The following is a 261,816-nucleotide window of genomic DNA, read 5'->3' as shown; positions in this document are numbered from 1 at the left end:
TTCAAATTTTATTTGTCACATACATAGTCATACACGGTATGATATGCAGTGAAATGCTTTTTGAGACTACTACAGACCACAGTATTGCAAATGTTGCAAGTATACAATGAACCAATATGCAAATATTGCAAACATAACCATATATTACACTTTTACGTCTTTAACATAAAATATGTATAACAGGGTGAAGGTGTGCAAATGAGTGAAAGACAATGTATAAGATAAAAAAAAAGAGCTGAGATTGTGCAGAGTCCAGAGTGATTGAAAGTGAAAGTGCTGGAGTGTATTAGAGTTCTATGTAGTGTTGTTAATATTGTTGAGAGCTTGTATAGCCTGTGGGAGGAAGCTCCTCCTCATTCTCTCTGTGTTGGACTTCAGGGAGCGAAAGCGCTTCCCTGATCGCAGCAGAGAGAAGAGTCCATTGTTGGGGTGGTTGAGGTCCTTCACTATCTTCCTGGCCCCGGTACAGCACAGTTTTCTGTAGATGGATTGAAGGTCAGGGAGTTTGGTACGGATGATGCGTTCGGCTAATCGAACCACCCTCTGTAGGGCTCGCCTGTCCTGCATGGTGCTGTTCCCGAACCAGGTTGAGGTGGTAGAGATGCTGCCGGGCCTTTTTCACCACGGTGTTAATGTGACAGGACCATGACAGGTCCTGCGTGATGTAGATACCAAGGTAACAGAAGCTGTCCACTCTCTCCACTGGGCTCCTGTTGATGACAGGGGTCTGGTAGGTCCTCTCCTGCTTTGTACTGAAGTCCACTATTAACTCCTTTATCTTGCTGATGTTCAGGTGGAGATTGTTCCTCTGGCACCAGTTCACCAGATTTCCAACCTCCTCCAGGTAGGTCGTCTCGTCGTTGTCAGAGATCAGGCTTGATGATGGTGGTGGAGTTAGTAGTGGCTGTACAGTCGCATGTGTACGGGGAGTACAGCAGTGCTGAAAGTGATGGAGGCTGAGACATGTCCGCCCATCCTTACTGCCTGTGGTCTCCCGGTTAGGAAGTTGGAGATCCACTGACAGAGAGATGAGCTGAGTCCCAGGTGCTCCAGCTTGGTGGTGAGTGTGGAAGGGTTTAACGTGTTAAATGCTGAACTGTAGTCAATGAAAAACATTTTAACATAATTTCCCTTGCGAGTGTCCAGGTGGGTGAGTGCTGTGTGGAGGAGATGGGAGATGACATTATCTGAACCGGAACATCCTGTTTAAGCCTGTTTGTATTTAGGCATGAGGAAGATGGCGGCGTGGTCGGATTTTCCAAACGGTGGACGAGATTGTGCCCTGTATCCATGCTTTATTGTCGTGTAACAATGGTCCAGTGTCCTTTTGCCCCTGGTGGGGCAGGTAACGTGCTGATGAAAGTTAGGTGCTGCGTGTTTGAGGCTGGCATTTTTAAACTCTCCTGCCACAATAAGCACAGCGTCCCGGTGCTGTGTTTGGTGCTGTGTGAGCGCCTCCTGCAGTTCGCATAAGGCAGTGGACGTGTCCCCTTTCGGTGGGATGTAAGCGGCGCTGATGATGACTGATGTGAACTCCCGAGGAAGGTAAAAGGGACGATATTTGATGGACAATAGTTCCAGATTCACTGAGCACGAGTGTGTGAGAGGGACAACGCTGTTGCACCAGCTGTTATTTACCATCAAACACACGCCGCCTCCCTGTGTCATCCCCGCCTCCCGCGTGTTATTTCCATGTGGTGGACCGAGAAGAACTCGGCCAGCTGCATGGCGTGGCCCGGCACCCCTGGGTTCAGCCATGTCTCGGTGAAGCAGAGGAGGTTGCAGTCCCAGATGTCTCTCTGGAACTTTAGCCTGGCCCTGAGGTCATCAAGCTTGTTCTCCAGTGACTGGACGTTGGCGAGCAGGATGCTAGGCAAATCTCTTCACAAATCTCTTTGTGAAGTACTTTACAATGAATAAAGAGACATGAATAAAGTGAAATATGCAGTAAATGGAACAATGTACATTGATGATAGTGAATTTGTTTAAAAACTGACTACTATATACCAACAATAAATCATATTCTAATACAAAATGTGTTTTAGAGACCAAGGCAAAGAAATAAACATGTCTGTGTGTTTGCCTGCCATGGAGCACGATAAAAAGTTTTTAAAAAGACCTTCGTTTTAAATATTTCCATGTTGTAATGTATACAAAGTGCCGACATGATCAGTTTATTAAATTACTAACAGCGCATTTGTATATGAACGACTCTGTACCAACCTTGCCGCCTACTGTGCAGGTGACGTGTTTCCGCCTACTGTGGTGGTCACATGTTTCCGCTTACTGTGGAGCTCCACAGTGGCTGCAGCCAGACCCTTCTTGGAAAAAGCCTTACAGGTTCCCAAAGGATCATGGGATTAAAAATCGATGAGGAATTAATAGAATAAAAGATCCTAAATTATAAAAATTTAAGTATGAGATAGATTTATGAGAGAGAATGAATTAATCAGTTACAGGGGAGCATGATCACATGACATGACAGAGCCAGAGAAAGTTTCAATGATGGAATAAAGATATAATTATAGTGTAAATTTTATATGATTCATATAAAAAAGTGAAATCTAGGCCGGTGGGGTGAAACTCCCTCCAAACATCAGATAATCCAATGTCAGAGCATAATACAGATCATGGCAGAGAAACTACTCATCAGAACTGCTATCCATATTATAGAGGGCAAGGGAAGGGGAAAAAGGATGATCAATTGACAAAAGGATGATCATTTGAGAGAATTATGATCCTCTTAATTGAAAGTCTAGTGCAAACGTTACAGAATGAGAATTTACAGAAAGGACAGATTACAATCCTACTGTGCAGCACCATGTTCTCGCCTACTGTTGGTTTTATGATATTTCCACATAAACTGCTGTTTTGTGTCTGCTGCACCAGAAACGGCGATCTAAGTATGAGGCCGGTTATCCAGACTACGCCGCTGGAGAAAGGCAGGTCTGTAATGTCTGAACTGAGAAAGGCAGAACAGCAACAATTCAGCAAAGTGAAATGAGAACCCACCTGAATAACGTTGAAATATTTTTCATCAAGAAGGTTTGCCGATTTACTTTTTTACCTAAAGGTAAAGTACAGGAGGCATCTCTTTTCTGCTTAGACGGGTATTTTATCCAAGATAACAGTTTGTACGCTTTGTGTATGTGTGAGTTCAGGATAAGACCGAGGTGGATGAGCGAGGGGGAAAAGAGGCGCTAACTAACACTAGATGACCAAGATGGCAGGGAGTTGTGTCTGGACTACAGAGAACTGCAGAGGGAGTAAAGACTGAGACACGCATGGACCAGAACCATTCATACAAATCTGCCGATTAAATTAACACAATTAAAAAAAAACGTGTGACTTCACAAAATCAACATGCAACACAGACACAGATGATCTAATGTTCTTCTAACTTAAAAAACTTCTTAATTCTGTTATAATAATCTAGGGGTGGCATTCATCGCAAATTAAGATCAGATGAAGTATGAAAAATCAAACTTGATATTTTAAAATGCCCAGTTCCCCCAAAAGCCAAAGAGGTGAATTTCAGAACTTTATCTGACATCTACCCTTCTGATGTCAATCGCTGGTTTTGAGACATCGTTTCAAATACAAGAACAGAAAATGGTCAGTTTTTTTTTTTAAATTTTTTAAAACCATACTGTTTATTTATTTCTTTGCTATATATTTTATTGTGCTGGCTGTCATATAATAATATTGCCTTTATACCTACTATGTTTGTTTTTGTATTCAATAAAGTTTATTTAAGTCCAACAGCTGTCTAAACCGGATGAAGTGTCCTTATAAAAGTCCTGAGCGGAAACGTCCCAACAGTCATAACTAAAATCCCAAACAGGGAGAATTCACAACACTGTGCTTTAATCGCTGTGCTGTAATAAATGAAAATATAGAAGGCAAACCCTTTCTGTGGCTCGCATTGTTTTCAGCTGGAACACAACTCTTACCTCGGCCATGCAGAGGTTGCATTGGTCCACAATATTCTAACAGAAGGAGGCAGCTGACCTTGTCCAGAGTGCTGCTGCAACAACGCAAGGTGAACCTTCTCTATGCAATCCTGACTTCTGGCTCTTTTTAAGGTATTTCTTTAAAAAAAAGTGTAAACACCCAATTTATATCATCTTCCCCTCCTACAGTAAAAAAGCACACTGCAAAAGACCCAGTATGCAAAATAACTCATAAAAGACACAAAGCCAATGAAATAGAAAGTAAATAAACTGGAAGTTTTACTGATGAAACTCCAGACTCGCTGCAGTGAGAGCATCTTCATGGGGACGATTCTGTCTCCTTAAGCAGGGCAAGGTATGGGCTTTTTAAACTGTGATTGTTAAGTGTTTAAATGTTCAACAGTTTTTTTCTGTGAATGATTTTTTTCACCTTAAGGTGCCTAATAGTTCTGACCTTTACCACCTTCTAGTGGACAGAAGAAATCATTGCAATTCAGAATTCCTAAATTTGTACTTTTCCTCTATTAAACATTAAAACATTTTAAAGATAATTCAAGACTGAAAATATGCAACCTCTAAATGTAATAAAATAATTAAAAAAAATACAATTGAGGCTTTTTTGTTTAAAAAAATATTCATTTAAATATGTGGCTCCTGATTGGCTGCTCAGTGCTGTTACATATGAAGGTATGTTTATAACAGACTGTTGCTAAGTGACAGAAAGTGACAGTGGCTTTTTCTGTACTCTTGATTTCTTCAGAAAAAAAGGAACTTTTCACCCCAAAAGCCTTTTTAAAGGCTAACTACTTTTACAATTTTAGTGCTGTTATTAAGTATTTTTAGTTTTTAGACTTGATAACTAAATTAGTTTGTAGTTTCTGGTTGAGCAATTAGCTTAGCATCATTTAGCTTAGCAACATTTATTACCTGTACAGCTTTCTTTTCAGGAGACGGAGAGAGAGAATTTTTTAAGAGAAGGATGGGCCGGCCTCGGAAGAAGCCCAAGGAGCCAACAGTCACCAGGAGGCCACCGCGTAAGATCCTCCCAAGAGTAGCAGTTCACACTGGTAAGACATTAAGAAATAACACTGTGTTTTTAGTATTCTACTAATTTCTCCGAGGTTTGTTGTGAGTTTTTGATCACTCAAGATCAATTTAAAGATTAAAAAAAGAAAAACCCCAGAGGTGTAGCCCACTGTAAATCCAGTATAAACATATATTAAAATTTAAGGTATCAAAGTCAGTAAAATAAAAAAAAAATGTCAATGTTAAAAAAAAAGTTAAAAATCTCAGTATATTTATGACACTGTACTACTCAGGTATACCGTGGGCATGTGTGAGGGTCACCAACTCCCCTCCAGCTCTGCCGTGGAGCAGGCCCTGTATGCAGCAGGTGCAGGTTGCTCCACAGGCACCCAATCAGGAAGTCAATCAGGAGATCAGACTTCCTGAGGACGCTGTAATGGAGCTGAGCTCCATTCCTGGCATCCAGGACCTGGCTGTGGAGATGGGCTTCCTGCCTCCATGCAGCAGGCAACAGGATGGTCTTGCCACACCTCTGCCCAGTGTGGTTCCAGTCACCTCCGTCACCAGCGCTCATCAGCCCTCCACCAGCACATCTGAGAGCGAAGAGGAGCGCTGGATTCTTCAGGTGCGTCACCATCTTCAGGAGCCCTACTACAGAGAGGTGGCGCGAAGAACTGCACTTCAGGACCAGATGGAGGAAGAAATGATGAACAGCGACCCAGCAGCAGACAGTCCACAGGAATCCCAGGAGATTGGTCTTCCCGAAGACGTTGTCGAGGAGCTGAACTCCATTCCTGGCATCTGGGACCTGGCTACGGAGATGTGCTTCCTCCTTCCACCTTACTAGTTCCACTATTAGTAACACTAGCAACACCAATAGTGATCACTAGTACAGGTAAGTATTAAGGTAAGTATTTAGTAACGGGCGACACGGTGACATTGTGGTTAGCACCTTGTTTCGCAGCAAGGAATTTTCCTTCTGTGTGGAGAATTGCCTGTATCTCCCCGTGCCAGCGTGGGTTTTCTCCGGGTTCTCCGGTTTCCCCCACAAAACAACTAGGCCAATTGGAGATGAATTGGACATGAATTGGAATTAATTTAACCTGTAAATTGCTTGTATATGAGGCGCCCCCTCGGTCATTTATCAATAAAACCTCGCACATACACTACCTTTTCTCACACATCTACATGGAAACCTCGCACATACACCATATATTCCTGACGAATCTACATACAAACCTCGCACATACACCATATATTCCTCACACATCTACATAAAAACCTCACACATACGGCATATATTCCTGACGCATCAACATGCAAACCTCGCATATATGCCATATATTCCTCATGCATCTTCATGCACACTTCGCACATACAAACCTCACTTTTCTTCAAATATGGTCTAGGCGGTGCCTCATACTTGTACATAGTTTCTTTAACAATTAACAGTATAAGAAGAAAAAAAGCCCAAAAAAAAAAAGGCTCCGGTGGTGGCACACCTGACCTTCATGATCAGGGCGGGGTTCAACTCCCTGTGGAGTCTGTTTTCAGAGTGGCTGTTTGCTAGTGTTTAATACGCAATTTAAAAAACACTTCCTGTTTACATGCATTACATGAGGCTACTCCCTAATCCAGCATGATTTACCTTCGAAGATGATTCATACTGTTTCTTGTATCTGTGTAATTCTTTTAAAGTGACCCATTTCAGTAGTTCTGGAGCCGGTCCTGGAACGCTGTGGGGAGAGGACTCATCCCTGAGGACAGTCCATGTGCAAAACCTGGATTCAGCTGGTCAGCAAAGGTTTTGAAGGAGGAAGAGGAGACGCAGTCTGGAGCTGGTGCTTTCCTTGTCTCTTGTTTGTGGAAGACATAACATCTAAATAAGGAAAAAATTTAAATCTTTAAATGTGTGTTGTCTTTCACACATGTGACACATGTGGACAAACCACTGTTAGATGATGAGCAAAAATGAAGATAATTGCATTTAAATTAAACTAGTTAAAAATAAAGAAATAAAGACCCTCTTTAAAGAGACCTATGGGCTCTAGCTCAGCATTCAACACCATCATCCCCCCAAAACTGTTCACCTCCCTCTTTAACTGGATACTAGACTTCATGTCAGAGAGGTCTCAGGAAGACTCACCCCACCAACCCACACACCACTCAGCGTCCACTGTTCCATGGTAGAAACTGTAATCAGCACCAAGTATCACATCTTAGACGACCTCACCTGGACCACCAACACCACCTCCATCAGCAAAAAAGTCTGCATTTTTTTAAGCCAACCTGCCTCCACACATCTTCACCGTGTTCTACAGGGGCACCATAGAGAGCCTTCTGGCCAACTGTATCTCCGCGTGGCTGCCAAAGAACCTCTCTCCCTGTGCTACAGGACTTCTTCTACAAGAGCTGCATCAGTAAAACATCTAGTTTATTTATTTTCTTATTCCATTATATCTATTTGTTTTCTGCATTAATGTAACCGAAGCCTCATCATGTCATATCTCTATATGCTGTACAGTATATAGCGGACATGACAGTAAGGTTTACTTTGACTTCGACTTGAGAACAAGACGTGGAACTGGCATCGCTGAATGACGCTTGATCAGCCCGTCGACTGGCACATCCAGCTGGATGTTTCCAAAGTGCTGCATGAAACTCAGATAAAAAGGCTGATGGCCAGAACCAGTGGGAAGTGCAATTTAGCGCAGGAGGGACAGGTCAGCAGCTCAAGTGAAGCTTGTGAGTAGTAGTAATTATATACTTTATGTCAAAAATGATTGATGGCATATCTGTATGAGGAAAAAGCGCGTGATTTATGACCATCTACCCTTCTACATTCTCCCCTTCTCCACTGGACAGTGGACACTGTGCGCGTAATTTATGGCCTTCTCCCTTTTCTGCCTTCTCCATCGGACCCAGCGCGTAATTTATGACCTCCTTCCCTTCTCCCTGACCCTTCTCTAACCCAACCCATACATATGGCTAATGTGTTGTGTGTGTGTGTGTTTACCATGGTTGCATAGGGTAATAAAAGAGGCGTAGGATGTCTCTGAACAGAGTACAACAGATTCTGTTACAATGGGGAGCCCACTTGGTGCAGCTATGAAGAGACGTATTACGCCTACGCCTGTTACAAACAGGATAGTTTGTGATACACCATTTGCGCCAAAAAGGAGAAGGCCACGATCCTTGGTGAGTTTTCTTCAGAACCCTGGTGGCTGTGAAGAATACGAATGGATGTTATCCGATGGACGTGTCGGCGGTTATATTTTTGACAAGAAGGAGCGTCATGTGAGACTGTACTCGGTGGACACGGACCAGGAGTATACACCGGACGACCAATTGTGTGTGTCGTTTTATGCTGAAGACTGGTGTTTGTTCAAGAATAACGGGTGGAAAAAGATTGAAGATGTAAATACGGGGCCTTTCTACATATCGTGGACCGGTGCTACGGATCAAAACCACTACTACATGTGTGGTGGATGTCAAGAGCAGAAATCAGAGTCTTACATTTACGTGTGTAGTGGTAAGAATGTCAGTCGTGTGGTGCCTGACTGTGAACGCCGTGTGTATGGATCGTCAAAGGATGTGAAAGTGATGTACCCGTGGTGTGATGTGGCCATACTCCACAACGTCTTCAAGAAGATTGACAGATTGTTTAAATGGAGCGAGATTTTGGCCGGATACAACGAAATCAGGGTGTGTCTTTTTCATGGGTAGGCGGAGTGTGACAATGCCACGTCACACCCTGAACCACCCCCCACACCGGCTAACCATTAAAAAGCAGAACAGGACCTCAGACCCCTAACACAATCTGGGTGATCACAGGTTCTGTCAAGTCATGGCTGTTAGACTGAATGGTGCATCTGATGCTGTTGAAGACTGTTGTTGGATCGACAAACTGGGTGACAGTCTGGGGTTGCAGAATTTGACATACATGCCTGGACCATTGGTAGACAACCCGTCGTTGCAAACCTCTGATGAGAAGCCACCACCTGCTGCGACACATGTGGGCGATGTCTCAAACCCATGGGATGGCGACGAATTGACTAGTTCCACACTAAAAGCTTTTAAAACCATAAAGTTTTGCGTGTGCAGAATCCTTCAAAACATTATCGTACGACTGCTGCGGGAAACCTGTTATGGATGCATGGTGGACCATCCGAGTCAGACCCAACACCCGTGTCTCTATGAGCCGGAGGGATATTTCTACATTACCAACATGGACAAGATAAAGCAGAGACTTTTCCAGCCTGAGACACACCACCTCATCACAAACGTTCTAACAGCGAGCGGCCTCTATGTACATCCTCAGAAAATCAACGGTGCTGTGGGGGCGCTGGCCTACGAATTAGAAGATGAACCTTTCTTTTTCCAGAGGCTGGATCAGATGACTGAGAGACTTGCTGACTCACAAAGTGCTGATGTAATTTATGAAGCGCTAAAGAGCTGGGGTGAGAAGACTGTTCTGTAAACATGGGTTTCAGTCTGTCAAAAGATTTGTTAAATCTGAAAATGTCATGATGAATGTTTATACCTTATTGAGAGAGATTTAGACGTATGTGTGAAATTTTTACATTACCTCGACAACGCATAATTTGAAAATAAATAATGTGTGACCAAAATAGAATGTGTCATTATTTCACGAAGCAACCATCATGACTGACCTTTTAAAAAAATACTACTATACGCCAGACAGCGAGGGCTCCTTCGGTGGTAAAACAAGGTTAAAAGATGCCGTGTTTAAAAATACAGGGGTCAGGTTGTCTAATAAGACGGTTTCTGACTGGTTATCAGGGGAGGATGCATACACGTTACACAAACCAGCGCGTTTAAAATACAAGCGGAATAGAGTCGTGGTGTATGGTATAGACAAACAATTCCAAGCAGATCTTGTTGACATGTCTATGTATTCAAAGGAAAACGATGGTTATAAATTCATGTTAACGTGTATAGATGTTTTTAGTAAACATGCGTGGGCTCGTATTTTAAAAAACAAGACCGGAGCTGAGGTGACTAGAGCATTTGAAACTATTCTAAAGGAAGGACGAGTACCTCAAAAATTACAGACCGATCGAGGAAAGGAGTTTTTCAACAAAGGATTTCAAAATCTAATGAGAAAACACAGCATCACCCATTTTGCCACAGGTAGCGAATTAAAGGCAAGCGTTATCGAACGTTTTAACAGGACTATTAAGGGTAGAATGTGGCGATATCTGACATCGGTCAATTCTAAAAGGTATATAGACGTACTTCCTGATTTAATAAAATCATACAATGCAAGCTACCATCGTAGCATTAAAATGAAACCTGCACAGGTCTGCTCTACAAATGAAGCACGAGTGTTTCAGTCATTGTACGGTGTGAACGATGCGAAGCAGAAAAATGTTACGTTCAATTACAAAACAGGCGACGTTGTAAGAATTTCTAAAGCAAGAGGTGCATTCACAAAAGGATATGAACAAAACTTCACAGATGAATTCTTTACTATATCAGCATGTATCCCGCGTAATCCACCGGTCTACAAATTGGTAGATTATGACGGCGATATAATAGACGGTACCTTTTATGAAGAAGAATTGCAAAAGATCAAACTAATCAGTAATAAACCGTTTAAAGTTGAGAAAATTTTGGAAAGGAAGAACATGGGGAAAAGACGCATGGTCTTTGTGAAGTGGTTGGGGTGGCCTGAAAAATTTAACTCTTGGGTTGATGAAAAAGACGTAGTAGATGTTTAAATAGTTTGTTCCAGAATCAGTCTTTCATTCACGATAAAACAACGCCATGGGGGACGAAGGCTTTTATGTAACCCTGCCGTGTAATGCCTCACAGAGCGTATATCCTGATAATACCATATCAAAGTATAGGACCAAACTCGCGAAACCTATTATTTTAAAGGGCGATTGGGAAGTAGCGCTGATTGAATTCCAGTACCCGCGATCATGGCCGACTTTTGGAGAGGATGACAAAATCATCTTTTTGACTAATAATATAACAGGGGAGAGATTGGATGTTACAATACGCGTAGGTTATTACACAAGCATTACAGACATAGTCAAAGAGATAAGCGGCTATACCAGGGTACACGGCGTTACATTTGGTTATGATGACCTTATTAATAAGGTTTATGTCTATTCGAACAAACCTGTCACCATAGCGATATCAGGCAAGCTTAGGATTATTTTAGGGTTTAAGAATAACGAATTTTTTGACGCAAGCATTACTGTGGATCCGTTGAGTCGAGCATATGCATCATATCCGGCCGACCTGTATGGTGGCGAATATAGCCTTTTTGTCTATACAGACTTTATAGAATATCAGGCGGTGGGTGACTATTTTGTACCCCTTCTACGATGTGTACATATAACCGGGAAAAACAAAGAGTTTGTCACAGTCAAGTATGACAGAGCGCACTACGTACGTGTTTCGAAATCACACATCAGCGATATAGCTGTAGAAGTGAAATCAGATCAGAATTGTGTCATACCATTTAAGTACGGCAAGGTGGTTACAAAACTACACTTCAGACCCACGAAGCAATCTCAAAGAATTTGAGAAACTATGAAGGCTTTTAATCCGTACACGATAGACCCTCATCGTTATGTGACGTATTATCAAAACCAAGCTGGGGGTGGGATTCCAGGTTTTTATGGCGCCCCTTCCATGTACGGCGCAGGGCTTGGCGGTATTTTCCGAGGTCTTTTCCGAATGGCACTACCGCTATTGAAAAAAGGTTTCGCTATAGCAAAACCCCATCTAAAATCGGCGGCAAAGAACATTGTTACCGATGTAGTAACGAATGTCATGAGACCTAGACAAAATGATGTTGGACAAGATGGTTCAGGTATGATGGTAATGAACAGGCGATATGAACACAAACCACCGGGTGTAAAACGAATCACACATGGCAAGAAAAGCAAAGTAAAGAAGAAACAAAACTCAGTGTCTAAAAGAAACTCGAGGGGTAAACAACGCATGCATGAGTATCGGACTAAAAGAAATTTAAAAAACATCTTTTAGTCATGGCGTTAATACACGGGATGTCCGATGAATGCGTAAAGTCAGAGTTGGATTTGTTTACAGTCCCCATGACGCAGTTGTCTATAGAAAAAAGTACATACATCGAAGTGCCGCCTATCTCGGCACTGACTGACTCGGCACCCCTGGAGTTTTTCATAGCTGGAAACGGTGAAGACTATATTGATTTAAACAATACACTTTTATACACAAGACTCAAGATCACTAAACCGGACGGCACCGATGTAGATGAGGGGGCACCAGTCGGCTTGGTTAATTACCCCGGAGCTACAATATTTTCACAGGTCGACGTATCCCTGGGGGATCGGCTGATCTCACAGAGTTCAAATACTTACCCGTACAGAAGTATTGTTGAATGTTTGATAAATTATGACCGTCATGCGTTAGAAACGCTTTTCTCAGCGGGCCTATTTTACAAGGATACTGCGGGTCATATGGATACTGCGGATCCGGCTGGAGCAAACCGGGGGTTGAACAAGAGGGCCGCATTCACTAATGCTAGTAGCGTTGTTGAATTATTATCTCCCATACACAGCGATATCTTTTTTCAAGAAAAACTCATGTTGAACGGCGTTGATATAAAAATTCGATTAACACGTGCTAAAGATGAATTTTGCTTAATGCGCAGTGACAATTTGGGTTATAAAATTAACATACTGGCAGCGTCCATGTTTGTTAAAAAGGTTTCAGTGTCACCAGCTGTCAGGTTGGGACACGCGCAGGCATTACTCACAGCAACAGCTAAATACCCTATCGACAGGGTATACTTAAAAAATTTCTCAGTGCCCGCCGGAACACGCGTCGCTAATCAGGAAAACCTGTTTTTGGGGACACTACCAAAAGCCATTGTGATTGGGATGGTTGATAATGACGCATTTTCAGGATCTTATGCTAAAAACCCTTTTGCATTCAAACATTATGATTTAGAATTCCTAGCAGTGTATGTGGACGGACAGCAATTCCCTGCCAAGCCGTTTCAACCACAGTACATAGAAGGTTCTGCTATAAGAGAGTTTTATCAGTTGGCGTTATCAACCGGCAGACATCTAAAAAATCGGGCGTTGTCTATCGACAGAGAGGATTTCTTGAACGGTTACACACTCTACGCTTTTAACCTCACGCCGGACGAAGAATGCAGCCAACACATGTCGTTAATTAGATCAGGGAACATCAGATTGGAAATGCGTTTTAGACAACCGCTTCGAAACACTATCAATTTAATAGTTTACGCTATATTTGATAGCATGATTGAAGTGTCCAATCGCAGGCAGATTCTTGTGGACCACTACTGAATTAATGAACACCGTACAACTATTAAATATTATGGACAAAATCTCCACAAACACGTGTTTTTTAGGCGTACTGCCGTCCGACCAATTACCCAAAAGACCTGTGGCAACATTACCAGCATCTGTGATAATTAACACACACAGTTCGGACCAACCGGGTGAACACTGGTTAGCTGTGTACATAACTGAAGACCGCGTCGGTTGTTTTTTTGACAGTTTTGGAAACAGGCCAGACAGCAAGATGTTTCCGTCAACCGTTTATAAATTTCTAAAAACTACATGTTACAATGTACAATTTTCAAATAAACAGGTTCAGGATTTATCATCGGTTACGTGCGGCGAACACTGTGTATTCTTTCTCTACCACATGTCAAAGGGTTTGAGCTATGAAGATGTTTTATCTAAATATTCCAACGACTTGACTAAAAATGATAAAAAGGTCTCGCTATTTGTGAAAAAACTACACCCGCATGTCTATAATTGTGATATGTTTAAAAACTCTCAATGTATACAATCTGGTGAGGTGTTTATGAAAAAATCTTATTCTAAATAAATGAGTCGAAAAACAAATATATGTATCATCAAGTTTGTTTATTGTCATCGCATGTTCAAACACGTTTTAAACAAGACTGTATACACTTTTTAAAAATGTAACCATGCGCTTGTATCTAAACGTGGCGATGAAAACACGGGTGGTTCTGAATCACCATCATCATCACGGGTGGTAAAAGTCTTGTTAATGTTTTTAAATGAATTGACCTCATCTTTAACACGTCTGTTTGGAACCGTAGAAAGAGGTATGTTCAACATTGCTATAGCACTCAGGAATTCACGCCACCCCTCGGGTCTCCTATGAGGATTCATAGATTGGGACGTGGTAACGTTCTTAACCAAATCGAAAATGTGAGATCCTGGAATGATCGTACCGTTGAAAACAAATTCGCCATCTTTACCCCATGCAGCAACCCCCTGTGATTTCATCATTTTTTCTAATATATACCGGACATTCCTTTTACTTCTCTGCGGTACATTTTGTAAAACCTCTTTAACCGTAGCGTCGTCATCAACGGTCGCTGCTTCTGTGGGTGATGTCTGTACATTTTCAGATGCCTGTGGTAGGTTAAGCGTTATCGATTTAGTCTCATGATCACCCTGCTTAACCACCGATATATACCTCTGCAAGAGTGTCGAGTATAATTTGGCTTTTTCATAATCCCCCAAATCAGTTCTGTCCAAAACACTTTTTATCGATGCATCCAAATCATTTTCCGCGCGTTGTCTCAGAGGTATAGGTGCACCATCGTATTTTAACCTGTCCAGCTGTCGCTGGGGTACCAAATACATCCTTTCAGCGTGTTCCATTAGCCCCCCTGTCTTGACGCTATTAGACTGCTTATAAAGGGAACTGCGACGCTTAACAGAGGTAAAAGGAACCCGCCCTCTTGATTGATCACATATTTCTTTCTTAACACACCAATTTTTTTATCGGCTATGAATTTTATAGCTTTTTTCTTTTTTTCCAACTTTTTATATTGTGACTTGTCAATGGTATTGTACCGCTGAGCACATTCAAAGCCACTTCGCATAAGGTTAGAATCAACTCATTCGAAGATTCTTGTAAAATGAGACGTCTCTGTATCGGCTTAGCCTTAAGTAAGAGTTTTAGAAGCGGCAGATTTCTATAAAGACGATTAGACATGTCAGCGTCTAAACTCTTTTTTTCTGAACATAGACCACCGGATACTCTGAAAGCAGATCCGTTCTGAGACGAAGTGTGTCAGGTGTTCTAGATTTATAATCAATCATGAGGTAGCCAAAGGGTTTTTCAGTAGCGTTTTTAAAACATTCAAGGAAGAATTTGGTATTACCCGGATACATCTGTCTCGCTAATACAGCAATCTGTGTATTGTCTCTTGGGTTTTTGAAAAGTATTAGGTAATTTGTGTTTAAACTGATTGTTCTGCTGGATTTCCCCTGAAAAAACAAATTCTGAACCATGTAGATAGCGCTGAGATTTCTATGATGCACGTATTGTGTAAACACTTTTTCAACCTGCTTATTGCCACTCGCAACATCCATTAAGTCATCGATAATTAATAGCGATGGTTTGGTCGGCGGCAAGAGTTGGTCGTCCGATAGTGTGTCGGGAATACCTTGTATAAAATTAATATTCCTAATTTTTAACAACTCGTCATAAAGAGGTTGCCAGCAGTCGTAAATGTAGACAATGTTTTCAATCGTTGTAGATATTAAGCGGTCGGCATCGGCTATTAACGCTTTCACAAAAAACGTCTTTCCAGAGTTTGATGGTCCGCTTACTATACACGAGAACGGATGTTGCAATCTGAGATCGAATCCTGAGATGACACACATAAATTTTTATTGTAGAAAATAACACACATGCATATAATAGCATAAAAATACAAATATAAATATACAAATGTCACAGACATATTGAAAAAATCACACATATGCAAATAATGCAAACATCCATATATACAATATGTTACAAACATGTTGAAAATCACACAGATACAAATAATAGAAAACTGTACATATATACAGATGTTACAGACATAAAAAAAAAAAAAAAAAAAAAAATGTTTTATTTACATATTTACCTGTGACATCTCTCAAAGTCATCTTGTGTCAATACCCATAGGGGAGCGTCGTAAAGTCTGGGAGCAGGACTCGTTTGTTGTACACAACTTTGAACCTTTTGACATCTGATTTGTTATGTAATGTGAGGTGTCTTTTATTCCTGGTAATTGTGTTTGTGCGTGTTAAAACATGTTGCGACCGGTCTCCATCTATTACATAGCTGTTAACCAAATCAACCAGAGAGCGTAGATTTACAGCTTTTGAATTTTCAGCATTGAGAGTGATACCCTTGGCCTTCATGGATGTCTTACCGTTAGCGGTGATGTAACCATATGTTTTCGGACCGCCTGAACAAAATTCTGTAATGTAATCCCCGGGGCCTACCTCGTCAGTAAGATCGCCCAGATATGGACCTAGGGGTGGCTCCCAGTCACCATCTTTTGAGACAAAGATTAGACTGTCTGTGTCGCTGTACAGCAGCCGATCACCCAATTTCTCCATCACAGAATATAATTCTAGGCGTGCATGAGCCGTTGTAAACGCTCCAAGAAACACATTAATGTCACGCATTTGAGCGCCATAACCGTCTGCATAACGCCACTGAACCAATGCCACTTCGTCCGAGACAAATGCAAAATGTGTGATTTCACGACCGCCCCCAAAAATGTATCGCGAAAAGTCGTCAGGATCTTTCAACAACTCTGTGTATGGAAGGTTTTCCCGCATTGAAAATCGGCCCCAAAGTGAGTTCAATAGGAGTTTGTTAATATTTCTCCTTGCAGGGTTTGAACAGATTTTTTCAGGATTCAGACGGATACCCTGTTTTTGAAAATAATCTTCAATGTATGCATGCTTTTCAACATCCGTCACAACCCCCGGCGGGTACCCACTGGCTTCCTGCTTGTATTGTAGAAACGTTTTCACATAATCTGCAAACAACGTTTCTGATCTTTGTTCAAAATGCCACACTTCATGAATCTCTGCCAAAACATAGCCCATCTGTACAGCTTTCATCAATTCAATGCTGACCCAACAACCCGAAAGAGATCTCTCGCCGTCAGTATGAGTACATGGTGACGCTTGATTCTCAAGATGACAACATGTTCTACAAAGCGGGAACATTAGTTTGCCGCCGCATCGGTATGGCAACACAGGGTGTAAGAGACCACGTGGCGGGCACACCGTTGCTTTAACCAACCCATAGTAATTTTCGAGACTATCAAAGTCTTTCAAAATGATCTGTGGGTGGCCGATCGGATATTCCTTTGATGATTGACAAAACGGGTAGAGACTGGTGAAATCAAAGTAACGAATTTTTTCACCGTCCGATGTTTTGTGATAGAGTTTGTACGCATTCGTTCGACCGCCAAAGAGGCTGTCTCTCGGCTTTAGACGACTGGGGTGTGCATATGTCGACATGAACTCTATGACTGATGGTTCGACCTGTTTTAAACGACGCCACTGGCACTCCCACATAACTTCGACTTTTAAGCCGTACACCTTGGTGAGGGTTTCAATCTTATCATCAAATTGCCTTCTTAAAACACTGTACGGGAGCCTTGACAAAGGATGAGTCTGGGTGGGTGTGTATTTACAATCATGTCCGTGATGCATACACCCATTAAATTCTAAACCGTATTTACGACCATTTTTTTCATAATAGCCGTCAAGACAGTATTTCCCAACCACAACCTCACCCTCTGTCAGAGCGTGTTGGATGTACACATGCCTGGTTGTTTTGACATATTCCAGCCATTCGATGCTAATGTCTGAAAATGCCTTGTTTTGGCTTGTGTACGCGTTGTTATGTGTAAGTGCGAGTGTATCACGCGGTAGGTAGTGTGTTTTGTATACAGCCATGCAGCACGATGCCAACGTGGTTTGACCAAAAGGGTCTAGACCCGTGCATTCTATGAACTCGTCACGGTATTTCAGACACGCCTCTCTTAACAGCACGACGTCGTTTCGACCGTAGAAACGGAGTTCCTTCTGAAAATCAAAAACACCGCACGCTGATTCGTTGTACCAGTCATCAAATTCACGTCTGCCAGCATTGGACATGTTGTCATATCCATAAAAGGTCTTATCCGGGTATGGGCCTATGTAACGGCTGTTTGAGCGTGTGTTAAACTTGTGTGGGAAATAACCCTTTTCTGTGGTGGTGAGATTTAACGCAGCTGTTGTTTTTGCCAGACTCATCGGTAGAAAAGAATAGCTGTCGATAAAACGCTGTTTAAAACATGCATCATACATGAATATCAGACGGCATCCAGTCATTGTCACATCTAGTTTGATCCCGTTTTTGGAGTAATATTCCAAAAGTATGAAATTATCAAACCCTGCAGCGTTGTGTGCTAAAAATGTGAAACCGTTGAACCTCGGTCGACGGAGCCAATTCACAAATTCACGCACACACCCGTCACCCTCAGCCGTGAACTCCACACCTGTAAATGTAATTGCGCAAACAAAATTTGCATGATGTTTGCCGTTCTCGAAACGTGTTTCAAAATCAAAAAAAATGTAGCGGTTGTTTGTCTCCTTCAATCTAATGGGTTGTATGAAGCATTCATGCTTAGCGTCTGGAATCAGTTCTTCACGACAATGAACACAGTGTGGTGTCGGACACGTGTGTGGTTTGGGTTTTTTAACACTAACGTGGTAACGCCTGTTACAATTCTTACAAAATTTTGTAAGATCACAATTTGACGCCACCACGCCAGGATCGCTCTTCATAGGACGCGGCTGTTTATGTTTGTCAAAACAAAAATCAGACTTGCAAAACCTCCCACAAGACGAGCAATATCTCGAACCTGTGACCCTTGAAGGGCATCCGGGGTCGTTACAAACATCACACCTGTATTTGCAACCATGCTCTCGGAACGAAGTGTAACCGGCATAGCAGAATTCACAGACATACGGCACCCCCATGAACGCCTTGAGGTTTAATATTCCGTAGTAATGGCTGTCGTGTATGTATAAAAAGGCTGTTTTTGTATGCGGTACAGTGCTAGTTTGAAATTTCTGCAACACCCCTACGTCTGATCTGTAAAAGATCACAATCTTGATGTCCAATAAGCTCTCAAATTTTGGAACATCATTAAAGCCGACTTTATGGTGAATAGGTAGACCACACCGTGTCTGAAATGTGGCAGCCAATTTTTCTAAATAAGCTGTTGGTTTCTCAGGGTTTACAAAATTTGCCAGGCATATCGCGAAGCACAATTGGTTTGTAACGTTAACGGGGCAGAATAGATTCATCCTGTTCTTGCTTATTATCTGATCATGAGCCAAATCACGCAATTTACGCCGTGCGCCCCCATCACGACCTCTAGCGATTGAAACAGTCAGGTGTAGTGTCTCATCGCACATGATTTTTTTATTGCTTTGGATTATTTTTTCGATGGCGTCCATCAGAATTTCATACGAATGGTTATTCGCGGGTGAAAGGATCGCATTAACATCTGAAACCAGGGTATCGCCACTCAGTGTGACGTCGAAAACACCGCTCTGTCCGGCCAGTGTGTGTGAGAATTTTACGATGTCTTTGAATACATCGTGGATGTGTGAAATATATGATGTTATGTCGCTGCTCGAAACGGATCTGAAATTAATATCACGACGCAGTACCACCCCATTGAACCGTGGTTTATGTGTAACATGATACCCGTCTATCACAGCATGCATTATCGACCCTTCTTCTAAGGATACTGGATCAGATTCAGCACCACAACCATTTTGAATTTGATGTAAAACATTATTAAACATCTCAATTTCCCCCCATGTCTCGACGTTTAACATGTCGTGTAGTGTTTTATTAAAATTGTCCACTGCATCACCACCAATACATTGACGTTTAGACGACTCCATTATGGTTGACAACAAGGTTTAAAACACCCCTTACACACGTGAAATGCCACTTAAACGCAACAAAACCGTTGATAACGATGACCAATCAACACGCTTCAGATCTGATGTATGTTCTACAGCTTTGGCTATAATCCCCACAGTACTAATCAACTTTTCTTGCAAGTCATACACCTTAACAATGTTATCTAATACCTGTTTAAGGCATACACAGCATTCAGAATGATTAGAAAACCGCCGGTACCTCTGTGGGTCGATGTGGTTTGGTTCTGTTTGCGTAGCGATGTCTGATCTGGCAAAATCTACAGCATCCCACGCTTTGTAATCCGCGTTGGTCCAGTCGGTGACAAAGTCGAGATCAACGTTTACGGGGGTTCTACCTGTAACAAAATCACACGATGTTAAAATTAATATTTCATTAAAATAACGATTGCGTTAAAACCATGTAAATACACACCTTCTGGCTTTTCCGGGAGCTTGAAAGCTGTTTTCGTCTTCTTTCCTGATAGTTTTATCAAACCTGATTGTCAATATTTTATTAAAATAATAATAAATTGTGTTAAAACATATGTAATACACACCTTGCGGCTTTTTCACCATATGTTTTTGTGCCTTTTCCACGCACAGATCCACCACGGGAGCTAGGTGCTTGCGTTTGCGTGTAGCCTTCCGACCTGACGGCTTGTCGACCCCTGTATCATCAACGCGTGGCTTAGGAATGGTGCCCACTAGTTGTCTGATGGTTGCTGTACAGAACGAGAGATATTACAATCACAACCATATGATGAAAATTTCATAAAAACCGTATTAGATAGTCATAAATATATTACCTAAACTGTCGGCTGAGCATCCAACATCCTCGGTTACAACGTTGTAATTTGGATAATGTTCTGCTATTAGAATGCATACACGGTCAAAAACACACACTCACAACTATGTAGTGGTATTATTATTAGTAGGATCTGGGGTTTTTACAATTACCTTGGTATGAAATTTGTGGTTCAGAATCACCCGCACCAAAACCCTCGGTCCATAGACTTTCGAACCCCAGTGTTTCAAAACACGCCAGGTTTGATGGTCCTTCGAGTGGTTCTACAGAAAAGTTACACCTATTAACAAATAAATAAATAAAACACACACATACGTTGTAACAAGACTTATAGTTTATGTGTTATGAAAAACTTACTGAGAGTCCATAGCCGGTGATGATCCTTGCGATGTCGAAACCGTTGAATGAAGACCTCGTGGGCCTCTCTTGTTAAATAGGCCTCTGTGTGTGTGTGCGCACGTGAGATTTGTAAGTCCCACGTGATTCGGTGTTTGCGAGAATGGTGAAACCAGATGACTCACATTGTAAAAACATATGGTGCGTTAGGTGTTAAAATATTTGTTGGAGGATGTGCTAGGGGTCTGTGTGTGTGTGTGTGTGTGTGTGTGTGTGTGTGTGTGTGTGTGTGTGGGTGAGGGAAATCATAAAACGGTTTCATTTATTTTAACAGTAGGGGTATGAAATTAACATTGTTTGAAGCCAAAATAGTTTTTCTTTAACTAGAAACAGTTTTTTAAAACATATATCATTTAAATAAGGTTTCTGTTTTGGTCTGTGTGTGTGTGTGTGTGTGTGTGTGTGTGTGTGTCAATATGAGACTCTGCTAGGTGTCGGGGAAGAATGTGTGATGAACCCGGGGAGGGATGTGCGTGGGGAAAGGGATGTCATTGGGAGAAATGGGGCATAAGCCATCAGCAATGGCCGTAGTTGTAAATAAGTGATAAGAAATCTGTTTTAAAAGTTAGTCTAAGTGTATATGACATCTGTAATGCATCACATGGGAGAGAGCGATAGAGTATGTCCTGAAGGTGCTGTGATACTTCCTACATACAAAATGGGGTTCTACCATATTTCAGTCAGTATATGAATAGAGTATGCGTTTGTATTTTTAAAATAAGTCTGTGTAAGTATTGTGTTTAAACGTGTTAAACACTGAAACAGTAGTTGAGTAAAACCATACACTTAAAAATAAGGTTTCTGTTTTAAAAGAAAGTTCTAAAGGGGTGTGTGATATTTGTAAAAGGTCACACGTTGATTCGGCGTTTGCGAGAATGGTGAAACCAGATGACTCACGTTGTAAAAACATATGGTGCGTTAGGTGTTAAAAGCTTTGTTGGAGGATGTGCTAGGGGTCTGTGTGTGTGTGTGTGTGTGTGTGTGTGTGTGTGTGTGTGTGTGTGTGTGTGTGTGTGTGTGTGTGGGTGAGGGAAATCATAAAACGGTTTCATTTATTTTAACAGTAGGGGTATGAAATTAACATTGTTTGAAGCCAAAATAGTTTTTCTTTAACTAGAAACAGTTTTTAAAACATATATCATTTAAATAAGGTTTCTGTTCTGGTCTGTGTGTGTGTGTGTGTGTGTGTGTGTGTGTGTGTGTGTCAATATGAGACTCTGCTAGGTGTCGGGGAAGAATGTGTGATGAACCCGGGGAGGGATGTGCGTGGGGAAAGGGATGTCATTGGGAGTAATGGGGCATAAGCCATCAGCAATGGCCTTAGTTGTAAATAAGTGATAAGAAATCTGTTTTAAAAGTTAGTCTAAGTGTATATGACATCTGTAATACGTGACATGGGAGAGAGCGATAGAGTATGTCCTGAAAGATGCTATGATACTTCCTACATACAAAATGGGGGTTCTACCATATTTCAGTCAGTATATGAATAGAGTATGCGTTTGTATTTTTAAAATAAGTCTGTGTAAGTATTGTGTTTAAACGTGTTAAACACTGAAACAGTAGTTGAGTAAAACCATACACTTAAAATAAGGTTTCTGTTTTAAAAGAACGTTCTAAGGTGTGTGTGAGATTTGTATGTCACACGTTGATTCAGTGTTTGCGAGAAAGAGGTAATGGTATGCTGGCTTATAACACCTCCTCAACAGCCATAGTTTGTAAACAAAGTGGTAAGACATCTGTTTTTAAAACCTGTCTAAGTGTTTATGTAAGAATGGTCATCGCGGGAACATACTTGTCTTACATAACAGATGTCCGAAGGGGGAAGGATGGAAGGAGGTCATAAATTACGCGCTGGGTCCGATGGAGAAGGCAGAAAAGGGAGAAGGCCATAAATTACGCGCACAGTGTCCACTGTCCAGTGGAGAAGGGGAGAATGTAGAAGGGTAGATGGTCATAAATCACGCGCTTTTTCCTCATACAGATATGCCATCAATCATTTTTGACATAAAGTATATAATTATTACTACTCTTGTGGGGTCAGCATGGTAAGCCCAGCAGAAACAAGAATGTCAAAGCAAGGCCTGGAGGGGAAATGTATTCAGACTAAAGGCCCTCAAATCGGGAAGAACCCAAAGGTCACAATGAAGAGCCTGATTCCTCCTTCACAATATAAGAGTTCAGCCAGAGCAATGAGGTGTCCAATCCAGATGATCAGCCTGAAGAAGTGGAGCTGGACCTGGACCAGGTACGCGCTACAGAGATGATCGGTCACTGTGATCAACAGGAAAGGCTTGCCACAGGTGGCTGTGGCAAGACAACAGTGGTGAGTGAGGTGTTCCGTGTTCCAAATACAGGAGCGTAAGGAAGTACTTGATGTATGCCGTGATATCCAAAACTTGCAGCCCAATTCCTTGAGCAAGTCTCAGGTCGATCAGGTCGATGTAATTCACAAATAAACCATAGTGAACTTACGAATATCTGTTGAATATCCAACCTAAAAACCAACTAAATACAAACCCCTTCAGTGGCTCGAATACTTTTAAACTTGAACACACCTCTTAACTCGGCAATGCAGAGACAATAGGCTGCGTTCCACCATCTTCTAAAATTGGCTGACTTTGTCCAGGATGCTCCTGCATCACAAGATGAACCTTCTTGAACCTTCTGCCTGATTTTTAATGCACTTTCCTCCAATCTTCCCCATGCGCCCTTACCAGAGGGCAGGACCTGGGGCGCAATCGCACGGGCAGAACTGTCCGCTGAGAACCTATGGTCCATTGGAGCCACACGTCACCGCGGAGCAGGCTGGCTGGAGAGGAGTCAGGCCAAAAGGGGTCATACTGGGAGAGCGAGGATTGTCTGTGGAGCAGGAAAAGGCAACGAGTGTTGGGAGCGCAGGGGTCAAAGAGCATAGGTGTCAAACATGAACAGGTACGAAATAGTGAACAAACGGCAGAATTCTTGGTGTAGGTCAGAGCCAGTTTTTGTCCTTCGGCTGAGGAAAGTTGTCGGCTTTCCCCATTAACTCCAAAAAATGCGCTGCACACTCGTTGGAACACTTTGCTTAAACTTAACCAGCGGACTCGAGAGTCGTAAAGCAAGTTCTGGTGATCCGCATCGGTTTCATCCAGAAACTTAATAAACGGTTGATTCTGAAGTCCCCTTGAAGTCAACAAAACTGGATTAACAACATGATTAAGATGCAATGCGGATTTACACAGAGACTCCTGATAAATGATGCAGTGAAGGAAAATCACATCCTGTTCAGTGTTTTCCTCGTTAACTTTTTCCTGGATACTTTTAAGCAGCCCAACGTGTTTTCCAGTTGAATTCGGCGATCCATCTGTGGTGATGTTGGCAATGTAGCTTCATTCTTTTAATGACAGCAGACAACCTGTCATACAAGTATGTCCTTTCAGGGACTCCATGGCCATAAAGTCCTCTGTTATCTCAAAATTGTCGTTACTGCCTCTGATTAAAACAAGGAGCTGAGCAGTGTCTTTTATATGCCTCTATCATGCATTCTTTCAAATGGTAGTTTGAATGGCAGCAAAAAATCTGCCTTGGTACATGACTTTTGAATCGCAATTTGTTGTTTAATAAAATTTAAACAGGTTCGGCAGGCCATATATGGCCCGCGAGTCGTAGTTTGCCCACGCCTGGGATAGGTGATGTGAGGCAGCTGCCCAGAATAGAAACAGGCAACATGCTGGATGAGCTGTTCCAGAGTTGCACCTAATACACTGGGCTATAGAGATGAGAACCAACCACCCTGCAAGTATGAACTTACTGTAAAAAAAAAAGGACTGTAAGTATCTCACTTATTTTTGTCAGTAAATATTTAATGTGTATCCATGTCACACTATAGAACAGGGGGGTCCAAACTTTTGCAATGAGGGCCACATATAGATAAATATAAGGATGGATGGGGCGACCCACTAGAGGTGATTGATAATGGCTCACAGTCAGAGACTGAAATTGAAGGATTGTATTTTTAAGGGAGAAAAGAAATCCAAAGCAACATGACCCTGTGTGACAAAGTGATTGCCCCCTAAATCTGTTCAAACTCATTCAAAATAGTTGTATGGCTATTTACTTGCATAAATGTTTCCAAAATGTATATCTTGATCTCTCTCCATCATTTACAGCGTACTATTCTCAGTCACGAAGTGCAAATAAAGAGGAGCAAATGAACGCCAGTGACACTTTTAATTATTTATGGTCAATTTATGGCGCTAAAATATGGAAAGTATTTTTCTGTTTCAGTAAACTGTTTTTGTTGTACAGTGCCATGTTTGTTACAGTTTTGAAAGGCCTGTGTAGAAAGTATTTTTATTTTAGTGCAATAATTATTTATGCTGAGAAAGGATGATCATTTGAGAGGATTATGATCTTGATTGACATTCTTTTGCAAACCTTACAGAATGAGAATTTACAGAAAGGACAGATTATAATTCCCGCTGGTGCTACTGTGCAGCCCCGTTTTCTCGACTCGTGTTGGATTTCTGATTTTTCCACAGAAGCTGCTGTTTTGTGTCTGCTGCTCCAGGAACGGCGATCTAGTTAAGGGGCCGGATATCCAGACTACGCCGCTGGAGAAAGGCAGGTCTGTAATGTCTGAACTGAAGGAGCAGAACAGGGATAATGCAGCAAAGTGAGATGACAACCCACCAAAGAACCCTGAAGAACGCCTATGCAACGGGGAAGATTTTTCATCAAGGATTTATTTTTTTTAACAAAAGTAAAGCACAGCAGAAGGGACGTCCACCCAGACTGGAGAGATGGCCTGTGAAGTCCTCGATTTGAGGTTTGCAGTGCCACGTGGTTTGTTGTCTTCTTCATGTGTGTTCCCCAGAAGAACATAGAGTGCTAACGTTCCTGTTTTCTAAAATGTTTGTGTTTCAAAGACGAAGGGTTCTCTGTCAGCTCCGTCTTGGCTTCTGATGATTCATGCCACTCGCAAAGACATCCCGTGCATATTCCTGGTAAAGTACCTGGCAGAAGACCTTGTAGGAGTTTCTGGTTAGAATGCAATCAAATTCCTAAAAGGAAGCAGAGCAAAATATCCAGATGTCTGTTCTGACTCCGTTTCTTTGTAAGTCACTAAGAAAGACCCTAGTCTGTCCAGTGAGAAATGTTTTCAGGGCTTCAAGGTCCTTGTTCTCACCAGAGTTAAAGACATAGAAAGCAGCAAGGAACTCTTGGATGTTTCTTCCTCGAAGATCTCGGTGCATTTGTTACAGGTCCCAGAGGCCAGGACTGTTCCACGTTTAAAAGTGTGTGGGTGGAATGACCTGCTGGTGCTTCTGTTTTCACAGAAAAAAAACCAAGAGACAAAAGACATCAGTGCTGCTCACTCGCTCAGGCATTCCTCTATTTAAGAAAACTTTGTGAGAGTCGCCACTTACGCTTCCTACTGGTTGTTTCCCCTGGTGGCAAAACATGGCTCTACACCCGCTTTGCTAATACAGACACAATTCATTTAAACCATAATTAAAACGCACACCCAAACATTACACCTCACTAACCGACCACAGTATGTCAGAACTGTGTGTCAGACACGGTTGTCTGCAGTACGGGGGCCCCGCAGGGAACGGTTCTGGCGCCGTTCCTCTTCACAATCTATACTTCAGACTTCTCACAGAACTCCACCAACTGCTTCCTGCAGAAGTTCTCTGATGACTCTGCAATAGTCGGCCTCATCACTGATGGGGACGACAGGGAGTACATAGAACTGACAAGGGACTTTGTGGACTGGTGTCAGCAGAACTACCTCAACACTGGAAAAACCAAAGAGCTGGTGGTAGACTTCCGCAGGCACAAACATCCTCCACTGCAACCACTGGACATCCAGGGTATGGCCATTGAGGCTGTGAAGAGCTACAAGTACCTTGGTGTTCACCTGAACAATAAACTGGACTGGACTCATAACACTAATGCACTTTAGGGCAGAGCAGGCTGTACCTGCTGCGGAGGCTCAGGTCTTTTGGAGTACAGGGGCCACTCCTAAAGACCTTTTATGACTCTTTTACGGTGTGGTCTGCTGGGGCAACAGCATCTCTTCTGGGGACAGGAAGAGGCTGAACAGGCTGATCCGGAAGGTCAGCTCTGTTCTAGGATGCCCTCTGGACCCAGTGGAGGTGGTGAGTGACAGGAGAATGGTGGCTAAGCTGTCATCCCTGTCGGACAACATCTCCCACCCCATGCAGGAAACTCTGACAGCACTGAGCAGCTCTTTCAGTGGCAGGCTACTGCACCCACGATGTGGGAAGGAGAGGTTCAGAAGGTCTTTTCTTCCAACCGCAGTCAGACTCTATAACAAAGACCTCACAGCTGACCACACAAACACAGACAAACACACACCCGTTTGGCACATTCTGTTCAATTGTAAATTTGTACATATATACAGATATATATTTATATTATTTTTTATGCTGCTATTACCTTCTGCTTTTATCCACTTTCTGCCATGACAAGTGCAATTTCCCACTTGTGGGACTAATAAAGGTTTATCTTATCTTATCTTAATTTGTATGTGCGACACACATATTTAATGCGGGAGATCCTCTTCACGATCTTTTTTGAGGAAGTTCAGCAGAAGTTGATGAAGACTGTACCTTTTATCTTGTACCTATTGGTCTTCACAGTTCTCATGAGTTTATCTTGTCCCGGTACGGGTTTAAAGATGTCCTTACTCTTGATGGCGATGTGTTGTTTTCGTCTGTGTGCTTTTTCAGCCTTCCATACCTCATGCTCTTCATTCTCCCCTTCGCTCTCTCCCTCTGTGATGTGGAGCTCAGTGTTCAACCTTTCTCTTCATACTGGATTTATGAGAATCTAGGATTTTCTCAGGGACACTGTAATCTGCTATAAAAAAAAAAAACCACATACATATTAGGGGTGGGGGAAAAAATCGATACAGCATAGTATCGCGATATTTTGCATGGTGATATTGTATCGATACAGGGACACCAAATATCGATATTTTGTACACAAATTTAAATAAACAAATCAAACTGTTAGTACAATGATTGAAGCAATACATTTTTTACTCCACCGGGTGGTGCTGTTGGGCATTTTCTTTAGTGAGGTCAGCAAAGGTGAGAGTCAGCGTGTGGGATGAATTAGGTAAAACAAAAATAGAGGCAGAGAAAGAGATTAGGAAAGCGCCGTCCGTGTTTAAGTCAAACGTCTGGATGTATTTTGGATTTTTTGACAAGGATGGGACAAAAAAGATGGATATGACACACACAATTTGCAAGGAGTGTCATATGAAAGTAAAGTATTCTGGAAATACTACGAACATGAGGGCTCATCTCACCCGCCACCATCCTGAGATATTGTTAGCTGAGGACGGCAAAGCTAAACCAGCTCCACTGAAAAATCAACCAACGCTGGACACACTTAGCTTAACAAAACTACCTCCCAATTCAGAGCGAGCTAAGAGAATAACACAATCCATAACGTACTTCATTTGCAAAGACCTGCGTCCATACAACGTTGTGGAAAACGAAGGCTTCTCTTACATGCTTAAAACGCTGGAACCCAGGTATGTGATACCATCACGACGTTTTTTCACGGACACAGCCGTACCCAGTCTCTACAGAGTCTCTACAGAGAAGTGAAGCAACAACTGTTCTTTTAATGCATCAACAAACAGGTCATTTTGCTTATCTTAATTTAAGAGAACAGGTTTAATTTTATTGTCGTTTAACATTTTTATTTAGTTAATGCAAATCTACATTTTTAGTTTATTTTCATTTAACAGAGATTTACTTTAAAATTATTAAGCTGCTGAAGTTGCTGCATAACTTTTTGCAATTTATACTGTTCAAAGTACCTGTAATTCTATGTCAGTAACAGTTTGTCAGCAATAAAAATGATGAAAGTGAATGACTAAAGACTATTTTGTAAGATTAAATGTATTTTGACAAAGTTTACCTTTATGGACATAATTTGCAGTTGGAAAAAAACGTGATTATCACAATATATCGTATCGCAATACTTAGCATATCGCAGAATGTTTAAAATCGCAATAATATTGTATCGTGAGTTAAATATCGTGATAATATCGTATCGTGGGGTCTCTGGTGATTCCCACCTCTACCATCCACAGTCTGGGGGTGCGTTGGCCCCCTGAAAAGCAAACTAATGAAATGCTGTGAATCGAGAGGACTACCCTGGACCGAGGCTCTTCCCCTGGTCCTGACAGCTATGCGCATGCAGAAGCACGACCGCACTAACCTCAGCCCTTTTGAAATTTAGTTTGGCAGGCCTCCTACCACTGGCATTGAATCAAGTCCTCTGTCCAGTGTGCAAAAAGCTTGCCATAGCTTGCTAGAAAATGTTGATATTGTTAATGTGTCTAAACCTGGAGTACAGAAGTATTACAGAAGCCAAAATATAAATACCTCCTGAGATCAAAGTTCTCCATCAACAGCAAGCACCCCCATTTCCGCAAGTATGGCATGTCTGACGGTAAAATATCAATATGAACCATATTTAACAACGTTCAAAAGATTTAAGACTCCGTTGCTCTCAAATTAAATAGGATACTTACTATGGTATAATCAAATGATGCATCCAGTGCCACGTAGAGAGCAGACTGTTTTGGAGCTTAATTTAACTTCTGTATGAATCTCAAGGTAAACTGAATAACAGAAAAATCACCATTAGCATGAAGATCCTACAGTCAATTCCAAAGTCTTGACTCGGAAAACCCTTTATTACAGTGAAAATAAAGCTTAATTAATAAAATTAATTCATGTAATTCACCATACACTCACACCATTACGTACGCAGGACAGATGCCCTGTTACATTTAGTCTACCCGGTGCTTTTCGTGGCCTGACTGTGTGTCAAGGCGTGACTTGTATTGTAAGGCGGTTTCCTTGTAAGGCGGTTTCCTTTATGTTTGATAAATCGCAGTATATCCCGCGGACGTGACATGGCCAGATCCCAGGAAAAGGCCTTACAGGTCTCCCAAAGGATCATGGGATTATCAGTCGATGAGGAATTAATAGAATAAAACATCCTTAATTCAAAAAATTAAAGTATGAGATAAATTTATCAACTTCTCCTCAGAGAATGAATTAATCAATTACAGGGGAGCATGATCACATGACATGACATTGCCAATAATACAGGAAAGAGCCAGAGAAAGTTTCAATGATGGAATAAAGATATAATTATAGTGTAATTATGCATATAAAAAAGTGAAGTCTAGGTTGGTGGGGTGAAACTCCCTCCAAACATCAGAAAATCCAATGTCAGAGCATAAAGAATGAGCATTCTAGCCCCACCTGGAGGAGGAGGAGGAGAACCCGGTGGGAGTTTTTCAAGACCACAAAGCTTAATGATTACAAAATGGCATTGATTGTTTTTAACACAGGTAAGGGATTGAAATGAAAGTTTTTTACTGATCAAAATAGTCACACCCTTCCTGAAGGAGGAGTAAGAGGTTGCAAAAACCTGACCCACCAATTCCCTCTGCAGTTTCATATTATATTTATGCTCTAGGTGAGTCTCCTGGAGAAAATCAATTGAGACGTCCTCCTTTTCCAGGAGAGACAAGACTGCTAGTCTCTTCGCTGCTTTTTGGAGACGCCTGGTGTTCCATGAACAGAACTTAATACAGATCATGGCAGAGAAACTACTCATCAGAACTGCTATCCATATTAGAGAGGGCAATGGAAGCGGAAAAGGATGCTCAATTGATAAAAGGATGATCATTTGAGAGGATTATGATCCTCTTAATTGACACTCTAGTGCAAACCTTACAGAATGAGAATTTACAGAAAGGACAGATTACAATCCTACTTTGCAGCACCGTTTTCTCGCCTACTGTTGGTTTTATGATATTTCCACAGAAACTGCTGTTTTGTGTCTGCTGCACCAGAAACGGCGATCTAAGTATGAGGCCGGTTATCCAGACTACGCCGCTGGAGAAAGGCAGGTCTGTAATGTCTGAACTGAGAAAGGCAGAACAGCAACAATTCAGCAAAGTGAAATGAGAACCCACCTGAATAACGTTGAAATATTTTTCATCAAGAAGGTTTGCTGATTTACTTTTTTACCTAAAGGTAAAGTACAGGAGGCATCTCTTTTCTGCTTAGATGGGTATTTTAACCAAGATAATGGTTCGTACGCTTTGTGTATGTGTGAGTTCAGGATAAGACCGAGGTGGATGAGCGAGGGGGAAAAGAGGCGCTAACTAACACTAGATGACCAAGATGGCAGGGAGTTGTGTCTGGACTACAGAGAACTGCAGAGGGAGTAAAGACTGACAAAAGCATGGACCAGAACCATTTATACAAATCTGCCGATTAAATTAACACACATTCAAATAAACGTGTCAGTTCACAAAATCAACATGCAACAGATGATCTAATGTTCTTCTAACTTAAAAAACTTCTTAATTCTGTTATAATAATCTAGGGGTGGCATTCATCGCAAATTAAGATCAGATGAAGTATGAAAAATCAAACTTAATATTTTAATATGCCCAGTTCCCCCAAAAGCCAAAGAGGTGAATTTCAGAACTTTATCTGACATCTACCCTTCATCAATCGCTGGTTTTGAAACATCGTTTGAAATACAAGAACAGAAAATGTTTTTTTTTAAACCATACTGTTTATTTATTTCTTTGCTATATATTTTATTGTGCTGCCTGTCATATACAGGGAGTGCAGAATTATTAGGCAAGTTGTATTTGAGGAATAATTTTATTATTGAACAACCATGTTCTCAATGAACCCAAAAAAATCATTAATATCAAAGCTGAATGTTTTTGGAAGTAGTTTTTAGTTTGCTTTTATTTTTAGCTATTTTAGGGGGATATCTGTGTGTGCAGGTGACTATTACTGTGCATAATTATTAGGCAACTTAACAAAAAACAAATATATACCAATTTCAATTATTTATTTTTACCAGTGAAACCAATATAACATCTCCACATACATTTCTGACATTCAAAAACAAAACAAAAACAAATCAGCGACCAATATAGCCACCTTTCTTTGCAAGGACACTCAAAAGCCTGCCATCCATGGATTCTGTCAGTGTTTTGATCTGTTCACCATCAACATTGCGTGCAGCAGCGACCACAGCCTCCCAGACACTGTTCAGGGAGGTGTACCGTTTTCCCTCCTTGTAAATCTCACATTTGATGATGTGAACCACAGGTTCTCAATGGAGTTCAGATCAGGTGAACAAGGAGGCCATGTCATTAGTTTTTTTTCTTTTATACCCTTTCTTGCCAGCCACGCTGTGGAGTACTTGGACGCGTGTGATGGAGCATTGTCCTGCATGAAAATCATGTTTTTCTTGAAGGATGCAGACTTCTTCCTGTACCACTGCTTGAAGAAGGTGTCTTCCAGAAACTGGCAGTAGGACTGGGAGTTGAGGTTGACTCCATCCTCAACCCGAAAAGGCCCCACAAGCTCATCTTTGATGATACCAGCCCAAACCAGTACTCCACCTCCACCTTGCTGGCGTCTGAGTCGGACTTGAGCTCTCTGCCCTTTACCAATCCAGCCACGGGCCCATCCATCTGGCCCATCAAGACTCACTCTCATTTCATCAGTCCATAAAACCTTAGAAAAATCAGTCTTGAGATATTTCTTGGCCCAGTCTTGACATTTCAGCTTGTGTGTCTTGTTCAGTGGTGGTCGTCTTTCAGCCTTTCTTACCTTGGCCATGTCTCTGAGTATTGCACACCTTGTGCTTTTGTGCACTCCAGTGATGTTGCAGCTCTGAAATATGGCCAAACTGGTGGCAAGTGGCATCTTGGCAGCTGCACGCTTGACTTTTCTTAGTTCATGGGCAGTTATTTTGCGCCTTGGTTTTTCCACACGCTTCTTGCGACCCTGTTGACTATTTTGAATGAAACGCTTGATTGTTCGATGATCATGCTTCAGAAGCTTTGCAATTTTAAGAGTGCTGCATCCCTCTGCAAGATATCTCACTATTTTTTACTTTTCTGAGCCTGTCAAGTCCTTCTTTTGACCCATTTTGCCAAAGGAAAGGAAGTTGCCTAATAATTATGCACACCTGATATAGGGTGTTGATGTCATTAGACCACACCCCTTCTCATTACAGAGATGCACATCACCTAATATGCATAATTGGTAGTAGGCTTTCGAGCCTATACAGCTTGGAGTAAGACAACATGCATGAAGAGGATGATGTGGACAAAATACTCATTTGCCTAATAATTCTGTACTCCCTGTAATGTGTCATATAAAAATATTGGCCTTATGCCTACTAAGTTTGTTTTTGTATTCAATAAAGTTTATTGAAGTCCAACAGCTGTCTAAACTGGATGAAGTGTCAGAATAAAAGTCCTGAGCGGAAACGTCACAACAGTCATAACTAAAATTCCAAACAGGGAGAGAACACTGTGCTTTAATCGCTGTGCTGTAATAAATGAAAGTATAGAAGACAAACCCTTTCTGTGGCTCACATTGTTTTCAGCTGGAACACAACTCTTACCTCGGTAAAAGTAAATTTACATTTACTTTACATTTACAGCATTTATCCAGAGCGACTTAGAATCAGCAGTTACAGGGACAGTCTCCCCTGGAGCAACTTAGGGTTAAGTGTCTTGCTCAGAGACACAATGGACCCACTCAGACACAGAGACCCCCACCCCCCAGGTTGCATTCGTCCACCATCTTCTAATAGAAGGAGGCGGCTGACCGGAGTGCTGCTGCAACAACGCAAGGTGAACCTTCTCTATGCATTCCTGACTTCTGGCCCTTTTTTAAGGTATATATAAAAAAGTGTAAACATAACACCCAATATATGTCATCTTCCCCCTATTACAGTAAAATAAAGTAAGCTGCAAAAGACCCAGTACGCAAAAGATCTGCGCCACACTCTAAAAACAAACTTCTTTTCATGGGATGGGCAGCTAGGTAAGACTAAAATACCAGCAAAATAACTCATAAAGGGCACAAAAGAAAGCAAAAGGAGACAAAAGAAACAATATATCATTCCCTTGTATGTATTTACAACCAAGTCCATTTTTCTGATCTGGCAGCATAATTTAAGAGGATGTGTGTCTGTGTCTTGAACAAAACATATACCATAGCAGCAGGTCTCTAAGGGGAACAGCTTCTGACTCTGACATGAACTAAATGTGCAAACACAAAATGGTGAAATATGAACCTGGACACCACATCAGGGTCATGTGTATATCATGAGGCTTCAATACAGACAAAGAAAACAAAATGAGGGTCCTGCGGTGCCGCTGCTGCTCCAGACTCGCTGCAAGTGGGAGCATCTTCATGGGGACGATTCTGTCTCCTTCAGCAGGGCAGGGTATGGGCTTTTTAAGCTGTGATTGTTCAATTGTTTAAATGTTCAACAATTCAAAAGTCTGTGAATGACTTTTTTCACCTTAAGGTGCCTAATAGTTCTGACTTTGGGCAACAATAAGGCCCCTAACTACGCGGAACTTGTCACGAATATGTTGACTGCTTTCAGGAACCTCGGATGCATTACTTATACTCACATATGGATCCGTTTCCGGAAAATCTTGGATCTATGAGTGATGAACAGGGCGAGCGTTTCCATCAGGAGATGAAGGAGATGGAGAACAGGTACCAAGGTCGGTGGGATGCAGTAATGATGGCGGACTACTGTTGGAATCTGAGTAGAGACATCCCTGCCGCTGGACATCCCAGAACTTCAAGGAAAAGGGAAATTTAAGCCCCAAGTTTTGAACAGTGATGATTGAACATACAATTTGCATATATAAAGTAAATTTTGTGGTAAATTAAAATTTTTCGAGACAGAAAATCGCACTATTATAAAATCAACTTAGCTGAAAAACCTGACCTGATCTACAAAAACTGATGCCATATTCGTGTTCTGTGGGTCAGAAATATGTTAAATCAGCAGAAATATATTAGACAACTCACAAAAAATTTTTTTTGTAACCCAGTGTAATGGCTCACAGTCAGAGACAACACAAGAAAACACCAAATGCGTTTTTAATTTAAGGATTTTATTTTTAAGGGGGAAAAGAAATCCAAAGCAACATGGCCCTGTGTGACAAAGTGATTGCCCCCTAAACCTGTTCAAACTCATTCAAAATAGTTTTTTGTATGGCTATTCACTTGCACGAAGTGCAAATAAAGAGGAACAAATGAACACCAATGACACTTTAAATTGTTTATGGTCAACAGATTTTTTAGGGTTCAGTGGAGAGTGAATTCAACAATCATGTCTTTCATTTTGTCCACATTCAGAACAAAATTGTTAACCTAAGTCCGTCAGGCTCCGTCAGTTAACCTCCTCTCTGTACGCTGACTCATTGTTCTTGCTGATGAGACCCACCACAGTTGTGTCATCGGTAACTCTGTGAAGAGGTTTCCTCAAGTCCACCGTGGTTAGACTCAGCTCCTGATCACTGGAAGGAGGGTTGGATTTCGCAGTCACATTGTTCTGTGTGTCGAATCGAGTGTAGAAGTAATTCAGAGCATGTGGTAGGGAGGGGTCACTGTCACAGGTAGAGGTTTTAGTCCTGTAGTTTGTGACGGCCTGAATGCCCTGCCACATGCGTCGTGTGTCACCGCTATCCTGGAAGTGACTGGATTTTCTGCCTGTTTGCACGCTTTGCTGCTATAATGGCTCGAGGCAGTTTAGGTGATCTTAGGTCCACCATGTCACCCATCCTGAAGGCGGAGTCTCAAGCATTGAGCAGTTCACGTACCTCTGCAGTCATCCACAGCTTTTTGTTTGGTCTTGTGGTGATGGACTTGAAGACAATAACGTCATCAGTGCATTTACTGACGTAGCTGTTCACTGATGTCATGTACTCCTCCAAGTTGTTGTTGCCGTTGGTTTCAGCCTCCCTCCTTCATCTGCCAGTCAGTACACTCAAAACAGTCTTGAAGAGCAGAAATGGCTTCTGCTAGACAGGTTATCACCTGCTTTAGAACCGGTTTTGTGCGTCTGACAAGTGGTCATTATGCTGGAATAAGCATAACAGTGATGTGGTGGTTGGGGGCGGGGCTATGCCCGGTATGCGTCAGCAATATTTTTGTAGACGATATCCAGTGCATTTCCCCCTCTCGTCGCAAAGTTCCTGACTGTCTAGTACGACCATTAAGAGAGCTCATTTGAAGAAAAGTGCTGAGAATACAAGGGGTGAATGGAGAGCAATTGCCTTATGATGGATGGATTGAAATATCAGTGAGCCTACCAGTTAACAGAAATCCAGGACTGGACATCCATGTGCCATTCCTGCTGAGTAGAATCCCCCTTGATCCCCCCGTCCTAGGATTCAATGTTATCGAACAACTCATTGTGACCTCTCTGGAGGGCATGGGACACGAAGGCGCAGGGAAGCTACCCTCTCGTCCCCCAGGGTAAACCCCAACAATCAGGCTTGGGGCTCATGTTCCTCCTGCGGGTGGTGGGTCCACAGTTGGATGAGCCAATGTATGCAGTTCGGGTCGCATGGGCGATAGCCCGGCCACCAGGCGCTCGCCCACGGGCCTCACTCCCAGGCCTGGCTCCAGGATGGGACCCCGTTAACCCTCCAGGCCGGGTACACTTACTCTTTGTTGATTTTTTCCATGAAAGATCTTCTGAACCGTTCTTTGTCTCACCCTTTACCTAAGACCATTTTGTCATGGGAGACCCTATGTAAAACTGTGGAGAATTGACACTGTGTCTTTACCGCGCTCTATTAAAACAAGAGATTCTAAAAGAAACATTAATAATAAAACTCATAAATATGCTGACACTGTGTCTGATCCCCGGGCTGGACGGGGTGTCTGTTTCAGCAACTTACTATCCTTTACTATTGTTCCATCTGAACGTACCACCAGCACCCACGATATAAGAATAGGACTATTAAATGTCAGATCTCTTACACCTAAAACGCTCAATGTCAATTAAATTATTACAGATCAGGGGTTTGATGTACTGTGCCTGACCTAAAGTTGGTTAAAACAATACGAATTTGTAGCATTAAACGAGTCTAGTCCTCCTGGATACAGCTATGTACACCAACCTCGCTTAACTGGAAGAGGAGGTGGCGTCGCAGTAATTTATAATGATAACCTTGGTATTACTCATAAACCCGGACATGGATTCAACTAATTTGAGATTCTACATACCAACAAAACTCATGTAGTCTCACAAAATAAAAATCAGTAAATTCCATTGATTATCATTTACAGACCCCCTTGACCATACTCCGAGTTTCTTAGTGAATTTACAGATTTTGTTTCCAACTTAGTTGTATCTGTGGATAAAGTCCTAATTTAACATCCACTGTGATAAATGAGAAGACTCACTAAGAACAGCATTCCTGTCTTTACTAGACTCAGTTGGAGTTAACCAACTGTCACAGGTGGGCATTCGCACGATCACAGGACAGGAGTTCAATACAAACTTCACAAGACAGGGGAACATCTACACGCACAATGACCCGACGGCGAACAGACACGAACAGGATAGTTTTATACAATTATATAAATATACACCAGGTGAACACGATCAGGGAACATTACACAGGACGAACATGAAACTCCGGTCCGCACTCCGGATCCGGAGTAACCCCTGCCGGTCCGGATCATGACACCAACATATAACAGGACCTGCTCATGGAGGTGGTCACATGCTCGATCTCGTACTGACCTTCGGTTTAAATATAGAAGATATAGTTATTCTTCTGAAATCTGAAATTATCTCAGATCATTTCCTCATCGCTTTTAAAATATGTCTCAGACACAATAAACTCAACCCCCCTCATTATAGAGACAAACAGACAATTACATCAAGTACGGCACAGAGGTTTATTAATACCCTACCAGATTTATCAACGCTGATAAACTCACCGTCAGACCCTGCTGAACTCGACCAAGCGACCAAATGTCTAGAATTAACACTGCGTAGTACGTTAGATATAGTCGCTCCCCTCAAAAGGAAGATAGTAAGAGATAAAAACTTAATTCCTTGGTGTAATGATCACACACACTCGCTTAAATTAGAACGTAAATGGCATCGAAGTAAATTAAACGTATTTCGAATAGCATGGAAGGAGAGCCTACTTAACTATAAGAAGGCTCTTAGCGCGGCTCCATCAACGTATCTGTCCTCGTTAATAGACAAAAACAGAAATAATCCTGGATTCCTATAGCCAAACTAACCAGGAATAACACAGAAATGGATACTACCACTCAATATCATCATAGTAGCGATGATTTTACGAATTTCTTTAATACTTAAATAGTCACGAATAGAGATAAGATTAAAAGCACAACAAATAGCTCTGCCGATATTTCTATGGAAAATAATCATCAAATAACTGACCACGCTTCAACCTTATTAAAGAGCATGAACTAATTAAACTAATCTCATCGTCAAATCAATGTACTTGCGCTTTGGATCCACTTCCAACAAGGTTCCTTAAGCAAATAGCACCCGATATTATAAATTCTATCCTCAAAATTGTTAACTCGTCGCTTAGCACCGGCCACATACCAAGTTCGTTCAAGGTAGCAGTCATTAGACACCTGATTAAAAAACCGGATCTTGATCGCAGTCAGCTTTCTAATTATAGACCGATATCCAACCTTCCGTTTATATAAAAAATGAGCGCATACCTAGACAGTAGCAATATCCACAAAGTATATTAATTGGGATTTAGACCTCATCATAGCACTGAGACAGCGCTGGTTAAAGTGGTTATTGACTTGCTGTTGGCCTCTGATCAGGGACGCAGGACCACACCATAACTCTGGATAGCCTTTCTAGTTCACCAAGTATTGAAGTAAAGGATCTAGGTGTCATCATTGATGCAGGTGATGCATCAATTTACATGTAGATTATGTCACTAGAATAGCATTCTTTCACCTTAGAAATATTGCAAAAATAAGAAATATCATTTCAATGCATGATGCAGAAAAGTTGGTCCATGCATTTATTACATCAAGGTTAGATTACTGCAATGCATTACTGTCTGGATGCTCTAGTAGATGCATGAGTAAAATCCAGCTAGTACAGAATGCTGCAGCCAGTGTTCTAAGTTAGAACTAGGAAATTTGACGACATCACCCCAGTTTTACTGCACTGGTTACCTATCAAATTTAGGATTGACTACAAAATACTACTTTTGACCTATAAAGCTCTAAATGGTCTCGCCCTGCAATACCTGAGTGAACTTTTAGTTCTTTACGACACGACACGCCCCCTTCGATCAATGGATGCGGGGTCACTACTGGTACCAAAAGTACAGAAGGTCACAGCTGGGAGCAGATCCTTCTCATATAGAGCTCTGCAGTTGTGGAACGGCTTGCCTGTCAGTGTCCGGGACTCAGACACAGTCTCGGTGTTTAAATCCAATTTCAATTCCAATTTAAATCTGTTTTCTCTGGCTTTTTGTTAAAAAAAAAAAACTCTCTACACACAAAAGCACTGCATTAAAACCACTCCAACCTGATGTTACCTGGCAGAAAGAGGCATGGCACAATAGCGGTTAAAAGAATTAACAGTTTCTAATTTATACCAGTAGATTATGATTGCAGTTGCATATAAATATTGGATGTAAAAAAGTTACCAATGCTACAGAAAAAAACAAAAATAAAAGACAGGAGAATAGATAAAGAGAGAGAAAAACCAGGAGAAAAATAGGTAAATGAGATTATAGGTCACGTAGTTGCATATTACAGACATGCCCATGGCAACCATAATTTTTTTTACATATCTTATGTTATTATACAGGGTGGGCCATTTATATGCACATTTTATAAGTGGTCAGAAACTTGTAAATAACTCATGAAAGAATAAAGTTATGTTAAAACCATTGTTTTAACATTGTTTTTCTTGTGAAATTACCAATAAATTTGATGTGTCACATGACCCTCTTCCTATTGAAAAAAGAAAAGTTGGATCCAATGGCTGACTTCAAAATGGCCACTATGGTCACCACCCATCTTACATTTACATTTATGGCATTTCACTCTGTTGTAGATTCTGTACACAAAGTTCGACAACAAGAAAATTACAATTTAATCTAAATATTCTTTAAAGAGGAAGGTCTTGAGCTGTCTTGAAAAGTTTGCCCCCCTCACATATACTAATGTGCCACAAACAGGATGTTATTATCACCAACCACTCCCATTTTATTCAGGTGTATCCATATAAATGGCCCACCCTGTATTTCACTCACAAGTACTATCTTGTGTGTTATTGTGTGCAGCCTTTAAATGTAAATACATGAATGGTCTCAGGATGCTTTACTGTTGGCACGAGGCTAGGATGGCAGTGTCACTAAACACATGCAGAATTTAAAAAAACTGCATCCTGACTACACTACTTCACCCACAAATTCTTCCAAAAACAGCCAAAGCACCATCCTTTGTTCTAATTTAATGAGCAAGAAACAAGGGTTCAATAAAGAATAATAAATTTACTTAATAATATACAAAAAAACAACACATTATAAAGCAGCCATCATGTACATCATAAATCAAAACAATGTAGAACGTCATCAAGTGACAAGCACAGAACACTGTGAACACAATGTAATTTGTTCTCTGTGAGCAGTGGGCAGCCGTGAAGGGAATGACAATTGTCCTTTCTGATGGAGATCTTTTCCTCTCCCCTCTCAGGACCTCCTAGGGGGAGATCCTTCCAACATTTTGTGGAATAATCAAATCAAAACAAGAACCACTATTAACACCACAAACATTCCTAAAACAGATATTATGGTTAAATTATTCAATAATGCTATCTTTTTTAATCTTTTTATCTGGTTTTGTTATTTCTCAGACAGGGAATTCATTAATGACATTTATCTATCCTTTCTCGGATTCCTAAAGATCTTTGCTAAATTAAAGTTAGGCATTTTTTAAACTTCATTTGTACTGTAAAATCTTGCTTAAATATTTTTTATTCATGTGTTAAAGAACTTTAGAAAATATTCTTCAACAATGATATAAATGTTACTCTAATTGATGTGTTTATGATCAAAATATCATAAATCCCCTAAATACCTGTCTGGTTGTTCTTGTGTAATGTTGGTGTAATGCCACGCTGGAAGGTGAGGGAGGCACAGATGTTCAAAATTGTGAAGCAATGAGCTGAAGGATGAGACAAAGCTGGCCATCACATCAGATTTGTGGACACAACGAAATTTGTCCTCTGCATCAGCATGTGAGCACCAGGCAGCTATGAAAAGGAATGGGGCATTTGGTCCGTCCTGATCTCATCCTCTCTCCTCTGAGGATCTCCTGGGGGAGATTTGATTATTCCAAGTGTGAATAAATCAAATCATTACTAAAACAGGCACTACTACAGACCACGCACCCGGACGGATTTCTCATCATTGCCGGCGATTTTAACCACGCGAACTTGAAGTCAGTTCTCCCCAAATTCCATCAACATGTGGACTTTGCTGCCAGTGGGGAGAACTGCCTGGATAAAGTCTACACCAACGTGCGTGGTGCCTACAAAGCAGCAGTGCGCCCACACATCTGCTCCTCAGACCACGCTACAGTGATGCTGCTGTCCGCATACTCAACACTGCTGAAACGCACAAGACCTGCCAGGAAGACCATCAGAGTCTGGCCCAGTGGAGCCGTCTCAGCACTCCAGGACTGTTTTGAGTGCACGGACTGGAATATATTTAGAGAGGCGGCGACGTACAACGGCTGCGTTAACCTGGACGAGTTTGCAGAATCTGTGACTTGTTACATCTCCAAGTGCATAGAGTCCTGAAGAACATCACCACCAGAGCCAACGAGAAGCCCTGGTTCACAGCACAGTGCTCTGTGTGCTCTGCTGAGAGAGAGAGATGCTGCTTTCCGGTCCGGAGGTAAAGCTGCCCTCAGAACAGCGAGGGCTAACCTCTCTCGCTCTATACGTCAAGCAAAGCGAGTGCACGCAAAAAAGATTCAGAATCACTTCAACGACACAAAAGACACTCGCAGTTTGTGAGTCAGATGATCGTCCCAGCGTGCTTCAAGTCCACCACCATCTTCAGTTTCCTGCCTGAATGACTACCGGCCCATCGCTCTGACCCCCATCACCATGAAGTGCTTTGAAAGACTTGTCGTGGCACAGGTGAAAAGCAACCTCCCTCACTCACTGGACCCTCTGCAGTTTGCTTATCGCACAAACAGGTCAACTGAGGACGCGATGTCCACTGCACTTCACCTTTCCCTCTCACACTTGGACAATAAAGACTCTTATGTTAGATTGCTGTTCATAGACTTTAGTTCAGCATTCAACACCATCATCCCCCGGAGACTGTGTGTGGAACTGAACGAGCTGGGACTGAGTACCTCGCTCTGTAATTGGATACTGGACTTCCTGTCAGAGAGACCTCAGTCCGTCCGAATCGGCGAGAACGTTTCCAGCACCATCAAGCTGAGTACTGGAGCCCCTCAGGGCTGCGTTCTCAGTCCACTTCTGTTCACACTCCTGACTCACGACTGCACCGCCCTGCACAGCTCAAACCACTGCATCAAATTCGCCGATGACACAACCGTGGTGGGGTTCATCAGTAACAACGATGAGTCAGCTTACAGAGATGAGGTACAGCAGCTGGCTGCCTGGTGCAGTGAGAACAACCTGTCGCTGAATGTGTACAAAACAAAGGAAATGATCGTCGACTTCAGGAGAACTCGCCCAACCCACACCCCACTCAGCATCCACGGCTCCACGGTTGAGACTGTAAAAGACACCAAGTTCCTGGGAGTTCACATCTCAGACGATCTCACTTGGACCACCAACATCACCTCCATTACCAAAAAGGCCCAGCAGCGTCTCCACTTTCTGAGACGGCTGAAGCGAGCCAACCTGCCCCCTCCCACCCTCACAGTGTTCTACAGGGGCACCATAGAGAGTGTCCTGACCAGCTGCATCTCCGCCTGGTTCGGTAACAGTACTGTTGCGATATCAGGCAGCTTCAAAGGATCATCAAAGCAAGCTGGTAACATCATCGGAGCGTCTCTTCCGCTGCTGCAGGACATCTTCTATAAGCGCTGCATCAGAAGAGCCTCCTGCATCGTGCTTGACCCCTCACATCCATCACATGTACTTTTTACACTCCTCCCATCCGGCAGACGCTACCGCAGCATCAGGTCTCGATCCTCCAGGATGCGTCGTAGCTTCTTCCCACAAGCCATCAGGCTCCTGAACACACTACCTGCACTCGTACTTCCCCCCACACACACTCGCACTGTGGACTAACTCTGTTGCACCTCTGCACTTTACACCTCATTGCTGCAAATATGCACACGCTGCTATACGGACTACCTCTTCTTGTTGCACTGAAACCAATAACTGTACCATCATTACTGTTGTCTATTTGCACAGTCGGTAAACATGTATATATCACTGGTCACTTTTTAACACTTCATTTTTAGCTAAAATGTATATTTTGTATCTTATTTATTTATATATTGTATTCCATGTGCCGCATCTGTTTTTTGTTCTTTGTTGTCTACTTTTATGTTGCACTGTGTAAACTGGAGCCACGTCTTCTCGTCTCTCTGTATATCTGTACAATATATAGAAGAGATGACAATAAAGTTTACTTGACTTGACTTGACTTGACTACTAGCGCAAATATTATTAAAATGAAAGGCGATATAGCAAGTACTCTGATTACAATATTTGTTTTCTTAATTTCATCACAGAAACTTTTTTTTCTATTTGGTTAGTCCTCAAACGGGGAATTATTTAATGGCATGTAGCCATCCTTTACTATATTCCTAAAGAACTTTGCTAAATGAAAATTTGGCATTTTTAAAATGTGATTTCTGCTGTAAGAAAGAATAATATTTTAAATATTTTCCTATTAATATGTGCTGTGCCATAAGGCCAAAGTGAGAACACTTTGGCCTTATGGCACGGTACTCCATCACGCTGTAAAAGGCATGATTCTTCACCAGTTTGGTGAATGGTTGGTTGGTTGGATGGTGGGGAGAAGTTGTGGTCGGAGGTTGTTTTGTTACCATTCTTTATGTTCTTAGGCAAAAATGTGAGTGTCCCAGGATGATCTCAGGATGCTTTACTGTCGGCACAAGGCAGGACCAATGGTGGCGCTCACCTTTTCTTCTCCGGACAATCGTTTTTCCAGACGCCCCACACAATTGGAAAGGGAAAATGACGTTACCCCAGTCCTCAGCAGTCCAATCCCGAGGCGAGGAGGTGTGGTGATGGCAGTGTCACTAAACACATGCAGAATCTAAAAAAACTGCATCCTGACTACACCACTGAGGGACCTTCACCCACAGATTCTCCAGAAAACAGCCAAAGAACAAAGGTTTGTTCTAATTTAATGAGCAAGAGACAAGGGTTCAATAAAGAATAATAACTTTACTTAATTAATAATATACCAAAAAATAACACATTATAAAGCCGCCAAAAAAAGTTTGTACATCATAAATCAAAACAATGTAGAACGTCATCAAAGTGACAAGCACAGAACACTGTGAAGACAACAAAATTTGTTCTCTGTGAGCAGTGGGCAGCCATGAAGAGAATGACAATTGTCCTTTCTGATGGAGATCTTTTCCTCTCAGGATCTCCTAGGGGGAGATCCTTCCAACATTGTGTGGAATAATCAAATTATTAATGAAACAGGAACCACTATTAACATCACAATCAGTCCTAAAATATAGATTATGTATGAATGATTGAATGATGTTATCTTTTCGTAGAATGTTTTGTTCTGGTTTTGTTTTTTCTCAGACAGAGAATTCTTTAATGACATGTATCCATCCTTGCTCGGATTCCTAAAGATCTTTGCTAAATTAAAATGAGCCATTTTTTAAAACTTCATTTGTACAGTAAAAACTTGCTTAAATATTTTTTATTCATGTGTTAAAGAAGTAAAAAAATGTTCTTCAACAATGATTTAAATGTTACTCTAATTGATGTGTTTATGATCAAAATATCATAAATCCCCTAAATACCTGTCTGGTTGTTCTTGTGTAATGTTGGTGTAATGCCACGCTGGAAGGTGAGGGAGGCACAGATGTTCAAAATTGTGAAGCAATGAGCTGAAGGATGAGACAAAGCTGGCCATCACATCAGATTTCTGTACACAACTAAATTTGTCCTCTGCATCAGCATGTGAGCACCAGGCAGCTATGAAAAGAAATGGGGCATTTGGTCCGTCCTGATGGAGATCTCATCCTCTCTCCTCTGAGGATCTCCTGGGGGAGATTTGATTATTCCAAGTGTGAAAAAATAAAATCATTACTAAAACAGGCACTACCAGCGCAAATATTATTAAAATGAAAGGCGATATAGCAAGTACTCTGATTACAATAATTATTTTCTTAATTTCCTCACAGAAACTTTTTTTTCTATTTGGTTATGTCACGACCGCAAGCTGAGGGGGGAGAGAATCGCAGAGGCGGGACATGCTGGGAAGGGAGTTTTATTAATAAATAATATATAAATACAAATAAACAATGGCACGGTGGCTGAAAAGGGAATAAAGGGGATCAATTTAAACTAGCCCGCAGGCGTGTGGGCGATTGCCAGAACTCAAAACATAACACATTCACCAAAGTGCACTAAGCCGAGTCCACTAAAATGCCGTTGCTCCCGAAGGGGCGGAAATCTCCGGCTTCTATGCGCTGTCCGGATTGGGCACAGGTGATATGACCAGCTGCAGTCAATCCTGACAGAGCCCCCCCTCATAGGCTACGTCCTCATAGCCCCAGAAGTACCATCAGTGGAGGCGGCGGGGCGGATGGCGGCAACCACAGGGCTCCTGCCCTGCTGAATCCTACCCTTAGAGGACCCGGACCCTCAGGGGTGCTCCCCGGCGTGGTCCGGCGTTCTCTGCACTCCAGGCTAATGCCTTCTGGGACCATGCAGCCCTTCTCACTGCACGTCCCTGGTGCCAAGGTGGGGGCATTGCCAGAATATCCGACTAGCCCCTTCTGCGTCTGTTGGGACAAGCAGGCCCTCTTTCTGTCTGCACCAGCTGGGTCCTCATGCCTACCAGGGGACTCTATGGCACACCGCCCCTCTGGAGACAGACCCAGGCCCATGCCTGGCCCACCCTCCTCACCGTCTACCGGAGAACCCAGCTCTGTCGCTTCTGTTCCCTATGTTCTTAGGCAAAAATGTGAATGTGCCACTCCCTTGGATGAGAAGCAGCCTCACACATGAATATTCTTAAAATGTTTTTAGTAACAGGGTGAAGACAACGAAATTTGTTCTCTGTGAGCAGTGGGCATCCATGAAGGGAATGACAATTGTCCTTTCTGATAGAGATCTTTTCCTCTCCCCTCTCAGGATCTCCTGGGGGTATCCCTCCAACATTGTGTGGAATAATCAAATTAATAAAATAAGAGGAACCCATGCTAACACCACAATAATGAACTAAATCACAATTACTGCCGATAAGATTGAAAGATGTTTCATCCTATTTTTCTTATTTCGTTCTTTCTCAGACAGAGACTTCCTTAATGGCATGTATCCATCCTTTCTCGGATTTCTAAAGGTCTTTGCTAAATTAAAGTTAGGCATTTTTTAAACTTCATTTATACTGTAAAATCTTGCTTAAATATTTTTTGTTCATGTATTAAAGAACTTTCGAAAATATTCTTCAACAATGATTTAAATGTTACTCTAATTGATAGGTTTATGATCAAAATATCATAAATCCCCTAAATACCTGTCTGGTTGTTCTTGTGTAATGTTGGTGTAATGCCACGCTGGAAGGTGAGGGAGGCACAGATGTTCAAAATTGTGAAGCAATGAGCTGAAGGATGAGACAAAGCTGGCCATCACATCAGATTTGTGGACACAACTAAATTTGTCCTCTGCATCAGCATGTGAGCACCAGGCAGCTATGAAAAGAAATGGGGCATTTGGTCCGTCCTGATGGAGATCTCATCCTCTCTCCTCTGAGGATCTCCTGGGGGAGATTTGATTATTGATTAAGTGTGAAAAAATCAAATCATTACTAAAACAGGCACTACCAGCGCAGATATTATTAAAATGAAAGGCGATATAGCAAGTACTCTGATTACAATATTTGTTTTCTTAATTTCCTCACAGAAACTTTTTTTTCTATTTGGTTACTCCTCAAACGGGGAATTATTTAATGGCATGTAGCCATCCTTTACTACAATCCTAAAGAACTTTGCTAAATGAAAATTTGGCATTTTTAAAATGTGATTTCTACTGTAAGAAGATTTCTACTGTATTTTCTTATTTCGTTCTTTATCAGACAGAGAATTCCTTAATGACATGTATCCATCTTTTCTCGGATTCAGGTGGATCTTAAAATAATATCGTTGAAAAACAGCCCTGTTACTGGCATGGGCTACAGCCAGTCGCGCCAGTGAGACTCACACACTGTTAACAGGTAATAAAGTGAAAAGAAAAGGAAGTGACTGTCATTGTGAAACACTGCAGCACACGTGCACAACGAAATGTGTACTCTGCTTTGAACCCTCACCCTTGGTGAGCAGTGTGTGCGGTCGATACTTTGCTCAGTGGCACCTTAGTGGGAACCTTATGATTACAGGGCCGCTTCCTTAACTGCTAGGCCACCACTGCCCCTTCCAATTGCCAGCCAGTCAGGACAGGCATGTTGGGAGAGTGCTTCTGAGGCGTGTTCCCATAGTGAGATATCTCACTCATTCTATCAGTTTTTACTATGGTATAACACCACTACATCAATGTGTAGGTGTGGTTTATTATTAAGTGCTAACTTCAGAAGGACTCTCATCAGCTTCCCTTTCTGTGGGAAACTATGTTTTTTTTTTTTTTTTTTTACACCAGCAAATGAAAAATCGGAAAATGAATATTTACAATTTTGTGACGCCCCTGGGGGTCATTGGGTCGTCACAGCTGGTGCTGAGCCACCAAATTGCGGAGTCCTGAGTAACCTCAGCTAAAGCCAATGAAGCATGATCGCTCAGGACTCCTGAAAAGCAGGTGGAAGCAGGTTGCAATGGAAGATTTTAACATCTAACAAAAATCCTGAAAGATGGGGGAACAGAGCGAAAAACTTGAAAGGTTGTGAAAGTTTAGACTGGGAGACTTCAATGTCGACTCAAGTCAACAGTCAGTAAAAGACAATCTGAGGACATCTTCTCCAGACAACCACTCAGCTGTGGTAAATTGATGGGCGTATGATATGATCGTACACCCATTTTTAAGCTGTACGCACGTTTGATAAATGAGAGAAATATATATATATGTTTCCAGCCATCAACCCGTGCTTTTGTGTTTCTCTTTATTAATATATTTGCAAAAAAACCTGTTTGCTTCACAATTTCCCTCAACTTCCTGCGTGGCATTACACCAACATTACACAAGAACAACCAGACAGGTATTTAGGTGATTTATGATATTTTGATCATAAACACATCAATTAGAGTAACATTTATATCATTGTTGAAGATTTATGATCTTTTTTTGGCTGCTTTATGATGTGTTGTTTTATATTATTGATGTGTTGTGGTATATTATTAAGTAAAGTAATTATTCTTTATTGAACCCTTGTCTCTTGCTCATTAAATTAGAACAAACCTTTGTGAGTTGGCTGTTTTCGAAAGAATCTGTGGGTGAAGGTCCCTCAGTGGAGTAGTCAGGATGCAGTTTTTTAGATTCTGCATGTGTTTAGTGACACTGTCATCCTAGGCATCACCACACCTCCTAACCCCCAGCGCGATACATATTATGAAAAGTAATCCTGGTTATTGGAAGATTGTCTGCACAGCTGAGTGTTACACAGAATAGGGGAACTGGTGAGTGTGTATGGAACACAATTCAGGCTCTGGTGGGCAGTTTGAGTGTCCATCTTTCCTCTGGTTGATGTTTTCGGAATGGACAGGTTCAACCAGCGTGCTCGCTCCTGCGTGGTGCATCTGTGGAGGCGCAGAAAGAGGTCTTGTCCCTGTAGAAGAAAGAATCTGTAGGCCCAGACACGCCACGTGTTTCACCTTTGGTCATGGAACAGCCAGAAAACAACTGTATCTCACTTTAAACCTTGGTGATGTACAAGGCTAAGATGTTTTCTGAACAAGCGTCCTTGTCCAGGCGCCCTTTCCTACCCTTCATTACCCACAGTGGTATAAATATGCTTGTGAACATACTAACGGTGGGAGTTCTCTTGCGAGTTCCCCCCATGGCCTTGGTAAATAAACTTAGATAATCAATTCAATTGACTTTCTTCATTTTGCAGATCCCCAGACGGGAAATTTCCACCATATCCCACACTCCCAGGTTGGGCGAGGCTGACAATTCTTCCTCCAGTTCTGCCTGGTAGGCCATCAGGGGTGACCATGCGTTCACTGCCCTAACAGACGTCGCCACAGCATTACAGCATTCTTCTGTCATTGAGGACTGAAGGCACTCCGCCCGCCACGTTCATTGAAGCCATTTGCGTAGGGTGGAGATGAGATGCCACGAAGGGCTTGACGGAAGGCAGGCACGAAAACCCCCTGTTCTCCATGTTGGCCCATTCAATGACCTTCGCTGGACGAGGTTCTTGGTGGAAAATTAATTCCTGTGTGGCCTCCTCCACACTTTCCGGGAAAGCCGACAGCAGAATCGGACTCTGAGTAGCCGCAGTGGAAAAACCCCAGCTGATGACAGGAATAGCGTCCTTACCGCACTCCATCAAGTCTTTGTGCGGGAGGGTTGTTACTCCGAGCACGTGGTCTCTTCCAGACAGACTGGCTTGGCGCGCCAGCCTGTGGCAGAGACTTTTCAGCAAGAAGTGGGCGCAGTGAACAGACAAGCTTGAGGATGCCAGAGTGGCCTGGGGTGCCCATGCTGGAATTTCGATTCCTGCAACTGCAAGTCCTTGGTGTAGGGCCCTGGTCCATGGTGAGGGAGGGCTCACGGATACCAAAATATTCCGTCACTTAGTTAAAATAAAAAGTAGGGAAAAAAAGGTTAATTTTTTTTTTTTTTTAAGTACTTCCAGATGTTTCTTTAGGTTGGATGTGGAGTCTTTTGACGCTGAGAGAAGCTTGGTTGCATTGCATGGTCAGATTTCGCCCATCACTTTCTTCTTTAAATGTGAAGTGGTGTCCGAATTTCCAAGTAAGAAATGCATTCCTACCCGGCCACTACTGGCTGTGTTGTGCTGGCTCTGGGTCCACCAACGTTCACAGGACGCTTACATTAGAGCCTCTTATTGCGTGTTTTGTTTGGGTTTCCAGTGTTCTGACGATTTATGCTGCTTGTCGAAAAGTGCTACCGTATAGGGTTCCATTTCAATTTGTACATTTCCAATAACTCCGATAAATCACTATAAATGGCACCAATACTCAGTCCATGTGTACTGTAAGAGTATAAAGATCATGGTGTAATAGTGAATTATATCATATTTATTTACAATTTCAGGGGTAAAATTTCAGCATGCGCAGATCTGTTAGGTAGACCAATTCGAAATTTCGACAGAACCTGTGTTATGCGCGGTCCACGCAGCATGGAATTAGCAAAATTAGAGAGGAGATAGAGAGGGGATAGCCTAACATATGAAACAGGAAAAGACCGCAGTGTAATCCATTTATTTCAACAAAGTAACTGTATTCTGATTATCACTCATTTATACGGTAACTGTAACGAAATACAGTTACTCATATTTTGCATTCTAAATAGGTAACACCGGTACATGTATTCCGTTACCCCCCAACACTGTCACACCTTACCCCTAGGTCATTTAAAAGTAAAAAGTAAAATGTCTCTTAGGACATATGTCATGAGCCATACCAATAAATCAACAATATCAAATAATATACTGGATATACACTGATTTAATATACATTGATCATTTATAGAAATTAACAAGTACAATTTATTCTTTATTTTATATGTATTTTCTTTGTATTAATACATGAAAAGCATCTTAGATAAGACATATGCAATTTTCGTTATCAAGAGTCATCAATTTGGAGGGTTTTAAAATTTTCAGTAGCTTAAGTTGTCTGCAGTACTTCAAATTCATCCGATAATAAAACTATCACAATGCAACATGATCCCTGAGGTGTACTGTACTGCATCAGTACATGGTCTTGGGCTACCAGTGACTAACCCATTAATTCAGCTTTGTTGTCTGTGTAGTTTGCTTGTGTATATGAGTTGGATTGGTCATCAGGTTTGGCTGTCGGGTCGCTCCTCCGCCGCTGCTCACTGATCCACTCGCCGGGATTAACGTCCATTTGCAGCATTTTCATGACCCACTTGTCTCGTCGAGCTCCATCGATAAACTCATCCAGAGAAAGCTCACCTGTAGACCGTAAATATTGGTCATCTGGGTAATTTAATAGCTTTTCCATTTGAATGAATAAACCCCTAAAGCTGCTTTACAATACTTTTATTAATCCAATACTGGAAATGATTAGCAACATTTAATTGCAATTATGCAGAAACAAAATGGTTTCTGATCCACTGGGCTTTTGTGAACTCTTAGCTGAACCAATACTTTGAAAAATGATGAACGTGAATTGTGTTCCCTCTTGCAAGGGTGAGTGGCTCTCCTGTATTTCAGTTACTCAACTGGTACGTATGGTACATGGTCTGTTTTGTTGCATGAACAAACATGTGTAAACAGAAAAAAAGAATAGCCGCCCCTTTCTAAGATAGTGGCATTCTGTAATTCTCACCATCCCCATTCTCATCCACCAGCTCAAATATTCGGTCTACCACTTGATCTGGGGTGAGCAAATTGCACTCTTCATCCAGCTCTCCATGGCATGCTTTCTTTAAGCGGTAGATCGACTGTGAAAAAAACAAAATACATTATGAATCTAAACCTACATAAAAGTTAAGAAAAACTAAAACCACCCTCAGCCTGCACATTACGTGCGAGCTTTTATTAATAATGTGTTAAAGCGCCAGTGTATTCCTGCTGCATCACCTGTATAATAGAGGTGATGCTGAATGCAGGGCAGATTATGAGGTTAAGGAGTGTGTGAGGTGTGTGTTAACATCTATCTGCCCTTGTAGGTGAAATATCTTATGCCAGGCAGAGAGGATTACAGGGAATGTCCTAGTGACATGATTAAGGAGCTACCTCCACAATCTCCTTCAGCTCTGTTTTGTCGATGCAGCCACTCCCATCCTTGTCGTACATTTTAAAAGTCCATTTTAACTTGTGTTCCAGTTTCCCTCTCAGGACAAGATTCAGTGCTGCCACATATTCTAGAAAATCGATGGTGTTGTCCTATGAAAAAAACAAAAACACTGTAAAAAGTCCAAAATAACGTTTTTGTCGTTTTTTTGGTTTTTATCAAACTGGGGTGCTTTGGTGGACTGAGATCATTTCTAGAAGTTCATTTTAAAAAAGCAATTTAAAACTGCTAAAATAATTATGCTTTTAAGTTAATGAAATCAAAATGTAAATGCAGGAAGATAGAATTAGAATTAAATACAGAATATATTTCAAAGAGTTTGAAGCAATTTAACAGAGAAAAATACATAAAACACACTATTGTTTGATTTTTTTTAGGCTGGTATGTCATTTAATTAATGTTAAGAAACATTTGAGAACCCACTTGTTTAAAAAGTATTTCAAATGAGTCTAACACTAACACACATACACAAAAAAAAATCTTAACAATTCCCTAGCATGTTCTATTCTTGACAAGTTAGGCCTTATCGGGGCTCTTAGTTTTGTGACTCAAAATCTATGGAAACCAAATGAGAATTGCTGGTGTCTTCCTCTTGTAAGTCACTTTGGATAAAAGTGTCTGCCAAGTAAATTAAAGTAAAGTAGTTTACACTATATCCAATAAACACATTTAGTAGCTTATAACCTACCCCATTCTTATCAAAAGCACGGAACATATTTTCTATGTAGTCCGCAGCCTCTGGGTTCTCAGTCACCCCAAAGAAGCTCTTGAACTCATGCATGAAGAGGGTCCCGCTGGGGCACTCCACTACAAACTTCTTGTACCATTCCTGTAGCTCAGCCACGTCAATCTCTTTGTCATCGTTCTCTTCACTGAGGCGTTGTCCCATTGCTCGAGGTTTTGGTTTTCCTAACAAAATATCTTCATATTGTAGAAGGTTCCACTGCTTGGGCCTCCTCTTTCTGAAAATCCCATTTACTCAGCAATCTTGAAATAATGTAATGTCATTCCACACGGCCAATTAAAAAAAAATTAAAAGGAGTTAAATAATAAAAAAAATATATAAAGTTTTAAGATTCTTTATGAAGGACAATGATGAGCAGGGTTATCGATATTCAGGTCTGATAATGGCCCCTTAGCTCAAGTGACAAAACAAGGGCTGAACTCCATCACATGATGACCTGGATTATTCACATCAACTCGTGTCCATATCAGTTAATCTGGGTGACTCAGACAGAGGCTTTGTCACCACTGGTCATGTAGAACGGTTCAGCCAAGGGTCTACACGTCTGACAAAGACCTCTGCTTACTTTGGATATCAAAGCATTAAGACATCAATCAATTCTATTGATTTCATATCATTTCAGATATTTGATTTGATTAATCATTTATTTAAAAAATGAATAGGAGAGGTCGCAGCAGGCAAACCATAGCAGCAAAATTTTTATAGGCACTGACAGAAAACAAACATTCCTGCATTCTTTGAGCAACAAAGTGAAGGAAGGCCACCTACCAGCAGATTTTGTGTGGACACTTTTGTCTGGCAAATCCGATGAGTCAGGGAGACATGACATTTTGTAATCCTTCTAGCTTCACAAGATACAAATGTCTATTTATAACTTCTTGTTTTTATTTAAACAGGATAAATGGAAGTGCCTTTTTTTTTTTAATTGAACCCGGATTCTGGGGTCCCAAGTCCGGATAAATGGAAAAAGTGTTGTGTCGGGAAGGGCAACCGGCTTAAAACTTTTGCCAAATCAATTGTGCGGACGACCAGACCGTTTGGTCCACTGTCGCGACCCCTGACAGGAACAACCAACGGTGGAGGAAGATTGAAGTGTCTCATTGCACTCATTGCGCATAATGACGTCAAAGCTTCCATTTATAAACCAAGAAGTATTCTAAACTCTTCGGAGTAGCCACCATTGGAAGATATAACAGCTGAACACACCTGTGGAATCCTTTGTAGAATAGAAATACTCTTCCCAACCGTATTACTGAAATTTCCATAAACTTGTTGCACTTGTAGGTTGCTTTGCTTTCATGGTTCTGTCCAGTTCATCCCAAACAAGTGCGTGTTGGCCACTCCATGTTTTCAAGTTTTTTTATAAGGTTCTTCTGCCATTATAATTGAATAATTTTAAGCCATTCATTGGACTTAAACTGTGTAACTTTCAATACAAAATATTCAAAAATGTTTGACCACTAGTGTATGTAATGTATGTATTAATTTTAGCTGGGACGTCTCTCTTTCCTCGCTGTTGACCTTTGAGGGTGCATTCCATTATGCTGACAGTTTGTTTCTTAGGGATGAGCTTTAGTAGCTTATAGCTGCCAAGGCCACCTGAAGAGCAGTTAAGTAAACTTCTCAGTGGGGCATTAGAGCCATCATGTCATAATTATGCATGGTGTCCTCTGCATATATTTACAGCTCATATCACTGAATACATTTCATTAAAACAGCGAGGTTTATATGTTTATTTTTCAAGGTCAAAGTGTATTTTAGGTTTTTTGGTTTGTTTAATCAATTTAATTGTGCATTTTAAAAGGGAACCATCGCTATTTCTTCTGTTAAACCTCTGCTGTGGCGTCTCAGGCGCTGCGATTTAATGCCGCTGCCTCTAGGTGTCGCTGTTGAATAAGTTGAGCAGGAGTTGCTCTCCACAATTCAGCAAATAGGAAGAAGACGGCAATAAAAAGCCTGGCAAAGAGGTGATGTCTTTTTTTTTTCATCCAGTATGTCAGCTGTGCAATTGCTAAAAACAATTCAGCAATTCTTTCCTAATCTCAGTAAAGTAGTATCCACACATCACCATAACTAACCTACATAGGAAGTAAATGCACTCCTGGCGTTCCCGTTTTGGACGTGATTTCCCCTGATGTCAGATCTATCGATGTTGTCGATTTTTCTGCCCTATCCAGAGATGCTCTAATGATGCCTGATAGGGCCCTTCTCTGGAAAATCTAATCTGGGCCAACACGGAGCCATCATTCTGTTTTTGTATCCTGGCCAAAGGGGGAATGGTACAACTGGACCAGGAAAATGTTGTTTATTAGGGAGACATTTTCTATATGTGTAGGTATGCAACACAGTACAAAAAAATGTCATATTTCATCTTCCTGAAAATGTCAGAAGCTGTGCTGGATTCAGAAACCCTCTGGATCCTGGTCTTCGTGGGCGAGAATTTAACAATGAGCCCAGATTTTTTTTTACATGTTGGTGATTGGGCTCAGGACGTATCATGACCTGTCATGAACACGCAAGATCCTGGATGGGAGTTCTGTGTATGGAGAACCCTGCTGGTTCCGTGGCTCTGAGTGACATTAGCTCAGCGCCGCTGCTCTGTTACCATAGCAGTGCAACGATCCAGTAAGAAACACTCAGATCTGTTTCTTTTTCAGAGACCGGACCTGACATTACACCTTTTTTCTAAAGATATCATCTGATTACATTACAAAACTGCACTTTACAAGCAGGCAGCTTATTAAAGAGCTTATAACTGGCTTAATAATATTTTTTTAAAAAGCCACATACGAGGTACAGATGCTATGCTGTGACATTTGGGTACTTTGTGGGAATCTCTATCCCTCATCCATTATAAATGGAGATGGCATTTTTCTCTGACTCATCTGGCAGGCGGCCTGAAAAACAACCAAAAAATCATCACACTTGAGGGGACGGCGCCAGTGGCCATCACTTCATTAAACAAACATGAAAGGGATGTTTGTGTGTCTGTGTGTGTTGAAATATTGCACACAAAGACAGCGGGATCAGACAGCAAGTTCAAATCTTTTTATTGGAGAAGTTGGAGAAGAGGCACTACCTCACATATAGGCACTGAACTACTGCACCGGAGTACCTGCCAACACTTTCTCAACCCCATCCCGGATTCAGCACACATCCGCCGTCCTCGGTTGGACACTCTGCTCCCGCACATTTGAACCCAGAGAGGAGACGCTTGGCAGTTTGTCTGCCCTTGGCTAGTCTTTGCTGCTGTTTTAGCTTTTCATTAATATCATGGTTGTTAAATGGAAATGTTGTGTCTGAGAATGTGGTAGATAAATAGATATCTGGTGGGATTTCACGTGGCAGCCTTAAAAATGCCAGCAGTCCAGGGTGGTGTAAATTGAGGGATTTTTGGTTTCCGAAATGAACCTTTTGGTCGACTCCTCAGTCACTGGATTCAAATGATTTCAGTGAAGTGCAGCCAGAAACCCCCTTTAAAAAGTGCCACGAGGTGTAGACACTGCACGCAGCGCAACACCATTCCTCTCAAATCCAGCTGGGTCCAGTTTCCCGAAAAGCATTTGTTTTCTGCTAAAAACGCACCGCTGGATGGATAGTGATTTAGAGCATGGTGAAAATGTCATTTGTTTTCAGAAATGCATAATTCCAACTTTTCGTACAGGGCATACATTTAATATATTTGTCTGTCTGTTGTGTCTTTGTGTGTTTTTGTGTCATCTTATTATTTTTCCTGTCATCTCTAAATGAAATTTCAAATATGAAAATTTATGTAAAAGTGAAAATTTATAAGACAGACTTGGATCTTACCAGGCTGCATCATTGCAGTTTACCCGTGCCAGCGTAATGGTCACAGTTCAGCTGTGCTAAAATCATTTTAATGTGATTTAAATGCAACCAAACATCTCAAGAAAAAAAAAAACTCCAAGATATTCAGAAAACAAAAATAACATTTCAATAATCTTGAGAAAGCTTGATGTTTCATCAAGTTTGATCAAGACAGAAAAAAACTATGCATGTCCTTCATGGAGGTTTCTGTGTCTGTGTCATCGTAAAATTCAGCTACAATCACCAACATTTTTGTCACTTTACTTTAACTTCTTGAATTAGATTATGAGAACAAATGACCTTTTTCATTTTTCATTTTGTTGAGGTGCACTAGAGTGAAACTCTTTCTTCTTTGATTTGGCATGAAGGATGTCAAAACCGTAAATTCCACCATCACTGAACACACACAGTTCATTTATAGGAAAAGAAAAAGAAAACACAAGACCAACACACGTAGGCACTATCAGAGACCTCCGAGACCCACCAAATACAACAGCACAGCACACAGTGGCCTCTGCAACGATGACGGGGGGGGCGACAGCACAGCCCCCTCGCACCTTTTCACAGATGAAGAAATAAAAAAGCAGAACACAAAGTAGAGAACATCTACCTGGTCAAATTCAGCACTGGGAGCACGTCGGTGGGGAAAAAGAGGCTTACACAAGCGTCTTCGCACGGCACAGGTTGGACACAGACGCGGGGCGAGAGCGTATGCCCACGTTGGCTTTTGTAGGGTTAAAGGTCAGGAGAACGTGCCTGGTGGAGAGTCCAGGAGAGCTGCGCCGCGCCGGTGACTCATACACCACGTTGCCATGTTAACGATGAGCCGGAAAAGGAGGTGTGTGTGTGTGTGTGTATGTATATATATATATATATATATTTATGACAGCGCGTTTTTCTCTTTTCTCCCAGACTTGAGGAGGTTCCAGACAGCCTCACAGCCCGAGAAGAGAGGAATAAGATGACACGGTTTGTGTGTGTGTGATCAGCGTCACCATGGAAAGGTGAAAATGTAAACAGCGTGGGCGCGTACATCTGTCTTTTATCGTTGTGTCTGCGTGAGGACGGCCAGGGGGATGAGCAACATGGCGTGAGCACAACCGCGCAGCCACACCCACACGACACGACTAAACCCCTGAATATATACGAGGAGATGAATATTTATGGGCATCTTGATAAGCACGGGGCACCATATGAGGTTGAGATTTAATCAATTCGACTGTCGTGTGTGCCATTTTCAGATGACATCGAAAACACAACCCCACACTGACACACACACACGCAATCCCTCTTTCATTATCTTTCACAACTATTCGTACGCAGCACTCCTCCGTGACAGGCACAAAAAAACGAAAAGATGTTTCATGTCTGAAAATAGGACATGCGTGCCAAAAGAGTGTGTGTGTGTGTGTTTCTCTCTGTGTTAGTGTGAGTGCAAAATCTGTTTTCAATTCTGATCAGCACATGACCTGTCATGTCACTTTTAACAAAATGGAGCGCTGCAGCAAGCAAAAAAGCATCATCCGTGTTCTGACAACAATTGATTTTCTTATAGAGCTTTCTTCTTGGGAGTAAACACACACACACACACACACACACACACTCCAATCCCTTATGATTGGGTAGTGATTCTACGTAACGCATAAAATACATTTTATTTTATCAACTGGCTGCTCACATAAAAAATAAAAATCCCTTCTGCGCCAGAGCCTGACCCCCATGCTACAGTGCAAGCCTCAGTTAGCCAGTGCAAGAGATCTCTCCTGCCCTCTGATGTGCTGAAATCACACATGCATTGCATACAAAACACACACACACACACACACACACACACACTCCTCCTGCTGTTTAGTATCCTTCTTTCCTTTAAGGTAGTAGAAAAAGTGCTAAATGCAGTGCTGCAGGCTGACACCGCAGCGGCTTGCGAATATGGCCCTAAGTTCCTTGTGAGTTTTCCAGAAAATTACCCTGCTGAGATCCTGAAAAAAAAAGTTGTCTTTAGTGGCGCCGACGCTGGCCACGCGCTCCTGAAGATGGTCTCCAGTGTTCGACGGGAATAGCTGAGGGCCCCTACAGTCGGGTAGGCGTGTCCATGAAATGTGCACTCGAGAGCGCCACACGGTACGTCCGTTGCTCGCATGTGTGCAGCACAGGTCACGGTGTTCTGCGTGTGTGTGCACGTGCGGTGGGGTCAGACGCTCTCTCTTAAACAGAGGGCCTCCACAGCGTCGCTGGGCCCTTGGGAGACCCCGCCGATGAGGAACAGCATGTTGAGGGTCTGCACAGAGGCGCAGGAGCAGCGTGGGGTGGGCAGGGGGGGCATGTACTCCCACCTCCTCTTCAGCGGGTTGTAGCACTCCACCGAGGCCAGGGGAGACGGCTCATTACCTGCCGACACAACACACACACACACACAAATAAACCAGTCTGTTTTCATGAATGCCAACTAACGCGCTCCCGTGGGAATCGTCACCTGTATAAAAAAATAGATTCTTTTGTATGCAAATATGAATAAACACTGACAAGACGACACGGGGACAGGATGGGCAGGACCGCTGATTTCTGTATGGGAATTTTCCACACAAGACAGGAGTGGCGTCTCAGAGGAAGTCACATGCAGAGCAGCGTGCTACGTTTGGGAAATGTGAAAGTCTGCGCTCATGTCAGACAGAAAGCTGACGGTCCATTTCGGCCGGCTGCTCCCAGCAAATTAGAGCAGTTAACCAGGTTCATCTGACCCGTGGCTACCACGCGGCTACAGAAATAAAACGCATCTTTTCCAGAATGCGACGCATTTTCACGTTTCATGCAGTTCATCCCATCACTCAGGAAGAAGGGGAGAAGGTTTTGGTTAAAAGAGCAGAAATGCTAAAAGGGGTTAGATGGGTGCCGATGCTGCCTTCGGTCATCTCCACCGCCACGCCGCTCCTCTGTAGTTCTCGCGATGACACGCGGCGATCAGAGTTACAAAATGACAGAACAAGAAACAGTCCACACACATCTTCTCTTTTGCAGAAGGTCAGCAGGATGAGGCCAAACGCGCAAGAGATGTTTTGCCTCCCGCCCCTCCGATGCGTCACACAGCACTAAGTTGTTCTGGTTTCCATGGAGACAGAAATTTCAAGCGCTGGTGATGTGGATGGAGGGGGGGCGCTGCTATTGTTACTGTAATTTCAGTGGAGAACAAAGTGGCCACGCTGGCCGTCATCAGGCGGCGGTTCCGGACATTAAAGTTGGAGAAGCGCTGCTGACGCCGGCGAGGAAGACCAGCGCCCTGCCACTTTGATTTCCCGCGCCGAGGCACAATGCCAGCTCACCCGTTTATGATTCACCACATCTTCCTCCCCCCACATCACGGTCGTCTCGCTGTTCTCCTGCGTCCACTCTGATCATTTCCGTCTTTCGTTAAACAGAAAAACAGGAACAAAATGAGCCTGGAAGGGAAGTTTGTACAGCTGCTGCTGCTGCTGCTGCTGCTTCCTCAGTCATCGCAATTCAATTCTCCAGAACAACATTGGTTTGCACAGATGATTTCAAGGGGTGAGCCTCATTAACACACACAGATCCATTTTTTCCAGCGTATGGGGCACTAACGTCACAAGTCTGAAATAAACGGATGGAAACGAGAAGTGACCGCTTGCAACTAACTACATACGAAGCACTTAAATTACGTGTAATTATTTCTTACACCCATTTCTTATAGCCCATAATAATGACTGACAGCTCTCACAGCTTTGAAGGAGTTGTGCAGCATCTACCTCCTCCCTCCGTTCTTTACACTCCGAACAAGCCACCACCAAGATAAACAGCGTAAGAGCACCTTCGCTCAAGCAGACGGGGGAACTGATGAATGGGCCACACGGCCCATACACACTACACCTGACACAGCAGCGGGAAAATGTGGCCCACACACACACACACACACACACTCCGTGCTGTTTAAGGTGGCGCTACTGCTCTCACGTGTTATCGGTAGAAGCTAAATTGCCGTAATTCATCCAGGGGAGTGGAAAATGTGGAAAAATAAGGTCTTACAAGTGTCTGAATATTTGTCAGTCAAAAGACTAGACCTAAGAATTCAGCAACTATAAACTGCACGGGAGGAAAAATACGAATATAAGAAAAGAAAAATAGCCACCTAGCTATCTTATTTATTTACAAATTACCGATCCTACCCACCAGAACAAAATGTAAGTATGATATAACAATAAAAATGAAGCAGTGATTAAAAAGATTAGCCAGAGAGCATTTGAGGAAGCCATTCTGGAAGTAATTAATAGTAATGAAACACGACGCGAAATTCCGTTGTCATTTTTCAGACACCTGAGTTCCACATGACATGCCCTCCAGAGGGTTGTTGGAGGGGAAATGATTTTACCTCCTAATGCAGAAGGTGCCGCAGCCATTGAAACCAACCAGTTAAAAGTGGCGAAGAAAAGCGGAGGGAGGGACCGACAGCGGAAGAAGACAAGACAATCAAAGCAGAAGGAGGTGAGAAGTGAGGAAATGCTGTGACAGTCCTGTGAGTCCCACCTCGGTTAATGAAATGCAGAAGCAGAGGTTGCTCCTGTGCCGTCTGCCACAAGTCCCTCGCATTTTTTCTCAGAAGACGGCAAATTCACTCCGTATCATTGTGTCCTCGGTTTTCATTTTTAAGCAGGAAAAGAAATCTCTGTCACCTACGCATACCATTCGGATTTATGAAAGGGAGGGAAATACTACTATTGTTTTCCTTCTCCGTGATGTAGTAAATCAGCATTTGTGACAGATTCCCAGCGCCGGGTATTGTCTCTTTCAGAGGCAATAAAAACCCTAATGAACAAATCAGTTGTTCAAATTGGCACGAGGAGCATGTGACCGCATGAGGAGCTCATTACTTACCCCACAACAGGTTAATGTTTCAGACACCAGAACGTCCTACAGCTTAAATGCAGCTGCTGTCAAGTTGCCAACCTGTGTACTAATGTGAAATTGGGGTTCGGGGGTATGCTTTAAATGAGATGACAAATAATCCAGTAATATTATATACACATCCATGACATAATAAAACATGCCAGCTGAATTTTTCTGCATTTGATGAGCAAAATTATTCATGAAGCAAGGATCAAGTAAGGCAAATAACTCACTTCATCAACGAATGTTCATTTAAAAAGTGCAGAATTACTGTTAATTATGTTCCAAATGACTGGAGAGCCAGGCCACATCCTGTGTCATGATTGTGTTCACTTGTTCTCATTAATTGCCCAAATCATTAATTAACATGTAGATAAGTCTGCCTCATGTGTCCAATCTTTGCTGTGCCTTTTCATACCTTGGTTTACCAGTTTTTTTTTTGGCCCATGTGTCATTTTATTTGTCTTGTTTGTAAAAATATATTTTTCTTCATGCAATTGCGCCTACTGCTTCTCCTCAAACATCACCCATAATGCATTTGACAGCACTGACATATTGCATTCCTCTAATCTCACTGCAGGTCAAAAATGGAAACAAAGGGTAAGACATGAATATTCACATATTCAGTTCATTGATCTTAGGATGGTTTCAGATTAAAGTCAGTGACAAGACTATTCTAATTTCAATCTTTCTTCTTATAAACAAATTTCTTGCAACAAACAATTTGATGCAATGTGTCCCCCTGTTCCTGAGGTATTCATGAATATATGAATTCAATAGCAACCAATTTGTACATAGACCTCCCTCTGTAACACGTTTTAAAAAATTGACAAATGTTTATAATTACCAATGGTTACAAGTAAAAATAAATTGTTCACCTATTTGATATTTTTTATGTTAATATGGTTATCAGTTATAAAAAAGCTGAAGAATAAGTAGAACTGAATTTGTATTTGAAACCTTGACCTCGGTTTGGGTTCAGACCTGTGAGTTGCTTACCTAACCCACCAGCAGCGATGACTCTGCCACCCAGACATCCAGCCACAAAATCTGCTCTTTTCTCCCTCATGCGAGAGCTCCGTGTGGGCTTCAACCAGACCCCTGCAGATGGGAAACATCAACATTTCAACATCAGCACCAGGGTGAACTGCACTGCAGACTGCTCTACATACATCAGGACTGTGTGTCTGGCCTTCATGCAAACCTGTCCAGGTCTGCAACTGCATAACAATGTGAGCTGTTGTGTGTGGGGCAGAATGATCCTAATAACATCAAACAAAGACAAGTGACAGAGTAGCAAAGCTCTGGCAAAAGGCGCTAACATGGAACTCATCTGAAATGGCATGTTGCTCTCAGACAGGGACTGAAACAGCACTTCACAGCTCAGTTAACCGAACATAAAATGCACAGAAACCGAAGATTGCCTGTAAACATGTTACAAATAGTCACACACAATAAAAATGTTATGTTTGTTCCACCTTTGTGTCAAGTTCCCTTAAGCCAGTGTATGGGGCACGTCATTGTGGGGGGCTATGCTAAATGGAACAGTGCAATAGTTGATAACATTACTCAATATTACAGAGGTAGTATGTGTGTGTCAGTCCAAAGGGGAACGTTCCTGAGTGTTCAGGTGTCTGATACACTGTGGAAACAAGCTATTGCATGGTCTGGCAGTGAGGGCCCGAATGCTTTGGTGCCTTTTTTTCTGGATGGCAGGAGGATGAAGAGTGCATGTGAGGGGTGTGTAGAGTCCTTCACAATGCTGGTGGCGTTCCTGATGCGGCGTGTGTTGTAAATGTCCATTATGGAGGGAAGAGAGATTCAATAGGGTCTTGCGGGTCCAATATGGTGCATTTCCCAAACCAGACAGTAATGCAGCTGGTCAGAATGTTCTCAATAGTCCTTTTAAAGAAAGTGGTGAGAATGGGTGGTGTGTGATGGGCTTTCCTCAGCCTCCACAGGAAGTAGAGATGCTGCTGGACTTTCTTGGCTGTTGAACTGGTGTTGAGAGTCCAGGAGAGGTTCTCCTCTAGATGAACACCGAGAAAATTTGTATTTCCACACAAGATCCATGTTCAGTAAGGTCCCTCTGTTCTTTTCTGAAGTCAACAATCATCTCTTTAGTCCACATTCAGAAATAAATTGTTGACCTTACACCAGTCCGTCAGTCGTTGGACCTCCACTCTGTACGCTGATTCATTGTTCTTGCTGATGAGACCCTCCACAGTTGTGTCATCAGCGAGCTTGATGATGTGGTTGGAATTGTGCATGGGTCGTGGGTCAGCAGGGTGAAAAGCATTGGACTGAGCACACAGCCTTGTGGAGCTCCAGTGCTCAGTATGGTGGTGCTGGAGATACTGTTCCCGATCTGCACAGACTGAGGTCTGTCTCTCAGTCAAGAAGTCCCAGATCCAGTTGCAGAGGGAAGTGTTCAGGCCCAGCAGGCTCAGCTTCAGTGCGTATCAGTGGGTGAGGGTCTGTTCCAGGGTGGTGGCGATGGCATCGTCCGTGGAGCAGTTCGGATGATAGGCAAATTGCAGTGGGTCTAGGGTGGAGGGTCTTCATATGTTTCATGACACTGAAGACTTCTTCGGCACGGGCATGATGGTGGTGGCCTTGAGACACGTTGGAACAATGGCGGTGCTCAGTGAAATGTTGAGAACTGTCGGTGAGAACATCTGCCAGCTGGTCTGTACATTCTCTGAGCATCTTCCAGGGATGTTCCTGGTCCAGCATCCTTTCATCAGTTAACTCCGTAAAGAGTTTTCCACAAGTCCACCGTGGTTAGACACAGCACCTGATCACTAGAAGGAGGGTTGGATTTCCTCGCAGTCACATCGTTCTGTTTGTCGAATCGAACATAGAAGTCATTCAGTGCATGTGGTAGGGAGGGGTCACTGTCACAGGTGGAGGTTTTAGTCCTGTAGTTTGTGTCACCGCTGTCCTGGAAGTTGCTGTAGATTTTCTGCCTGTGTGCATGCTTTGCTGCTCTAATGGCTCGAGACAGTTTGGCCCTCGCTGATCTTAGGGCCACCTTGTCACCTTCCTGAAGGCGGCATCTTGAGCTTTGAGCAGTTCACATACAAAGGTTAAACTGGTGGTGGGTAGGGTGGTAGTAGCCTAGTGGGTAACACACTCGCCTATGAACCAGAAGACCCAGGTTCAAATGCCACTTACTACCATTGTGTCCCTGAGCAAGACACTTAAAGTGGTTCCAGGGTTGCTCTGGATAAGGGCGTCTGATAAATGCTGTAAATCTAAATATAAACTTTTTTTAGCGCACAGGAAAAGGCTTTGCTTCTAATTTTAAAGTGTTCATGCTGTTAATAGTTATTTGATAACTTTGCAGCATGTGAGTGTGAACCGTGAACAATGCTAGCGTACGCTAAGGCTACATCAGAGACGTGTGTGTTTGTTTACTACTTATGCATGGTATGAAAATAAAAATATGTAACGCATATTTTGATGTATATTTCTGTTGTATATTTTTAGAGGAATGGAGATGGAAATAAAAGAGTGAAGTGAACAGTAAAATCTACTACTGTCTCCGACACTCATTCGACCAGCCTCACGTTAACTGTCCTGTCTAGTCACGCGTGATGAGGTCACTTGCATTTCCATCCAATGTCCTTTGGACCTAATCAGCTTCCATCTAACCCTCTCCCTGCAATCAGGAAATACCGAAATGAACAAAAATGCAGTATTTTTTATGAATGACGACAAAAGTTTCCAGACTCATATTATCCATCATCTATTTTAATTTCAGAATGATTTCACCTTATCCAATTAGTTTGTTTAAAAAAAATATATATATGTAGATTTTGAAAAGAGTATTTGAAAAAAAACATGTTCAGAGGAAAATGAATGCCCTTTGCCTCTCAGGGGCAAAAGCCACTTACCCACGCTCACTCCACACTCACTCAGTCCATCTATCACCACAAAAGAAATCTATCAAACTAATTCCTTCCTTGTCCAGGGATGGACTGTGTGTGTGTGTGTGTGTGTGTTGGGGGGGTTTATGCTCCATGAATCACCTTAAGCTGTCCTAGCGTCTCAGGCGGGAGAGATAACAGTCCGCCCTTAGTCCTTTACCTTCTGAAAAAATCCAGCACTGTGCCCTTTCATCCTGTTCCATCCTGTTCTTGGGCTGTCTGCAATTCTTTTCCTCTGTGCTGTACATCAGCCATAGATTTAAAGCCCGTCTGTGATGCTTTCTGTCTCTGTCTCTACATTTCCTCCTTGCTGTCTTCATCTTGTGTCTGTGCTAAAAGCCGGCTGCTGAAAATGACATATCATGGAAATGCGAAATAAGATAGCAGGTTCAGGGGCGCTGGGTGGATTTCACAGGCAAACCCATTGGCCCATCCTCATTCCTCTCACAGGAAACAGAACCCTCCTCAGCATCAGACATACAAATCCACACTGTTCTGGCAGGTCGGACTGCAAGCGGCCTTGGATTTTTTGCTGATCCTGCCGTTTCTAAATCTGGCTCTAGAACTGGAACCAGTTGTCAGAACATGCATCATACATCAATTACCTTCAGACAAGAACAGGTAAAATGGAATTCTTTTCCAGTAAAATACCCATATTTGACAGAGCATGAATTAGCCAGCAGATCAGATTTTGTGCATTGCACATATAAGGCCCTGTGCTATTTATACATTGTCATGTAACATGTGGATAACATGGATCATCATATTCGAACTGTTGATGCAACCCAGCTGACGTGAGTAAAATTTTGCATATTGAGTACTTTGAAACTCAATTTTCAATGCAATAAAACAGTAAATTATTACAAATTATTACAACAAAATGTAATTTCAAATCTGCTGTATAGATTCTACAGTATGCAGAAAGCTTCTTTAAAAGAAGAGTACAGCAAATCTAAAGGAACACATTGTTTGTTTTCTGATATCCCTACAAAGCCATGACCTCTCTAATAGAAGACCAAAAGATCTTACTTCCATGTAGTTACTGCACTAATAACATTTAGTCACTAAGGATGAGATGTACAGTCATGGCCAAAAGTTGAGAATGACAAAGTTTTTTTACAAAGTTTGCTGCTTCAGTGATTTTAGATCTTTTAACAGTTGTTTCTGTAGCGTATTGAAGTATTAATCAATGCTTGGGTTTGTCAGAATTAGTGGGTTTTTGTTTGTCTACCTGCCTCTTGAGGATTGACCACAAGTTCTCAGTTGGATTAAGATCCAGGGAGTTTCCTGGCCATGGACCCAACATTTAAATGTTTTGTTCCCTAAGCCACTCAGTTCTCACTTATGGCATGGTCCAAAAAAAGGCATTGTTCTTCACCAAACTGGACTTGCATGGTTGGGAGAAGTTACTGTTGAAGGATGTTTTGGTACCATTCTTTATTCATGGCTGTGTTCTTGGTTAAAATTGTGAGTAAGACCACTCCCTTGGATGAGAAGCAGCCCCACACATGATTATTGGCATGAGAGAAGACTGATGGTAGTGCTCACCTTTTCTTCTCCGGACAATCTTTTTTCCATACGCCCCAGACAATTGGAAAGGGAAAATGACGTTACCTCAGTCCTCAGCAGTCCAATCCCTGTACTTTATGCAGAATATCAGTCTGTCCATGATGTTTTTCTTGGAGAGAAGCGTCTTCTTTCAGATTCAGATGGATTCTTGTTCAGATGGATATTCTTGAAGTGTTTGTAGTAATAGGGTAAATGCTCACTCAGCCGCGCAAAATCTTCCAATAACCAGGATTACTTTTCATAATATGTGTCACGCCGGAGGGGTGGTGATGCGTAGGATGGCAGTGTCACTAAACACATGCAGAAACACATGCAGACACCAGGCCGTCCTCCAAAAGTCTTCACCACACTGTGCGTGCAGATGCCCTCACACCTGCCTGCTGACATTCCTGAGCAAGCTCTGCACTAGAAGCATCCCAATCCTGCAGCTGAAGCATCTTTAGTAGGCTGTCCTGGTGCTTGCTGGACTTGGGCATCCTAAAGCTTTCTTCATGACACTTGAACGTCTCTCCTTGAAGTTTTTGATGATCCGATAAATGGTTGATTTAGGTGTGATCTTAGTAGCAGAAATATCCTTGCCTGTGAAGCCTTTTTTATGCAGTGCAATGATTTCTGCATGTGTAACTATGGTTAAAAGAGGGAGAACAATTTCAAGCATCACCCTCCTTTTAAAGCATCCAGTCTGCTGTTCTAACTCAGTCAGCATGACAGAATGATCTCCAGCCTTGTGCTCCTCAACACTCTCACTTGTATTAATGAGAGGATCACTGAAATGTCCTTTTGTGGCAGGACTGAAATTCAGTAGAAATGTTTTCATCTGATCACTCTTCATACCATAAAATAAAAACGGAAGCAGCAAACTTCGTGAAAACAAGTATTTGTGTCATTCTCAAAACATTTGGCCACGACTGTATATGGTGTTGGGCTTTTAAAGGGCAAATCGAGGTTAAACCAAATGTTGCTCTTTAACAAATGTATTTTATCCCCAACAGAATGAGCTTTATAGGGCTAAACGAGGCTGGGGTGAAATCTGTCTTGAGAGGGGGTAAAGCTTTGAGAGATTGCCTCATGGGAGGCTGGGGAGAAGGGGTCTCCCAGGCACCAGTGCTGAGAGGCCACACACGGTGAGGCCTATGGATTCTGCGACACTGTGGGGGAAAAAGATAAGCTCATTGAAAAATGATAGGGCTTTCAGCTAGGGGAACTGTGGGAAGGAGATAGAGTGAGGGAGGGAGCAAGAAGGGAAGAGAGAGGGTGCAGGGGGTAGCAGCGGTTAAGTAGGCATGCACAATTTTTCTATTCCACTTTGCCTGCTGCAATGTAGAGATAAATTGTCTGAAATTGACTGTGTGGGTATGTGTGTCTCCAGCTTGGTCAACCTCTGGACCACCTCTCACCCGTATCTCTGTGCAGTCTGGCTGCAGATGCCGGAACTGATATAGTAGTGAAAAGGCACCAGATATCCGAGCCTCAGCAATCAACCACAACTCAGCTGAGACCCACTTTGTGCTCCTTCAGTCAAATCAGACTGGGTATAAAAAAGAAATATTTTTTACCCTGTACTGCTTTCATCAGCAGCCTGTCTGAGGCCACAGGACTGTCTGGACTGATGTCTGCAGAGTGGTAGAGATGGTGCTACACCTGCTGTCATCCCTATTTCAATGACCATTCTCACTGATGGGAATATTCCTCTAGGATGAATAAAAACTCCTTTAAACTGTCTCTCTGGACAGATGCAGCTCTCAGCTAAGGTCAAAAACACCTGAGCCAGGTACAGACGTCTGTAGCACATAAGCAGTCAGATAAAAGGACTTGGGAGCCTGGAGTTCTGCATTATTGGTTATGTTGTCTCCTTTCATCTCCTACCGTTATGGGTCGCCACAGTGGACCAACGGATGTTCTTCCTGACTCAACCCTCCCCATTTACCCATGCTTAACCGGCACCAAGACCAACACGGTCACGTTCGTCCCCAGTGGCTGTTATAGAAACACTTAATAACACACACACACACACACACACACACACACACTCAACCTCCTTAGCCATTTCTCTGTGGAGGACGCTATCAAGGGAGGCACAGACAGACGTGTCCATCTCTGGGGTTCGGAAGCTGAGCTGCAGATTGATTGAAGTTTGAGCAGGCAGAGAACAATGACCCAGCTGGTGCGCATTTATTCAAAGCCCAGAAATCACTCCTGCACTCTGTCACACACATAAACACACACTGCACAAAACCAGAAATGCAATGCTGCCCCTTACTACTCCGCCTATGGGGTAAGACACTTGCCTATGAACCAGAAGACCACAGGTGTCTTCTCACAGGTGAGAAAGACACTTTTCCCTGCAACTACTGATTATAAGTCGCTCTGGATAAGGGCGTCTGATAAATGCTGTAAAATGTAAATTGTATTCATTATTTTAGCTTTTCACTCACCCTTTGCCACAGGTGAATGTTTGCCTTTGTTTTATCATATCGGCCATTGAACATCCTTTATCTCCTGAAGAACATATCCACATATACAGTGGAGGAGCTTCAGCTCCCTCCATAGGTTTTATATTGGATTAAGGTCAGGAGACTGACTAGGCCACTCCATGACCTTAATGTGCTTCTTCTTGAGCCACTCCTTTGTTGCCTTTGCTGTATGTTTTGGGTCATTGTCGTGCTGAAACACCCATCCACGACCCATTTTCAATTTCCTGCCAGAGGGAAGGAGGTTGTCGCTCAGGATTTTACGATACATGGCTCCGTCCATTTTCCCGTTGATGCGGTGAAGTTGTCCTGTGCCCGTAGCAGAAAAACACCCCCAAATCAAAATGTTTCCACCTCCATGCTTGACAGTAGGGACGGTGTTTTGGGGGTCATAGGCAGCATTTTTCTTTCTCCAAACACGGCGAGTTGAGTTAATGCCAAAGAGCTCAATTTTGATCTCATCTGACCACTGCACCTTCTCCCAGTCACTCTCTGAATCATTCAGGAGTTCATTGGCAAACTTCAGACGGGCCTGCACATGTGCCTTCTTGAGCAGGGGGACCTTGTGAGCACTACAGGATTTTAATCCATTGCGGTGTAATGTGTTTAAAATGGTTTTCTTGGTGACTGGTCCCAGCTACTTTGAGGTTATTAACTAACCTGTCACCTTCTCTCCCAGCTTCTTGCTAATGGTTTTGTAATCCATTCCAGCCTTGTGCAGGTCTACAATTTTGTCTCTGAAATCCTTGGACAGCTCTTTGGTCTTTCCCATGTTGGAGAGTGTGGAGTTTGCCTGATTGATTGATTCTGTGGACAGGTGTCTTTTATACAGGTGACTAGTTAAGACAGGTGTCATTAATGAGGGGGACTAATTGAGTAGGCGTGTCTAACCACTCTGTGGGAGCCAGAACTCAATGAAATGCAAATCAGTTTCTATCTTTTATTTAAAGTTATTCTCCTTTTGATGTGCTATCTGTCACTGTTAAATAAACCTACCATTAAAATGATACTGTTCTGAGACTTTCATTTCTTTGTCATTGGACAAACTTACAAAATCAGCGAGGGGTCAAATAATTATTTCCTCCACTGTATGTCATATACTTTAGGCCTGTCTATTTCAAAGGACGAGAACTGGGACGTAAGTGACCTTTCAGCAACTTTACAGGATTATGAAACATTAAAACATTATCAAAATTAGCGAATTGACTTAAATGAATGTGTGAATTTATTTGTGTCTGGAGATACAATGATGCTATGGCTTTTTGGACAGTCACCCAATATCTCCTTGTCATATGGACGCAAGTGCTTGACTTCACAAGACAGGGTTTACTAACAATACAAGGACAATACATGGTACATAGACGTGGACAAGGGAATGACCGGCCAGCGCTTGAGTGGAAACAAGGTGCATTTATCCTAGAAACAGCAGGTCAGAACGACTAGGAAATCCGGAACACACAGATGTACAATACAAAGCCCCTCCCAACATCCGAGTCCTGACCAGCCACATTGGTCGGAAAGGAAACAAAAGGAAATTGAAACAAACCGCAGGCATGTGTCAAATCAACAGGAACTGAAACAACTCAAGAATAATGTCAGTGTCAGGTACCACGTTAATGCAGCAGCCCTTTTCTGCCCTTTTGTTATAACAGCTCGGCAGCTGTCCATGACCAAGAACCCTGTTGTCAGGCTGATTGGTGCTGGCAGGGAGCCCACCATCACCCAGTCATGAAAATGGGGTGTTGTGTGTAAAAGTCTGAGGAAAAAAAAAAATTATTTAATCAATTTAGGAATAAGGCTGTAACATAACAAAATGGGGAAAAAGTGATGCTCTCTGAATACTTTCTGTATGCACTGTAGAATTTTGCTGCCAGGTAAGGAGTCAGCTCCAGTCCAGGTTCAGCATGCCTGATCCTGCTCATCAAGGGCTGATCCCTTGAGATGAATCAAGTGTGTCTGGACAGTAAAAACCTTGTTTGTACACTGAGATTATTATCATTATTCCCCACTTAAAATGCACCTCTATGTAGTTAAAGTTAATACTCTAACTAGGTGTGTGTGTGTGTTTGTTGACTGCAGCGTTAATAGCAAAATATTTTCTTTATTTTATTTTATGTAAAAATTAATCTATTTTGTGAGAACCACTGGCTAAGAACAATATTACCATACTGGTCCACATATAATACAATATGCAGACATATTACAAAAAATATTTGTTGCTATTTGCTATTTATTGCCTAAACCATATATGTAAGATGACACCAACATGACACTGATTTAAATTCAGGCTGATATGGGCATTTCTGGGTCATTTCTTTTATGACAGTATGGCAGCAGTTCATGCAGGGAACAGTGCCCGTTGTATTTGGGTTTTCTAATATCAGCCTCTAGAATGGAGATATTTTAGAGGTGCTGACCATAGCCTCTGATTATAATGATTTATACTTTAGCTCATATGAACTGTCGCTCTTGCAAACACTCATAGTAACAAGCAAATCAACCCCACGATGCCGTATCCCGGAGCCTAATGTCACTTCGGTAGGCTGCTGGCTGAGGAGACAAATTTAGCATCGTAATTCAGTTTACTCTGCTCGCCAGGCCTTTCATTTTTAGCCCCTATGGTTTGCAGCACGCTGTTTATTCTAATGCATTTCCTTCCATCCGGCTCTTCCCACAGTTTATTGCTCGTAACATATACATATTCAATTTCCTGACATGCTCTTTGGCTCCAAAAGCAATATGTCAAAGTGTTTGATTGGTGGTAAAGCCGTGAATACGAAAGAGCAAAGGCTCAACATTCCCCAGTCCAGTAGCATTCTAAAGACTGAAATATAGTTTAATCACACGCTTTCATTTGTCACATTAACAGAATCCCCATGTAGGATTAATTACAACTTGGAACAGTGAGTCAGTGTCAGCTGCATTAATGCAAAAATGTACAAAAGAGCTTTCCTTATGTTCAGTGAGCACCACGTACTGACTGCAGACCGTGATGTGACCCTGTAATCATAGGCTGCTTCATAAGGGCACAGCTGTTATTTATGCCAGTGAACAAGTCTGAACAGAAAACTCATTTCCCCCTCCATTTTCTTACCAAACAGCTATTAATACCATTGCACTGAAAAAATCACTGTCTGAAACAAAATGTTGTGCACTGCTGATAATTGTGCTTGAGCCCTCACATTGGTACATTTACAGCATTTATCAGATGCCCTTATCCAGAGCAACTTACAATAGTTAGTGGACAGGAACAGTCCCCCCCTGGAGCAACGTATGGTTATGTGTCTTGCTCAGGGACACAAAGGTAGTAAGTGGGATTTGAACCTGGGTCTTCTGGTTCATAGGCGAGTGTGTTACCCGCTAGGCTACTACTTCCCAGTGTTACATATAGAATATAAAGAAGAATATAAAGAGATGTCCTCTGCGTTTAACCCATCACCCTGAGTGAGCAGTGGGCAGCCACGGCAGGCGCCCGGGGAGCAGTGTGTGGGGACGGTGCTTTGCTCAGTGGCACCTCAGTGGCACCTTGGCGGATCGGGATTCGAACCGGCAACCTTCTGATTACGGGGCCGCTTCCTTAACCGCTAGGCCACCACCACCTTCCAGAGGTTCTCTTGTAGTCTAATTTAAGGCAATTTTTAACTAAGTACTGTTTGCTCATTTCATCTGATGGAATGCCACTGTAGCTGATACGATAATATTAAACAGGGAATCATGGACATTGCTAGCTAGGGCAGACTATGAAAAAACAACAACTCGCAAAAAAAGGTAGCATTTACACTCATAAAGACTAAATTGAGCCTGTGGCAAGAGTCTGGGACCCAGTCTGGTTTTCTGCTGCTTCACGGTTCGACGTGTTTTACATTCAGAGATGGTATCCTGCCTGCCTTGGCATTAAGGTGTTGCCATTTGAAATACTCTGCTGCCTTCATTTGTTGGATATGTTCCATTTTTCTGACCATTCTCAGTAAACCCTACAGATGGTTATGCATAAACATCCCAGTAGATCAGCAGTTTCTGAAATACTCAGACAAGCTTGTCTAGCACCAACAATCATGTAATGTTCACTTAAATCCCATCCCCCATTGTGATGCTCAGTTTGAACTTCACTGTGTTGTCTTCACCATGTAATGTTGTCACTGCCATGTAATAAGCAATTTGTGTTAATCTTGTGTTAATCATACTGTAAATTAAACAGAGAATATCTCCACAACTGCATGGTCTACTATTATAATTTTTTTAATTCTAAATCAAAACGCTCCTGAAAGTACTCCAGGATGTAGGAATCAGCATATATGTCAACTGGGTCAGAGAAAATGACGATGGAGCACTGAAGAAAATGAAAAAGAAAGTTATTCATGGAAATAACTTCAACAACACCGGTGCGGCAGGGGTGTGTCTGCCGATCCATTTAGAATTTACTTACTATCGGACGTTGTCCTGCAGAATTTTTCTCGTGATGTTCATTTATGTTCAAGGCTTTGTGTTTTGTTTAGGCAGTTTTGTTTTTTGCGTGACTTTAGTCGAGATTCTCCACGTTAAGACGATATGTGATATGTATGAATTGGTCCATGTTTATGTACATTATGTGTGAATGTATTATACATACAGTAGATATGCACATAGCAGCAAGAAATAAAGAAATGCAACAAGATGAGTGACAGACATACAGGCTGACTGGGTGAAGAGAGTGTGAAGCAGGATTTTATGATTCAGCACAGGACTGAAAGATCAAAGGTTCCTCCCAAAAGCTGAGAAATGGGCATAAATTGGTTGCAACCTTGCTTATGACGGTTAGGTTTATTATTTGGCACAGGGAGCTGGTCCTAGATCAGCATAAAAAGTTCTGTTCATTCCCGGAGCTATAAATTGCTCCGGCTTTGAGGCGCTTCCAGTCGCATGTTCTTCAAAAGCTCATCAAGAGTTCTGGAAAACAGATTTTCCTCGGGTGACTGTCACAGACCCTGACGTGGTCGACTGAGCTACTACCTCATGGATTGCAAACATCAATTTTCAAAAAGATATTGGAAATGAGAAAATGTTCGGTCACGTGGCCATATTCAATATTTCTAGTATATGGAGCGTAAAGTTGTTGGGAGAATGGTGATGGGTCCTTACACACGTCATTAAATTGCAGTCATTTTCTGGGGTTGCTGCAACTGCTTTATTTCCTCTGCAGAAGCGAGTGTCTGCTCCTCAGTATCGCTGCCATCCCTGGAGCCCCAACTGCACGCTGCATCGCTCCACCACCAAGAAATTCATGAGTGGTGTAAACGCTGAAGGCCGAAATGAAGGCAAGACTCCCATTTTATTACGCACCGATTCTCTGACTGAGCTGCTTTATATCAAACTGGCATTTGGAGAAATATTACTATACTGCTGCAGGCTGATCATGCTGCACAGAATGTTGAAGCCATTAAGAACTAAAATAAGAACCTGGAATCCAATCTTCTATCAGGAACAAGGAGTTCATTCCTCATGTCTCACTGCTGATTTAGCTGAAGAGTTGAGTTAGCTTCTGATTTTCAGGAATCAGAAATCACTGTCTGTTCCCCAGACTTTCATTTGGGATTTGCTGCCTGCTTCTCCAAATCCAATCTGCAGTTTCTTACCAAGGGCAGTCAAACAACTGAGGCACCCTCTATAATGCACTGTATGTTGCTGCAATCTGCATTATGAAATTATGGGACGTGTGCTAGGTTTATTCCTCACTGTACATCAATCCATTATGAACATCTGGAAAATATTAGGTCGTCAAAAGCAGATCTGTAAGTCCTTAAAGGTCCCATATTATTATTTTTTTTAATGCTTTGGTTGGTCTTATTGGTCCTCTAATACTGTATCTGAAATCTCTTTCCAAAATTCAGCCGTGGTGCAGAATTATAGCCACTGAGATTTCCTCAGGACCCGCCGAGGAGAGGCGAGGAGGAGAGTGGCCTATAGAAGTGCAATGGCATTCGCACCATTCAGCAAACACAATGTTTGATGCAACCAGGAAGTCCTGTTATAGGACTTAATACAGAAAAGAATAAAATTAGCCCACTGTTTGAGAAATGGGAGGTAACCTTTCCCCTTATGACGATATAAGGGGACAAATTCCAGATTCAACCGTCTGAGCTGCTGCTCTCTGAATGGTGAATCAGAATAACCAAAGCACTCTTTACACATATTGCCATTTCCAGTCACTGCAGGACCATAGACAGGCTAGGAGAACTCGTATTAATGTTAAATAATCTCACAAAGTGAAATTTTCATAACAGGGGGGCTGTGAGGTAGCACCTCTATGAAACAGACTTTTCCAGCACATACCACATGGAAGCTAATAATGTATGAGAAGAAACACTAAAATTTAGAAAATAACAGAGATAACAAATATTGACCATGTCAGTTGCGGGTGTTTCCACCATTTGCCACAATGACAGCTTGGCGGCGACGTCTCATGCTGCTCACTAGCCTCATGATGTTGTTCCGAGGCAATGCGTTCCACTCTTCCACTAGTGCTACACGCAGTTCTGCCAGGTCATGTGGGGGTGGGGTGCGATCATTTAGTCTCTGCTTCAACTGGTCCCCTAAGTGATCTATGGGATTCAGGTCAGGGGACATTGATGGCTTCATACCATATGAGGCACTCCTCATGTGGTATGACAATTTTGCCACGATGTGGTGGAGCATTTGGGGTTCTATGATGTCTCTGAGGTAATGAACATAGGTCATGTACAATAACCAAATCTGTTTTGCCGTGACTGGTGATGCCTGTCCAGACTGTTGTACCTCCTCCACAAAAGTAAACCTTGGGGACCATGTTGACCTCAGTGTATCGCTCACCTCACCTTCTCCGGCAAAGCTAGACCACTGCTGCATTGTCCAGGTCACATGGTCTTGTGCCCACTGCAAACATTCACGGTGGTGTCTTGGTGTCAGTGGACTCGCCTGCAATGGTCTTCTGGCATTCAAGCCAAAGCGGTGGAGTCAGTTGCGAATGTTTTGTCTGCAAACCCTAGTACCCTCGCATCTCGTAAACGGGCCTGCAGCTGTGATGTCTGAGTGCATAGGTCCTTACGTACTGGTCATTATTGCGATCTGTCACTCGTGGGGCTCCACTCCTGGGTCTGTCATGAACTCCGCCAGTTGTTCTGTGTCTTGATGCAAGTCTTCTGATGACTCTTTGAGACACACCAAGTTCACAAGCACCGTATGTATGACATCCACTAAGTCTCTCACAATATCCCTAACTTATTGTGAGTAGCATATGTGTTCTGCCATGTTTCTGTCATGAAAGCAGCAGTAAGGGTTCCTTAGAAAACAAACAGTTGATCTAAACTGCTCTATGGTCCAGTTCCAATACTCACATGCCCATTGCTTTCTATCATTTCCTAGCGGTTTTTGGCAGTTTATGCTTCACTTGATCCTCTGTGGGATAAGATTAGAAGGACTAGTTCCCAGTGCTTTCCTTGAAATAAAGCAGATTTTGCTTCACAAGGAGAAGTGTGCAGTAGTGAGCTGCAGTGTGAGGCTCTTCCTTGGCCTGTGAAGAGGTTATTTATTGGATAGAGAGGGGTTAAACAGAGGAGTAGACAAAGATCACTGTGCCTACAACAGACCACAGGCTCTACGGCCAACACTAATGAGCTTAGGGCAAGAAGAGTCATCTGCAGTCACATACTTTTCTCTCGACATCATGGTCTCTCTCAATGTTCTGGGAGAACAGCTCTCCCGATGTAATAAATAAATGAATATAAAGCCCTTGCTTTGGGTTTGTGGTCTCTTACTGTAAAAAAAATGAAGGGCAGCAGCACAGATATAGGTGACAGATGTGTAGATCATCTCTGGTGAACTACATCCCCCCCATCGGAGCATGCTTACAGGAGACTTTTCAAAGCAGCTGCAGGCCTGAATATTAATGGAGAGTCTCTTTGCCATGGGTTCCAGAGGACCACTCCAGAAGGCTACTTAATGCAAATTATGATACTTCCCATCTCCAGTGGAACAAGAAATAATAGAAAAATCGGAGGGAAGGCAATTTCATTCTGTACAATTCTAGACCACTACATGTAAGGGCCTAATTTTTGAGATGCTATAATATATATAATACCACCCTCGGGATTTACAATAATGAACACACAGGGCACTATTTTCAAGCAATTATAACAGAAGAACAAAAATATATTTCCTTTATACATATTTATATTTATGTCATATTTATATTGATTTTAATAAAAAGTCTGTCAGAGTGTGTCCAGAATCAACTATTTATTATAGGTTGTTTAATGCAAATTTCTTCGTATACATTTCTGGGCAGCACAGTGCATTAAAACCACCTGAAGCACAGCACTGCAGAAGAGGATAAAATGCTTGCAGGGAAGCTCAGCGTGAATGGAGCAGTGTATGAGCTAGGATGCTGAGCCCACAACTGCAACCTGCAACTGCAAATAAAACTTTTTCAATCACTTTATTATTTTAATGCAGGTATGCAGGATGGAATTAAGGTTTGGGGGTCCTGGCTTGTCCCGGCAAGAGGGGCTTCAGCACAAAAAAATCTACAGAGATTGGAGTTCAGTTGTATGCGGACTTGCAGGTGAAGTTGTCAGACAAACTGCTCACTCTGTGTTGTTTGCTGGTGATATAAGCCTTTTTTTGTAAAAAAAAAAACTATAATATAGTGTGAATTTGCTCCATGTAAAGTTAGTTCATTTGTATAATTAATGTAGCCTGTGGAAGTGAAAACCTGCTTAGTAGGCGTTCAGTACATGGACAGACTCAGAATTAACCAGCAGGGCAGACCAATGTCCAAGAGTGATTTGGTGTTAAAATCTGGGAAAAAATAACAGATCTTTTCATCTGGCAAACTGACTAGAAGTGCTGTGACAAAGAAAACGTGTTATTGGCCTAATGTAATGTTGGCCAGCTCCATCAGGAGTTGGCACTCAGGGGGCATGATGAGGTAGTGAATCAGTAAATAGGAGGAATTACTGGGAATTTACAGAAACATGAGTTAAATATGACAATTCTCCAAAAAGACCTGATCTTTTGCAGCTACTGTTTCTGATAATAACCAAGGTGAAATTCAGACTACTCAGTCTGCGTTTGAGGTTTTAAACGAGAACATGAAGGGCTACAGTTTTAGAGAACTAAAAGCCAAAGTTGGAGTAATAGCCCCTAGTGCAATGTTTGTGCATTGCTATGAACACAGACTGAGCCTGGTGTTAAATACTTGCCTGAATCAAGAATATTTTTTGGATCTCTCTCTTGTTTTGTTTTTGTTTTATATTAAATCAATGGAATTTGACATCATTCATTGTAAGCAGTGTGGAAAACTATGATGGCCTCCTGTAGACTTATGAGAGCATGGATAATGACACATTAAATGCTGCCAAAGGCTTTATATTAACACTGGAGGATTTTCAGTTTGTGTTCATGTTGTACACATTTGAACAAGTCTTCTCTGAGACAAATGTTTTCTTTTATATTGTCTAGCAAAGGGCTATGGATGTTCTTTACTGTAAAAATTTGCTCAATTTGCTTATTTCAGGGAGAAGAGGTCAGAAAAGAGTTAAAAAGAAGTTTATGCAAAAGCAGACCCTCTAGGTGAACCTATGAGAAAAATGCCGCATGTCACAATTGAAGGACCCTATAGGACAGGACCATGGCCATCCCTGACAATCTAAAATTTGTAAAGCTAGAGCTGGTCAATTAGTCCTAGAACTAGTTAATCCAGGGGAATTTGATTAAACAAGACAAGTGCATTTGAAAGTGTCCTGAAAAGTTATGGCCATTCCATTGACTCAGGGAGCTGGAGATCTGCCTTCAAGTATCATATTCCGATCTTGACTTTCAGACCCTGACTATCTGTCAAGGATGCAGTCCTGTAATTGGAAGGTTCCTGTTTCGAATCCTGAATCCCATGGCTGCCCACTGCTCACCAAGGGTGATGGTTAAAACATTTTGTTGTGTCACCATGTTCTGTGCTGCATTGACTCACAATGACAATCACTTCACTTCCCCCTTTCAGGGGAGCAGGGGTGAGCTGTGTGATTTGGATGGTGGAATGTAAGTGGCAAACAAAGAATGTGGGTGTGAATGTGACATTAGCGAACACACCCAATGTTCTAGGACTTACAAAGCACCACAAAAAATAGTTCAAACAAAAATATATTGCAAAGGTGTCACACATACAGATACAGACACACACACGCATACACACAGCAGGAAATACAACATTCATTCTTCAGGCTAGCGCAATAAAAATAATTGAGGACATAACAGGGCTGAAATTATCCTTGGGTTCAGCACTTACAGGTGTGGTGTTAATGGAACTGCTACAGATAAACACACACAGCAAATTTTCAATATATATGGGTCAGGCACACACTACCCACACCCACGGGGGCATTAAAATACCTTCCATTATGATGCCATTTAAAAGCAAATACTGCTGATTAAAAGATAAAAACAAAGAGGTGGCACCTTTTATATTACAACCGCTCTCCATTACAGCAGGAGCATTTAATGGTGATTCTCGGCCTACGCTACCGCGCTCAAAAACACTGAACACATACAGCATGAAGCTGTCACGTTTGGTCATTATTATTACTCTCTTCATGCTTTAATATACACACTTTTATTCCTGCAGAGATGGCGGTCTCTCCGGGGTTTCATTTAAATGCTCTGTAACTCAATGGATATGAATATACTTTTGTGCCTGGCTATCTCTGGAGGGAATTCCAGCTGTACAGCTGGAAATTCAAGCAGGCCCATGAGTCCCTACAGGGAGTCAATAAAGCATTAAGAACTACGGCGGAAAGATAAGAAATATTTTAAAGCAGGGTTAAAAAAATGAATCTTTTTGTGATAAGCAGTGTCTACTAAGGGGAGGCCTTTTTATGTGAAGTTAAGAGAGCTGTGGTCCCAGGACTAAAATCTGAGCCCCGCGGGAAAGGGAATTAAAAGCAGCCTGTAAAATCTTAAACAGGATTTAGAGAAGATGTAGTACAGTAAAAGAACAGAGATAAAAATATCTTTCTGTTCTGCTCTCTCTTCCTGACTCTTTCTTGCGGCATGAGAACTGTTCTCAGAACTGAAGATTACTTGGTGAATCACAAGCTGCGAGAAATTTTAAATCAATATCCAGAACATATCAGATAAACAACAACTCAAGCTGTGTAAACAGGACAACAGGGTATATTGGAACTCATGTTGCCTACACTGTACATACATTAAAATATTTTAAATTCAATATATCCGTTGGGACAGATGAAATGGCCAAGTACCTTAGAAATCTGTGCTCTCTATTTTATATGTTTTTTTGCAGTTGATAAATTCAGCGATGTGAATCCTACTGATCCATAAGAAATATGCTATACCATCACCCTTGGTGAGCAGTGGGCAGCCATGACAGGCACCCGGGGAACAGTGTGTGGGGACGACAAACTGGAATTAAGGATAAAAGGATGATGCTCCTGCTCTTTCTTTGACTGTTTAAACAGAGACTTGACATAGTGCGCTCTCAGAGGTTCACGTTCATCTCGTGGTCAGAGTGGATCACGTTCATCTCGTAGTCATTGCATTCTTAGGCTAGGGAGAAATTCCAACACACACCTGACCAGTGATGCATTTACTCTTCACCCTCCAACAAGGCCAAAGAACCATGACCAACTATCACGTTTAGTTCCGCACGATTGCTGGAGCAGCAGTGCCTTGACCACTGCATTCTACTAAGCAGTAAAAGAATCAATTAAGGACAAAATGGTGAACAGTGAACGGGGTCAGAGACTACAGGACATCGTTACCGTGGCCATTGAAATTAATCCTTTGTGAACAAGAACAATGTTGTGCACAACACGGGCATTGACCAGCCTCGAGTGAGTAACCCATGCAGCTGGGACAGTCCTTCCCAGGTCTAAAGAACGCCACCGATGGCTGACTGGGGGCTTTTGTCTCTAGTGGGCCATGGACATTTCTATGTCTTGTAAATATAAAAAATGACATATGTCACAGCACGAAATTGGTACAAAACTGCATTAGTTACAAGGTTGGTTGCTTTGGTTTTTACACAAATAGCAGGTCAGTATGCGATGTGATGAGTTCCCACCGAGAGCTTGCAGTCACCCGCAACACAAATTCAGCTCACATACACAGTTATCACATTTAGTACGTTTTACACAATACACACAGAGGCAGAGGTGGCCTAGGGCTTAAGGAAGCGGCCCCATAATCACAAGGTTGCCAGTTCAAATCCCGATCCGCAAAGGTGCCACCTAGCAAAGCACAGTCTCCACACACTGCTCCTGTCATGGCTGCCCACTGTTCACAAAGGGTGATGGTTAAAAGCAGAGGACACATTTAGTTGTGTCACCGTGTGCTGCGCTGCAGTGTTTCACAATGACAATCACTTCACTTTCACACTGTAGGAGCCTAAATGCAGCTTTTTTAAACCTCTCCTGACAAGATAGCTCTGGAATGTTTATTTTTTATTTTCTTTTTATATATGGAGTTCTAGTGTTAACCTTTTATGTTATGTAAAGGCACGTCAAGATTCTGAGCAAACCGTTAAAATTTACAAAGCTGTTTCTGAGAGAGTTCCGGGAGCAATGATTTCTAAACTGTGGCCCACCGCCTGGTACACAACGCATTTGGTGAAAAATACCAGCGCTAAATTTAAAGAAGGACAAGTTTAAAGTGTAATGCCTGCCAGTACGGAAGTCAGTGAAGGAGAAGATTGGAGCTACAGATGGAAGTCACTCTGGATAACGGCGTCTAATAAATGCTGTAATTGTAAAGAAGAGGTAATTGTAAAGAAGTTGTTTTTTATATCAATAGCCTTGAATCTTTTGGTTCAGTCAAAAACTCACTTATAGTGACACTTTCCTCCATTGTATTGTCCATTTTTACTTCCTGTCCTCCATTAGAAATCGTCCGTCATCATAACCATGTGACTGAAATCAAGTAATTAACTTTTTGACAAGGTCACTGTTCTCAGGGTTTTGCATTGACTACCAGAAATTCAGTACCACTACAACTCATACAAAATGCAGCATCACGACTGATCTTCAACCTTCCCAAATTCTCCCACACCACCCCTCTGTTACGTTCCCTCCACTGACTTCCAGTAGCTGACCCCCCCACATCAGGTTCAAAATACTGATGCTGGCCTACAAAGCCAAACATGGAGTAGCACCATCCTACCTCACAGCCCTTATTACACCTCGCACTGCACCTCGTATACTCCGAGCCTCCAGTATTGCTCGCCTGGTCCCTCCATCTCTGAAGGTAAAAGGAAGACATTCATCTAGACTCTTCTCTGTCTTGGCCCCTCGGTGGTGGAATGAACTTCCCCTCGAGGTCAGAACAGCTCAGTCACTGAGCACCTTCAAACGACAGCTCAAGACCTTCCTCTTTAAAGAATATTTAGATTAACTTGTAACTTTCTTATTGTCTAACTTATGTATAGAATCTACAACAGAGTGAATAAAAAGATTATATTCATAGTTTAGGGTCCTAATGAACCGGAACTCATCACTTCATCGATGGTAACTTGAAAGCACGTTGTAAGTCGCTCTGGATAAGGGTGTCTGCCAAATGCCTTAAATGTAAATGTAAGTACCTTGTAACTTTTGAAAATCTAGCTACAGCGACTACCTTCATCAAGTGACAATCATCTGGTTCATATCCAGGAGGGCGATGAGTGGAAAATAGGGTTCATCACCCCTGCTGGCCATTAGGAGTCCATTAAATGTCTTTCAGCTGTGCTGACACCCCACTGGACCCCACCAGTTCATAGCAGGATTCTGGGGGCAATTAAGGCAACAACTACGGTCACCTCCAGAAATCATCCCCAGTCGACTCGGCCATCATACAGGACGTCCATGACTCCTGACCTGGCTCGGCCGTCCGGTTCCAGCACTAAGGGCGGAGGTTCTGTCAGAACTGTACCCACCAACCAGCACAGGTATTGGATCATGCAACCACCTGACCAGCAGTAGTTACCTGGCAACCATGAAAACACACTCTGTGCTTCTGGTGTTTAGCACCTTGCAAGATCTTCTGGTTATTACCTCTTCTGACTTTCGGCTATGACTTTGGATTACCCCAGACCCCTGGCTTCTCGTCTCGCTCTCCTAGACTACTGTGTTTGTTTTGTGTGCTGCTCTTCCCGATTCATTCCCTTTGAACCATATATCTGAAATTCTATGATCTGTGAGATGCAACATTTGTTGTTTTATTGATCAGTGGTGAATGCAATTACAGTAAACATACATTTCTTGACTACCCACCTTGGTCCAGGTCATATTTCTCCATGGTGCTGACAAAGTGGGGCCGGGCATAGAAGTTGTGTGGCCCAGGCTGCTGCAGGCCTCCCAGGCTAAAGAAGCTTCGCTCCGTGGCAGCGCAGCTGGAGAAGGCCCGGCGGCTGGGGATGCACGGGAAACGCACCCAGCTTTTCGTTTCTAGGTCGAAGGCTTCAAATGCCGTCACAGGCAGCTTACCCTGGCGGCCTCCTGTATGAGATAGAAGACAAGTGTGAAAGGTAAAGGTGAGAACAGTGGGAGAAGGAGATAAACATGCAGCCAGTCGACTCTCATTCATGCAAATCGACAGAGCTGATCATCGGTCTCAGTCACAATTCAGAGTTTAAATAGATGTACATAATAACACCATTCAGTTGTCACACCATTCAGATTAAGCCACATGCCAGAGTAAGTGCAGTCATTTTAGATATAAATGTCCTGAACTTCTAATCTTCTCTTTGGTAGCATAATGAAACAGATAAGGCGTGGGAGCACATCAAATCCCTGGAAGCTCTTGGACATGTGATAAAATTGTTGTGCATGGCTGCATTTAATACATATTTTATTTTATTATCATGGACTGTATGGGAATGTTCACTTGATTTCATATTAAATGTGTTGTCTGGACCACTATGTCCGTGAGCAAGACTAAGTTGCTCCATGGGGACTGTCCCTGTAACTACTGATTTTATGTCGCTTTGGATTAGGACACTTTGTACTAACCTGTCTTCTTCCTTGCCCTGATCAAACTGAGTGAGTAAGTGACTTCAAATGTGAACCAGCATGCCACAAACACAATATCTTGTATCAGCCTAAAGACTCCCGTGCCAGCGGGGCTGACCGTGGCCACCACCAATGCCCACTCTCCCCAACCCACCAGGAGCAAAGACCCCATTTTGCTATACGGCCTTGTGAGCATGCCTGGCAACCGCTGGCCTCCCATCCCAGCGCCTAGGCACCACCCTCTGGTTTCAGCAGAAAGGAAGGAAGCTTCGCCAGCCAGCTGCCAAAGGGTCTCTTTCCCTTTCCTGGCCCCGCCTCTGGAAGTGCCAACGGAGAGTCCAGGACCTGTGTTTCTGTCTGTCTTTGTATGTGTGTCATCTGGGTGTCTCCCCATCACTTCTTGTGTTCCAGCAGGTGGTGCACCTGTTAACCTTTGACCTGTTCTGTTTTGCCTTTATTGACTGTGCCTTCTGGATTAACCTGATTGTTCTTGTTTGTCCCTGTTGATATAAAAAAGAACACTTGCCAATCTCCGCCCACAAGTCCCCTATTCTGTCAGACCAACTCCACAGCTCCTGCTGACCCGTGTTAATGTCTCTGAGCCCATACCCTGCTCTGTCCTGAGCACCACTCCAGCACATTCCGCATCTATTGCATCTGTCTCTTCCCCCCAACAGCCAGACCTCTCCAGGGTACCCAGGGTACCACAACCTGGCAGATGTATTTGATAAAGACAAGGCATCCGCTCTGCTCCAGCTTTACCCCTATGACCTTGCCACATACCTCCTGCCAGGAGCCCTGCCCCACAGGGGCTGCTTCTACTCCCTGTCCTGCCCAGAACATGAAGGTGTACATACAAGCATCCCTGGCCAGCGCAATTATCCGGCCCTCCACAGCCCCTGCAGTGGTCCCATTCTTCTCTGTACAGAAGAAGAACAGGTGCCTCGGCCACTGTATTGACTACTGGAAACCAAACACAGTCATATGTAAGAACTGCTACCCTGTGCCACTAATGAACTCTACCTTGAAGCTGCTAACCGGGGCCACACTCTTCACCAAACTCAACCTCAGAAATGCCAACCACCTGGTCCGAGTCTGCAAGGGGGACACTGGCAGGAACACCGGTTTTATCACCCCCAACAGGCACTGTGAATACCTTGTCATGCCATTCGGCCTCTCAAATTGCCCTGCAGCATTCCAGGCACTGGTCCAAGACTCCTGGCTCAGGGACTACCCCATGGACCCCATGAAGGTGAACGCAATGATGGATCGGTCCGACCACACATGCATCAAGCAACTACAGAGACACTCCTGGTTCAGGATTGGCTCTGCACTGCTGAGGGGGAAGCTGACATTACTCCAGTGGAACCCCAGTGGCCTCTTCTACTCTGGACTGATTGATATCCCCGGTACCGACCCAAACTCTGCCGACCGCACACTACGGCCCTTGACCATGGCACAGTGTCTCACTGACCTTTCGCGGTAGGCTGCAACCGATGTCATAACAGAGACAGCCATCTTCCCCCTGCCCATGCCAAGTCAAGCGTCCTCGCTCAGCTTGCCTGAGCACTCCCTCAAATCCTCAACCATGTCTGCATGTGTGTAGCCACAGCCAGTTCTGGTTTCCTCCTGCTATCCAAATGCATTCAGTGAATTTGTCATGGACTGACATTGCGGGGTGCTCCGGATCCGCGTCTGGACATTACTGTGAACTGTGCTTCCCAAATTCCTGAGGTTTTCACCCACTGTTATCTGTGTAAATCTGATTTGTTTGTATCGTGTCTTCATTGGTCATTGAGTGAGTGTCCTGTCCCATGTACCCATGCATGCTTTGTTTCCATGTTTGTAATAAATCCCCCTTTAAGTGTAAAGTCAAGCGATTGTGTCCTCCATGTCCACGCCGGCACCTGCAACCATGACAGAATGACCCGATCACTTCAGGACGCAGCTGACTTCCTCCACCTCCACCTTCTCATCCAGATCCCAGCTAAACACCCCAGCTCACACCTCAGGTCCACGGCATGTTTTTTTGTTTCCCAAGGCGTGACAGACCGTGGGGTCGAGGAGCCCTGTCATGCCGTCCATGCTTCCCCTGTCCTGTGGCGGGGAGCCTATGAAGATAACCGGTCAGGCGCTCCCGGCAATAAGGCCGACGAGAGTGATGACAATGGTCCAGTAAGGGTTCAGAACCATGACAGGAGCGCTGATCATCTGCAGACCAGAGAAGTGGTGCCCAGTCCCCCACTAACAAGTCATTCTTGGGCCTGGGACCACATCAGCTGAGCTCGAGATACCCTAGAGGCAAATCATTCATACGGGGAGTTGTGCCTTGACAAGGAGGTACTGTCATGGACTGACATTGTGGGGTGCTCTGGATCTGCATCCAGACCGGAGACTGTGGACTGTGTGTTTTCACCTGTTGCGAGGTGTTTTCTGCATGCATGTACATGATCTGAATTGTTTATTTGCACAAATCAGCAATAAGATTATAGTTCCAGATTGTTCGGTCGGTGTGGGCGGATGTTTGTGTGGGTAGGAAGGCATTCGATAAATCATTACTTATGCCAACTTCTGTTAGCCTTGGCCATGCTCCTGTGTGTGTGTGTGTGTGTGTGTGTGTGTGAGTACGTTTGTGCTGGAGATATGACAGATACACCGCTCGACAGATGGAAAGTGTGTTTTTTCGTCTGCTGTGTCCTCTAGCCACCATATTGATAACTATTTGTAGAAACTGCTTGACTAGCAATCACCTTAAAATTGTTGCATTACCATCTATTCTTGAACTATTATTATGGCACATTATCCAGCTGAAAGGCTCTGCAATTAGGGAATACAATTTCAGTGTCGATGCAGTACCCAACCTTTCCCAGAAGAACTTCACAGACAGATAAGTGTTTTATTTTTTTTAATATAATGTTTCATATAAACGACGTTTATGATACAAAGATGTTTTCCAAGGTTGGCAGATCTGGGAAGGTTGGAGGATTATTACTCTTGCTTCATAACTGAAACAATCTTGCTAAGCATTATTTTGATTAATCACATTTAGGAAAAGTTAAAACAATGTTCTTCAGATTAATTATTCAATATGGTAGATGGTGTATTAAAGATATATTTGAAAATAACTGAAAACATTAAGATTTCTGTATCATAACAACCACCCCTACTTACATGTGTATAATATAATGGTCCCTTAAAGCAGGATTTAGCACCACGGGCAGCTATAAAATTAAAATGAATTACATGGACTCTAGATTCTCTTCTGGGGGATCAAGTTTCATTATAAGGCCCCATGCAGGACCTGCAAGGGTTACTTGAATATAATTGTGATATTCCCCAGGGCACACATGCAAATAGCAGTTCCCAATGTTTTCATGTCTCTATTTATAAAGCCTTTAATGCAACAGGAACCTGCATCCATGACACCTGGCTTTGCCCAGCCATGATGCTGATAAGACTGAGTGTTACATAGTTCCATGCTGAGCTGCCCAAGACAACGGTGACAGGGACACTGTGTGTGTGTGTGTGTGTGTGTGTGTGTGTGTGTGTGTGTGTGTGTGTGTGTGTGTGTGGTGGCAGTGTGTGTATGTGTGTGAAATCATTTTTTTTGTGTCTGTGAACATGGTGACATATTCACTGGCACCTTTTCATTTAAGATGACATGCAGCCAGTTATTTTCATGCCGATTTTTCAGTCCACCCATACACACAAACATTTGTTTTTATACCTTTACACCGCAACATGTATATAATAAATGTTTAGCCATATGCAACAAGACATTTGTAATCTATGTCATCTAAATCAATATAATACATTTGTATTTGTATACTATTAATAAAACATCATTTTGTCTATCTCTTTATTAAGCAGTTTTCCAAGAAAGGAGAACCCAAATATTTTCAAGGAAATTTAAATATTGTTTTTAAATAGCATTAGGGGCATAAGGTTGTCGGTTTGAATCCCGAGCTGCCAAGGTGCCACTGAGTAAAGCACCGTCCCCACACACTGCTCCCCGGGCACCTGCCATGGCTGCCCACTGCTCACCAAGGGTGATGGTTAAAAGCACATATGCTGAAAGGTTTAATTATCCAGTGCATTTAACAAACAAATTATGAAATGTTTGTTGGCAATATCTGCATTTCTTCTCCATCAAGGCTAGCCCAATTTCAGACACCACAGGTTTCAGCTGTTATGTATGCGAAATCAGGGTAACGGTTTTCATGAAATATTTCTCATAATTAAGGCATAAGGCAATCTGAAAAAATCCTTTATGTGTAAAATTTATGATATATTTTTTTAGAAGACAATATCTTGACCTAAATGAAACAAAACTCAAATGTAATTTGGGTTTGACTGACTTAATCACTATAACTAAAAAAATATTAGAACAAATTAATTGGCATTATTGGAACAGACATTAGGATTTGGAAACGCATTTGCCATTATGGACCATTTTGTGTAGCGAAGGGGTGTGAATACTTATGTCCAAGGAGACGTTTCAAGTGGCATTTAGTGTCTTCGGCTAACTGTGCTTACACCAGTCCTTCAGCCAGTAAAGTATAGTGGGGGGGGGAATTAGAGGCGATGCGATTGCAGCAGCTTTTTCACCGGAGAAGCAGATGCTCTAAATCTTCAATCGCCTCCTGAAAGTCACTCGGTGTGGGAGGATGTTTGTGTGGGTAGGAAGGCATTCGATAAATCTGTATCTGTGAACATCTGTGGCCTCAAAATCATTACTTATGCCAACTTCTGTTAGCCTTGGCCATGCTGCTGTGTGTGTGTGTGTGTGTGTGTGTGTGCTGGAGATATGACAGATACACCGCTCGACAGATGGAAAGTGTGTTTCTTCGTCTGCTGTGTCCTCTAGTCACCACATTGATAACTGTATTTGTAGAAACTGCTCAGTATGTATGTGTGGGTTTGTTGTGTGTGAACTGAGCACATTACGGCTGTGTTTGGGTGAATGCCTAATGAACCTCGAGGCTGACAGCTGACGTGCCACCAGAGAGACAGCATTGAGAGGAGGAGAAATGTCCTCTATAAACACACACACACACATGCACACATGCACATTCACACTCCTGAATGTCTTTTCCCCGTTTCTGTACATTCTCTGCACCCGAGCAGCAGCCAGCTCTGGCACCATTTAGCATCCATCATGGAGAGACAAAAGCAAGAAAAAGAGAGAGAGAGCGAGAGAGAGACAAAACAAGAAAAAAATCTGCATGAGGAGACATGAGCTGATTTGGTGTTACTGGAAACATACTGCTAGACGTGTTGTTGGAAATGCGGGGAAAGACGGGGAGATTTTAACACATACTTCACACAGCTCACATTCTGAGGCTGAGAACGAGCGGGGCTGGCATTGCTTGTGTGCACTTTAATGACATTTGAAATGCATTGTGTGTCGCTGGAATCCATGCCCTTTTTTTTTGTGACATGTCATTTTCTGTGACATGTAATCATGTGCGGTGTCAACATTCTTGTGTGTCCAGTGGCCAGGTAATGTAGCATTCAGCAAGTGACGGAACACACGCTCCGAAAATACCAGCAATTATTCAGTGTTTGAATACGTGGTTATTTTACAGCACACCAGTACATCTCCAGTGATCTAGTGGAATTTTATGGTTAATAAAACAATGTAGATTAGTAATTGGCTGGACATGGCGAGGAAGGAGGACGCATACGACCGACGTCACGAGACAGGGGTTTCGAGACATAATAAACAGGACAGGGGAAACATCACCAGACAATGACCCGACAGCGAACAGACACGAACAGGATAGTTTTATACATGTAGATACAGGTGATAACAATCAGGAAACATAATCACGAAAACTCCGGTCCGAACTCCGTAACCCCTGCCGGAAGTGAAGTGATTGTCACTTGTGATACACAGCAGCACAGCACACGGTACACACAGTGAAATTAGTCCTCTGCATTTAACCCATCACCCTGAGTGAGCAGTGGGCAGCCATGACAGGCGCCCGGGGAGCAGTGTGTGGGGACGGTGCTTTGCTCACCTTGGCGGATCGGGATTCGAACCAGCAACCTTCTGATTACGGGGCCGCTTCCTTAAAAAAAATTTACTTTTCCTTTTACAAAATGATATAGTGGTAGGCGGTTGTCAACCAGGGTCAAAAGAACAAGCAAGGCAAGGCACACTGGACAAAAAGGCTAGCAGTACTGTGGAAAAACCAAATGTAACAGGTGTTTATTTGCATATATGTTTATTGTGTATAATTACACAATAATACTGTCTATGCTTTGTTTTATTTAATTATTATTTTCCCCATAATTGCATGCTGCCTACATAAGCATGTGCTTCACTTCCTTCTCTGCCTTTAATTTTACATGTGGGAGCAGGTGAGAAGCATCTTTTATCATCTTGTCTTTTATTTTAATCTTTAATCTGTATATATTTCCTTTGTTACTGTGTTATATGTTTGTTTAATGTTGTTTGGAACATATTATTTTTTAGTGTATTGTATATAGTTTCTATATTTGATTGTGACAGTGTGTGTCCTTCCATTTTCCATGCGGGAGCAGGAGCAGAGGCCGGAAGCACATAAATCTGAGCGGAGAGTTTGCCCTGTGAACCCGACTGCACGTCATTATTCACCTGAACCCGGAACAAAAACAACGCAGCATAAAGTTCCGACCCAGTTACACAAACAATGAGCAGGTAATATGAGCATGGAGCCATGGTTATTTATATTGGTGGTTGACCCAGGCCTCTTCCACTTCCGAGTCACTTCCAGGACGACCGCGCGCCCTCTGGTGGTTGGGCAGAGCTGCTTATTTTATTTGTGTATGATTTGTTTGCCATGCAAGTTTGAGAAACTGGGCTCTTGTGCATCTATTCTAAAGATCTGTTTTTTTATATCGTATTCTAGATCACATAGAAAACAGCAGGTGAGTCTGAAGGAAGTCGCTTCTGATTCATGGACTGTAAGCACTGGTGCCCCACAGGGACGTGTCCTCTCCTCACTCTTCTTCTCCCTCTGCACTACTGTCTGCACCTCCATGGACCAAACTGTCAAACTCCTGAAGTTTGGTGCTTGGTTCAGTCAGAACAACCTGGAGGTGAATGACAGTGACGGTGGATTTTTTAGAATCTTCGCCATAACTGATAGCCTTGTGTCAGCTGTGGAGACCTTCAAGTTCTTGGGTACCGACATAACCATAAGACTTCAAGTGTGATGCAGCATCTCCTCCATCCTCAAAGAGGCCAAGCAGATAAAGCAACAAAAGAAGTGTGGCCTTCCACAGGAACTGCTGATTCAGTACTACATCACAGCTATCGATTGGGTCCTTTGCTCTTCTGTCACAGTCTGGAGCACAGTTTGGAGCAGCCACAACCAGAACAGGAACGGACTGCATAGGAGTGTGCGGCCCCACCGGGTGCTACAGACGTAGACGAACTAGAAAAAGCTCAGTAGTGTTTATCCCCATGCCATCAGCCTCGTTGCCAGCTGTCAGGACACAGAAGGAGGAGGATTTTTACCACTTTTATTTCAAAATCATCTCAAAACATCAGCACACAGGACAGGACACTCAGGAGGATTTTTTATGCTCAGGCCATAAGGATGCTGAACGAGGACATGCCACCACACCTCACACCTCCCAATCCGACCATCTGAATTGCCATCACTCACTCGGGGAACACTCCACACACCATCGGAAACATAAAGACAACTCCAGAGTGATTCCACCAACATTATACTAAATACAAAACATCACATATGTTCTGTCAACTCTGGCAAGGAATGTGGCAAATGGCTGAGTACCGGAACCCAGAGCACTGATGCAGGCAAACGGCAATACTGAGGCATGACAGAAATTAAGGGGGGCGTGGCCTGATACCTTGTCATGTGTGCCCGGTCCTCCAGTTAACAATACTACCCCTCACTATCAAGGTGTCCAATAAACAAGATAAAGGTGATTCAGATGTTGATTCAGCCGATGAAGAGTTAATGGCCTTGGCCATGGGCCACCATGCTTGGAAATGAAACTCAAACATTTGACTAGTCCAGCTAGTCCAATGTGGCGAGAGCCACAGCCAGTTTCAACTGTACACTGTGACAGGAAGGTTATATGAATTAAAGTCAGATCATCAATCAGTAGATAAATGATTCACTGTCTGCATTCTGTTAAATTATGGACTATCTTTAAGCAGATCATATACAGTACAGGCCAAAAGTTTGGACACACCTTCTCTTTAATGTGTTTTCTTTATTTTCATGACCATTTACCATTTACATGACCAAAACTATGAATGAACACATGTGGAGTTATGTACTTAACAAAAAAAGGTGAAATAGCTGAAAACATGTTTTATATTCTAGTTTCTTTGCTCTGATTACTGCTTTGAACACTCTTGGCATTCTCTCGATGAGCTTGAAGAGGTCGTCACCTGAAATGGTTTTCCAACAGTCTTGAAGGAGTTCCCAGAGGTGTTTAGCACTTGCTGGCCCCTTTGCCTTCATTCTGCGGTCCAGCTCACCCCAAACCATCTGGATTGGGGAGGCCAGGTCTCCACTTTTTGTTAAGTACATAGTTTTGATGCCTTCAGTGAGAATCTACCAATGTAAATGGTCATGAAAATAAAGAAAACACATTGAATGAGAAGGTGTCCAAACTTTTGGCCCTTACTGTGTATATATTTAGCATATGTGTTTGTTAGCACAGAGGTTGACATTTGGAGCATTTTTCACAGCTCCATAATCCTTTAGTAAACACACCTTTTGTTAGGAAAGAACCTTCACACTTCAAGTGAGAGCTGAGCAGATGAAAAGAGGAGAATCCAGGCAAGGGCTTGCTCATCCTGGCCCCGGTCCTCATCAAACAGCTTCAGGGTGTCACGCGGGATACAGAGCAGAGAGAGAGAGAGAGCGAATGTTGCGAGACACCGTAAATCCAAGTGTGGTAAGGTGCACACGAGTAGTAGGTTGAGAGCGACACAAAAAGGCAGGCAGCAAAGGTTTCTGCAGCAGCTCATCCAGCAATAAAATGGTACGGTGAGAGGTCAAGCAGCGTCAGGAATCCTGCTTCAGAGTAAGAGTCCATATTAGGTGCTGAGGGTGATTTGTGTTTATGCAGACAGTTGCACCCCATATCTTTTTAACAAGTAATGCAAGGTGCAATCTGAAGGATTTTAAACTAATGGAGATGAATGTTTTGTCTGTTTTGGTATGTATATAACAATAAAGCACAATTCAATTGCCTTAAATGTTGCACATTATTATTTACATTATGCAGCACTTTATATAGGCTGTCTTTTGAATAATGATTGCAATAATATTAGTCTGAAAATGATAAAGGAACCAAATTTCATGGATATGTTAACATGCCAATAAATGTACATCTATATATCTGCTATAAGAAGACACTGAGGGCTGCAGAGAAAGTGGGAGAAAGCGTTCCGAATTCCTGATATGGGTTGAATACAACTGGATCATTTCTCATGTACTGGATGAAATACAGACTGACTTAGAAAGCAGCAAGTCTTTGTTTACAAATAAAGTACGCTTCAAGCTGGTTCTTCTGTGCGGTGACCCCGTCACTGTGTGCCACTTCTTGGCCCGACGGACTGGTCCCCCCGTCTTGTTTGACAGAGGATGGAGAAGACTAGGTGTCTGGTGTTCCATGATGGGAGAGATGGATTCTATTTTTTTTGGTATGGGAGAGAGGAACTGAAAGCTTTCATTTCCCTGTTTTAGTCAACACTCCTCCCCAGACATGCTGACAGACGCCCAGTGGAGTCTTAAACCAAATCTCCATAAATAAGAGCTTTATTTGTGCCTCTCATCGCTCACGCACAGCTTAATGTAATTCTGGCCCGGTGCGAGGCAACATTTTTAAATCTGGAGTCCAACAGGCACCAAGATGAATCACAGAATGAAGTTATGTCCCTGCTGCTGTCACGACTGTGGAAAAGTTCCTCGACGCAGGACACACACTGAAGAGCTGAGTGGCCCGGAGGCAGGAGAAGTGGTCTTTCATGCTAAAAAAGTCTAGCTATGAATAATTCCCTGTGATCACATGTTCATTTCTGTTGATCAAACTGGAGGAACAAAAGCCTATTCAGGAAGATGAGAATGAAACTCTATAGAGAGAAGGGAAGGAGAACCCGGATCTGTCAACTCATTATTGTCAGCGAGGATGGGACTGGTGGGTAATTAAAGTTTGGCTGATAAAATGTATTTTTTAATAGATATTATTTCCTCACAAAAGGATCTAATCTAATTAATGTAATTACTGAATCTTATTTAGTAAGCCATATCTTTTTGCAGAATGCATGATCGTACCAGAGACCACACCAGATTTACCCAAAGTCATACTCTGTAACAGTAAGTTGGGTAAAGGCACAAGCACAAGAACATGCATTCACTGTGGCATTGTTTCTGTACAGAGTTGCTTTAACATTTTTTTCTATTTTGTATAAACGCAGTGCATCAAAATTGCCAGGGACAGGATATGGACAAAATGTTCAGTAAAAATACAAAAAAAATCATAAATTGAATTTAAAAAAAAAAAAAAAAGCGATTTAATTTATCCAACAGTTTAAATTAAACAAGGGGACGCAAAAAAAAGAAAACATTTAAAACAACATACTAAAAGAGTTATGAAAGGACTGCATAACCACCTCGCACTGGGTTAAAGCCAGGGTGTAAACGTGAGTCTTTAAACGCAGCGATAGACGGGGCCTGTCTCACGATGATTGCTAGGTCATTCCATAAACGTGGAGCGTCCACTGCAGACGCCCGATCGCCTCTGAGCTTAAAACGTGACAATAGTCTCTGAGAAAACGGGGCGGAGTGTAGGAATGGAGTAAGTCTGCCTGTCACGGGTGGGCTGGACATGGCGATGAAAGAGGACACATTCGCACGATCACAGGACAGGGGTTTAATACGAACTACACGAGACAAGGGAACATTAACACGCACAATGACCCGACCACGTGGACGCAGCTGATCTACGCCCCGCTGAGATCCAGGGAACCGTGGATGGTCGGGAGGACGTCTGCTCCACAGATCCATGTTCAAGGTTCCATGTATGGACGTCCCCCGACGCCGCCGTCTCGTCCGGATTCCAGCGACGCACCTCCGGTAATCGCCAGTTCCCCGCCATGATCCATGTCATGTTTTTAATCAGTTCCCCAAGCGTGGCAGACTCTCGGCGGCCTACGAAAGCTACCGTGGGGTCAAGAGGATCTGTCACGCGGTCCATGTTCCCCCTGGCGATTCCGGAGGCGGGGGAGTACCGACGAATCCGTGCGACCGGACCTCGATGGCCTACGAAAGCTACCGTGGGGTCGAGAGGATCTGTCACGCGGTCCATGTTCCCCCTGGCGATTCCGGAGGCGGGGGAGTACCGACGAATCCGTGCGACCGCACCTCGATGGCCTACGAAAGCTACCGTGGGGTCGAGGAGACCGGTCGCGCAGTTCAGGTGCTCCCAGCGTTAACCGAGACGAGGGAGGCGGCGAACTTTCCAGCGGGGCGTACCGGAGACTGACCGGAGTGACGGTGCCTGCGGACTGCAGACAGGATGCCGGTCCCCCACGGACGAGCCGTGCTTTGGCCCGGGCCTGACGCCGCCGGTGCAGGACAACCGCCACTCGTCCTTATGGACTTCTCCCCCCTTTCATGCACCGTTTTGTGGGCACTCCCAGGTGGTGGTGCTTTTAAGGGGGGAGTACTGTCATGATCCGGACCGGCAGGGGTTACTCCGATGTTCGTCTCGTGTAATGTTCCCTGATCGTGTTCACCTGCTGTCTATATATATATAATTGTATAAAGCTATCCTGTTCGTGTCTGTTCGCCGTCGGGTCATTGTGCGTGTTAATGTTCCCTTGTCTCGTGTGTAGTTTGTATTAAACCCCTGTCCTGTGATCGTGCGAATGCGTCCTCCTTCACCGCCATGTCCAGCCCACCTGTGACACTGCCACATAGGATCGAACCGAGTAATTCAGTGATTTAAAGACAAATAAAAGAATTTTAAACCAAACACCAAAACAGACAGTGAGTCAGTGTAGTGAGGCTAAGATCAGGGTTGTGTGATCCCCACTTTTCATTTGGAAAGAACTGCTTGAATTTGGCAAGGCACCTCAAATGAAAAAAGCATGTGTTTTCTCCCATGAGTGTTTAGGAAATCATTTAACCCTAACCCTGACATGATTATTTTTTTTTTTGCTTTTCTATCGTATTAGTGTCCTCTAATACTGTATCTGAAGCATCTTTCCGAAATTCATTTACAGCCACTTTGATCCAGTCCCACAATGACATTTCCCCTGAATGTGCCGTTTCGGCGTCTGTAGCTATAGAGCGGCATATGGAACTGAGTGACCATTCACGGAAATGACATCAACACTGTTGTGTTTATCGCACCACATTGTTTAGTGCAAACAGGAAGTTGTGTAACCATTCCCCTTCTGCTGCTATCTGAACGGCAAAGGAGAATGACCAAAGCACTCTTTATACGTATCGCCATTTCTAGCCACTGCAGGACAATAGACAGGCTAGGGGAACTAATATTAATCTTAAATAACTTCACAAAATGTCATTTTCATGTTAGGGGACCTCTGAGATAAAATAACATTTTGACTGCCTATTTGCTGATATAAATCTAGGTGGCCGCGGGCTAGAAAGCCTGTTCACATTTTGCAGGTTCACATGGCCTGTGGCCTGGTCAGTTACACTGTAAAAATCTTTTCATATAACAAGTACTAGGCAGGCTGACTGATGATAGTGGGTCTGAGTTAGTGGGTATCTAGGTCAATAGAGTTTAAATGCACACATGCACACTTGATCTGATATGAAGGAAACAGATTATATCATGAGTTAACATGATACCTCTATCGAGGAGGCTGCCAGAAAACACACACACACACATACACACACGAATGCCAAACAGCGATGGTGCCAAGAGGGTGATGGAACCAATTATCAAAAGCCAGGCAGCATAAGGACTGTAAAGGACAACTCTTCATTGCCAGGTCATGCCTGCTGAGAGCTCTGACTGTGACCTGCCATTTTGTGTCAAATGTCCTTTTATCCTGCTTCCCATGAACCGGCCTCCAGGAAACTCCCAGAAGCAGCAGTACAGCTTCCACTGACATCCCTACAAACAGTCTGCAAATAAAATAATTTGCAGGTCTCAGTGTTATAGGGCTGCCCAACTCACAAGAGCCCAGGAGCAGCAGCAGGCCCTCCCTGAAAAGTGAGGGAGGGAGGAGTGCCCAGGGACTGGGCTTATCATCATCATCATCATCATCATACTGCACCCAGCCCCCTCCCGAATTCACATTTACATTTATTTTTGAATCCGGTGCTTTTAGCAAAGAGACTAACAAATGAGGCGGAGAACCTTGCATAGACGCTGTTTATCACAGGCTTTTATCCAAAGTGACATATATTAAAATGAGCGCCGGGGCCACTGGAGGAAATTCATCTCTACATTGTTACAATCATGCTCTTAATGCAGTTGGCACCATATTCTTAACATTGTTAGACATAAACACACTGCTAATAAAGTCCAAATCTGCGTGTCTGGTTCCTGCTGGGAGCAAATGTATGGCAAGAGTAACTCGTTTTTAATCAAAAGTAAATGTAGGGTTGAAGAGAGGAGAGACAGGAATGGGAAGCTCACCCAGGACATATATCTTGTTCCCGCGCAGAAAAGATCCTGCACCATAACGGGGTGTTGGCATGGAGGTGAGGGGAAGCCATTGGTCCTTCGTCGGTTCGTAAATTCGCACCAGGGCCTGAGGAGTGGTGTCTGCACCCATACCTCCCAGCGCATACACCGTCCCATCTGATAGATAGATAGATAGATAGATAGATAGATAGATAGATAGATAGATAGATAGATAGATAGATAGATAGATAGATAGATAGATAGATAGATAGATAGATAGATAGATAGATAGATAGATAGATAGCATTATTATTTGCATTACAGTTGTATATGGACAATTTCTAATATCAAACAAGGTCACTTAACTAAAGAAAAGTAATTTCTTCTCTTTATTCTTCATGTCTCAAGGCTGCATTCATGTGTGCATTTTCAGTAGTCAGGATCATTATCACATGTACAAATACAATTTACCAGCTAAGAAAGACAATAGAATGATGAGAACAGATGACAATAGTCAACGTCTCACAGGAAGTAATACAGCTCTCTCTAAAACACACAGAGACACACAAACATTTTTACTTTGCTCAGTTTGATATTTGAAAGTTAAAAAAGTGAAAGTGAAATGATCAGCATTGTGACACATTGCAGCACAGCACACGGTGACACAACAAAATGTGTCCTCTGCATTTAACCATCATCCTAAGTGAGCAGTGGGCAGCCATGACAGGAGCCCGGGGAGCAGTGTGTGGTGTCGTGTGTGCTTTACTCAGTGGCACCTTGGTCCACTTGGTCAACCACAGACCCAATTTGATTTATTGCCATGACAGTTTCATACAGCAATCAATAAAAAGAGAATTTATTCAATTCAACTCAATCCAGACTTATAACACACACACACACACACACACACACACACACACACACACACACACACACACACACACAGTTCAAATCGCTCGTCTCCCCCTTATCTATCCTCTCCATTCCCTCTGTAAGGGTGAAGTACTGACTCAGGTCCTGTATGGATTATTTGGATGTGCAGCAGGGTAATGAAGACTGATGCCAGTTGCACATAGAAGGCAAAAGGCACTGAGTGTCTGAAGGTGCCACTGAGCTCCCTGCAAAACTTGGACCTGAATACTGTAGCAGCAGGGACCATGTCGTTTTTTGGTAGATAGATAGTCTATCATGTTCAACTAAAATACTTTCTACTACCAGTGTGGGGTCTAATATTAATTTTTAAGGCAAGTTCAACCAAAAACAATATATACTGTGCATTAGTTCAACCTGGTCTTGACCTTCAGTTTCATGACTGAATAAATCTTTGTGACAACCTTTTTAATAAGCTAGTCGTTTCTAGTCTGCTGTAAAAAGAACAAAAAAGAGCCTCAGCAGAGACGTTATATTGGCCAAGTTAAGAGTAAGTGCAAATTATATGTGACCACTGCTGACATATTTAATGTGCAAAATTTGAGACAAATTAATCATACTGTTTTTGATCACTGGTCTGATGCATAACTGTATCTGTGCTAATGCATATAAAAACTGAAAAGTATAAAAGCAATACTGAATCTACTTCACAGCAGATTTGCTCTAGGGCTGGGTGATATGGCCTAAGAATAATGGCATAATGTTTTTAAGATGGGACAGTGGCGGCCCATCAAGGGGACCTCAGTGGCACCTTGGCGTTTGGAATTTGATCCTGCAACCCTTTGTTTACGAGTCCGATTCCTTTCCTGCTAGGCCACCACTGCGCCTAGCAGTATGATTCCGTATGCTCCATCTCTTTTACAGTCTCAGTTTTTTCTGGCCATCGTGTCATTGTTTAGTTTTGTTATGAGTTATGACACTAAATGATGGGCTGCTTCAGACAATCAGATATTGAAAAGCACTCAGTTGCATCAGTACTTAAAACGTTTTCTTCTAATAAACGTTTGAAAAAAGAAGAGATAAAAAAGCATGCTCTCCACGGCGGGCTCAAACGCCTGATGGATTGAAACACCTTCAAAACAATTTTGCCCGCTCTACTGCACATCAGCTTCCCATTACTCAGCTGAAAAATCTGCCATTTTTCAATGAAGACCAGCAGAAATCCAACGATTCAGCTAAAACAGCACAATAAACAGACACACGGCCGCTCTTCTGTATCACTCAATGGCAATTTTCATCTCTTCAGAGCCGAACAAAACCTCAGCACAAATGAATGAAAAGCGTTGACGCGCTGAGCACATTTAGAATAGGGCTCAATTCATGTCTTTACATTCATTGTTTACCAAAAAGTAAATGATGCTGATGTGAACTTCTGTGCAGTTTCCTCCAGCTTTTCTCAGGAGGAGCTTGGACATGCTTAGGACACCGGAACCGGCGTTGGGCTCTGTTTGTACTCATCGTGTGTTTTAACACTAGATTTACTAAGGCTGTAAATTCCCTGGACCTCACAACTCCAGGCATCCTGCTCAGCTCCATTGTTCTCTTGCTTTTGTTCTGAAAACACACCCATTACCTGTGAGGCCTGGCACATTTGCATTTGTTAGCGTAAAACTAAGGCCGGCCGTAGTAAAGGAGACACTGCCACTTCTAAGATGAAGTGGAGATTACCTCTCGCTGTTCAGTGTCTTTTGCAAGTTGAAGTTCACGCCGGACTTTATTCCCCGTGCCCAATAGCGTTGCTTTGCGCTGCAGCAGTCTGTTCAACAGTGACAGTGAAGTAAAGAAATTGTCCGTCGTGACATTTCTCACATCATCCAAAAATGGCTCCATCAGATTCATGACCACGTTCTCTGCCAGTCTCTCTCTCTTCTGAAGACTGGGGTCCTCTTCCAAGTAAGGAGATGCATTGCAGACATACTTGGTCTCCAAATCCGTAGCCATCCAGAACTTAATCCCAAATTTGGCACCAACAGGACACGTGATTGCTCTTAGAAACAGAATTGAAATGAATGCCATGAATTGTCGAATTCCAGTCCGGCTCTGTTCTGAGATTTACATGAACCTCACTCTAAATTGGTTAAAATAAATATCATATGTACTATGACAATGACAAACTTTAGCAGATTTTGTGGGTTCAGCTTGCGCAGTGAAGCACGAGTGATTTGCTACTGCACTCGGAACTCCAAATGCAAATGTGCCAGGCCTCACAAGTAATGGATGGTTTGCACATCAAAAGATTGAGGAGAATCAAGCTGAAGACCTCAGCAGAGGTGAATAACACCTCGGGCCTCGCACCAGAAAATAAAAAATTCAGTAATTCTAGTGTTAAAAGTCACACCCTACTGACAGCATTAGGCACAGGATTACTAATTAGGTTATGATAGGTAATTTGCATCTAATTTGTATATGCATGTACAAAACATAATGTAAGCACCATCTGTGATCAGTAAGCATGGCTGAGGAGTGGAAACGGTGGGCTGGGGAACGAAACAAAATCTATATTGATTTAGAGAAGTGCTTACTAGTCTAACCTCTTTTGTGTTGATTATTTTAAAAAGTTCCACTGTGTCAGTTCATTAGCGCCCCCTAAACCCAATACTCTGATGATGATATAATTCCAATTTAGATTTACAGTTTAGTCTGTTCTCCCTCGTGTGGAGTTTTTTCTTGTGTGCAGAAGGGTCAAGTGTGGGGGGTGTCAACTGTAGGGCCTGTCAAAGCCCATTGAGACATACTGTATGTGATTATGGGCTATATAAGAAATAAATGTCGTTGTTGTTCATTTACATTTACATTTACAGCATTTATCAGACGCCCTTATCCAGAGCGACTTACAATCAGTATTACAGGGACAGTCTCCCTGGAGCAATTTAGGGTTAAGTGTCTTGCTCAGGGACACAATGGTAGTAAGTGGGATTCGAACCCGGGTCTTCTGGTTCATAGGCGAGTGTGTTACCCACTAGGCTACTACCACCCAGTCACATCAAGTACAGACTTGATCAATCTGTCCTGTCATTCCTGAGAGTTAAAATGGGTACTTTACTGAGGTTCCTGAATGTTCTGGAATGCTTCCGTGTTTAAATATGAAAACACATGTGGTCACTGTGGCGTTCTGTTAATGCAGCTAATGCTGCTGAAGTTAAAATGGGTGGTGGTGGTGGTGAGGAGGGATGCCATCCACCCAAAATAAAAACAGTAAAAAGTATCCCCCCGTTCCATACTTGTGCTATTTTATCAGCGAGCGCATTGGTCTACTGAGTAAAATGCCATGAGCGAGAGGCCATGCACGATTAACGCGTGTGGATCTTTTGGTTTTTAAATGAACCTCAGTGAGCGGATTAGCTGGTGCCAGTGTGCCAGTAGTGAAGAGACAAGCAGATAAATCCTGGTTCCTGACAACTGCTAAACGAGGACATGAAACGAACCAGAGGGTCACCACAGCCACGCCCACCGTTACAACTACAGCTTCAGGGATCTTCAAGTGGACCAGTAGCATCATTATGGACATGTAATCTAGACCATGACACTGGACTACATTCTGAACTTCTCCAACCCTACAACTGTAGGACTTATTATTATATATTGTACAAATCATCACCAGCCCTGCACTGACACCATTTGCAGGCTCAATCTACCCTGGAAGGGGGTCCCTCACTGTATCACTCCTTCCCAACGTTTCTTCCTTTCTTTTTTTTCTCTCCTAGAGTTTTTTTTTGTGTGGAGTTTTCCTTGTGTGCAGAAGGGTCAAGTGTGGGGGTGTCAACTGTAGGGCCTGTCAAAGCCCATTGAGACATACAGTATTTTTGGGCTATATAAGAAATAAATGTTGTTGTTGTTGTGTCGGCCCGTGGAATAGGCAATACAGGCACCATCCATCCAGGCGGCGCCAAAAAAGAAGGGAAAAAAATGTTTGTATTAACGTGCCTTAATATGAAAGGAACAAGACACAAATTTACCTGCGTAGCAAAGCCTATTAAGTAGAAGTAATAGTAAGAATCATAATGATATGTTAATTATTATTTATTAATAATAATAATGTTATATAAATTTCACTTCGGCAAGCTAACATGGCCAATAATCAGCAGTTTACAGCCAGTTTTTTAAGGGTGCAGCGCAGACATGGGTATCTGAGTGAAAATTCAAAATCTGACTGATTTGGGGGTAAATCTGTCCCATCTCGGAGTGCGGGAGTGTTGAAGGTGCAGAAGCAAAAGATTTATTAATAACACAACAAAAACAGCATGAGGGCCAAAAACATGCTGCGAACGATTCTCTTTCCTTATAACAGGGTCCTAATCATTGATGCTTAATCAGTGACACCATGATTAGAGCCCTGGCTGACTGGTGCTGGCTGGGAGACCAGCAGCACCCAGACGTAACAAGATCTGAGTATCTGACACGTAAAATTCACACCAAGCATGTTGTTTTAGGATCGTAGAATATATTAATTATGTAACTGCTTAAACAACAATAAAAAGAGTACACAGTTGGTCTCAGAGAATAGAGGCATGACAGACCACACATCTTTACCTGCTGTAGATGAGGGTAGACAAATGACAGACCTAGGACAATTCAAGTGATCAAGGAGGTTGAAGCGGTCATGGGTGAGAGCATCTATGCATCTGGACCTGTGTAGAATAATGGCAGTATTCCTGAACTGGCACTAAGCGCAGAACTATGCAGTAGGCATGGCGCCTGCTTGCAAGTGTACAGTAAGATGACCTCAGTATTCAGGGAGATGTTTCAATGATGTTTACGCATGTGAAGAACGTGAGTTGCGACTTTAAATCATGCAGAATAAGGGAGTAGCTGTCATAAGAGCTGTCACTCACTGTGCTCCTCCCATTTACAAACATCCTAAAAAAAAAAACGTGTTCTGGGTGACAAAAAAACGGTCGTTATTTTCTCTTCTTCAAGATATTCCATTTGATCTTTTTATTTAAAGCAACGGGATTATGTAAAGCAACCTTACACTAGTAAACAAACCACTCTGCATGGCTCTGCACTTACTGACAGATCAAAAATTGTGCCATAAGGCCTTTTTTTACTTTTGGAGCTTTGTTCTGTCTATAATGATAAAAAACATTCTCTTCAGTGTTAATTTTTTTGTCAGATTGACGAGACCTGGAAGCGTTAAAAAAAAGGTCTATTACCCACACGTCCACTTACGTCTGTGACATCTCGCCAAGAAGCGCCATGGCAACTGCGAATGGGCTCAGTGTTAATCAAGGCGGGGTTCTATGGCAGGTGACAGAGGGGAACCCAGGCAAGGAAAACAGCATGTACTATGAAGCATAGGCAGCATACATGCACACAGACACTGTAAACACCCACTGCAGCCTTCACACGAACAACACACACACACACACACACACACACACAGTGGAGTCAGACCCTTCCGAATTATACAGATGTGCTCATTAATCCGGCCACCTGCCGCTCGCTCCCCCTCTCCAGCATCATCGCAATCGGGAATATTGTCTTCATCTCCACACTCCGGTGAAACTACAGCGGCGCGGGTGGTTCCTCTGAACTTTGTGGAGTTTATCAGAGACTCTGCTACCAGCGTCATTACAGCCATCGTCTCCGGTGCCATTTAATTGGGGTTACAGGGTCATTTCCGCAGTTCAGTTAAACACAGGAGCTCTACTGCAAACGAGGATGAAAATATTAAAAAAACGTCACAGAAAGCACGACAGTAAATGACAAGCTTTTTAAAACCATTTTTTTCAAGTTTATTACATTTATTTTAGATGATAGGTGACATCCAATTTCTGCACTTTTGATTTTAAAAGTCATTAACATCAATGACTTATAATGATTTAATTATGGTCTGTTTAACTTAGTAATTCAAGCTCTATTGGAGAAAAGGCGTGCTTGTTGTACTTATGGTTTATATATTTTAAATCATTACCCGTGGCTTGACACTGTTTTAGTTTACATAGGCTTGGAGGAAAGTGAAGGAGACATGAAATTTATCATGTTTATCAGTGATGTCTGCTGAGAAAACAGAAGTGAAACAGACAATGTCACCTTCTAGTCACCGTCATGTCTAAACCTCGCTCCAAATAAGAATAAATTATTTGAGATGCTTGACCTTGTTTCCATAACTCATCCATAACTCAGACCATTTCTGGCCAGGCTTCCCTGGACAGCTGATGGGTGTACCTGGGTCACGCTGGATTCTGCCAGAGCTGCTGGCACTGTGGTCACCTTCCAATTTCAAGGGTAAATAAGTTTCCTTGGTCAACCACTGTGGTTCCAATCCTCAACACTGGCTGTTTCTTTGCGCTTCTTTACAGGTGCTTGAGCAGAACGTCTTGAAAGCCCAGCTTGTTTGGAAATTTTTGTCTGGGAAAGACCCCATGGATGCAGTATAAATGTGTTCAGTCTTCCACAACCTCACCTTGGTTGCAGAGTTTTAAGCCACCTACACAGCTGTTTCTGAAACGGGTTCCAGAGTAAATTTCTCTTTTCCGTGTATCCGTGTGGACGTCAAAGCATCTTTTTTCGTGAAAACACTGACGTGTTATCCCAACCTCCAACCTGACCTATAACCCAAAAACGACTCATGCATAAAACAATGGTGGATAATACATCCGTGGATAATACATCCATGGCAACTACGGTGCACAATTCTAATGAAAAGACTCCAGCCAGTACCATCGTTGCATAAGTGAAGGAGTTCCAGCAAATGAACCTCAGCAGGAGATGCTGGTTTTCAACTGGCAAAGCAGAACCAAATTCTCCTCAACACTAGACTCTAAATGAAACTGATGTTCCATCTTGCATCTTAAAAACATCACAAAAACATTCCATTCCCTTTAATCTGATGAGAAGGTTAATGAAGATCTGCTTATGGAAAACAGGGATTTGAGTGAGGTGCTGAGTCAGGGCAGAGATTGAATGATCACAATGCAGGAAAATCTTCATGCTATGACAGTCTACCATTGTATCAAATATCATTCCAGCAGAAAGTTAATAAGTGAGGCTAAAATACATTTTTCTATATTTATTTGCTAATTTAATGTAAGAAACTAGATGTTTATTAAGCTGTAAGTCAATGAAGAAATTGACAGTATTTAAGAGATGCCCGCTGTTACAGAGGTGAACTGGGTGAAAATCTGGGTAACCTTGGTGGTGATGTTTATGGAAATGATATTTAAAAAAAGGCTATAATATGACCTCACTTAATGTTATGTCCCTGGACGTATGCTCCCACATGTTCTGTGTGTCTGGCTGTGTTTTTGTGTCCTGTCTCTTTTAGGTTGACTTTGTGGGAGGAGTTGAAGCCTACCAGCTCCACCTACCTTCTGCCTATTGGTCACCTCCACCTATATAAAGAGACTTCAGATGGTGTTCAGCAGGTCCCCAGGGTCTGCTAGGCCCTTACTCTTTTGGAAGGTTCCAAGGTTCCAAGGGTGCAAGGAGCTCCGTTGGGGGGATCTCATTTGTGTGACTTGTTGCTTTGTGTGATGAACCCTTTGTTGTTAGCCTGTGTTAGCCTGTTAGATTTGTGTGCCCTTTTCGTTAACTTTTGTGTGTGTTTGAGTTATCCCCGCTGGACTGTCCCTTCCTTTAGGCTGTACTGATGTTGGTTAGATGTGCTGAGTCCGCTGTTTTATTGTACCTGTTAGCTCGCTGTAAATAAAAGCACTGTTTGTATGCTTTGTTTGGTCCTGTATGTTACAGCGGATGTCCTCCTCTCCACACCCTTGTTGCGTTTCTGAGACCCCTAGACCTAGGAATGTGACACTTAACAATACAGGTAATAATGGTATTTGTGCTTTGTGTGATAATAGAGACAAATGTAGGTGGTAGTGATGTAGAGCGGTTGTAGTAATGGTAATGATGGTAAGGATGTTGGTAATATGCAGGATCATGGGGGTCACGTGATGGTTAAGGCTTCACGATGACAGTGGGAAGTACAGTAATGAAAGCTGCTCTTCAAGGGACCTCTGCTGTGAGAGATAAAGACATCCTCCCACCCTGCCATTTAAAGGGCACTCTGTTCTGTCCGTCAGGAGAGAGATCAATAGCCCCAGTCTTTATTACCCCCCTGGGTGCAAATCTAATTGCTGCAAGAAATGTATTCTGTGTTCAATATATAAAGGAAGAAGGCCAGTCAAGCATCATGAAGGTCAGTCTGGTAACACCCAGTAATTAATTCATCCAACAGTTTACATCCAAATAACATCTATAATGGAATTTACCCTGAACAAAGGGAATGTTCCTTTTTAAAGTTAACTTAAAAATCAACTTAATAATATAAGAATAGCATGTTTAATTAGAATTCAATGCCAAATCACATTTAACATAATTTGTTACTTGAACTATCTTTATATGTATGGTTTAAAATAATGCAAATTAATTAGATAATCTGAAATCAAATGAATCATGCGGAACCAACGTCCATTATTTAAATAGGCAAATCCAATGAATAAAATGTTTTCAGTGATGCCATTCATTAATACATAATCCTCAATTTATTATATATAAGAATATCATTAGCTTCAAATGAGTGCTCCAATAATTAATAATTAAAATTTTCAGCTACCTAAACAATGACAGCTGGTAAAAATGTCATGTATTATGTATCATCTGTGCTGCGGCTGGTAAACGAGGACACAGCATGTAATTTAAGTCTGGCGGAGGGTGTCGTGCTGCACTTCCGCTGGAATCGAGCTCAAAAACATCCGTACCCAGTCATTTCACCGGAGCCCGGTGACCTATCCTGCAGATAATGCAAAGAGAGAAAGAAGAATGGACTTTATGCAAATCTGATCTCTCCAATTTTATCCATTGACTGTGGCATTGTTAAATGGAAGCAGGACACTTAACCCTGAGTGTCTCCAGGGGGACAGTCCCTGTCACTACTGATTGTAAGTCACTCTGGATAAAGGCGTCTGATAAATGTTAATATTAATGTTAGTAAATTCAGTAAATTCAGCCTATTACTGAATTGTGATTACATCATACACAGGCAAAAGAATTGCTGTGTTTGGTTGTCAGCAGCCCGACGGACAAAAAGATGGACAGTCAAACTCGTCTCATGGTTCTCACTTCACTGGAGAGGGAATGCACCTGAAGACTGCAAATCCCAGTGCATTCTGGGACATTTCCATCTTTTGATTTAAAACAATGCCAACTGTGTGCAGAGGGCAGACGTGGTGAAGACAATCTGTACCTACCACAGGACGTCTTTTAAATCCTGACCCAACCACTGACTGGTGAGGTTTAAAAATCGCAACATGTGCTCTGTGGTCGCCACCCAGATTTCCTCTCTCTCACTACCTCTCCCCGTTCCTCATTAATTCCCGGAGGACCTGTCTTTATTATTCACAGCACCAATGGACACCAATGGAATGCTGAAACAAACTGAGAACAGCAGAGGTTTGTTGTTCTAGTTAATGAACGCCCTCTTTTCAGAGGCACTAGATTAAAATTATAGGCTGAAGCAGCGCAGTGCATTTCAAGGCCGACCTCACCGACCTCTGCCTGTCAGAGCCGAGTTCGACGGGCTCAAATCTCCGCCCTCATTTACATATGGCTTCTGGGGGTGGAAGAGAAAGAATGCGAATAGGCTTCATGTCCATGGCGAGGAGGAAACTGACTCTGGTATGGAAGTGGGACGCTTGTGAGTTACACATCAGCACAGCGGCAGATGTTCACCCTGGGTTCAGACATCTTAGAAGGTCTTTGACTCTGTTGCCTTCCACGCTATTCAAATCTCCTCTCCACTCAACCCTAATCCCCATCACTGCAAAACCGATTACAATGCTGAAGCGGCGTGAGATGCCGGAGAACAAAGCAGTCAGAAGAACATGGCGCAACGATGCAGAAGGGGGAAGAGGTGAAACAAATAAAAAAGAGATTTTATCTCCACTGCTGGGTTTATACAGAAAATGTGTGTCTGTGTGTGTGTGTGTGTGTGTGTGTCTGTGTGTGAGAGAGATAGAGTGACTGGAGCTGGATATTCCTGTCCTGAGTATTGAAAGATGAATGTTCAAAAGTGTTTGACCACTTCATCTTGTCCAAAATCCATCAAACCACTGTCCATCTCCGCAGTTTTCTAATCAGATATCACACATTATTACAGAGAGGGCAAAAGGTCCAATAAATCTTCGTGGCGGAGTGATTTTTTTAAACGCCTCTAACCTCAAGCATGCAAGGTCACTGCTAGGTTGTAGCACAAATTCAATCTTGGGGTCGTGACCCGTGTCAAACAGTCCTTCATGTCACTGTGACGTGTCACAGTCCTGCCCGTTTTTCCCCGTAACATGATTAACCGTCGTGTTTCCGCCTACTGTGGAGCTTCACACCTCACAGTGGCTGCAGAGAAGAGGACAGGACTGCCTGCTGATTGTCATTAGGATGCAATGCCCAACAGGACACAGATTTTGCACTGTACTGTCGAAAGTCCACAGAGCGGATGGAAGTGGAGGATTGCCCGTGTCTTCCTCTCTTTTGGAAAAGAGACAACTCATATTACATGGTCACATTATTGTACCTGGATGCATTGAATTTTGGTACATTGTTCTGTCTATAAAGGGTACACAAACAAGACATGTAAATATGTATCGCTTAAAAGCAATTCAGTGACGGCCAGAGTTTACTTTACTCTAACTGTGCATCAAAATTCCATATTCATAAATCCATATTCCATACGTACTCCTACTCAGTCCAGATTTGAATAGCAACCACGGCTGTGGACGGAGTGTGATGAAATTGTTACCCGCGGTAACCAAGAGGGAACGTGGTACCAATGAAGTGAAACTACGCAGATGGCTGGAAATCCCCGAGCATGACAGTGGATTTGATTTCATCTCAATTCTTTCAAAAGCACACGTGTGAACACATGTTTCTGATAAAAATAATAAATACAACAGCATAAAAACTAAATGGAAATGACAAACATACACAAACACAGTGTACAGAGTTGTCCTTTATACTACTACTGTACTCTCCATGCTATTCTTTCCCAGTGTCACAATGTCAAAGCACATTATTTTGGTTAAGCTAAATGAAATATCGGGGGGAGGTGATGGATAAAAACGAGACCTTCTGTCAGGACTGGCGTCCGCTGGAAGACTTCACCTGTGGCCAATCCAGACAGGAGGATGATCGCGACTCCAACATTTTCGTGAACTTTGTTTGTGAGCTTGACCTTCTTTTTGGACCTGGCAAACGTTTGATGTGTTTTTGAGTTCTGCCGATCGGCACACGCCCGCAGGCTAGTTTGTATTTTCCCCTCGTGCTTCCACCGTTTTCTGCCCTCGCACCATTTTTGATTTCTGTGTAGAAATAAATCCTTGTTTCCCATAATGTCCCGTCTCTGCGCTTCCTCCCCCCGTCAGCTCGCCATCGTGACCGCTACGTCCCTTCCATGGTACAATGCAGCACAAATGGAAAGCAATGAACTCCAGCTGAGATGGCCTGTCATTCTTCCATTCCAGCGACTGGGTTTAAAATAGAGCTCTTGACCAAAAGAGCTACTGCCCAGAGCAGGAGCATTCAGCCTTCTGAATTATTCAATTACGGCCTGAATACTGCCAACTAAAGGGTGTCGTTCTGAGAGCTTCTCCTTCAGACCCAAGAGCAGGAGGAGAAAGAGAACAGAGATTTTTATATAAAGGTAGTGAAGGACCTCGTTGATTCACCTGAAGAATAATGGATGAAATGAGAAGGGGGGAAGAGGCTCTCTGACTGGTAAAGGTTAGAGCAATTACGGCGCTGTCTGGGTAAGCCTTTATTAGGACCTGAAATGCATTTTTGGCTGATTGGCCAGGCCGGGCAGCACCAGCAGAGGGAGAATGAAAGATGACTGTAAAGAAAGAAAGGAGGAGTCAATGAGAGTGAACGTGGGAGAAAAAGAGAGCGATAAATTGGACTCCCAGCTCAGAGCTTTCATGTGAAGCCCACGCGGGAGCCGGCAGGGAGTTTAATGGCTTTAGTTCCCTTCGGTGGTTTTATTGTGTACCTATCCCACAAGACGCGCAGTCAGGATTCTCTTTCGGACAGTGCCGGCAGGGCCCGGACGTCGATGGGGCAGCCAAAAAAAAAATTCTAACTTGTCCAGTTTTCCCACAGTTCAATAATCCAACCTGCAGAAACACACTCACAGACACAGATATACAACATACAAAATGACTTATTCATATGAAATACCAATATATCCATCCAATCATCCATCCATCCCTCCTCTAATCTAGTCACCGGTGCGTTTATCTGAAATAACCGGCAGCGAGAGGGGTGGTGCGGTTCGAGGTCTGCCCCAGTTCAGCATGTGGAGTATGCACACAAAAAAAGCATTGCTTTTATTTCAGTTTTGGAACACTGTTTAAGTACCTAATTAAGAATAATGCAGGGTTAAAACACACACACACATACACACACACACAAACAAACACTCTGGAACACCAATTTCGTGTAATCAGTTTAGTTAACGTGCATGTTTCCGCCTTTATGTGTTACCTCTTCTGGAGTGATATTCCGCAGCGACTCCCCTTCACGGCATCACCATGCCGCCTCTGGGCTGCTCATTAACACATTCCATTAATTAGAGATAACTCTGTGATCCCAACGCAATTACACTTGCATCGCACCACTTCAAATCGCAGCAGCGGCATCCAGGAGCGCAGTGCCACCGACGTTCAAACCCTCCACTTTAAACCAGGAGTGGCTGGCATCGTGCTCCAGAGAGTATCTTTAACGTGGTATACAATAGACTAGTTTAAAGCACTCCGCATGAGGGAACGAACAGGACAGGGATTATATGTTCACTACTGTGACCAGAAAGGGTGGAAAGAAGGACCCATCACACCTCAGCATGAAGCTGGAAATCGATTCAAAATTATTTGGCTCCTGCTCTAAAAATAACAGTCCATCATCCATCAAGGACTTGCAAGCAGGGAAGCCAAAGGTTGCCAATATTTGATGAATGTAATCTGACAGCAGCACTACAAGACACATTAGCCATGAAGGTGCGGTCAATACGCTGCTGGTGAATATTTTGTTACACTGCACAGTGCACACTTTAAATCTCGTTGTACATGTGTATAGTAAAAATAAAAGGGATTCTATCCGTCCATCGGTGTTCCCCCACTAAAAGAGAATCACACAGTATCTTAGTGAATGTTACAGTGATGAAATGTGGCAACAATTACCCAAATAGAGTTTTCTAATTCAGTCTATCTGGATAAGAGAAGGAAAAAAAATGTAATTTCATTTTAAATGTTCCAGCTGACATTCAGCGAAAGTCAGAACAGAGCTGCGTTCTGTCACGTAAAATCACAGTCATCCAGGGGATCATGGGATAAGAAACAGTGGAACTGAAAAATAATGACAGAGTTCTAATAACGTAGTTGAGTAAAAAGTTAAGATAATTGATACATGAAAAAACAACTTTAGTACAGTAGTGAATTTGCTTTGTAGCACCTCTAATTAATGCAGATGTACATGCAGTGTTATACAATACCAGTCATGACATAACACACATGAGGTTATTTAATGGACAAAAAACAGTTTTGTCTCTCCAAATTACACACAGAGAAATAAAGGTACACACAGGGTACAATATTAAACCTCCAGGTACAAAACTGTTCCTTTCAGTTGATTGTACCTCAAAAAGTGCAGGACAGATCCTTTGTGATACCATGCTGTACCTTTAAAGGAACATGATTTGGGAAAGTGCATATTTGTACCCATTAACATGCACCACATAGAAATGATCCATATTAACCCAACGTACCAACAAAAATGCTTGTAAATTGTGAGATTTCAGATGCACAATAGTGATGGAATGGCTAGTGGAGTTGACCAATTTTCCAAAAGTGGCTGATGTTCATGCCTGTAAAAGTTTTTTTTTTTTCACAGCAGCATAACACAGCAAAGGACAAAAGGATTGTACGTGACAACACATCGACAGAAAAAAAAAAATCACAGACAGACAGACAGACATAGCTCCATATAGCTCAGTTGACTAAGACTCTGTGCCTGTGAGTTGAAGGTTGCCAGTTCAAGCCCAGCGTTCCCACATCTGTGGCTCATTACGAGAGGCCTTAAACCCCCAGCTCCCTGGGCAACACACTACATCATACTTATATGCAAATATCATTTTAAATTACAGTCATGACAGGTACACAACTGTGCCTTAAATGGTACAGATGACTAAGGTACAAAAAGTACCTGCGAGGACGGGTACATTACTGTTGTTCAGAAGGGTACTGTCCCAGTGACAAGCATTTGTACCCATATAGGTACACAGTGGTACTTCCATTTCACTGTGTGTAGGGAGCTTTTTCACACTCATGTCTTGTCTCTTCACCACCTAAAGTTTGAACACAGGGATGGTGTCCATCAGTCCTGAAGGTTTATGCTGAACAATCTCTTATCACTCACTCATGTTAATGACCTTCTCATGAAGCCACGCTTGATAATGACAACAGTGAATAAAGCAGCCATGAAGGTAAAAAGATTCGATTCATCAAACATACTTCACTTTCTCCTGCTACAACAAATACTAAATATGTTTCTTCAAAATGGCTCCATCTTAGTCTCCATAACCACAGAGTAGGGATGTCCACCTTTAATAATTCCTAAATCAAACTCAGTTTTCCTGAAAAATCTAAATTATACTGTACAGTACTGCAGACCTGGTTTAGTCAGGCAATTGACTGTCTTTCCTGTCAAAGATACAGCAGATTGGGAAACCAATAGACACGTTGCCTCAGAGTCCATGGATGGACAAGTTACAGGAGTCTTTTTGCTCTTGCTTTACCTTTAATTGACAGCGCTTTGTTGCTCTTGTCCAGCACTGTCAGAGTTCAAGCCGGCCTGAGCATGACCACTCAAAATCCCGCCGTGCAGGGGAAAGTTGCTGACATGAACAGAGACGAGGTAAGTCGGTGTCACATCCCGGTACCGCTCGACTGCCTAACCAGCACATTCCACCACATTCAGGCGCCTATAGTGTGCTTACTATTCTCTATTTCTTGTGACAGGCCACAGCGTTGTGCCGACTAAAATAAATACGATGGGATGTAACATACAAAATATATAATACATTCAAATTTGGGCCGCAGTGTGGTGCAGTGGCTATGGCTTTGTGTGTGTTTGCACTAGGTGTACACTAGGTGAATTGTCCGTACGTGTCAGTGTGTAAGTGAGTGTGGGGTGTGTGCATCCTGTGGTGGTCTGTCCCAGAACAGGCTTCAGCAACCGTGACCCTGCTTAGCTTTTCAGTATGAGTAATGTCATGTCCTGTCTACCATCTCACCCACCTTGTTACCTTTAACAATCCCAAACCCTGCTCTCCTGCCTTCTCTTCCTTTTTTCATATCATACATCCTATAATCATATCAGCAGAAAATCAACACACAGCTTCAGCCACCCAGCCGGTGATATCGCTTCTTAAAGGTCCCATGACATGAAAATGTCACTTTGTGATTTACATTTACAGCATTTATCAGACGCCCTTATCCAGAGCGACTTACAGTCAGTATTTTACAGGGACAGTCTCCCTGGAGCAACTTAAGGTTAAGTGTCTTGCTCAGGGACACAATGGTAGTAAGTGGGATTTGAACCCGGGTCTTCTGGTTCACAGGTGAGTGTCTTACCCACTAGGCTACTACCACATTAATATGACTTCCCATAACTTGTCTATGGTCCTGCAGTTGCTACAAATGGCGATATGTATAAGATGATCCTTAAAATGAGAAGTGGGAAATTTACAGAGTGTATAAAGAGTGTTTTGGTCATTCTGCTTTGCCAATCAGAGAGTGGCAGCTCAGACAACATGAACTGGAATTTGTCCCCATATGTCTTCATAAGGGGAAAGGCTACCTCGCTGTCAGAGCATGAAACAGATGGCGCAGGAGCAGGGCCACGTGGGCTGCGGGGGCAGGAAGTCGGGGAGTCAGGAAGCGTCGGTCGGCAACAGAGTGGGTGGATGGAACAAAGGAGAGAGCAGGCTGAGAATCCAGGGACAGGCAGGTGGTTGGCCACGTCGAGGGGGGAACAGGGACAGGCAAGGATAATCCAAAAGAGAAGTCGAGAACATGGAGGTCGATGTGAGGCTTGGTCCAAAAACGCTTGCAGTACTGGGAATAAACATGCAATGAGCTTGCGGCGGGCAAGATGGCCCCCGATGTTTATAGACCACGTTGAGCCTTCCTCTTCCGGGTCGGCGACCCCTTTGGTATTTGCACTCCCTCTGTGGGCCTGGTGGAAGAACAGCGGCCATAACTCTCCCCCTTTGTCATGCTTTGATTGCCCAGAAAATTTCGCACCCCTCCCCTAAAAAGTAGAAGACGTCCTCGTCCCGCCTCTCCTCATTAGCATTTAAAGCTACAGACACCAAAACGGGCGCGTCCTGGGAAATCTGGATCAAAGTGGCTGTAATTCTGGAAAGAGACTTCAGATACAGTATTAGGGGACCACTAAGACAAATATAAAAGCAAAGAAATATACATTTCCATGTTATGGGACCTTTAAATTGGACCATACTGGTCACACTCATTATTTGTCCAGTTGGGAAAATCAGAGTCCACACTGCAAATGACTTATTACTGCATCCTCACAGCACACACGGCTGCCATATTGACAAGACGTGTAGCTCGCTCTCTCTGCTCCACCGATATGATGGCCCTGGGAGCGTTTTCAGGCTGGATCAGTGCGGCTTGTTTGGATAATGTCCGTTACGAGGAGATTGTAAAGCAGGGTTCGCAGGGTTCTATTACTTTTCTCATTACTGCCACTCATCTGCCCTGCAGTTGCTTGTGGGAAAGTGTTCTGCCCCTGCCATCCGCACTGTGTGCTTCCAATTAAGAGTCACGCTAAAAATAGAGCCTATGGCTGCAGCTGCGTTTGTGTCGGTGTACAGTAAATGTGTGCGGGGGCAGAACTGAGCGTGTGCAGGTGAGTGAGTGAGAGATTCAAGTCCCCAGAGGGAAGATTTTCCTCCCACGGGCCGAGCCATGACACTCAATGCAGCAGAAAAGTACATGAAATATACATCAGTAAGTGACAGCTCAGACTTACTATAGTGCCCGACATAAATAGAAGCCAGCCAGACGAAAGGAACGCGGGGAGGATAGACGAGGATGAGCAAGAGTAAGAGAAACACTCACAAGATTGACAAGGACGGAAACAAATGTTCAAACGGCCTGGAGATATAGCTGATAATTTGCAATAATACTACGCAGAAATCCTTCATGAAAATGATGTTTAAAGGATAATCAATGATTTACAGAGGCATTCATGCCATCCGGAAAATACTTGTGAAATTTAAAGAACCAAAAAAAGTTATTGAAAGATTTTGCATCTCTTCACATACACATGTGCTTTTCTGTCCTTGACAAGACCATGCATAATTAATACTAAATAAATCTGTTGTAAATGTGTAATTACCTAAATAGTACCTTAAACCAAAACTTTTTGTTAGATAGGACATATAAATATCACACGCAAATTTGTATTTAATAGTACTAGAAAAAAGGATGAGACTTCATTAAAGCAGACTGTTATGTAAGAGATGGGTCATCAATTACATAATGAGCCCGTGCTGGGAGATATATGCTGCACTCGTTCAGAGTCATGGAGGGCTTAGGAAGAGGAGTGGTGCAGCATGATAAGGTGATACATAAAAACCAGCAGGTGCTTCATTACAAAACACAACAGAAGCATAAGTTACTTGATGGAAACACAAACTGATGTTTTACAGTGCAGCATCACTTTATCTTACTGCTTAGACTTCCATTTACTAATAATAGGCTTAGTCAGTCGTTTTTTATTCGGTGTTAGAACAATTGGAGGTTCTAGGGACAGCGCTGGCACACAATGGGCACAGTTTTGAACACTTTCTGACTGGTTTGTTGACCACCAGGCCATCATTACAAAGCAATATATTATATTATATTACATTATATTATATATTACAGTTCTCAACTCATCGCTAAGGTTTTAAAAAAATGTAGACACATTGTCCTCCTCCTAGATACTGATATAGGAAAATTCCCTCATTTTGAAAAATCCCCATGGCAGTTCTGCCTTGGCCATTAACGACTTCAGATTTTTTATATCAACTTATCTGTCCATAAAGTCCCAGCCATCAACATTGCACTTTACATCCCCATCTTTACAGGGAGTAGGTTGACTTTGAGTCAGTTTTATTAGCATGTTCACACACACACAGGAGAATCTAAAACAGTTCCGGTTCACCCCCCTTCTCCCCAGTAGACAGTCATGCTTCCTGAAACATGTTATAATACTACACAAACACCAGAAGGTCCCTGCAGTAGATGGAGTAAATGACATGTGTTAATCTCACCATACCGCATCAGTTTACCCTCCGCCCTCCCTGCAACATCCGCCACCACTTTCTCCTCCCGGCGCACATCACTGCAGTGAATAATAATCCTCCTGCCGGTCTGAATAAACAGAGGTGGCACGCAACAGGTTCAGTTCCGTGCACGGCAGGTTTTCTGGATAATTCCATGATCTGATCAACAGTCCTAATTATTAAGTTTCCCTGCAGCTTCAGTCAGCTACTTGTGACAAATCACGGCTACAGGACCCCGTTTTGAGGGTGCCACCAGGTGACCTAGGTGGAGTACATGCACACTTCATACTCAAGACATTACGGAGGAGATTCATTTAGGCCACATAAAAATATTACTACTCCAGTCAGAGATGTGAAGTTCCATGTGTGTCAAATTTAATCCAGTGGAGGAATATGGCATTTCCCCCCGAAAAATCAGTAGCTCCAAGCCCCACACTTCCATCCAAAACAAACATGGTAATGATCCCCTATTTGCAAACTAATTGTGTTCAGCAGGCAGATATAATTACAATGCCCGTCGCCGTGATCGCAGCAACACACAGAAAATGGAAAAGGGAAGGGGAGTGGGTGGATGGGAGTGAGCGATGGTGAAAGAAAGGATCTGAGAGCACCACAGATCTCACCGAGGGGGGTTCGTGTCTTACTGCGTTTGTTTGTGAGACCTGTGTGTGTATATGAAGTCTGGGTGGGGGTGGGGGCAGATTCGCAGCCAATCTCCTCGGAGCAATGCTTCTATTTTTACTTGCTCTCTCCTCCACACCTGCTGCATCTGTGGTACCAGGTGTACTGCGTTCCGTTCTCTCACAAAATCAGGTATGAAGGAGGACACGGGTCTGTCCTAGACAGGCCCTGCGGGGACTGGCGAAGACCCTGGGGCATCGTGGGAAAAAAGCTCTGCGCACACTCTGTTCTAGGACTGGCGTGCAAATTGGCTCCATGGGAAAAGTAGTGCGCGGCATGCTCGCTAATGACATGTCATGGTGTGAGAGGCCAGGAGACAGTGAAAATGAGGGGACGTGAGGGAGAAAAGCAGGACGTGTGAAAATAAAACGGATAAAGACAGGGCGAGGATAGGGAAAGCAAAGCTGAGCCATGAGCAGATCACACACACACACACACACACACACATACACACTCAAAAATACACATGTTCTTATCTTAAATGTGTAACTACCTAAACGTAAATATACATTTTTAAACATGGACCATATTTTGGCTTTATTAAGTCATAATAAAGCTTTTTTCCAATGGGAGGTTTTCCTATTTTTGCGAAAACACCTACTGAAACATATCATGACCCAGCAATATAAAGCTGTGCATAAAGTGCTCCAGACAAAGACACTGACATGTGCTGACAGTAGTGGGGGTTTAGGCTGTGGGATACGGATGGCTTGTGGCAGAAGCGAAGAGAAAGGAATCCATCATCCCTGCCTGTATACTGCTGCATCACCCTGAGCTGCTTTCCGGCTGCATCTTGTTTGTTCGACCTCCTCACCACCCATGAAGAAGCTCCAGGGCTTCTCAAGGTTACTCATTGATGGGTCAGAGGCCGCCACAGGGGCGTTGGCGAGTATGCATGAAAGCACTTTCTGTACGGCCACTGACAAGGAGATGAAGGAGGCTGCTAACAGTAATATCTAAAGCTCAATTCGGATGACATAAAAAATTGGAATCTGTGCTTTCAGTTATTTGCATTTTACATTTACATCCCTTATGTAAATGTATCACTCAGGGTTAATTGTCCTGCTCAGGGACACAATGGTAGTAAGTGGGGTTTGAACCTGTGACTGTAGTAGCCTGGTTCATAGGAAAGTGTCTTACCCGCTGGGCTTACCCGCTAGCTACTTAAGTGTTCTCTGCGGGAAGAGATTTAGAGAGAGCAGATAGAAGAGTTGATTTTCTTATTGCTGCATTATGTTCGAGGTTTCTCTGTATGGTGTTGCCAGAGGACAGGTTGGAGGAGGCAGGCACGGACATGGTGGAAGCCATGGTTGGGTGAGCCTCATGGAACTCCTGGAGGAGAGCTGGGTCCAGGATGTCCCAATGAGGGACCTAGGAGCATTCCTCGGGCACATAGTCCTCCCATGCCCTCCCATAGTCCTCCCATGATGGTTGGCACACCATCAGCTTGCGCACCGTGTAGGTTGGGGTGCCCCCAATCCTCCGAAGGTGGTGGTTGGCCGACGTGACGACCTCCCACAGGAGGGACACGTGGAAGACTGTGCTAACTCTGAGGAGTCAAGAGATCTACCTCTGGTAGGTCATGGAGATGATCCGTCTCATGACCCATAATGGCCCTACGTACCATGGTCTGATTGCTGCTTCATGGAGAAGCCAGCAACATTCAATGCCCTGTGGACCAGCTTCCGGGTATGGTGGAGTTGTCATAGGCGTACGTTCAACGATGACACCAGGCCCTCGCCAGGGTCCTCACCAATGACACCAGGCCCTTGCCAGGGTCCTCACCAATGACACCAGGCCCTTGCCAGGGTCCTCCGGGAACAAGGTGGGGTGGTGCCCAGTCATGGCCACGAACAAGGAGAGTCCGGTGGCAGAGGACACGTGTAGAAGGTGGCGAGCCCACCTGGCCGGTCGGATGGAGAAGTAACATCGGAGGTACTTCTCTAGGTCTTGGTTGATCTGCTCAGTCCGTCCATTATCCTCTACTAGCGCGGCTCTTTGAGGGGGGTTCAGTTAGGCTCTTGTACTTCTTTTGGACTAAAACACACAAAAAAGCAGGTCCACGCAGAGCCTGCGCAATGCCTCTGATATGCTGCAGCAGATTATTAAAAAAGACAAATTCTCCTGGCAAAGCATGCTGGGTAAAGAAATCCCTGCAGATGGTATCTTGCAGAACGCATCTGATTAACTTCTCTCAGCCATTTATTATCTCCTTACGTACAGCACTGAATGCCTTCTAATGAAGGTACTGACACTAGTGAAGCCACTCCGAGGTTTGGGTTTATTTTTATATTGGGAGAAAAGCATAGTGTTAGATCCTTATAAATTATATCCATGAATAATTTGTATAAAACATATAAAAAATATCCAAAGTATATTTTTGTTGGGATGGATTTGTTTTTGCAATATCTTTGCTTGTCGTAAAACGTAGCAGCACAGCTTGACATTTTTGCGTGTGGGGACAATGTGTTTCAAGGCCGGGCTGCTTTTTATGCATCCATATGCGAGAAATTTAGCAAATAATAACAGGAGACTCACCCACCGTTCAAAGTCAAAGTGGGATATTTCAGGGGTTAATTACCTTCCATCAGCAATCATTTTCCATAGAAACAGGCATTGCCATAGAAACTAAAGTTGGCAAAGGAAAAGAGAAGGTGCAGCTGTTTCGAGTGCGAGACACCCCTGTAAGAGGTGTAAATGGGGTGTGTTTGTGTGTGTGTTTGGCTTCACTGGGGGATGAATCATAGATTTTAGAGGACCTCTGGCCTTTAGAATAAACTCCACTGCTGAAGATATCGAATCGCTGCATGGGCGCGGCGGTGATGCATGGGTGAAGTTGCGATGTCAGATGCGAAGGACGAGAGAAGTGGGGGAAATGAATGAGACATAAACAGGGTGAAATCAGATTGCAGATAGGCAGAGGCAGAGGGAAGAAAATTGAGACACTACTTGGTTAAACATCAGAGAAGTGGAGTGTGCAGAAAGATGAATGACATAGTCGAAACATACTTTCTGTTGGTGGAGGAAGGAGAAACGGAGGAGGATTTATGTTCATTGGTCCTGCCTGCCCTCTGTTGCTTAGCTGGCATTGTGAGAGGAAACTGCATGCCAGGAAGAGCATTAGCCGAATTACGAAGAGTGCTCCCCTAAGATCTCTCTTCTTTCCACTCAAATAACCTTCAGGTTGGAACAGGGAAAGACCGCAGAGACTGATGAGGAAAGATGAAGAGAGATGACAAAAACAAGCATGCAATGGACAAAAAGGCAATACTAAAATCAAAGAAAGTCAATTCTGAATACTAAGGGTTATTATGTAGATGTCTGTCTGTCCGTTTTCATGCCTTTGTGGCTTGAACCAGGTTAAATCAGACTAAATCTGGTTTGTTTTTCCCCTTTTTGGCAAGCCATTGGTTGCCTTGGTCTGGTCCCAAGCTAATTCTGGAGTGAAGACACCCTCAGTATATGCTGTACATGTTTTGGTATCCTGCTTTTAAATGAAGCCACCAAAGTACGTATTAACTATAAATCAATACTGCACTTTAGAAAGCTTTGCATATTAAAATGTTGTCATTATAAAGTGTGTTGATTCATGATAAACAGTAATGCCTGTGGGCCACCACTGGCATGGATAGTAAGAAGCTTGTTTCAATCTCAATCTTAAATCTTCAGCTGCCAAGGTGCCACTGAGCAAAGCGCCGTCCCCACACACTGCTCCCCAGGCGCCTGTCACGGCTGCCCACTGCTCACTAAGGGTGATGGTTAAATGTAGAGGACACATTTCATTGTGTCACCGTGTGCTGTTTCACAGTGACAATCACTACACTTTGGCATGTTCCCTCTTGTGTCCCTTACATATGAGTTTTTTGCCCTGTACTGGGTTTCGCCTACATCAATTGTACTCGTAGTATTTATCTGTAGTATGTATCTAGTATGTATTTTGACATTCTGCCTAGGATTGTCGTAGCGAAACACTGCAGCGAAGGACAAACACTGCACCATATAGAGGAGAGCAGAGAACACATTTCATCGTTTGTTTCTGGTTTAACCAATCACCCTTAGTGAGCAGTGGGAAGCAGTATGTCTAGGGACTGAGGATTTGAACCCGCAACCTTCCGATTACAGGTCCGCCTCCTCAGTCGCTAGGCCACCGTCCCACAAATTAGGAAACCGGCGCCAACACAGGTAGACCCTGCAAACTCCACACAAACAAAGTCCTAGTCGGGAATCAAAACTCACAATTGCATGTGGCCCCAGGTCATCCTATATTACAAAAATATGTATATGATGTTTGAGTCATTCAGTCACTTAAAAAGATTTTTAGAAATCTAATTTACAGGCAGTTAGATGGTTGTGAATGGACCAGCAGTTCACAGAACTACCAGGTGTAGTGTTCAAAAAGAATTCAGTGTTCTGTAGTTTAGCCTGGTAATTTGCCACATGAACAAACATTGCATAAAAAGTGAAAGTATTTCTAACCAAACTGATGGCTGGTACTCAACTGAAGCAAATAAACTAAGCATATAGATATCATTGGAAAACACATAATGATGTTTACTGTAGTTCAGTTCTGTTAGTACGGTAAACATTATGAAGTAATTCATTGGTCATGATAGCAGAACCGCACTATTACAGACATTGTTCAGGAATGGATTGATGAGTTTGAGGTGTCGTCACAATCCTGACTTTGTCAGATGATCTGGTTACGCCTTCCGGGCCGGAGTTTTAATGTTTAGTGTGCGTCTCTAATGACCTGATTGTGTTCACCTCTTGTGTTGAGTATAAATGTATCCTGTTTGTGCCTTGTCCCCGCCTGGTCCTTGTTGTATCCACTGTGAACTTTGTAAGTGTCTTTGCTGAGGTTTTTTCGATCCATGACAGATGTTGATTCGGCAATCTCAATGCGATCCAGTATCTAGAGAATGCCTTTTTGTGTTTTTGGTTTTGTCAAAATTACGCTTCCGGAAAAGAATGGAAACATTTGGCTGTATTCCAGAGTTTTTCAAATGTAATAAACTTTGTAGAAGAAATTGAAGAAACGTGGTATAAACATTTTAAGAATTAATATGTAGAACAGCATGCAGTTTAGAAAAACATTGCTGTCTAATAAGCAAGAAACCCCATATCATTATGAGACAATAGAAATGTTTGTATCGTGATCATCATATTGCTAAGCACCACTAAGTTTCTCGCAAAAATTGGCACGAGCGTGAACTTGCTACATTTATTCAGGAACTCTCGAAGGCGGCTATTCCGAGCAGAGTAAAACGGAGGTCCTGTGGGACTCTTGAGTGCTGAGGTAAGTACACTGACCATGTAAAAAATTAATACAGCACAATGTGAAATTTCTTTTTTTTTTGTGCAGTTCATGGAAAATCGCCTTTGAGGAGTCGCATATATAAATTCTTAGATGGAAAAACAGCATCACAGCAGGACCCTGGGGCTCGGCCGCCTTATGCAAAGCACTTCCAGTGGAGATGGCTCAGCGTTTTTTCTGGGTTATATGGAGGATTAAAGTATTGCTGCACCAGTCAGCAAACGTCAAGGTCACACAGCAGGAACAACATGTGCTAAGGGAAATCATTTAAACAAAAAAAAAAAATCATTCGTTATCAGGCATATTCTGGATTCCCAGGGACTGATTATGTCATCAGTTTTCAAATGTGGTACTAGGAATATGAGGCACACTAAGGTGGGAAAGTTTTCAACTAAATTAAAATGGTATTTTGCCTGATATTTGTGGCACTCTAATAAATGTAGTAGATGAGTATTTACAGAGGAACTATTCACCCACCAAGTAATTTTTGTTGGTGTGTAATTGTTTCTGTCACCAGGAAAATTGACTTTAATTATTGTTTAAACAGAATAGGAGCTTGTAGACATGACGTTTGAGAAATTCCCCAATGCACTATGCATCGTTTTGCACAGTGAAAATAGGGCCCATAGTCATTTCACTTTCATGAGTTTGTAATTGGATGATGACGCCCGGCATGGGTTGTGTAATCCAAAGCAGGTTTTAGTTTGATAATGCGTTTGGATTCTGTCTGGTTTATGTTTTAGCTGTCAACAAGCCACTGGCGAATAGCAGAGGTAATCTATTTAAATGCAAGAGGAAACAATCTTCCTAAGAAACTCGAAAAAATATCCTCCAATCATAAAAGAGTGCCGCGAAAAAGCCCACTGCGGCAGATCTGCCATTCTAGACGGAGTGTCTTTGCTTTCAATCATCTGAGCTCTCAGGCTGTCAGACTGCGTCTAAGGCGAAAGCAACACAAGCAGTTCTCTCCCGCAAAATAATCCAGAGCTGGCGCCCAACTCAATCAAGCCGGATAAAGCATCACATGAACACGGCGTCACATGATCCTCTCTGGGGCAAGCGGAGCCTTTTACCAAAAATCGCAGAGCTGACTGCGAAAGAGTACCTGTGTGTAATGAAACAGATAGCCGCAGCTGGGAGCAACAAGACCAAGTTATGATGCCACAGGGCAAATGAGAGCGCCCACAAACCCACCCACACACCCCACAAAGAAGAGTTTTCTGGCTGTTTCATGTGTCGCGGTGGGTGCACTCGGATAATGAACTGAGCCGTGATCCAGGAGGGGAACGCAGCTTGCCTCAGTACATAAAAGAGCCCTAAGACCCTCTAGATGGTTGTGTCTGCCCATGTGATGGGGAAAGTGTGTGAATGTTTGTGTTTTTCCATTCTCTTTCGGCTGTACCGCCGCTGCCCGTCTTTTCTATAGCCAGAGATCAAACACACAGACTCAGAGAGGGGTCACAAAGCGAGATCAAACACCTCTTACACAATAACGCTGAAAGGAAGGACTAATGGTTTCAGCAAAATCCAATTAATACTTGTGTCCATATATGTGTGTTGCTGTCTTTGAAGGCAGAGTCATATCCATGCATCTTAAACAGTCATTAAAACTTACATTTTTAATTAAACAATTGCTATCTTAGTTCCCTTCACTCATTAAATCTTATCTAACATTTCCTAGCTTAATACTTTGTTCACATAATTTCTGTTGATAATAATATAAAAGATTTCTTGAGATTGAGATTGAGAATGAAATGTTCTCAAAATCCTTCTGAAAAAGTGGTGCAATCCTACATCTGGGGTCATGACAAAAAGGGAATAGGGATAGATGGAGGCCAATCTGCATAAGTAAAATGCACTTTCATTACAAAAAACGATTTGATGTAGAAAAACTTGTTAATTCTAAAACTGTCTCGAAAATGGGGATTGTCTTATACTCGTGTCAACAGAGTAACTTAGTATACAAGCACCCACTCACTCACTCACTCACCCACCCACCCACCCACCCACCCACCTACTCAGGGTTGCAATTGCCGGAGTCCACCCCAGGACAAGAGGACTCACCCAGGCTGGGGCAACAGCCTACCGCATGCCGAACACACACAAACACACACCACACACAGCAACGAACGATTCAGAGTTGCCAATCCACCGAGAGCTCATGTCTTTGGTTGATGGGAGAAAACCGGAGAACCCACAGAAAACCCACACCAACAAAAAGAGAGCCTGCAATCTAAACACACAGAACGTCTAAGCCAGGATTTGGTAGTCACAACTCGGGGTATACAAGGCCTACCAACTCTAGATCACCCCTTGTGGTCTCAAGAAGCTATTGGCAGGCAGTGGTAGCCTGGCGGGTAAGGGTTGTGGGTTCAAATCCCGAACCGCCAAGGTGCCACTGAGGTCCCCTTGATCAAGGCGCCGTCCCCACACACTGCTCCCCGGGCACATTTCAAGGCGGCCCACTAGGCTGAAACGATATTTGAGGCTACTGCGCAGCACCGGTATCATTGTTTTACACGGACTGTTTTAACTGAAGCGCATTTTTAAGGAAGCGCAAGATATAAGGAGGCGCGATTTATTTTGAGCTCTATGGCAATGGCGGAAAATGAAGATACCGGTGTGCATAAAAGGCATAAAATGTCTAAAGTGTGGGACCATTTTACGCTGCGTGGACAACGTAGTGCGGTGTATACACTGTAAAACAGACCTGGCTTACCATAAAACTGCAGCACCTTAACCAAACAAAATCGCACTTCTCCAAGTGGACTTGGAGCTTCTACAAGGTATCGTATTTTTATGATTGCTAACTAACATTAGCGCTTCTTAGAAAGTACATTATTTGCAATTTTTTGTGTTATGAGTCGATAGTGACGAGGCATGATAAGGCATGAGAGCAAATACAACACGCACACACACACACACACACACACACACTGATAGGTTGCATCTCAAAGCACACCTTCACCATACATAAGTTAGTAATAATAAATGCAACAGATGGACAAATCTACATTAATTAGCATATAGATTTACTTCTGGGTGAGTTTTTAGCATTTGTTGCTATAGAGTTTTTTTTCTTCCCCAGACAACATCAAAGCGGCGCATGTACAGCTTCGTCCGGACAGGCTTGCACATGCATTGCACACACATGCACTTAGATAAATTCTCTCTCTCTCTCTCTCTCTCTCTCTCTCTCTCTCTATGTTGCTCAAAGACAAACCTACCTACCTCATCTGGATACAACTGGAAACTGAACTGTATTGTTTAAGTTGGATTATTAGTAATACTTGAATTGGTATTTATATTTTCTTTTTACTATTTTGTACCTTTATACTTAATTATTTCGGGGTACCCTGCAATTTAATGGTACAAAGTTGTTTAAAAACGCAAAAGTATGATTATTCGATTAATCGATGAAAAGAATCAACAGAAACTCAATTCTAAAAATATTCAATAGTTGCAGCCCTACTGCCCACTGCTCACTTAGGGTGATGGTTAAATAGACATTTCATTTGGGTGCAACGTGTGATGAGCTGCAGTGTATCACAATGGCAAATGACACTTCCAAATCTCGTCTGAAATCAGTGTAGTCCGCACACATGCCAAAACACATACTTCAAATACAACATGCAGAACATCCTGACGTTTGATCCTAGCACTAAAAGACAGAAAAAAAAAACAGAATAGGGAACCGGGTGCAAATATATAATGTGAGATGAATTTGGATCATGTGACAGTAAGATGCAGTCATTCTACTGGGCTGGTACAAAAATGCTGGCATTGAATGAAACCGGCACACAAACCCAGAACCACAAGTGGCAGGGCGCACGTCAAGATGTAAACATGGAACAAGTTCTGAGGCTGCAGCTGACTGGATTTGAAAACACCGGAGGCTTGTTCATGCATTAATAACCGACTCTCAACAACCCTGTTCAACGTCTCCAAAGGCCTTCAGAAAAAAAGGAATGTTAATGGTGCTTATCTGAAGCTGTGCTCTCTCTGGACGTTCTCCCATTGCAAATTACAGGAAACAGAATCTAGCAGGAACCAGAGCCAACAGGAATTATGGGTACTTCAGCGTCGTCTCCGACCTGTCTCTAAAGACGAGTGGAGGCTGTTAGTAAAAAGTGACTGTAACATCATGCCATTTGTCATCCTGGTCTGTGCCTGTCGCCTCAACATCTGACCTGCCCCATGTACAGGGCAGAATGGAAAACTGCCGCACTCTTCCATTACTGATCTCCACCTTCTGCTGATGTTCCATGTTCCACCCCACTGTTGCTGTGCTGCTCAACTCTCTGGTACTGCTGTTTGTTTGTTGATTGCTTAATAATTCATTTTACGCACAGATCTGAAATGAAGTTATGGTGCAGTGCCAATATGGTGATGTCTGTTTTATGGCTCCAAGATTGTTAAATTGTTAAGCACAGTTGTCAGATGATGATTATATAAATTTCGAGAATTTGAATACATTTTGGAATTTGTGTATCAGCAAAAATCAGCACTGTCATACTAGAAGAACCATGACAAGAAGTAGAAAGCAATGCAAGGTTCAGTAACTCTCAGAGCGGCATCAGCATTTGGAAAAATTAACAAATTACATTTATAAATGAATTACTTTATTACAAATCTTAATGTGAAGATTATGTGCTACATTCATGTCTCTCCAGAGAGGCCTACATCTGCCACCATGCTGCGTCAAAGAGGACAAATGCAAACATTAAGTGGTTTTTAAGGCTCAGCGATGAGTTAGAGCGGATTTTCAGGAGCACATTCTAGAAAGTGAACTGAAGGGAACTAAGCTGGACGTGCAGAAACTCTCTCGGCGTGGTCCCCAGAGAAGGGCTAGAGCAAAAGGCCTCAAAACTGGCTGAAAGGGCTTCGCAGGAGGATGCAGCCAGTCAGGAAAGCCGGGCATAATCCACTTGAGCAGCCAATCAATGCGCCGCAGTCCGGTCAATGCCAACCAGCGCGCAAGGAGAAGCACGTTGGCGCCGACTCGGCCTCCTACCTTCTAAAAATGTCTTTGTTGCACTCGTTAGGTCAGTCATACACACATGAATGAGCAACCACAAATGCATCCTCACATACACACACACACACCTGTTGCCAGGCAACTGCAATGCTCTCTAGATACAGCTCTGACTCGGAGATACGAAGGAGGGAAAGAGCGAGAAAAACAGGCACCGCTGCAGAGCAAACAGGTCACTGGAAGTTGGCATAATGGATCCGAGCGCCGGGGGCTCCGCCCACGTCCATCTATCATCCTGGTCTCACCTGCTGGCCCATTTCCATGGAGGTCAGGGATCACAATAATTCCACATATCGAACCTGACACTCTACTGTATACCTTATCATTAGGGAAAGCACACGAGCGATTAAGGGCAGAGCACTGAAGTCGATACGAACACCTGACACTGCTCGCATTGATGGTGGCTTTCAGGGCACATTGTACAACTTTGCAAGAACAAATGCATCAACAACAAAAAAAAGTGTGGATTTATTGGGAGAGAAATGATTAGCATGCTACAAAAGGAAGCATCAAAGAAATACCAATGACGACTGTATCTCTGATCTGTCCCCAAAAATGATGGCAAGCATCAAAGCGACTACAAGCACGGCTGACAAGAGAGGAAGCCCAGAGAAAGAGGGAAGGGTGTGTGAAGCCGGGCCTTTGATTCCAGGGAAGAGAGGAAAAGCATTCATCTATGATTCATAACTACAAATCCCGCAAAATAAAACAGGTTAGTGCCGCACGATTAATCTTATCGCAATGTCAGCCTGTGCAATTATGTAACTGAAATGCTGTGGTTTTGTTGAGTGCAGGTATGGACATGGCAACGCATTCTCACTGAGAACAGTTGGCCTAATTCCAGTCCATTCTTTTAGATCTGAGAGTAGTACAGAAATATGTTTGCTGTGAGCTACGCATGCGTATCCGTACACGTGCTTATAGTCGTAATGCTTACTCCTTACCACCAGGGGACTAGACATTCTTTTATAAACAATACAGGGTGTGGACCAGTTCGCTGGATCTTCAGTTTACAAGGTGACTATGCAAAGACAATTTAAATTTTTAAACATCATCCAGAACTCATTTCAATCAAGGCCTCCCAAAGAGTTTGAATAGATGCAGACATGCAGACATAAATGAGACTGGTTTCTTTCCATCACTCTCTCATTTAAATGCACGCATAGATATGTCTAATCATCTTAGCATTTCTAATCCCTTGTGTTATCTGCCTAATCAAAAACGCGTAATGACGATACCCCAGAGCAATTTTATCCCATTTTCTGTTAAAATTCACGCTCTAAGGGATGCGCAAAAGCAAAGTTTTAAAAGGCAGTTTGAAAGAAAACAGATATTTTGAGCTGCATATATAAACAATAAAAAATGATCACATTGAACCCTATAGCCATGGTTATTTAGTGTTCCACTGCTATCTTGGGAAAAAAGATCTGGGTGGGAGCCGCAGGTGTTTCATGTGTCCCTCACTGGGGAGGGATGGATGGATGGATGCAACCATCAGCTCTGCTCTCTGTAATTATATTCAGCCATTAGATCCCCATTGCAACCCAAATGCAGGTCATGTTTCTGTAATGAAATCAGGATTTTCTACCCTCATTTTTCATGAACTTGATTTGCTTTACAGTGTGGCAGGAAGTCATTCCAAATAAAACATGGTAACAGATGACCAAGACTGGAAGTGTTGGCATGGCGATTTCACAATAAATGCTGTGGCTATGTTTGAATTAAAGCAACAAGTCAATGTGGAGTGAGGATGATTCCCAGCAACAGTTATTTATCAGGGATTTCTGGGAAGTCCCTGTCCACAGTGAATTTGCAGAGGTCCTGCGGATGCATCATTACAGATGTATGCAGCATAAGAATCCTCATGGCATCATGCCCATGCCTGAGGTCATGTCAAAGGTGTTTCTGTTTTAAATTTGATTGATGTTTCTAGGATTTTCTTTGTTCGATCTGTAATCAGTCTACGTGGCCATTTTGCAAATGCAGTGCAGATGACAGTCATAAAAAATATTCATATTGATGCTGATATGCCAGTTCCCAACTTGCCCACTATTTGAGCGTGTTCCTGCTTTGCACACTCAAAAGCATATGACAGTGAATAATAAATCACATTCACGTTGATATTTCATTTTGATGCTAAAAAAAATGAAAAATTGTCCAGACAGAAGAATTAGAAAAGAAAAATATACAATATTTGATATTTTATAAGGCTCTATGAAATCAGTCTTATTTTTTCCTAAATGTGTTTTTTATTCTTCTGAATTCCATGTTTTCTATTATAAACATATTTATTCACCTAAAAACTATGGAGATGGGGGGGGGGATCACTGAACATCAAGGTGCTTGAGCATTTATTCTTTCCTTTTGTAAACCATTTACATTGAAATAACTATTTCACAATATAACACATCCTTCCTTTTGTAACTTTCTCTACAGAAATTATGAAACTATATTGTACATTGTTGTATTTATACTCTTGTGCTTGAGAGACACAATCAGCCGGAATCAAATGACTTGTATGTGTTTGCATATTTGGCCAATAACACGATTCTGATATTGATGAGAACGTTTAGCTTGTACTCCAACTTTAGCTTTCTCACTATACGTCAGTGCATTACACTCTCCTACTCACTCACTACCCATAAGCCCTTATTCCTCCGCGCCCCAGGAGTCCACCTGCACTGTAAAAAGCCCTCCAATGGAAACCGCATTGAAGCCCAAGCAGGGAACCTCAGCCAAGAGTCTCTTCTCCACAGCGGCTTTTACAAAGTATAAATATTCAAAGCGCGCAGGGCCAACTTTCACACACCAACGCGGAGGAGAAGCGGTGCAGCGGAGTGATGGACAAAAAGAGATCCAGACAAAGTGGGAGCTGTGAAATGGCACTACTGCGCCCCAGGATACGGGCCTCAAGTGTGGTGTAGCTACATCCAGCTCTGGGAGAAAATAAAATGTCTCCTCGGTGCCGTTTTATACCCCCGTGCAGCGAATTGTGTATTTGCAGGGGGGGAAAGTGTGTGTGTGAGTGTGTCTGTATACTGCAGAGTTTAAAATAGGCTTTATTCTCAGCAACTCCATCTGAACTACAGCTACGGCACAAAACCTCGGCCAAACTCAGTGGAGCACGTTACCAAGAGGAAATCATCAGCAGCTACATCTGCTCACAATCAGGAAAACGGGGCGCGCGCACCCTCCTTTTGAATCTGCTTTCTCAGCCCTCATTAAATAGCAAACAGTCTCATTAGTGCAATTGCTTTTTGATTGGTTCAATTAGACAGGACTGATTTTTCTCAGCCGCCTGCTCAGCACTTAGCGGCGGAGACGACGCGCCTTACGGCACTTCAGGACTGTCGAGGATGCAGACTCGAATGAGAGCGAATGGCGTAAGTGGTTTTTATCACACTTTGTCTAATACTGCCAGTTTGGGTCTGAAATGTATTAACAAATAAAGCTAAATAACGTGTTGAAATATATAAATATTGTCACGGCCATTTGGCATGGCGAGGCAGGTGATCTGAAATGATGACAGGACTTGGCGATGAAGAAGGACGCATTCACACGACGTCACGAAACAGGGGTTTAATACGTGATGAACAGGACAGGGGAGACATCCGGTAACAGTGAACATGCAATATGTAACAATGACCCGACGGTGAACGGACACAAACAGGGCAGCTTTATACGAACAGACACAGATGAACACGACAGGAAACATTACACAGGACCAACGTGTAACCCCTTCCAGACCGGATCATGACAAATATTAAGTATAGTCTAACAACACACACGCCTACTCAAAACCTTTACATTTTAAAGGCAGTGAAATGTAAGCATTGTAGAACAATTGACTAATGTGTCACTTCACATCACTTTCCCTGTCCTTTCCTAGCTGTACCTTCCCAGGAAACACAGACATCACAAGCGCCAGCCAAACAGCCAATTGTATAATCATGTCAAATGACATTCAGGATACTCAACAAGGTTATTCTTAATATATAAATTTTTGCATATAGGTTGTTGCCCACAATACTCAATGCAATCTGCTGGAAACATACATTAGTTCGGCAGTCTTGTGATACAGAGCGCACAGCGGAGAATGACAAACTCCAACCTGTGCAGCACTGGATTATAATCATCTTTGCAAACCTAGAATTTGTCAATGTAGTTCACAAATGGTGATGGGTCCAATGCAGAGAACTGTGTATCACAATGCAGAAGCAAATCACTTTGACTTTTCACTTCAACAACACCGAAAGAAGTCATGAACAGGTTTAGGCGACAACCTGCACAGCCACTGGGAAGGATAAAGGGGAAAGTGAAGCGACTGTCATTGTCAGACACTGCCGCACACTACAATGCAGACATCCTCTGCATTTAACCCATCACCCTTGGTGAGCAGTGGGCAGCCATTACAGGCGCCTGGGGAGCAGTGTGTGGGGACGGTGCTTTGCTCAGTGGCACCTTGGCGGTTTGGGATTTGAAAGGTAAATATAAATTTTCTCCTAGTATTACATTTACATAATGTTTGAACAAAAAATGGTCAGACCTTCTCTAAATGACAGCATTTCTGGTGGATAGAGGGTACATCTCATTCCAGTTAGTCTAGATATCTTCTGATTCAGACTTATTTGTTCAGGATTTTTCATTTTTTGTTCAAACATTATGACTCGGGGAGTCTATTTCAAAAGTCTAATTAAAGGACTTACTAATAAAAGGTCATTTACGTTGCATTAGTATGCACTGCATATGTTAAGCAGTAAAGTGAGTGTCCATTTTAAATATATGCTATGAAAAAATAATCAATCAGCCAGATAATCACCATGACCTTCAGAATGTGTTAGAACTGTGAGGAGAACTTCTATCCTCTCATACGTTATGACAGCGGAAGCTGAAACAGAGAGCAGAACTTTACCAACACCTGCCTGACGTTATAGCTCAAGTGTTTTATTAGAACTTCTTAGTGTAATTATGGTCTGAAATAATTAAGGAGAAATAGAAGAGGGGGAAAGATGTACCTTTAGCTATCAACACTGGTGACCAGTCACCAGGGACCAGGCAGCAGGATTCTGACAGCGTTTAAGGGTTTTTATTTGCTCAAGAGACGGTCCTACTCAGGGTCGCAGCTGGATGAAACTGGAAAACCCAGAGGAAACCTGCGCCAACATGAGAGTATGCTAACTCCATGCACGCAAACTACAATAACTGATAACTACAATGAAGCGATAATGTACAGTACCAGTCAAAAATTCAATGGTCTTTCTTTATTTTTCTTTGCTTCCACATTGTAAATGAATACTGGCAGAATCCAATCCATGAAGCAGCAAATATGTAATCACATAGAAAAAAAAAGTGTTAGATTCTTCACAAAGGTCAAGCAGACACATCGTGATTCAGACCTTCAAGGACTAATTGATGCAAAGAAGGTATTTTTCAGAAAGAACAAGTAGAAGAAGAGCTGCTTGGGCCAAGAAACAATGGAATGGATGGTAGACCAATGGAAATTTGCTCAAATTTGAGATTTTTGGTTCAACCCACTGTGTCTTTGTAAGACATAGAAAAGATGAGTTGATGGTTTCCACCTTGGAAATATGGAGGAGGAGGTGTGATGGTACGGGGTTGGTGACACGAGGTTGGCGATTTATTTAAAATCCATAATTAACACTTGACAAGAATGGCTACCACCGCATCCTGCAGCGACATGCCATCCCATCTGGTTTGCGCATCTCAACAGGACAATGGCTCTCAAACACACCTCTTGCATAGGTGAGGCCTATTTGACCAAGAAACAGAGTGATGGAGTGCTGGCCTCCAATATCACCTGACCTAAATCCAAATGAGGTTTGGAATTTGGGATACGTAGGACCGCAGAGTGAAGGTAAAGCAGCAAACAAGTGCCCAGCACCTCTGGGAACTCCTTCAAGACTGTTAGGAATCCACTCCAGGTAAGGACAGATAAAAAAATATGCTTATAAAATATAACGCATATTTGGATATGTTTAGCGCTTTATTGTTTACTTCATAATTCCACGTGTTGTTTCATTGTTTGAATGTAGTATAAATCTACATTGAAAAAGAAGGTTTGTTCTACATATACAAAATATATGCAACGACCTGGATGAGTTTAGTATATCAAGAATATTTCCGTATAAATCCATGGACCTGACCATGGATTGGCCTATTTTACATTAAATGGCATATTTTACATTAATGTCTACAGCGAAGACATTTATACTGAGGGACTGGACTTGACGTCCAAGAATGAATGTCCCATGGAAAAGTGCTCCCCAACTTGTGTGCGATAGAGATTGCAGGGGGTATGCACAATTTTATCTGCACTGAGGTTATGAGGTTAGCAAAATGTGAAACGTGAGAAGAGAAAAACGTCTGGCCCAGTTTGTGAAGTTGGCCGTGATTTTGAGCTGCTGAAACATTCGTCTGGTCATCCTACACGCTACATCCTCCCGCTCACTCGCACTACAGGACGCTAGCACCTCTATATTCCAACCCAATCCACTGTCAGCCTGCTAGCACCCCACCCCCGGGTTTAGCACCGGTCCATGCTCTGAGGTGTCCTCTTTTTCATAAGCTCAGTGAAGTGAAGATCAGTGATTGTCACCCATCAGTGAGCAATGGGCGACCATGACTGGCGCCTGGGGTGTGTTGGGACGGTACTTTGCTCAGTGGAACTTCCCTGCTACCACCGCCCCTGGTCACACCTAGGTTGGGGGGCTTGGCTTGTTTTGGACAAGGCAAGGGGGGCTTCAAGGAAGACGGTTGGGAACAACTGACATAGAGCAAACTCTTGTAGGCAGGTCTCTTTATTGTTAAATATGCTATAGGACAAACTGTTGGTTTGGCATCATACTTGCATGAGGAGGGTGGCAGTAGCCTAGTGGGTAACACGCTCACCTGTGAACCAGAAGACCCAGGTTCAAAATCCCACTTACTACCATTGTGTCCCTGAGTAAGACACTTAACCCTAAGACTGTCCCTGTAACTACTGATTGTAAGTCACTCTGGAAAAGGCCGTCTGATAAATGCTGTACATGTAAATGACTGAAAAAAAATATATAGAAATGTGGTCATGTTGGGGGAACCTTCATAGATTACAGGTTTAAGAACCAGACAGAATTGCAGAAACGGTCCAAAGGACACGCTGTGAAGCAGAACGCAGGCTTCGTGTTCGCAGCGTTTATCATTTGAGTTGTGCCGTGACTTTCATTCCAACCAACGCTGAACAGGCGACTGTCTGTGCTGCAACAATTTAGCCTTACTCGCCTCAACACACATTTTTTATCTGCAGAGCTCCTCACATCTGGCCCTTGATCCAAATCCATGTCACAAAATCCCTGAAGAACATTTACTTAAGCTGCACGGCGAGGTCTTTCAGAACAACAAACCAGCCGAAGTATTGCAATCTACATAAAAGTGCTAAAGATGAGCCTGCTGTTTACCTTTCTCCACCGAGGTGATGCCCATGGAGGCCTGCTCCAAGTCATTCTTTCTCTCCCACTTCCCCTCGTCTGGGTTATACACCTCCACTGAGGCCAGGGGGCTCTGCTGAGCATCCATACCGCCCATCACCAGCACCCGGTTCCCCAGGGCGACGGCTGATGCGCCCGCCCTTGCGGTGGGCAGGGGTGGCAGGGCGGACCACTGCTGAGTCTCCAGATCCAGGACTTCCGCGCTGTCCAGCGGCATTCCGTTCTCACTGCAGCCCCCCAGCACATACAGCAGGCCCGGCTGCAGCACCGGGGTGCAGTAGACCCTGCGGGCGGACATGGGGGGGTAGACCTCCCAGTGCAGGGACTTCACGGGGGTCAGCGCCATCTCCGGGACGGGCATGGCTCAGGGACGGGACGACATTGATGGGGCATAGCACTGGCACCAGGGGAAAAAAAGGCTAACCGCACTGCGGAGGTAAATACAGTCAGCTCCGCAGGAAGGGAGGGAGGAATGGAGGGAGAGGGGAGGAGGAGGAGGAGGTGAGAAGGAGGAACAGGTTCAATGTCAGTGCTATGCATCCATCTCGCTTAATGTTTTATTCATTCGGGTATGTTTCTTCCCTCAAAACAGTCATCTGGTCTTTTTCACTCATTCCTCAAAGGAGAAACCTTGCAGCAAATACAAAAAAAAAAAAAACCACAATGCTGCAGTTTTGTCTTAGACCGGGATTCCTCCAGTATATGCAGGCAATCGACTGGCTTCCTGAATTTCGGGGCTCCAGGGAACTTGGACGTAATCCCTGCCGGATCTCAGGACCCCACAACGTTTGATAATCCAAAAGCAGGGCTACTGAGGAAGTCTGCACGTTCTTGCTCCCTAGCGCGGCATGAGAGGATCTCGGTCATCAGGACGCCGTAGTCCCTACGCGGTGGCTCGTAGACCCCCCCTCTTCCCGCAGGAGTCCGCAGAGGGACGCGTCCAGATTGCTCTCCAGCCGGGGCGCTGACATTTACAGTCCGGCCTCGTGTGTGGGAGGGAGAGCGGACGCCGGACTGGGAGCGGCCACCCTCTCCAGAGGTCAGAGCCTCTCGCGGGGGAAGTGTGGTGACCCGGCGGCGTGAGGCTGCAGTAATTACGAGGTGGTCGGAGCACCAGGCTGAAAGAGAAGCAGGGAAGGTGGTGAAGGAGTGTGAAAAAGTGATCCTGAATATCCTGAGGAAGACAGTGGAGGCAGGAGTGTGTGTGTGTGTGTGTGTGTGTGTGAGGTATTCCTCAGAATAAACAGATGGTCACTGTCCTCCTCAGAGATGGCTGGACTGGGGCTGTGCAACAGACGTTGGCACTTGGCTGAGTCAGCTGTCTTCAGGTGTGTGTGTGTGTGTGTGTGTGTCTCAGGCTCCCCCCCCCCACTCTCTCTTAATTGGGCTCCGTGTTTAATTAGGTGGCTGATGATGAACGGACCCTGCCAAATACTCGGAGCGCGCTGCGAGGAGAAGGAAAAAAAAAACGGGCGGTGCAACAAGACCTCGGCAGCTCAGGGCGTGGCAGCGGCGGTTAAATCCTCCCCGTGCAGGACAGGGGGTCAGCCGCCGTCCTTCCCCCACGAGCCTTTACGCCGGCGTGGCGTCGGGATCCGCCGGGATTTACCGCTCGTTACCTCCAGATGGTGTCACATGGTCCGCGCAGGCCTGGAAGAATAAAGACAGAGAGACAAATTAAAGTCACAAATGAAACATGTCAATTCTATGAGTAACTGTTGACAAAGGTACTTATCAGGATGAAATATGTGTACCTATTATTTTCTGCAGTTTTAAAACTATTTTGTAAAATGCAGCTACTGAAACACTTTCAAACGTGACGTGAAATGGTTATTATAGACACAACACTGGTGTACACGCTTGTGTACAGGTGAATTGTTGTCTCTGACAGTATTAATGCATTTAACTGATGACGGATATGAAACAGAACAAAGTAAAAACTTCACTGTGAACAAAATGCACCAAAAATGTACATGCACTCAGTTGTGGTTTACGGTTTGGCTCATTTGCATCTGAGCAACACTTCCCAGCACTAGTTACGAGCACTGAATATGCTGCGTTACGAGTCCAAACGCATGCGGGGAATGGAAAGTGTGTGAAGACTTTTATGATTAGTGCCTTTTATGATGTTGCTTGCGTTGCAGAACTAACCAGGAAAAGCAAATACATTCATCTTAGCAGCCACAATAAAAATTACACACACGCACACAAAAAAAACATTAATCCGTCCTGAAAGGAAGTGCTTTCTTCCTCAGACCAGATGAAGGAGGCTACGGATATCGACAACGTTTTCAAAAGGCTTTTTACAAAGTGGCAGCTGCTGTGACCCACGGTTTGATTTCCTTTGATGCGGAAAGTCAATGCGCTCGTCTCTACTCTCATGTTCAAGGCCGGCCTGGGTGAATATACAACACTGTACTACAGACGGTGAAAATGACATCTGAAGAGTTTAAGATTATTTTTAATCAGGACAAAGCTTCTATTTTCGAACACTGACATTCTGAATCCTGAAAAAAATAATGACACAAATGACAGATCGTGGCCCTTCCAGCCATGCCACCCTGGCCCATTCTTCATCAGTTCTTTTCTTCCTCTCTTTTCAGTCTTTAGTTCTGCCCCTCCTGCAATGTCTGCTTCTCACGAATGTCTCCTGTCTCTTTGTGGGAGAAATAAGGAGGAGAAAATCTCTCCCTGCCAAGCGGCTCCACAGGGCGCACAGTCGCAGCTCGGTGACAGGAATGTGCCTACGAAAATGTCACAGTAATCAGCTGAGAGTCCCACCATATGACAAAGCCAGCCGACGTCAGGGGACCCCCTGAGGAGGCCGCCCATCCTGCAGGTGGGAATTCAGCGGCGCTAGAAAGTCAGGCTCATGGAAGAGTCAGCTCATGTTGCGGGACGCTGCAGTCAACTAAGGAGCAGGAGAAATTTGGCATTGAAAATGGGACTGGCACCTTGGTGATGGTATTTGACTCCAATTAACATTTCAGACGAGGGTGAGTTCCCGTGGAGACGCCACATTAAGAGACACTTATCAGACTGAGTAATTAATGAAGTCATTAGAATTGTAGAATAGTGCATGATTATGGATCCAAACAGTAAGAAAAATTACATAAACAATAGGGCAGGATTTCTTAGCCAAAATATTCCATCCATATGCTGTCATTTAATACCCTCTAAACATTATGTGAATTGAGATTATTTCATTATCAAAAATATGCAGAGACAGGACCACTATCACCCAAATCATATAGCTCGTGTTCTCATTTGTGCATAATTTGCAGAACCCTGAGCAATTTACGTCAACGCAAATCAACGTTTCTGAACTTCTCTTGAACATCAATTACATACATCATCATGCTGCTTTTCGGCAGATATGTCACACACACATTACTGAGAGTTGTACTTGGGCCCAGTTGGACCCAGTTGTGGCCAAAAGTTTAGAGAATAACACAAATCCTGCTCTTCACAAAGTGTGCTGTTTCAGTGTTTTTTTAATTCTTTTTGTCAGATGTTTCTGTGGCGTATTGAAGTATAATTACAAGCATTTTATAAGTTTCAATGGCTTTTATTGACTGTAAAGAGTCAACATTTGCAATGTTGGCCCTTTTTTTGCACTAGCATGCCGTCAAGCAACTTCTGCGTCCAATGGCGACCCATTCCTTCATAATCAGTGCTTGGAGTTGGTCAGAATTTGTGGGGTTCTGTTTGTCTAACCGCCTCTTGAAGATGGACCACAAGTTGACCACAGTTGGATTAAGGTCCAGCGAGTTCCCTGAGCCACTTACTTCTCACTTTGGTCTTATGGCACGGTGCTCCATCAGTTTTGGCTCCATCACCAAACTGTTTTTGGATGGTGGGGAGAAGTTGTGGTCGGAGGATGTTTAGGTACCATTCTTTATACATGGATGTGTTTTTAGGCAAAATTGTGAGTGAGCCCACTCCCTTGAATGAGAAGCAGCCCCACACATGAATGGTCCCAGGATGCTGTTGGTACGAGACAGGACTGATGGTCACACCTGCTGGACTTTCTTGGCACCTTGAAGACGTCTTCACAACACTTGAACCTCCCTCCATGAAGTTTTTGATGATCCAATTGATGATTTTGATGATTTAGGTGTGATCTTTGTAGCAGCAATATCCTTGCCTGTGAAGCCCTTTTTATGCAACGCAATGATATCTGCACGTGTTTCCTTGCAGGTAACCATGGTTAACAGGGTAACTATTAGTACTGGGATTGGTACTTTTTTGTTTGGATAGTGCAATGAGAAAATGGACAATATGAACAGAGCTTTGCTGCACAATATGCAGAAAAATATGATCAATGGGAGTCAGTGTTGATATTATAACTTTATATAACATTGCCCACGTAATATTGAGTAGGTTCCCCATTTGCAAGCAATACAGCCCTGACCATTCAAGGTAAGAACATCACATCCATGACTGAAGGAACGTCCAGTAAGATGTTCAGGGGTGTCTCCATAGAGTAGACTTATTTTTCCAGCAAAGATGCTTGATTGGATTGAGATCACCTCGAACACAATGTTATGTTCCTCTTGCTATTCTTGAACTTTTTTTTTCAAACCCCAGTTACTTTTACTGTGTCCTTGTTCAAATGAAAACTTCCCTGTAAGTAGTGATTGTGCGTTTCTCTGAATAATGGCATCTAAGTAACATCCACATGAATGCGCCATTCCCGAGATTTCCCAGCAGAACACTGTCCGAAAAATAGCACATTCTATGCCAGCTTGTCTTCTTCCCATAGTGCATCCTGGTGCCATGTCTTCCCCAGGAAAGTGACACACACACACAACTTGACAACCACATGGTATAAAAGAAAATGTGATTTATCAGACCAGGACGCTTTCCACTCCTCTAGTATCACAGTTTGGTCCTTAGGTTCAAAGTCACTCACATCACTCACAAAATCTTCCAGAACAAAATGTCTTGCTGTCTAATATATCACACGATTACCCAGTGCCACTGTAATAATCAATGCTGATCTCAATGTTTTTTTATTTTCAAAACTGATGTTACCAATATGCATACGTTCTATATGCAATTTCAATTTCTACAATATGAAGGTTAATAGTGTTTAGTGTGTTTTATCACATTGCTATTGTGACCATTACGAAAGCAATAATCCTCCAAAAAAAAAAAAAAAAAGTGCTACACCGCTACATAACACCATCACTCAAATAAAAGCCAATCAAGCTGTGTGGAAACTATTGCTTTACTGTAAATTTGATAGTGGTTCTCATTAGAGGATCGGCCCCAGGGCGTCCCTAGGGCTCTTCTGCAGTATCTGCTACCCCGGAATGAATGTGCAGCTGTTGCCACGAGCGCACAAACCACAGTGTGTGTGCGAGTAAAGCAATACAGCCTGAGCAACACTGCAACGTTTTTAAAGCTATATCATGATACACAATATACATCTGGATAACTTAAAATTTCATTCACTCGTTTATTGCAAAAAACACCAATATAATGAATTTAAACAAACTCCAGTGTACACCTCTGTATCATACAGGACGGAATGTAGTCACGTGGGAGCGCCGAACTGTTCTGCGGTAAGGAACTAGGACGCTCTGTGCTGCCTATGCAAGGTGTTGGACATGTGGAGAAGGGGCATGAAGAGAAGTATTTTACATGTATTGGTATTGGTATAGCATTATTTTATTAAAGTTTCTGTGTCACATGGCAAGTTTTCAAACTTCTTGAATGGCTTTGGTCATAATATATTGAACTGTCCAGTAGTAAGGCACGCCAAGTACTACATGCATGTCACAGTTGTTCATATTTCTGACCACTAGATATGGGGATAAAGTAAATTGTGTCATCAAAACGTTCCGTGCGTCATGTAAAGTAATCGGTCCTATAGCGATTTGATTCGACCGCATCGTCTTTCCAACACGCATGTGCCGGGAGAGTTTTCTGCATGGGCGGGGGAGCGGCACTCACTGCTGACAGTGGGATTTATACTCAATGGTCAGGATATAGTCACTGCGATACATCGAGTATATTTAATATATTTGCCCACCCCTAGTGAATGAACCTGCTGGGTCTTTTACTGTGTTTTTTGTTTTATTGGCTATTCTGTGTGAGGTTTTACCTACAATTTCATCAGAATCCAGTTTACATTCTCTGTCTTTTACGGTTGCCACGTCACCATATAACCCGGAGCATCTGTGGGCATTTCAAACTGGAATCCTTCACAGGGCATGAGCTGCATGAGCACCTTCGCCTTGTCTCTTCTATTTCACTTTCACAGCCAATCAGGCTGAAAACCGTGTTGTTGGCTGCCATTCATAATTCATCTTCATCTTCATCCCCATCGGTGCGCCGGCCTGCAGCGGTTCCTCCTGCTCGGCGGCTGCAGAAGGGCCTGTCTGCACTACCCCTCCTCCCCTCCTGACAGGAGTCTCGCATCAGCCCCCACAATTCTGCAGTGTGTTGCCCCACGGCAGTCAAACAAGATTACGTCTGACCGAGAGGGTCCTGGGGAAAAGAGAGGTGTGCACCACCCACCCATCCAGCCACAAATACACACAGCAGCTACAAAAATACAGTAATAAACACACACACCTACACGCATTTACACAACTAACACAGTCCAATTTACTTCCTAATGGGGATGGGCACCAAAAGCAGCGTAAAGAACCTGGGACTCTGTCACAGTACTGAACCCATAATGGGCCAAGACTTATAATGGATAATGGATGGTTTTCAGCGAGAGTCCCAAAAGTGGAATTTCATTTTTCAATATCGGGAATGCGATATTCCTGGACTAGTTTCCCCTTGAGAAAACAGCATGGTATTGAAGGGACACTGAACAATGAAAATTTGAACACCCGTTGGGTGTATCGCTGCACTTTTTGTAGCCAGCTAAGAGTTTTTCAGATGTCACTTTGGGGGGCTTCGCCCCTTCGTCCCTGCAAAAACCTAATTTGTGAGCCATCGTGCCTCCACTGCTGGTCTATCCACAGATTTTCCATGATGTGTATACCGAGGGAATGGGATAGCCACGACAAAACCTTTAGTTTGCAGCTCTTGAGATATTCCACTGTAGATTTTAAGGCTATTTTCATGTTGTAGGACAAATCTCCTTTTTTTACAGATGGTGTGAAGTTTGCTTCCAGAATTGAACAGCAGTAATCCAACAGTCTTTCACATAAATTACTCCCAGAGGCAGTTTTCATCCTAGATCCTCGAGCAGATGAATGCAGAACTCGCACATTTCTGCAGGTCTGGCCATGAGCAACTGTTTCAAAAATGCGTCTTTCCGCCCTGAACAGAAAGATGTGTCCAAAATTATTATTAGAACAAAGAAGGAAAGATCCCCATGCAGGATATGCAATGGATTTTGCTACAGCACACAGTGCACACATTAGAATTTGAATGTTTACAAGAGGGCGAGAGCAAGAAGAATGGAAATGAGACAGGATACAGAAGACAAAGGGGAAAGAGATCAGAAAACGATGATTAGAAAATGACCACCGCGTGCCTCATCCTGTCAAATAAGATGCTCCCACATTTACAGAGGCTCTTACATAAGTACTGTAAGATGTCTATCGCTATAATCCCTCATTTGGTTCGCCAGTTTAATAACTCAGAACCCAACTCCCGTCCCTGAGGCCAACTGTCCAATCAGATGCTCCACTGCTCACAGACTATGAACCGAGAGAAGAGCAGTGCCAGTCGATCAGCCACCAATCAATATTGGCCAGATTACACATAAAACGTTCCACTAGTGTTCTAAAGGACTTTTAATGTCCATCAAATCCACTGATATTACATGAATGGCGCATAGGACTGGATATAATGATGCAAGAACAGTTCTGGACAGTTTTAATGACAAGATGAATATAGTGTAAGCCATATTCAGGCCCATTTATAGTCTGTCTACGCATGTTTTCAGGAAGGCTAATGGAATGGTGCACAACCATTCAAGAGTCAAGAGAGTCACAGAGCAGAACACCGCCTCTGCCTTTACCCATTTTTTCACAAATGCACGTTTGGACACAGGATTCTACACTTTGGACGTAAGAAGGGTTTGAAGGGTGCGGCTAGTTCAAGTTCAATACTAGTTCAATAAGTGATTTCCCTCCCATGCATCTCTACTGGGACAAGAACGGATTTTTAAAAGTAAAACTGCAGTGGTGTACATTGCACGCTCTTGCTACCCTGGCAGTGGTGGCCTAGCGCTAAGGACGTGGCCCCGTAATCAGAAGGTTGCGGTTCGAATCCCGATCCGCCACTGATCAAAGCGCCTGTCATGGCTGCCCACTGCTCACCGAGGGTGATGGTTAAAAGCAGAGGACACATTTCGTTGCAGTGTCTCACAATGACAAACACTTCACTTTCACTGGAAGGGGATCCCTCACTGAATTACACCAAGGCTTCTTCTGTTTTTTCACCATGTGAGTTTTCCAAAGAAAGTCTGCATGCATGTAAAGGCCGTTGAGACATACTGTTTGTGATTTGGGGCTAAACAAACATAAATAATTGCTGTTGAAGTACATAAAGCCCTCAGTGTCTTTATGCTACATAATGTGTTACCTAATGTTCAGTTTAGAATTCACAATGAAACAAACAAAAAAAAAACCGTCAAGTTATGGTGCCACAGCCCTCCCATGACCATTAACTCAGCTGCCTGGGAGCATTTTGGATTAAGACGGGTCAGACAGTATTGAATTGGATCAAGACTTTCTGTCGACTCCGACTATGCTGCACTGAGCACATCTAACACATCTAACTCAGTTTTCATTTAAATGTGAGGTAAAAACTGACTTTTCAAATGGGTTTTAGAACATTATTTTTTTTTTTTGGCAGACCATTAGCTATACTTCACAATAAGTCATATTTAAACATCATATTGTTATATATGCAAGCACACACACGTTTCAGTAATATTATTACGTTCTGTAATAATATTACAACTGTAATGGATTACAGTGGAATATCCAAAATTGCAAGACAAATTTTTATGAGGTGCAATTGTTGCAGTTGTACCTAAAAATCTTCTCGGTGGTGGCGGATGGGCCAGAGTGGAATACTTTCACAAACAGAAAGTACTGTCATCAGTTTGAGTTAGTCTAAAAGATAAAAGGAACATTGGCCTTCATTGAAAACAGAAGCAAATATAATTTCAACTGCCACTGACCATATTTTAATTTAGAGATGAATCTACAGGCTGTTTGTGACTGTGCTTTCTGAAGTAGATTCATATTTGACTGCTCTTTTAGGGACGGATGGGCATCATGAGTAATATAGTAATATAATGAGTAATGTAACTAATTACTCCTGGTACCAAGTAGCAAGTTACGTTATTTTTTTAAAAGTAATCAGTGAAAAGTAACTGTATTCGTTGTATTAGTGCACACACACACACTCCCAACACAGCTCAGATTCACACTCATGTAAAGGGAGGACTCAGGAGCACACATACACACACATACACACACACACACACGGTACTCTGGTAAAAACACCTCCATTACCAGGAAGCAGCACGGCTGCAGAGAAAAACGCTTCGAAGCGCGGCGCGGCCCCGGTGAGCGATGTGGGACCCATCCCAACATCTCGCCGCCACAGGGGCCCACTCGCCCGTCCACAGCCGAGACATGAATCATACAAATAGTACAACGGGTAAAACTAGGCCAGGCCAATTTAAACATGATGAAAGCAGAGAGTCAAACAGCCGCCCGTCAACTGACCAGAGATAATTCAGACGCAATTAACACAACAGACACACACACAGCACAGTGAAAAAAATATTCTTCAATAAGCGAGTCCCCCTTTTTTTTTTGCCATAAGCTTCGAAGCGTTCAGCTTTTTCTCTGCAGCTCTACTCTTTTTACCAGAGTACCGTGTGTGTGTGTGTGTATGTGTGCTCCTGAGTCCTCCCTTTACATGAGTGTGAATCTGAAATGTACTTGATGAATGTACTAGATCACCTTAAACCCAGAAAGAACAATTTCCATAAATGTAGCTACCAAAGTGAGAGGCCGTAAAATACCACACTGTTACACGGATTGATCGACATGTCATGAAGTTATTATGGTGTGTAAAGATTCATGTGGATGTTAAATTGACCAACACCACATACCACCTGCCTCAGTGACGATAGAGAAACTCGAATTATTGTATCAGACTAAGTCAGACAAAAACTACATGTAAGCTGAATTACTAGCAAGCTATAGTTGCCACTCAGAAAAATACTGGTTCAATAAGCGATTTCCCTCCCGTGCATCTCTACTGGGACAAGAACGGAATGGAAGTCCATGGAAGCGGCATCGTATGGTGGCACGTAGACAATGTGCCCGGCAATGCTTCAGAATTGGTTTAAGGAACACATCCATGAGCCTCCAAATTCCCCAGGTCTCAATCCAATTAAGCATGTGTGAAATGTGCTGCAGAAATCCAATCCATGGAGGCACTAACAGGACTGAAGGACCTGCTGCTGACGGCCAGACGCCACCGCGTACCTTCAAAGCTCTTGTAAAGCCCACGCCTGAACAGGTCAGGGGAGTATTGGCAGCAATAGGAGGGCCTGAACAATATTAGGCAGGTAGTGGCAGACAAAGGAGTTAAATACTGAAATTAATGAATTGCCTAAATTGCGTTTGAGGATTGTGCCGCCAGCCCTGCATTTAGCCGCCCCAGTAAAACCCACAAAACTCGAACTGAATACTGAATTGAGAGACCTGGAACAGTTGCTCAGTGATAAACACTGGACATGACAATTCTGCTTGAGCCCATTCAGACGAAATCCAATAAGAATCCAATAAAAAACATAGTGACCAGACAAAAAAAGAATTATTTGCCTCCTTCAAATAACAAGAGAGGCTGTCTGGCCGTATCACTAAATTTACAATGAATCACCTCCGGTCACAGAACATCCAGTCCCTGATGTTGCCACCCCGCCCCGCCAGGCTCCAGTGAATTTTGGCTGGTTTGAAGTTTTGTCCCCAGGGGACTAAAGTCGAGGGGTCAGGGAGAGAGAGGGAAAAAGGAAATGAAGTCTGTCAGACCCACGCCGTCCACACCTCCTGCAGTATGAAGGGTGGTCTCTGTTTCTTCACTGCTGTAACAGCACGGTATAAGAGTGGTGTGAACAGTGCTTTCCTGTGCCTTTTAACTGTAGAGATTGGAATGAAAAAAAGCAGGGACATATTAAAAAAAAAGATGGGAATGAGATTTTTTTTTCCCGTCCAAATCAAAGGCCACCTGCTAATGAAAGTGGGGTGTGTGATAATTATTCTGGCCATTAAACGTACGGCCAGTGTAACAGCCTGTTTATTGTATCTCTGCACTGATTGCACTGCATTGTATCTCTGGGGGCAGTGGTGGCCTAGCGGTTAAGGAAACGGTCCTATAATCAGAAGGTTGCAGGTTCGATTCCCGATCCGCCAAAGTGCCACTGAGGTGCCACTGAGCAAAGCACCGTCCCCACACACTGCTCCCCGGGCGCTTGTCATGGCTGCCCACTGCTCACTCAGGGTGATGGGTTAAATGTAGAGGACACTCTACATTTCACTGTGTGCATCGTGTGCTGTGCTGCTGTGTATCACATGTGACAATCACTTCACTTTCTTTCTTTTAGAATTAGAAAGGGTCACCACTAGTCACTCACCGCGTTCTTTTCAATAATTAAAAACAAATGAGGCAAATGGTTCCATCCTGTCTTAAGGTAGTCTGTGAGACAGTCCACGTGGCGAATATAGTGAAAATTAAGCGGTTGTCATTGTGAAACACTGCAGCACAGCATACGGCGACACAATGAAATGTGTCCTCTGCATTCAACCCATCACCCTGAGTGAGCAGTGGGCAACCATGACACGCGCCCGGGGAGCAGTGTGTGGGGACGGTGCTTATGAGACCATATGCTGGTGTGGTTGGCACTGGGTTCCTCCTAATCCACGACAATGCTAGACCTCATGTGGTGTAGTGTCATCAGTTCCTGCAAGACTAAGGCATTGATGCTATGGACTGACCCGCTCGTTCCATAGACCTGAATCCAACTGAGAACATCTGGGACATCATGTCTCGCTCAATCAACCAAAAGCATGTTGCACCACAGACTGTCCAGGAGTTGGCGGATGCTTTAGTCCAGGTCTGGGAGATCACTCAGGAGACCACCTCATCAGGAGCATGTCCAGGCGTTGTAGGGAGGTCATACAGGCACGTGGAGGCCACACACACTACTGAGACTCATTTAGACTTGTTTTAAGGACAATACATTACATACATTGAATTGCGCCATTGTGTAGTGTGTTTTTCCATTTTCATTTTGAGATTGACTCCAAATCCAGACCATCCATGGGTTGAAAAAATTGATTTCCATCGATAATTTCTGTATGATTTTGTTGTCAGCACATTCAACTTTGTAAAGAACAAAGCATTTACTAAGAATATTTCATTCACAGGATGTCTTATTTTTGCATTAAACTCCACAGCACGGTAAAATAAAACAGCTGCATAACTTTTACATTTCGGCAGCTTTTCATTTAACATGATCACACTTCGCCTAAATTTGCCGGACAGGTCACTAGTCCAAGGATGGGAAGTTCACACCAAGTCAGAGACAGGGGACATAAAGTAGTGGTGGACAACTGCTCCATCTCTGACTAAGTGTCACCTATAACGTGAGTGAGAAGAGGTAAGAACTTTTTTTTCTTACAGAATACATCACAAATGGCGCAATAACTCACTACACCGTGCTACTACGAGAAAGGACAGTCCACTGCTAGCTGGTTAGCATGCTAGCAATGTTAGCAACACAGTACATAAATGTCTTTTATATAGCATCACATTATGTAAAACATTTAAACATACTCTGTACCCTTAAAGACTAATGTTTAAATGGGATGTGATAATATGAAATGTTTATGTGATGTGTGCTTATACCATGAAGGCAGATATTTATACTGCTAGAACATGGGAAAAAAAATTCACATGAAAAATGTTCCAAATTTTCTTTTAACTAAAGCGCTTATTATCTAAACGCAAATTCCCAATGTGTACAAGGGGTGTTATGAGTGTAAAGAATGGTGTGAAATGGAGGAGACTTTGTTAATAAAAAAGATCATTAAAGTTATATAAATAACTACACACCAAAATAAACTGGATACATTAAATTTGCCTGCAACATGATGATACTGTAAAAATATGAAAAAGGTTGCGCTTTATGTGAAAATATGTGAAAAGTGTGCTTTTCACGCAACGTTTCTAAGGATCCTCATACCAAAAAAAACTATAAACCAAGCAGCAAGCCTGCTCTGTGTCTCTGGAAACCAGTTTGGATGCACTATGCCACACAAACCACAAAACCTGACCACCGAGGGGCATTCTTTGTAACGGCTGGGTGTGCAGCAGCCATTATTTGTTTCCTCATTTGTACATATTTCACAATGAATAGGACAGTGCACTAGCACAGAAACGGTAACAGTACCAGCACGCACATCTAAACAGAGCTAAAAACCTGTCATTTTGATTAACCCTTTACCTCCGTTCTATTCAACTATACATGTGCAATACATAAAAGTGAAGTGATTGTGAAACACTGCAGTACAGCATACGGTGACACAACAAAATGGGGGGCAGTGGTGGCCTAGCGGTTAAGGAAGCGTCCCCGCAACCAGAAGGTTGCCAATCCCGATCTGCCAAGGTGCCACGGAGCAAAAGCACCGTCCCCACACACTGCTCCCCGGGCGCCTGTCATGGCTGCCCACTGCTCAATCAAGGTGATGGGTTAAATGCAGAGGACAAATTTCACTGTGCTGTAACAATGACTTCACTTTCTAAATGTCTCCTCTGTAACCATCACCCTGGGTGAGCAGTGGGCTTTGCTCAGTGGCACCTGGGCAGATCAGGAATTGAACGGGCAACCTTCTGATTACAGGACCGCTGTCTTAACCGCTAGGCCACCACTGCCCCAACAATACAGACGATGTCTACCCAGCAGTCTATCGATCGTAAATAGCAGCTTGACTCAGCTCCCTGCAGCCTCTGATGGAAGAGTGATGCAGCTTTAATCTCTGTACTTCCAAGCACAGCCGACCCCTGAACAGGCGGTAGAGAGGAAATAAAGTGATGCAGCAAGCACTTTTCTGACTGCATTAAAATGCATGATGGGATATTCAGAGTGTTCATGCCCTGACAGGCCTGATTTAAAGAGAGAAGAGTGTTTTTGCTCCTTTTAGCATATCAATTAATTTGACGTTACAGTGCACCCCACAAAACAAAGTGTTCGCCTGAACGGATATCGACGAGGTCATTAAATGGAAATGTCTGTTTAATGCAGCTTTTATTTTTAATTTACCTGAATGTGCACAAAAATAAATGAATTATGAGGAAATTTTCTTTCCTTTCTTATCTACCTCAAATTGTGTTGTGGTTCCTGATTCAAATCCCAAGGTGGCCACTGAGCAAAGTGAAGTGATTGTCACTTGTGATACATTGCAGCACAGCACACGGTGCACACAGTGAAATTTTTCCTCTGCATTTAACCCATCACCCTGAGTGAGCAGTGCTCACTGCTCACCAAGGGTGATGGTTAAAAGCAGGGGACACATTTCATTGTGTCACCATGTGCTGTGTATCACAATGAAACTCACTTCAAGTAAAGCTCTTCTCATACATACACTGTATAATGTAGTAAGAGTATATTTTAGTAAAGACACCAACAAATCATTACCTACACAGATGAACACATTTACATGGTAAAGTAAATTATAAATACCCCAAAAGAACATGGTGGCATGTCTTACAAAACCAACACCAAAGCTGCATGGCGGCTCAATAACCAGCTCTCAGTAATCAGAGCTGCACACTCCGGACGTGCAGCGGAGGAAGGGCCGCGGCAGTCCGGGTGTAAGCGAGTGCAGCAACAAGCCATCCGTCACCCATGTCCGTTCCATCCAGCCTCGCCACTGGAAGTTGGCAGTGCGTTACATCACATAATTCAATTACAAACGAATCAGTGACTCGGTCCCTCGTGAGTTCGGCTCCCGTTCGGAATTGAAGTGCCTGTGCTCACGGGATAATGAATCCGTATCTTTTCCGTGTCTGGAGCACAATGTCAACCTCTACCGATGCGCCATCATTGCTCATTAAATGCTTTTATGTTTTGGAACTATGCGCTTTGGGAAGACGTTGTCAGAGAGAGGAGCTTCGGAGAGCTGAGACAAAAAAATGCCTGAATAAGCTAAGCGTATGAATGCAATTCACTATGAGGAATTCAAATTTAATAAATAGTTTTTATTTCTGCTTTGCCACAAGACATATTGTGAAAAATGTTCTCAATTCCACAGATTTTAACATGAATTTACCGCCGTCTGCCTGATTTGGGGTCTCTGGGTAGGGAGGACAGGCTCATTGCACAGCGAGGTACATAGAACCATTCCATCTTAGTGAAAGAAAAATGATAATTACGAATGCTAATTACTAATTAAAATGCAATTAAGCATATATGGCATGTATCTGGGTGGTAGTAGCCTAGTGGGTAACACACTCGCCTGTGAACCAGAAGACCCAGGTTCAAACCCCACTTACTACCATTGTGTCCCTGAGCAAGACACTTAACCCTGAGTTGCTCCAGGGGGACTGTCCCTGTAACTACTGACTGTAAGTCACTCTGGATAAGGGCGTCTGATAAATGCTGTAAATAATAAATGATGTATTAATCACACTCTAGACAAAGGTTCAGAAGAGTAAATATGTTGGTTATCAGTTATGAAAAGTTCACGAATAATCATTTCATAATAAGATGGGAGACCAAATTTCTAATTAACAAAAATGGTACAAGCTTAGCAAAAAAATGTCGGTTTAATTCCAACTATGGAAAGGCGATCATTGTGGACTTCAGGAAATCATGTCCACTCACCATAAATGGTTCAGCGGTGGAGACTGTAAAGGACACCAAGTTCCTCTGTGTTCCTTCCCCCACCCATCCTCACCACTTTCTACAGAAGCACCGTGGAGAGCATCCTGACCAGCTGCGTCACTGTCTGGTACGGCAGCTGCAACACTTCTAACCGCAAGCGCCTACAGAGGATGGAGAAGACAGCTGAGAGCATCATTGAGGTTCCTCTCCCCCGACTACTGGACACATTCCACAAACGCAGCACCGTGCAGGATCCCTCACACCCCTCACATGGACTCTTCACACTCCTGCCCTCCAGAAGAAGGTACTGCAGCATCAGATCATCCATCCAACTTGCACACTGTGCTGCTATATTATTACCATTATTATCATACTAGAATATTATGTCATATTATTACTATTATTGTTGTCACTATCATGATACACTGGATATACTATATATACAACATTTTTCCACATACTGATATATTATTGTATTAGTGCTGCTTGTCTCGACCGGCACTATATTGGACGGCACACAATGCCCTTTGTCATGATTTTGTGTCGTGTGTTATTTTAAATTTCCAATCTTGTCTCTCTTTGTACTTGTACATGGTGAGATTATAAAAAAGTCACACTTTTTACAAATCAGAATATAAGGCATTATATAAATTAAGAAGCTTTAATTGATATCTATAATTTATATATTTTAGCCCACAGTTGAGTGGGGGACGATAAAAGTTCTCAAGGTGGGGACCCAATCCATGTGTGAAAATGATGTCTCCTGTCCCTTAAAGCCTTCTTTCACAACTAGGAATCCCCATGAACTCCCTTCTTTGCTCCCTTCGTACCCTGATGCTGCCACCACTCTGGAACAGGGTCAGTCTGGACTCTTCAGTCCACACAGCTGTTACATCCTGCTCAAATTCTCCATGCATGGTGCATGAGGACATGCTCTTACCTTCACTCGTAAGCAGAGTTTACTGTTCATGGATTAAGACTAGTCCTAGATTAAAAGTGTTTCTGAGTGGGGAACTTCACTGAAGTTCTCCTCTCAGCCTGGTAGTAGCCTAATGGTTAACACACTTATCTTCAGATCATCTTCAGTCAATTTTCAGTGGTGGCCTAACGGTTAAGGAAGCGGCCCCGTAATCAGAAGGTTCCACTGAGGTGTGACTGAGCAAAGCACTGTCCCTACACACTGCTCCCCGGGCGCCTGTCATGGCTGCCCACTGCTCACCAAGGGTGAGGGTTAAAAGCAGAGGACACAGTTCGTTGTGTCACCATGTGCTGTGCTGTGCCTTCACTCGTGCTAATCCCTGTTACATTGTGTCCCTGCCAGCCATGATGTTTGACACTCTGTCTGGTGTGTAAACTACGGCGGAGTTTGTGCATTGGCGGCTGAGACGCGTCCACCTTGACCGGCAGTGATCTGCTCAGTGTTTACGCGACAACGCTGGAGTTCTCCCACAACGTCTGTTGCGTCTCACATTTAAGGCAGGAGATCGGGGACGTGCACAGAGAGATGGAACGGGCACAGTTTTTCTCCAGATCCAGGATTTAAAGCAGCTGTTGCTTCAGTAATCCCTTTACATGAACCCTGTTCGCGCCAGCACTCGATGGATCAGGTTCCATAATACTTTATTAAAAATGAACTATTTTCACCACTAAAAACACACACAAGCTCCTGCTTACGCACAAATCAAGACAAGGAAATCTGAAAGCAGAACAATGCTCGCCTCCTAAACACACACACACACACACACACATTCATGTTGCTCCTGTGCCAACATGAAAAGTGCATGTCAGCCTTTGGAATGAGTATGCAGATGAACACCACAGCACTGCATATGACAGTAATTACCAGCAGTGCGACATGCGGCGATTACGTTCTACATCCAGGTGCATGTGGGACAAGCGAACTGAGGACTTCTGAGAGGTCAGAAGTCAGGTAACCAGCGAAGATCGGAAACGCCAGGCACGTTGAAGCAGGTGCATGAATCTGTAGAATGAAAATGAAAGATGCAGAAGGTGACTAGACGGGTCTGTTCGGCCACGCAGAGGACGTGGGAAAACGACACGGCAGCAGCCATTTAAAGGAGGTGATGGTCGAAGTTGCGGGATTCTCTGTGGTCGTCTCAGAGGGGATCCGCAGTTAAAACGTTGCTGAAATGTTCTTGCAATGTTTTTATATATAATAAGCCGCACTTCGACAATTGTGGTGCACACTGTATTAAAATCTTCACATTACAGTTCCGTTACGATGTAAAGAAAATTCGATCGTGAGGAAAACGCAACGCAGTTACAGTCGGGGGACAAAGTTTTTAAAGGGCGATCGCGGACGCTTACCCGTCACCCCCGCCACCGTCCGTCCGTCCGTCCGTCCGTCGGGTTCGGAGTAAGAAAGAAACCCCAGGCAGGTACGGCGGGTGTCGCCTGCCGCACCGAACACGTGTTTATTGTCGCCGTCGCTGGAGACGCTGGCGGTCCTGGTGGGCGGGGCGGCTCGGGAAGCGACACGGCGTCAGACGGAACGTGTTGCTCGGTCGCGCGTTCGGTGCCGATTTCGGGCCAAGTTGGTTGTATTCGCATATCGGTCCTAATTGCGCGTTATGACGTGCACGGCGCAATGGCGATTAAGTTTGCGACATATATATGACATATTATTATGTATCGTCGCTTTTTCTGAAACCTTGTTAAATTCATATATATACATTTATATACGACGGTGACTCGGGAACAAGTGGGAACACGAGGCTGGAGAAAAAGTGCAGAAACCGTAATAAAAGGGTACTTATTACATAGATCGAGAGTGTGTTGTAAATTCCAAATAATTCATATTTGAATTGTCTTTATTCAGAACGACTGGACCAATTATGTTTTTAGACTTGTAATTAGCTTCTTATAATTACAAACCTGGCATAAAAGAAATGCCTCGAAGCGTCATTTCTGCCAGTCATCTGTAAAAAAAAAACTGTAACTCATTTGCACACCTTCACCCTACCAGTTACACATATTTTATGTTAAAGACGTAAAAGTGTAATATATGGTTATGTTTGCAATATTTGCATATTGGCTCATTGTATACTTGCAACATTTGCAATACTGTGGTCTGTAGCAGTTGCAGAAAGCATTTCACTGCATATCATACCGTGTATGACTGTGTATGTGACAAATAAAATTTGAATATGGCGTGAGACTGAAACGTTTTATATGTTACGTATTGTTGTAAATTTTTTTTATCGTGGACGAGGCCGTGTCTGTGTTGGTGCGCGGGATCTGCTCACGACTTCCTGACGGTTTACAGCGCCCCCTGGCGACGGACAGGTGCGTCACAAGTATAAAAAAAGGCTGCAATGACGTCATTCACGCTTATTTTTCTTTACCTGTAACTTTTTTTTTAATACAGGTATATGGTTTTGAAAGACAACATGACTTATGTGAAAAGTGAAGTGAACCTTCTGCTTTGAAACTTCACCCTTAGTGAGCAGTGGGCAGCTATGAAAGGCGCCCCAGGGAGCAGCGTGTGTGGGGACCGTGCTTCACTCAGTGACACCATGGCAGTTTGAGATTCGAACCGACAGCCTTTCAGTTGCGGGTTTACTTCCTTACCCGCTAGGCAAACCACTGCCCAAAATCAATCAACTAATTTGTCAAGAAATTTCTATTTATTCAAGAGACAAAAAAATGCTCAGGCTGCACATTCTGAAAATGTTGTATATCCTGACATTCCTATCTGCTGACATTTCAGCACAGCTTAATCATCCACAATCACAAAAAGGCCCTATACTGCTGGTTTATTCCACAATTTTTAATACATTTCTGCTTTGTATTTTATACACACTTTACATTAATCTAATCTAAATGGAATTTAATTCAAGTAACAATCTTATAAACGCTTCAGTTGTAGAACATGACCACAGCTCTTATCCTGTTCTTTTGGTTCTACTCATAAAAAATCCAGACACAATGAATAATAATAAAAATAATAAAAAAGGAATCAAGACCTGTCACTTAATAATTACAGAATCTATGAATAAATAATGTCCAGTGCTTATAACTTCATTGCCCCATTATCGCCCCAAAACCCTCACCTCACTGTCCACAGTAGCAGTTTTCCAGTAATCCAAATCAGACCAGTGGGCTTGTACCCCGAAACACGTGGCTTGTAATAAGAGAGGCTGCCTGGTGGAGAGCAGTGTGGTGAAACACACGTGTATTAAGAGTCCATAACGGTTACAAAATAGAGTCTCATTATTCCAGTGGAACTTTCATTAAAATAAACGATCAACTAAACCAATGCTTACAGAATCTATTACTAAAATCATTCTTAGATAGAAATCATCTGAAAACGATGGATGTAAAACACCTCTCCAAAAATACTGTAACAGACCCTGAGAATACTGTAACACATGAGGAACGTTCTCATCATTATGAATGTGAAGTGGTTGGTTTTGTCGTTGAAAGGCTCAGTGGCACCTTGGCAGTTCAGGATTTGAACCTGCAACCTTTTGATTATCCAGAATCCAGCAAAAAAAAATATATATATATATATATATATTTTGTGGTGATAGGCAACCCTGTCCATACAGCACAGAATCATTCATTAATAGACATCTTTCCTTCAATACCAAATGTAACAAAGAAAAAAAAGTGGAGTTTTGAGTGGAGTTTGGTCTAGCTGGCCCCCTGTTGAAGGTTCGACTCGTAGTTCTCTTGACAGATGTGGACGCGCTGGGTGAAGTAGGCGGGGTCTGATATGGCTCGCAGCAGGTCGGTCTGCACCAGGCACAGGTCGTACAGCTCTGTCGTGGAGGCAGTGCGCGTCTGAGAGCCGCCTGGGTCCAAAAACAGCTGAAAGAATATTACATACGATGACACTACAAGCCATGAACAGGTTTATCTACAGTCCCTGACTAAAGTCTTGTCGCTTATCTATTTTGTAGAAACACCTGCTATTAACCTGACTTTTAATTAATCAATTGGTGTTAGAAATAGCCCGTATGAAAAGCTAAACCCTACAAATGATGCTTAATGCATTGAAATGAATTAGTTTCACTGAAAAAAGATTTATCATTTAATAAAGACAGAAATGTCACATTTTGTCAAGACAAAAGTTTTGTCGCCTATACAGAAATTGAACAAATTTACTGCAAATACAAAAATGTCAGCAAATTAAGTAGTGGTGCTGTGAGATCCAAATTTAATATCTTGTATGACTTCCATGAGCTCGAAGGACTGCATTCATGCGGTTTGGTAAGGATTCATACATTAGAAATATATTTCAGCGCCACTTGAGGTCAATTTGTGCACAAGCGACAAGACTTTTGTCTTTACGGGGGCTGTAAAACATGGGTGCAACTTCAATAGTGTAAGATGAACCTAAAACACAACATAAAGCATTATTTAAGACCTGAAATGATTTAAGCATGCCTGAAATAAAGCATGGATTTGCAAGGGCTGTAAAGTGAAGTACTCTCTTTTTTATTATTTTTATTAGTGAAGTTGTTCAACATTCTTAAAGAGGACAAATGTCAGAACGCTCATATTTAGGCTCTTGGCGTACCTGCGATCCCACAAACTGCCCATTAAACCAAAACCACTCAGGCTGCGTGTCTCAGAAAGCCAGAAAGGACTGGGTGAGCCGTGGCTCATCGCTAATTATAGAAAAAGCTCAGCGCTACGGAGCTTCGTCCTCTGGCTAGTATGGCCATTAAGGGCACCGGGTACTGTCTTGACATGAGGAATGTTGGTCACCCGTTAGCACGGTCGTGGTTCTGATTGAAGTTTATATTAATATGATTTAATTACAACTCTGTAGTTTTACCGTCCATATACCAGAAATGAGCATAGCAAATCTGGGTCGTTAATCATGGATGAAGAACACAGACCTTAGGATGGACGATGGTGTCCTCGTCGTTTTGGCGAATGTTGTCATCGATGAAAATATGCTGCACAGTTCTATCAAAAGGGTCAACCCAGAGCGGCTTCCCACCTAATATGGAGTAGGTATTACGCGCCCACCTGTAATCGAAATAATAAAGCATAAAGAAATGATATCAGTTCAAATCCAGACCTTGTTCTCAGTCCTCTACGCAAGCTGCCGGTTCTGGTTAAAATGATTAGTCCTTAATTGACTCACTCAAACGTGCTGATGTTGAAACAACGGTAGAATGAACTGGGGTCAAGAGAGAAAAAGTTCAAAGGTGAGGTCGCCGAGTTCAGCCACCCCTCCATTTGTGAGTCGTGAGTAAAAACGCTGACAGCAGAACAAATTAGGAATAAGAGCCAAAAAGAAAAGTCCTGATGTCAAATGTAAGTGCCTGTTGAAGGTATTTTAGGACCTCAGTGACGGGTCCCACACCTCAGCGTAGGGTTGATTTCATATCTGTGTATTCAGTGGGCCAGAAGCACTGCCTTTCATCAGTGTATAGAAATCATTTCACCCAAACAGGCGAATTGTGATTAAGATGTTTCATTCATTTGATTTTAGGAGCCTGTGGACACATTTCGTTTCGCTTCCCTCACCAGTCAAAGTGGTCCTGGAACCCACACAAGCCCTGCATGGAGCTGAAGTACTGGTAGAGCCCTCGCTCCCCATCCCGGCTCGACAGTCGCTCGTCCCCACACGTCAGAACGGCCCCCTTAGCGCTGCAGCGGATCCGGCCAGCCGTCTCCCTCACGCCGAGCTGCAGGGAACACGGAACGTTCTACACCATCAAATGTTACTGAAGGCTAGAGGGCGGTTCCTATTCAGGTTTAACACCTCACAACAAGACCAGCTTTTTTGTAACAAAATGTGTCCTCTCCATTTAACCCTTGGTCAGCCATGAAAGGCGCCTGGGGAGCAGCGTGTGGGGACAGTACCTTGATCAAGGGGACCTGAGTGGCACCATGGCGGCTCAGGCTACCCCTGGGCCACTCCGCCCTGTAAGTGACTGACTGCAGCTTCCAGGCCGTGTCACAGGGAATACAGTCCATCATTTCGGCAAACTCTGCTGGTCTATGCTATCAACCTATTGTCCCGCACAAAGCTTGTTTTCTTTGACTTGCGTCACAGCTTTAGACAATAAAGAGCCATTTTGCAGCCTTGGATTAGCAGAGCAAGAAAGACTAAAGACGCATAAAGACGCTTTTATGGTTGGAAGTTGTTTATGATGAGATTATGGCAAATGGACACATTTAAAAGAAACAAATCTATTTCCTGTTGAAGTCGGAATGAGAAGCGGGACGCAACCACCTGGAATAGAGAGCGATTTCCGCAGCCGCAGCATGTGATTTGCATTCAGCCAATGCTGCAAATTGCCAAGCATGCAAGCACCACCCACTCCATCACACAACTGCTTCACTGTTCTTCCCCAGTGGGTTGTGAAGGCACAGTGGGCATCTGTGTGTGCGGGGTGAACCGTGAGACGCTAAAACAGCATTTTTAGTTGAGGACAAAGCATAAGTCTTGGCAAATAAGATTATTTGGATAAAGGTGATTGTCATTGTGAGACACTGCAGCACAGCACAGGGTGACACAGCAAAATGTGTCCTCTGTATTTAACCATCACCCTTGAATGAAGCAGTGGGCAGCCATGACAGGCGCCGGGGAGCAGTGTGTGGGGACGGTGCCTTGATCATGGGGACCTCAGTGGCACCTTGGTGGTTTGGGATTTGAACCCACAACCTTCCAAATACGGGTCCTTACCTGCTAAGCCACCACGGCCAGGACTCACCTTCAGCGCAGGGAGATCGGGGAAGAGCGGGTGCGAACCCTCAACCAGAGCTCTGTGAACCGCTCGGAGAACTCGAGGCATGTCTGTGCCAAAGGTGCGGAACAAGACGGCAAACTCCCGGCCCTCAGACGAGAGGTCCTGCAGCAGCGTGAAGAAGGAAGGGAGGATCCAGTGGTAGACTCTTCCGTCCTCGCCCCTGACAGAGAACTCGCAGTCTTCCGGAACATGCGAAGGCCAGCGCAGCAGGGACAGGTGCTCTTCGAGGACGGCCCGAAACTTCCTCCCCGGCCCTGTGCTCGTGAAGCCCGCCACCCGGCCGAACTGGCCGTAGTAGCTTACCGCGCCCTCGCAGGGTGGGAACAAGGATGGGGAGTCGCACACCCACTCCCACTTACCTTCGAAAGTGAGGAGGAAAAAATGAACAATATTCTCAATATTCATGCAGATCACAAACACACACATCCAGAACACTGTAGTATTTCCTTATGAGCAATATATGTGTGTGTGTATCTATATTTTCACCCTGTATACACACATAAGCCGATATGTTTTTATGTATACATATACAGACATATTGTCTATTAACTTTCTGCCGCGATAATGTGAATTTCCCACTCGTGGGACTAATAAAGGAACGTTCCCCGTCTCTGGTCCCTTCAGAAGACCTGCCTTTGGTAATCCGTCCCCACGTCACCGTGGACAGGAAAGCCTCCAGCGCCGCGACCGTCCCCTGCCTCGTCACCGCGTCGGACACCAGGATGGTGTTGTTAAGGTCGACGTGAAGCAGCAGCTTTCGGTGACCGCGGGGACAGGGACGGCCCGTGTCCCCGGCCGGACAGCTGCTGTCGGACATCTCTTGGAGGCTGCAGTGTGCGCCGCTGACTGGACGTTTGTGGGAAACTTCACTGCGGATAAGAAAACAGCCGGAAACGTCGGACCTGCGAAGCTCTGAGACAAAAGAAACCCTCTAAAACGGAGAAATTTACCGCTTTCCACGCGTCGGGTGGCTTCAGCCCGCAGAAAAGCTCCGGAGTGACGCGGACATGGCGACGGCGACGACGGAGAGACCTCCAGACATGTCAACATACCGGTTCCAGCTGCAGCAGCAACCAGAACACCTCCCGCTCTCAGCGTAGAAGAAGCGCGAACGGCGCGTCTGTGTCGAGTAGCGACACCTACCGGCCACAACAATATCGGAGGACCAGCGAAGCTGGACTTGCAAATCCGCGACTGGGAACCACGGGTCTGGAGCGTGAATCCAGCCACAGGCCCTGGTTTTAGGGCTTCACGGGCAGCTACTGAGACTGATTGTCCAACACGGCTTCACAACTGACTCAGATGGAGGGAAGACTGGGGATGGGGAAAAAAAAGGCTTCTATGGACAAGTTGAAGGGACATGCTGCTTTGTTTTTTTTTTTTTGTTTTTTTTTACAAACTACGGGAATGTGCTATGGTTTATTTCCTTTGATTGAAAGAAGTGTTTCACATAATGATTAGCAAGTTCTTTCCAATAAGGACTATCAGGTCACACTACAAAGAGGACATTTGAAAGACCCTGGTCAACATATAATGTGTCCCCTGTAAGACTAAGAAGAGCATATGAGGAATAAAAACATTATCCTTAAGAATTACATCCTCCTGTTATTCTGACACCGGGTTGCAGTATGCAGTCAGTCACCATACACGCAGACAATGAATATAAACTTCAGCTTCACCCTACAGTCTGCGATTCTGGTGGCTTTCAAAAGCGGCCATTTGCTAAAATGATTGGTCACATATAAACTATGAAACATTTATATCCAGATGGGAACAAAGTTGTAATGAGATGAATAAATATCTTAAATGCAAAGAAATGAGCCAGCAGTCAGCTATATGGTTTCTCAAAAAAAGTTTATTTATATTAACCATTTATATTTTATTCACAGCAGCATTCTTATAATGGCATCCCCTAATCCCACTCAATATATGCAGTCCAATACAAAACAATGAAGGGCACAAGACAACCCACACAAAACCAAGAGTTTACACGGGTTAGGACAATTTGGGGATTGGCTGCCAGGACACACACCAAACAGTCCACCCAGTTTTCTCCTCAGAACCAAAAGAATAACCACAAGCGTTGATCAGGTAAAAATCAAAAGTAGGAGAGGGAACTCCACATTATAGCTGTGCACCCAAGGCTTCATCCATTCATGTAACAGTTTTACATGGCAAAACAATATATATCACACACACACACACACACAGCAAAATACAAAAAACAAAACACAAATAGTCTACACCTTAAAGGGCAGGCCACAAAACAAACGGGAAAAAAAGTGTGTGTGTGACTGGTAGATTAGTAGCTGGGGCAGGCAGAGTCATTAGCTTGAACAACTCCTTCACAACACTGGTGCGAATCTGAAATGAACAGTCGGCCACAACATGGAACCCCAAAACAAGCGGCACAACAGAAGGTGCAGCAGACAGCCACACCCCCTCTTCCTGTGTGCCAATCGAAACCTCGGTAGTGCCTACGTGTCCCCAGAGTGCGTATTCTCGACCCCGTGTGCGTACAATAGGAGGTGAGTGTAGGCGAGTTACAGAGTGTGAATGTGCATGCGTAAGTAAGCATTAGTCCCCCCCCCACCCCGCCTATCAGTCCGTCTCCACGTTGCACCAGGGCATCGGTAGCACCTTCACTGGGCCAAAATTAATTAGTGAGCAGAAGTCCTCTTGGTTCAGGGAAGTGCACTTCCCCATGGCGACCACTGTCATGGGATACAGGGCATTTTTAGTCCACCTCTTCCATGTTGCTATAGGATGGAGCAGAGCATTCCCCAGAGGGCACAAACAGGTCAGAGGCCACCTCTGGGGTCAGCTGTGGGGGTCCTCCAGGGTCCAGGTCTGTCCCAAACAGGGCTTCACTAGATGCCTGCAAAATAAACCAAAGACAGGCTTTTCAAAGGGTCCATTAAAAAAAAAAACTGCTCTGCTTTTAATAGCTGAAGAACAAGAACACTCAGTTAGCTGAGATGAGATTTAGCCTTTATTTAAACCCTTCAGGTCATTTGTACAAGAAAACACCTAGACTTATTGCGGTCAACCTTGCATACATTTATAGATTTATATATGCAAGTGTCAGAAAATGACTTTAAAACAGTTTGTGGAAAACTAACGTACTGCAGAGGTGATATGGTTCTAAACAATACACTAGAAAGCTCAGGTTTCATGTCATGACTGTGCAGTCATGTGCGATTCTGAATACATTCCAGATGAAGGCATGTCAGCGTCAATTATTAGTTTGCACATTCACGTATGCATATAGATTTGCCTCTGAAGAAATTCCCAGCAGCATATTGGACTGATATCATATAGTCCAAAAAAATTAAAAATAAACTGCTGCAAGGTGCAAAGGTGCAGGATAGGGTGTTATACAGACCATTACAAATCCCTGAGGAACACATTTTGATTCCATTCACACTCTCTCTCCATCTCTCTCTCTCACACAACACACACACTTCAGCCCATTGGCTTAATCTACAGTAACTACATTACTGTACTGAAGCGCAGAGAGCAATCTGCAACCGCATGCAGACCTGGTGAAACTAGATCATCATCATAACCAACCAGACATGATGACAGAAAATAATAAAACATTTTCACAACATGCTCTAAAGTTATACACAGTAAAAAAAAAAAAAAAAAAAAAAAAAGTTTATGTAAAAAAAAAAAAAAAGATAAAATGGGGGGTTGTAGCCGCTAAAACAGGACAGTGGAACAGAACCAAATACCTACACTGAAAGCGTGACATGAATCATTTACTGTTAGCTGCCTTTACATTCATCAAGTGGCCTATTCCGTGCGCACTATTACAGAAATGTCAGCTCACGTCTTGCTGTGTTTCCATTATTAAAATGAACACATTCACAAGGTTAGTCAACATAGATCACAATATGGTGAGCGATCTCCATTAGGGACTCACTCATGTAGTCAAAAATATTAAATTGCAAAAACATGCGTTGCGAAAATAAAAACTGCAACAGTCAAAATCAAGCATTTTCCTTCTTTTCATTCTCTCATGAACAAAATCCCTGCACAGGCCCACAGTTCAAGAATCCCTTAATTAAAACATTGATAAGCTTATAAAACTCTACATTTTGGGCTAAAAAAGGTGGGGATTTTCTAATTTGAAAGGGAAAACAAACAAAAAGTTCAAGCAGTGACAGAAGGCAAATTTAGCTCCACAAAATAAACTGCAACTAAGGGTTATCAATAACTCATTTATCGATGATCAGTCAGCATGTTATCATTCATAAAAATATTCATAAAATCAGTCCCTCCAGGACATCACAGGATTGTAGGGGCTTTTGTTACCCATGTCTTGCTCAGGGACACAATGGTAAGTAAGTGCGGTTCGAACCTGTAACTGATCATCTGGTTCCTACCCACTGGCTGCGTTAAGGTGCATATTGCCATTTTTCAACATGTTTAAATGTTACTTGCAGGCTAAATCTACAAGTAGAATTGGTGACAAAAAGTAGACTGATTAAAATTGGTGATTGGAAATCTCAGGTCTCAGTTTATGTAGTGAGTCAACCTTCAGCTGAACGTGATTATCTTTGGCTATGCGTTAGAATAAATTCTATTCAAAAATGCTTTTTTTGTGTCCAAGGTGCTTTGCTCAGCTTCCTTAACCGCTAGGCCACCACTGCCCCATAACAGTTGGCTCCCTAACAAGTGGGGGTGGAAAAAAATATATTTCTTACAGCAAAAGAACAATGTAGCAAGATAAGTAACATCACACAATCTTACATTAAGACCACATAAAGGCAAAATAAAAATATAATTTGTATTTAATTTATGCAGTCTTTACTGTATTAAAACTAGGGATTCTTCATAAGGCATAGGAGTATTATTTAACAACAATGAGGCTTACTATTATTTACACAGTGGTAAAGTCACAAAAATGTATTGGTTACTACTTATAAGGTTGCAGTAAAATTTCAAACCCATGCAGATTATTTGTTAATTATTTTGATCGAGATCCTGGAGGGACTGTATGACGTGAACTTTGAGATTGTCTTGATCATATTCATAAAATATGGTAAAATCAACATATGCCCTGGGACCACCACACCACCTGTGCAGCTGATGGATCTAGAACATGTGTAGCTCACTTGTTCTTAAACTGTTTAGTCTAAAACATTGACCCACGCCTTAACAACTGAGCGAGTAGCTAATTCATGCGGAAGCCCAGATTACTGCAGTAATTATCTTACAGGAAGAAGAAGATTTGAGAAACACAGCGATTCCTGCAGAACAGGGGGTCATAGCAGCATTATGGGTGTGGAAGTCTTTCAATACAGCCCTGTAGAAGCAAGCTGTGGATTAATTACCAGCCTCACACATTTTAGTGCATTAATTAGAAAGACAAACATTGACTGAATGTACACGTTAGATGTGTACAGATCACACACATGGATATAACTATTACTGCTTTTCCACTACTTCCCATTATAGTTCAGGGGCAAATGGCGGTACAGTAACCAGACGGAATCAGTCCTGAGTGAACTTCTTCAGTGTCCGGCCTCAGTTGGCCCTGGACAGAAGGGGGTAGATGAGATTCAATACCACCGCCAGCAGCACAGCTGCTGTACCCAGGATGACATATCTGACGTCGGGGTAATCTGAGATCCCGTCCTGTCTCCAGCTCGCGTGCCCAGCCCCGCCCTGCTCTTCCTCGCTGCTCCTCGGTCGTCTTCGCCGAAACCGCGGACGAAACAGGCCCTGGCTCTCTTCTTCCCCCTCCAGTTCCTGCCATATCAGAGAGGCCTGCCATTGGCGGAAACCGGTGTCAGCTTCTGGGAAAGGGCGGGGTCTTAAATAGCACTGTTATCACTGCCAGTATAAGTGAGACCTAACAAGGCCCTACATCCTGGTCAGATGACAATACACGCTCCCACATTTATGTGGACATAGTGCTGTAGAAGACCCTCACACAATGCAATGAATGAAATGCATGAAATTACAAAAATGTACAAAAATAAGGACACAAAGCACCAGTAAGAAAAAATTATTTTTAAAAAATCATTTTTTTTTCATTTTCAAACTAATGCATAAAACAGGAATGAGTTCTCCGAATCAGAGTTTTCACTCTCACCACAGTATACACTGGAGAAAAAACGAGTGGCAAAAGCGACACACCAGATCAGCCCACAAACATTAAGAAAAATATATCACAACTGACCGGAAATTAAAACAGACCAGTTCATATGACAGTAAACTGTACCAGTTCAGGCATTTGCAGTGTTTTTCATGTGTTAAGTTTCTAAATTATTCAATACATCAAAATAATAATGATAGTGTCCTCCTGTGAAATAGCCAAAGTCAGAAGATGGAAGGAATACTACTACTATGAAGTTAAATGCTGGAGAGTAAAGGACGTTTGCCTTATCACAAAAACAGAACCCTGAAAATGTTATACATTAGGGGTGTTGAAAATTAATATTGATTGTTCATCCCAGCACATCCTAACCCTAGGAGAAATAAATGCAGGAAACAGAAGCCCAGGTGGAAGTGGGGTAGGGTGCTCTCACCTGGCTGGCAGCAGCTCCTGCAGCGGCAGAAGCTTCAGCACCAAGGGGACCGAGGAAACGAGGAGGTCTCTCCACAGGCGAGTTCCGACGGCGGTAGAAGAGAACATAAGCATAGCGGGTCACTACTTGACTCTCCTCTACTGTAGTGACTGTGCTGTCGTCAAAAAGGCGCCAGCCTGCAGAGATCAGAGTTAACCAATTAGAGCAGATAATGAACACCTATACATTATAGAAAATCAAAATGCTAAATGTATTGATTGGGGCACAATTTTATCAATATCTAGTCAAAAATTTTCTGAAGCAAGGCAGAAATCGACTGTCTTATTCTAAGCTATAACAATAGAACATGGAAAAAAGGCATGGGTATATATAATAAGTCATTCATTTAGCAAGAAAAATTGAAAATAAATAATTAAAAAAATAGATAAACAGAACTGACCAACATCACTGCGCTGGCTGTTCTTATCATTCGGGAGGCGGGCATAGGCTGTGTAATGGCCACCTATCATTCCCCCATAGTGGTTTATGACAGCATACAGGTCATAGATGGGGGGCTGCTGAACGTCCTCCTTCTGACCGATACAGAACTTACTTAGGTCAAAGTTCCTGGAAATGAACAAGAACAAAAATGAAGACCATTTGAACACCCAGTCCATTCAAAACTCCTAGCATTTACCATACCCCATTTTTACAATCTAGCATTTTCACCTTAATCCAAGGACTTTTATTTGATTCAATAATCTGTTAATATCTAAAAACTACCCAACCCATCTTTCAAAAGAATCATAGCTGATGTGCCCACTGTCACTATGCCCACACACAAAGACAGGAGGAATGTACCTGACTGGGAAGTCAACCATGTCATTTATCTTGTCCCTCCAAATGAAGCTGCGGAAGGAGAAGCGCTTGAGCTGGATGATCAGCACATTGGGAAGCCGCCATAAAAGCAGCTGCTTGGATGCCTCCCGGTGCTGCTGGCACTTGGGGCAGTACCTGAGGACAGGAAAGAAACAATAAAACACTGTAGCTGTCTGATAAATAATAATTCTAGAGTTTACGTAACTGTCACTTATCAATAATATCTAGTTAAGCAAGAGCACTATCTTTAGCCAAGCAGTACAGGACAGTTGATTTCTAGCATCACATTATTTCTGCAAGTAAAAGACCCAACAGACTGTTCTCTTGTTAACAACAAAACTAGTTTGTGCATTATTTTAACATGTTATGCATAGAGAATATTCCATTTTAAACAAACACCGTGGGACCACAAATCTATAAATTTTCTATCTATCTAACATAATATGCAATATTTCAAAGACGTGTGATTATTACCAGGCCTCTTCTGGGGCCAGAACCTCCGGCTTGGTGAACAGGTTGAGACACTGCTCCAGGGTGAAATGTCCAGCTCGGGCAGTCTCACTGGCGGAACCAGGGTCCTCCTCGCACTCCAGCTCTTTGGTGCGAACCAGTACGTACTCCTTCAGACGCTCATTGTTCTTCCACACCAGTTCCATGGTACAGTCCTCGGGGATCTCCAGTGGTGTGTCACCTGCAAAGAGTGAAGCATGCAGAGACCTGGTTACTGTTCTGTACAACCCATTCTCAAAATATCATACATGAAATATTATTACATTAATAGTATACAGAATTTACAAAAAATTGGCAGATTGGCCTGGTTTGCTTAATAACATGATTAAAATGTAGCAAAATACCAATCATCGTTTTTACATCTTTAATAACTACTGTAGGAACTGTGAGGCAAATGGTATACAAGGTTGAACACGAATAGATTCTCTTATACAATGGGAACACAAGCATTTTATCTAGATTGAAAGCACCCAGATGATGTATCTTACTTTTATCTTCTAGTTTCTGCTCCTTGTTGTTGGAATCTAGAATAGAGATGTAGAACTGAGAGGTGTGGCTGGACGCACCCTCTGAAGGCTGCTGGAACCCGGCCACTGCAACTATAACACAACAAAATAATCTATAATAATGCTACAAGGACACCCACTAGTTTACACTCAGCACTAGACACACACACACACACACACACACGAAAACCGCCAAATCAGCATAAAAATAACAGCCAATGTTTCAATCAGCATTAGTAAGATTAAAGATTAATACAGTTTTCGGCAGAAGTATCACTAATAAATGCTATCAGAATAGAATCTGTAGCAGGAACACAAGAATCAAAACATTAATGTGATAGAAATCTTGACCATAAGAGGCAGCACCACAGGTCCATTTACTACCATTGTAGCAAGACACTTATCCCTGAGTGTCTCCAGGGGGACTGTCCCTGTAACTACTGATTGTAAGTCGCACTAGATAAGGGCGTCTGATCATTTTTTTTTTTTTAAATATAAGTGCTTACACATACCAGTGTTTAATATGATCCTTAAATTGGCAAGAGGTGACTGGCAAACTGTCCTAATGTATCTATAAAGTTAGTGGGTATATACTGTAGCTCCAGTGAATGTACATTGATAAGTGTGATAAAATGGATTCTGTACCTTCGGGCTTCACTGCCTTCTCACAAGACGTCTCTTTTTCTTCCAGGGGATCTCGGGAGGTGGAAGAGAGCTCTGTAAGGCTGGAGTGTTCATCCAATTCCCCTGCTGAACGCGCTGCAGCTTGACCAGTCGCCTGGAGAGGATCAGCAGCATTAACACGCTGCTCCCCAGCATGCCCTGTGCTGCTTACTTGGGGTTCATCCTCAGGGCCACAGGGCAGAGGCAGATCAGAATGGCTCTGGCTGGACTCAGGTGAGCTACGGCCTGACTGGAAAGGTGGCTGAAAAACGTTTACAGAGAACCTGCGGGCATAACAGAAGGGTATGGGGTAAAATGCCCCACAAATCTAAAAGCTAGGTGGAGACATTCTGCCTCCCTTGATAAAGTTCAAGGTGTTGCATCTTACATTGCTTGAACCAGAATCCAACATACCTTGAGTAGCCCTCTAAGAGCTGGGCAAGACGAGCGTATGTTAGCCTGGACTCTGGCACACTGATGAGGAATGGCAGCCCCACGTTCTCCACATTTGGCCGACACTGAGTTTTGTGTGTAGGCCAGTGGTTTTTCTGACAAGTTCTGTAGACAAGACAACAAAAAAAAAATGCTATTTTACCTTAAACGGAAATATATTTCATATCTGTCTTAGTGGTCCCCTAATACTGTATCTGAAATCTCGTTCCGAGAGGAGGAGGAAAGCAGCCTATAGAAGTTGAGGGGGCATTTGCAGAAATTGTGTAATCAACACCACTCACAAACCACAATGTTTGGCACAGACAGGACATCATGAAACCTTTCCCCATATGCGGAACATAATGACCAAAGCACTCTTTAGACATATCACAATTTCTAGCCACTTTAATTGTGATTCAGCATAGGATTAATATGTCTAATGTAAAATAAATGAGGTCCAGAAACCTCCCCCCAGAAGTGTTTTGATGCATCACGCACACATGCAGCAGGCTGAAGTTACAAAAGGCAAGACTCACTGGTTGCAGTATCCGACTCTGTAGCAGCGCGTGCAGCGCCTCAGCTTCTCCTCCTCGGACAGTGGGGGCTTTTGACATGCAGCGCACTTCGCTATGGGGATACTGGGGATCTGAGGCCTCTGAACACGCAGAAAGGAAATGAGTAGGATGATCATTGACCTGCTATTTCATTTCAGAATGAAAATGTTGTACCTGCTGGACCCGCAGCAGCAGGACTCTCTCCTTGGCCAATTCCTTGGACAGAATTTCGAAGCAGAAGAGCATGTCGGAGGAAGACACTTTATCCAAAGAGTGGGAGGGGAGGAAAATGCGCTGGAAGCGATTCTTTATCACCTAGAGGAACAAACCAACAACAAAACACACTTTAGCTTTGCATCAATCCCACTATTATTCCAGCACAACAACTGACACTGCAGAAATGTGTGAGCTTCAAACATTGAATTAAAAAATTGATTCTAATGCAGGGTACTGCATGAAACTTGCCTCTGCCAATCTCAGATTCTCTGGTTTGATCCGAACGCTCCGTGAAATAGAGTCCAGAACTTCAGCTGTGCTTGAATTTTCCTTACTGATACTAACAAGGAACTAAACACACAAACAGCATAATTATGTTAAAACTGGCTTCTTAATTTTACATGGTTTAATAAAATTGTAAACTTGATGTACTTTGTGTACCTTGATGGGCTTCTTGTGAGGTTCTTTAGCAAAATAAAAAACAGTCAGCACCTTTTGTTTCTGAGGTAATGGGACTGGTAAGTACAGGAAGGGGTCAAAGGTTATGGAGACCTGAAACAGAGCATAACTGATTAACAAAACTGAAAAGTATTAAAATCAACTCAAATTAAAAGGAACTTAAGTTTCATTCACGTCATGTATGCGTGCACACACACACAGAAAAATCCTTTGAAATGTCATGTATAAAATCTCCATGTCTCCACACATTTTGGATAGATGTTTTTGTATCCTTATGCCTGATGTTAACTTGGAACCAGATCCCCTGCCTGCCCTGTTTGGTATTACTGGAGAGGTAATGCAGAAACATGTATTACCGTTCCTAAATATGATAAACTTACATTTATTTACTTCAGATTACTGGCAGTGATGGGGAAGGGTGGGCATGTTTTGTTTGGTTCTTTTCAGTTTTAATTGGAGCATCATTACAATCTATTATTGTTCCTATACTGAGGTTTTGTTCTTTTTGTTAACTGAAAGTGCTCCAGCAGAGTGCTTTGAGCCTAAACTGCAAAAACGTACACCATACTCACCAACACCATACTACTCTCCTCCTGCATTGTACCATAGCTTTAGTCATGTGTTTAAAAAGGGTACCCAACAACATAGACCCTACCTTTGAGCATACGGGACAGACAAGCTTTGACTTGTACTGGCCCTGGAACAGGTCAACAATGAATGAATCGTTCCTCATCTTGTGCCTCTGCCAGGCTTCTTCTGCCACCACCTATCATACAAACAAACACCACAAACAGGGAGTGTTATTTAATGAAAATATTGCTACAATTTGAGATATTGGAAACTAAGCCAAAATCCTGATCACCATATAACATTATATAGTACTAGCAAAGTCTAGATAAGTGGCAGAGGAAGGAAGCTTGCAGTGGCGGCCCAGCGAAAGCGGACCCGTAATTGGAATCCCAAACCGAAAGGTGCCACTGAGCAAGGTACCGTCCCCACACACTGCTCCCTGGCCATTCATGGCAACCCTCTGCTCATTAAGGGTGATGGTTAAATGCAGAGGACACATTTCGTTGAGTCACCGTGTGCTGTGCTTCACAATGACAATCACTCCACAGAAATGGTTTATAAAGCGATACCTCATCTTGGCGGCCATCAGAGTCCACAGTCTCAGTGTAAGGTTTGCTCTGGATGCGGTTCAAGTCCTCATGCAGCCCATCCAGCAAGAAAGCCATAAACTCCTGAGCGTCGTGTTGAGCATAGCCAGTAAACTGACTGGCTTTACTGGCCACTATTGCCTACAGCAGGAAGGAGAAGATAAGTTTACATTAACTTTTTATACATTGCATAGGTGCATACAGTTTTTGCATGTGTGGTTGAAGATGCATGACTCTAAAAAGAGTATGTGATCAATTAAATAAACTGAGGACCATCAGTGAATGGTGAGTGCATGGCCTATGTTTGTACCTTGAGTTTGGAGGGTTGAAAGGCATGATGGGTGCCCTTCCACAGTGCCCTTAGTAGCACAGCAAACCCAATGGCCAACCGGCCACCTGTCCCCAGCGGGTTACTGCAGTTAATCTCAGTCTCAAAGGCACGATCTGCAGAAAAGGCAAAGAGAGGCAGGAGCTTATTAAGTAAGTGATTCATTGTTAAATCTCAAACAGTATATACTGAGACATTGCACAAGTCAGTCTACAGACTACTGATCATTTTATGAACAGCTACCTATTAATTACCATTAATAATGCAATAAAACAATTGTTTACATTGCTTAGCCATACGCAAACAGTAAAAAGTATGTCACCCAATGAACACACACAAAAGCCTTGTATTTATTAATAATAATAATAAAAATGCAGTAATACTTTGATATATTGTTCATGGCCAAACTGGCAACAAAATGCCCAAATGTAAGAAGAAAAAAAAAAAAAAAACGAAAAGTATGTGATTTGAAGGATACAGTAACCAGTCAGAGAGTTGACTGCGGGTTGTTTTGAGTGAGTGTGAAACAGAGCTGCTCACCATGGAAGTAATCCCTAAGCTCGCGCGTGTTGGACAGGGACTGGATGACGCTGTTCATAAAGCAGGTGTTGCCCAGGTTGACTAATCCAGTGAACCCAGGCAGACACACCTTCTTCTGCTCCTCTTCTTCAGAGCGCTCGCTGCTGGCAGGTGGGCCGTGGGTCATCGGTTGGACCATGCAGGTGGGTTTAGGCTTGTGCAGCAGAGAAAAGAAATTGCTGCCATAAAATCATTTAAACAGTCTGACAAAACATCCAGAAAATTCGACAAAAAGAAATAGCAGTAGAATGGAGGGTTTACAAAACAAATGAAAAAAATCACATGCAGAAAGCTGACAACTCATGCCATATATAATCAATTATTCTTCAGCAGACTCTTCCTTACAGTTGTAATGGCCGCTTCCTGTTTTATGGGGGTGTGGTCTGCAATTGCACGGGGGCCTACTGACTCCAGACCCCCTTCTTCTGCAGGATGAGGGGGTTTAGCTTTCTCCTCGCCTGCTCTGGGCTCCTCCTTGCTGGGCAGCGCATGCTGGCTGCTGCCTGGCTGACTCTTGTCAAGAGAGGAAGGGCTGGAAGGCACAGCAACCTTAGCGCCCCCCACTGCACCTTAAACAGAGGAGGATGGAGCTTGTGGTTAGAAGCGGAGGGTCGTGCAAACGCATGCAGGGCCCGAGTAGTGCCCTGACTATCAGTGCTGTGGAGAACAGAGCTATACAATTTAATTATAAAGAAATTCAGAATCCAGTAAATGGAGGTAAATGGGTAATTAAATGACAGCGTCTTATTGAAAGAATCATAATTCAATCTTAATACTATATAGAAAACATTGACGGGAGTGGTCAGCCTATTAGTGCTCAATGCCCGCTAACTATAAAAATCCGAGTGGCCAGTCCTGACACTTAACCTAAATGTTGCTAATTGTTGGCAGTATATATGAAACAGAAATCTGAACAGAATTTTCATTCAGATATTTTATGTACAGTGCATGTGGAAAGTATCACTGTCACATTTTATATTACAGCCTTATTCCAAAATGGATAAAAAAAATTTTTTTTTAATAAAATTCTACACAATGCCCCACAATGACATGGAAAAAGCTCAAAATTCTCAGGTGCATCAGGTTTCCCCTGATCATCCTTGAGATGTTTCTGCAGTCGATTGGACATGAGTTGGAAAGGCACAAACCTGTCTATATAAGGTCCCACAGTTGGCAGATCATGTCAAAGCACAAACCAAGCAGGAAGTCAATTTGCCACTACTTTGAAGGTCCCAATAAGCACAGTGGCCTCAATCATCCATAAGTGGAAAAAGAGCTGGCCGGTTACCTAAGATGAAGGATCTGGGGAGAAGGGACTTCTGGGACTGACTAAGGTAAACAAGATCCCAATGGTCACTCTGTCAGAGCTCTAGAGGTCCTCTGTGGACAGATGAGAACCTTCTAGAAGGACAACTTTCTCCACAGCAATCAATCAGGCCTGTATGGTATAGTGGTCAGAGAGAAGCCACTCCTTATTAAAAAGCACATGGCAGCCTGCCTGGAAGGACTCTCAGAGCATGAGAAAAAAATTCTCTGGTCTGATGCAATAAAGTTTGAACTCTTGGGTGTGAACACCAGGCGTTTGGAGGAAACCAGGCATCACCAGGCCAATACCATCCCTACAGTGAAGCATGGTGGTGGCAGCATCATGCTGTGGGGATGTTTTTCAGCTGTTAGGATGTTTTTCAGGAACTGGGAGATGAGTCAGGATAGAGGTAAAGATGACTGCAGCAATGTACAGAGACATCCTCGATGAAAACCTGCTCCATAGTGCTCTTGAACTCAGACTGGGGTGATTGTTCATCTTTCAGCAGGACAACAACCCTAAAAGGAGTGGCTTCAGGACAACTCTGTGAATGTCCTTGAGTGGCCCAGCCAGAGCCCAGACTTTAATCCAATTGAACATTTCTGGAGAGATGTTCAAAATATAGCTGCACTGATGCTTCCCATCCAACCTGACGGAGCTTGAAAGGTTCTGCAAAGAGGAATGGGCAGATCTGGCTCAGGATAGTTGTGCCAAGCTTGCGACATCATATTCAAAGAGACTTTTTGAACTTCTTTCACATTGTCATTATGGGATGTTGTGTGTAGAATTCTGAGGAAATAAAAATTAATGCATTTTTTAATAAGGCTGTAACATAAAATGTTGAAAAAATGTGTGATTCAGTTTTTACTGAATCAATTCAATAAAAGGAAAGACGCCTACTAGGTATATATCAATTCATGTATTGAAAATTTGGCAGTAGTCAGTGTAATATAAAAACATATATATAAAAACTAGTGGTGGGCATAGATTCATTTTTTTAATCTAGATTAATCTCACTGTAATCTTGGAATTAATCTAGATTAATCTAAATTAAAATGGCTAATTGTAAGTCTTTGAGAACGGGTTTCTCAAGACAGGTCGCGCATTAGGGGCTCATCTCCTGTTTCCAAAATGCATCACAAACTGCTTGAGAAAGCTGTTCTACTATGATAATTGGTGCTGAAAATAAATGGAGCTGTGCTGATAGAGCTGTGCTGACGGGCTTGCCCTGGTTGCACTCAAACATAGTAGTTTCCCGACGACTCTTCCCCTGCACTACATCAGTACTTGGCTTGGCATCCTCCGCATTAGTTAACGGATGCTTTGCGTTTAGGTGGTACTTGAGACTGGAAGAACACTTACAGTGAACTAATTCCGATTTGCACAAGGTGCAAACAACCTTAGTCTTGTCAAGGTTTCCATTGTGAAGCTTCTTAAAAATAAATTTTCCCTGAAGCAAACCTGGCGGTTTAGCTGCATCCATGTTACCACGTCACGTTTGATGTGGTAATTTCACAGTTCGAAGACTCGTTCTCGCCCCCTACAGTGCAATTCGGCTTGGTATACATCCGCGCTAAAATAATCAAGGTGAAAGTCATCATAGCTTGCGTAGTATAAACCCAGCTCCCAACCCAACTTTGTGAAAAGATTAACGGCGATATATATATATATTTTTTTTTAAATCGCCCGATAAGAGTCTCACGTTAACGCAGCACATTAACGCCAATAACGGCCCACCACTAATAAAAACACTGCCAAGTTACACAATTTCAAAACTGTTTAGAATACTCATTCATAATTTATAAAACAAGTATTCAAATGTAATTAGTTACATTACATTTTAATTAGGGTAACTTGTAATTGTAACAAATTATTTATCCAAATTAATCTTCCAAACACCACTGACAATTAAGAGTGGTGTTATTCCTGCCTTAAGTGATGACCTAGATTTGTAAACACATATTAGACCTCTCACCCTGTAAAAACCTCCACACCAATGACCTATTGCTTGAAAAATTAAGCAAAAAAAAAAAAAAAAAAAAAAAAAAAAAGATCTAATGTCCATTATTTGTTGAACTAACACTTTCGACATAAACTCACTGATTAGATGACCAGCTCAACCATATCTCACCAGACAAGGAGAAGTTTAAGAACTTTAAGAACGTTTAAGAACGCTGCTGTAGATTTAAGGCTCCTATTTAATCCTGTGTAATATAATTGAATCCTAATTTAATCCTAGTGAATTATAACATAATATAATGTTAGATCCTGTAATATAAGGAAAACACTAAGAATAGTGGGTTTACAATGTTTAGTTAGTTGTTAGACATTATTGTAGTTTACCTTTTTTGTTTTTTTTTTGCAACTAGTTTGAGTTTCATCAAATGGGACAACTTCTGTGAAATTTATGGCTAACCTTCTTTGTTCAAATTGCTGAATCCATTGGCAGGAGTTACATCTGAACAATGAGACTAACTAGAGCACTGAATAGAGCAGTACACTTGTTCTAGACATTATTGTTGATCACTGGCATTATGAAGGAGAGAAAGACATATGACGAGAACGGTAGAAGCCAGGCAGCAGACCTTGTGAGGTTTGAGCCTCCAGACCGCCCCAGCGCTGACTGTGTCTCTTCTTCAGCATGATGTCAATGCGTGACGGGGTGAAGGCGTAGCTCGACAGATCCGGCTGGATCAGGTTCCTGTGCACAGAACATTCAATATACACTAAATAAGCCACCAAATACAAAATTCATTAGGACTGAATATCGGATATTCTAGACATTGAGATTTCCTGTAATTTAACCATTCTATATTAAGAGGAAAAGAAAAAGACCCATCTACACTGAGAGTGATGCAACTCACCTGAGTTTCACCTGCCATTTAAAGACAGTGTTTGGTCCACAGTCAGAATGAAGGCGCAGGAAATTGGGATCACTACAGAAACATGAGAAAAAGAAAGTCAAATGAAACCATGATGCTGTCTATGAGGGGTGTGAAAAAAAATAATAAAAGAATCACGATTCTGTTTCTCTTGACAGGACTTAAAGAATCCTAGAAAAGGCACAATGCTGGTTTCTGCTCAGAGAGTAATCCTTGCTGTGAACAGACAGAAAGCAAATCGATTGGCAAGCAAGTGCATTCAACCTGTCCTGTCCTCATTCAAGGTGGACATCGATGGCAAGAAGCTGCAAGCTTTAAGGCTAAAATTAAGGAAATCACACAAATCATAACCATCCAGACGATTTATTTAATGTATTATGTAGAAAAAGGCATATAAAACAAAAATTGACATTATCAGTAGTGACAGGGACAGTCCATCTGGAGAGACTCAAGGTTAAAAGTTGCTCTGGGAAACAATGGTAGAATGGGGTTTGAACCTATGACTTTATGGTCTTCTGGTTCATTGTATTTCTCACTAGACTGCTACTAATGCCCCACTACCAATCTCTGAGCTGTATTTCCTATCATACTGATCGTATAATAAAAAATATACATTTTTACAATCTTTTTTTGAATTGAGAAGAGTTTTGAATCAATTGTTTGAAAATCGTGCTCAAGATTCTAAATTGAATTGAATCATGAGATTTTCTGATTCGTGCAGCTCTGCTGTCTATGGCGTACCCACAAACAGCCTATTTTTCCCACTCCTAAAGAACCCCAAATGTTATTGGTCCCTCTTAGCACGGTTCAGCAGAGTTAGAATCAGGGTGGAGTCTACAGAAGACAAGCAGTCAGTGAGTGTGAGGACCTTTTCCCACCTGGTCTGAAAAATGAGAGTGAAGTCCTGTTCCCTGAAGAGCACCCTGGACGTCTCCCTGCAGATTCCCTTCATATAGACGTTCACCACCATCAGGTCTGTCCCTTTCTCATACGAGTCATTCTTCACAAGCGCCAAGTTCACCATCGGCTCTGAAGCTAAATGTGAAAAACACGAGACAGGGACAACGAATGGTCTGTTGAGGCCTAGATGAGATTTTGTTCAAATTTTTGTTCAAACTACAGAACAAAATGATTATGTTATTGATAAGTGAAACCTCATGACTGACACCAGGAAATAACCAGAAAAAAAATTGTAGGACTTTTAAAATGCAGAGTCTGAGCTGTTTCAAAATGTTAAACATCAGACTACTTCCACTGCTGACCTTTCTCCTCCTCCCGACTCGCTTCCTGTGGCTCCTCTTTCGATTTGTCTCTCTTCTCTTCTTCCACAGCATTTTTAGGAGGTGCAAGTTCAATTTTAGACTCCCCTGCTGGCGGAGGCTTGCCTGGTCTCAAATGGGACTGGATGGTTTTTGGGGCATTTCCTATGCCCTTGAGGGCATCACAACCGGTCTTCTGCTCTCCTCTCTCTCCTGCAGGTGAGTGTCCATTGGTGGCTCCCTCAGGTTTCTCAAAGTGTCCTGTACAGTGAGTTCCAGGGGCATCCTGGGAATGCAATCTGGGCTCTGCCGGTGCCAGTACTGGCTTCTCAACGTCCTCCTGTAACACCATGAGAGGTACTTCTGTTAAATCGATGCTGTTGACAGCTACACAGGACTATAGACCAAGACAGACATTCATTGAGGTGTTGCGAGGTGATATTGGAAAACCAGTTCCTTGTTCCCAGTTGGGACAAAATCATTGATTAGTAGTAAACTAGAAATCACTGTTTTGATCTGTAGCAGATGGCTCGTCCACGTGAGACATTTACATTTACAGCATTTACCAGACGCCCTCATCCAGAGCGAGCTACAATCAGTAGTTACAGGGACAGTCCCCCCCTGGAGCAACTTAGAGTTAAGTGTCTTGCTCACGGACACAATGGTAGTAAGTGGGATTTGAACCTGGGTCTTCTGGTTCATAGGCGAGTGTGTTACCCACCAGGCTACTACCACCCCACTTGTTTATATATTTGAACTAACTTTAAATTCCAAATAAATCACCAATATATTTATTGAATTGTGCACTTCAGACTGGTCCTCACCTGAACGTTGCTTTCAGGCTTTTTGTCCATCGTAAGTGGAGCAGCATGCTCACAGTCTTTAAAGTGAGGTGCTACCCTGTTATCTTTGCAGGTGACTGGAGAGGAAGCAGGGCTGAGTGGAACGGAGGAGGGGGTCTTCCCATTGACGGAAGGCTTAGCCAGAGTTTCGGGTTTAGGAGACTGCACAACCATGGAACTTTTTGCTGGGCGAACGGTACGTTTAGCACTAGGCTCAGGGGTCGGGTCAACTTTAGAGCTTGACCTGATTCCCTCAGCCGGCTTCACTGCACCCCCTTCAACCCTCTCCACTGGTTTAGTCTTCATGCCTCGCTTGATTCCACGGTCTGGTTTGTTGCGCTTCTGCTCGGCTGATGCTGGTGGTGCAGAAGATGGAAGTTTGCATGTTTCCGTGGCTTCCGCAGCTCGGTGCAACCTGGATGCAGGTGGCTGGTACTCTTTCCCATTTTCGGCACTGATGTTCACCGGCTCATTCTCCATGTTGTTTCGCTTTACAGAGAAAAATATACCTTTCAGTACCTCTTATAGCATAAGGCAAGAACAGACAACACAAATATTCTGTTTAAATTAATGAATGAATCAATACCCATATCGTTTAACATAATCAAATGTAACAATAGTTTGTATTTGATATTCATTGCCATAAAGCAAAGAGCATTTTCAGATTAACACTAAAGTGTTCGTATGATTGAATTGAACTGCTGATAATCCATCTGCATGTTTGCAATTACAATTAGTAGCCGGAGTAACATCTGATGTCCAAAGAAAGCACCAAAAAATATCGATATTTTCATAGACAAAGGCGGGAGGAAGATCTTTATGTATTTATGATCTTCTTTATGATCTTTATGTATTTATCGGTTTACTGGAGAAGAAAACCATAGCATATCAGAGAAATCAGTTTTCAAAGGTTCAAATTGAAAGAGGTCCACCGCTCTCACCATGAGGGAAGGCCAGGAGTTAAAGGGGATCTTCTTGTGCAGAACAAGCTGGAGGATTCCACCCTTCTCTTTAAAGAGAATCTTACTGCAGGAGCTTTCAATCTCAGCATACAGGTGGCAGCTCCATTCACAGCCATCTGACAAAGAAAACCAGGCACAAAAGCAGAGCGTACCGTGAAGCAAAAAGTCTCTAGCCACAAAACACCTTCTGTCTCCTATACTAATCATTCTTTTATTACTCAAAGCTTCTGTGATGTAATTATGCCATGTACTTTCGACCTAGGGCCCTATCATTTCCGCAAAGAGTAGAACGTGGAAAGAATCTTGGAAATCCAACAAATAAAACAGAATCCGTTATAAAACGCAGAATTGTGTATAATGTGTGTTTCCGGCTGCTGCAGCCCACAACATGTGTTTCTGACCGAGGCGGGACCTTCGTACACCAACGCAAATGTAAACACATGGTCAGTGATGGCGAAGAAGCTGTCAGTGTCGAATCTAGACCAGATATATCCAGATATATTCAATGCTGGAACACCGATGTCCTCAGAACATTTTATTTGACTAAGTGCTAAGTTTAGAGCGGAACAATACCGAAACTGTTTTTTTTTTTTTTATAAACCGGAAGAACAACTCTTTCTTAGGAATATATGTGATGCCCACTTAGTCAACAAACTCATATCAGAAACGGAGAATAGAAGCAAACTAGCGCGAGCTGCTCACACCAGCAAACAAGCAAACAATGGTTTACAAAAGCAAAGAGTAAATGCCCAAGCACTACAGTGATTAATCGTGACTTGTCATTCAGCAGGTTATTGTTCCCCACCCACTCCATAATAATGCAGTTTTTAGGTGAATAAAAGTGTTTATAATGGAAAACATGACATTCAGAAGAATTAAAATGGGAAAAAAATGAATTTAGAACTCAGAATGAGAATGAGCACCCATACACCCACCACCAGTTTGTGTTCTTTATGTGCCGGTAACTCACCTGGGAAGCGGACCTGGCAGGCGGTGTCAGAAAAGGCAGCATAGACGTCCTCTACCTTAAGCACACCGACACTACAGCGAAGTCTTACAATCACCTCATCAACATTCTGCTTCCAGTCCATGAACACATCTGCAACATAAAAAAAACCCCTCGCTTAAAATCAGGCCAATTGGTTCACAGCCCTGCTGATGATCACACACACACACACACACACACACACACACACACACACACACACACACAATCAATAACTAGATATTAGAGTTTGAAATGATAAAACATAAATGCTAAATGCATGGAAACCGAACATGATATAAAGATCCCACACAACTAACCTGTTCTCATAGTTGCTCTAAATAACTTGCTTGCCTGCAGCAGTCACTTACACAAACAACCTCATCTTCTCCAATGTCTCCTTCAGCTATGGTTAGATCTGTGTGTGTATGTGCGTGTGTGAGTGGAAGGATCAAGCTTCAGCGCCAAACCTGTTGGAGCTATGATCACTTTCACTCAATCTTACGCCCACGCCCACTATATCCCAAAGGTCACGGTGAAATCAAATCACAGAGCTGTGGCCCGGTCTCAAGCCTATTCCATGTTACAGCGTGAGAACAAAACTCCCATAACCTTTCATTAGGATGTGTAGTAGATGAAAAAAAATGAAATGTGACAAGGCTAAAGAGGCTGTGGCTATTGGATAAATATAGCACGGGACTGCAAAGGGCTTGAAGCTCAAGATAAACTAAGAGCCGAGCAGAACCGCTGTCTTTATAAAAGTATAACAGGGAAAGGTAGGGCAGATCGATCTAGAAAACAAATCACATGATAAAACTGATCATATCAGTCAATATTGATATCAGTCACACTGCCAAATTAAACGGGACCTTGAGATATGACGAGATCATATGCTTAATTTTGGTTAAGAATTAATTATATCATGAATAAATAAATAAATTGGAAACACAAAATAAACGTCTCAATTCTGATCTGTCATTTTTTACAGTTTTACAGGAGAACAAACCGCACTTTTATAGGAACATGCTTTCGCCACAATATATAATTACATATATACACAATATACTGACTGCCTGATATTGCCATAACCACATTTCAGAGGGCGGGGCAGCCCTACAGCAGCTGAAATTACGTTGCGCCAGCAGTCAGTGCCTTCCTGTGGCACAGACGACACAGTGCATGCACCCCGATCACCGTGATAAGAGAGATCGAGACCTGGCATAATTTAAAGAGACAAAGCATGTCTGTGACAGCCCAGCACCGACATAACGTCAACGCTGAAAATAAGAGCTGGAGCGGTGACAAGTGGCTGAGGGCGGTCCCACCCTCCACACAGCACTGCAGGTGCATGCTCTCGCTCAAGGACGCTCAGGGACGTTTCCACCTGAGCATGTGCATTCGGTAAAGAAAAAATTACATAAAACCACAGCGCATGAACGCAGTAAGCACATGGTGAAAGCTGCACGAACGCAGCATTTCACTGGCTCTGGCCCTGCACATCCCACCACAATGAAGATCAATCTAATCTAATCCGAGACAAACCAGTCGCAGTACTTATGGCCACACATGATATTTATAGCCACCAAGTCCAAGCAGTCCTGCCACTAAATATACAAACTAGCTTTCGCAAAAATTAAAAAAACAGACACAGAACAGAGCTTGAGTCCTGAGTTCTATCTACCCCCCAAATCTACCAAACAGTACAGGATCCCAGCCAAGAGCATCAGATGCACCGGAACACAAAACCACACTCCGCGGGCCTTAATATGAACGTTCACATGATCAATATTTTCAATAGTGTATAATAATCTTTTTTCATTTACGATACAATAAGTGTGTGGTGTTGGTGTCATTTATTTATATGCCAGGCATATGTGCCATAAAATACAAATATACAGTAATCAATATTATAAAAATATAATTTCTTAGATTATTTCACACCCACCCACCCACACGGACCAGAACTTGGCTGATTGTGTATCAATAGGGGCAGTGGTGGCCTAGCGGTTAAGGAAGCGGCCCCCATAATCAGAAGGTTGCCGGTTCGAATCCTGATCCGCCAAGGTGCCACTGAGCAAAGCACCGTCCCCACACACGAGACACTGTCATGGCTGCCCACTGCTCACCAAGGGTGGTTAAAAGCAGAGGACACATTTTGTTGTGTGCACGTGTGCTGTGCTGCAGTGTATCACAATGATCATTTCACTTTCAAAATGGAGCCAATACACACCCAGACAGAGTACAAAAACTAAAGTTCCTTTAACCATCATCTAATTTACTACAGGAGGTTGAGATTCTGTGATTTGTCTAAAAGTTGCAAATTAATAATAAAATATTTTTTTTTATATGAACCTGAGCCATTAGATGTTCTCAACGATTTAGTGATGCAATTGAGAACTAAACGCAAATCTTTAGACTATGAAACTCAATTCAGACCTCAAGGTACTAATTAAGGTGACTTCTAAATAAATCTAAAATCCTCAGAACAGTGATTATAATAAAACACAGAGGTTAACCGGCCCTGCTGCACAAACGCGCTTTCCTCGTCGCCATTACCTTTCTTGGTGTCCGCGGCGGCGGCGGCTCGCTTGGCCTCCCTGCTCTCCTGGTTGGCTCGGTCCTTCTGCTTCTTCTTACTGTTGCTGCCGGACTCGTCGGCTCCTCGCTGGCCTCTCCGGCGCCCGCCATCGCTGGCACCCGTGCTGCTGGCCATCTTCAGCCACTTCCCACTCACAGGCCTCCCCTCCGCCGCCTCGGCCCGGCCGCCTCCGCTGTGGTCTGCTTCTGAGCTGTGCCGCTTCCTGCCCGGTCCAGCTATCTTGGCGACGTTTTGGGTCCGAACGCTCCCAGAATAGAATCAGGAGGCGCTACCAAGAGCAGAAAAAAAAATAGGTAAAATTCATACGTATCCTAACAATACCCTCAAAACCATAACCACAAACATTATATAATTACAACTAATATAGCAACAAACTGGAACTGGATTCAGTGGTTATGGATAGTGAGTGTTATTACTGTTATTACATTGGTTATATTATAAACTCTAAAACGAGGCAGAATAAACTAAAATTAATTGGTGTACTAATTATTGAAAATAAGGAGGAAATACGCTACAGAACAAACATCCACACACGTTAAAATGAGCCACAATCTGCAGTAAAACCAAAGTAATTATCTGCACTGCTGCAGCTTGAAGCTAGTACGATAAACCAAGTTCTCGTCTAACCTGTGAAAAAAAATAAGCGAACACCGGACAATTCCTCATATTTATTAAATTCTCCGAGCCAGCGTCGCCAAACGAGCTTTAAAGCGTCGCTATCAGGCGGGTTAGCCGCGTATTAGCCGGAGGAGCTAATGGCCGAACACGAACCTCCGCAAACACAAAAACACTTGACATGCAAACGAATACGCCGGTGTTGCACCCCGCCGCCTGGTGTAAAAGCCCCGTTGGCCGAAGCCGGCGTCCGGGGGCCTGGAGGAGTGAAGGTCGACACGCCGTGGCAGGTGTCGTGCCGACAAGGGCCCCCCCTGGCCGGGCTGTGCGAGTCGTAACACCCCCGCTTCCATTCACCCTCGTTTCAACAGCACCAGAGGTCAACGTTTTCTGTCACGGTGTCCATATTTCTAATCGATTTCTTATTCCGGGGTCGAATTAAACGTGCTACTGTTTGCAATATTCTCATTTTGCCAGTGGCCATTAAAGCGACGAGACGCTAAAACAGTCATCTTGGTCACGATTTAAAGTACCAGAAAACAACGTCGATATTTCCCGCAGGGAGTGAAATTTCGGCACGACGCCACCGTAACTTCCCTCAACAGCAAGAAGGAGAAGGAGCCACCATGTTACGCCACTGCGTGAGCCCTGGTGCAGCGCGCACGGCGACAGCTTACCGTGACTGAGGCCGCGTCCTCTCACCGGCGGCGGCGCGACAATGGCCGGCGACTCCGGTTCAGTTCAGCGCGAGGCCTCGCGATGCGGCAGCGGGCCGCTCCGGCGAATCTTCACCGAATAAAAGCCCTACCCCGGTCCCATGCCCGCGACCTCCACGCTTGACGGCGCCAGCCTCCCCGCCCCCGAAACGACGCGTCGCCGGGCGGCGGCGGCGAGACGCACTTTGTCTGGGAACGAAAACAGAGGAGGAGGAAGCCCGCACCGCTCGGTCCACTTCCTGAAGACGGCGGCGCATGGCGCCCGCGTCACGTGACTCGCGCGGGCTCACCTTACCGGCGACCACCAACAGGTCAACAGGAGCCCGCGGATCGGGCTTCTTTCCACCACAACTGGTTCCAAGTTCGAGATGGAACCGTCGAGGAGGGAGTGCTTGTCAGGGGACAGCAACTCCAGTCTGGGACAATGTAGTTCTGTCCATGTCACTCTCCTCATCAACTGGGTGGCAACCCGATGAGTGGGTTATGTTAAATGGGGATCCTGTCAGAGGTTATTCCTGCACAGTTTACAAATTTCTCTGTGATCAGCTCGATTAATGTTGGGAAACCAAACGAGGTCGAAACTAGTCCTGAAAGCTGTTTTCCGAGGATGGGGGTGTCAAAATGTCCATAAGGAATTTTTATAATGACAAAATCAACTTACACCAACTTCCTTTTTTTCAACAGAAATATAAACAGCTGCCACATTTAGTTCACAATAGCAAGAAGTCATCAATTTAGATCATTCACCAACATCTAAAGCTATTCGAGTAGGTTGTAGTAACCTAGCGGGTAACACACTCGCTTATTAACCAGGAGAGCCAGGTTCAGAGCCCACTTACTGCCACTGTGTGTCTGAGTGTCTCCAGGGGGACTGTCCCTGTAACTGGATAACGCTGTACACATATTATCCGTTTTTGTTACAGATCTGACATCATCCGTTGCCATTTTGTGGACAAAAAGCCGGGTGCATCTATATGAAGAAGAGAAAATCAGTTTCTTCATGTCATCCACCAGTTTGTCAACCACGTTCATTTAGTGCATAACAACATTCTGTTGTGGACAATAGGACTTTTTGCAATGGACAACATGCATTTTGTCAATGATATTGCTTTTTGTCGTCTCCTAAACGGAAGTTCATTAGTTCCTACATTTGTTTACCATGGTGCCACCATAATGAAGGTCATTTACATTTACAGAATTTGGCGGACGCGACTAACAAATGTGCTTTCAGGTTAGCATCAATGAAAGTAATCAGTTGTGCTTCACTAGAACCCTAGAAATGAATACAATCGTTTTATGCATGCTGTTTTCTTAAATAAATCAGATTACAGGAATTAGTATTGAACAAGTATTAAGAAGAAAGCTGCCAGAATATTTAGTGACTGCGCTGTTCTGACCTCTGCTTTTTACATGTGCCGACTAATATAGCTATTTATACATTCTAATTTACACACCTCAATGAAAAAACATACAATACATGTTTATTACTCAATTGAATGAATACAATAACCAAAGTAAAGGTGGGGACTTCAACGTAGAACGTGTTTTATTGTTTTGATTAGAATGAACAGCAGCCCACCATAGTTTTCCCTGCTATAACACAGGAACAATATATATATTTTTGTGTGTTAGGATGAAAAATGTTCAAATCTCAAAGTTTTATATATATTATATTTTGAATGTCTCATATCCTTTTATTTATAGTTATATTATTGACAGTATTGAAAGCACAAAACATCATAAAGGACCCGCTTATGACCTGTTCCAACTGCTACCATCAGGCAGGACTAAACAACTAAACAGACTAAACAACAGCTTCGTTTTATATTTTGTATCACTTTTTGAATTATATTAGTATATGTCTTCTTTTTACACAGCATTTAAGATACCTCCCCGGCTAACAGAGTGCACCTAATTTTGTTGTACTTGTTACAATGACAAAGATATTCTGACTCTTTTTAGCCTTGCAACAAGCAGCAGATAATTTCACAGTTACCTCCAGAAAACAATAATTTACATGTTTGCAGCTTATGCAATAAAAAAATGTATGCTACAACAGATCAGCCTGAGCCTGACTGAGATACAATCTTGATTTGATTTGACAGCATTTACCTGATTCTGCCAGAACAAATCTTGCGATTTCTTTCCTGAAACAGTCAGTAGTCTTGTGTGAATTGCAAAACTACAAAGGGATGCCTTGAAGTAGTCATTCTGCAAGATTAAGCCATTAGTAAGGCTTCTCTTCTAGATGAAATGTATACTTGAGTACTTTCTTCTTACCTTACACACAAATACTCCACAAGATGTTCCATCTTTCAAGGGTTGTGGAAACCAGTGTTAAACATTGCAGCCTTTATTCCTCAAATGCTCGGTGTAAAAAAAATATAAAAGAAAAAGAATTATTTGATACCTGCCATGAGTAACTACACTAATTTTAGTCACAAATTGTGAATAGAATTTGCTAGAACATTTGAAAGTAATTACTCCTCAACATTTTCCTTGCTGAAACACTATTTTTGACATGAGGTTTTCCAGATCTGTCTTTTCCCTTATTGCACCAGAAATGTTAAGACTCCTCAACATTTACAACATTTAGCTGATACTCTTATCAAAAGTGACATAAATTCTGTGCTTCAGAGGGACAGCTATGGATTGCTTAGAACCACAATGACAGGTGTGACAAACTCTGACAGTTGCCTGCTTTAACCATTAGACTATTTCCAGCAACAAAGCACCGTCCCCACACACTGCTCCCCGGGCGCCTTCCAAGGTAATGGGTTCAAAGCATAGGACAAATTTCGTTGTGTGCACCATGTGGAAGTAGCCTAGTGGGTAACACACTCGCCTGTGAACCGGAAGACCCAGGTTCGAATCCCGCTAACTACCATTGTGTCCCTGAGCAAGACACTTAACCCTAAACTGCTCCGACTGTCCCTGTAACTACTGATTGTAAGTCGCTCTGGATAAGGGCGTCTGATAAATGCTGTAAATGTACATGTGCTGTGCTGTGTATCACAATCACTTCACTTTCACTTTCTTACTTTGTGACATCAAAGCACTTAAATATCTTAACACTCAAAGAGTTTTTGAATCTTTTTTTTTTTTGAAGCACCAAAAAAAGATTTTTGGCATGTAACCCGAAGATGCATATGTTATATGTTATATGTGCATATATTATTTTCATTTCTATACCATGTCTAAGCGTCAAATGTTGTTGTTTGTTAAATGTTGTAATGTCCTATGTGGAACACTGGGTGGGGCATGTAATTGAAGTGAAGTGAAGTGATTGTCACATGTGATACACAGCAGCGCAGACGGTGCACACAGTGAAATCTGTCCTCTGCATTTAACCCATCAACCCATCAGTGAGCAGTAGGCAGCCATGACAGGCAGCCATGACTGGGGACAGGCACTGTGGGGACGGTACTTTGCTCAGTGGCACCTCAGTGGCACCTTGGCCGACCGGGATTCGGACCAGAAACCTTCTGATTACGGGGCCGCTTCCTTAACCGCTAGGCCACCACTACCCCAGCTGTTTCAGGTATAAAGGTAGCAAACTTAATGTTGTGGGTAGGTGTTGGACCAGGAAGGGGCAAAGGGTTTTTGACCGCTTACGCAACGCCGAAAGGGCAAGGCTTTGCTGTGCTGCTTGCTACTGTGCTGCTTGATAACTGATATGTGCTGTATTGGAACAAATGGACATCTTTGTATTCAACATCCAGATTAGTCTAATTGCGTAGCATATACAGTAACCAACTAGGTTGCGTAGCATATACAGTAACCAGTCAACTAGGTTAAGTATAGCATCGTTACCATCAAGAAAAACATGCAGCTTTTATCACGCTGAGCCCCACGCCGTGCAGTAGAATTTTAGATGTTCTCCAATGAGCAGAAAAAATTGTCTGTGTTCAGTTTGCCACAGACATGCAACTGTTCACCAATTTTTACCCTAATTAATAATTACAATACAAACATTCATCTGCTCATTGTAGTAAATCAAAGCATCCACACAGACGTATGAGACCTTAACTCTTGTATGTGAAAACATCATGTGACCATTTAGAAAATTGATGGCATGCATCGTGATGTATCGTCATCAAGGCACTGATAATCATAATCGAATTGTGAGACCAGTGAAGGTCCACACCTCTAATATACACCATAGTTATACATACACTAGATGTCGCATTCATATGATGGTACAAACAAAAATGCCGAACTTTTGTGCCACGTACATCTGTAATAATGAGCAAACGAAGATTTTATCATCCTGCTTGTTACGTTATTCATGTTACAGACCAGATCATCTGTCTTCCCACCTTCACCTCATAGGAAAGACACAGCTTCTGTTCTGACACCTGAATATATTGAATAGTCAGGTCATTGTCTATAGTTCTTGACAAATTTATACCAAATCCCTGTTTATGGGCCTGTCTATAATTATTTTTTTCCCAAATAAGCAGGTAAATGGATGTTAATCTTTCATATTTTCATAGTATTTTCACAGTGACATTCCTTTGATCATCTGTTCATCTGTTGAGAGTATTGATAAGAATAATCATGATTATTATTTTGGCCATCATTTTCAGCCCTAATGGCATGTGTGCATTTTTTGGCTTTGGCAATACACTAGTGTCCCATTGTAAAAAATATGGGCAGTACAGAACTCCACATGTGTTCTTTCATAGCCTTTCATGCCTTCAGTGAGAATCTACCAATGTAAATGGTCATGAAAATAAAGAACACACATTGAATGAGAAGGTGTGTCCAAACTTTTGGCCTGTACTGTACATATAATCCATATACATATACGCAGCTACTGAAGATGGTGGCCAGAAGAGTTACGATCAGATCTCAACTATGAGGCATTATATTGGCCATATATCAAGAAAAGCTTTTCCTCGCACATGCAGGGCTGATAGTGAAAAAACAATCCTGAGCCTGAACTTTCTTCCATTGCGAAGCACTTTTACCAATCACCGAAAAACAATTTTACAAGCCGTGAATTACATGGAAAGCATAGGTACTAAACAAGTTCATGTTTGCTCATTTGCCGCATCAATACTTGTCATAATTCAAAATACTACATTCTGTGTAGCTGCTGTTAACTTGTAAACTGATCATGATTTCAATATATCAAGTTGTGTCTGAGTAGCCTAGAGAACAACTAGAAATAAAATGTAAAAAAGTTTCAGGCACTGCACTACCACATCTTGTGCTGACTCACTTCTCTCCTGGATCTCCATCTCTCTCCTGTGACTGTGAGGACAGTAAAAATATCAGTTTTGAAGGGGTTCTTAACACATTTCTTTAGCTGTAAAAGAAAAAAATCTTTCTCTGTACAACACAACAGAACAATCAGTCACATTCTCACTTCATCAGGCCTCCGACCACCAATTGAATCATCACAAACAGCGTGAGAAGAATGACCAGAGGTACAGTATGTACAGTATGTAGTACTTCTATTGAAGGACTTTGTTTGTGGTTTTTACCAGCTATTTGTATAGTGCTGGCCTGTGGAGTTAAAGATCAAAGTAGGCAAGACGAGACTTACTTAGCCCCAGTGTGTCAGTGTAGGTTTTTTAACATAACCAGACCTATATTAGCAGCTACTGAAGGTGGTGATCAGAAGACATTTTAGCCATCATTTCTCTCTCTTGCCCACAAATGCAAACTAGTGAAAACTAACCCATTCGGAGAACTCATAAGCTCATACATTTTCATGTCTTTACATTTGGCACAAGTACAAGATTTTGGTGGTCAGACGTCAAGACCACCTCCCAAATCTTCTTGTTTAGCTGATATTAGTGGTGAACCTTGAGAGCCGCAATGCTGTGCAGAAGGCTATGATAGTAGCCATAAGATATTCATCTTGTTGAGTCTGTCCTGCTTTTTCACGTCATTCAAATCATTCAACAGCAGAAGGGAAAAGCACGTGCGTATAGAACTGTTGGCGCTGGAAAGAGGTGCTCCTGCACACCACAGAGCTGTTGTAAATATGTTACCAATGATGAAAACCGTGACCGTAGTTGCTGTGCGAATCTGGTGCGTGTTGAAACACGTTTTATTGCAGAAGACAATAGTAGGGCCCGATGATTCCCGCAACGCAGAAAACCTGGACTGAATCACGGAATCCAACGGATAAAATGGAATTTGCTGTAAAACGCGGAAATGTGTATAATTTGCATCCCACTACACTACAGGGCTAATAGTGAGAAAATCCTGAGCCTGAACCTTTGCCCATGCTTGGAAGGTGAGCAGCAACACAGCAACAGATAACTTGTCACCCCCTGGGCCCAGATATATTAACAGCCTGATATATAATAATTATTATGATGATCATTGTTTTTGTCAAGTGGGGTCCATGGGTATTCTTCTATGTTAGATTCTTAATAAATGAACAACATTCAGACATGAGGTGAAAAAACCCAGTATAAGCCTACATTACTTGAGACCCTGGGTCTAGTGGGCCTGTTCAGTAATCCATCCCTGCTTTTAACTAGTCACTTATCTGCCCACCTATTGAGAAACTACAGCCTTACCAAGGCTCGATCGTAAACTAGGAATTGATTAGTGTTGTAGTGTAATTTAGTCAATGGCTACTAAATTAAATAATGATAGGAAGAAAACAGAGAATAGCTTGTGTTTTAAACTCTGGCGAGATGCTGTGTGCAACAACACAGCTCGCACACATCGTGCGAGCTGGACAGATGTGTGACAGATGTGCGACAGATGTGCGAGGGCGGGTTAAATTAGCCACGAGATTGGTCATTGGGGCGGAATATCTGCCGTGACTGTTGGCCCAGGAAAAATGTAAGCTAGAACTTTTTAGGCCCGAGCAGCCTCCGTTTCACCCAGCTCTCTTGCGATTATTAAAGTGAAAAAGTGAAGTGATTGTCATTGTGAAACACTTCAGCACAGGACATGGTGCACACAGTGGGCAGCCATGACAGGTTTGCTCAGTGGCACCTTGGCCAACCGGGATTCGAACCAGCAACCTTCTGATTACGGCGCCTCTAAAGTGAGGTGTGCTGCAATGACAGTCAGGCGTTGTACCAAATTCTGTGACCCTAGATGGCGCTGTGCCGCAAAAGACGGTGAACAACATGATACAATACACGATAATTGTTAGCTGAATTAATGGATTATCGAGTGTTTATTGCTCTCAAAGTACACAATTACACACAGTACACAAAGTACGCTAAGTGAAACTTGCAGCCTTGTTATTATTTTTAGAGGTTTAATAGAGAAATTCAAAACACAAGAAGTGGGCCTTTAACAAGGCAGGACCCTCCTTCAAGAAAAGGACCACAGAACAACCTGAATCCCAGGGCCAACAGAAGAACCTGGTGCTTCCATACATGGCTGGTGTGTCCGAAAGACTGAAAAGGATTTTCGGGAAACACCACATACCAGTCCATTTCAAACCTGCCAACACTCTGAGACAGAGACTCGTCCATCCCAAAGACCGGACACCAAAACAGAAGAAGAGCAATGTAGTGTATGCTGCCAGGGCGGGGCTGTCACCCCCCCTCATGCCTTTGTTTCACTTAACCAACCAATTCAAGGCGGGAGTGAGGTGAGACCAACCTGGAGGATAAATTTGTGGGCACAAGCCAAGTTCTGTGGATGCAGAACGAAACATCTCGACATTAAAGTAAGAAAGTCCAGTTGCCACTTCCAGACAAATTCACCTGGATGACAGAGAATAGGGGTGTTGAAATTAATCGTATAATCGATGCATCGCGATGCTGACGTGGACGATATTGCATCGATGCAGTGCAGAGCATAATCGGTTATCGTAATGATGTTGCTTGGTGATTTTCTGTTGGTGAATCTCGTTAAAAAGTAGTGCAGGTAGGGAGAGTGGCGGCCTGTTCTACAGAATACAGTGCCGTTCCGTGTCGGAGTTTTACGCTGCGTGGCGTGACGACCATGATGTATTTTTGCGGGCGACCAATAGAATCCAAGCGGAGGTGTCTTCTTTCCGCCACTTCGAAACAGACACACGAAGTGGGAACGGAGGAAAAGCTGATCTTTCTCTGAGTGTTCAGAGATCTACAACACAACAATATCATCTTACCGGGATTTACAAAAACACGCATATTGTTCGTGCGGTGAGCATTCAGTTGAATTAAAAAAAAATAAATTCTGTAATGAATACTATTTGGAACTAAGGTGTCAGAATAATTTGGACATTACACGTACCAAATATTGCTGCTTTTATGTAATACAAAATGAAATAATACAAGGAGCACAGGGACAAGGACCACAGAGCTTGGACCAGTCTGCTCGCTTCCTCTGCTTGGTGGAGATGTCGATCTGCCCACAACATAGTGCCGAACTACCAGTATATACAACTGTTACAAGGTGAGAGCGGACGTAACAAGTTTTTCTGCTCTGGAGCAAATCAGAGCGTCCACACAGGCGAACGAGACCTTAACATCATGTGACCATGTAGAAAATGTCTGGGATGCATCGCGATGCATCGATATCGAGGCACTGATAATCGTAATCGAACTGAATCTCGTAATCTCTAACAGAGAATCTTCACAGACAACACACAAATAACCAATTCAGGTAACTTCTTTCATCCTCTAATACATGTAATTACAACTTTACCATTCTAATCATGAACAAGAACCAGGGACAAGATTTTTGGTCTATAGCGTGGAGCACAATTAAACACAAGCAGATCTACACGGCAGCTGTCTGAATCATTGCAAGGATAACAGTAAATTCTAGATCTGTTTTTTTTTTTTAATATAAAGGTATACCATGTTGGCAGAGGACTCTGGCTCTGGCTCTGGAGTCCAGCATTTAGACAATACAGTTAAATACACAGCGATTTAACACTCATTTACTGTTTTACACACTAGATGGTTAATGCTTATAATCACTAGCACATTAAACATTTCAGCATCATTCTATTTAAACCTTAAAATGTCCAGTCAGCAAATACAAATTCAAAATATAGTCACAGGCAGCAATTACGGAGTCCAAGCGCTACTCTACACGCACATACCAGATTTAGTGCAGATCCAAACAGCGTCTGCTATTTCTGCCTGTATATTGCAGTGGCGCAAAGGTCTGTTTAGTTTATGTGTAGGTGGCACCCATGTCCTTATAAAAAGTCCAGGAAGGGGCAGAGGTTTTTTTCCTGAGAATTCTACACACAACTCCCATAATGACAACATGAAAAAAGTTAACTTGAGGTTGTGGCAAATTTATTTAAAATTGCGAAGCGGTGGCCTAGCGGTTAAGGCAGCGGACACGCAATCGGAAATTTGCCCATTTAAATCCAAAACTGCCAAGGTGCCACTGAGCAAAGCGCCTTCCCCACACACTGCTCCCCAGGCGCCTTTCATGGTGCTCACTGCTCACCAAGTTAAAAGCATTTCGTTGTGACACCGTGTGCTGTGCTGCAGTGTTTCACAATGACAATCACTTTGCTTTTAGTCATCTTCTTAGGAACAGAAATCACTTTTTATTTGCACTGAGGCCCTCCTGGAAGCATACACTTGCTATATGTAAAAAAAAAACTGGTTTTCATTTACGCTTTTATTATGACGATTTGCATATACTCCAGAAGAGTGTCCAGATGAATTGCCAAAAAAAACATTTCCACTGTATTTCATCCTTGCCACAAAAGGACCTGCTGAGATCATTTCAGTGATCCTCTCGTTAACACAAGTGAGTGTTGAGGAGCACAAGGCTGGAGATCATTCTGTTGTGCTGATTGGGTTAGAACAGAAGACTGGATGCTTTAAAAGGAGGGTACTGCTTGAAATCATTGTTCTTCCTCCAGGTTTCGCTGATGAAGCCCCTTTCCGATTGTTTGGAGCATCTGGGATAATGATTGTCCTAAAAATACAGCCATGAATAAAGAATGGTACCAAAACATCCTCCGACCACAACTCCCAACCATCCAAGACCAGTTTGGTGAAGAACAATGCATTTTCCAGCGTTCCAGCACTGTGCCATAAGGCCAAAGTGAGAACATTGAAATTTTGGGTCCATGGCCAGGAAACTCCCTGGACCTTAATCCAATTGAGAACTTGTGGTCAATCTTCAAGAGGCGGGTGGACAAACAAATTCTGACAAACTCCAAGCACTGATTATGAAGGAATGCGTCGCCATCAGAATTGCAGAGGTCTTGGAAAAAAAGGCCAACGTTGCAAATATTGACTCTTTGCATGCTTTATGTAATTGTCAAAAGCCTTTGAAAGTTATAAAATGCTTGTAATTATACTTCAATACACCACAATTGTACTTCCACATCTCTAATTAACATGCTTTGGCGAACAAATCTTTTTTCCTGTGTACTTCATACACATTAGTTCATTTTTTTGTACAGAGTAAGTGAAATTCTCAGAACACAGGCTTCCACCATCAATTTCCTCAGTGTAGCTTTGTGCCACTGGCTCTGTTGAAAATGAGCATGCGTTGGTGCGCAGGTGCGGCAAGATCTGCGCATGTGCGGCATCCAAATCTCGTCAACCACTAAATCAATATTGATTCCATGTCATTTTTTACATTAACTGACACTGAATGTCATCAACATTAAATTTACATTTAAGGCATTTGGCAGATGCCCTTATCCAGAGTGACTTTCTATGTGCTTTCAAATAAAATGAAATCATTATCTGATGAAGTGTGATCACAAATCAACAATGGTTTCTGCATTACACTTACTTCCATATCTCCACATTTGTGTCATGTACCGTTCCATGCTGTGATCATGTCCTTTAAAACCAGCAGACTGAATTGTATGTGTTCCTCTGAACATTTCACAGGTAAACGCCAACCGAACAAACCAGGCCCCCAAAACTCATTACAATGCAGCAGCATAGCTTTATATAACTAGTTTACATTAGAGGCCATTTCATTTCTCTTACAAAAATCAAAAACACACCAAGTGAAGGTATTACTTGAAAGGACATTAATAAATTAATTAATTTAAACAGTGAATATTAACAATAATTTCAGTCTACCAACAGACCATTAGATGACACACACAAAAGATTTTAGAACTTTAATCAAACCATATTATGGCTCAGGTTTTTCCAAATGCGAACAGTGCCTTATTATTTTCTAGTATACTTATAAATTGTAGTTAACACTCTATCTTCCATGGATATAAACTTTACATAATATTATGACGTGCGCTACTAATACAAATAGATTTATGCATTTTACTTTAGGCTGTATAGGTTGTTTTGGTGACATCACATATCACTTTCATTCTTTGGCTTAAATCACAGCAGTTTTATATATTTAATGATCATGTATTTGCTTGTTGGCTGCTGCATAGTTTGAGTTGGTTGATACACAATATACCAGTGTAGCACCCTGTCAGACAGTTCAGTAGTCCTGGAGAAGCAGCTGGGATGTCCTTGCTTATTGGCAGGTGTTGTAGATCTGTATCTGTTTGTTGATGGCATTTAGAATGTCCTTCATTTTGTCCTCCAAGCCATCCAACTGCCGAGCTTTTCCTTCTAAAGTTTTCTGGTTCTGCTCATAGTCTTTCTCCAGCTCTGAGAAAACACAAACCAAGAGGATTAACTATGCAGATCTCTTTTCCCAAATCATACCCAAGGAGAAAAAAGGGTGTATGTTTAAATTGCAATGATAATATGCAACCACTTGAGGGCAATGTCACTTAATTACGCTGAACAAAAATTGTTGGGGACTTCCCAAATTGTTCACAAATCTCTCGAATTCTGTGTTAGTGAGCACTTCTCCTTTGCCGAGATAATCCATCCCACCTCATCCCAGGTGTGGCCACTATAAAAGGCCATTCTGAACTGTGAAGTTCGATCACACAGCACAGCCACAGAAGTTGCAGGTGAGAGAGTGTGCAATTGGCATGCTGACTGCAGGAATTTCTACGAGTGTAGTGCCCATGAAATTAATGTCCATTTTGGCCTCACAAACACAGTGTAACCATGTGTAACCACTCCAGCCCAGGACCTCCACATCCAGCATTGTCTGAGATCAGCCACAATCGGTTAGCATATTTAAGGAATTTCTGCACAAACTGTCAGAAACTGTCTCATCTGCACACTCATCATCCTCATTGGGGTCTGGACCTGCTCATATTCGATGGCGTCGAGGGGGCAGGGCAGGACAGATGGCAGACAGCGTGTGACATCGTGTGGGTGAGCGGGTTTGCTGACATCAAACTGTGGATCAAGTGGCCCATAGTGGCAGAGGGGTTATGGTATGGGCAGACGTACGTTATGTACAACCAACATGGGTGCATTGATGGCATTTCGAAGGTACTCGTATTGATACGAGAGCGTGAGGTACGTTGTTGTGCCATTTATCCACGACCATCACTTCACGTTGCAGCATGATAATGCATGGCCCCATGTAGTAAGGATCTGAAAACAAATCCTGGAAGCTGAAAACATCCTAGTTCTTGCATGGCCAGCATACTCCCAGGACATGTCACTCACTGAGCATGTTTGGGATGCTCTGCATCGGCACATACGACAGCGAGATGTGTTGAACTGCGCGAGGCAAATGGTGGCCAGACCGTATACTGACTGACAATATAAATAACAATATGTATAAAATATTGTTAAAATATGCCCAGTTTACCAATACATGTAAGGCCTCCAAATGAATAATTAAGAATTACTAACTGCATTGAACCCACCAGCTAGTCTCTGGAGCTTGTTTTGTGCATCTTTCAGGAGCTCCTTGGCCTCATGTCGGAGATGTTCTGCTTTCTTCTTAGCTTCCTGCACTGACTTGGCCTTCATATCCACAAGGTCCTTCACGGTGTTGTACTTATCCTTCAGTTCACCATCTAAAATCTAAGACACATAATGATACTAATTTAATGAGCGTCGCCAATAGCATGAATGCAAACTGTCCACACACACACTCATAAATATGTGTCAGTCACATAAATGACAACCTGCTTGGCCTCATTGGCTTTAGTTTGTGCCATAGTGGCAGTTTCCTCAGCACGTGATGCTGCTAGGCCATTGTTGACTTTTTTGGCTTTCAGGGCATCAATCTGGCGCCCAAGGTCTCCAAGTCGGTTCATGGCATCATTCAGGTCCTTTTCATTGGCAGAAGTCTCGGATTGGATCTAGAGAGTAAAATATAAAAAATTGAGCTGCAGTTTAAACTGTCTTTGACAGAATGAGTAGGTTACCTGTGCCAGCTGGTTTTCGGTAAGGCCTATATCCTCTCTGGCTCTCTGAATGGCCTTCTCTGCTGCCACCTGAGCCTTGCGAGCATCATCCAGCGCCCGGCTTGCCGACTCTGCGGAATTCTTCACGGCCTCTGCACGAATCCTGCCACGAACAAGACTTACCGACTTGGATACAAATGTGCTTGTGACCCAAAAGCAACTAATGTTGCATGTTGCACATGAACACACACCTGGCATTTCTGGCCTCCTTCAGTAGCAGTTCTGCTTTACGCACGTCATCTTGTGTCTGTTCCAAAATGGCGTCCACATTAGACAGACTCTGAACCCTGTCCTTGATTTCGTCAGCCAGGTGACGGATCTGCTGAGGGGAGGCTGGAATGGACAGTTCTAGGACCCGATTGGCCACCACTTCAATGCTGTCAGGGTCAGCCCCCTCTTCTGCAAAGTTCCAGAAGAGTCAATTCAGTATCAGCATACCTCCACAATCCCATAAATACAATCCAATTCTCTGCATTTAGATGAAACTCACGCATTAGGAACTCCCGAATTTGTTTAATGAGGTCGCGGAGGTCGTTGTTGGAGCGCTCCACCTTGTTTTTAGTGTCGCTGGCCTTCTCCAGAGCTGCTTGAGCCTTACCCTTGGCCTCCACAGCTTTCGCTTTTGCGTCCGCTACCTATTGGCCAATGAGCATGTATACGTAAAGTAAATTACCTCAAAAGACATTATAATCTAGATTGGACATATACATGAGAAATAAAAAAGATGAATGACTGATACATATCTTCCATCATAAAAGCCATGACAAATCCAGTGGTTTGCAGTGATCATTGTTCACTGTTTGCTCTCACCTTCTGAAAGAGCTCCTCCACCTCAGCCATGGCTTTGTTAAGCTCTTTCTCTGCATGTATAGATCTCCCCAGTGCCGTGTCGGCCTTTGAAACAGCACCGTTGCAGTTCAGGCCACCACAGCGCCGCTTCCCCTCCTCATTGCGGCAACCAGGCCCACCACAAGGACTGACTTCACAAAGGGCATCGCCAGGAGCTCCACAGACCTGTGAAAAGGTGAGGATCAATGAGGCCTCATTTTACAACAAAAAATTGAAGGTCATGTGATCATATCCTCACCTTCTCATTGATTTTGGTCAAGTCCAGATTCTGTGCCTTGGCGTTGAGATCCTGGAGAGCTCGTTTGTTGGCAGCATTCTTGCGATTAAAGTCATCCTTCTTGTCAGCGATGAGCCGCTCTGTCTTCTTGCGGGTGGCTTCAGATTGGCTCACAGTGCTGGGCATGTCTGTAGTAGACCTGTTGGCACGGAGCTCTGCGTCTCGAGACTTTTCATAAGATGCACGGATGCTATCGTACGCCCCTAAAAAATTTAAAAATGTAGTTGGAAAAGCTGGAAAGTCCACATGCATTTCACCTGAAGACATGTGAAGCTAATGGAATAATGAGTTGCTTGAAATGTAAAATTAAATGGTAGTTAAAATGAAAAATCTCAAATGCTTTCTCATCAATAATCAATACAATAATCAATTTTAGACTAAAGTAAAAAATATTTCATGGTAATTTTATGTTGAAAATGTATGAAAAGGCAGTAAAGGAGTAAATAGAAATGTTATTAGTTCTGTTACAAATCCCATAAAATCTAAAAAAAAAAACATAAAAAAGCTTTGTGTGTCAGTCCAGCCTTACCTAAGAAGTTGGAGCTCTTGAGGATATCAAGCTGGTGGTTCAGCTGTTGTGAGGTCAGGTTAAGCTCTTTAGCCTCCCTCTCCAAACTGCTCAGCTCATTACTGGTGTCATAGTTATTGTCCTGCACAGCAGTCAGATCCCCCTCTAGCTGGTTCAGAGTGTCTGTGGTCTCGCCAATACGCCCCCTGCAGGTTAATGACAGGAACAGTAAATGTATTCATTCTTTCCAATGTACTGCTATTGTCTGGTTGCCGGATTATTAGTGGCATGGCACTTTGTGTTCATTGTTCACTTTTCCCCCATCATACCTCAGTTCCTCCATCAAGCCCATTAAGCTGGTGACGGCATCAGCAGTGGCATTACGGGCTTTAACAATATCCCGTGCCTGTGACAGTTTCTCTTCAAGGCCCTTGAAAATCCTCTCATAGGCGCCAGTCAAACCAGTGGTCTGGATTTCCCGAGCGCGGTCGGTCAGGGATTTGGTGCGGACAGCAAGGTTCTGCACTATACGATCCCAGTCCCCGAAGCACTGGTGGCAAGGCTGACAGTCAGGGAAGTTTCCAGAGAAACCACGTGCACACTGGTCACAACGAACCCCTGAAACACCCTGCCGGCACGAGCAGTGTCCTGTCAGGCGGTGACACTGTGTTGTCTCAATGCCCCGGGGGTCACAGTCACACACTGAAGGTAGAAAGTAACACAAGGTCAGCATTTAAACAGATGCATTAAAACAGATTCATGTGTGAATGGGAATCCGACCTCTGCACAGGACCATAGGGTCACCCCAGAAATTCTCCCTGCAGTCCTGGCAGGTTTTGCCACCAAAACCCTCACGACACTGGCACTGTCCTGTGAACTGGGAGGGTCAAAACAGCACAGCTAAATCTCAAAAGCAAAACCATGCACAGATCTGACCAAATCAGTGATGGATACAGAAACGCTAAGAGCACAGTCGCGCTGCTATAATGTCATTGGTTTAGGGTAGATACCTCATTGCAGGTGGACGTATAGGCATTGTTTGGATCACAGCCGCAGGGCTCACACCCTCGCCCACTGGCCAGGTTCCAGTAGTTGGGGGCACAGTGGTCACAGGTGAGCCCCATGATGTTGGGCAGACACTGGCACTGACCGGTGGCACGCTGGCACAGACAGTTGTCCCGCTCCATGCACTGGCGCTGCTCAGTGCCCAGGAAGTTGCATGTGCATTCTGAGTGTGTGTGAGAAGTTAGCTAAAGGCTAAAAGCATTGGTCCATTTTCTTACTAGCACCTTAGTATTGTTAAGAATATAGTTTAGGCACACATCCAGTAACTTCTCTTTGAGATCTACTCACTCCTACAGTTGCGACGAGAGGCGTCGCCGTAGTAACCACTCCTGCACACGCCACAGTCAGGGCCCTCCGTGTTGTACAGACACATCCGACACTCTCCAGTATTCTTATTGCAGGCGTCGGGGTCTGACAGGTCAATGTTGTTGTTGCAGCGACACGGCTGGCATCGCCCCCCTGGCTGAGAGGGGTTGCCATAGTAACCAGGAGCACACTCCTCACAGCGGGCACCTGGCAGACAGAGTGCATGACCAACGTGAGGCCAAAATAAACCACCTGGAAACATCTGGAAAATTACGCATTATTTTACTGATATGCTTATGGCTGTTTAATGTAATCTGGAATAATAGATTTATTATTTATTATATACCTCCATATAGTGGTGTTTGCACATATGATACAAGGGATCAGAGCGCTGATAATTTGTCTGTGTCTGTGGTTTGATACTGGCACAGCTGATCTTCAGCATGCATGCCTGTCCTCCCTGACAGTTTCAGCTATTTTGTGTGGGTTTCGATGAATCACATATGTGGCAACACTACTTGGACTACTTTGTGGGTTAAAAAGTAGGGTGTGTGAGGGCTGTCAGTTACTGCCATAGGCTCCCCCTCATTTTAAAATCTTCTGGGTGACAGAAATAAGGGCCTGGAGAGTATTTAAATTCATACAGCTAGATTACATACATAGAAAATACATGATAGATCTATTGAAAGAGGGATTTTTTAACCCTTTAATGCTGTGCGTATCGTATTTGAGACATGCATTTCTGAGACCATTTGAATAAAACCTTTAAGTCTTCCTTCCTTTAAAGCAGTACCTGCACCAGTGTTCCGGGCCCGGTCTTGTTTCGTCCTTCACCGTGTGTGGTATGAGAGTGAGTGTGAGTATGTGGTGGTGTTTGGTGTGTGTTTGTCTGGTCAGTGGGCTGGCAGGGCTGGCAGTGGGCAGTCGGTGGGACTCTGGAATGTGGAACGAAGTGTGAGTGTGCGTGTGTTCCACGTGTGAGTGAGCATTTCTGTTCTCCGTTTTTCCCCAAGCAAAATCCTATATGTTTGTTTCTCCTGTATTACAAATAAACTGTTTTTTTGTTAAAGCACATGACCCTGGGTCTTTCCATTCAATTTTCTGTCCATTATTTCTTGGTTCAGTCTTTAAATGGTTAAAAGCAAACCATGAGAAATATTGTCTGAAAAGGACTGGACAATTCAGAGTGGACTACTTGCACAAATTTTATTCCTAGAGACTACAATAAACACTTCTGGAGTGTCCAGAGGAGTGAAATCAGAGGAGGAGGAATGAAGGGTCTCAAGATTTGAATTTCACTACTGAGATGCTGCAGCTGCTGTTTTTGACCCTTTTTGTCCATTACATTCTTTGCTCTCTGAATCATGAGATTCGGGAGAAGCGCACTGTTCTGGAGCATTTCCTAAAATGGGTCAACTGTATCTTAATTTCCATGACCGTTTTGATCGTAGTAGATTTGCTATGAATTTTGTACTTTATAGAGAAGAATAATTGGACAATAAAGTATGGCTGGTTTATTTCCACATGTGTTATGTAGAGTTTATTCTGGCTCTAGATTACAAACAGCTAAAAGGTTTGTTCAAATATTGCTTTAACAGCTGAGCCAAACTAAATGGGGGGAAGGTGGGGGCACTTGGGAGAACATTTTGGAAGGTTGAGTCTGAGAAGGTGCTCTCCGTTCAGGATAGGAGGCCGACCCACACCCTGACACGTCTCGGTATGAGAAAGGAGCGAAAAACACCCCTCTGATGAACACCAGATGCCTGAGCAAGTTCAACACGTCTGACCAAAATGTTTGAAGTATTTTTTCAGGTTATGAGCATGCAGAATGTTTGAATTTCTTGATAAATTATGCAGTGACTCTGGTAGTGCAGTCACGTTTGTCAGGGTAATCTGAGTACTAAAACATACAAAAAAGTGATCACACTGATTCAAAGTGTCAAAATTTTGACAGGCCATAGCTTCAATAAGGCACAGCCGCTCATTACCTGCGTTCTGCTGAGGCTCATTTTAGGGCCACAGGGGAATTTAATAAAATTACAGCGGAACACCTTTGGGGGTGGGATGGTGGAGCCATGCGTTTGGGACATACTCCTAACTGATGATGACAGACGCTGCCCTCAGAATGCTTAACAATCCCTGTATCCAGTTGTGATGAAGAGTGGAGACAAGTGTGGTGTCAGGAACACACAAAGAAAGCAATTTCACCGTACTGTCGTAGTTCTGGATGCCTGGTGGCATATTGACTGCATCCATGCTGCAATTAGGTATGGCTCGTTTTGGAACCGATGCTAAACATTTTGAATGGCGCCATGTACCTGTGTCTCTACTCAAATCTAAACCAGCATTTACCTGTGTACCCCTGATTACAGTTGCAGACCACTTGCTTGCTATAGTTGTCTTGGTAACAGGAAGCAGCAAAGTGGCGGCCACTGGCTGGACCTTCTGGACACAGGCATGGCCGACACTGGTTTTCTGAACCAAGGAAAGGGTTGCCATAGTACCCATCAGCACATCTGAAAAAGAACAGTGCACTAAATAAATGGCTTTTATCAGAAGCCATCCATAACTGAGCATAGTCTGACATACATTATCCCTCCAATAAAAAGCCTTGACCTTTCACCTTTCACAGTTGTGTCCGCCAGTGTTGCCCCGGCAGCGCAGGCAGGCGCCAGTCTTCTGGTGGCATTCCTCGGTCTGCCCGTTACACTGGCATTGGCGACAGTTGGGGAAGCCCCAGTGCCCGGGCTGACACCCGTCACACCTTGGGCCGAAGGCACCAGGGCGGCACAAGCACTTTCCTGTCTGCTTGTCACAGAACCGCATCTGAGAGCCATCGGGGTTACACTCACAGACTGGAGTTTTAGACACAGAAAAGATTTAATGGTCTGATTCCATCAAGAAAAACTGAGAAGAGTTCCTAGTTCATCTCAGAAGAAATCTGCGGCACGCACCTTTACACCCAGCAGGCCCATAACCATAGGTGCCTGGTGCACACTGATCACAGCGACGGCCAATCACGTTGGGGCGGCAACGGCACTGGCCTCCACGTGGGTCACATTCAGAGCTTATTGAACCTTGATGGTCACACTGGCACGCTGGAGAAACACATTTTCGCTTGGTTGTGAAAGTGAAATAACTGGGAAAATGGTAGATTTGCAGTGAATAGAATGGACAGCAAAATTCTTACATAGTGCACATTTAAAAGCATTAATTATAATCTAAATACAAATCAAATATCACCAACAACAACACCGGGCAATATGATAAAAAAACAGGTAGGGTTCTGCTGGATTCTCTTGTGCACCAAGCAATGTTTCATGCAGTCTTGCACTTTCCAAAATTCCACAATCCATAATTTTGCTCCTGCTTTTAGTCTAGTGTGCATCATACAGTGCAACTAGTGGGAGAATCACGCTTGATGTATGGCTGTCAAACCATAAATTGAATCAGGTCAGCCATGCTTTTGCATGAATTTTTTTGCCTTCTTGTGCGAACCACATTTGCTGAAGTAGGGTGGAGGATTGACTCTGTCTTACTATCCCTGGTCAACCACTCACCCAGTGCTCCTTCATTGATGATGGCAGACATGCTGGTGATAAGCCTAGCACACACATCGCTGATCTGTGGGCGCGGCACGCTCTTTGCACTGTCGTGACACCGGTAGCGCTCGTAGCCCTGCTTCCGGGAGATGGAGGACGGATCACCCGCAATAAACATCTCCAGGGACGAATAGCGAGGTATCAGTACAATCTGGAAATGAAGGGAAGGAAAGGTGTAAGAAAACCTAACAGTCATAAAGTCTGCATTTTAATGTTTATTCTCAGGTCAATCAATGTTATGATCTAGGTTGAATCACTGCTGAATTATGTTTCAGTTTTGGAAATCCATTCCCACTGATGGTGTTACGCTGTAAACAGCATTTGAATCATTTGAGATTTCAGCAGTGGTTCTCAGACCAGAGATTTTGGTCATCAGGGTTGAAATTTAACAGATAATGGACATGGAAGGACTGTATAAGAAATACAAAGGGATTTTATATATATACTCACTGAGTCAACAAGGACACTAGTGCTGGTTACACTGGGAATGCTATTGCGATCAGCATAGCGAGTAAAATCCAGGCGGAGTGTGTAGCTCACGTCTTTCTCTAAACATACTGGCTGCGACAGAACCACAAACCTGCAGGTTACAAAATACACCTGAATGCATCACCAGCAAACACCATCATCAAAGAATTACAGAACTTCATTTAAATTGCATTTATCAGACGCCCTTATCCAGAGTGCCTTACAATCAGTAGTTACAGGGACAGTCCCCCCCTGGAGACACCCAGGGTTAAGTGTCTTGCTCAGGGACACAATGGTAGTAAGTGGGGTCTGTGCTCTCCTGGTTCATAGGTGAGTGTGTTACCCACTAGGCTACCACTTCCACTACCACTTCACATTTACATTTACATTTACATTTACGGCATTTGGCAGACGCCCTTATCCAGAGCGACTTACAACGTGTACAACTTCACCACTACAGAGAAGGTCAGTGACTCTTCACGTGAAGTGGTTTTGGAAACGGTGGAAGACACAGACCTGGATTCTGTGGGCAGAGATGTGGACAACAAGTCATCAGCTGGAATAGTGTTTCCACACGGGCTGCTGGTGGGGATGGGGCCGGGTCGAACAACTGTCACTCGGACTTCATCCCAGTCCCGAGGCATCTGCGTTAAACACAGTTATTTTTTAATTCATAGATTTAATTAGCCTTTATACACGATAGTGTCTTTGGAGCATGCTCGCTCTCAGCACAGCCAAGCCATTTACCTGAAGCTCATAGCGGATCATGAGGTCATACTCCATTGAGTAAGGAATGTTGTTGATGCTGAACTCGAGACCACTGCCCTCAGGAACCAGAGCGAAGCCGGTGCCTGTCCATGTGGCTGGACGTCCTGGCTGGTGCTCCCGTTCCTCCACGGTGCAGCCCTAAACACATGAAACGATGAACCTTTGCTCAGCACATGATCAGCCTAAAATGAACATAATGAGAAACAAGGATCATCATCTGGGGATACCTGTCCCAGTTTGGCCAGTTCAGCCTCGTAGAGGTAGTAGTCCAATGCCATGAAAAAATACCCTGACTCCACTTGGTTACACTGGCGACCAGTCATGTGGCTATGGCAACGACACTGACCCGTCTCCACAGAGCATCTACCGGAAAGAGTAGCACATTTTACACACAGATGGGAATGATTTAGAAAATGTACAAATTGTGCTGCTGTCATAGAATGATTGTTGATAACTGGAGAATAAAATACTGACTGGTTGTCTGCTGCTCCTCCAATATCACACTCACAGCTCCGGCAACCATTTGTGTCATGGCTCAGGGCCCAGTGTTCAGGCTGAGTGTGAACAGAACAATACATTACAGCCTGAATCAATGAAGTTGTGTTTAATAGTTTTTTTATTGTATGCTATACCTCTTATAAAAATAAACGGCCTTTTATTTCTATAGCAGCTACTCTATGTCCATTACACCCTGAACACCAAGAAACCTTCAACATGATGAGCTGCTAACTTCATTTAAAAAGGAAGGGTTGGAGAACCACTGCTGTGGCTTTACTCTCATGTTCTTGTGATATAACTTAATACTTTTTTTAAAAATTGATTCATATGTAAACAGTATTTTATTGTAGAATTAAAAAGCATGTTGGGTCTATTTTGTTGCCGTATAAACCTGTTGCCTTCAAAACTATAGTTTAGATTCATTACATTAGTTGTGAAAATGTCACCTGTCTAAATGGGCCACACAAAAGTGCATTCATACTAATTTACAACATTCACATTACTTGAACAAATGTTTACACAGATGTGTCACGTGAGGAACATTTATCAGTCTAACCAATCACCTCGAAGCAAGAACGTGACATGGATTTTCTGGTCTCTTTAATTTTCGATTATGTGTGATAAACTCGACTGTGTATTTATATTTATGCCATTTATCAGACGCCCTTGTCCAGAGCGACTTATAATCAGAAGCTACAGTGACAGTCCCCCCGGAGACACTCGGTCTATATGTATGTTCTAATTTAAGTGTTTTAATTCTGCTCCATTTCAGTTTTGATCAGAAGACTGTGGCAGATCTAAAACCAGGATGCTGTTCCTGTCCTTTAAAAGGGTGACGAAAACCAACACCAACCGGAGAGGCCTCACATCCCAGGGATAAATTTAGACAATGTGGGAAACCACAGGTCTCATTCCTCAGCACAGTGACAAGCCAAGTAGGGGAAATGACATCAGTAATCCAATCCCTTCACAATGAACACTGCAGAATTATGTCTCATGAAGATTATTCACGCTGAGTGTGTCTGTGTGTGTGTGAAGTAAACACAGTAAGTGAAATATTTCTGCGGTGTCTTACCAGACACTGGTTGCAGCTGCGCCCGGTGACCAGGCGTTTGCAGAAACAGTCCCCACTCACAGGGTCACACTGTGGGGTGCCAGATACTGTGCCTCTGGGATCACACTGGCAGGCTGAAGCAGAGATAATACAGGTTTTAATGAAATCAAGCACACAGCACAACTTGTTGGCCAAATACTATGTGTAATAAATTTATGCCAACGTTGTCGAAATATACAATGTTTATATTTCCTTATTTCCAATAATACAATCATTTGAAATCTCTTTTGTACTCACGTTGGCAGCCTTGGGGGTTGTCTGCGCTCAGACCGTAAAAGCCAGTCTTGCACTTGTCACAGCGAGGGCCCTCCACATGTTGTTTACAGCGACACTGGCCTGCAATCATGCCCAGCGATGGATCATCATGTCCATCGCAGATACCTCCATTCTGAGAGCCTTCAGGGTCACAGTCACAAGCTGGCAGGGGAAGAAATAAATAGAATTCAGAATTTGTGCAGCAAGAAGGGGGACAAATGGGGCGCACACAGACACACAACACATGGGGAAAATGACAAATGATGACATGGCAAAGATATATTTGTACTGATTTTAAAAGATGAAAACAATCAAGGTAATCAGGGGAGTCTAAGATAAAGCAAACGCTAAACTACAAAAATGTCCACGAACGAACAGTTTCTGAAACACTCACCCACACACACAGCCGGGTCTCGGATGTCTCGGGACGGGTCCTTGTAGTAGAAGGGTTTGCACGTCTCACAGTTGCGGCCCATGGTGTTGTGCAGGCAGTTGTCACAAACGCCTCCGCTGGAGTTCCCCGTTGCCAGGTACACGGCCATATCAAAGTGGCACTGGGAGGAGTGGCCATTACAGTTGCATTCTGGGAGAAATGTGAAATATTTTCAAAATCACAGCTAATATGATGGTGCTTAATTAAGTGTATGTCTCAGTTTGTGGGAGGTATTATTTCAGAATATGAATGTTGCCACAAACCAAATTGTCAAGAAAGTTACTTAATTTATATTTAAAATTATAATAAAATAAAATGCAAATGTTGAATATTGGGGACACAATGATTTTTTTATTATAATAATTACCCAATATTGACATGAAAGTGCTAACTAAATTTTTTCGAAGCACCAGCAGATATCTGCTTACTCTTGCAGGCGTTGGTGTTGCGTCCTTCTGCTGGTCTCCAGGGCAGGTCATTGTGGAAGTCATCACACTGTTCGCAGTTCAACCCTTTTGTGTTGTGCTTGCATACACACCTTCCATGCACCTGGGGGCCCAAGCAGTACTTGTCATTCAATGTGAATACAGACCGACTTCATGTGCTCAGTCACAAGAATGACTTTGGATGAACATGATAAATAAGAATCAAGTTTAGAAGGCTGCATGGAGCGTCACAGCTGCCTTTGATCAATGAGTTGAAAGTTAATTAAATATGATCTCAGCTTAACTAGAGGGCTTCTTCACATCAAACTCACCATTCCTTCAATGTCATCCTTTATTCCGGCTATAGGGCCACATTCTGAGGCATGGCCATAGCAGAAGCAGTTGCCACGGACCACCAGCTCGTACATGGCGTAATAATACTTCTCTTTGATCTCCAAGCGTGAGTCCAGCAAGTTATCCCCCAGAGTATGCAGCTTAGTAAAGTTCACGCGCAGGTTAGTGATCTTCAACTGATCTGCAGAGCAAGGGAGGACAGCGTGAAGAGCATGAACAAGAAAGGAACCAGAAAAAATCCAGGGATGAATCTGTCTCTGAATGCCAGATTTAGCACAGCCTCCAGCACCCACCCAAAGACTGGATTGTCTCATGAAATCACATGTCTCAGGACTTCCTGCTTGGGACTGCAGATAACATTAAAAGAGTTCATCCAATAAAAAACATCCACGCAGACCTTTTTCTTCTGAAGTCTACTCTATAACAAAGACCTCATAGTTGACCAAACACACACTTCAAATACACCACGGTAATTACCAACTGTACATGTGTAGATCTCAATTGTACATTTGCAGATATATACATATACATATTTATTTTTTGCTGCTATTTACCTCTGCTTTTGCTGCTCTTACTTCTGTTTCTATCCACTTTCTGCCGTAACAAATGCAATTTCCCACTTGTGGGACTAATAAAGGTTGATCTTATCTTATCTTATCTTATCTTATCAGGTTTTGGATCTCAGTCCCTACTACACTTTTCCATTTAATGATCTCCCTCAGTAGGATCTCCTCACCCTCCAAACCTGGACATGACCCAGTCTGAGGAGAGACCTGACCAGCTGTTTAATGATTCCTACGTCTGAAAGGGGCAGAAAAATATTTCCTGAGTCCTGCTGGTGTCTCTAATGTGTAGTCAATGTGTGGACAAACCTATACATCATATCAACGCCATGATATATCTTTTTAAAGTAAAACTGATCTCTGCTTCGAGGTATATTTTTATGCATTTAACACATTATGTTTGAAATAACAATTTATATGCTTCACAACAGCCACACAGCGCTCAGACAGTAGAGATTTCAAGAGAGAAATTCCATCTGACATTTGTCTATCCATCCGTATTTTCCCTCTTTAATGAGAAGCTTTTGAAGTTGGACAGTGTCCTACTAATGTGTGCTACACATATGTGACTCTCCAATGGATAACCTGATATCCCTCTGTTGCTGTTCTCCCTGGAATACCATGTAAGTGTTATGGATTATTTTAGGATATGACAACACAAATATGATCTTTCTTCAGAGAACTAAGGAAGCTGAAGGAGATCAGCCATCAGTGTCCATGCTGTGTTATCTCAGCCCATCCTGACACGGCACACACAGTGGAAGCCCTGTTCTTGGCTCCCTGATTGATGAAAAACATGTTTCTCTTCCGTCCACGCCTGCCAGACATCGCTCCTTTTCAGGGGATGTCTAAGGAATTTGCCCGCTTTGTTGGCTAGGAGACGTCGGCCATGGTTTCCACTGCCATGGCTAAATACAGGGAGTGCAGAATTATTAGGCAAGTTGTATTTTTGAGGAAGAATTTTATTATTGAACAACAACCATGTTCTCAATGAACCCAAAAAACTCATTAATATCAAAGCTGAATGTTTTTGGAAGTAGTTTTTAGTTGTTTTTATTTTTAGCTATTTTAGGGGGATATCTGTGTGTGCAGGTGACTATTACTGTGCATAATTATTAGGCAACTTAGCAAAAAACAAATATATACCCATTTCAATTATTTATTTTTACCAGTGAAACCAATATAACATCTCCACATTCACAAATATACATTTCTGACATTCAAAAACAAAACAAAAACAAATCAGCGACCAATATAGCCACCTTTCATTGCAAGGACACTCAAAAGCCTGCCATCCATGGATTCTGTCAGTGTTTTTATCTGTTCACCATCAACATTGTGTGCAGCAGCGACCACAGCCTCCCAGACACTGTTCAGAGAGGTGTACTGTTTTCCCTCCTTGTAAATCTCACATTTGATGATGGACCACAGGTTCTCAATGGGGTTCAGATCAGGTGAACAAGGAGGCCATGTCATTAGTTTTTCTTCTTTTATACCCTTTCTTGCCAGCCACGCTGTGGAGTACTTGGACGCGTGTGATGGAGCATTGTCCTGCATGAAAATCATGTTTTTCTTGAAGGATGCAGACTTCTTCCTGTACCACTGCTTGAAGAAGGTGTCTTCCAGAAACTGGCAGTAGGACTGGGAGTTGAGCTTGACTCCATCCTCAACCCGAAAAGGCCCCACAAGCTCATCTTTGATGATACCAACCCAAAACAGTACTCCACCTCCACCTTGCTGGCGTCTGAGTCGGACTGGAGCTCTCTGCCCTTTACCAATCCAGCCACGGGCCCATCCATCTGGCCCATCAAGACTCACTCTCATTTCATCAGTCCATAAAACCTTAGAAAAATCAGTCTTGAGATATTTCTTGGCCCAGTCTTGACGTTTCAGCTTGTGTGTCTTGTTCAGTGGTGGTCGTCTTTCAGCCTTTCTTACCTTGGCCATGTCTCTGAGTATTGCACACCTTGTGCTTTTGGGCACTCCAGTGATGTTGCAGCTCTGAAATATGGCCAAACTTGTGGCAAGTGGCATCTTGGCAGCTGCACGCTTGACTTTTCTCAGTTCATGGGCCGTTATTTTGCGCCTTGGTTTTTCCACATGCTTCTTGCGACCCTGTTGACTATTTTGAATGAAACGCTTGATTGTTCGATGATCACGCTTCAGAAGCTTTGCAATTTTAAGAGTGCTGCATCCCTCTGCAAGATATCTCACTATTTTTGACTTTTCTGAGCCTGTCAAGTCCTCCTTTTGACCCATTTTGCCAAAGGAAAGGAAGTTGCCTAATAATTATGCACACCTGATATAGGGTGTTGATGTCATTAGACCACACCCCTTCTCATTACAGAGATGCACATCACCTAATATGCTTAATTGGTAGTAGGCTTTCGAGTCTATACAGCTTAGAGTAAGACAACATGCATGAAGAGGATGATGTGGACAAAATACTCATTTGCCTAATAATTCTACACTCCCTGTATGTCTTGTGTGGGAATATAAGTAAAATAGCAACGTATGCTGTAATATTTACACTCTTGTGTATCTGATTGCATGCGTACAGTATATAGCACTATATACTATTTCACCCCCAGCTGTGAAAGTGAGTTAAGTGAAAGTGTCCTCTGCTTTTAACCCATCACCAGTGAGCAGTGGGCAGCCATGACACCTCAGTGGCACCTTGGCGGTTCGAGATTTTAACCAGCAACCCTTAGTTTACGAGGCCACTTCTTTAACTGCTAGGCCATTATTGCCCCCAGATGTACAGTGGAATGCAAAAGTTTGTGCACCCTGGCTTCAAATGTTTGTTACTGTTAAAGGGTTAGAACACGCGAAATGTAAGACTTCTGAATAAAAAAAGAGCATTAAAAGAGCATCACAAAAATGACCAATTTCAAATCTACACTAGTAAAAAATGGAGAAAAGTAGATTTATTGATGAAATAAATGAATGTATTTATTTTTTTAATTTATTTACCTTTGTTTTTCTATTATTGTTTTCATATGAGTAATGTTTTGCTATGCTTTCTATGTTAAGAACCTCTGCTTTTAACCATGAAAGTTGATGCGCTACAGACCAGATAAGAAAAAGTAGGTACATACAACAGGCTCACTTACTCTGAATTTTTGGACTGTAGGGGTCTTCGATTCTGATGGCAGGGTCCAAAACTCTGTAGATGACCTGCAGCCAGAAATATTAGCATGATGTATGCTGTACAGTGTATAGGGACACAGGACCCACAGCCAGACATTAGTCAAAACAATTTCTGGTCCTATGATTAGAAATACTCAAGACCTATTACCTCTCCCTCTGTGGACGGCTCTATGTCAGAGTAGCGTGACTCACAGATGACATCATCTACATTGCGGAGGGGACCTTGTGCTATTCCAGGGAAAGTGGAGGCACAGTCGTGGGCAAAGTAACGGTACGTCTGCCAAGTGTGGCCGAAATCGGCTGAGCGTTCAATCAACAGGGCTGCTGGTCGGAACGTCTGGAAAGAGAAAGCATACAAGCCTTAGCACTGGACATGCTTTCTGGTGTCCATGGGATTTTGCAAAACCAGCGCTGTGGTGCTCACCTTAAACGTCATGATGAGATGTGTGAAATGAAACTCTGCCTCTAGGTCCAACTGAAGGTAAACGTCAGACTTTCCTAAACGTACAGGGAACATTGAAGGACAATGTTTCAAGCAGCACTGTCAGAGTTAACAAACTAAATGGCACTATTATCATTTCATAAGAGCATTTGGCGTACAGTTAGAAGATCTTATGTGGGCTTATGTTGGAAGAACAGACACACACACGCAAATAAACTGTGGTGAATTGGCCAACATGTTGGAACGTGGTTCAAAGCCCATGGGTTAAGATCATAAAGTCACTGCCTCGCCACATCTTTTCCTCTGATTACCGACAGGATTTTACTCTGTGGCTGTGGTGAAAGCCCCGGATGGTGTGCGAGCTTTAATTTACATGAATGGTATTCATCACACGCCCTTGATCAGTAGTTACAGGGACAGTCCCCCTGGGGACACTCAGGGTTAAGTGTCTTGCTCAGGGACACAAGGCTTGAGTGTGTTACCTGCTGTACTCTGTTTCTACACTTCACTTTATTTTTATTTCTTTGGGTGACGGGGAGCTGTCTTTATGTCAGACAAGCCTCTGTGCTGCCATCCTGGACGGAAGCTAATTATTCTGAAAAGGCCATGCAACAGGAAGGTTAAACGGTGGTCTCTGTAGCACACTGTTCCAGCACAGCAGGCTCACAGTGACAGAAGAAAGCCATGGCAACCCTGAGCAAAAATAGGGGTCATTTCCTGTCAACATCCCCTCTGCACAGCCAGCCAGCTCCTCGACTGAGAGCCGCTTTCCTCCACTCATAAAGGAAAAGGCCCGAACTGTCACTGCCGGCTGACCGTATGAGGTATTGTGGGATATAAACAAACACACAATCAATCAGTGGAGATGCAGGCAGGGTGACAAAATGTCCTTTTTAACCCCCCACCTACACCACCCCTATATCTGAGCCAGTTTATTAAATGAAACATGCGTATGGCACATTTAACTTTTTTATTCAAACTTATTAATATTACATAATGACTTTATATTTAGCTAAATATCTATGTTTTATTGATCGATTTCTGAGGCTTTGCCCTGATTAAGTTCATGTTGTAATAATCGGCACATGCAGTGGCCGGGAGGTTTTGTTTTGGTGAAAGTGGTGTGGTACTTTGGAGGGCATCCAGAGACCTTCTCTTCTCTTCAGCATTCCCTCTAAGAAGGGGACAAACCCTTCCTTCTTCCTTCTATAGTTGTTTTTGTTGGCCTGTCTCAATTTCACTTTTAGTTTAGTCTTTGCATCCAGCTGTCATTTTAGTTTTACGAGTCTATCCCGTCCAGACTCATTTTATTCTAGTCAAGTTTCAGCCGTCTTTAGTCTAATTTTAGTAAGCAAAAACCGATGATGTCAATAAAAATGGTATTCTAGTCTCTACTTTTACTAAAGCATTTCTATTTAACCCAGTCAATATAGAACAAGCACCTAGAAAAACAGACAAAAACAAAAAATTCACAATTATTCTGAAATCTAAATAATGAATGAACAGGGATTGCAGAATTACCACCAGAATGGAGACACAGAAAGACTGAATAATAATAATAACACGGTTAATCGAGAGGAAATAAAGGCTCGTTTTCATCATCAAAAATGAAGAGACATTTCCTTCTCTGCATTTTGTCATTTAAAACATTTTTCCTTTTCATCTCCCATCATTTTTCCGAACCATCAGGCCTGGTGTCCTGCTGTATTTGAGCAGGCTGTGTTATTAATAGCACAGACCAAATGTTTGGTCTGAGTTCACACAACTGGCAGCTGGGTCTAAACTTGTTTCAGCACGTTAGTAATTTACCGAGAAGACGGTGATTAAAAAGACCCTGACACTCTGAATGGTTCCATCTCTTATCTTAGTCAGTCCAAGATAATCTTGGTATCATCATACAGATCCTCCAACCACATATAGTGTAAATTGGTTCATTTCACAGAAGAGCTGAAGGTCAGAAAAATGAAAGTCTCACCATTTTCAGATTGCCACCAAGACTTCTTGCGGTGAGGCTTAAAGGTGGTAATGCCATTCTCAATGCGGTGGCTGATGGTGTTGTAAACGGGGTCATAGGGTCGCCTTGAATCACACTGGAAACATTTCTTCTCATCCTGTGGTTTAGTTAAAAAGCCAAGCGAACATTAATGGAGGTAAAGATCCTCATCTAAGGTCAGTTATGACATTTGGATTTAGGGTAGAATTATGGTAATAGAGAGCTGTTTGGTTTGATTAAATAAATCCTGTATTGTTAGAAGAACTATGCCAAATTTTGCTATGCCAATAATGATTTGTGTAGGAGAAATGAATAAGGTCAAACTTTGCACCTACCAGCAACTTTAATAAAAGTCAGGTTGATGTGTGTTATTACCAAATAATTTTAGTTAAATATTTCAGTCTAATTCTTAAAATATTATGTGCTTCTTCTCACAATGTAATGATTTTGTCTGGATAATGTTATGGAGTTGATTTAAAAAAAAAACACAATTTGCTGTAATATGCCTCGTCTGTGTGCCGGATGAAAGGTGAACTATGTCGTACCTGCAGGTGACTGACGATGCAGTAGGGTTCTCTCTTATGCAGGCCACAGGTGGATGATGCCTTCAGTTTATTCTCACGGCCCACAAGAAGGTCCCCTGTTGCTGGGTAACAGCTGCCATGAGTACAGCCATGGGCATGGTCTGGTTCCTGGGCCACTGCGACTGTCAGGACTAAGGAACATTATAAATTGTATTTTACAACGGGCTCTTTCAGAAGCCTAAAACAGTCTTGGAAAATCACACTCCCCAAAGAGGTCTTTCTTTGTCCAAAAAAGGAAAAACTTTTGGTGAAAGCAGAACATCTCACTCTGATACAGATACAGACACAGACTGCTAGATGTGACAGGCAATTGTTTAACTTGATGATTAGATTTTATTACACAAAAGCTGTGTGCCTGCCAAGCCCCAGCGAGTAACATTATCCCAAACTTCAGCTGTTGTTCAACATGGGTTCCACCATGAAGGGCGCAGTCCTGAGCTGTCCAGGAGCATTTAGTTGATGGTGTGAATCTTGCTCACTTCCCCACTACATGAATGGTCTGTGTGTTTTGGGGTGAAATTATATGCTGGAAATTTTAAACGGATCTGTAGGTGTGCAGGAAAATCTTCCAATTCAATTCCGTATCTAGGTCTCAACTGACACAAATACATGTTTCAGACTGTTTTAGACTCAACGTTGCCAGATTGGTTTTCATTTTTTTAAATTTTCTGATAGATGTTTGTCAAGAAGAGGCACTGAAGAACCAATTTTTCATTTTTGTATGCAAGAGTAACTAATCACAACAGCTAAATGGCCAATAAAACAATCACATATCTAGAAAGACTGCAGAAGGGACTTTAATCGTTAAGTCATTTCTACATATGACTCTTTTGCCCTGTGACAAGTAAATGTGTGAAATGATATAGTGTCACAACATCTTTTTGTGGCCAATATGCTAAAACAGTGCTCTGGTTTTCGATTTAACACAGAGGGTGACTGAGCAGCCTGACTTCAGGTCATACTAACTACGCATCAGCTATAGACTCCAACTACCAGAAATGAATAGAAAAATAAACCCAAATAAACCAGTGAAATATCAATGCATTTTGCTGTAAAGTCAAGATAATTCAACTTTGCTCCACCCTATGAATCGATTTTGATTTCACTATTCTACTTCACTACTTTCAGGCATTTTGGAAATAAATGTACATTAAATTTAGGTCAGTCAGGCTATTTCTGCTAGGAGTAGAAGGCAAATCAGTAAATATCTGCCTAGTAGCAATATATATGTAAATTTGCATCGTTAAGTCTGATGTGTTTAATTCTGTATGACAGGGAATTTTACAGCATTCAACAGCCGTTGACATTCCGGACCAGAAATAAAACAGTTGGGAGTCCGGCAGGCTGCTGTCTACATACCAGAGAGGGATTTAACACAGACTACAACAGGTGCTTTCTTATACATAGGAGGAAAAAAAAGGCAACGATGCACACATGCATGCACACACACACACACACACACACACACAAATAAACGTATTTATGTGTAGACAGAATGTGACGTAAAGCATAGACACATTACAAGCGCCTGAACGGTAACAAAGAAACCTCTCCAAACCTATCATGTCCCTTGGTTGTGGGAAAAAGCAAACGCCCATCAGCACCAAAGTCACCCTATCTAAACACTGTGGAAACATTATAACAACCCCCTTTCCTACAGTCAGCAGAAAAAAACGTTTCAGTAAACCTACCCAGACCGTTCTGGGTTCAGCCATTCTAATTAACCACAACATAAATTGGTGTCAAAAGTCGGGCAGAGTTTGGTTTTATGTGTTAATGTAAATGTAAGTCTGTAAATGTAAGATCATGTTTAATGGGGCTTTTAGTCTGGTCTTAATATACAACCAAAAACTGGGTGAAGGTGTTTAATTAAATGTGAGTGTTAGTTACTATGTAAAAAGTGCCTATTCATATGTAAAAAATACAGCAGGTTTTAGATTACTACTGTTCTCTTAGCTCATAAGTGTTTAGGCTACATGACAATAGTCGGTATATTTCAGATGAAGCTGACATGAATGTTCATAATTATCGACGTTTGTCCTTGTCCAAGTGGAAAGGGCACTATTTTCATAGTAGAGAGGGGGTCGTGTGGGAAAAGGAGTCATTGACATAATAATTATACATTTAATAATAGTAGCTTTCATACATGTTTTCAAACTCAAAGTGCCTATTAGAAAAATGAAAGTAAGAACAGTAATATTAAAACTGAAAACAGCAGGATCGGGTTAAAATATCCACAGAGCCACCGTCTCTGGTGGTCAGAGACCCCCTCCCTTCCCCCCGAATGTATTCTGCTCTGCCCTGCTGGCTGCATTTCACCCGTTTAAGCCTACTAGATTTAGCAGGATGGGGCGAACTCGATCTCACACTATGGCACGGACTTTCCAAAGGAATTCGGCCGCAAAGGTTTCGCTTGAGTGTGCAGGACTGTGGCCGTCCCTAAGGCCCTCTGCCACCCGCTCCTCTCCTCCCCCTACGTGGACAAACAGGGTGGAATGTGGGAGGACAGCTGGCAGGCGAGGTGCACCTCCACACTGACAAAGCCCTGCTGTTGGGTTGCTGCTGCCAGCCAGAGCGACTGCAGCTCGGCATAAATACTTACGTGCTGTTTGTTGTGTGACTGGATGCACCGTATGTGCAACCACCAATCACAAAGTGGACTTTCTGCTGGTATTATGCTGCAGTTTCATATAAAGTGTTCTTGTGGAAGTCCCGGCATCTTAAAACAAGTCAGGATGTCTCAAAGACGTCACCTACGTATGCAACTGACAATAACCCATTTGTACTAACAACTCTGTGAACTGTACAGTAGATAAGTAACCGGACTAAAGAGCATGCTGTGGTACACTGATGTTATGCTATTATGGTTTGTGATTCATGAATCAAAAAGGGAAAATATCTGAGTAACTATTTCTCTACTAGGGCTGCCATTCCAATACAATATTATCACTTTACCTCTGTGCTGATTGAATATGTTCTGTGGTTTTGAAATGATCTCAGCAAGGCAATATTTTGAATCATCCCCATCTCTAAAATATATTTTGTAAAGAAAAGAATCCAGATCATATACCAAAAGAGGATCATAAGAGCGGCGTGTGGATTTGGTGACGATCCAGCACTTTAAAACTACAGAGACCGGCGTAAAATAAGCAGAGGTTTATAAAAATTACGATTTGGGGAGAGTGAGTCACATACTAATGTTTTACTTCTATTTGACCGAGAACACAAAACCAAGCAAATTCGCTTGGGACAGATGTGTCCCAGCACTGGACAGCCACAGCTATTCTCCTTCCACGAACTAGACAGTGAGAAAAAGAGAAAGAGTTTTTCATTCATTCATCTCTCTCCCTCCCTCTGCCGTCTATCAGGTATTTTGTTCAGGTCTACCTCACTCTATTAGCCCCTCACCCACCCAAATGTGCCCCCCCCCCCCCCGTGCTTTTAATCAGACCTGTTTCCTTTGCAGCCTCAATGCGCTGCCAGCACTCTGTCTCTCTCTCTCTCTCTCTCTGTTCCTGATATGAAACGTGCCCTTATTTCTAAAGGCCTGCTGTATCATGCTTGGCACAAGTTGACAGGATGGGATTAATGCTCCTGTGCCTGTCTGCTTTGTCGGAACATTGCAAGCCAGCGTCTTTTCCTTCTCATCTTTCATGGGCAGCAATGCACTCTCAAACGAGTGCACGGCTGGGGAGAAAAAAAGTCCAGAGTTTACTATGTTCTGTTTGCAGAAGTCTGGGTATAATGTGTCACAGAGACGACACATTATAGAAAGACTGAGTGACACCGGTGACAGGACAGGACAAATCTGACTGTTTGTAGTTTATTAAGTGGGTTTTTCCCGTCTTCATCTGAGTCTAAGTGTAATATACAGTACAGGCCAAAAGTTGTGTTTTCTTTATTTTCATGACCATTTTCATTGGTAGATTCTCACTGAAGGCATCAAAACTATGAATGAACACATGTGGAGTTATGTAATGGTGGAGACCTGGCCTCCACAGTCACCAGACCTGAACCCAATCGAGATGGTTTGGGGTGAGCTGGACCAACAAGTGCTAAACACCTCTGGGAACTCCTTCAAGACTGTTGGAAAACCATTTCAGGTGACGACCTCTTGAAGCTCATCGAGAGAATGCCAAGAGTGTGCAAAGCAGTAATCAGAGCAAAGGGCGACTATTTTGAAGAAACTACAATATAATATATAATATAATATATATATATATATATACAAATAATATAAAATAATTTGTTCAGATAAATAAGCTAGTGATGAAATTAGTACCAGTGCTAAGCTCTGATATACATTAGATGTTGTCTTTGGAATTACCAGGAACCTATAATGTCATAATAACCAAGACCAGCCAGAGAATTTTTATAATAAATGTGGAGCTGTGCTATTCTCTCTCAAAGCCTTCTGCTAATTACTCCATGTTTTCCTCTGCACTTCCCCATACTGTCCTACTCTTTAATGGGACGTCCATCTGCCCGCACGTCCACAAAGCACCAGCAATCTTCCTGCACTCCTCTCCTCCGGTCATAGTACAAATTCCATGAATGTCATTGGGTATTGTGATGGGAGGGATTGATGCCAGAAGCCCTGATTACATATACGGAGTACTGGAACTTCTGGAGAACTTCCAACACACCTACTGTCGAACGTTAGCTTCTCCCAAGTGCTTTTATTCAGTCCACCACTGTCTCTGTTTGGTCTGATATGAGTGTGGAGCTATTTCCAGCCACACTGTCTGCCCAGTCCTCTAACCCTGGTGCTATTTCCACACCCTGCACCACTACACATCTTCACTAAAAGTCCATATCAAGATTCACTCCTTCTGTGCATGTTCTGCTCTATTTCAACATTTTCTGACACTGTTCTACAACTCAGATCCATCCATCAATACAGGAACCTCACTCCCATGTGAGCTCAAAAATACAAATGTTATGGTTGTGCAGATCGTAGTAAGGCAGCTGTAGTTGGGATAGAGATCCTGAGATGAAGGTCCCATGTCATGCATTCAGAAAACTTCAAGCTGCCATGAAATAGCTTCCGTCCAATTCATCATGAGAACGCATGGATCCACCAGTTAGCTCATGACTAATTAGGCCATTAGGCCAGATTTAACAAACAGACACACAGAGATTACACCTTACATTCTCACCAACCACTGCTCTGCCTAGCTGGGACACATGGGGAACAGATGTCAGGAGTGTAATGCACATTTAGGTGTGACTGCATGGCTTGTGTCACCTGTTGACCTTCCAGCAGCTGTGGGCCACAGAACAGAACTGGGACTGTTATTCACCAAGAAAGGTCGGACATTACATCACCTGCAGAGTGTAAAAAATTGTACAACAGCGTCCAGGAGGCTTCTTCATTATTTCGATATGATCCAAACTTCTGACCAGCTATTTCAGTGTTTCTTCAAAACCACAAACTTAAATAGCTGCTTACAGATGGAGGCCTGGGGCGCTCCTGGGACAAATTAAATAAAGTCACAAGAGAGTGTTCAATCATGTGAGCCAAAAGACCAAAGGCAGACGCCAGTGTAACATGTCCTTGAGAACTCAGGAAAAGAGTTTATCTTGGGTGTTTATTTGAAGAACAAGGAATACCCTGTGTGTGTGTGTGTGTGTGTGTGTGTGTGTGTGTGTGTGTTTCATTCCCCTCTAGGTGAACTTCAGATCTTTCCCTAAATAGATGAATATTTGAAGGTTGTTGTGACAGTGTCATTAACAGACAGTCATGTTGCAATCGCCTTCTGATCTATCATCAGAAAAATCTTTTTAAAATTATTCCATCCATCTTTGAGGATGGAACTGTCTTTTGATTCACATTCAAACACAACAGTTCTGCATCCAAGAACACGTGCTCATCTGTCCATTAGGAGGTTTATTTAAGCCTCCATTTACAGGTGAGTGCTTTTTATGTTATTTCCTACTCTGTCATTACTCCCCTTGTATAAGCTGCAATGGGACATAGCCTCAGAGGACGACTGACACTGTAAATATGCACAAAGTGGGCATTTAAAAGGTTCAGATGTTCTGGCTGCGAGGCTGAAGTGAAACCAGATGTATCTGCTGTAAAACCATGAGGTGCTGATATGTTGCTGATTCCATTCCGAAAAATGCAAAGAATCCAATATTTAAACCCAACACATGATCCTGATCTGCAGGCGTCTGCTGTGTGAGAGGTACAGTGTGTAACCACCAAACACATCTGCTTTCAACATCTGCAATAACACAGAACAAGGGAACATGGAACAAGGAAAGTGTCATTCAGTTTGGACATTAATTTAAAGGATACAAAATTACTACGTGAACAATGACATGTAGCATCCACTAGCATGAAGATATTCTAAAAATAAAATTCCCCCTCCCCCCACCTGGATCTCAAATCCCCGAATCCCCCTGGCCCACCCAGTACACAGCACTGATAACACTATATTGTTGCAATAATAGATATTACCAGATATAGAAAAACTTGCCATAACACACATTGTGCTTTGAGCTTTGTTGTAAGTCACTGGCCCAGTTGTGCGGACCTGAAGTTCAGATATCCGACTCTCTTATTGTAGTTTAACAGCAGAACATCCAGAGTACTCACACAATTCAGCCATTCCTCAGTCTCCTGGAGAAGTAAGATGATGAAGTAATCCATCTCAAACTAAATGATATGATACAAACCCCCGACCATTATTAACCAAGCTCCCACACGCCAAACACACTGAAAAAGGTGAACACTGGCTAAACTTAATTTAAACTTAATATATTATTTTAGCATTGGCATAATGAGAATAAACTAAACAAACCTGCTGTCACCAGCATTATAGTAAAGTAAAAAAGGAATATTTACTCATCAGCATAAATTAAGACAGCTTAGTTCAAAACCATCAGAATATTAATAGTTAATAGGAGCAGGATGGACGATCAAAGTATCAGAGCTGTAGATGTAGAACCTACACTGATTCTTTAGAATAAAACAGTATTTTAAAAGTTATACAAATAAAACCTATAACAATGTGCCAGTTTTTTAGAAAAACATGTCTGAACATAATGTCATCTTATCATATTGATTGTCCCATAGTTAAGATGACCACTGGTGTGATACAATTTCCCCAAAAAATAAAATAAATAAGAACCACGGGGGGAAAAGAGAAGACTAAGATGGAAAAGCTGACTTTTTGTATGTAATTGGGACAAGTTCGAGCTGTAGTGTACTTGGCTAAGATCACCAAGGAGCAGCTCTTCGTTCGTATTCCAAGTTAGCAATTTGAGACGCACTGGAGGAATGCAGCTATATGACTGTTTTCTGCAGATTAAGGAAATGATCCTTTGGAAAGACCACGTCTCCAGTTCACACGCTGTCTTTTGTCATTTATGCAGCTGTGAGCTGTCAGTCAACAGTGGATCCTGTTGACTTGTTGCTGGTTATGTTCCAATATTTCCCCCACATGGTCTATGACCATGTTAGAAATGCACTTGGACGGTTAATGTAGGGGTCAGCATGTCTCCCCACTATTAAGGGGTGGTAGTAGCCTAGTGGGTAACACACTCGCCTATGAACCAGAAGACCCGGGTTCGAATCCCATTTACTACCATTGTGTCCCTGAGCAAGACACTTAACCCTAAGTTGCTCCAGGGGGGGACTGTCCCTGTAACTACTGATTGTAAGTCGCTCTGGATAAGGGCGTCTGATAAATGCTGTAAATGTATTATGTAGTAATGGCCAGTGTACAGTATGCTTGAATAATCCTCTCATTATCTTTTTGAACCCAGGATTCCCCGTCCCCTCCAGGGCAGAAACTTAATTCCCGACTGTCCTCTCCTAAAATCGTCCCTGCTACTCCCACCACACAGACTGCTCTCCCCCTGCTTCACCTCCGCCTTCCTGCTTTCTTCTCTTCCTCCCTGCCTCTCACTTTCTTCTACCGCTCCATTGTTCTGGATTATTTTAAAGCACCGCTCCACAGTTCTGGAATTTTCTCACAGCCAGGTTTGCAGACGCTGGTTATTCTGCCCTCCTGGGCACCAGCCTGTGCCTGTTCCTCACCTGCCTTCACCCCCCCACCCCTAAAAAAAAATCTTCCAAACCACAAAGGAAGGGATTGTGGCCGGTCTGAGCTGAATATACATCCGAGGAGCGCTGCGGCAGCTTTCAACTTAGTGAGAGGGAGGAAAAAATGCTTTAAGGGGAACAGACGGACAGAGAGGGGAAAAGCAAGTGGATTTGTTTCCATACAGGTGCTGCTCCCAGGTTTCCACTCATTCCCTAGTTGATTCTTTATCAAACATTTGTGTGATTTGTTGGCATTGGTCACATTTAAGCCGAGGTGGACAGTAACTAAATATTTATTACTTTACTAAAGTAGTTTTTTCACGTAGCTCTAATTTACTAAGGACCTTTTACTTCAACTCCATTACATTACAAGTCAAATATCATACTTTTTACTCCACTACATTATAAAAATCTGTCGCTCGTTTTTACTTATGAGTTCTGACATAGTCTGACAACAGTTTCTGATCTTATAACCCCCCCAGGTGGCTTAATAATTCTGCAACTTTTATATAAAGCTGGAATTTAGTTCCTAAAAAGAGTGAATTTTAAACATGACATGACCTACTAACACTGCAAGCCCCGCCCCCTGACGTGCATCTTTCTTCTGAATTTACACAAATTCCAATTCCTATTATTTAGTAAATCTGACTTTGTCAGGTTTGTAACTTAAAGTTTGTTCTCAAACCCTTTTTTTTTTTTTTTAAATACGTTTCTACTTTTGCTCAAGTGTTAAAATTTTACCTGTTGTCTTTCAACTTTAAGTACACTGAAAAAAAAAACTAACCTGTCAAAAAAAGTTACCTGTCATACCTAATAATTTATCATTGTGAATAAACCACAATGTCAGTAGTATTATAGTAGAGTAAAAAATCTGTCAATAAGCAGTTTATAAGCATAAATGAGACAACTTAGTTTCAAGAGCTAACTAATATTTTTTACTGTAATGAGACAAAACGACAGCTATGGTTGACTTTTTTCAGGGTACACGACTTGTGCATGATTTTGACACCACTGCATTTTAGCATGGCTACAACTGACTATTATGAATTGGTTGCCTACAGCTGAATTAAATATGTCCATATTATTGCCTCGGCTTCCAGAGGTCCAATTTTGGCTTCAGACATCATAGACAGTGTGACTGTAAAGAACAAACTTAAGTTTCCACCATCAACAGACCCCTGTGACCCAGTCATGGAGGCCAATCACCCAGAGACAAACTTAATTACAACATCAAACCAGAACCAGACGGTAGCGTGAGACACAAACCAGGAGTCGGTCAGGGACTGATAGGGATTAAGAGCACAAGAGTAAAGAGTAAAAAGGGAGATAAACGATGAGATAAATAAAGAGATGGGAACTGATAGGTGATCCAGAGGAAAACACCCATGGGCAGAACTAAATATGGCATCTTCTATACTAAGACCAGTGCAAAAAAAAACTTTGACCTCAACAACTATATACTCTGCAAGTGTGAAATGATGTAAACTAAGGCCCCGCCTACGAGAAAGTTTTTCTGTAAAATGCAAATAGAAACAGCTGTGTAGGAGGTTTAAAACTCAGTGGGGAACAGACATCAGGTCACACACCAACACAGCAGCAAGACACAAGGTAGTTATACTGCATCACAAGGTCTTTCCCAGACAAAGCAGACTAGGATTTAAAGATGTGAAAAACAGGCAATGTTTAGTATCGTACACCAAGTGGTTGGCCAAGACAACTTAAAAAACACACCAAACTCATTTCTATTCAATATCTGAAGCTGTCTGGCAGTGCCATCAGCTCTGAACGGTCAAAAGCCAATAGGAAAATTGTACACCCATCAACTGTCAGGAGAAGCCTGGCCAGAAGTGGTCATCATGGCAGAGTTGCATCTGAAAAGCCACGCAACTCAACAATGTGCAAAAAACACAAGAATGGTAAAAAAAACCTGCGTGGAAGCGTACATAGAAGAATTGATGCAGTTTTGGAGGTAAAGGGTGGTCACACCAAATATTGATTGATTTAGATTTTTTTGTTTCTGTTCATTCACTGCAATCATTCTTATTCAATAGCATTTTTTCACATCTGCCTAAAACTTTTAGAAAGTCACCTGTGTATAACATCTCTTTTATTATGTTATCAGATTGATCTAAGACTGATTTAAAAAAATTCAAACATAGATTCATACATCCAGTTACAAGATGGCAGCATTATTTAGGAGCAGCTCTGTGACCTGTGACCTCTGGCTTCCTTTTAGCACCTCAGTAAATGACTTTAGGCCACAAATGGAGGTGCTTAACACAGTCTAATGGACACCCGTCCTGAAACACAATGTGTGTGTGCTGATGGCGCGCTGTAAAACAGGGCCAACGGCATCTTAGGCAGAGAAAAACACTTCATACACAAACGCGTAAACAAGCAAATAGCCCCCTCATCAACACACACACACACACACACAACAGGACAACAGGACAAGGCCACCATCAGTGTCACCAAGGTGGCCCCACTCTGGGTGGCATGGTATAATAAAAAAGAAGAAGCAAGGACATGGCCAGTAGTGCGACTATTCTTCAAAGTCTAGTGAAAATCAGTAATTGTGCCGACTTTGGTTATACTCATACCCACGTTTTAGTATTTACGGCTTGATGCGGGAATGTGTAGTGATGCTGTATGAAAAGACCTGTTACTCACCCCAGGTCAACACGGGCAGCAGCGCCTTCATACCTCCCGCAGTGTATCTGTCCCACTGGAATAAGACAACCACGCGTCAGGAACTCAGGCATTAAATACGACGACTGCGTTCACGAGTGGAATAAAAACTCACGTCGGCTCGGCCGCTGGCGCTCGTCCGCTTGCGGGCTTGTCCGGACTGTCAGTCGGGGGGAGTTTCTCCGAAGTCTGCGCCGCTGTATGGAGTGCAGGCGTGTTGCCAGACCTCGAGAGAAAAAAAAAGGCAGGTCGCGATCGAGCACAAGCTTCCTTGTCCCTGAATCCAAATGATCACATAAATCAGGCAGCGCCCGATCAAATATTACCAATAAAGTAGACTGGTTACCAATAAAGTACTTTTGGCAAAAAAAAAAAAAAAAAAAAATGAACGCAGGTTAATTTATCCTTTCACACACAATAATTCCCGGACACTTTAAAATAAATAACTATGCCATAACATAATAACAATATTCATAGTATTTAATTTGAACTGTTAGCACACGCATGTATTTTGCTCCACATTTTTATTGTTCTGCCTTTGTACTTTTTATGAACTGCATCCCCTTGTAGTTGTACGATGATTGTATATAGCTTGTTCACACCTGATAGCGCATTAACACGATGCATTTAATTCCACTAACTTTATTCCCAAAAGTCACCTGGCAACTGCGTTTTCACGCTGCGCCGTTCGAGCGCTGTAAAAACAGAACGAGATCCGAACTCTCGCAACTTCACGCGAGAACAGGAGCAGCTCGCGCTCACAGGAATTGTGAACAATAATTCTATTAGACAACAATAAAGGAGACGTTCTGCCGGATGGGTTGAAGGTTAGAACAGTTCGTTTTGCCGCATAAACGCAGCACAGAACGCCTGTTATTGTAGGGTACATCAGGTATCGTCACCAGGCGTTAGCTATTTCATGCATCCTCTCTGAATGCATCTGGAAACATCTGTCAGCACATCACTTCTGAGTTAATGACTGGAGTATTAGAACATTTACTCTTCTCATGTGTTGTGCTTGGTTTAAGTGGAGTAAACTTAGTCTCCTTGTGTTAGTCCTCACTGGGGGGGGTTGGGTTCTACAATATGATACTGTGTTCCACTCTTTCGCTCGCTTTCTTTCACTCACATGGTCCTTTGTTAAATGGTGGGAACCTGAGGTACCCAGTAATTGATCTGGCTCTATTAAAAGATTAAGAGAACGGTCCGAACCAGTTATAGTCTGGTGCTTTTAATATCAAAGGAAGGAATATACTGTCTGTCCGATAACGGCCCCGGGCCTCGTCTTGGATAACCAGGTTTAGATAGTGGAAGGGCGCATAAAAAACTCATCAACAGACTGATGCTGTTCTCCCCTGGAGCCACAGTCAGCCTGTTTGAGTGTAATGTGTACAGGGACTGTGAGGTCACACGATATAATGTCCATGGAGCTCAGTGATCAGACCACTATGAGAGACAATAGAGAGAGAAACTACGAAGAAAGGATGAATACGCTCAGCTTGAGTGAGCTGGAATGGACATGACTGTTTAAGACCATAACGAACATGATCTGAGGGTACCATAAAGTTCATAACTAAACAAGAAAAAAATATATGTGATATTTGATAATAACAGAATATTATATAAAATGCACATTTATTATTTTTGTAATACATGGGGCACAAACAGCAGAATTGTACATACATGTCCAATGTGAATTGCATATAATGTTTTCAATGTTTTTAGATTGGTTTGTAAATTTCCCACTTGTGGGACTAATAGAGGATCATCTTATCTGGTCCAGAATTTTACCAACTGCAGAATTTTCTCTTCAATGCTGACATTTTAAAGGAACAGGGCACATGATCAAACCATTTCCCCCAAAAAGACATACATACAAAGCAAAGAACAATTAATTCACTGGCAGGGGTGACTGACAGTAGTAATGCCAACTTTTTTGAGGTATTTCAATATGTAAAGACATCTCCAGTGAGCTCAGATTATAAGCAATAGAACAAAGAAAAGCAAATTGAAGACATAAGTGCAATCATTTAATAATCATAGATGTAATAGTACCCATGGTTTGCAAAATAAGGGGTAGATGGAATAGAATTATATTGCTTTGTCCACTATAGTGACATTGATATTTCAGTTAGCAGGCCGTGGCTCCGTGGTCTTTCCACAACAAATCAAATCCCCCTCAGAAATCCAAAACTTCAGTTCAAAATCTTAAACAGAGTCATCAGCACAAATTATATCAATTTATGAATTACAAATTAAGAATTAATTTGTTATTACAGTTTTTATAAATCAAACAAAATTTGTAGGATTACAAATTACATGTAAAGAAATTAAGACTAAGAAGACTTCTGTGCATCTCTTGCAACTTGACTTTTTGTGACATTAGCTCACCATATTACTGATTTTTTAATGATGATTACTGGGATATTCTGGCTAAAGGTTCCCTGGACTGCATACGTGATACAGAAAATATATCATAAATAATAAAATGATGTATCTCTGTAAAAGGAATTAAGTTGAACTGATTTTATAAGATTTTATAAGTATTAAATGTGTAACTCTTGAATTCAGCCACTGGGGATGCAGGAGCATCCGGCGTGAAACCTTTGCTAAATCAGTTGCTGTGCACAACCCTTCCCTGTGGCGCCCCCTATGCTGGGAGAAGCCGAAGGAGGAAGGAGATATGTGTGAGCTGGCGTCCATTCTGTGACTCCATTTCTGCCTTTGAGAAGCGATGATGTGGCAACTGCTTCAATGTGAACTGAGGTTTACTGCGGACTTCCGAGCAGGCGATTGGTTGTAGCTTTGCTCAGTTACACGTGCTGTATTGCACTGCCTCTCTGCGGATGATGTCTTTGACGTCTGTCACGTTTTGCTCCATTTGGGCGAGTTCTGCCTGTTGATCCTGCAGCCTCTGGTCATTATTTCTGAATCTCTTCTCGAGTTCTGCAAACAGAAGGAGAATAAATTTTTAGAAGGAGTACATTCTTTCAGAAATTTTACCCTAACTGGTCACAACCTGAAGCTCTTCGAATCTCATCCAAGAATCTAAATCTAGGCCTCGTTTTACAATAATTACTGCCCACGGTTTATATACATACTCTTTAGCCTCTCCATGTCTTTCATTGCTTTCATCAGAAGGTCTTCTGCTTCTTTCTTCACATTCTCCGCCCGCTGGCTGATGTTCCCTGTAGCACCCCCACCTAGAGAGCTGATTTTCTTCTGAAGCTTCTTGTACTCCTTTTCAGCTGCTGTCATATCCTGAGAAGCACAGGATAGGAGCAAAGATTAGTAACATCAAGTTGTGGCCAGGGATTAGTAAAACAAATTCTTCTATGTTGTTCTAAGTTATAAATTAATGACAGATTTCAGAACACACACACACACACACCTTCTCCAGTTCGGCAGCACTCTGGGTGGCACTATCTGCATCAAGCTTGGCATCTAGCGCCATCAGCTTGTTGGCACCAGTTTTATTTCTCAGCATCACCACTGTCTCTGAGAGGTTCATCAGCCGATTCATGGCCTCCATCTGTTTGGCTTCCAGACTAGAAAGTTTGTGCTCCACCTGATTCATGTGAAAGAGAGAGAGAGTGCATCAGAAAAATTGCAAGAGTGCATTGGAAGCAAAGTAATTGGTTTAGTTTACCAAGATGGTTGCTTCTTTGGTGAGGTTCAGATTGGCCAGTGCCATTTCTACAGAATTCATTGCCTTTTCAATGGCCTTTTCTGAGGCCTCCAGGGCTTCAATTGTCTTAGTAGTGGCATCTTTTACTGCCTCTGCACGAATTCTGTGAACAGACAGATTAACGACCTTTCATTCAAGGAACGCCTTCAAACTTCCTCCCAGTTGGACTCTGACTTACTTGGCCTGCTGTGCTCTGTTGAGCAGATTCTTCGCCTGGTGTAGGTGCTGGGAAGTGTGGTTGTAAACCCCCTCAATGTTGGTGAGGTTGGCTATGTTGTTCCGGATCTCCTGCAGCACTTCATCCATCATGGTTTTATTAACTGGAAGGGTAATATCAAGGACCTGCTGGGCCACCGTCTCTATGCTCTCAGGGTCGGCCCCCTCCTCTGATGACATAAATCAGTTCCGTCAGACATTTGATTTCTACCACTGCTCTGGCATATCATTGATTAATGATGAGATAATATTTGTGTTAATTGCACTAATAAAAGTCTTGTCACGCTGGGCGTCACATGTTGACTCACCAGTCAAAAAGTCTTTGATCTTCTTAATGAAGCTTTTCAGTTCGCTATTGTTCTTTTCAAAAAAGTCTTTCTTCTTCTGGGCTTTTTTTAATGTGTCCAGTGACTGATTCTTGACATCCTGCATCAGCGCAGTGATGTCCCGGAGCTGGAAACAAGTTACAAGATAAGACCTTCACTGGGATTAAGGAAAAAAAATTGGGCTGACAAATCTCATTTGCAACCAATATCCTAAATTTGTGGGAATGTTCCCATAGCAACAAGACCCATACACTCAATCTTCATCTTGCAAAAAAGGTCTTTGTCCACTCTAACATACTAATACAATATTCACAAACACACACACACACACACACACACACCATCTTTTCGATGCCCAGTAGGCCCTCACTGACAGCAGTGAGGTTGTTGGTGATGTTGTTGACTTTCTGCAGAACCTCACGAGTGATGCTCATTGTCCCATTGCACTGGTCCCCTCCACACACACGCAGGTTCTTATCGTCGCGGCAACCTGCACCCCCACACGGGCTGTCTGGACAGCTCCCATTAACACTGCCATTGCCATGACCCCCACACACCTGAGGATGAAGAGGTTCAACAGTCATTATTAGGGTCATAACAGCAGCTTTAAGACCTTCCTCTTAGAATACTTAGACTAACATGAACTTTCTTATAGTCTGACTTATTAGGAAAAAAAATCAAAAGAGTGATTAAAATAATTGTATTCATGGTCAGTGAAGCAGGACTGACTACTTCACTGATTGTAACATGAAAGCACGTTGTAAGTTGCTCTGGATAAGGGCATCTGCCAAATGTCAAAAATGTAAACGTATTAAATAGTTCGATGTAGAAAGACAATTGAAGTAATTCAAAGGTTATAAAATAATAAAAAGGTATAATATAATATAAAAGGTATGAAATAATAATAATAACACATCAAATATATATAAACCCTTAAACCTGTTCAAGTACTGCCCCATGATCTCCTCACCATGGTACTGAGGTTGCGAACAATCCTGTCAACCTCATGAGCTTTCCCCTTCAGATCAGACAGGGACTTGTTCTGTGATGCCACCACACGCCGGATGTGATCAAGCCGCTCCTTCAGTAGGGCCTCGGTCTTCTTACGAGTGTTATGTGACTGCTTCACGGGGCTATGAGGGCCAGAAGTGGATGCATTGCACCTCCTCTCAGAATTCTGGGACTCTTTGTAGTACTTCAGAATATTCTTGAACTGTTCTGTTGAAATGAAATGAAAAAAATATTCATGCAGAACTACTTGAGATCAGGCCTTTCAAGTTTTGGATAGGAGCTAAGCTAATTTTGAGGTGAGCTATGTAGAATGTAATTAATGAAGGACTTGGGAAAATGTTACCAGAGAAGCCCTGGGTGAGGTGGTTCTCCAGACCCTGCAAAAGTTTGGTCAGAGTGGAGTTCAGGCTTGTGAGCTCCTGCTCGAGGCTGGTCAGGGTCTGCTTTAGTGATCTGTCCTGCTCCACCGACACACTAATCTCTGCATTCAGACCCATCAGACGGCCGTCTGTTACTGCGATCTCCGCCCTGCAGTACAGAAGCACACCCTCAGATCAATCAACATTTAACATTTCCACACCCTGATACACATAATTTCCAAACCGGCCCTAAGAACAGCTCTATGTGCTAAGAGTTGATAAAGCGATAAAACAAAAAGACAGTGTTCTGACAGAGAGAAATAATTATAAACTAGCAAGTGGTTCTTTCTTGTTTTATCGATATATTTATGTAAATCCATGTGACCTTACACTAACAAAGGAAATAGTGTCTCCAGTCACAACATGTCTTGATTGTCAAGGAAAAGTCTACACACGTCTTATTTCAGTTAACTGTGATAAATGCACAGTCACTGTAGATACAACCACATCGATACAGCGATTTTTAAGAGTAAAATCTAAATATAATTATCAGTGATACTACCGTAGGTCATCAATAGACTGGCTGATATGCTGGTGAATCGCATCATGATCTCCACCCCTGATCAGCTCCCGGATCTCACTCAGTTTCCTCTCTAGCTGGCGAATGCGGGTGTCACTGACCCCAGGTGGCACCCCCTTATCCAGTATGGTACCGATGATATTGCGGATGCGGTCGAAACTGGTCCGCACTTGGCACAGGATGTCATCCCACAGCTGGAAACATGCGTGGCACTCGGCGCAGTTGGGGAAGGTCCCAGTGAATCCGCGGGCGCACTCGTCACAGTTGCGACCAGAGGCTCCATTTCTACAGATACAGGCTCCAGTAACACGGTCACACTGAGGTGACTCTGACCCCAGTGTGTTACACTGACACTCTAGCGAAAGGTAAAAGGGAAAGAGAGAGAGAGAGAGAGAGAGAGAGAGAGAGAATGAATGAGACAGAAGAATCAGCACTTATATAACACAGGTAAATATTTGGATACAAGGTGAGACCAATTATTTCTGCCCCCTGGTGGCTGCAAGGTGGTACTTGTTGCGTATTAAATCAAATGTACAGTATATATTCTGTTATCACCATGTGATTACAAACTGTCTAGTAGTAGTTACTTCAAGTTCATGTCCATGTTCCCCATGTCTGATTAGCTGGTGGGTCACTAATTTAATCTGTTAATTCCTGTGCATTAGTAATGATAAGAGGAGCGTTTTAGGGTGAAGATCTCTGACGTAAGAAAGGCCAACGCACCATTGCACTGCACCTGTGGGTCTCCCCAGTGGAACGGCTCACACTCTGTGCAATGTTTCCCTCCAAATCCTGTATGGCAAGGGCACTGTCCACTGAACTACACAGAGAACACAAAGCATGAACAGCATGTAAATCCACATTGTGCCCATATGAAATTCATACTTTTTCCTAATCCCTCCATATAACATTGTTGTTGCTGTAGCTGTGCAATGTATGCAGTGAGCTATGCTGCGATACTGTACCATGTTACAGCGGGTGCTCAGGGCATTTGGATGGTAGCAGCTGCAAGCCTCACAGCCATGGTCTGTGCCGAAGTTCCAGTGGTTAGGTGCACACTCGTCACAGTTGTGGCCAATGACATTCATTTTGCAGGGACATGCCCCCGTCTGCCGGTCACAATGGCATACTCCATCCTGGCAGTATTCAGGACGGGTTCCAGCTATGTTGCATGTGCAGCCTGGCAGGGACATGATGAGAAATCTCAGAACTCTCGTAGCTAAACACACATTTAATTTTAAACTACATAAAAAATGCATTGTCCTTAGTGTAGGTATCACTCACGTTTGCAGTCCTGGGACAGGGCGTTTCCATAGTAACCAGGCTTACATTCAGAACACGAGGGTCCGTCTGTGTTGTACAGGCACCTTAGACACTGGCCGCTGAACGGGTCGCAGGCGTCTGGGTCTTGGGGGTCGATATTGCCATTGCACTCACATGGTCGACACTCACTGCCAGGCTGCCTGGGGTCACCATAATAACCAGGAGCACAGCGGTCACAGCGGTCCCCTATGTCAGAAATAACAATCTATAATCTTTTACCTGCTTTTCAAAAAAAAATTTCATTAATTGGACTGTTTTATAAATAGTTTCAGATCCTTGATCCTGGTCTCTGGTTATAAGGGACAGCATGCGAATGCTATAGGTACACGTAAGGTACCGAGAAAAAGTTGCCATGCTGATATTTTATTCTGCTGATATTTATTTTACAGAAACTGATAAATGCTTGGATAAGGTATAAAGGTTTTTGAGAAAGTTTACTTTTGAGTTGTTATATATTTGTTGAGTTTAATATTAGTTTATCTAATTGTTCTAATCATTAATGTAATATGTAAATATATTTAGTACATTCTTTGTTTGTGTTAGAATACTTTAATACTTTAATTTGTGTTCATTTGTGCATTTATTTTCCTTAATGGTAAGTGGTGGGAGAAAATTAGCATATCCAAAATTTAACAATAGTTTTACTAGTTAAATACTGAGGTTCAGAGGGAACCCAGGGAGCATATCCTTGACTGGGCTAGGGCCGCTACATACTCTAGATTTGTTCATTGTTCCACTGGGATGTTTAATTTGGAACCCATCCCTGCACGGTAAAAAATACAACTGTGTCCAGTACAGCAACTCTGTTGGTAGCAGGAGGCAGATGGTCTAACAGACATAGTCAATGTAGATAGAAGAATATTTTTAGAAAAATGGGTGGACATGTTTTTAACAGTAGATGGTGTAAACTGGGTAATTAGCCATTGGCAATGAATGACTTGATGTTCTAAGCACTGGACATTCCATATTTGCACAGTGAACACACTCTACTTTATTAGCAGTAAAGTATACCATGGTGGAAGAAGTCTCCGCTGGAGAATGATGGTCAGCACCGTTGACAGAACTCACCAGTGTAGCCCTGCCTGCAGTTGCACAGGATCTGATTCGAAGCGTAGTCAGCGTAGCAGGAGTCACCATTAGAGTGCCCACTGCCTGGGTTACCTGGGCAAGGACAGGGGCGACAATGCTCTCCTGACCCCAGGACTGGGTTCCCATAGTAACCATTCTTACACCTGGCAAATGAAGAAAATTACAAAATAAGAGCCAAAAGGAACTTAACTGTTATCCATAGCCAGAAAAACAAAAATGCATGTCTCACATATCCCAGAGATTAATAGTGCAAATTACAGGTTGCTATTTTTTAGGGATATCTACACACACACACACACACGCCATACAAATTTGTATATTGATGTTATAATAGCAGCATGGATGAGTGACCATTTACTTATGATCAGGAAAGCAGACAAAGTTCATTTTGTTCTGTTTCACACAGATTTGCTTTATAAACCAAGAAGTTCTCTCTTACGTTTCACAGAGTTGACCAGCAGTGTTGTCCCGACACTGGTAGCAGTCGCCTGTCTGAGGGTCACAGCTGTCTGAGTGGCCATTGCACTGGCATGGTCTACAGCTAGGGAACCCCCACTGGCCTGGGTGGCAGTCGGAGCACTGCCGCCCCATCGCCCCGTGTCTGCAGGGGCACTGCCCTGTCTGAGGGTCACACTGATGGCTTAAGGAACCCTGGGAATGGCAGTCACAGACTGGGGAGGCAGTCCGGACGTGTGGGTAAGATTGGTTAATGGCTAAATATATACCACTGTGAAAAGGTAAAATCATTAATAGTAACAATAAATGGTACACATATAGACAAATTATTCTTGTTTGCAGTGAAAATGAAAGGTTTTCAGTTCTGAAAGATGTTGACAGGTGGATTCTCACCATTGCAGCCATAAGGTCCAAATCCATATGTCCCTGGTGCACACTGGTCACAGCGGCGGCCAATCACATTAGGTTTACATTGACACTGACCGCCCACATGGTTACACTCTGAACTCAGTGAGCCCTGAGGGTCACAGTGACAAGCTGCCAGACCAGAGAGAGACGAGAAAGTCAGATTTATGGATTGTCTTACTCTAACCTAGTATAGGTCTAATTATTAAATTGCTTCATATTTTCTGAACCTGCATCCTACAAATGAATCATTTTGTAGTAAAAGGTCAAGGTCAGAGGTCACTCACGCAATGCTCCATTATGCATAATGGCAGAGATGCTGCAGATAAGTTTGGTGCACATCTCTGCCAGCGCTGGCATAGGTGTTGTCAAGAACGAGTCCACACATGTGTAACGGTGCATCTCATCCCGCCGATGCTCCGCCACTGCACTGTTGCCCCGGAAACCACGTAGTTCCTCGTATTTGGGTAATAGCACCAGCTGTGAATGATGTTAGGATTAAGATATGAAATGCTGGCCGTGGCTCTTTGATTTCATAAAACTGTTCTGTACTGAAAAACTGTTTCTATGTCCAACCACTAGGTGGCATAAATGGATTTTATTACTAAGGACATCTGACTGACAGATCCAAATGGGTTGTTTGAACATCTGTATACATTTATTATGCTACTTCTTTACATCAAAACACATCTGCTATTGTAATATTAATATTAGTAGAAAACCTACCGAATCGACAAGGATGAAAGCTGTGAGATGTCTATGGGAGACCCCATGACGCTGGAAGCGAATTGCCACCACATAATGGTTTCCGGGTTCAAAACAGAAGGGTCTGGACATCAGGACATGTCTAAGAAGGGCCAGTCAGTCATATGTTAGCATGCCAACAGTACTAGTATAACACAAATTTAGAGCAATAAGGCCGTGCAGACCTGTATTTGACACACACACACACACACACACACACAAAATGTCTCTCTTTAGAGAAATTAGGTTGAGTATCAGCTCAGCAGCACAGTTAGTAAAAATAAGATTAGGGCCTTATTTTCATATGTTTTAACAGTTAATGACTGTTATTGAGAGCACAAAATGGTTGGCTCTGTACAAACTGCAGTGGTGGCCTAGCGGTTAAGAAAGTGGCCCCGTAATCAGAAGGTTGCCGGTTTGAATCTCAAGGGGCCATTGAGCAAAGTACTGCCTGTCGTGGCTGCCCACTGCTCACTAAGGGTGATGGGTTAAATGCAGAGGACAAATTTCACTGTGTGCACCGTGTGCTGTGCTGCTGTGTATCACAATGACAATCACTTCACTTTATCACTTTCAGATTCACAGCCTAAAAACGAACATGCTTCTGAAATGCACGACAATGCTACAGGCATGCTTATGGGCATGATAATGGTAAATAGCACCTTGAGTCAGTTTTTGTCAGTAAGTATTTGTCTAAAATATTAATTAATTAAAGGTAATCTGCACTGAACACACACATCTTTTTGTATCATAGACACTGCTAATATGCCTTTTGCTGAATATTGAAAATAGTGTATCATTATATCAAATAATGTTAACAATAAAGCAAAGTTTAAAATATGGCACATATTTAAAAACTAAAAGTCCACGAAACCCCCTTCTCACCACCAATAGGCTTGTGGAAGTATAGGGGATCCTTTGTCTAAAATTTCCTCTATTTATGGTACTTTGGCAGGACACAACAGGAAAAGCCTGATTACACTTCCTCTCACCATGGTGCCTTCCTGTTTCTACGTGTTATTTGTATTTTTTGTAATAAATGAAAGGGGGACAATTTTGTCAATTAAGGTCAGTGTGAACCAAAAACTGAGTGAAAACTCTCTTTTGTTCTTTTGGACATCTTTTATCGGAACAATCTCCACAATCACTTGAATGTGAAACCTTACCAAGTATCTCCTGGCCGGTCTACCACACCTGTGCTCTCCAGGATATGGGGATTTTAAGCTGGGGATTTGGCTGCATTCGTCCTCAAGCTTTTATGTTTACAAATGTGCAGAATCTATTAAAGCTTTTTATGCACAGCACGTTTTATGCAGGCTTTCATGAAGGCGTCCAGACTTGGTTTTTAGAGGATCTGCTTTGTGTCTGGAGCAGACAGAACAGAGAACTGTGTTCATAGATAATAAAAATAAAGAAAGTGAAGTGATTGTGATACACAGCACAGCACACTGTGACACAACGAAATGTGTCCTCTGCTTTTAACCATCACCCTTGGTGAGCAGTGGGCAGCCATGACAGACGCCCAGGGAGCAGTGTGTGGGGACGGTGCTTTGCTCAGTGGCACCTCAGTGGCACCTTGGCAGATCGGGATTCGAACCTGCAACCTTCTGATTATGGGGCTGCCACTGCCCCAATCATTTTTGGGCCCATGACTGTTTTAAATACCTTGCTAGCTGAAGGCTTATAGATCATGAGCATCCAATGCTGATTTATGATTAGCTTTTGATGATACTATGTACTGTAGATGTTGAGATATACAGTGTTAGAGCCTAGTTTTGGAGGAAGATTATTCTGCGGTTTATTGAGTCGTTACTCCTGATTGGCAATCCTATGCTCATCTTTAAATCTGAAAGACACAGGATCTCCAAAACGCTCTTTTTTACACCCAATTAAGTTACTGATCTGTTGGCAATTAACCTACATAGTAGCTGTGAATAAATTTGGGGTTTATGCAATTTGCTAATAATTGTATTCTGGTTTTATTTACAGTTTACGCAAGGTCACAACTTTTTAAAAAGTGGGACTTTAAGGAAAAATCATGCACAGCAGAAAATGAGGCAACATTTTTTCCAATCTTCTGGTTTCCAATGTTTGTGAACTTCAGAAAATTGGATCCTCAGTTTCATGTTCTTTCTTGGAATTTGATTCTTATTTTAGGTGTACCTAATAAAATGTAATCAATGCATCTTGAACACATCTTATGCTTAAATGTTGAAGAAAACGAATGGTTGCACTAAGTATATCTACAAAAATAAGTATATACACACACACACACACACACACACACACACACACACACACACACACACACACACACACATACTCCATGCACCTGCGATGATGTGGCATAGTAACTGTGTAGAGCTGTTCCGTGGGCAGCAGGTTGCCACAGCGAGGGCTGCTGGGCAGCTCCATTGAACTGACACTCGTTACAGCCTCCCAGTCCTCTGTAGACTGTCCAAAGTTTTTTTAAAAAAGAAAATATATATCTATATCCACATTTAATGATCAAAAGGTAAAAAAAAATTGACTTCAGCTGTTGATATGGGCTGATGAGTGCTGATAATATTATGAACATGCAGAACATGTGAATTTATCAGAAATATTCAATGAGCACCCATGGGGCACCCCCATAAATTATGTTTTTTCATTGCTAGGGCTCTCCTTAAACAATGTAAACGTGATCCCAATGTAGTGGACACTGGCTCTGTAAATAATGACATTGGTCACTGTTTTCTCATGCTGCTATAATGCTGTAACACACCTCTGGCTCATAACGGATCATAATGTCATACTCCATGGAGTAGGGGATGTTGTCAATGGTGAAGACCAGACCGGAGCCATCCTTGACACGAGCAAAACCAGGACCAGTCCAGGTTATCATCTGGCCCGGCGCCCTTTCCCTGTGCACAGGCCTCACATCCGGCTGGAACACATAATTTAACATCAAAGTGATATTTTACATTGATAAGTGAATAAGAGCAAATTACCAAAAGTACAAAAGCAGAATAGAACAAGATGTGTTCAACATTTATAATTGAGTTTATATATTTAAAATCGATTCACACAGCAAATTATCCATTAATTCAAAAGTGACGTACTTTCACTGCCCTGCAAAAGTCACAACAACTTGGCAAGAACATAATTGAGGGTTTAATTAAGTTCTGCCCAGAACATTATTAAAAGGTGGAAAAACAGAATCGGACAATCATCTCAGCTGAAAAAATGTGGTTGGACAATAATGCCACGTCATAAAAACATGAAGTCACAGCTTTATTTAACTGTGAAGGTCAAGCATTGAGGTCATAAGGAAGCACAAAAAACATGTTAATGAGGTTCATCAGAACATCAAACTGCTTTGAAGCACAAAACGATTTTATCTGGAACAATGGGAAACGGAGCATCAGGGTCACCAATTATGCACAGTCCCTACTGAACAACCCTGTGGAAGCAGTGTTAAAGAATATTGTGTGGTAATAAAACGTAGTCAAAAGATTTCAAGATCACAACGGCAATGCCAACGTGTGCTGATTCGCCCTGATAATTTAGGGATGTGAGGGTGATTTTATAGCTAAGGATCCATCATACCAGAGAAGTGGCTATAGACCAGTTGCATGAGATGAGACAAATGTGATGTTTGCATGATGGGTGCATCGCTTCATGAGTTTCCCTTCTGACCCTGATGCTCTAACCCTCATCACTCATCTTGACCCATTAGATTACCTGACCAGAGAAAAATCTTTCACTCAGAATAATGGGGTAGCTGGTCAGAACAACCTGAGTTTGAACAGAGATGACATCCCTCATTACTTCTCACCATATCTGGCAGGTCTGTTTCAACTGTGGACCTTCAAGTACGACTATTCCCCATGACTTGGAATAGCAACTTCTCCTCCATGGTCAAAAAGGTCCAGAAAAGGACGTACTTCTAATGCAACTGAAGTATGGACTTACTGATTGAACTGAATCATTGTGTCATTGAATCTGCCCTGTATTCCAGAACCACAGTCTGGGTTGGAACAGCCACCAAACATGACAGAAACATACAAACTGAAGAAAGAATCACTGGTGAAGTGAAGTTATTGTCATTGTGAAACAATACAGTACACGGTGACAACGGTATGTGTCCTCTGCTTTTAACCACCACCCTTGGTGAGCATCCCATCACACCCAACACATAGTCTTACCTCTGGCAGTCTATAGAAAAGTCTGCACACCAGAATCAACAGACACAAGAGCAGCCTAAGATATAAGATCAGAATGGTGTCACTATGACGGAGAGAAAACGGGGGGAGTAATACCATCTGCTGCAGCTGGCGGATGCGTCTCAGTGCAGCCCTCTGTTGCTGGGCGGAGGCGATGTGGCGATGGCGCCGGTGTCTCTTCAGCTGATTGTTAAGGTGCTGAACGCAGTCGTTCTCAGCCTGGGGCCGTGGTCTCCCCTGATAAATAGACCAATCAGGTAAATTCACAAAAAACGTCACGTATGGACACACCTACTCTATGGCAGGCATGGGAACTATGAAGAATTTCAAAGAATCTAAACAAGACACATTTTGACACACAAAACAGAAGAAAACTAAGTATGTTTGATGTATGTTCAGTAACCTCTTTTTATCTTCATGACTGACGTGTCCATTATTTCCATAATCATAAGCAGCTTTGGTGAGATGATCATTAACATTAATTAATCATGTGAAAATGAGGCTCTAGTTTAACAAAATGGTTTGTGGAGTAAGGCACAGCAGATGATTGTGGGGATGTCAGGTAACCCTTCAATCACCTAACCTTTAATGATGCATCTTCACAAAAATGATTTTAAAAATATGTGCTTTTGTTCTATTGTTGTATGACTTTAGTCTATTTCAGTCTATGTAAAAATGAGTGGAGATTTAACTGGTAGTGTATTTCCTGTATGAGAATTTGTTCAAATGAAACACAGATAGTGAGAGAGAATGCAATGTGTGTGTTTGCGAGAGTGGTAGTTTGAAAGTGTGTGGCTGAGTGTGTGTGTGTGTGTGTGTGTGTGGCTAGCAGCACTAATTTCTTGTGACAGAATGGCATCTTCCCTGCCCTCTGATCTTATTCTGGGTCATTGGAGCTTTGGGCCGGTGTCACAACCACAGAATACAGCAGCCCCTCTGTCTGTGGCCAAAGAGCACAGCACAGCATTACTGCACCTACAACACACTGCAGATGATGCCCTCACGTGCTCTAGCACCTTGCTTCAGTGTTTAATAAGAGTCAATGCTGGTGCACACCCATATGTGTGTTATGGAAAGTTGGGAGGAGAAGTATCCAGCCCTGACAGACAGGAGACAGACAATAAATGTGTCAGATTTTGTGTGCATTTTTACATCCCTAAATATATATTTTCCTGACACATTTATTGTCTGTCTCCTGTCCTGTCTTTCAGGGCTGGAAACTTCTCCTCCTTACTCTACTGACAATTTAATAGATGTGTCAATCATTAAAATTGTAGAGTGTCCTGTAATTCAGAGCAGAGCACACTGAAGAGGCCTCTCTTTCTATTGATTTTATGTTGCGTTATGACCAATCCTGCTCCAGTTTTCACCTTTTTAGAAATCGACATTATTGGAATTGTACAAAGTACAATGCTATCTAGTTAAATTATAATATGATGTAATTATTTTATAACATGACTGTCAACCCATGGACATGGAACTAGAGACTCGGAGCAAGGACCTCAGCTTAGAACTCGAATAACAGACAATGCTCTGAATGAACACAGGTCACAGAACAGGTCGGTCAAGTTACACTAAGGAAAAGTTACACTTCAAAAGTCACACTACACAACTTTCTGATTGGGTTGTTACTGTTTGGTAGCATCTTTCATCTCTGTCACGAAAAGATACGTACAAAATAACAAGAGGAGGGATGCACAAAAACCAAAAAATAATGACAGGAAATAGATTGGCACACATGGGTCACATGGTTCACCTCTTCGATAGCAAAAAGCACCAACACCTAACAAGCCAAGGCAAGTGCAATATAAGACAACAGCCCAACAGAACAGGGGGAGCTTATAGCTGGCAGTGGCACAGACAGTGACAGTATTCATGAGGAATGGAGTTTCATACCTTGGCTGACACAATGTTTTGCTTTTAGGGGCGCAGTAAAATCTAATAGCAAACATGACAAGTGTGTGTAACTACACAGGTACAGATTTGTACGATTGTGATATTAAAGTGAAAGTGAAGTGATTGTCATTGTGATACACAGCACAGCACATGGTGCCAGAACGAAATGTGTCCTCTGCTTTTAACCATCACCCTTGATGAGCAGTGGGCAGCCATGACAGGCGCCCGGGGAGCAGAGTGTGGGGACGGTGCTTTGCTCAGTGGCACCTCAGTGGCACGTTGGCGGATCGGGATTCGAACCGGCAACCTTCTGATTACGGGGCCGCTTCCTTAACTGCTAGGCCACCACTGCCCCTTTATTTTATTATTGCCTATAAATGTGATTTTTCAGGAACTTTTGTATGGCAGTACGATCCCTACAGAATACAGTGGTCAGCTCAATCCGTGTGAGGTAAGGGGATATAGGTGGCCCACCCAGCCTCTGCCTCCAGCCCTGCTTTCACCTATATACATACCTTATCACCACCCGCAGCCCCTTCCTGACTGCCTTCAGACATCTGTCTAGGATATTTTACTGGATCAGACACCAGCAGCAACTCTCTCTTATCTTATTATCACATTGGATCATTGGCTCCCGCTGAGCCCTCGGGGCAAGTCTGGGCAGAAACGTGGCAACAGGAAGCTTTTTATACTCAGGAATTTGGAGGAATATGCTCAGGAGTTTGGAGAGCTAGACTGGTGTGGAGAATGTAGATCTGGTGCTCTGGGCCAAGATTTAAGGAATGACTGTATTAAAACATCATTGACATTTCATGACATCTGGAAAAAGAGCTTTTGGAGACCAACAGCTTATGATATAAAAGTCCTTGTATGATTGCATTTGGTGTCTACTATCTGCCTGGCTCGGAATGTAGAACTCACAGGAAGGGTGGAGTCATCTGGGCCATGGGGTACTGCATTCTCCGCCTCATACCTATAGTAGTCCAGCGGGGCACAGAAGTAGCCTGGCTGCACATCAGCACACTGACGACCAATCAGATGAGGCCGGCAGTCACACTGCCCACTATCCACCGAGCATCTGAACAGGAAATAAAAGCATAAGCTCAGATCCGACATAAGCTCAAACCCAAGTAACCCAATAGCTGACAATATTCACCATCCCACACCCTCACGCAACTTACTTGTTGTTGATAGCCCCTCCGAAGTCACAGCCACAGGCTCTGCACCCTGAAATATCATTACTGAGGCCCCAGTACTCCGGCTGCAACAACAAACACCAGTCGTACCGACTGTCTTAGACCAGAGATACATTATATCCCGCCATCCATCGGACAACAGAATCTCACCAAACACTGGTTGCAGTAGCGGCCCGTGACGTATCTCTTGCAGGTGCAGTCTCCACTGACGTGGTCACATGGCCCACCAATCGTTGTAATTCCCCGGGGGTCACAGTTACATGCTGTGCAACAGACATGTGGAAACTTCACTCTTAGCCTTCAATCATTCATTAGCAAAATGTAAAAAACCAAAAAGACAAGAAGGTAAAAAAATTTAATTGATAAAAAATCTATAGCTATATTAAAACTCTAATCAAACCTCAAAAGAGTTGTTATTGTGTTTAGTGAGTTTAAAGATAGTTGTTCTCATTAAACAATAATTTATATATGGCAATGCAAAAGATTACGTATCCCTTGAAGTTTGTCCAAAATGTATAGATCACAAATAAAAGCCACTGAAGAACATAATACGCACGCTGACAGCCCAGTGGGTCGTTCTTGCTCAGACCGTAGTGTCCCTCCTTGCACACATCACATCGTGCCCCCCTGACATTTGGTTTGCAGCGGCACTGTCCGGCAATCATGCCAAGCTCTGGATCTGTGTGACTGTCACACACTCCCCCTTCCACTGAGCCGACGGGGTCGCAGTCACATGCTAAAAAATGAAAAAAGGTAATTTTTCGGGGATGGAAATAACAGCGTTATTCATTCTTTTGGTAACGGGAAAGCTAACCAATTACTGTTTCCATTGTTCCAACGCCCCTACTGACCATGTTACTGACCATGTGGTGCGTTACTGTAATTAAGCTGTTTTCATTGAGGGATGAGACAATCGTATAAGTTATGGAAGGTTAAGGTAAATTTAGAGGCAGACGTGGGAGCAGGAGACACGGTGAAGGCGAAATCAAAAGTAGCATTAAGGTGGAAATACAGACATGACTTTTCCTGTGGTGGAATTAAAAATAAGAATGTAGATATTAAATGTACATTATGCCCTGGAACCTGATGAAGCTCTTACACAACCAAGAATGTGGAAGTTGATAGCAGCACAAACGCAAGGGCGGCTAACGTGAGCTCTGGTAACTGATTGCTTATTAAATGCTGTAACTGAGTAACTAGTAACTAGAATGTTTGTTTAGTAATATGCCCAACACTGGTCAGATTTATCATTCAGGAATTAATGCTGTAGCTACATATGAATTGTGTTGTTGATTAAGGTCTGACAATTCCCATAAATGTCATTAGTGCTGCGTGACTTACTGACACAGGCAGCCGGGTCTCGGATGTCTCGGGACGTGTCCTTGTAGTAGAAGGGTTTGCACGTCTCACAGTTGCGGCCCATGGTGTTGTGCAGACAGTTGTCACAAACGCCTCCGCTGGAGTTCCCCGTGGCCAGGTACACGGCCATATCAAAGTGGCACTGGGAGGTGTGGCCATTGCAGTTGCATTCTGGGCCAAACAGAGAATGAGATTTCCATATGTAGTCAAAAATATGCAGATACCAAGTAGCTTCAATGGATAAATAAATCCAAAATGAATATATATATATGTACACAAAGACATCTTGTTGAGGCGTTGTCTCAAAAAAACGTATTAAACCTGAAGTTATGCTGTGGTATCTGTCACCAAGCCAACACTAGCAGATCCTGTGCATCCATTAAGTTTATGAGGTGTTGTCTCCATGGACTAGTTTTCTTACTACCTGGCTAAAAGTGGGCACTACCTTTATGAAATACTAAAAAGGTGTGTACTTGGCTATGCATCCCCATACACAACAAACTCTGATACCCTGGGTGTTTTAACCCCTCCCTATCAGAACCACTTCTGGTTGACTCACTTGCTGCCACCCACTTCACATCAGTGATGCTAATGCTAAACAAAGTGCTGTATAATATTGTATTTGAACAAAAAAAAAACTATTCACTAAATAGTAAAATGTAACAATATACTACAAATATGCAGCACCAATAGAATATGATATTGGACCAGAATGGAGATGGTGTTATTACCCTTGCAGGTGTGGGGGTGCTTGGATTCAGCAGGTCTCCAGGGCAGGTCATGGTAGAAATCTTTACAGCGCTCACAGTTCATCCCCTCTGTGTTGTGCTTACACATGCAGTGCCCATGGATCTGCAAATCACAACGGAGCTTGGTCTTGCTGTTTATGACTGCCATCTAATACAAATGAAGCCTAATTCCATATGAGCTATTAAAAATGAAACATTTCTTTTTCATGCAGACTAATATAATTCAAGGACAATTCAAGTGGTGAAGCGAATCATGGCCCACCATGCCAGGCTCACTGCCATGGACACCAGGAACGGGAGCGCACTCAGAGGCATGGCCGTAGCAGAAGCAGCTGCCGCGCACCACCAGTTCATATAGGGAATAGTAGTACTTCTGCAGCACCTCCGGGCGGCGGTCCAGTTGGTCATCACCCAGCGTATGCAACTTGGTGAAGTTGATGCGCAGGTTAGTGATTCGCAGAAGCTCTGAGGGAGTGAGAGGAAATGCTGTGATCTCCTAAAATGCAAGTGACAGTATTTGCTGATGCATGGTGTATCTTCCTGATTTGGTACTTACACATATAACACAGCCTAATAAATATGCTCACAGAATTTCAGGCTGGACAGAATTTCAGGCTTTGGCTCGAGAGGGGGCGCAGTGGTGGGGGGTAGTAGTGGCCTAGTAGTTAAGGAAGCAGCCCCGTATTCAGAAAGTTGCCGGTTCGAATTCTGATTCGCACTTAACCCTAAGTTGCTCCAGGGGGGGATTGTCCCTGTAACTACTAATTGTAAGTAGAACCACAATTTAAATACCACAATTGAAATAAATGTAAACCTTTTGAATGTATACAGATATCTTTGACTACTGTATATGCATTATTACATGGTTTTCTGTATTTAAAATACAGTACAGAGGCAATATTTCAGTGTTCCCATTGAGCTTTTGATATAAAGATAAAAAAAACACATTAAGGAAGAGCATGATCTGACCTTGAGTTCTAATACTGTATGGGTCATCAATGTGAAGAGCTGGATCAAGCACTTTATAGATGACCTGAAAATAATAACAATTCATCACTGTCATATTATTAGTGTACTTCAGCACTCACTTACACAACAGAATAAAAATGTGTTCATCTCACCTCTCCATCAGTAGACGGCTCGATGTCGGAGTAGCGCTCTTCACAGATGACATCATTGATGAATTGTAAGGGGTGTGTGGAAATGCTGGGAAAAGTCTTACTGCATTCATAGGCAAAGTAACGGTACGGCCGCCACGTGCGCCCGAAATCCACTGAGCGCTCAATCAACATGGCAGCTGGCCTGAAGGTCTAGCAAAAGACACAAACGACAAAAGTTGCATTCATTAATTGTGAATTAATGAATTAATCATTAATTTCTCTCACTGCACCCACAAGCAGCTGTGTTATATGGCAGCCATGTAAATTCATTTTCATCTAAAGGAAATGCACAGTCTTAGTATTTAAAGCTGGTTTTGTGGGTAATATGTAATATGTAAACAAATTTGAATACAAAATTACAGATGAGACGACAAACTACTAGTCGAGGGAAAAAGCAAAGTAAAAAATAGTGACAGAATATTGTTATTGTGCTCTATTTGGGCTGTTATGAACACCATATTCAGATTTAAATGCTATACTGTACTGTATAAATTTTCTACCCCCTTAATATTTCATACTTGTATTCCAGGAATGGCAATGTTAACATGCAAGAAATGTGAACATGGACAACAACAAGAAGACATCTGTCCTTACGATACATTAAGCCATTCAGTACAGCAAACACAGGAACACAGACCTTAAACTTCATAATGAGGTGTGTGAAGTGGAACTCCGCCTCCAGATCCAATCTGATACCAACATTCTCTTTACCTGCAGGGGAGTAACAGAAGCCCCTGACATACACGAACAGAGACACACATCATTTATACAGCACACACACACACACACACACACACACCATTGACAGACTGCCACCAGGTGGGGTCTCCATGCTTATCCGTGTGATAGATGACATTCTCCACTCTGTGGCTGTTCCTGTGGTGGGAGCTGTATGGTCTTTGGGAGTTACACTCAAAGCACTTATCCTGGTCCTAGAGGAAGACAAACAGCAGTGTTCATGAGTCCTGCTTGATTAATCTGTGTTAATAATCAGTTTAGCCTCGACTAAGGTCACTTGAATTTGACCCAGTTAACACTCGTTGCCCATGGATACTAGGAAATAAAATGGAGCAGGGCCAGAGCGAAAACTGGGCCTTGGTAGAGGGCACTGAGGAACGGAGCCAGGACTGGAGTTGGGTAACCCTGCTGGTTGTCAAGGGTGACAAAGTCTCCAATGGCTTCAGGGCTCAGAGACTCAGGAATGAAACGCACAAAGAGAGAAGTTGTCTGTCACTGATATGACTATTTATTATATCGCCTGCTCTTCCATCTAATGAGTTACAGTTGCATACAGTCTCAGTCTACATTCTATACAGCCTAGCACACAGATCGCTGGAGGAGATTCTTACAAACGCCCTAAAAAGTAATGGTACAATAGTAGCTTTAACAGAAGATATGTGACTGTGGCCTGAAATGTAGATTTGAGAGTATATTTTCAATTTTTCAATAAATACGCTGAGAATCTGTCTGCATGTTTGGTTTGATAGCAGACATGGTCCGGCGAGGACCAAGATTGTATTTGTGATATCCACTGATGGCACCACAAACAAGTTTTATTATGAGAACATGAAAAAGGAGATAAACAGAGGAGGAGGGAGGAGACAGGATCTTGCACTCAGCGTTGCCAGATTAGACACGTTTGTATTTGATAGTCTGGGAAGAATTGCTTGTTGCAAACAGTTATGAAATGGGCTTGAGGGAATCAATAGTCATGGCTCAACCCCACACAGCTATGAGTGACCACCACACACTTAATTAGACTCACAATTTTGTTCTTCAAAATGACAAATTCCCAAAAAGTTCTAAGGCTCACTGCTCTGGCAGTGCCACAGACGTTTGTAAAGGTGGTTCAGATTCCACTGACTGACCTGGTGCAGTTTTGCCCATCAAAATGAACCAGGTGGTGGAATGGGTGGCACTTGACTGCTACATATGGGTCCTCCCTTATGCAGTCCAGGTTGCCGTGTGGCAGTCGGCCCCCATGAAGCTCAAAGAGCTTGTGGACATGAAAGGGTGGATGTCGCCCAAAGCCAAGCCTACAGTGCGAGGGCTGAGAAACCCAGCACGCCTGCATAGAGCGGACCGTCCGCCTCCCGTGGGATAGACACCGGAAAAGACACCGGATTATCCAGGTTTCGAAAACCTGCTGCAGGGACAAGAGGGCATACCACACACCCGATGTTGCTGGCGATGGCGCCCGTAACCTGACTCGGCCTGGAGAGGCAGACAGCGAAGGTGAGCCCCAATTTGCCACCATCTCTTTCAGAATCAGAATCGTATTTATTGGCCAAGTAAGTGCAAGCACATACAAGGAATTTGATTCCGGTAGATGGTGTCACTCAAGTACAATGTAGGAAAAAACAACAACAACAAACAACAACAACAACGAGACAATGTGTGTCTTGTTGGTCAGCAGGACCAACGAGAGTCCTCAGACCTGAAGGCCCAAAAAGAGGATGACAACCTCCACCACAGTGACACCATCACCCTTAGTGAGCAGTGGGCAGCCATGACAGGCGCCCGGGGAGCAGTGGGTTGGGACGCTAGGATTTGCACAGACGACGCACACATAATCACTCCTCACAAGCAGGCACCAACCACACCACTACCTCACATTATTGGACAAAAGTGTCTGCGGTTCCTCCTATTGCCTCCCGCAATACTGACAGGCAGGGTAAAGAATTAAACCAATTAAACCAGGTACAAAAGGAGACAATTAAGCTATTGGCTGTTTGCAGGTGAGGTGCATTAAATATGCATAATAATTCATTCAATCCTTGTGCCCTCAGTAAGTGTGTATATTACCTAAAAGGGCAGAGAAAACAACTTTCAAGCATTATTATATATTATCCTGGTGTCTAGCAAACATCCTTCAAAGACATTCAATTCTTCAAAGACATTCAGCTCTGTTCCACCATTGAATTGAATATTAACTAGAAGGTCGGACTAAGCTTACCATCTACTGCATGGTGCAGATGTCTGATGTGAGAGGACTGAATAAGTTACATATTGTGCAGGGTACATGCTGCTTGAGCTTTTTTCATTATAACAAAAGATACTTTGTTGACTTTAGAGGTGTATCTGTACCGTTCACAATATCAGACCAGACTGTCCTTGCAGCTACAGTGACATGGGGCCAGTAGCGGCATGTCACGGTATTTATATTTCTAGTTAATATTCAGAAAGCATCTCCGGACTGCCTACCTGCAGGTGACTGACGATACAGTACTGTTCTGACCCATGCAGACCACAGGTGGAGGTGGCTGTTAGGCTGGAGGCTCGGCCAATCAGCAGGTTCCCTGTTGCTGGGTAACAGCTTCCTTCCGTACAGCCATGTGGATTTGAGGGGAAGTCCTGGGCCAGGGCGCTGACTGCTGGAAAGAGAGGAAAAGATAATGAAGAGTAAAGTGATTTGTTTATTCTGATGTGGCTTGTATTATACAGACTCAGTATGTGCAAAACTTTGTCAACATATAATTATAATACTACATTATAATACTACATTCCAACAACATCAAATGAGTTTCAAGGTAAAATGCATATCTGATTATATCACTCAGATAACGTTTATTTTGTACAAATATTTATATAATTCCCTGTATTTGTGCAGAACATAGAATGAGCTGAAAATAGCACCACAAAATGTGTCTTCGGCATTTTATGCATGACCCTTAGCGAGTATCTGCCAATTTGGCCTCTGATTAAATCAATGTCCATTATTGCATTTCTCATTATAATTGTATGCGTTCTTAAAAAAAGCATGTATATAGAAGTATATATACAGCAAGGACATGTGCACACACACATGCGCAAACACGTAATTCACGTGAAGTAAATGCTGTGTGGTGTCACGGGTAGAGTTTCTAGGATCACGTACTGAAACTTGGCCTCTGCTGAAGATTTAAAAAAGACTGAACTTTTTCAAATTGCACAAATTCCACTGAAGACAGAGCAGAATTTAGGGTGTTTGACTCACACTCAGTAGCTCATATGGAGCTTGACAGAATCCACGACTATCCATGCAGCTCACCAGATAACACCACAATAATAAAAAAATATATGAGCCCAACCTTCGGAATGTGGAGCAGCAAATGCAGCCCTCCTTGAACAAACAGTGACGCTATGAGCAGGCCTGTGAGTTTTTGGTCGGAATCACGTGTCCCAGTGTCCGGTCACAAGGTGAACAGCTCTATCTAAAATTTAGCAAACACCACAGTTGCCACCTATATGGAGTAACTGCATACTTTTATTTGATTGTGTTGAATTGTCATTTACATTTTTTTTTCTCTCACTTTTTGTTCATTTTCATAACTCAGGTAGTCCCCTTTTTTTGTAAACACCTTTTGCTCTGAGAGTTTACAAAGCTAAAATAAGGTTAGAGTACAATTACCTCCCTTCCTTGTTGCAAATTGAGTGACCAGCCGTGCCAACCCTTCATGCACCTGAGTTCACCTGTTTATGCATGCCATTTATCCAGCCACACTTCACACAATCACTAAACACGCAACGCTTTGCTCTGATAAGGTCATTAGTAAATTGCCCTCATTCTGCCATTAAAAAAATGCATTTCACAATAAGGTCAAGCTGCACGGTCACAAAATGCCACAAGCACGTAATACACATTATAAACTGGCAGTGTTTCATAACTTAATCAGAAATGTATCAATTTAATTGAACACCTCAGTACACAGCATTATGTATATAGTACCATTCAAAAGTTTAGTGCTTTTGAAAAAAAAAATCCATGGAAAAAATGATGAAGAGTACAATAGAAAATATTACTCAATGGAAGGTGGCATGGGACAGGTTCAGTTCCATACAAGGCAGGCAGCAGTGAAAGCTGCTGGGAGGGGTCGCTCACAACACAACATCTTTAGGTGTTTAGGTTTCTCACCACCTATCCAGTGTTTTTCATTTTTCAATTTCCATTTTTCACTTGGATCTATGGTCTCAGTATAACATTAAAGCTGATAATTACAGGACACACACAAGCCCTGTTTGTATATGTAATTTACAAAAATGGCAACAGTGATGCAGCCACGTCACATCTTGCAGAGATTCTGAGCCTCATTCTGTCGTTTTCTGGTAGTCTGCATTCTTGTAATAAGCATGTGTGTGTATGTGTAATGTATGAGTACAGACTACTGGAAATGACAGAAAGATATTATGATTCTAACAGGAAAATACATTATGCAATAAAAACACAGATATTAGGCTTAACACACACACACACACACACACACACACACACACACACACACAAGCCCAAACAGAACCTGAAGTAAACAAGGGGGCCCAGACCTCAGCATCAGATCTCCCTGCATAATGAAGAGTTGCTGCTGGAATGCAGAGGGCGACAGGAAAATGTTATTCATTACAGAAAACATTCCAGGTGTCAGATTGTCCCAAACTTTTTCTTCCAAACAACCAGGCTCACCTGTACATGATGTCCCTTTCCACACCTGGAACACCATTCTCTGGGGTGCGGGTCCTCACCTGCACGGGCCAGGCCGCCCCCATGTTACAGCAATGCTAGTCCAACCGAAATTATTGAACAAAGATGCTACGTGTTCCGTCGGAAGCCACCAAAAATCGCAGTAGTGTACACAATACAGTGGCCCCACTTGTGCATTGTATTTGGTGATGTAAGGCTTGGATTCTGCTGCTCAACCATGAAGTCAAGACGAAGGTTTGTAGGTGCCTCAGCCTACACTGAACCCGCTCTGTGAGTTTTAAGAGGTTGAGTTGCTGATGTTCCGAAGTGCGGTTGACCATGGAATATTTAACAGCTAGGAAATTGACTTTTTGGAGACATTATATCACAGTACCACATTTTATTATTGACCAGGGGCAAATAATACATTTAAAAAAAAGTAATTAGATATTGTTACTTAATTCAAATAGTAAATGACTTTCTGCATTATAAAAGAAACTAGTCACCATGGAAAGTAACTTAAGATATGTCCGAAATATGGATTCTGTGGCTCCGTCTCCCCTGTCATTAGCAGAGCTCATGTTAGCCACACCTGGGTTTGTGCGGCTATCATTACTGACATGGATAAAGATCCATTTACATTCTTACCTTTAATTTTGGGTAAGGGAAAAGTAATGTCCGTATTTCCACTGTAAAAACCCCGTGCCTGGGTGCCCACCTCTGCCTCTGGTTGCCTTAATGTGAAGTTTAACTTCATTATCACCACTATGCGGCTATTTCATTCCCTCCCCTCGGCTCTCACCAAAGAAAAGAAAAAAGCTTTGGAGCTCCTGTGGCTAAAACAGCTTATTGCTGCGTGTTATTGTCAGTAACAGTAACGCCGTTTTAATGACGGAAACGGAAATTGTTTAGATTACACGTTACTGAAAAATAACTTTTTTCCTCCAGTAACCCTGTTATTTTGTTGCAGCTGTTTATTGATTATTTCCACATTATTTGACTAATATAGCAATTTATACATTAAATTTACATAACTGAATGAAAAAACATGAATGCGCATTTTGCCTAGTCGCGTTAGTGGAACGACTTCACGTCCACTTGCGATATGGAAATAGCGCTACGCTCTGCCCAAGCCCCCCTTATAGGTGTACTCTTAAAGCCTATTCCAACATCAAGTACTAAATACGAATTACAGAAAATAATCTGCCGCAATCTTTGTTTTGGGTCTAGTATTACTATAAATGATTCTTGATAACTAGTCTACCCACTGACTACCCTCATATGCTCTGAAAATGCAGATTTATGTGAAATCATCAAACATTGTTTCACAAGAGTGTTGATAATCCAGGACCATTCTGAACAACTGGCATCATTGTGTCATGCTCAAATGAGGGACTCATCACTCTAAAGCCCTTTAAACTGTATTCACAGCACACACGCTTGAGAAAAGGCCGGTGGCCGGGACGGTTCAGGTTCACTCAACACCACCTCCTCAACACGGGCATTATGGGCGCGTTGCTGCTGTTGTTGTGCTGCCAGAGCAGAGGTGTATGGTTTCCTCACACCATTGTGCTCCTCTTTCACCTGGGCATACAAACCCCAGAGGGGCCGTACCTCTCCGGAGAGAGAACACAGGCCCAGCCCGCAGATGAAAGACAACAGGTGTTCATATGAAAGAGGAAAGAAAGTTCCTGCTCGTGTTTGCAGACAGCTCAGAGACCTTCTGAAGGACATAAACAAGTCCTCTCTGCCCAGTTTATTAGCTAGGAAATAGTTTTTTTTTCATTTCATTAAATTCAACAGAAGGAGGAGGAACAGCGTTTCACCCACAACCTCTCGGGTGCCAAATTCACCCTCATTTGTTGTCACTTGATTAAAGGAAGCCGTTGATTGATAAATGTGTAGCGTGCATCACACTGAACGAAACAGGAATAAGAAATTACTTACCAAACAAGATGATATTGAGAAGTCCTTCCATGGCTCACGCTCACAAAGCAAAACCTGATAGGTACCAGCGTGCTGAAACAGAAAGAAAATGCATTTTTTTGATGAGGTGATATCGCCCACTGTTGCTGTGGCCAATTGCTGCAATTTGTAGTTATTGCTGCAATGTGTAGAATATGCAGGTTTTCCTGTTCTCTGTGCCGCGTTACTGATTAACAGGAGCGAACGGAAGCTGATGACATTCCTTAAGTTGCTTATATGGCACACCTACACAATCCACACGCATGTGACCTTCACACACAGCTCGTGCCTCACCGATCTGAGAAGGACAAGCGTGAAAGTGCAGATGAACTGACTGTCAGGCCCGTACAGTCTCAGCCACAGGGAAACAAATTTATGCTGATCCGAGGGGAGCCCTAAAGGTCAAAGGTGACATTATGACTGCATGGTGGCACAGTAAAGACAGAAAGGCTTGTGTGTTCTCAGGCTATGTACACAGCCCTGCCAAATGAACAAGAACCTAAATTCTGTGGGAACGCACTGTCAAGCATTTTTATAACTGCTGTCTTTAAATACATTACCAGTTCTAAATTAGTTCTAAAAAACTTTGCTTGTGTATTATAATTCTGGTGTCAAATACCACAGCACTTCATTCACTTGCCAAAAGTTTACTTGCAAAAAAAAGAAGTCAGGTAGAAGCATCTTAGCCATATCAGCAACCAAAATGAAATACAAACTACAGAGTCACATGATAAAACAAAGAAGTGGCCTCCAAAGGAAGGAACAAAAGAAATTACAAACTGCATGTGCCCCTAAATTCTGAACGGAGGCCAGGGATTTAACTGAAGAGTTCAGATACTCACGCAAGCGCACGTGTCGACAAAGCCCCCGTAAGGATCTCTATCTAGCAGCCTCGGAGCGTGAGAGCACACGAGCTCTACAGCACAGCCCTGGGTGTGTGCATGTGCACATGAGTGTGTGTGTGAGTGTGTGTGTGTGTGTGTGTGTGTGTAACTCTTGTAAGCACAACCCGGCTGTGTCAATGTAAAAGCAGATTGAAGAACGTCAGCCAATCAGATGGGTAGGAGACTGGAGCCCCTCCCTCCTCTCCCCCTGTCACCGGAGCAATAGGGTGAATGGAGGGCGATTCTTATTCAAATGCGCCTGTCATTCTGAAGCAGTGCGTGAAAGGGGAAAAGCGGTCTCCCGGCTGGCGGAATGCGCCGGTCCATTCTTTGGGGTAAAGTTTGGTAAGGGGTGAGGTTGGAGAGCGCGATGGAGGGGGGTACGGGGGTGTTCTGCCGCATCCCATTCAGTGCGCCACCCACTCCACAGCCCGCCTAGAGGCCAGCGGTCCTGCCCGTCTGGGAAAATGAGGAGTCCTGCTGTGAATGAATACTTTTTTTTTTTACACTCCCAGTCCTATGTAATCCGGCAATAACAACAATTGGCAGCACAGAGGGGAAACGGGGATCAAAATCCCATTTGACCTCAAAAACCAATGCCTGACCACAACTTTGGATCAGTTGCATTTTTGTCATCTGGCTCTTAACCAAAGAGAAGGCCATAGAGTAGAACGCCTAGCAGGGCCCCCAGACGGAACCCGCAATTACTGGCCGAGTCCTCTGCAGATCACCTGTTCTGGCTGGACTAGATGACAGATTACCTGCCTTTCAGAGTGTGCATGTGAATTAAAATTCCATTCCTGTGTGCTTTCTCTGGGAATGGGGCTGGTGAAAGCTAAACCCCCATCACAGGAGCCATCACAGGACCCCGTCCGAGACCGGAATACCATGAATGAGCTGGAATTACTCATAACTACAGGGCTGTCCTGCTTCCAGAGAGGAGGGTGTCTGTTACCACACCCCTCTCCACACACTGACACCATGCTGGAGATACAACGACACACACTTCAGTCATGACGGCAAAACCCCTTCCCTGTCATGAAGTAGCATGTGGGAAATGTTTTCTTTCTTCACATTTAAAATAGTTGCATACAATTCAACTTCTTAAAGTGAAGTGATTGTCATTGTGAAGCACAGCAATGGTGCACAGACCATGAAAGGCGCCCAGGGCTCAGGATTCGAACCGGCAACCTTCTGATTACAGGTCCCATTCCTTACCCACTAGGTCACCACTGCCCCCAACTAACCGACTCCCAAACTGCCAAGGTGCCATTGAGCAAGGAACCGTCCCCACACACTGTGCCTTTCATGGCTGCCCACTGCTCACTAAGGGTGATGGTTAAAAGCAGAGGACACATTTTGTTGTGCACTTCTGTGGGGATATTTTATCTACACTGAATCAGATAGCATGTCAGATTTATTAGGTTGCTAATAAGAATGCTTGAATTAGATCTATGTGCATGTTGGCCTTCCTAGTGGCCACGGTCCTGAGATGTGTACAGAGGAGAACAGAGGTTTTTAGGATTGTAAAGAACAGACAAAACTGGGGCAGGGAGGGAGAAGACGGATGCTTCACTTCACCTGGAGGGGGGTCCATGTAGAAAGTGATGTCAGAGCTGTTATTCAGAATCCTGAAGACAGACTTATTTGACTTAGTGACAATCTTCAAATTTACATTTACATTTACGGCATTTGGCAGACGCCCTTATCCAGAGCGACTTACAACGTGCTTAAGTTACCATCAATGAGGAGATCAATTCCAGTTCACTAGGACCCCAACTATGAATACATCTATTTTATTCACTCTGTTGTAGATTCTGTACACAAAGTTCGACAACAAGAAAATTACAATTTAATCTAAATATTCTTTAAAGAGGAAGGTCTTGAGCTGTCGTTTGAAGGTGCTCAGTTACTGAGCTGTTCTGACCTCGAGGGGAAGTTCATTCCACCACCGAGGGGCCAAGACGGAGAAGAGTCTAGATGAATGTCTTCCTTTTACCTTCAGAGATGGAGGGACCAGGCGAGCAGTACTGGAGGCTCGGAGTATACGAGGTGCAGTGCGAGGTGTAATAAGGGCTGTGAGGTAGGATGGTGCTACTCCATGTTTGGCTTTGTAGGCCAGCATCAGTATTTTGAACCTGATGCGTGCAGCTACTGGGAGCCAGTGGAGGGAGCGTAGCAAAGGGGTGGTGTGGGAGAATTTGGGAAGGTTAATGATCAGTCGTGCTGCTGCATTTTGTATTAGTTGTAAAGGTCGGATGGTACATAGTGGTAGACCAGCTAGAAGGGAGTTACAGTAGTCCAGTCGTGAGATTACTAAGGACTGAACCAGTAGTTGGGTGGCCTGGGTTGACAGATAAATTCAAATGCTAATGCTGCAAAAATCTGGCCATGGGACATCTCTAAAGCACTTTACATTTACATTTACAGCATTTATCAGATGCCCTTATCCAGAGCGACTTACAATCAGTAGTTACAGGGACAGTCCCCCCTGGAGACACTCAGGGTTAAGTGTCTTGCTCAGGGACACGTTGTTAGTAAGTGGGATTTGAACCTGGGTCTTCTGGTTTGTAGGCGAGTGTGTTACCCCCTAGGCTACTACCACCCACTATTATCTAGATTAATCTTGTTAAGCAGGCGTGTACAGACACCATCTACAACACAAGTCACCTTGTTCGCTGAGATCAGCTCATAACAGGACAGAGCCATGACAGAGACTGAAGTCATTGATAACAGTCAACATCAAACGTGGGCCATGAAATGGGTCACGAAGGAAACGCCTGTTTCCACATCACACTGTAGCAACGTTCTAAGTTCACTGGCTGGAGAAACACTGTAAAAGTTATTCAGACCTGCACCAAGGCTGCTGCTCTGAAGTGAATCCTATTGGTATAATAATGAAGAAAACACGTGTTTGTGGGACAGTTACACCAGACTCAGGCCCCTGTTTGTGCGCCTCCATTTAAGCACGGAAATAAATGTTTAACCCGGCCCTCTGACACACCTGAACTCTCGGCAGCGGCAAGCTCACCTACTCTCACCCTCCCGCAGGGCAAGACCAGACAGAAACATTACACCTGAACACACCAGCGGCCCTTTATACAGCCTACAGACCTTCCTGTTCAGAGTGAAACAGAAAATGACGCAGAAAAACATCTTTAACCATTAAATGCGAAGCTCTTACGAAGAGAAATAAAGGGAATTGCGTAAATAAAGACATCATTCAGCATGTATCCATGAAATAATAAATAATCTACAGACTGACGTTCCTACGTCAAAAAACTCAATCCTTAATTGCGACCATTTGTCCACCTTCTGAAACATGATGGAAAAAAGCAACTAACTGGACAACCAGCACTTTTTCTTGGTGTGTAATTCAGGTTTAAGTTGAGTTTTAGTCGAATTTCAGCTACAGACAGGTTGGACAGTACATGGTGAAACCAAACAGTGTAACATTTAGACAAGGTTACAGGACGACATAGTTCACTTGTGCGACATTCACAAACTAGGTTACATGAAAAGCAAGAAGGTGGGACACAGGAAGTGCAAGACAGGCCGTGCAAGAGTAACAAGAGTAACGTCAAATAAAACTTGTAGACAACAAAGAAGGAAGACAGCGCTAAAAACAGTGAACTAGTAAGAACGAGTCAAATAGGTAACAAAGGTGTAGAGTGATGGCCAGAAGGTACAAGTGACACCCCAGGTTAGTTTGCGGCGCTATGAGGAGCCCATTGTGGCAACCAACAGCTCTGATGCGCCATACTTCCTAATATGGATGATTTAAACCTCCTCCTGTCACATGCCCAGGTAGCGTGCAGCATCCCTCCTGACTCTCGTGCAGATTGATCTTTCAGTTCAAGCATTCTGATTGGCATGAAAGTGTGACATTATGTGACATTAGAAAACACGCCCCATGCACTTTGAAATACACTGAAAACCTCCACCAGATAATCAGTACTATTCACTTCCCCTGACCGCAGTAGAATGGTGTGGCTGATGGGCCAATCAGAATTTGGCAACTGTGTAATTACATCTAAATGGTTTCAACTGCATGATTTAAACAACAAAGAGAACTTTTAGCTTGAAGCCTTTGATGTAAAACGTAACAGGGTTAGCAGCAATGATTACAGAGCAATGTGCTTTTTTTTTTTCTAATTTTGCTCATGTAAAACAGGTTTGATTGATTGTGTTGCCTTGGCATGCCGATATTTTAATTTAATGGGTTAAAATAGTCTCAATGTGGCCACTACAACACGTAACCGAGTGAAAAAAACTTTGACTGGTCCTGTGTAGACAGATCCATGTTCCACCAGTGCATTTTGAGTTCTGTAGCATAACTTAAAAAAAACTCCAGAGGCCTTGTTCCCAGTGGGACCAAAAATGAAAAGCAGACAGTAAGGATAGGGTGACATTTCTCACACGGGCGGTCCGTAATCTTCCTGGTTTTCACTGGAACAGTTTCCTAATAAATGAGCTGACATTAATCACATTATTGCTCAGGACAGATCAGTTATTCTGTGCAGTGAGTGCCGACGAGTAGTGAATGTTACGGCGCCCTTTAACTTTTACAACTTGCGGTGATGAAGAGATCAAAGGTCAAAAACAAGCTGATTAAAATAACAGCACAGAGAGTGAGAGAGGGAGAGAGAGAGAGAGAGAGAGAGAGAGAGGGAGAATGGTACCGTGTCAGCCGAGTGAGTTTTTTTTTTTATCCGGGAGAGTACCTGACCTCTTTCTCAGTGCTCATTCCACCAAGCTTTATGACCCCTAATCCTGTGGAATGTGGGGACCCGTGTCCCCAGCTGACCAATGACACAGTGCAGAAAGGACCTAGTGATGCAGGTGATGTCGCCGGCTCGCAGAGAGACTGAACTGAGGACAGGATGATGGCTTCGTACGTTTGGGCTCATGACTTTTAAAGACTTGATTACTCGCTCCACTGCTCCTGTATAACAACCATAGACATACAGTACAGGACAAAAGTTTGGACACACCTTCTCATTCAATGTGTTTTCTTTATTTTCATGACCATTCTCACTGAAGGCATCAAAACTATGAATGAACACATGTAGCGTTATGTACTTACTTGTGTATTGTACATAGAATTCTGACTGTACACTTTTTTTTATATTTATCCATCTCCTGTACATATCACCTTATGTATACACATAACTTATTTGACCTTTATCCTGCACTTGCTGCTTAGACCTAAACTGCATTTCGTTGCCCTGTACTTGTACATGTGTAATGACAATAAAGTTGAATCTAAATCTAATCTAATCTTGACAAAAAAAGGTGAAATAATTGAAAACATGTTTTATATTCTAGTTTCTTCAAAATAGCCGCCCTTTGCTCTGATTACTTTGCTCTGAGGTCGTCACCTGAAATGGTTTTCCAACAGTCTTGAAGGAGTTCCCAGAGGTGTTTAGCACTTGTTGGCCCCTTTGCTCACCCCAAACCATCGCGATTGGGTTCAGGTCTCCACTTTTTGTTAAGTACATAACTCCACATGTGTCATTCATAGTTTTGATGCCTTCAGTGAGAATCTACCAACGTAACTGGTCATGAAAATAAAGAAAACACATTGAATGAGAAGGTGTGTCCAAACTTACTGTACATAGTTACACCTACAGTAACAGTAATAGCGCCTTCGTGTGACATACGTCACCCGGACTGAGATTTTGACACATAATGACAGCAAGGTGGGGGGGGGGGCAGTCAGAACACAGCAAGCAAAAACGACCTGGAGGTCCGAAAAATTTGGAATTAGTACAGCGACACAGACTAATAAGCTCAGCCGACGTAAATAACGCGCGTCGGGTGACGTTGCCGGGTCAGGGGTGAAAGCGGGTTAAAGGTCACCTGCTGTCCGCGCGCGCAGCTCTTTAACAGCCAGACGCGGAGCTCGCGCCTCTCCGCCGCCGCCGCCGCCGCTTCCGCCGGTCTGCACGCAGGTGGAATGGAGGCGGGGAGACGAGGAGCCGGCGAGTGTGGAGGGCTTTTATTTTTTTTTCTGCCCTCCGGTCGGAGCAGAAAACAGAACGCGCGAGTCTTTCAAACCTTTTCATATCTCACTGATATCCACGCCAGGAATGTGTGCTGCACTGCGGGCACAGAAAGTGCGCGCACCCCTGTTACCACGATAATAATGATGCGACTACCTTTATATGATCTGGAACCTGCGAAATTTAATTTAAAAAATCTGTTAGAGAAAAATGCAAAATGCTGGCGTGCACAGACCCAAACTAAAACTTTGTTAAAGCGCCTTTTTACTTACACAGCGTTCAGTCTTCAGCGTGTAGTCTAGTCACTCAGTGCCACGTTAAAGATAAAGCTGAGTCCCTACACAGTGACTGTGATCTGAAGGCAGGTGGGGCTGGGGGAGTGACAGTCAGCATGGGACATTTTGACTTGGCAGTCTTGGTGAGGCCCCCCCTCATATTAGATTTTCTGGATTTCCTCAGGAAAACACTTTTTTTTGTTGTTGATTCGGACGTATGCTTCAGGTCATTGTTGTGTTAAAAGGTGAAATTCATCTACAGCTTTACAGTACACGGTTTTGGACCAAAGGTATTAAAAAAAAAAAAAACTTCAATTATAACCCCAAAGC

General features: G+C 42.9%; 6 protein-coding genes and 2 long non-coding RNA genes across 20 annotated transcripts; all 8 read right to left on the bottom strand.

The window, feature by feature from the left end:
• Positions 1-25,706: 25,706 nt before the first annotated feature.
• LOC114798293 (uncharacterized) lies at positions 25,707-27,811 on the bottom strand. Of its 2 annotated transcripts, none has more exons than XR_003751045.1 (4): positions 27,620-27,811; positions 26,411-26,464; positions 26,170-26,308; positions 25,707-26,044 (listed from the first exon to the last, which is right to left on the bottom strand). It is a non-coding gene; the product is annotated as an uncharacterized LOC114798293 (long non-coding RNA). The 2 variants fall into 2 exon arrangements; XR_003751046.1 differs by having other exon boundaries at positions 26,411-26,459.
• A 22,944-nt stretch (positions 27,812-50,755) lies between these two features.
• On the bottom strand, positions 50,756-53,259 carry guca1b (guanylate cyclase activator 1B). Its single transcript, XM_028993300.1, has 4 exons — positions 52,779-53,259; positions 52,033-52,182; positions 51,623-51,737; positions 50,756-51,246 (listed from the first exon to the last, which is right to left on the bottom strand). The coding sequence occupies exons 1-4, from the start codon at positions 52,977-52,979 to the stop codon at positions 51,047-51,049; spliced, it is 666 nt and encodes a 221-aa protein (XP_028849133.1). The 5' UTR covers positions 52,980-53,259; the 3' UTR covers positions 50,756-51,046.
• A 4,279-nt stretch (positions 53,260-57,538) lies between these two features.
• klhdc8b (kelch domain containing 8B) lies at positions 57,539-154,368 on the bottom strand. Of its 4 annotated transcripts, none has more exons than XM_028994314.1 (8): positions 154,176-154,368; positions 153,691-153,828; positions 137,449-137,611; positions 135,932-137,079; positions 98,190-98,354; positions 83,799-84,023; positions 62,556-62,657; positions 57,539-59,051 (listed from the first exon to the last, which is right to left on the bottom strand). In XM_028994314.1, the coding sequence occupies exons 4-8, from the start codon at positions 136,320-136,322 to the stop codon at positions 58,855-58,857; spliced, it is 1,080 nt and encodes a 359-aa protein (XP_028850147.1). In that variant the 5' UTR covers positions 136,323-137,079; positions 137,449-137,611; positions 153,691-153,828; positions 154,176-154,368; the 3' UTR covers positions 57,539-58,854. The 4 variants fall into 4 exon arrangements, 2 of the variants coding, with proteins under 2 accessions (XP_028850147.1, XP_028850146.1); XR_003751076.1 differs by lacking the exon at positions 153,691-153,828 and adding an exon at positions 59,981-60,062 and having other exon boundaries at positions 58,927-59,051; positions 61,197-62,657; XM_028994313.1 differs by lacking the exon at positions 153,691-153,828.
• On the bottom strand, positions 111,191-113,348 carry LOC114798535 (uncharacterized). Its single transcript, XR_003751077.1, has 3 exons — positions 113,295-113,348; positions 111,582-111,642; positions 111,191-111,224 (listed from the first exon to the last, which is right to left on the bottom strand). It is a non-coding gene; the product is annotated as an uncharacterized LOC114798535 (long non-coding RNA).
• A 1,107-nt stretch (positions 154,369-155,475) lies between the features above and the next one.
• Positions 155,476-160,680, bottom strand: LOC114798395 (uncharacterized). Its single transcript, XM_028994072.1, has 6 exons — positions 160,534-160,680; positions 160,217-160,452; positions 159,548-159,942; positions 158,355-158,515; positions 157,718-157,850; positions 155,476-156,680 (listed from the first exon to the last, which is right to left on the bottom strand). The coding sequence occupies exons 2-6, from the start codon at positions 160,398-160,400 to the stop codon at positions 156,504-156,506; spliced, it is 1,050 nt and encodes a 349-aa protein (XP_028849905.1). The 5' UTR covers positions 160,401-160,452; positions 160,534-160,680; the 3' UTR covers positions 155,476-156,503.
• Positions 160,681-161,418: 738 nt separating this feature from the next.
• usp19 (ubiquitin specific peptidase 19) lies at positions 161,419-184,833 on the bottom strand. 6 transcript variants are annotated; one of them, XR_003751056.1, is made up of 28 exons: positions 184,515-184,833; positions 183,180-183,490; positions 180,609-180,737; positions 179,618-179,754; positions 178,659-179,165; positions 177,838-178,174; positions 177,454-177,610; positions 176,558-176,629; positions 176,279-176,394; positions 172,733-172,956; positions 172,349-172,541; positions 171,791-171,924; positions 171,463-171,621; positions 170,979-171,089; positions 170,306-170,416; positions 170,114-170,215; positions 169,823-169,963; positions 169,631-169,749; positions 169,077-169,220; positions 168,645-168,946; positions 167,982-168,092; positions 167,458-167,674; positions 166,966-167,118; positions 166,565-166,731; positions 166,126-166,301; positions 165,206-165,361; positions 164,809-165,128; positions 162,324-162,461 (listed from the first exon to the last, which is right to left on the bottom strand). XR_003751056.1 is itself a non-coding variant. In XM_028994030.1 (27 exons), exons 2-27 carry the CDS (start codon positions 183,334-183,336, stop codon positions 162,321-162,323), a joined length of 4,518 nt encoding a protein of 1,505 aa, XP_028849863.1. In that variant the 5' UTR covers positions 183,337-183,490; positions 184,515-184,833; the 3' UTR covers positions 161,419-162,320. The 6 variants fall into 6 exon arrangements, 4 of the variants coding, with proteins under 4 accessions (XP_028849863.1, XP_028849864.1, XP_028849865.1 ...); XM_028994030.1 differs by lacking the exon at positions 164,809-165,128 and having other exon boundaries at positions 161,419-162,461; positions 165,161-165,361; XM_028994031.1 differs by lacking the exon at positions 164,809-165,128 and having other exon boundaries at positions 161,419-162,461; positions 165,161-165,361; positions 172,733-172,950.
• A 10,554-nt stretch (positions 184,834-195,387) lies between these two features.
• On the bottom strand, positions 195,388-226,383 carry lamb2 (laminin, beta 2 (laminin S)). The gene is made up of 34 exons (XM_028993704.1): positions 226,277-226,383; positions 226,144-226,198; positions 215,379-215,548; positions 214,816-214,951; positions 212,823-212,896; positions 212,547-212,735; positions 212,362-212,425; positions 208,664-208,866; positions 208,335-208,455; positions 207,868-208,056; positions 207,456-207,635; positions 207,180-207,292; positions 206,081-206,160; positions 205,834-205,969; positions 205,586-205,744; positions 205,355-205,482; positions 204,821-204,950; positions 204,329-204,521; positions 203,723-203,866; positions 203,392-203,623; positions 203,121-203,284; positions 200,751-200,975; positions 200,408-200,625; positions 200,178-200,274; positions 199,727-200,099; positions 199,419-199,603; positions 198,851-199,092; positions 198,574-198,777; positions 198,254-198,398; positions 197,955-198,162; positions 197,725-197,866; positions 197,482-197,658; positions 197,218-197,377; positions 195,388-196,090 (listed from the first exon to the last, which is right to left on the bottom strand). Exons 2-34 carry the CDS (start codon positions 226,172-226,174, stop codon positions 195,954-195,956), a joined length of 5,349 nt encoding a protein of 1,782 aa, XP_028849537.1. The 5' UTR covers positions 226,175-226,198; positions 226,277-226,383; the 3' UTR covers positions 195,388-195,953.
• A 1,795-nt stretch (positions 226,384-228,178) lies between these two features.
• On the bottom strand, positions 228,179-261,550 carry lamb2l (laminin, beta 2-like). Of its 4 annotated transcripts, XM_028993493.1 has the most exons (36): positions 261,484-261,550; positions 254,305-254,376; positions 250,128-250,297; positions 247,723-247,855; positions 247,561-247,634; positions 246,885-247,073; positions 246,733-246,796; positions 246,026-246,228; positions 245,746-245,866; positions 244,997-245,185; positions 244,212-244,391; positions 243,806-243,918; positions 243,641-243,720; positions 243,381-243,537; positions 240,660-240,800; positions 239,123-239,284; positions 238,691-238,812; positions 236,341-236,461; positions 235,902-236,094; positions 235,603-235,746; positions 235,193-235,424; positions 234,733-234,896; positions 233,626-233,850; positions 233,307-233,521; positions 233,065-233,161; positions 232,324-232,696; positions 231,746-231,930; positions 231,362-231,609; positions 230,733-230,948; positions 230,374-230,518; positions 230,028-230,235; positions 229,811-229,952; positions 229,639-229,729; positions 229,553-229,605; positions 229,263-229,422; positions 228,179-229,107 (listed from the first exon to the last, which is right to left on the bottom strand). In XM_028993493.1, exons 2-36 carry the CDS (start codon positions 254,333-254,335, stop codon positions 228,971-228,973), a joined length of 5,478 nt encoding a protein of 1,825 aa, XP_028849326.1. In that variant the 5' UTR covers positions 254,336-254,376; positions 261,484-261,550; the 3' UTR covers positions 228,179-228,970. The 4 variants fall into 4 exon arrangements, with proteins under 4 accessions (XP_028849326.1, XP_028849322.1, XP_028849323.1 ...); XM_028993489.1 differs by having other exon boundaries at positions 229,553-229,729; XM_028993490.1 differs by lacking the exon at positions 261,484-261,550 and adding an exon at positions 255,165-255,288 and having other exon boundaries at positions 229,553-229,729.
• Positions 261,551-261,816: the final 266 nt, after the last annotated feature.

This window comes from Denticeps clupeoides, chromosome 10 (genome assembly GCF_900700375.1).
Source record: "Denticeps clupeoides chromosome 10, fDenClu1.1, whole genome shotgun sequence".
NCBI lineage: Eukaryota > Metazoa > Chordata > Actinopteri > Clupeiformes > Denticipitidae > Denticeps > Denticeps clupeoides.
This window is presented reverse-complemented; position numbering and strand designations above follow the sequence as displayed.

Coding starts and splice junctions, on each gene's coding strand:
- guca1b (XM_028993300.1), bottom strand. CDS start 52,979: ATGGGACAACGCCTCAGTGAAGAGAACGATGACAAAGAGATTGACGTG. Junction 52,183..52,778: donor GTGCTTTTGATAAGAATGGG/GTAGGTTATAAG, acceptor TTTTTTTCATAG/GACAACACCATCGATTTTCT. Junction 51,738..52,032: donor AGCTGAAGGAGATTGTGGAG/GTAGCTCCTTAA, acceptor TTTTTTTCACAG/TCGATCTACCGCTTAAAGAA.
- klhdc8b (XM_028994314.1), bottom strand. CDS start 136,322: ATGCCCGTCCCGGAGATGGCGCTGACCCCCGTGAAGTCCCTGCACTGG. Junction 84,024..98,189: donor GAACAAGATATATGTCCTGG/GTGAGCTTCCCA, acceptor TATCTCATACAG/GAGGCCGCCAGGGTAAGCTG. Junction 62,658..83,798: donor GAAATATGACCTGGACCAAG/GTGGGTAGTCAA, acceptor TCCCATCTGCAG/GGGTCTGGTTGAAGCCCACA.
- LOC114798395 (XM_028994072.1), bottom strand. CDS start 160,400: ATGTCCGACAGCAGCTGTCCGGCCGGGGACACGGGCCGTCCCTGTCCC. Junction 159,943..160,216: donor GTGGGGACGGATTACCAAAG/GCAGGTCTTCTG, acceptor TCACTTTCGAAG/GTAAGTGGGAGTGGGTGTGC. Junction 156,681..157,717: donor ACACCATCGTCCATCCTAAG/GTCTGTGTTCTT, acceptor ATATTCTTTCAG/CTGTTTTTGGACCCAGGCGG.
- usp19 (XM_028994030.1), bottom strand. CDS start 183,336: ATGGCCAGCAGCACGGGTGCCAGCGATGGCGGGCGCCGGAGAGGCCAG. Junction 176,630..177,453: donor ACTCTCATTTTTCAGACCAG/GTGGGAAAAGGT, acceptor ATGTTTCTGTAG/TGATCCCAATTTCCTGCGCC. Junction 166,732..166,965: donor ATGGTTGACTTCCCAGTCAG/GTACATTCCTCC, acceptor GTTCATTTCCAG/GAACTTTGACCTAAGTAAGT.
- lamb2 (XM_028993704.1), bottom strand. CDS start 226,174: ATGAAGGCGCTGCTGCCCGTGTTGACCTGGG. Junction 200,275..200,407: donor ATACGTCCACCTGCAATGAG/GTATCTACCCTA, acceptor TGACCCTCCCAG/TTCACAGGACAGTGCCAGTG. Junction 200,100..200,177: donor CCCTATGGTCCTGTGCAGAG/GTCGGATTCCCA, acceptor TTCTACCTTCAG/TGTGTGACTGTGACCCCCGG.
- lamb2l (XM_028993489.1), bottom strand. CDS start 254,335: ATGGAAGGACTTCTCAATATCATCTTGTTTG. Junction 231,931..232,323: donor CAGTCTATTGATGACCTACG/GTAGTATCACTG, acceptor TCTGTACTGCAG/GGCGGAGATCGCAGTAACAG. Junction 230,236..230,373: donor GATCAAAGACTTTTTGACTG/GTGAGTCAACAT, acceptor TTATGTCATCAG/AGGAGGGGGCCGACCCTGAG.